The sequence below is a fragment of the Seriola aureovittata genome, chromosome 6 (assembly GCF_021018895.1).
Source record: "Seriola aureovittata isolate HTS-2021-v1 ecotype China chromosome 6, ASM2101889v1, whole genome shotgun sequence".
In the NCBI taxonomy this organism is placed as follows: domain Eukaryota; kingdom Metazoa; phylum Chordata; class Actinopteri; order Carangiformes; family Carangidae; genus Seriola; species Seriola aureovittata.
The window spans coordinates 21,543,627-21,827,193 of record NC_079369.1 but is presented as its reverse complement, the minus strand read 5'-3'; the positions used below and the strand labels follow the sequence as shown (position 1 = coordinate 21,827,193).

Sequence of the window (283,567 nt, the reverse complement as noted above, 5' to 3'; positions counted from 1 at the left end):
TATGTGGTGCTCATGGTAAAATCCCTGTCCCTCTGTCTTCTCTCTTGCTCCAGAGACCTTCGAGTCGCTCGTGTCCTTCACATACAACCTGACCAGCTCTCTGTTCGACAGCGCCTACTCCGCTGTGGCCACCGACTGTCGCCCCCTTGTGCTTCAGCTGTTCGCCGACATCAAACGCCACCTCTCTGGAGACTCTAATTCCTCACTAGACAACACTGTGCGCCGATTCTACAATGATCTCTTCCCTTTGGTTTACCGTCGTCTGCTCAACCCTGGGATTGGCCACATGTCACTCCAGACCTATCCCTCCACCTCCACCACTCACGACGACTGTCTGAGGTTGACGCGGCAGGATGTCAGCCCCTTTGGACCCCACCCTCGCCTCCTGGTCAGCAGCCTGTCCCGTGCGCTCAGGGCAGGCCGAGCGTTGAGCCGACTGCTCAGACTGGCTGGAGAGGTTGTGAATGCGACCGAGAAGGCGACGTTATCCAGAGAGTGTGGGCGAGGGTTAGTGAGGATGCAGTACTGTTCCCACTGCAGAGGACTGACACTTATACGGCCCTGTACCGGACTGTGTGTTAACATCATGAGAGGATGTCTGGTGAGTGGTTGAATGTTTGTGAACTCAGAGTTTGGATATATGTATTGTTTTGCAAGTCTCAGCCTCATTACCTTATCAGATTCTACTTTTAAAGGAATTGTCTTTTTGGGAGAGAGGGAGATAAGACGTTTGATGTCACTCTGAAGTCTGTGTGCTAAATATGGAGCTGGAGCTTGGAGTCCATTAGCGTGGCCTAGCATAACAACTAGAAGCAAGGGAAACAGTTATCCTGGCTCTGTCCAAAGTGCATTAACACACCGACCAGTGCCTCAAAATTTTACTTACGTATTATATTTTGTTTATTTAATCCATACACAAAAAGAAATTAAAAAGGACAATTTGTGGTTTTATTAGGTGCTGGAAGATGTAAGAAGAAGCACATTTCCCAATGTTCGACTATTCCATTAAATTAACTTGCTCAAGAACTTCCTGACACCCCTAAATTATTTGTAATCTCCTCCCAGATTGAGAGTTTGGAGATTAGCAAAAGGTCATCTAATGTTATTTTTTCAGGTCAAGTGTGTGTGTATTGCGCTGTGGGATGCTGTTTTAGATGCATGGGAGGTTTCAGGGGGTATTTGTTTCTCTGTGCCTCTGGAGAGGCAAGTAAAAAATTGTTTTAAATCTCCCATCGCTCACATTACTGAATCAGTAAATCACAGCATTTTATCATCAATAAATCATTCCCAAGTTTTAGACTTACAAATAACAAGAGCATTGCCAAGAGAACTGGCAGTGTCTTCCGTGCATCTTACTGGGCTGCCTCGAAATTTGCTGGACAGCTTTAACAGTGCCCACAATGGAGAGACTTCTTTATAGCACAAAACTGGAAGATGGCACTGTTCATCCTGCTTGAAAGTTTCTTGGAAGCAAATGAAGTGTGATGGAAAAACAACTCCCAACATGGTTATCCTCTTCAGTAGAGAAAAAGAAAGAAAAACACATTAAAGCTTAAAAAAGAGTTAGAAGGACAAGAAGGAACATTCCTACTGTGAAAGGAACAATTTGGTTCATGGGAAATGTGGTCTATCCTGTCATGAGATGGGAACTGCCAGTCATCTCAAGCATTGGCTCATTTCCCTCCATCAATTTGTTTTTGATTGATGGATTTCGAAATTTGGTATATTGACAAGTGGTGGTTGCGAAAAGATTCTTGCACACTGCATAGTCTCAGCGATAACAAGAGAACTAAAGGGAAAAATCTAGCACACTGTCCACCAAATGCATCTATGCAAATTTTACAGCCTTTGAGAAACAAATTTAAACTTGTCTTTATTCTTTTTCTCCCTTTCTTCCTTTCCTGTCCTCCTTCCTCTTTCTTCATTTCTGTAACCATTTCTGCGCCCTTGTATTTCCTCTTCTCTTCCTGCTCATTCTGTCTATTCTAGGTGGGTGTATCAGAGCTTGGCGCCCCCTGGGGGAGTCTGGTGGTATTGCTCCAACGCTTAGCCGCCACTTTAGCGACTAGCAGCAACCACAACAGCTTGGAGTTAGCTCTGCTAGCGGTCCGAAACCATGTGAATGATGCCATACTGCACGCTCAGCTGCATGGGCCACGCATTACAGCCACAGTAAGCATAGGGGATGATGGGATGGAGGGGAAATATCCAAGTGGTTTGCTGTTTACACTCTATACTTGTAATTTTTATATGTAAGAAATTTGGACTCTCGATGTTGATACCAGTCTACTGAAAAAGTAATTGTGGCCCCTGTAAAATACAATTATTAAAGAGCTTAAAAGTAAATCAGGAGCAGTAACAGATTACTGAAACATCCGTACTCATATGCCCCATAATAAAGTCATTTGAATTTTGGACACAGAGTGAAGAAGGCCGTGGGTTTCTTTCAGCCTGGCAGTTGGATCTCCTCACAAAAGCCTTGTACCTAGATGGGCTAAAAACAGCCTCATTCTTCAGAGAATCTGGGGTTCCCCTCAGTCTGTGTGTGTGCGAGTGTGTATGTGAGTGTGAATACAGATCCAGTGCCAGACAAAGGCTTTGGTTGGCGGGACAACCAATACCCAGAATGCAGCTTGGTTCTGAGTGATGAGAAAGTTTCTGTGGCTAATCTCCGGACAAACAGACGACACACAAACACATGCATGCACACACTGTTGGAGGAAGAAATAGAGTAGCTGTCCAACTTTGAGAGAACATTGTGGACTTAGTAGAGTAGATTCCTGAGAGGTAAACAAACACACAAGCATAATCACACTGCTAATTGTGGCTAATAAGAAAATACCACTTCATCAAATATTTGATCAAGCTTTTTATTCATTGGAGACATCATCAAAGGCTAAGCCCTAACCATTTAACAGTTTACAGGCGCTATGTGCAGCATTTATGGTCAATAAATAATTATACCACAAATTTTGAGATCACAGTAATTTCTGTAAATGAGGAAAAACTGCTCCAAAATGTTGGGTTTTGAGAAAAAACATTGTTTGATTTCCCAACACAATGGGACACTTAACAGCACAAAACAAATTTTGCTCTGTACAGTGGTAAAGTGGTTAGCACTGTCGTCTCACAGCAAGAAGGTTCTTAGCTCAAACCTGCCAGCCGGCTGGGGAGTGTTTTGCACAGTGTCTCCTCCGTGGGTTCCGGGTCACGTTAACTGGCAACTCGAAATTGCCCGTAGGTGTGAATGTGAGTGTGAATGGTTATTTGTCTCTAAGTCAGCCCTGTGATATACTGGCGACCTGTCCAGGATGCACCCTGCCCTCGCCCAATGTCAATTGGCACCAGCCCCTATAAGGATGAGCGGTTTGGATAATGGCTTGGAAATTAATTAGTTCCATTCATTCATTTCAGGATTAATTGTTGTAGAGGTACATTTTGACGTCAATATAGAGTTTATTATTTCATTTTAATAGTCTTTTGTGTGGCTATGGCGGTTAGTCTTGAACCTTTTTGATATCAGCTTTTGTAATGGCCACCCCCTTGCTTTCACTCAGGAATTCAGGAGTGTTGCCTGTTGGGTAACTGAACAATATTAAAATCAATGTGAGCTAAGTAATTGTATTAATAGTGGTGGAAAGTAATTAAGTACATTTCATCGAAATACTGTTCTTAAGTACAATTTTGAGGTAATTGTACTTTACTTGAGTTTTTCTATTTTATGATACTTTATACTTCCACTGCAATACATTTCAGAAGGAAATGATTGTCACGTATAATTCTCACTCTGAAAATAGCTAATGATAGATGCTTGAAACATTCAGCATCTGCCTCTGCAAGGGACAGTGCAAACTACTATTAATCTACTTTTTAAAGCGAGCAAAAAAACAAACTGAAACCACTGTTCTAGATACTCCATGTATATCACTACGTGCGACCTCATGAGCCTGTCCAAGATACCACAGTGCAAACTGTCTCCTCCTCAGGTAGAGAAGGTGTGCGGTCCGCAGGCAGCTGGTCCCATGATGACGAATGCAAAACCCTCCACCTCCCATATTACAACCTCAGTGACTCCTGGTGCATTACTAACCTCAGAGAGGTCATCTGTCACCTCACCTCCCTCAGTGGGTCCTGTTGCTTATCAGCGTCTGCAGCTGCAGTCCCGCAGGTGAGTTACATCTGAGAATATTCGGGGCCACTGTAGGTGAATTAAATCAGTGAACAGAGAGATAGTGTAGAGGTTTTATTTTAGTTTCAACCTTGAGTCATAGCAGAAGAAAATCAATTCAGATATTTGGCTGTGTGTGTTTATATGTCTGTTTGTGTTTGCACATTTGTATTCCAGCAGGTTGTTCCCTCTTAAAGGTTCCAGAGGTGACAAGAGTCGAAGCCTGAAAAAACTGTCTAGGTAAATTCTTCTCAATCAATTGCGCTTTTAATTATTACCACTGGAGAATTACATCCCATTCACTTGTCCATAATCAAGAAGTAAAATGCCAGACATCTAATTACTTACTAATGTATTTTCATGTATTTCACAACACTCGTTTACTCTGTCCATTTATCAGCCTTCAGTGAAGAGCCAGTGTCAAAAGTTTTTTTTTCAATGAGAACATCTAAATATCACATATCACATATAAGGTAACACAAATATGCCCTCTAATAATGGTAGTCACAGACCAAACATTCAAATTTGAATTTCTTTAATTGCATTTCAATAATACAATCTCTGTGTTTTATGTTTAATGTCTCCCAAAGGATACAGTCATTTTCTAATGTGACTTTGAGAAAATACAACCTGAAATCAGACAACTCATTAACTGAAAACCTTCATATCAGATTTGCATTAATAATTCATTTTCAAAAGTGCTAAGAGCTTCCCTTTTCCCTTCCCCGTGTTGTTTTCAGTAACTTACCAGAGTCTATCAGAAAGCATTTCACAGGTAATTGGACGTGACAAGTCTTAATTGGAACAAATAAAAACTTATGGTACATTGATCCTACTCCTCCCTACAAAAACCCTGGCAATCAACTGTGCACAACCCTCTGTCTCTCTTTCAGGGAGTTTGAGGGCTCTATACAGCGGTACCAGTGGTTTTTCTCAGAGCTGCCAGAGATGCTTTGTGAGAGTGAGATGGAGGTTGAGCAGCACACATGCTGGAGTGGCCAAGACGTCGCAGAGAGGTATGTGTGTTGCACTGAATGCATAACTTTGTAGCTAAAGAAACTTCCCAGGAAGGACGCACCAAACACCAGGAATGTAGAACAGCTGCTCAGACACAATATGTGGTCCTTGACGGCTACCCGAGGCAAGCATCCATTTCTGGCATTTAATGCTCATGAAGTTCAATACTGGACAAATGATGAAATTGCAAACCCAAATGGAGAGAATGCAGGGCTCCAGACTAACTTTTTACATTGATGATGATGTCATATATAATAATACATCAGTCAGAGGGCCCAAACCAGTTCTTTTACTTTCATACTTTAACTACATTTTGCTGCTAATACTTATTATTTATTTATTTTAATCGGGATTTTTCATGCTGGCCTTTACTTTTTACATTGCTACATTGGTATATTTAGTTGTTCCACCACTGTCTTACTGGGGACAGGGGAGACAGGTGGTGGGTGGAGCGGTTACCTCTGCCAGTGATATTGGGTCTGGGCTGGGTTTTTTTCGGGGGTGTGGACAGGTGTAAACAGGAACAGCACAATTTTTTCTTGATTGAATAAAAATTCAGTATTTCTCTTCATTTTGAACTACTGGCATGCTTTAAGGTAGGGACGTGGCTGGAGGAGTACAGCGCATGCGTGTTTCAAACAAACAGCTTATTTTTTCCCCACATTCACTGTAGAAGAAAATCAGTGTCTCTCTAACCAATCAGAGGCGAAAAAAAAAACAATTCAGTTGATACACATTGAGACAGACCTGTGTAACAGACCAGGCTGGTGCGACCAATGAAAATGTTTAGTCGCACTTCACAGATTTTGAATGGTCGCACTCTACAGCCCTGGAATGTGACATTTCATTGTTTCACTTTACATCCAATATGCTGGAGTACCAGACTAAAGCTTCACTATTCAAATGCTACACTGAATGTGTGTAGGAGCGAGAGAAGAACTTGGAGAGACAGACTTGTGACGTTGATGTTGGCTTTGGATGCTAGGCCACGTTTGTGCTTAAAGATTTCATCAGCTGTTGGTCTTGGATCGGGCTTGGGCTGAATTCTCAGGCTTGTGCAGTATTGTGGTGGCCCTGTAAAATCCAAGGTGGTGCGTGATCAATTATTCACTTCTCTCTTAATTTCTCTCTTACAGTATTAAGCATTGCTCTCGTGCTTACAATTCCACAGACTCTGCAGTATATTACAGCAATATTAATGTACAGTAGGAGGTGTATTTATTCCAATGTACTGATTGTGTCCAGATACAGTCTGCGGTTAAGTGCCATCTCAACTCAGCTGCACTTTACTGGTGTAAATCATGTTTTTCTTACTTTAGGTAAGCCTGATATCAATGTCATATCTCCTAAATTGTTGTTGAGAGGTTCACAATCCATCCAGTGTGTTTGTATTTTCTACATTTAACTGAAACAAAACTTTATGAGCATCAAATGCAAGAAATGAGTGCATCACTTGGGTAGTCATCCATGACTGTGTATTCATTTTACTCAGAATAATTTTTATATCAAAAAAAGGGGACAAAAGTGCAGCATATCCGAGCATGTGTGCATGTGTGTGTGTGTGTGTGTGTGTGTGTGTGTGTGTGTGTGTGTGTGTGGCTCCTAATAGTTGTCAGGGCAGGGGGGTGACAGGGTTGTGAAGGTTAGAGAGTTCATTTCCAGAGTCTTTCTCATGGTGATTACATTGGCAGCTTAAACTGGTAACAAGACAAATGGGTGCATGCGCATGCACACACACGCGCGGACACACACACACACACACACGGACACACACAAACATTAAGTTCCATTTATCTTGGTAGGGAATCGGTTGCTGTGATGGAGAAGGTTTTCCATTAATGGTCTATCAGCCATATGAAACCGGCCATGTAGCCTTGCAAGGACATCCTACACAAACACACACAAACACTTTGCTTTGTCACTATCAGTGCTACAGTGAAGGCCAGTAAACCTTGTATTTAATGACTCTGCCATTATATTGTGTCTGCTGGTATTTTACTGTAAGAGAAGTGGAACCTCGCTTTAAATATATGACTGAACTTAGAAGGACCACCGATCATTAATACATTCCATAGTATACATCAATATACAATATGCATTAATAATAAACATTATAATATACATCAATGTGTATTATTATGTCTTGGAGAAATGCAGATGATTACACCCTCAATGTTGCAACTCTTGTGGTTGAATATGCTCCATCTTACAGTATGGCTGAATGTGACGGACATGTATAACCTTAAAGCAGACACTAGAATTAATTTAAAAAGTCACCAAATTGTGATTATCATAATTGCTGCAATGTTGCATAAGCTTTGCAAACAGCTTCAAATGTTATTTTAGTCCCTAAACTTGTCACAGCCAAGACAACCTTCTGGCTGAATACTTTGCCTTAAGTCCAAGAACTGTGCTGCTAAAGTATTTGGATGGAGTTCAACCCCAGAGAAGCAGTTTATCATATTCAGCCAAATCATTGCCACACAGTAGGGATGTTACTGAGAAATGAGGTGTGATTAAGTTCTCATTTTGAAATGTTGGCCATATTTTAAAGATAAATCCATACTTTATTTTTTAATTCTGTCTGTCAGTAAGGTGATGTTTCTAAACATGAACAAAACTTGAAGTAAAAATTTCAGAAATCCTCAGTCATCTGTGAAGTACGTGGTTTAGGGTGGTGGATTTTTTTCTTAGACGGTTAGAGGAGATGTTGCAATTGGCCTGTGTTGGATTGCAGCCAGTCTGTGCCTCTCTGACCTCTTTACATCTTCTTCTCTCTTGCATCTATCCATCCACCCATTCATTCATTAATTCAGCCATCCATTCATCTCTCCAACCTTCTATTCAGACCCCCATTCATCTCCTCCACCCTCTGACCCACTTCACTTACAAATTTCTGTGTTGGTGAGAGTGTGTGTATGTGTGAGGTAGAGAAAGAGGCGGCAAAACGCACAGAATGATGAGAAAGTATTACGGAAGGATGATAAAAGAGAGGACAGCAGATTATAAACTTGTCTTTCTTCTGGGTTACGAGCTGGCGTAGTGATGAAGATGGTCACACCTCTGTCTAGGGAAATGAGAGTGCATCGTACGAGATCTCATTTCCTCTGTGGTGCCTAAGTCAAACCTTGAAAGCCTGGAATAATAGAGTGAAAACATTCATTCCTAAAGCCGTCTTAAATAGCATCTTTCAGGAGTTTTACCTAAACTAACTCTAACTAAACCATTTCCTACAATTTACAAATACAACCTCTGTTTATCATATTTACAATATTAAACAACATGACAATAGACTCTCAGAATACATCTACCAACAAGTAGCCTTGAACAACTTAACAATTTGGAGACCACTGAGAAAATGCTGCTATTAGCTGCCAACACAAACTGAAGGCCCAAGGCCAAATATAAACTAAGGTGATGGAGGGACCAAACTGGCAGCAGACTATCCTCCAATCGCTCTGGGCCATTCCACCTTATCCACCTACACACACACCCACACAGGCGAGACTCTCAAGCACACTCAGCAGAGCACAGAGTAAAATGACGATGGGTCATTATGTTATACAGTACACATAAACTATATTCAGATAAGGCTGTTTTTAGAATAACCATTTAAATTACATCATGTGGCAGGTAGGATGATTTCATTTTGTTAACAACAAAATCACACAGAGAAATAATCTCATACTGATACAACTGATCCACATCAAATTGTACAAATGAAAATGAAATGATTCCAGTGTGTGCAATATGTAGTAGAGTGCTTATTATGTATTGAACTATTGATTGTCTGGCCTGTAAACAAGATACAAGTAGTACAGTACAACAATGTACTGATATTGTGTAACTGGTGTGGAATATTCATAACAGTTACAGGTAAATGTTTTAAAAGATGTGTCTTATGCAGTGACAGGTTAAGCTGTACTTTCTTTGCAGCCATTTAGAACTGTAATAGCTGAGTTTCTCCAATAGAGGGAGGTATGTTATCATCATCCTCAGTAACCAGACAGTCACTCTGCTCTCACCACTGAAGACCTGCCACACCCAATTTTTTGATGTGTTTTGTGTATTTTCTTAATGCATGAATATTTGTTGTACATAAGCAGAGGAAAATGTATATTTTTCAGAGGGGATTATAGGGAGGATAGAGAAGTGTGTGTCTGTGCCTACATGTGTGGTTGCAAACCTGTCCACCATTGGACCTCTCCATTGTTACACACTCACTAACAATGGACCAGTAGCCAACACAGTCAGTGGCAGTGGGAAAATGACACATAGCTCTATATACAAATATATATACAGACTATATAGAGATATATATGGACTTCAAAATTCACTGCAGAGCAAATGTCTCACCGTCTTAGAGGGTTGTTTTTATATATATATATATATATATATTTTGAGGTTGTGGGTTTAAGTTTCAGTTAACCTTGTGCATTTTGATGTCTGACTTCCAAAGGACACGAAAGGTTTCAAGGAGCTATTTGTAAGTTTTGATATTGCTACATAGCCAATGTTAACATTAACAGCTGTTTACTTACCAGTCTAGAAGAAATGTTGCAAATTCAGCATGGAATATAATTTTTTTGCTTGCCAAGAGCTGTCTCCAGTGGTGGAAAGCAACAGCAATGTTAATTCTTGTCTCTATCACTTCTTTTCTTGTACTAAAGTTAGCATGCTAACCAGCTAGACCGTCTTGTCACTTTTCAGTACTGAGTCACTGTAGTGTCCAGTTGTTCCAGAAGAAGTAGCGCTGCTCAGAGGGCGTATTATAATCTCTATTATAATCTCTTGTAAACACAACAATGGCTGAAGCTTTTGGCAATACTAGTCACTATACAGCTGTTAATACTAATGTCAGCTATGTAGCAATAGCCAAACTTACAAATGCTCCTGACCAGATGGCTCAAGGAGTCAGAGGCCCATTGATACATTTTAAGGTTAGAGCTACAATCCTTTTGATGCTCACTATATTTTGACATCCAGAGTGCAAAGGAAAGACTCAAAAGCAAAAGAAATGAAGTTCAAGTGTGTCTACTCTAATAGCTCAGGTAAGATTTTGGAATATTAGGCTCAATCCAGGTGCTGCACTTTTGAAGTCCAACACCTAAAGAAAACTTTCAAGGGCTAATATATTGGTCAAGTCTTTATACAACTAGCTCACGGTGTTAGGAGTGCTTGGAAGTGTTGAGAATGTGGGTGCGACCCCTAGGCTCACTGAATTTTCAAGTCCCTCATGCAAAAACTCAAATGCTGTAAGACATATAGCTCTGAAGTGTCTGACCAAATGGCTCAGAGTGATAGGAGACTGCTATGAAGTTTTGAGGTTCTGGGTTCAGTTCTCGGTGAACTTTGAAGTCCAACACACAGATGAAAGACTTCTCTAATAAATGGACCTCAAGTGTCTTTGACTATCTATACATTTTTTTTACCTGACTGAAAAGCACTCAAAGAGAAGCCCAGTGCAATAGCGTGGTTTGTTAGTTTGTGACCGTAAGCTGTAATAAAACACTAGTACTAATGTAGGGAATATTATTATTTGCCTGATACATTAATTGAATTTCAATTCAATGTTTGCCTTTATTGTAATAGACACAGTTAGAGTGAGACAGGAAAGTTGGGGAGAGAGAGGGGGGATGAGATAAAAATGGTGTGTGTGTGTGTGTGTGTGTGTGTGTGTGTGTGTGTGTGTGTGTGTGTGTGTGTGTGTGTGTGTGTGTGTGTGTGTGTGTAACTGTGACAGAGCTATGAAAATGTCTCCACAGGAATGCAGGTAGATGTACAATTGAGGTTGTGATTCTTATAATTACACACCTCTCCTGCATCAGATCACTATCTCAGGTAATTGCATTTTCACTGTGCTTGTACGAGCGTGCATGTGTGTGTGGGTGCAAGTGTGTTTCCGTGCATGCTACAGACGTTCGAAACATTTGGTACAGGGATGAGACACAAGAATCTGTGTGTGTTACCGTTAGCAACCCTGCAGTAACCGAGGGCAACAGCAGAGCAGCATTGTCATTATGGTGCCGGTGATTTATGTCTGTCATTCTCCAGATCTTATTAAGTGTCACTCATAGTCACACCTCTCTGTGTCATCTGCAGCACACTTTCTGCAATATTATCATCTGGTGTCAAACCAACAGCACAGCCCGACTCTGTGTTGTCTGGCTAATAGCTCATTCACAGCTTAGACAGCTTCCAATACATTCAGCAGGACAGCAAATATTGGACACGACAAAATGCTTTAGATGTGCAGATGCTGCTGATACCTTCTCCACCTGAATGTAAAGCAAAATCCACAGGGTCAGATTTATTACTCAAACTAAAGAAGAAAGTTTGTACATATGCCAAATGGTGATTACAATTATATTTGAACAGACAGGATTTTTTGTAACTTCAGTAGCCTTTGCACAGAATACCCTTGTTCATCAGCTCTGTCATGTGTTGTATTTTTTTGCACGAAAAAATATTTAAAATTTACTAAAGAGACAAAAGATATGATGACCATTCACTACATTCTGCTGAACTTTATTTAAGATTTATTTAGAGAGTTGATGGGTGAACCAACATGGATCTTTTCTTCATCCTTCTACTGCAACAATCATTATAGAGCTTAGTACATAAATAATTGATCTGCCATTACATTTTGCATAGTCATAGTCATGGAAATTGGCTGATATGGTCCCTCTGCATTTGCAGTAAAGATTGCCGTGACCTCAAGTGTTGTCCAACCTGTCACTTATCCTTGAAATGCTGATCAATAACAGCTGAAGGCAGCCCTTTCTGAGACCCCATGTCAGTCTTGTTTTCACAGCAAATCATAGCCCCATCTCGGCAGTAAGGGTTAGGGCATCTTAGTTTATATTATTTAATAACTGGTTTAGACAATAAAAACATTTTGCCTGTATAGTCACAGATTTATCCAAAGCTTTTTGTACATTTGAGTCTTTATTTTTAGAGTAAAGCATATTTTGGCTGGCTTTAGAGCTATTTTATTAGACATCAGTGTGAGATTGTGTAGACGGGTGTTATTTTTCACAGGAATTCATTTTAAGCCCTAACCTTTTCACCATTCAAGCTTTCAGTGCGTAACTGTCAAATGCAGACACTACTATTTTTACTGATAAAAACACTTACACTAGCTATTTGTAAATTTTGCTATTGCTACATAGCCAACATTAGCATTAACAGCTGTTTACACACCAGTCTAGAAGAAATGATGCAAGTTCATTATCAAACTTCATTCTTTTACTTGGCAAAAGCAAGGTTTACTTCTCCAGCAGTGGAAAGCGACATCAATGTTAACTCTTCTTTACTTTTATTTCACTTTCTTTTCTTCGGCTGAAGTTAGCATGCTAAGCAGCTTACCCCAGCAAGCCCACTTTTTCTTACCGAGTCACTCTTGCATCCAGTGTGTGCTGAAGAAGCTCAGAGAGCGTATTATGACCTATTGTAAACACAACTATGACTGAAGTTCTTGGCAAGGCTGGTAAGTAAACAGCTGTTGGTGCTAACATTGGCTATGTAACTATATCAAAACTATCTCTTTTAATGCAAATACAACAAACATGTTCTCAAGATCCAGATATATTAGCCTACAGTAATTTCTCCACTGCTGGTTTTCATATAGAGAAGGCAACAGAATATAAAACTCTTGATATCTGTCTCACTGAGAAACTTACATTTGAATATAGAAAAATTTCTTTGTAAGCTGCAACAAGAGCCTGGCTTGCAGAAATCTCTGAGATGAAGGAAAAGTACTGTTGAAGTTGTTTGCCTCTTACAATAGCTACTGATTATGGAGATGTAATTTGTAGACATGCTCCTGCCTTCACCTTTAGGCCCCTAGATACCATTTACCATTAAGCTTTTGGATTCATTACTGGAGATAATTACAATTATCACCACTGCATTTTTCATGATTAAGTTATTTGGTTGTCCTTTACTGAGAAACATAATAACTGTAATAATTTAATTACAAATGTATTGCTGGAAAATTGCCACCTTGCATATATCTTTTAATGCTCTGGAAGAAAACACTGCTTTAGTGTTTGTTTGCTGGTCTTGAAATAATGTGCAAAACCACTTAAAAATCCCAAAATTTCATATTAATTTGAAAGTTCAAAGCCATTGCTAATAATTGCCTCATCCATTCAGGTAATGATTTGACTAATTCTGTTAATTATTTTGTTTTGTTTGTGTCTGACTGTAGACAGGGTGTGGGCAATAAAAGAGCAAGTATGCTCAGCCAATCTTGTATGAATAAAAGTCAAATCAATTGCCTGTCACTCTTGGCTGCATGGTTAGTAATGAAGAAGAGCAAATTCCTAGCTTTCACAATGATAAAAGAAAACATCATATTTGCCAGAACATTTGTTAGGTGCTGACAATCTTGCGTCTGTAGCAAATTCATAAGATGTGTGGTGTTGACACTGATCCCTAAAATCTTTGCTGGAGTCTGAGGAATCTTGGGATTTCCCCAGGGGACACAGTCTGTGGTTTTTAATTGAGCTTTTATTTCTTTTTCCCCATCCTACACCTCCCCCTTTCCTGTCCTTCTCTCCCTCTTCTTTCTCACTCTCATATTTTCCTCTTTCTATTGCCTTGAATTTTATAAATAAGTTCAAGGGAGGGTCTGCTGAGCCTTTTAGCATGTGTGTTAATGCATTTACAAATGCACCAGTATCCTGTTATTACGCCCAATACTCATTAGCATTGTCATATCCTTTTTTGTTAGCCATACTCTCCAAATCCAGACATAGAATAAAAGCAGTATTAAATTATTTGTATACACAGGGATGCACTTTATGATCTTTTGCTGGTCACCGGTGCATCTTTGTAATCAATATGAGCAGTTTCCATGGTGATAGTGTTTGAAATGTTGCCTTTTGTTTATGTGCCTTTTGTTTTTGTTTATGTGGCAATACAGAAAAGATCCATGAGATATGGTCTGTCTCATAAAGTAAGATTAGTGTGTTAGACAGCTAACGTTAGGCTTAACCCAGGCTCTCTGGATTTATAAGGGTCTCTCCCTTTGTTTTGTGCAGCGTGCCTAACTTTCTCTGGAGCATGTTGGGATCAAAGAATTTGAAAAAAAATGTAAACAGCGCACCCACTAACGAATCAACTCACCGATTCAGCTTACACAAAGTGTTTGTTTCTGGAACAAAAATAGAACATAAGAATTTTGACAAAATCCAGATATGATATTCTATCACAGTATTTCCATGAGTGGTTGGTTCAGTGTAGCCTCTTCAAAGGCTTGTCAAGCACTTCAGAACATGGGCTGAATAGAAAATCTTGCCTTAAGGTACATGTATATTTCCATTACAGAGAGTCTATAGTGTAACTTCGGACCTTGTCTGTAGCCACCATGGCCGCACTGTAGATGACGTGTGCCTCCATGAGAACTGCGATTGGTCACTTAGGCTGTTTGTATGTGAACACAGTAATATATGATATGTAACACAATACTGCCTGATCACGTATGGTACATTGGTCTAGCATTGCATTGGTACTATCAGTTAATGAATATGCAATGCTAATCAAAATAGCTGATTCATGTACACAGTTGTACAGTCTCACAGACCCTGATCATCTGTTCCTTTCCTGTAGTCATGATGTTTTGCATTTACAAGGCAGTTTTTCTCCAGTGGTCCTCTCTGCATTGGCAGCAGAAATAACCATGACCGCAATAATGCATCTCATCATGAAATATAAGAGCAAAACTACCCACTTAAGGCCACTGGATATGTTGAATGCGTCAGCAATATAATGTTTTTTTTATTTAGTTCTGTTTCTATTCATTATTTGGATTATAGTCATATTCTGTATCCTTTTTTTACCACTGCTTCATACTATTTTTTGCTTCTCTAGTGACCTGATTTTCCCCATGAGGATCTGTAGTCTCATCCTCTCTTAAATTAAACATGCAGCTCTTGATCTGTTGATGTTGTATGTGATTGGCTGCATATTTAAAATGAACTTGCTCAAAGCTGGACTGGAAAATGTATCTCCCGGAGACGGTTCATAAGCACTTCTCTCAGAGCAGTTATTATGGTTCGCAATGTCAAATTTAATGAAGCCAAAACACATGAAAGAAGGTGAACTTGAGCATGAACACTTTGGCATCAATAAGACCTTTTATTGGGAAAAATGTATGCATGAAAACACAGTGTCTGTGAGAATAAAACATAAATTTGTTCAACTTAATTCGCGACTTTATGCATCATGTAGAAGTTTCTGATAGGATCTGATTTCAGACCAGCAGAGTAAGCATGGCTCCAGAGGCTGGGGGTTTTCACTACCTCACCGTCTCTGCAGATTGGTCAAGTCATTATTAGATTAACCCACCATGTCTCTGCTCCCCGGTTCCCACAATCCCATTCCCTTGTTGCCATAGCCAGAGCCAGAGTGTGTTTGTGTTTTCGAGGGTGTGGACTCAGTGGTTAGTGAGCTGGTGGCTGATTGTATTAGTTAGCAAAGCTGGTTTGGAACTTGGAAACTCTGGAAAAATATGACTCATGAACTGTTGTTTCTTCTCTTTTGCTTTTCTCTCACTTCATCTTCTTTTTTGATCCACCCACTCCAACCCCCCACACACACAAAATGATGTGATACTTCAAGCCCACGACAGAAAGAAAGATCAGTAAGTGAGATGATCAAGAATCACACTCAGTGATGACTTTAAGTTTCCACTGTCAGGCTTCTCCGCCCAGTTAATCGTTTTTAAAAAGTTCGTATGAACTCTTTATATTCAAGTAATTACAGGACAAGTAACAATTGATTCATTTTGCAGCCTTGTTGAAAACCACCAGTAACCTTGACTATCAACAGTAAATCAGTCCTTAGTAAAAATCTATGTGACTTTAACAAGATGATTAAGATTATGATAAGTCTGCCAGAAGATGAGCTCATGTCACCATCGTTAAATGTCTCAAATGACTCCTCTTCTCTCATGCCAGAAATAAACAAATTTAACTGTGTGGCTCTGTGTGTGTGTGTGTGTGTGTGTGTGTGTGTGTGTGTGTGTGTGTGTGTGTATGTGTGTGTGTGTGTACTTGCAAACCTATCCAATAGTGGACCCAAACACACACACACACAAACACAGTCATAAAATCATGAAACCCAGTCTGAAGACAGTATGAACACACTAGCATGGTGACTGAGAGAAAACTGGGGCAACACACACACACACACACACACACACACACACACACACACACACACACACACACACACACACAAAACTGGGGCAGAAAGTACTAAGTCTCTCTTTTGTTCTCCCTTTCTGTAGTTATGCAGGTCGTGTGGTTGGCAGCACTTTAAAAGCCCAGAGGGAGAACCCAGAGATGACCGTCCGTAATACAGACCCTGTCCTGAAGGGGGCGAAACAGAAACTGGAGCAGATAACACAGGTAAAGACACTTAAATGTTTGCACACTATTTAACGCCTTTCTCACTGTTTTTTTTCCCACAAAACCTTATGATTTCATGCATCAACCAGTCAAACAGTGAGATAATCCATTCCCTCGTTTACATTCACAGATGTAATATTTAGTTTTTTGCTATGCTCAAGGCAGGGCCTGCAGATAACAATACTGATTGGTCATCCCATTGTTCATCAACACTTTGATCCAGCGCAAGTCATCTTGATTGTTTTAATGTTTAAATTAGATACAGACATTCATGGTCCTCAGTTGATGATTTTTTTATTATTTTGGTGACCTCGTGACCTTTCCTCTAGTGCCTCAATCTGTCCAGAATTTCACCTTCATTAACACTTTGTCCCATTGGTGCTTCTCTAAAGTGTGATGTAGGCATGATACACAGATGCTAAAGCTAACTGCAGGTGTCTGGGTTTCTGTGTTTGTGTGTGTGTGTGTGTGTGTGTGTGTGTGTGTGTGTGTGTGTGTGTGTCTGTGTCCTCATCTTCATCTGGCTCTCAATCATCCGTTATCACCTCTTATGTGAAGTGCTGCTTAATCCAATAAACTTAAATGTCACCACTCTAAACAGATGTAGATAATAACAGGCAGTGATAAATTAATTAATTCACCAATTAAACTCGATTTATGCAGCACTTTCAAAGCTCGGGACAGCTTGCTAATATGGTGGTAAAATTTGCATGGGTGATTCATAAAACCATATGAATATAATACATAAAAATGATACATCAAGGTTATTCATAATGATGATTCATTGTTTGTGCTAAAGACCATGTGGCTTGTGTTCAGGACACTTCAGAGAGAGTCAGGCAGGTTGCTAGACAGACAAACAGGAAGGTAATACATACAAACAAAAATCCAACAGAGAAACATGTTGGTATGTTGGCCATTAAAGGAAAAGGCTGATAATGGGGCTGCACAATTAATCAAAATATAATCGAAATGGCAATATGGCCAAGTGCAATATCCAAATTGCAGGAGCTGCAATTTTATTTCAGTGAAAATGCAAAACGACCATTCCAAATGAAAAAGCAGACGCAATATCTGCCAAAATAATCACAATATGATTTGTTTTGCATATCGTGCAGCCCTAGCTGATAATTTTCTTTATTTTTGTTGTGATTCACAAATTCCATGGAAAGGCCAAAGCCAACAATGCATCTGTCCATTTCTCAATATTTTACAACTTATCCAGCCTGTCTGTGGCACTTGTAGGTCATGAATATATACAACACTTTCACTTTTAAAAAAGGCTGTATCATTTCCTGAAACAGCTGGTCACTGTCAATTTATGGAAAACGTTACTCAAACAGGAGTAAACAGTGCATTTGCTGTGAACTGTTTTCAGCAGTAGATTTGGTGTGCTAGCAAGAATTTATGGCAGCAGGACACTGTGTGTGGAATCGATTCAAAATAAACTACAGAGCTCATGTTCAGCATAATGAAGCAATGTGTCACCTAGCTCAATGGTGTGGCTCATTTATTTGTTTTTAGAAGTGTTTGGACAACAACAGAGAACTGTGGCACAGAGAAATATTAGGCTTTGGAAACACAGACAGTAAGATCAATTCATTGTTTGTTCTGATCTTTTCATGGGATTTCTTATAATAAATAGGACAGAATCTCACCAGACATATATTTTTAAAGTAACATTTCTTTTAGCCAAACCCATTCAACTGTTAAAGACAGAGATCAAGTTTCACAGTAGAAATCAGTTAAACTTGAATAAGGGACACAAATGAAATATTCTGATGTGGCAACACGTCCTGTCCGCGTTGATGCACTAAGTGTCTGTCAAGAAAACCTGATCAATTTTGTTAACGCAAGTGACGTTGATGGTAATGCAATATTCATGGGAAATCGTTGGACGGAGCATGTTAAGATTTTTTCTCTTTTTGCTGTTGAAGCTCTTTCTGTGCTTCGTCTAATTTTGGTGGTGAGCCCATTAATCATGTTATATTTACATGGAGGAAATGCCAAGTCAGCATCCCCCACTGCGATATACACAAACACACATCCCACATGCACCATGTAATCATTTATGTGCTGCATGAGATCTGCTTTCTCAGGCCCATTTAATCAGCGTAACCTGTACGTATCTTGTTAGCCTAGGATTTGAAAAAAATATTCAATCTTCTAACACGGTCGCATGCACACCAACACACGTTCAAACTCTATGAGGATAGGGAAGGTTAGATCAATGTCTTCGGACTTGTAATACACACCCACTGGACTGATGATGATAAAGCTAACAGGCCACAACATGAACCAGATAGGAAAGTCAGATACAACACAACTCATCTGCATTGCAAACTATTTTCAGTTCCAAAGGGTTGTGCTTTCCATCTATTTAACAAATTCAGAGAATGCAAGTCTGCACCCAAACAAACCCTGGGTCCTTTTGAACAAGTTTCAATTCTCCTTTGGAAATCCGAAGCCTGGGCTGTGCTGCTTTCATGCTAGCTGAACCAGTGCTTTCTCTGTGGGCGAAGCTGTTCATCTGCAGTATAGACATTAATGCTCGCCATTTATTAATTATTATTCATGGCTGTCATGTCTGCCATTTACACACTCGCACTGCAGGATGAGAGGAGGAAGAAGATATGTAACAGGACAAAGGAGCATCCTTGGAATTTTAATTATTTAGTTTCGGAGGTCTGTTTTTCTCTCTGTCTTTCCCTCTGTCTCTTCTTATATTTCACTGTCCCAATTTGTATTACATGTTAATTAGACCTGTGCAGCAGTGGGTTGTGTTTCACACAGGCTTTGCCCTCTAATGGGATTCTATTAGTGTAACGACTCGCTTATCCTCGCAATTAAAATTTGTATGTACATGCTGAGCCAATCAGGAAGAGCCTCATCAACCCTGTGAGGGTTGCCCCTGTATAGAAAGGGTCATGGTCTCAGCAGTTCTTATCCACGAGGATGGCTTCGTTAAAAGCCTGTGCAAAACTCTCTCTTAGTCTCGCTCTGCATCCACAGGAATGAAGTTTGTATGGACTGACTATGCAGCACATAATTTACATCCAGTGACAAGACTGTGTGCCATTACAGGAAGTCGGGGGTTTGGCACGTCTGAATTTCATCATGAAGACCACAGTTTGTGTTTCATTACAAACCTGTAATTAATTTTGGCAGTGCTAAAAGAGCAGTTTGGCATTTTTGGAAATACTTGCTTTCTTGTGGAGAGTTACTGTAGATGTGACGATACCACTCTCTGTCTGATGAGTTTAGCTCACTATAAAACAATGTTATGTTATGTGTCATTGGTATAATTGCCATTCCCTCGCTCAATATTTTGAATCGATTGTCCTGCCTGTCTTGTATAGAGTTTCAAGAAGAGGTGTTTAAGTTCTCAGCTGCACAGGTTTTCGTATTGCTGTAATATGCAATCAAAAAATTAAGATAAGACCTTAGGTTCCCACCTTAGCTATAAACTGGAAGTTTTTCTCCTGCCATTAAATTAGTTAGGACAGGCCAGTCTGGAGCGGCCACCCTTGAATAATTTCATTTAGGCCTATTCATGTAGGCCTATTGGTTTCACTGGAGAGTTTCAATACCACATGGTCCAAGTTCTGTTTAAATTCTAGCCTCTCCACATGGCTAAGAAAACACAGGCTTGGTGGAAACATTGCTGTAATGTATTTTTGTCCTCCCTTAGTCCTCAGTACGATGACATGATGGTGAATCACCACACAGAGTCTAGTCTCTCTCCGTGTCCCCTCGGACATGCTGTCACATAATAACCTTGGTTTCCCTTGTTTCCATGGCTGCCCCACACCTACTGTATGGTGGAGGCCAGATGTCCCTCCTTATGCATCACCCCAGCATCCATCTAGCCGGGAATTACTCCATAAAAAAATAAGTGGAGTGTATCCCCGGTTGGTATTTTAAGACTGATAAAACAGCAGTCAGTGAAATGTACGTTCATGTTCTGTTTGTTTTCTTAAATTTCTCAACAGTGAAGTAACAGAACAACAGTTGTTTAGGTTTGGATAACATGTGCATAAATTAGCAAATAATCTTCAGCTGAATTATCTGTAAATGACTCTGTTTGTTTAACACATATACTTTATATACTATTCTTTAAAAAAAAAATGGTTGTAAATATAAAATCCCAGACAGTTGACTCTCAGTTTGGCCTTTGTAAGATTTAATTTGCTGGACAGATTTCTGTTTCTAAGGCAACATAAATCATTAATACAATCAATTACAATCTTTGTGGCATCTCCCTCTCTGTGTATATATAGAAGTGTTATCTTAGGGAAAAATAAAATTACATAAAATGTCAGTACAATACATCTTTTTCCTTTATAAAACTGGTGGCTGTTTGCCTTATCTCTCTCAGATGGAATTTATATATTACCCAACTTAACTCTCTACAATACACATTCATCATGCTGTGAACCAATTATATGTTGCTGTCGTTGTGTATATGTGAAAACCTAATAAGTCCACAATTTTGGTGTTTTTTTTTTTCAAACTTGGACAAAAAGTTTATCTTGTCCTTTTTCTTTTCAATTTAACAAACCCAGTTAATACCCAATATTTGACTTAAACGTTTTTTTCAATCCCTGAATAGTTTAGCTCTATGAGATATCAGGTTTTCATCCGACATGACAATTATGTAACATGCCAAAGCATCCAAGCTGTGACTTAACTGAGCAGTAAAGCGTATGGGTTCACGCAGAGGCTGCATGACCTCAATTACCCTTGAGTCTGCCCTGTGACCTGTGTGTGTATGTGTGTATGTTTCTGTGTTGGTGCAGCCATGTTATCCGTGGCCACTTGGTGCCTGAAGAGGGAAAAAATATTACTGAAAAACATCCCTTATGTGTTTTAGCATTTCTCTGTTATGATTGCTCTAGTATTGTCATGATCAGTAAAGGAATAGATTGACATTTTAGGAAATAAACTTATTTGCTTTCTTGCTGAGAGTTAGATGAGAAGATCTGTATACTGCTCTCATAAGCCCCTTTTCAGGTCAGAAATCTTGCTAGGATTAGGCATTCACTCCAGGGGCAAGTAACTCTGCAGTAGTAGTGGGTATTTATCAGCTCTGGCTCCAGTCGGCAGCAATGTAAACAAAACACCCAGGTGAACCCGCTAATTATAGCCCCTTTTCTCTGCTGTTGACGTCTTTAGAGCACAAACACTGTACATAAAACCTGCCAACTGCTCGGCACGGTGCTGGAACAACGTGGATACACTGCACTTGGGCAGAGTGATCTGCAGCCCCAAAATAAGTTTCAAAAACATACAAACACTGATCAAAGTGTCTCACATGGAGGCTTCGACACTTACAGAAGCGCCAACCCGGGGAAGAGACAGGACGGATCGATTTTACCAATTTGCACGGCCGCTAGCAGTTCACTCTTTCTCCCCTGTGTCTGTGTGTGTGTGTGTGCTCTAAATGCATGTGATGACATTGCTCCCTGCCGTTGTGTCTCTTGGAAGTCACTGCTCTGGGTCAAGAAATAGCCCTGAACATAACTCCCAGTAAAACCATCTTCGACTCCCCCCCCTAGGTGGGTGTTTTTTTTCACCTTTGGACAGAACCATGGTAGCTGTTTCACCCTGTTTCCAGTCTTTATGCTAAGCTAAACTAATCACCTGCTGGTTGTAGCTTCATATTTAAGGTACAGAAGTGAGAGTGGTGTCAATCGTCTCATCTAACTCTTGGCAAGAAAGCAAATAAGTGTAGTTACAAAAATGTCACTAGTTCTTTTAAAGTTTTAGTTTAAAGTCACAGCACACTGTCAATCTCTGACCTTTGTCCTTCTTACAATCAGCTGTTCGTAATGTTTTTGATCTGTCCTCCTCTGGCACTCACTTGCTCTCAGATAAATTCCTCACTGTTAAACAAAATGTAAACATTTCTGTTTGGTTTTGTTTTTTTTAGAAGTGTAGGTATGTGTAATATGTATATACATTTGTATGTGTGTGTTTTATTTAGGAGCTGTTAGTGGAGCTCGGCTGGGCGAGCAAAGCCAGGGGAAGGGTGGAGGAAGAGGAGGGAGGGAGCGCACAGACGGACAGAGGCAGTGGAAATGACTGTGATGATGAAGATGGCTGTGAAGCATCTGGCGAGGAGAACGGTGAGTCACACATGCACACACACACACAAACAAGCACAAACATTAGCAAACATACACCCTCACATATACACACATGAGGTGATGCACACTTGCAAGCATGTCTTTTGCAAATAGACAGTGTGTGTGTGTGTGTGTGTGTGTCTGTGTGTGTGTGTGTGTGTGTGTGTGTGTGTGTGTGTGTGTGTGTGTGTGTGTGTGTGTGTGTGTGTGTGTGTGTATGTGTATGTGTGTGTGTGTGTGTGTGTGTGTGTGTGTGTTTGCACGCGCGCCTCCACATATCTTGTGCCAGCAGGGAAATGCCCACAGGGAGGGATAGTACTGAGAGATGGATTCAACTGTCCTCCCTCTCTCTCTCCCTCTCTCACTTTTTCCATCTCTCTTTCTGCTGGTCTCAGCAGTTTATTTTCCTCCTCGGCCAAGATAAAGGATGCCCCAACAACCAGGTCACCCAAAAAGAGAAACGGAAAAATAAACTGCAATTATTCATTTATCTCTTGACTTATTCATTGTGCCTCTGCTTATACATAAAACATGTGTATCACAGGGAGATCTGGGGACCCCTAGGAGCCTTGAGGCTGTCCCGCAGAGTGAATGTAGTTAAAATTTGCTATGATTTAAATTGTTGATGAGAAAACATCGCTCTATGTTGAGGTTATTGACCAAATGTAAAATATTCCGTTCTTGACCTGAAACACATTTTGGGGTCCAGTGTTTCCCACAGGTTGAAAACATGTTTGTGGTTGATTTCCTTTACTATTGGGTAAAGAGAGGATTCAGCAAAAAAAAACAAAACAAACTCTTTAACTCTTTAGATTATACTGCCTTTCCAATCGGAGGTGTCTGTTTTGGAGCATTGTGTAGTCCTTGCATTGTTAAATGTATTGTTAAGGTAAAATTCTGTGGGTTTCGGGAAGAGGAAATGTAGATCAGCAAAATGGCTTTAACAATAAGCTGCATGTCACTCCAGTGACCTTCATTCAAGCTGACGTGTTTCCACAAGTTAAAACCAAATAGATCCAGTACTTTGTTGCATATCAGCGTCTCCAACCACAGGCCTGAAGGACAAACAGTCCTCAAAGGCTGCTCACATGCTGCACCTCCTCCCTCCTCCACACGCTATGGAAAGCTTTACCGTCCGTGTCTATCTTTAGCTGGAAAAACACATATGTTGATTAACTGGTCAACATGCGAGAAGACCTCGGCCACCTTCGTGGTGACAGAACTTTCCATGACACCCGAGTGGATTGTGACTGGAGTTTCTATGGTCGTACTGGTGATGACCCGAGCTAATTATTTACAAGTCAAATCAATAACGTCATAAATGTCATACCCACCAACATCACCAACGTGTTTGTTGGTTTGTAGTTTCTGAAAGATGGAAAATGTGCTAAAGTAGAAGTGTTCTTGCCTCACAGGATTGATTGTCATAATTTACTAAATGAAGGCCCATTCTTCCGCATCAGCACCCTGTTACCCATGAACATCACCCTCGTGATCGCAACACGCTGGTGATGTCATCGAGTGAGGGGATCTCTGCCCTCAAGGGCAGGATGTAACAGGGTCAAACGTCATTGTCAGGGATTAATGATGCACTGTCCTCGTCATTGCTGGAGTCATGAGTGTGTATCCCTACAGTCACGTACTGTAAAGCACAACTATACTGTAGCTTGTTAGTCCTTTATGATACTGTACCGTTGGTCAGTGGTTTCTCTGGACCAGTACTGGGCCATCAGGCATTTGCCTGTGAGCCAAAAGGGAACAACATGATTTGAGAAAAAAGCTAAATAATAGTTTTACAACATTTATGTAGCCATTAACTTGACTTATCCTCATTTCTCATTTACAGCTAAAGTAGATCATCACTATGTGAAGTAATCAGTCCATCACTCCAACTCAGTCAGCATGTGGTGTGTAAATGTTTGCTCCCTGTCCTGAACCCAACGTATCCAGACTAAGTTTTGGGTTTCAGTTCAGATTCAGGACGGCCAGAGGCATTACGTTTTTGAGTCTGTCCAATTCTTGTGAAGGTGATATATATATATATATATATATATATATATATATATATATGGAACGCCTGGAGTTATGCGTATCTTTATCACACAGAGCTATGTGATTTACTGTGCTATTCTTAAATTCCAGTGTCTTGTTAGGAGGATACTATGTTTCTCATTTAGAGAATTATAAATCACAAAATTGCAATGCAAATGACAGGTGATAAAAATTAACATTTGGTTTATGCGCATACTTAATTTTTTAGATTTAGAAAACAAACTTTCATGTGCACATCAGGATTACTTTTAAAATATGCAAACAATGATGCCATAGTATGGAGGGCTGTGTTCATTTTGCAAGACATGGCATTTACAACACCTCTCCATGGCATATTTATGTTTAAATGTTTGTTTTTTCTTATACTTATAAAAGTAAGGTATTTGTTGGTGTATTTGTCATACCCTTTCCACTAACCTTGAAGTGTCAGATCTGTGGAAACTCTTGCCTCCCGCTGGGCCTGAAACTGGTACATTGGCTATTTACAGAGAAAATTGCCGGTTATGATTTAGCAAGCTGGTGGCGGCGCTTTGGGATCGTGCCTCTCAAGCCACAATGAATTCCTCCAGAAAGAATCACAATAAAGAGTGACAAAAAGGTTTTTTCTGCATGTCTCCCTGCTCGTCGGCATCTCTATGCATATAAACAAGCCTCACATGCACTGAAGCTGAAAGAGTGATGCAGCATCAGCCAGACTACACAAATCACAGAGATAGAGTACAGCAAGTCATTTGTTTTTTGAATTATTTCTACTTTTTATGCCTGTACTGTGCATTAAATCAGTTGTTTTGACTTAATGTATAAATAAGATACCATCAATTGAATAAATACAGTCTGGTTTCTTGATAGAACTTCCACAAATCTGCCCATCCACGCTCTGGGACTCTGTCTCTTTAAAATTCTGCCTACAAACCACTTTGCTGAAATGTGGAGCTTATTATTTCACAGGAAAGAAAAAGCAAAGAAGCAAAACTGTTTGCGTGAGAAAGAAAGTGTTTGTGGGTGTGTGGATGTGCACGCTCGAAATGAATGTTTATGGCTTTTTGTTTGTGTGTGCATGTCGGCCGTGTGCTTTATGTGTAAGATATAAGTATGTTTGTGTGATTGCAGGCGGTGCATCTGTGTCCGCGATGTCTTTCTGTGTAATCCAGTATGTTTTATGGATGGCCTAGTCCTCCGTCTGACTGACTGAAGCGGATCCAGTAGTGTGCTCCTTCTTGACTTGTAATGTCTTTCTTAATTTCGACCCACTGTATTCTTTAACACACACATGATTGAGCTTAAGTTCTTTCTCTCTCTTTCTGTCTCTGGGCTGCAGATATGAACAGGGATGAATAAAATGAAGAGAATATTCTTCCTGTCTTGTAATTAATTCTCATGACATTTGGGCTTTATTGAATACTGGAGAGAGACAAGAGAAGTGTAGGATGAGAGGAGGCGATGCGATGCCAGGCGCTGAAGTCAAACCTTTAATGCTTCAATGCCGAGCCTGTGTTTTATTTATGTGGGCCAGTTAACAGTAAGAAGTTAATTTAGTCATGCCGAGACAGTACACAGGCTATTATTATTTGATTTAAATCCATTTTCCACATCAAGGAAATCTCAGCCCAGAGAGGGAGAATCACTTGGCAAACATTGTTCACAGATCAAAAACAAAGAGGAAAGCCAAGCATCCTAACATATGAGCAGTTAAGAGCAGGGAGCTTAAGTTAGCATTATTTGTGCCATTTTTATAAAGTTTTTTTTTTTTTTGTAAGGAGACCGTGAAATCCAACCATAAAAGCTTATCTTAAACTGTAGTCACTTGTTGTTTTGAAATCAGTGTTATACTGAAGGTTAGCTACTTGAAAAAATAAAAGTGGAATATTTTAGTCACAACACTTTATGAGAAGCATATTATTATTATCTTTTTTTTTAACACAATGAAATAACAATCACACAGATGCCTGTCACAGCAACATTAAAAACACAGTTTATTACAAAGTTATTTTTTCCTCTCTTTTTCACTCTTTCTTCATTTAGTCATTTCTCTCCCTCCTTTTCTCTGGAAATCACCCAGATTAAACTGATTGATTTTCTCTCCTCAAACCAGCACAATCCCTTCTGCAACTGCCCTTTCTCCGATCTCTCTGTCTCCCCAGACGTATCCAGGTCCTATAACGTCAATAATGTAAATGTAATCACAGCTTCTCTTCTCTTCTCCTCTCTTCTCTTCTCTTCTCTGTAACAAATGAATCACTGTGTCACCATAATTGCTCTGTTATAAACTGTGATGTGGTGGTGGATGCAGAGGTGGGGATGCTATAACCTCCAGGTATCCATGAGTCACATTACAACCACTAATGCCAGTCTGGAAAGCACCAGACCTTTTCCTTTAAAACACTAATGGCTCATAGGACAATAGACTGGTTTGTCTTACACCACATACTTGTTTGTACATTCAGGAACTCTTTATATCCTTACCAAGTACAAGATCTATTTGCTCAGATGTGTATGTAAGAGAATGTGTGAGTGTGTACTCGCAAGGGGCACTCAATCCCTGTAACCATGGTTACCAGGTGGTCTCCCCTCCCATGGGTCCCTATTTGATGACAATGAAGAAACAGAAAAAGAGACAGGGTAGGAAAGAGGGAGAGAGAGGGAGGGAGAGTTGGAGATAAAGAGGGAGATTGGAGGTGGGGTAGATTTTGTGCCATATATCTTGGCCAAGTAACATAATGTAGTTTTACATTGTGCTTTCTGTAGTCCCATTGCCTCCTCTATGTTACATACGTGCATGAATAGATTGAAATGAGGTTAAGTATATTTTAATCTGCAGTGAAAACGCTGTATTTGGTTGTTATCGTAAACCTACACCAAATACTCAAAGTACAACAGGATATTATACACTGCCGAAGCATTTTTTTTATTTATTGTCCTGCTTCCATGTATCTTCCCTCCATCATCTTTGCCTTGCTCCACTGCCCCCCCCCCCCCCCCCCCCCCTTCCCTGGGGCCCAATTCACAAAGCCTTTAGAAGATATTTCATCTTAAAGGGAAAGGCCAGTGTTTCCAGTGCTTGAACATGTTGCCCCTCCGCCCGAGGACAGTTTGATCTGCATTCGTAAGCATCCACTGCTCACTAAAGGGAGCCAGAAAGAACAATAAAAAGTCTGGTGAGCCTTCTAATCTGCACTGGTGGCTATAAAAGTTCCCAGAGCAAGCCTTTGGATTGGACTGATCAGTGCTATAAAATGAAACTGCTTTCTTTGTACATGCTTGCAGTGGAAAACATTAGGGTGTAAAACATGATATGAATGTGATCAGTATGCTACTGATACAGCAGCTTTACTCTGGACATTTTCTACCCATCATGCTTTTTCACATTTAGTCAATAGACCTACAGTGTGAGCAACCTTGTGTCCCGAGATTTATATCTATACCCTCCTAACTATTAGCAAATACACTTTGTAGGAAGTGTAATAAAACCCTGATTTTCTTGTTGTTTACTCACGTAATGAGGAAATGCTCACTGTGTACCGAACAGATGTGTCACACAAAATGTCCATACTGAATATATCAGCAAAATATTTGCCATCTACCCATTTTATTTGCTTTCCCTACAATATCTGCTCCTGGCAGCTAAAGCACAGTGGTCGTGGTCTTACTTAAACACAGAAAAGGTCAGTGCTGATGTGAAGCACGAGAGGACGTAGGTTGACTTTTTCCTTATTTAACCAAAACCACAGTTTTTCCCCTCACTTCAAACTGAAGGTTGGGTATGTTCTACATTTTTCTCATGGACATGAAATCCCATCAAAAATGAATTTACCCTACCAACAATATGTCTGTGTAGCCAAAGCCTGATATATTTTACCCCATGTGCAATAGACTTCCATTGTTTTCCGAAAGCTATTACAAAGACTTCAACGAGCCACATTGTTGTGGCATGTGCCTTTACTGAGATGCACATGGGCACTCTATTTTATTTTGATTTCACCCCACATCTACTGCCCTGCTGTCGTACATACTTAGCATCATACTGCATCTGAAAATAGTTCCCATCTATTACACTACTTACTGCTTGTAGCTGCTTTAACAATTTATACATCCTTCTTTAAAAACAACAACATAAAAACAGTATATTAGCTTGACCTGTTTTTAAAGATTTACATCGACAGTAACAAATGGGTTTTGGAGCTGACAGCAGTTTTGTTTCCACCAGAATGAATTTGGCAAAGCATATTAATAGCATATCAATTCAATTTGTATGGTCACAGTGATTTCTGTGATGTCTTGTGAGTTTTTCTCTTAGACCTGCGCCTTTATTTTCGAGAACTCAGTTGTCTTTGGTTTTGTTTATGTTGTCCCAATCTCACAGCTTGGGGTATATTGACTAGAACTGATACACACATCCACGACATACACCCACGTACACACACACACACACACACACACACACACACAAACAGATAAAATCAAGAGGGGTGTGGAAAGAGATAGGGAGGAGCAGATACAGGAGAGGGCGTTGGGAGGTAACAGTGGGTGCAACGTTAAAAAGAAGCCATAAATGGTGTGTGTGTGTGTGTGTGTGTGTGTGTGTGTGTGTGTGTACGTGGGTGTGCGTGTGTGTTCAGCACATGGCAATGGTTAATAAGCAGTAGAGTTAAAATGATAGATCCTTAGGGTAGGAGATGCAGCTCATTAAAGACTTACACATTCACTTTGCTCTCTCTGTGTCTCCTGTTCAAAGCAACTAAAGGCTTTCAGTTTTGTTCAACACACCCAGAGAGAGATAATAGAAATGAACTTTACATGAAATGCTGCCTACCACATACATTATCTACTGAATAAATATGTGCATGGTTGACTCTGTGTACTCGAGCTATCAACATACTCACAACCTCTATCAGGCATCTCCTGTATTGGCTGTCATGTCCTGTTCACTACCTTCCTGCCTGCCTGTCTATCATTCATGTTTGTTTGCCTGTTTTTCTACTTGGCTGTCTTTCTTTCTTACACCCCGCTTGTCTCTACAGCTGAGTGAGTTTGTTCATGCAAACCTGATTAGACATCATCTGTTTATTAGCGCGCTCCCTGGCACTGACGCTCTTACTCTCATACTTGACCTTATTAACGAAATCCGCCGCCCTTGCTTTGTCTTGCGTCCCGTAGCTGCACCTCCAGCTTCATTCCTCATGTATTCAAATGAGCATTCACATGCCACACACATAACAGACCCCAACCCCTATTGGCTTGTGTTGATGTACAACCTTCAACCAATCACTCATCATCCTTTCATCCGCCTCCGATCACAGTCAGTCCCTCGCTGCATTCAGCCTGCAGTCTTCAGCTCTTTTTTTCCTCCATGTGTTTCCTCCAAAGGTTTTATGATTCCACTGGAGGCTACTCTTAACCTCAGTGAGAGTGACCTTGGGAAGATGCTTCACTGCAAGTCAGACTGTTAACTGTTATTATAGTCATTTGAAAACAAGCTCTAGTCATTAACCTAGATATTAGTTTTTAAGCTGTTACCACAGTTAATTTTGGGTAAGTGGTGAAGATGGCGATACAAACTAACTAGATAATCTGACCAGGCAGCTGTCCACAATCAAGTTTATAATTAAATTGGAGTAAAAACAAAACCGACGTTCGCATCACCCTCAGCTGTACTTGGTGTTTTATCTCTCATTATCAAATGTTAGCATGACAACCTGTTAAACATGATAAACATTATACCTGCTTGATAATTAGCAGTTTAACATTGTTACTATAAGCACATATTAGCATGCTGACCTTATAGCATTTAGTTGAAAGCACCGCTGTGCCTAAGTGCGCCTCACAAGGCTGCTATCACAGCTGCAGACTTTCACTATTGTTGAAACAAAATTCCCTCTATGTGCTGGGGCTGTGTTCACTGCTGTGCTGTGATGAAGTGGTAGTTGAGAAATACACATTTTTTTTAACAATCAGTGTAATAGAGATACAGTGCTTCCTTAGACAACTGGTTGACTAAGGTTGGTTAACTCTGTCAATTTAAAAACTGCTTTTTCTTACGGCCGCATTAAACATCTATCACTCAGTTCTCACTATTTACACTTTCCTGGTTTGATTATATCTGAATTATTACTGGACTATTTAAAAATTAACATTGATCGGGCTGCGCTAAAATTTATCTCTGGGGAGTCATTTACTGTGTTCAGTAGCTTCTCAGCTACATTTCAAGTTCTAATTTTTCCCTTATGACAAAAGAAACCTCACTATCACTCAGTAAAGTACAGTATATGTTTACTAAAATGCTTGGAAACACCATGGCAAATTACCCACCAGTGACACATGGATGATTTTGTTGTGAATTATCTTGTCTCACTGAGTAAGTTGACTAGCGGGCCAATTATATACCGCTGTTTCATAAAGTCCATAAGTAACAAGATGACAGCAGTGAGGAATAGTAGGAGATACAATACGTTGTGTTGTCAAACTGAACCGAGATATCCGAATCACATTGATTTCATTACAAAGTTTTGCATAGTGTGTTCAGAAAATATAATTGTCATTTGAGTTGAGCTATATTAGCACTTTTTCTTACCTTAGCGGGTAATGTTTTCACTCGTGTGTGTTACTTGTCAGCAGGATTACGTAAAAAGTACTGAACTGATTTGCGCTTGACCTTGGTGAAGGGACGGGGCAACATATTACAGTTTGGAGCAGATCCGGATCATTTTCTTCTCTTACTTCTCTGAAGTCTGGTGTATGCTTCTAGTTTACTATGAGGTTTCCAGTACATGGCCCACTGTTCTTTCCTTCTTTGATATTTATTATTTTGCTACCATTTTATAATTTGATTCTGATAAGTAATTGCTGACTGTATGATCTATAGCTACCTCTAGCCCTGCTCATCCCATGCTCTGTGTGTGTGTGTGTGTGTGTGTGTGTGTGTGTGTGTGTGTGTGTGTGTGTGTGTGTGTGTGTGTGTGTGTGTTCCCTCCCTCGGGAACTGAGGCTGAAGTAATGAAATGCTCATTACTGATTCAGCTGGAAATGCTAGGGATACATTTACACACACACACACCAGTTATCCAGACGCTTTTCAAGGTCACCTTGCATCATTTGTGTGTGTGTGTGTGTGTGAGTGAGTGAGTGAATGACTGAGTGTCTGTTGTATATACAAATAGAGGAGCAACAAGATTGGGCATAATTGGGGCCTAAAGTAACAGTTCTGTACAATACACCACAGGCATCTGATATCAGACACGATCATTAACACACTCCATCTTCCACACTCTATTTCACACATGCACGCATGCACACACACACTGTATTCACCTTTGCTGTCAGTTCACCTTTTAACTCTCACTCATCAGATCATGCATCCTCGACACCCTTTCATCACTCCATTCTCATGGAAACACAAAGCTACATACTGTATAGTGAACATAAACACACAAATATTTGAACTAGCTGAGGTAACCACAAGACAGAGAGTGCAAACGCTCCTCTTCCTTGTTTAAGACATTCAAATGCTTTCATTCAGTTCAGCTTTACTTACAGCTCTGTCTGATCAAAGCATAACTAACATGTTTCTGTGAGCACATATACAGTATTGTCTCCTGTTATTAGAAAGATGCTGTGTTGTCAGTAGGATTTTGTTTCAGACGACAGACTGGAAGAATGTATGAAAGAGAATTATATACAGTTATGCTGAGGTTGGGGTATCGACATGTCTAGAATGGATGCTTTGCTTGTTGCAGATCAGACAGGAATGCTAAAGCCTGAACATTACGAAGGATTAAAGAATCACAGAAGCAAAAGGGGATTTTGTTTTGTCTCTGCAATACAAAAACATCAATGGTTAGTTAAGAGACCATTTCTATCCCAGATGTCTCAAGCACACAAGTAATCAGGTTAGCACTTTCTCAATAATCATACTCTTTTTTCTTTTTCATTTTTAGTGTGGCCACCATAGACATGCTGCCTCTTACCAACAAGAGCTTGAGGCTTTTTGATATGTAGTGTTATTTGTATGTCACAGAGATGAAAATTTATTTATGAAAGTTTTAGTTACTAAACTTTAACTTTAGTTACTAAAAGTCTGATGTTTTACCAAATTAAGTAAAACAACAAACAAACAAAAAGAAAGTATTACTTTGGAGTTTTTTTTGCAATGATAAGGATTTTGTCAGCATGTACACATTGCTCCTGTATACAGTGAACAATAATGGTCAAGTTACAAGTGTGTGTGTGTGTGTGTGTGTGTGTGTGTGTGTGTGTGTAAGAGAGAGGGAGCGATGCACTAGGTGCTTAGCAGACAGTCTGTTTCCTGTGGGTCACCACAGCTCTGATTTATGGCCCTGCTCCAAATGCTTGGGGCCTTCACTGTCCTATCACCCCCGGGTGAACGCGCCGCCTGAATTCAATTCCATTTTTATCTTATTATTTTGGAAAAGTATCTAAATTACAAGCCAGTGGTAAAGAGAACAGATTTATTTGGGATGGGATGATGAATCACTGTCCTGATGTTTTCATCAGCTCTCGTCTTCAGCTATCACAGTACATGGTGACCATTCATGTCCCTCCTTGTAAACTGTCAGGTCAGCTCCTCTGAGGATGCAAACTGTGCATGAATGCAACTGTTTATGTTTTACATCAATGAGAAGGTGAAAACTTTTAGCTGATTTACCTGAGCACTGACCTGGACACTGCAATGTACTGCTGCAGTTTACTGACAGGATCCTTCAAATGTCAGTCTTCCATATCACACACACACACACACACACACACACACAAAACCACACACACACACACAAAACCACACAATCATCACTCATAGCAGTAAAGGTTAAACTACCCCATGAGTATCGCCAGTGACATTGTTCATCACTCATCTCTGGCTGTGTGTGTATGTGTGTGTGTGTCTTGCATACTTATCCAACAGTGGTCCTTGCCATCATCCAGTGGACCTGTGAGCCTAAAGGCCCACTTTTGGTCATGGGCAACAGTTCTATATATGGTCAGTCTGTCAGTCGGGCAATGGTGGTGGAATATTGAATTTGTCCCACTCCCAAAGACTAAAGTGCTCTTAAGACACACAGCTCTGAAGTGTCTGACCAGATGACTCAGGGTGTTTGACGGCTGCTCTGAAGGGTGCGGGTTCGGTCTTTGGTGGACTTTGATGTCCAACACCAAGATGCCTTTGCACTTATGTTATAAAAGAAGATATAACTAGAAATAGTGATCCACACTTGGTTGGTCAGTGTAGTTCACTGCTGTGTGTGTGTGTGTGTGTGTGTGTGTGTGTGTGTGTGTGTGTGTGTGTGTGTGTGTGTGTGTGCGTGTGCATGTGTGTGTGCATGTGCACATATTTCTAGCCAATCTGCCATATGTGACATACTCTGTCATTGTTGCTAAGAGACAAACATACCAAAGGGCATGTAGAAGGAGACTGTGTGGGGCCACACGCTTACAACACACAAACACACACACACACACACGAACATGCATATGCGCGTACAAAGCAGCCTTTCAATGACACTGATTTAAAATAAGACATAGTGCTGGAATCACAATTCAATTTATTGAGCAAAAGCGCTCTTCAGCAAACCAGCTTTGGAAGTTGTGATTTGCATTTTTTTTCTTAACAATTTTTTAATATTTTATTGAATGAACAATTATTTTCTTGTTAGAAAAATAATTAACAGGTTAATCAACAATGGAAATAAACATAATTTCTGCCCTACTTTGCATATTAGTGACTACAGCAGCAGTGTGTTTCCACAGTGCATCAACTCAACCTTTAATTTTCACTCGGACTTTACTTTATCTACTGATAGTAAAATCTATCAAAACAATGTTTTGTAAAACCTCAATATACAAATTAACTAGTAACTATAGTCAGATAGATGTGGTGGAGTAAAAAGTATAATTCTTCCCTCCAGTAGAGCTAGTAATTGCTGGAGAAAACAGACCTTATACTACTTTCATCCATACAAAAGCAATAAGTGATATGTTATTAACCTTTTGCTTCTCACTTTAAAATTTGTTGTCTACAAATTTTGATAATATTTTTCCTCTAAAATTGGTAAATTGGTAGTAAAATTGGTAAACTACAGAGTTTACCATCAAATGTGAGAAAAATTCTTTCAGCTTGTTTATGCTCTTCAGTGTGTTAGGTATTGTCTGACGTTCCTATTGATCGATTTAAAGGGACACAACAAATCAGCCATTGATAATTCTCGTTCAAACCAGCTCAGTCTAAGAGCAAAACATGGTCAGCTTTTGCATAACGATGAAAGAGAAGTGGAAAAATAACAGATACTGTTCTAAAACTGATGCATGTGTGTTATTCGACACTTGTTATGGTGGAGGAGCAATAATAATAATATGATCCAGTTCTGTTCCCTGAGCAGGTTCACACCAGATGTGACAGAAGGTTTTCAGTTCTGATCAGAACAGATGGACACAAAACGGACCACACACACACACATACACACACACACACACACACACACACACACACACACAGACACACACAAGCGCACACATTTACACAGCTATGAACCCAGTGTCCCATATTGCTCCATGCTGCTATTTGTCAAGCAAGCACACAATAAAGGACAGATGCCTAATTGGTAAACAGTCTGCTGAGATGTAAATCATCTGAATCATCAATGCAGTCAAAAACAAAAACACTTCATATTATATCATATTATATACATATATATATATATATATATATACATATACATATACAGTATATATGTTTAGTCAGTTCTTTTTGTTTATGTGTGTGTATGTGTGTGTGTGCGTGTGTGCGTGTGTGTGCTTGTGTTTATGTGTATTTTTACATGGGTGTTTTCCTGCTATCTTTCTGTCTGTATTATGATGAGATATAATATTTGTGTGAGTGTGTGAAAGTTAACAAACTCACCTCATTCCTCAGCGACTGAAAGAGGCTCTTTGTCTATTGTACTGCAGGACAATGTGTATTGTAAGAGACAGAATCAGATTTCTGGCAAAGCAGGAGTGTGTGCATCTGTGTGTGTGTGTGTGTGTGTGTGTGTGTGTGTGTGTGTGTGTGCCAAGATAGCGCATGTTGTGACTAAGTGTTTTTGTGACAGTGCAGGTGAGTATGTGAATGTCTCTTTCTGATATACTTGTGTTTGTGTGTGTGTGTGTGTGTGTGTGTGTGTGTGTGTGTGTGTGTGTGTGTGTGTGTGTGTGTGTGTGTGTACATTTAGCCAGCAGCACAGTCTGCCTCCCTCCTGTCCTAATTCACTCATTTACCTGAGTTCCTCCCATGAGGGACCTGGAGCACTGCCAACACACACACACACACACACACACACGCATATATTAAAGCGTTGAAGCAGCTGGTGAAGTCCAGCCATATGCCCATTAAATGAAGCAACATTTCACAAATTTGTATGTACGTGTACGTGTGTGTGTGTGTGTGTGTGTGTGTGTGTGTGTGTGTTGTGTGTGTGTGTGTGTGTGTGTGTGTGTGTGGTGTGTGTGTGTGTGTGTGTGTGTGTGTGTGTAAGGTAACAGTATTCACACTATGCGAAGCTGTGGGTGGGTGGGGTGAAATCCATAAATCTTTCAGGTCTAAACAAAAACAAAACAGCCATAAATAATGCAATGTGCAATCATGACACTAAAAACAGAACCAGAAATGACTTCCACAAATTGTGATTCTCTTAATTTATGGACTTATTTATTTATGGAGTTACTTTGACTAGGGTTTTTAAAATGATTGCAAAGGCCTGAACTTGTTTTGTTTTGTTCATTTACTTGATCTTTCCAGACACAAAGTCCATCGTATGTGGGCTCATTGCTTGTAAAACTAGGTTGATAAAGTACTCTATTTCCCATATTTAAGATTATTACATCGACATTTTCATTTGAGTATTCTCCAAAAATGTTTTTACACACTTACAATTAAAAAGACAAGAATAAAATGAAGTGGAAAAACCTTTACTGCAGGTGACAAAACAGCTTCCTACATTTAATAAAGTCTATAAATATTGATGATTAATATGCAATCTCACATACTGTTAGACTATATCATCATATTTTTGCATCTGTTCAGGTGATGAGACAGCTGACTCATCCAGCGGTCGAAGTCCAGAGATGAAGAACGTGGCTCCTCCTCCTCCTCGTCGCCCCATTCCCCCTCATCACCTCTCACCTCCACAGGTAGGTGTCGGCCATTCCTCCTTTCCCAGTTTGATTCACTGATGACTCAGTGTCTCAGCCTGAAGTCATAGCTTATCATATCAGCACAAAAATCAGAAAATGTATGAACAAGAGTCCAGACAGTAAGTGAACATCACAGGTTTCTTGTAGGAAAGTGGTTAGCGGGGATGATTATTGCTCTTTGAAGACTGCAAATGCACGCTAGAGCTAATTCTGCTCTCTTTTCTTCTTGGGATAATGAACATTTTCCGCTGATTACCTTTGCGATTCATGCAGTTTAAGGCGTAAAAACAGCCTCACATGTTGATCTCCTCTCAGTCATTCTGGTTCGTTAGAAACTCTGCATTAGTTATGCATATACACATACACATACCCACATGCACAAATGGCATCGACACACACACATGCATACTGCTACCCGGTATCAATACATTTTGTCAACAGAATAATAATCAACAATTTATTTATGATTGTCATGAACCATATGTCCTTCTGGTACTCTTTACTCCATTTCTCTATTCTTCCCTCACTCTTTTCCCGTATAATTTTGTATCTTATTGCATATTTTCTGTCAGGTGGCAGTTCGAGGATCAGCCCACACGATGACTGTTGAACCTTTACCTTTGACCCTGGTGACCCTGCTGCTTCTACTGCTGTCCACATGGGAACCACGCTGACCATCGTGACACAGATCCTGAGACGGACAGAGACAGAAGAGACTGAGAGACAACCACAAACTGTATGTCTTGTTGTGGTGTTTGGTATTTGGAGTTTCTGTAAGCACAGCTGAACCACTCTGATTGTTTTTGTTTTGGGTGGCGTGGCTGGTGTGACAGGCTGTGGATTTATCACAGCTGCAGGTGCACAGTATGCATTTTTATATTACCTGTACTGACCTCTACATGTGTTTTGTTTTTTTATTTAACTTCAATAGGATAGATTGCACAGCACTACTGACTTTTTTTTTGAAGAGAGATGTAAATACAAATATATATATATTATATATTTATATGAAAAGTTTCTATAGATAACAATGGCTTGATGTGTAAATATAGATTAATATAGAACAGAGCAGATTGACTTGGAAATTAAGAGATGTTTGGTTTGCTTTGACTTTTACATTATGTGTACCCCACAGAGATTAAAATCCGTGGCAGCTATGAGCCACGCTGTAGGCCTTCACTTTTTATATTTACTCATATCCTTATATTTTGTGAGAACTTATTAATGTTAAAGAAAACTCAGCATGAAGAGAAAAACATAGGCTGGAAAAAGGACATTAAGGCACTTTCTCGATAGGCAAAACAGCCAATTATGTGATACTTCAGCCCATTCACAGATGGTCATGCTGCATAATGAAAAATTCTGCAGTTTGGCCTGGAAGTCTGTGCAGACTGAAGCCCTTGTGGCACTTTTTTTTTTTCTTAACACAAACATGGTCTTTTGTTCGTGCAAGCTGGGTGATTTTTTTTTCATTTCTGCTGTAAGTGTTCAGAAGAATTTAAATTTCCCTCAACAGAGAGTGTGTCCCCTGGAAGTTTGTCATTTCTAGGTGTGTAATACCTTTCATAGTCTTGGTAGTTGTGGGGAAAAAATGATTGAAGACTGTTTTTTTTCTGAAGATGGACAGTGGACAGAGTCGTAAAAGCACTACAGAGAAGGATATAATTCTTTCACTTCAACTTCAATTCCACTTGCAAGCTGCCACAGCCGTCCTTGATGGGAAGCTCTGTTAAAATAAGAATATCCCAAACAATAAGAAGCACCCAGTACAGAAAAGACTAAATATGGCTGTCATTTAAGAAACAGAAATAATCATCTGCCTGAACAATGAATAATTTGACATTTCATTGTCATTCATTGCAAACACTGAACTGTCACAGCGATTTCAAAGAGTGGCTGGTCTCCAAATGTATTAATTAAAACTGCAGTGAGAGAATATATTAGACATCCAACAAAATGCAGTGAATGCTTTTTGTAGGTCTGATACATGTGTCATCACTTTGTCTATGCATCCAGGGAAGATGAGACACAGGGTATCAAGAGAGTGATCAGAGCAGAGCTGAGCCCAGATCCAAACATGTGAATTAAATGTAATTCATATTAATTAGGATTATCAAGTCCTCCCGGCTCTCCGAGTCTCTAACCCCCCAAACTGCTCACAACAGCAGGACTGACAACCTGAATACTGATCAAATGCATTCAAAACAGAGCAAACGAACCAACCGAAGGGACACCGTGTGCATTTCTGTCAGCGGGTGACTGACTTTCTTCTCAGACATATCACACTGTGTTGCTTGTATTAACTAGCTCAGATAGATGTGAGAAAGTAATTTCTGTCCTTGATTTTGTGCTGCAAAACAGCAGAACTCTCATGCATGTATCGTACTGACACTCACCTGAGACCGTTTATTTGTGAAGGAATGTGACTGACAGATGAGACAGCTTAAGGAATACTGTTAAGAGTTTGTGTGAGTTATCTAGGCAGCGAGCCCAGACACCACGTTAGCTAGCGGGATGCTTTCACAACATAATGTGCCAAACAAATGTGTTATTATTTGATTAGAGTTTAAACGTTGCACCCAAATGAGATGAGATTTTGGACTCAAGCCAACCCTTCCATCTTTCACAGCCCTTCTCTAGGCAACCTTGTACATAAACAAACCACCACCATGCACAAATGCACATACAGAGACCTTAAAGGGGATAAGTGCATATTTACAGTGTGTGGATGTACACAGTCTCAGCCTGTGATAAGACCAGTGTGGGCTATTGACAGCGATTTTGAAATGTAAAAGATATATTTTCATATATTTTATATGCTTATAAACTTTGTAACACATAAAATAATTTAGAGCTCTCTTGGGTAACAGTTCAAATGAAATCATATGGAAAGTGAAGATAAAACTGATAATTCAATGTTACAGTTTGTCATTCTGTGGATGCTCACCTTCTCTTAGGAGTCACAAACTGTTATCTATGGATCGCAGCTTGAAATGTCAAGAAAGCTTTGTAGTAAAAGGTGTGTGAATCTCTAAGGACACGTGAGGTTGAAGGATGTTTTCATATCAAAGTGTTAAGTGGCACAGAAATTATGTTCTGTTGTTCCTCTAGTGCTGTGCTGCCATGACGGTTGTCCACGTGTGTTTAGGCACGCTGGTGTGCCAGGGAGCGAGCTGTAGGTGTCATTGTTAAATAAAACCAATAAATGTACTTTATCCAAGTTTAACAGCTCTCTTAGTTCAGTATTACTAATGTTTTGTCGTAGTGGTATGCAGAGCCACCAGGATGCATGAAGCAACCAGTCAGCAGCTACGGTTTCTCTCACGACACTGAGCTAATGTAAACTAAAACCAGTGACTCTGATGTAAAGCGTAAATAAACCGACTGTAATACACTGTGTCCTGCTACTCTGCTGTGTCAATAATCATCAGTTTAATATCCTCAGTAATAAACTGTGTTTTCAAACTTATGTTGTACTTTTGTCTTTCATATGTTGTGTAACAGTCTCAGTGGAAGATGTGCATGAAAGCCACAAACAGAACTGAAACATGGTGGAAAAACATGATCTGACAGAATGAATGTAGCCTCATCATGTACTAATGATAATTAGAAACCTAATAAACAGTTTTCACCTTTTGTTTCCCCTTAAGTAGCTTTAACATTGAAATCCTCTCACTGCCTGATAATATCACATACACTATATGTTCTGTATGAGCATGGTCCCACTCTGATCGACACTACATGATGTTCACACTTGCGTGATTTACTACACCCAAGATGGTTGCATTATTATATCAAATTGTAATATTCTAGATGTCTTGTGCATCATTTCATAAGATCATATTTGGTGTCTGGAAACTTTGGGCTCTCCGCTTTTTGTTAACTCTGTTTATCAGAATATTTTACAAGCAGTGCATCCACCACGTCAGGATTTTGGAGCCATCAGAGCCTCACATACTGTATATATAATATGGGGATGCAGCCACAGCTCTTTGGCCTCTGGCTCTTTGTGAGAGATTACTGTGATTGGATTGGCATGGTCAGGAAGTTGGCACAGATTTTCTGGTTGGCACTGTAAACTGCCAGGGGGATGATGGGAAATAAAGACATCATTGAATGCAAATTGCCACAGAGGGGAAGACGGAGGCAGGGAGAGACAGCATGAAGGAGGGAAGACTGAGGAGTGTTCCCATCCTTCATCCTGAAGTTGGCACCATCAAGACCCATCCCTCCAGTCGACGACTGCTGTGTCAACATCTCTTTAAATGCAATATTTTACTAGTTTTAATATATTATTGTTGGTTTTTCTTTAATGGGAATTGTCTTTTCTCCTTCACGGTGTAGTGCACTGCTTTGATTAATTACCTCGAAGTGAATGTGTGATGCACGTCAGCCAGAGATGCACAAAGGGCCAGTACACCCTGCAGAAGAACAAGAAAGCAGGAGGCAGGAAGGGTGAGAGGTGAAAGAGGTACATGACTTAGAGAGAGAGCGAGACAGGACATATGCAGGATGTTGTTTTCGAGAAGCTGGTGAGGTTTTCTGCCAGCACTAATGAAATCAGAGCTCTGATTATTTAAAGACTGTCTGGGGGTTATGATTGATGGTTGTGCTATTTAAATCACATTTGTGTTCCTCTCCTCACCAGTGTTTTCAGCCTTCAAGACACACATTATATCAGATTACTTACTGTGCACATGTTGCAGCTCCACATGATTTTATAGTTGTTTTAGCTATAAAAATGTGACCAGAGGCTTTCTTGATATTGAGAGCCTCCACCCAGAAGCACACCTCCTGCCTTATAGACAAAAAACAACACAAAAGGATTTATAAGTGCTATTTCACAACTATAAATGCATGGACATATATTTATCTCTACTGAACGACAGCAACCTGAGAGTGAAAAACAAACTCTTCTCGTTCACATCAGTGAGCGAGCCCTCCAACATTGGATCTTTTGCCTCTCTCATCCCACGGGTGTTCAAATCTTTCAGTTACTCCCATTGGAGCTGATAATGTGAAAAGTCCATTGTTAATAAACACTTCAGCGTGTGTAAAAGATCCTTAACTGCTGGTGGAATCTAAACGGCAGTGGCGTGCCACTACACTAAATTTGGATTGGGTGTTTGGGAGTCATTTAACCCTGAAAGCTGATCAACTTCACAGTGGCTGGCAGCCTCCTTATATCCAAAGTCTATAATGCCAAGATAGAGCAGCTCTGCTCTGAAGCAATTAGGGATTAAGTATCTTGCTGAAGGGCACTTTAACCTCAGTTTCTGTGTGAAAGGAGAGCACTGAGTCATCTAACTCACCTTTACACATTCATATTATCATTCTAAACCATCCCTGCAATGAATTAAACCACAAACTGTTAACTGTAATATTATGCTATTAGCTCAGTGAGGCTGTACGTGGGCAGACTTGTTTAGCAGGTATAATGCTGACCGTGTTCAGCATCTTAGTTTAGTGTGTTAGCATGCTAACATACGCTAATTAGCACCAAGTACAACTGAGGTTGATGGGAACAGGTTTTGCAGGTGTACTCTCGTGAACCACGCGATTGGACAAATTGTGTTTTGGCCCTAACTATGTACTACATGGAAAGATATCCAAAGGTATCACAATTCATGCTGAGGGATGATTTTCACTCAAATCAACAAATGTCAGCCTTCTGGGGGCACTGGGGAAAAGTAGGGATCACTAAGATCGGTAAGATTTCTCATACAATCACTTTGTTGATTCGAATTGTTTAATGCAATATAGTTCAAAGATCTGTAATCGCAGTCTTACCCAACAGCACCAAGTTAAGCGCAAGTTCACAGAGCAAGGGTGAATGTAACTAAGACTAAACCTCCCTGACTAACACGAACAAAAAAAACAGGACACTGGTCACTGGTCTTGTGTCGAAACCTGTCCCCCCTTCAAATGGTGTTTCTCCTTACCTATATCAGAACCCGACCTTACCCTGACCCTATCCACTGCTATGCCACATAAACCAAGCCCTAACCCCAGCCACTGACATTATTTTCATGAGGGAAACACTATTCGAAGGGGAACAGCTTGGCCGCCACTCAGCGAGCACGATGTAGACCGCACCATAGCACCCTGGGTATGACCACCAACTTCTCCCGAGCCTTGGGATCTAATGCCAACCACTTACATCAGAAAGTTATGATTTTTCTGAGGCCTTTGTGTTCTTTTAATACGTTTTTGATGGGGAGGTAATGTACTATGAATCACAAGTTAGCTGATAGCGGTGCTCTGGTAAAAACTAACGATTCATTCGTTGACAAAGGTGATTCAGAACAGTCAGTTCGGTTGGAAGACAATGTGTTAAAGATTTGTTCATACATGCAGTTGTGATATTACAGTCATGACTAAAGACAGACAAACAGACACTGCCTTTGACTTTGGCCTTCTTCGTTAACTTCACCCTGTTTTCAGGCTGACAGTTCACATGGACTTGGATGGCAGCCAGTCATTCACTCCCATAGCATTATGTCAGTGTTTATTGGCTACAGCTGAGCGATCTTATCTTGAATGACAGATCGTTTTGAATGAGGGTGGCAGGTAAGCTATTAAAATTTCATCATCTGTATGATTTATTGTTTGTAGGTGTGTGTGTGTACAGTTTGTAACAGGTGTTAGTCTGTGGGTAGGCTTTGTGATGGACACATAGAGAGTGCATGCTGTGTCTTCAACAGTTGTCGACCGCTATTTATCATCCCCAGGTTTAGTTGGAGTCCTGTCGCTGCCGATGCTACCAAGAATGACTGACATGTGTGTCAAGAGTGCCATTGGTTTCAAATCTGCTGAGAAGGAAATATCTGTCATTCTGATTTACAAGCTTGAAAGGAGACAGAGTAGAAGCGAAAAATACTTTGCTGCAGCTCAGACCCACACACACAAACACACACTTACAGGTCGCCATGAGCAGGTCGCAGCAGGCTAAGCTGCTTTGTCTTTCATTATTTTTCTCTCTGACATCTTCATGCTCTGATGCATCGCAGGCATGCTCTTGGAAATACAGAGTGCTATGATGTATGATATGCATGATACTAGAAGGGTTTGTGTGTGAGGGCATGTAGAGAGTAAGGTGTAAAGGATGGCGAATAGGGAATAGATTGAAAAATGGCGAGTATTAAAGTATTAAAACTTTCTTCTTGAGAAAGTGTGGGCTTAGTTAAGGGCAGATAAAATAGGGCAGGAAGCTCAGATGAGGAGAAAATGGAAGCGAGCAAGACTGAGGCTGAGTTTAAATGAGTTTGAGAACGAGTTAAGCCGATGAAACGGGTTCAGTCTTGTGGTTAATTCCGATGTGTGTATCTGACCTGGCCCGACAAGCCTCATATCAGCGAGCCAGTTTGGAGGTAATGTTCTTGCCAGTCTGAGTGGTACCAGATTGACCTATGTCACAAACAGAGACTGAATGGTTTATTTGTGTGACCTAACTGACAACATTTAGACACCACTGACTACGTGGTCTGGGCCAACACTGAAATCAAATGTGGTGCCAAAAAGAAAGCGGAGATGACACTTGTACTCATCCACAGACAGTATCCACATTGTTCTTTTGTTGCATGAACGACCTAAATATTTGTCTGATATCAGTTTAAACCAGTTTCCAGCATTGGTGTTTTAATCTGACATTTAATATATCACTCTATGTAGATATGGAACACAGCTGTCTGCTCCAGAGCTGGACAGATTATACAGATGTTTTTGTTTTACCATGCTGATAACAGTTTCAGAAAAGCTTATCATCCAAAAGCTGGCTGCATCAATTAGTTTCCAAAACAAGAAGATGTCAGTCATTGGAATATGAAGACAGGTACAGTTTGTGTACTGCATGGAAAAAAAAAACAGACATTTGACTTGTTACCCATCGCTCTGTTTCTATTTACTGGTACAAAACAATTTATTTTTCCCGACGGCTAAAATGGTTGGTATGTGCCAATCTCTTTTAACACATTAATCCTAACGGCACTTAGCCTGCCAAGGCAATAACTCTGCGGCTGGATTAACACTTGCCCTGACGTTACACTAGGTGTGTGTGGGACTGGGCATGTGTATGTGGGATTAAGCAAAAGGGTAGCGTAGTGTACGCTTTCCTTTGAATGAAGTGGCCTGTGAAGGTGTGTTCTACAGATGACCTGAAGCTGAAGCTGAACCTGTGCCTATTCTTGCCAAAACAAATGGTGTGTTTGTCGTGAAAGTTGCCCTCACACAGCCAACAAAGGGGTAAATACCAGTCATCGGGATATCGTGATGTTTCATTTCAATTCACGATGGGCAAATGTACTAGGTTATTGATATAGACGGATTTTTTTCTATTTGTTTCTCTGTAATGGCCTGTGCTTCAACATGTTCCAGCGTGCGGAATCAAGTGTGGAATTCATACCAGTGACTGATGACCACCTCAATCAAATATAATGTACATACAGCGTGGTCACAATGTGGTAATTCCTGATTTGATGAGCTGATCATGATCAACTAAGTACACAGGGGACAGCTCAACATGTCACAGCAGGAAAAACACACATTGAAATAATAAAATAGGTTGTTTGTGCTGGCTTGCTGCCACAGTCACCAGCAGCATTCAGCTGGATTTCGAGGTGCCTCAGACAGGCCATCCATCCATCCATCCATCCATCCATCCATCCATCCATCCATCCATCCATCCATCCATCCATCCATCCATCCAGCCATCCATCCATCCATCCATCCATCCATCCATCCATCCATCCATCCATCCATCCAGCCATCCAGAAGGCAGCAGGCTAAAGGCCAAGTCATGCTTTTCGCCTGGCTCTTCTGGGCAAGTCAGTCCAGATGTCCGTCTCTCCAGCAACATTTTCCAGCTCCTCCTGAGGGTTCCCAAGACATGCATTTCCAAGCCAGATGGAATATGTAATCCCCCCAGCCTGTTCTGGGTCTACCCTGAGGTCTCCTACCAGTTTGATGTGTTCAGAAAACCACTAATGGAAGGTGACCAGGACACATCCTTATCAGATGCCCGAGCCACCTCTTTTCAATGTGAAGGAGCAGCAGCTCTACTCTGAGATGAAGTCTGATCTCCTTTCCTATCTCTAAGGGTATCAGACATGACATGACATGACAACATTAAGAGTTTTGGGCTTCTTCGCTTATTTACTGGGTTCAGTGTACAATACAGAGATAAAATTACATCCAATCAAACTATATTGTCACCTTACAAATTTTTGGGTACTTTTATGGCTTTATTTCTGTGTCAACAGTAGTGAAGGAACAGGAAATAATGGAAGAGAGAGATGGGAAATGACACACCACACAGCGCTCCAGCTGAGGTCAAACCAGAGATGTTGCTGTTTATGGTGAATATCTAACCCCTAGGCCACCGCACTGTGTCTGAATGGATCTGGCTTTGTGCATTGTGATGCTGAAAGAGGAAAGGAACTTCTGTTGATACGAAGTCAGAAGAATAATATCGTCCAAAATATGATTGCATTTTGTAGCATTATGAGTTCCGATAACTGGAGCTAAAGAGCCTAAGTGAAACTATGAAAATAACCCCAGACAAGGACATTTAGTGCAGGGTCACTAAAGTTTTTACTGTCTTGAGCATTAACTTGTCCATAGTATGACATTAAAAAGTACTAGCACATTGTTACAAATAATAAAGACTGGAGGACAATGAGCTTTTAATCTTTTTACTAATGTATGTCAAGCATTATTATTAATTAACCTGCCCCAACTCTGAACCTGACCTGTGTAGCATTAACGTCTCTCACACAGTTACATACATTTCCCCCTTTACACTCCTCTGACAAATCCATTTCTAAAGTAATTAAAGCAAATTTAAACCCTTTGTGTTCGCTTCCATTCCTACACATTGCATTTAATTTCAGCTGTATTTCTGAGGTGTCAGGGCTACCAGTGACCTTTCTTGGCCAGCCTTTGGGCCCGGCACTGCTGCTGGGGAAGATGTAGGGTGTGAAGATTGGAGAGCGTCTGACAGCTCATCGGTCACGTCCACCGACCCTGCCGAACTGAGCCGCAGGAAGGCACTGAATCTCTACCAGCCACTAACCTCCCTGCAGGGATGCATAGCATATTTAGAGCCGTTTAATGAGTCAGGAAGTGTTTGCAGAAATTTCTTTTAATTTGCACGTCACATTTAGTTTCATGCATTCACTTGCAGAAGAAGATCTACCCTTGAACCTCAATTCCTGACCTCAGTATCAATTTTTAAGCGATTGCGGTGAAAGATTCGACTGATGTTTTGAAGCTGCAGGCCAACTGAGCATTGTCTGGTGGAAGAATAATTCAGTAAGGGTCCCTTTAGCTTTGAAACTCCCTGTCTGAGTATCTGAAATTTGAAGAATCAGTAAAATCTTTTAAATGACTTCTCAAAGCTTATGTAATGGGGAAAAAAAGAAGCTTTTTATGTTACTACACTCACCTATTACTCTATCAGGAACACCTTGCTTGTACATGCAATTATCAGCCAATCATATGGCTGGTGGTGTTGGCCTAAAGATGTGTTTTCTTGGCACACTTTATGGGACTGAACCACATTTGATTTTATGCTAATGTTTTCATTTATTATGATTTATTTCGTGTTGAAACCAATACACTCGCTATGTGTGTACACTGTCATGTTCCATTAATGAGAGTAAAATGAGAATGAATACTATTAATTTTTGATGAGGAATCCCTGGAATATCACCTTCTTCCTTCCACACCTTTCCTTATTAATGAGGCCTGCAGGTGTCGCTGTTTTGCCCCTGGCTCCTTGCAGCAGGAAACACACTCTCATTCACAGAGAGTGAGAGGCATCAGCACTCTGCACTGCACACTCCCACCAACACACATTTCATTGTCCCAAAGCCTGGAAAGAGGGGATTCACCGGACACTTCTTCTCCTTTCTTAAATCTGATTTAAAATGAAGGATTTTGCTCTTTTGTTGCTTTTAAACTGACACATTTCCATAATCATGACCCGGTAGCTTGAACCCGGATCTGCACCGGCTTTGACTGAGCGACACCTGCTCACACACTCTCTCTCTCTCTCTCTCTCTCTCTCTCTCTCTCTCTTTCTTCTTTTCCTCTCTCTATTGTCTCTGGCATCTCCGCAGCTCGCAGCCAGCAGCGCCGAGGAGGTGGAGGAGGAGGAGGAGGAGGAGCGGGGTGTACCTGACACCTACTGCCGCGAGTCGCAGCTCTGTTCTCCCGCAGAAACACCCCGGAGTGGCCGCCACGGGTGCCTCCTGCTCTCGTGTGTTAGTTAACCGGAGCTCTGTGCAGTTTGAACGGGGGAACTGTGCTTCAGCTGACAGACTGAAAACTCTTCAACATCAACACTGCAACAAAACACAGTGACGACAGGAACCCTCTGTGAAGTCCTGCCTGATTCACCCGGACCCCAAATCTTCAGGATTTTTTCTGACTGACTGTAATTGTAAAAGAAAGAAAAAGGACTACACCTCAGAAGATGCGTCTCCCGGTGCTTCTCTGTGTGTTGGTGTGTCTGTGTGCAGCACCGGGCCCGGTGGCCGGGGCGGACAAAAGCTGCTCCGACCTGCGGCAGTTCTACACCGGGAAAGGGTTCACTCTGACCGAGGTACCTCAGACCGAGATCTCCGGTGAGTTTTGGGGGGGGCATCAACATAATTTCATACACTTCTCAGCACTTATGAAGTCAGTTTTGATGATTATGTGTAGAAACATGAATCAGCTGGCTTGCTGAAAAATCACACAGGGTGTTATGATATTATAGGTGCTTCAATTATGAGGTTTCCTGATATTATTTTATTTTGTGGGGTTTCTTATCTTTTAGTAACTGGATTTAATCTGTGTCTACAACATTTCTTTTGCAACATTCCTTTAAAATATATGAATCTTTGTCATAAGAATAAAATGCTTGGCTAGTGCACTGTCACTGGTTTGACTGTGGATACCATTCATGTTGATAAAACTGCACCTAAAGCTTGTTTAGCCAAGTTTAAAGTTGCATTAAGTTGTTGAATTGTCAATTGTCAATCAGCAGGTGTGCTTGTATTAGGGTGTACCTCAGTTTATGTGTGTTATTGTTCATTTGTCTAGCCTCTCTCCCAATTTCCATGTCCCTCTCTAAGCAATGAACCCGTCCGAACTGAAGTGTTTTCCAGTCTATAGTCTGTCCTGCACATCTCTATTATAGTCCGTTTCTGGGGCATTTTCATTGTCTGCCGAGGGCATAGTTGCAGGTGGGTGTAAGCCATGTGTCTTGTGGAGCTATTATGTTCTATTCAGGGTATTTATGATTGTTTGTCTGTGTTTGCGCTGCAGGTTAAAATATAGATGTGCTTTTTGTTCAAGGCTGTTGTTGTTCAATAATGTGTTTTGGGGCATTTTTCATTGTCTGCTCTGGATTGCAGGTGTGGTGTGGTGTGGTGTGGTGTGTGTGTGTGTGTGTGTGTGTGTGTGTGTGTGTGTGTGTGTGTGTGTGTGTGACTCAGTAGATGCTGAAATGGCCTGTTGTGTCATTTGCATAAACTAATAATTTAGGCTAGCCTGGGGCAATATTCAATAACAACTATAGCTCAGCATGCTCACAGCATCAGCTGCTATAAAAAAAAAGCCGAACAGGAGAAGGGATCTGGGATCTGGGATCTTTATTCTTTTGTTTCATCCTGGTACCGTCTCTTATCAGTCCATAAGCCATCCAACCACTGAGGCAATCATGAATTTAATCAATCAGTCAATTACCCATCCAGTCAAATAGTCAATCAGCTGGAGATCCAGTCAGTCAAACAGTCAGTCAGCCAGCCAGATATCACACATCAAAGTGTCTGTATCTCATCTCTCTGGTCACCACTCTTCACAGATGCTGATTAAACTGTCTTGGCCTTGAGGAAAGTGCAGATGGGAATTGTAAAATTGAGTTGTTTTCCCCTTTAAGGCAATCATCTGTCGCTCTCTGCCTCCTCCTGTATTTCACCTAAAGATGGACAGAGAGCAGCAAAGGAGGAGAAGAAAGGTGTGAGTGAGGTGTGCATATATGTTTGGACTGCGTCTGATCTGAAGGTCATTCCATGTTGTGTCAGATGAAAAAAATAGTCTCGTATGGGTGGGTGAGTTATTAATATTGGATGTGTGTGTGGGTGGTTGGGTGTGTTACTGAGATTGAGACCAACAAACAGACAAGAAGAGTGAGGCAAAGAAAAGTGGAGGAAGACGCAGACAAAAAAAAAAAAAAGACAAAACGGAAGCAGCGAGTGAGGCAGGTCGACAGAGACAGAGAAAGTGAGTCACTGAAGGTCTCTTTCACGGACGCCCGTGAAAGAGACCCGACGCAACAGTTTCCCTCCCTTTCCATTAAAAACTCATCTTTTATTGACAGATGAAAAACACAATGCTTCAGTCACTCGGACCTTGATCTGCTCTGGTTATTTGAGCAAGACTTCTGCCTTCCCAGAACTCATTAAAACTGACAAACAGATAGGAAGAGAAAGATGGCGACAGGCAGCAGAATTCCCCAGAACAGGGGCTCTTCAATCTTTCTCATCTCAGGGACCCAAGGTTGGTAAATTTAGCTTTTCTGCCCAGGAAGAGACAGGCTCCTGTGGATTCCTGTCTCAGAGTCACCCAGGAGGGTGTTCGTGTCGACCTCGATGAGATTGCTGAAATAAACAAAAGTTTGATGCACCTGAGTGAGGTAGTCATGTTTGTATTTGGAAAGACCTCGTCGAAGCTGAGACACATGTTCATTAATTCGCTTAGATTCACTTATCTGCACCTTTACAGCCATTAGGAGGAATGTTAATTGTTTGGATGATATGATGATATGATTTTATTTTAATGCGTATGAATGTGCGGTTTAGTAAATTGCAGTTTTCCGTCCTGCCTGTAACTACACACTGTATTAATGCGGATAGATTGGATGATTCTCCCTTGTAAATGAGATTTGGATTCACAAGGGGATCCCACCGTATTATAATGGTTACAATACCATAACAGTAAAACACATTCCCCTCGGTTTACTGCAGAGGGAACAAGTGTAAAATGAGCGAAACGTCCTCTTTATAAAAAGCACTTCCCAAAGTAAATTCAGGCTTGCATGATTTCTAAACGTATCTATTATCACTTAGTGCAGTAAACACAGCACAGATGTTTCAGCCCTGTGGCCTTCCTGTGCATGCAGACTTACATTTAGAGGAATAAACAATTTCTTAATGATTCGGGACAAGACCCAGCTGTTCCCAGTCATGAGCAGTTCATGATTAGTGTTATCCACTGAGCACGACAGTGGTAGAGGAGGTTACTCCAGTTTACTCTCCTCACTGGGTGACAAATCCCTCAATGTACAGGATAGTACTCCTGTTATGGATACATGTTTCTGATACCAGTGCATCACCAGCATTTCAGTGCAATTCATCACCATTATTATAATAATGTTTTTTCCACCAAACAAAATATGACAAATGTGAAATGTCAAGACCAAGCATTCATTGTCAGCTTCTGATACTTTACAATTCCTAGTTGTGATTCTCTTCCGCAGTCAGACAGTGTTAAGGTTTGATGTGTAGATACTGTATGTACTTTCTGTTTGTTCACCTCAGGTCAGTCAGACAGACATCTTTGGCACAGTCCAACAGCAGTGGCAACACAAAAGTCCATTCAAAACAAACAAACAAACAAACAAAAACAACTGTTGGCATGAAAGCTGTTATATTGAATGTCTGAATGCATTTCTCTCCCAATAAACATAAATTTAGATTTTCACAGATGAATTCTGGCAACTATAACACCAGCTGACAAACTAGTCAAATATGATGTACAATTTGCGTTTACATGTGTTTTAAGCAGTTAAAATCCATCTTGTACCTGTAGATGTTTATATGTTAAGGTTTTTAACTTTGACTGGAACACAGCCATACATCAAAACAGAAATGCAGTGTCTGTAACTGCCACATATTAGCAGCATTAATGGACATTTTGATAAAGGTAAGGTGCATAAGATTAAATATGTTCTGTCAGTCTGCAAGGGGAAGAAAAACATTTGTGATTAACACTTGTCATCTGGATATGAAATGCATGTTATTGCCAGGCTTAAACAGGGTGTGCGACCTGTATTAGTTAGTTGATATGATTAATATCATAATTCCACAGTAAACAGTGCAATATAACAAGCAGATGCTCTGAATACCTACTGAGAGTTTAAAAAAAAAAACAGCCCCTATTCTTGTCCCTCCCTGCTCACAGCTATTGTCCTATAGGTTTAACACCATGTGAATGGAAGTCGTCTTTCCTCCTGTCTGCCAGTCTGTCTTTGTGCCTGCGAGCGTTTTTAACACACACACACACACACACACACACACATTGTGCCCTTTACCTGTTCAATAGTTAAAGACTAGCTCGCCCTATATAGTGTGTGTGTGTGTGTGTGTGTGTGTGTGTGTGTGTGTGTGTGTGTGTGTGTTTAAAAGTCAGTGAAAGCCAACACCTTCTTCAGGGAAGACACTTAGTTTCATTCACATGAGCATTGTCTGTGCAGAGCAGCACACACCCATGTGATCGTATGACACAGAAACAGAGGGAGACTATATGTCCTGCACACTTCATATTCTCTATTGGAAGTTGCTGAATTTTGTCGCCTGTGTGTGTGTGTGTGTGAGTGTGTTTGTCCGTGCGTAGTGTAGCCAGCATATTGAGTATTTGTCACATTGTTGTTTGTTTGAAGCAACAAAGAGGAAATGCAGGGAGGTTGTGAATGACAAGAGATAATGTGAAACACTGGGTTTTAGGTCAGATTACCTGCAGATGAGGATACATTACAGCTTTGGTTACCAGTCAATAATTCTTTAACAAGACTGAGTCAACTAGGGAGCCTCCATTCATTTACATTTACATGATTTCGATACCCTCTCTGTAGCCACACACTACTAAGTGCTGAGGATTAATGCTGCATTATCATTCATGAGTCAAGCCTCCATTCATATTTAGTGCTAATTTTGGGCAAATTTTCAGAAAATTGGCAATAGAGAATGCAAATGAATCTGTTCCATCCACAACTCTTATGTGAGTCTGAGGATTTGGTTCATTGAGACAAACAGCTGGTGGCGCTAATTAGCATCAAAGTACAAAAGCATTTTCCTCATAAACCGCCATTATAAAAGAGACGCCTACAACGGGACAACAGGCAAGGTCAATTATTACTCTAGGTATCATGAATTTTAAAACATACAGTCTTTTTTCATAAAATGTGTTTTTGTAAAACATTCCCAGAGCCAAGAGAAGTGATTTTTATCTACATTAAGTTTTTGAATCTGTAAAGTCTATGGACTGAACATGAGCGTGGAGTGGAGCCAGTGGGAGAAACAGTAATGCACATGTGCAGTGGGGCGCACAACGTGGAAGCAGACCTGAAAGCTAGAAAACTTTTTTGGCTTATGCGCTTGGTGAGTGATTTTCATTCAAGTGAGTGGGTGCCATCTTTTTTTTTTTTTAAAGTATATTTTTTGGGGCTTTTTATGCCTTTATTGGATAGTATAGTAGTATAGTAGAGTAAAGGGCCGTCCGATGCGGGATTCGAACCAGGGCTGACTGCAGCGAGGACTGTAGCCTCTACACATGGGGTGCCTGGTTAGACCACTACGCCACACGAAGCCCCGTGGGTGCCATCTTTGAGTCCACTATCCAGCTCCTATTATACATGCAAGCCTTAAATGAATGAATCCAATGTGGACAACATGATGGAAATGTGGCATTTATGTTTGTTTCATGTCATAATTTGAGGAACGTTGCAGTCTCCTCATTCCTCCACACAGATTCGATGATTTTGTCTTCCGTTATTCATTGTCTCTCCAGTGGAGTGAAACTGTGCCATTTAAATCACATCCTTCAAAGTCAAAGTCTGGAGAAAGAAACTACGCAGCATATTTTAATGTAACTTAGGAAGTTGCATTTGCAAACTGAAATATGTATTAACCTTTATGAATAATGACTTAATGTGATTTCTTTTCTTGCTCTGCCTAGGAACATTGATGTATGAAATTTCTTTTCTATGCACAAGAACATTTACATCACCTATGAGAATATTACAATACCTCAGAGCTAAAGAAAAATATGTGTTTCTTCAAGTGAGTATCAATATTTTACTGTTTTACTGGTGCTGGTTCACATCTGCACACGTCTGTTGTTAAATCGCTGTGTGTGTGTGTGTGTGTGAGAGAGAGGAAATTGATACTGTCCATCATCTGTCACGCATCACACGCTCACTCAGGCGCTCACAGCACATGCCACCAAGTGGAACGCTGAATACCCAGTCCGCACACATACACACGTACGTAAGTGGTCTCTCTACACGCCTATAACTTTTATACTCCTCCCTCATCATCTCCCTTGTTGGCTGTCTTACTCCTGCTTCCGTCCCTGCATTGTTTTTCTAGACATGGCTCAGATCTATGAGTGCAGGGTTGTCTGTGTCTGTGTGAGAGGAGGGGGGGGGGGGGGGGGGGGCAAGATCTGTTAAAAGCAGAGCTGTGAATCTTTCATGATGTCTGATGCAGTAACATGAGAGAGAGACAGACAGAGATAGAGGTGAGGAGGAGGAGGAGAGGGGAGACGATGTGAGGAGAAGGAGGAGGAGGCTCTGTCATAGTTACCTTTCCTCATCTCCTCTTCATCCTCCCTTCCTAGAGGAGGTGTGAGTGGTGCTACAACTGGTTGGATACTGATACTGCCTCCTGTGCTACATATTTGATCATTTTCGGATGCCTTTTTTATTAAATACTTAACCTACAGTTGAGTAAATAACACTAACTGGGAATATTTAGTGTTGTAGAACTGATCTTTGCTAAATTCCTCTCCCAAGTAGTTATTTTCCAATCTAGCGACCAGGTACGACAGGCCTGTCGAGGTTTGGCTTTCTTGGCATGCCAGAGTGGAGTGCATGAGTATGTGGTAAGACTGATACTCAGCATGAAGAGCTTTGAAGGTGGTGTTGTTTTTTTGTAAACCAAAAACACAAAGACTTATATGTTTATCTGCTATAACATGAGTTGCAAAATGCATAGACTGTATATAAAGATGGACGTAGCCTCCGTGTTGTCACCCATAGGTTTCTGAAGAGCAGTTTTGAAGCTCAGAGTGGGCTGCTTCACTATCGCCATCTTGGTAGTGCCTGACTCTGCCAAACTCCTGCCTAATCCAGAAATGGAGAAAGAGGTGGGGAGTGTGTGGAGCCGAGACTTTGTTGCATGCTGTGGCAAGTATACGCTCCCGTTTTAGCACAGCTGGGCGTTTTGCTCAACGGCAAACCCCAAGGCTAATTCATTTGCTGGCTAATTAGCTAGTTAATGGGCTAAGCTAAAAATATAAATAAAAATAATGCTAGAACTTCACTCACCTCAAAATACAGGAGCACAGGCTTCCTCGCGTTCCGTTAGTCAATTGACTGTCGAGAGGCCATGTTCAGTGACTTGAATTAGCTGAGGTAACGCCAAGCTGACAGCTAGCAGGCTGTGACGGCATCTATATATCACTCACAACAGCCATGCCCTCAATTATGCATAACTTTATGCATTGATTAAAATTTGTGAGTTATATTTAAAAAAATCACCCCTTTACAGTTGTCTTGAATAGGGGAATTAGCTATAGAGACCAAAACTGTTTTTAGTACCAGGCTGTCAACATGTTTATTTCTGCTTTAAAGTTGCACATTTGAACATGGGAGTCTATGGGGATCTACTAGATTTTGGAACCAGCCTCTAGTGGCCATTCGTGGAACTGTAGTTTTTAGCATTTCCATGTTGGCTTCATTTTTCAGCCCTGGAGGTTGCTGCTTAGTAAAACGTTAGCATGTGTTACTAACAACATTGGTTACTTGCAAGGCCAAGGAGCATATCATTAACTGACTAGGTTAAAGTAGTTTATGGGGTTATACGTTGAAAAAGCCCCACTCGCGACTGGCACATCTACCGTGATTTGTTTTCCTGTTGTATGGAAACCAGTCGTGGATGCTATCAGAGTCTAAGCTTACATTGGATTTGAGGACGTTTACCCTCCTGCAGCTCCAGCCCACATTTGACAAGATGGCGTAACGTTTTCTAAACACTGTAGTCCTCATGAAGCCTTTTCTCTTGTAATGTTAAAAGTGAAACCACAAACAAATACGTAAGCTAGGCAGCCTAACAGGATTATGTTAGAGTGAAATAACACTCTAATCATACATTTATCCTGATCAAATTCTAGGATTAACTAGCTCTACTCTGCAATACATGATGTTATTTTATTTCCAAGTCTTCTACATGGACAAGATGGATACAAGATCCTTTTTCACAAGATTCTTGTATTAAAATGAGTCAGCTGGAAACATTGAAATGTCATGCAGCTAACAGTAAATTGTCATAGACAGGTTTCTGAGGGCTGTCATCAGGCATGGGGCAGAAAACGACCCAAAATTACAGTGGGTTTATGAGGAGACCAACATGAAAACTGCACAAAGTAATGACGTGGAACTGTTCGTATCTCAAGCAAAGGAAAAGCTGCCTGTTAGCTCAGACAGATGTATTATTATACAACTATTATAAGGTGTTTATGGCTGTTGCATGAATATTGCTGATGCTCTGTGTTTGACATGTATTAAGAGTCTGCAGTTTGGGAAACAGACTAATGGCTTTGCATGGAAAATGTGTCACGTTGTTATGCTCACAATTTTCCAGAAAATTATAAGTAGGCGTGTTAGTCTCTTTTCATGATCCTGTGTGGCTGATCAATATCACTGAGTAAATCCTGTATTGACACCGCTTCTAAGGTGGGAATCTCTCCCTGTTTACACTGCTGTCGTCCCTTATATGAGTTATCTGGCATACATCCAGTGTCTGGTGTCTTCTGAGGAAAGAGCAGCATTTTCATACATGCTAATGTTACACATATAATAACCAGAATGAGTGACTGTGCTGTGAACTTGTGCAGCAGGCAGACAGCATGACAACATTTGATTTTTTTTTTTTTATGCTAACGTTGTGCTTTTAATTGTAACCCTAGCTGATGGTTATTTGGTTCAGTTTCTGACTGGAATATGTATCATGTTTCCATCAAAGGTGGTGTGTGAAAAAAAAAAAAAAAATTCACAGGCAACAAGCTTCTTCATTTCTAAACATATAGTGGAAATGCCCATACATAAATTATTATGACATTGTGGAGACGTGTTTTGTGCCCCAATGCTGTTCTTGTGTCCTTGATTATTAATAGATGGAAACCTGATGGAAACACATCTATTGTAGGCTGCAGAATCGACCGTTGCCAGCTAGAAATGCTTTTGTTTACTTCTGTCTGAAATCAAGGACCAGCTGTTTCAAACATTACTAAGAATTTTGAGTGGTATCTGTCATTGTAAATCACATGTGCTCTGCAAGGTCAGGCAATCTGCATAATTTTATTTAAAATGGCAGTAAAAAAGTCTGAATTTTCATGGCAGGAATCTTCTCTATAGTGTTGAGGCTTGTCGATATACTGTATGTAATGCAGCCATTTACATTCTACGTATGAACCCGCAGCTATTATCCAGAAACACTGTGAGTAAAGGCACAGGAGGATTAAATCCAGTCCTCCATTGCCAACATATAATCAAGTAGAACTGATGAATACAAGGGTCAGAGCCGTACAACCCTCCTGCATCCCTATGATCAATGATCATCACATATTATAGGAGTGGTAGGTGGAGGGAAAAAAAGAGCTGAGGAGCAAAAGCGCAAACCGTTCGATGCCTTAACATCAATCTTTGCACTTAAAAATCAATGTGGTACAAAACCAGTAGTGTTTCTCGATAACCTCTGTCTTCCTCTACATTTCTCCCACTCTCTCACCCCCCTCTAGTTCACACCTCCTCTTCTTGTTCTCTCCCCTCCCTTTAATGTTTGTTTCCTCCATCTTATCAGACGCTATTTTTACTTTCTCCTCCTCCTCCCAGCCCTCCTCTCATCTTCCCCTCCTCTCTAGAAGTCGAGCGTCCATCTGTTTTCCAGATGAAAAGATGAGTTGTTTGTCTGATGTGGTGGACTCGGTAGTTGCTCGGCTGCTTTGAGTCGGTGCTCTTCATGCATACTGTATGCTCCATGGAGCCCCACGCAGTGTGTGTCTGTGTGTGTGACTGAAGGGATGGAGATTTATTGGTATTTGTGTCACTTTGATAACAGGCATTTGCATAAAGTGAAATGAACTGGTGCACAGCTGGTTGTACTCGTGGTTTCTGAGCTGATTCCTCTGTTACATTGAGATATTACTGGACAAAATAATCAGACAGCATTTTTTTAAATGAGTTTTTTTGTTGGTCATCTTCTATGAAAGTCAACAGAACAGGACTACAACGGCTACTTTCATGATCGATTCATTTGAAGATTATTTTTTCAATCGTTTAATCTACAAAACAGTGAAAAATATCCATCACACCATCCACATCCTTGTCTTGTTTTGTCCGATCAACAGTCCAAAACCCAAAAATGTTGAATAATTCTATAATGTAAGAGAAAAACAGCAAATTCTCACATCTGAATTGTTTCTCTTCATTGACTAATCAATTAATTGACTAATCGTTGCAGCTCTAAAACCAAATATCTTTTGATTATGGACTTTTGGTTGGACAAAACAAGCGATCTCACTGTTAAACTCGGCTTTAGGAAATTGTGATGGCGCATTTTTGACGATGTTTCTACATTTTTTAAACCGCTACTCGACAAAATTACTGGCAGATTAATTGATAATGAATATAATCGCCCTCCAACCATTTATTTCTCATATATTCGTGTTCAGTATAGAGTTATAACAATGCATTACTGTCACTTTCCTTCTGCATTGATTGATTAATTGATACGTTTATATTCTCGGCCCGATTAAATAATATAACACCACAGTACAGATGTAAAGTAACTTGCATTCACAATCATTCACAGTGCACTTCAGCTAAAGTATTTTTAATAACTTCTTATGACAGTGAATAGAGACGACAGGAGTGGATGAGATGTGTCGGCGTAGCGTGTTCACCCTGCGCTTCAGCTCGCAGCTCTGTATATTAACTGTCATGCATTGTGGTTTGTAATTTCAGGGAAGGACGCGTACAGGCTCAGTGGGTTATCTGCAGACAGATGAACTGGAGAATGTATAGTGAGGCTTTACAGTGCTCTGCTTTCCATTTCACTAGCCTTTAGCAGCACGACATGCCAGCACAGACCTGCTTCCTCTCAACGCCTGGCTTCTATTATTTGTTATTACAAGGATTAATTGTTGTAATTCAAGTCTTTTCTGCAAAATATGACAGAACAAAACAAGCATCAGTTTGTCTGTGGTTTCACTCAGACTACCAAGTAGTTTTCAGTCCATCATGTTGGTTGGTTTTTTGAAAAGGTTCCACAAACTCCAGTTTTGAATATCTTTGAGCAAACATTTAACCAGTTTTACAATATGTAATAACACATAATGATAAGGAGAAAATGCTAAACACACGTCTGTAGCTGTCTCACAGACGTTGATTGTTGTGAGCAGTCGTGGTGGTGTTAATTAGGTCAGGGATTTCGCACAGTAGTCTGAGTGTGACTATTCAAAACATGCGTGATATTATTCATACAGTTAAATCTTTGTACAAGTTTCAATAATTAAGATATAAACAACTGATTATTGTGTAATCAGCTGATTATTCTGTTATACTTTGAATACAATATATATCATATGTCGTATCGCTGGGTGAAAATAAAGGATTATAAACCCGCTTTCAGACCAACGCGAGGAAAAATCAGAAGTTTAGTGATTGTTTGTGAGGAATGCAGATTATATTAACTTAAAGATCCCCTCTACACATGTGTTACGACAATCCACAGAAAAAAAAAGTGCAATTACCTGGATAAAAATTGTTAATATTGCAAAACCTCCTTGTCCCTCATTTAAAAATGCATGAAAAGTTTAACTATTGGACACAAAATGTCTCCTATTTCGATAAAAGGTCAATTCTCAGTGTTTGTGCAGCCTTCAGGTGTCAAACTCTGCGCATGCATCACTGAAGGTGAAGGTCAGACATCCACGTGAGGAAACAATAAGCAAAACTCATTTTGGAGTAGAGGGGCACTTTAATAGCCAACCTGCATCGTCATATTGGTAAGTCGAGCACCAGAGATAGAAACATGAAGTTAATGCTATAGTAACGCTGTAAGATCTTTTGAATGTGATATCTGCTGTGGATGTGATGTTTTCAGCTCATATGATCTCCTCCATAAATATGAACGTGTCCTCGCAAATTTATACTCGGCACCTCATCACAAGACTCTTGTGCTAATTATGTGTTTAGCCTGTGATAGCAAGCAGAAGTTATATTGGGGGAATTTAAAATGTTAAATTCGACTTAGCATGTTGAAGGAACGGCTGTAGATGTATTCAGTGCTCTGTATAGCCACCAGGGGAGACATTACATTATTACTGCTAATCACATAGTTTGTAAGTATTTTCCTCAAACCTCCGCAGGGTTTTTATTAGGTTTTATAGCTTGAATGTTGAATGAATTTAAAGTCAGTTAGTGGTTTTGCACAACAGAGGATGTTATTGTGTCCTGACTGAGAGGTCACAACCACACACACTGCAAGCAACCCCCCCCCACCCCCCCGAGCGCTGATAGGATCATGGTGGACAGTATTATCAGATGCAGATCTCATTAAGATCTGACTGGGTTTCAACGGCAGGTGTACCTGTCACAGCTCTACGTGGTAAAACAAGCAGACTTGGGACCGGTTTCCAATAGCAACCGAGGGTGGTGATCATCTATGATACATGTTAGTGCAGCGAAAGGTGATTGATTTTATTTCTGAGGAGTGGATGTAAAAGGTCAAATCAATGAGGGACCATGCGGCAGCTTTTCACCTGAATTCAAGTGGTTCATGGAAAGAGCAAGTCTGTGATTTGTTACCACACAGATGCACGCACACTCACAACTGCTTGTCAGCTCCCAGGGATATCATGCGAGTTGTGGTTAGTTAATGGAGAACCTGATGCCAACCTGAAGTACCTGTCAGAGTGTGTGTTTGTGTGTATTTGTGTTTCTTAGAAAGCGAGGATCAGGCAGAGGCCTATAATTAGACTCGTTGCTGTGAATCCAAACTCCATCCACGCCTGCTATGTTTGTTTCTATGAGCCTTACTTTGCTCCGTACAGCCAGTCTCCCTCACACTTTTTTTTTTTTTTTATCATTTTAACCTCCTGAGTGTTAGCGCAGAGGTTATTCCATGTTATTTTTATTGTTATTTTTATGGCATTTCTGCTTTATTAGATAGTTTGCCGTTGGGAGACAAAGAGAAGTTTATTTGATAGAGGTGGCGAACTGCATAAAAGCGGCTCCTTGGCTCATAACATTTTGAAGACACAGTGTGCGTCATGTCCTGACGATACACCAGGGTATCCATGTGAGTTTTTTTTAAAAATGTAACACACTTTGTGCAGCAGGTCCAGCACAGTACTTACAGAACCTTGCCCAAAGGCACCATGGGAGACATAGTAATGAATTTCTGTGAATAGACTTTCAAGCAGAAAGAAGAAGTGCTCCAGATGAAATTCAAATAGCTGCTTTGCATTTCTCTCACTCTTCCTTTGAATCTTGTCAAACATTGTCATTGCAGAAGATTTACCCGTCGTGTTGTACGGAAGTTGAGCAAACACTGATCATCTGCTCAACATTTTGATTCTTCTGTGGTTTTGACAAACAAACACTTTGACATTTTTTTGTTTACACCAGACTTTGTTTGATCCCCCCTCCCCCAAACAAACAGGCTTCATTACCATAACAATATCATAATTCATAACTGACTGGTATTGCTGGCTCTGCTCTCTACCTTTGGCGTAAACACCTTATTTACCAGCATAAACCTGATTCAGACTCCAGTTGGAAAAGTTAGATTAAGGTTTTTGGACTATTGGTCGGACATTTTCAAATAATCTGAAGAGATCATCTTGGGCTGTAGGAAATTGTGATGTCATATTTCACTATTTTCTGAAATTATATCAACCAAATGTTCAGTCAGTTAATCATGAAAATAACTGGCAGATTGATGAGTAATGAAAATAATCGTCAGCTGCAGCTCTAATTGGATGTTTCTCTAACGAGCTAACCGTTGATGATCACAGGACCAAATCTATTTGAATGTATGTGAAAAAAATCTGAGATGTGGGCAGCGATTCAGAGGTCTGCAACCAGGATAAAGAGGAGCAGCTTCATTCTATAATAATATCTCTAACAGCACCAGACTTAAAACTCAGTGCTTGTGTCTCTGTGTAATTTGTAATCCTTTGGTGGGAGATCATGTATCTGAAGTTGATACGAAACATGAGCGCAGAAGGCTGTTATTGCTCTGGTCAAACTTCCAACTTCCTCAGCGCTTCAGTCCAAGACCACGTGGCTGTTCTCCCAGCAGCTCGGATGCGGCGGTCGTTTGCCACATTCATTCAGTTTCCCAACTGTTGTGACCTGGAAACCCCTCGACCTCATGCTTTGACCTAATGTTCCTGTGACCACAGAGATTTGATGCCCCCTACTGAGAAAGAGCTGCGATGGGGGATCTGCCCCTGCCCCCTACCCCACACACACGCACCCACACCCACACCCACACGCACGCATTCATGTGTTCCCACCTCTCGTTCGCCACCTTCCTATCACCGCCGCCGACACTGTGCTGTTGGATTAGGGGCTGGTGTCTAATCTCCTGCTAATCCTGGCCTGTTAATCTATGTGTTAGCAGTTCTTGGCACACAGCATGACAGCTAATGCACTGACCTTGCCACAGAGGGAATAACACACACTGTCACTCATATTTGTTTCTGTCTTTTTGACTCTTGCTCTCTTTCAGCGTGTTCACACTTGCAGGATCTCTCATTATTTCTCAGGATAGTCTCCGCTTGATTTGTCGCAATGCAACACAATCCTCTGTTTACGGTAAACTGTAAATAAGGGCTAATCCCAGCAGTGAGAGATGGCTGACGTGACCTTTGCCTTCATCAGCATTATCCACATACTTGCACAAGCGTGACCACTCAGACGCTGACTTTACCCGGCGTGGCACACACCAGCTGGCATGTGTTGTGATTTTTTTTTTTTTTTTTTTTTTACAGACTGAGTGAAGGGGAGTAAAAGTAGTAGTTAGTTTAAGAGCCTTTAACTACTCCCAGAAATGACATAGAATTATAGTATTATATGGTGAAGCTGGTGCCATGTGAACTCACACATGCACACACACACACACACACACACACACACACACACACACACACACACACAAACACACACACACTCACTGGGCAGCAGACAGGGCTGGACTGTGGGGTGGTGGGGTATTTTTAGTTCAGTAATGGTATAAAATAAGGAAAGGTTCACCCAAAACACTGTGTGCCTACACCTCCCTCTCCTTTTTTTCTCTGCTGCTTTTTTCGAGCTGGTTTCATCTCACATTTCTCATCTCATTTTAATATTTTGGTCTGGTCTTAAGAGCATCAGCATTTACATTTGCTTTTCGTCAGGGTTGCTTGATTGTTTTCGCTCAGTGCAGTAAACCGTACACTGGAGACAATCCTCTTCGCGAGCTGCTAACATCACTGTAGACTCTTTCGCTGTGTCTCAATTTGTGTACTTCCATGCTCACGCTTGCTGTTTTGAGTGCATAAGTGCGTCCACATTGACAAGTATGGCGACATGCAGAGCACTATAAGTACCCGGAGGTGCACTAGAAACGGTCAAAAAGTTGAGTGTAAAACGGTGGGAACTTCTCACCCTCAGCGGTCGCCATCTTGGCTCGAAGGGGAGGGACAGCCAACGTATTTTCAAACTGGAAAAACGGCAACCAACCGCTGATGGCGGCCTAATTTCCATGTCGCGTGACTCGGGGGACGCACAGAGGAAAGTAAAATGTTCATTTTCAAGTCAAGCAACAATTAAGGTCACTTGTTGCAATCGTTATATCCGGTGAGTGCACAACGGCAGTGTGAAATTGCCGCACTACGCCAGGGAGTATACCGTGACTGAACTGTCTGATTTGATACTCAGTAATAGCCTCGCTGAATTAAATGTGCAGCTAGCAATTATTCTTACTATTGATTAATCTGACAGTAATTTTCTCAATGAACTGATTAATCATTTAGTCCATAAAACGTATTTTCCCCAAAGCCTCACACAACATCTACACGGCTGCATAGCCTGAGCAGCACATTAGCAGCGTCTGCGCAGGATGCGTTCAGCCGTAGTGTTCAGTTGTAGGTCACCAGCGTTTGGGCAGTGCTCCGCAGCTCGGCACACAATCGCTGTAGTGAAGCTCATTAAATGAAAAAACGGACTTAAGATATAGAAATACTTCTCAGGCTGCAGTTAGGTGCGTGTAGTGAAAGTAAAAGTACGGCATTATACAGCCTGTGTAGAAGCAAATCTGTTCCATGAAGCGCTTCCTGTTCAGACGAGCCCTGAGAAGACATCTTCATATTGCATCTTAAGTCAAAACCCCATATGCACTTTTGACAACCTGAAAAAAGACTTGAGAATAAATTATCAAAATATCGACCTCATTGAGTGCAATCTGCAGCTACAAGAGGTTTTTGGACCATTCCTGACATTTGCCATAAACATAGCAGCAAATATTTATATAAGCTACAAGCAAGACAAGCAGCCTCATTGATTTGCACGTTGACCACAGCTCTGAGTGGCTCTGCTTGCTGTGGCGAAATTGAGATGAATTGCCACATAACTGCAGTGCAAGCCATTTTTTGTGATGATGGAGAATTATGTTCAATAAAGTGTCAATCAGATATGCAAACATTTGTGAGAAACTGTGAATATACCAGGAAAAAAGAGACTGTGAATCCCAGATTCGGAGGAAAAGATTTATTAACAGATTTATTAGACACTTAGAAGTAGATTACAGTTTTATATCCGACTCCTTTCCCCCTTTTTCCTCTCTCTTTGCTTCTGCCTCTGTCGCCACCGACGAACTCTCTCTCCTCCCTCCGACCTCTCCCTCTTTTTTCATTTCCATTTTTACTGCCTTCTCATCCCTCCATCTCTCTCCTCTTTCATCATTACAGCTCTGTGGCTCTCTCCTCCTCTCCTTCCCTCGCTTTTTCGGGGGATAGTAAAAAGGTAAAAGTGCACTTTGGTAGGAAGGCCATGTGGAACTCTAAATCACACACAGGTGCCCTTAAATGGTGAAGAGAGTGTGAGATGGAAACACACACACACACACACACACACACACATACGTGCACACAGACGCACCATCAGCCCCTCATTTAGGTAGCGGTAATTTGCCGCAGTAAGTGACAGGGTTATTGTAAGACGCTCATTAAGAAAGGGAAGCAGTGAATAAACGACTGACTGAAGGGAATAAATTCAAACCACTGCGCCACTTTTACTGCTCAGCAATAAGCCGCTTTGATGTGGTGTGTGATGGCAGAGCCGGGGCAGACTCTGGGCGTGTGAGTGTGTGTGTCTTATTAAACTGGTTTTACATTGTATTTGTAATGTGATCGCAGTGTTACGTGACTTTTTTTCTATTTTTTTTGGCGCTGCACGTGTCATGTTTGTGTGCGCTGTACCGTGTGTATGTGTCTGTCCTTACAGCCTCCAGGGTTAAAGGTCAGGTCGGTTACAATGAGACAGACCGTTCCCGCGGTAACACAGTGCAAGGTCATTTCCTATGAGAGGCTTTCATCTCAGCAGGAGAGGGGGAAGAAAAGGGAGAAGGAAGGATGGATGGGTGAGAGGAATGAGGCAGTGGCAGATTATAATCCAGCGCGCAGCAGCAGAAAGATTTGTTCAGTAGAAATTCCGGCGCCCACAAGGAGATGTCGAGATCGTCTTCATTTATAAATAGTCGTACATGGTTACACTGGCTTTCTCAGGCTCGCAACAGGTGTGCGCTTTTAAAGATTCTGGTTGCTCTCAATAGCTTATAGTCAGCTGCCAATCACATGACACACATTTACACTTCTAAATGTAAATGTTCTTAGCGTCTGTCTACATCTCCATTTCTACTGGTTCTTTCACGCTCAGCTATTCTTAGTTTAAGGTCAGGTCTTGTTTGGCCTACACATGTGCAAGTTCACACGAGCATTTAAGCGTGGAGTTAAAGTAGATAACGTGTTTTCTAATTCTTTTAATCTCATGCTCACTGCCTGAATGTGGAAGGTAAAAGACTTTAGTGTTGAAAGTATTGGAACAATGTGTGCAGTGACCACATGTATAGTTACCATGGATTTCCTCTTACAGTGATATTGTTGTATCCTTTGTTTGGAAGTAGATCACGTTCGACTGTTAATGAAAGAAGATGATCTGGGATCAGAATGAGGCAGCGACATTAGAGCAAATGGAAATGTCTAGTTGAGATCCATCACATGGAATATGTTGAGTTGAACTGAACTTGGATGACTTCAATGATAATTATGACCAACAATGTATTTCAGACTCAGATACCCATTCCATCATAAGAGTCAATATCATCTATAAGTGTTTGGCTGTAGGCACAACAGTGTAAGTCTGTTGATCCACTACATTCATCCAGACTGAAATATCACAGCAGCTTTTGAATGGATTGCCATAACATTTGAAATCCTAAAAACTTTTTCATCTGTATATGGATCCTTAAAACAGATAGCTTGGTGAATAAACTTAGTTTTAGCAACGTCTCCACTTCAATTAGCTCGATGAGGACAGTGTTAGTATCTCTGATAGAAATGGTGACTGAAACCGTAAATTCCTGAAGTTGTAATAAACTGTAATTATCATTTAAAGTGCCAGGAAGTGATTATAAAGGAAATTGTTTCATTCGTTTCAATGGACAACAGCGATGCTCCACCACATATGAGAGCTGTTTGTCAAATCCCAATTTTGTTCCTTTGTCAGCAGCTAGAACAGGTTGAGCAATGGTTTAACACCTTGAAACTAGTTATTTGAGGGCCTTAAGTTGTGCTTTACAGTGTGCTGATTCAGCTTCAGCGCATACTGCCTGACCTGTGAGAAAGATTAGTGTGCAGTGTCAGTGCAGGTTAGATGTGTGATGGGGCACTTCTACTGTGGCTGAGAGTGTAATTGGATTTACACGTCTCATTTCACTCGCTAGATGCCTCAACAATCTCAGATATTGGAAACATAACTGGAGTTTCTCAAGTAAAACAAAATTGATCTTGTATTTTGCTTGTACATAAATTGTCTTGAATTAGTTACAATTAAACAAAACAACTTATAGTCAGGTCAGCAAAGTTCAGCCATTAAGATACTTAATTATCATTAAAGTTATAATTGCAAAGTCTTGCTGTTTGGGGGTTTTCTCTCTTTGGTTGAAAACATCAGGGATAAGCTTGGATGACCATTTGTTTTAGCAGCAGTTTCCCATAGTTGCTCAAAAACTGAGCTGCCACTGCACAATTCAAAGGGTTATAGCTCGTATTCAAAGCTGTGCTGTGTGTGTGTGTGTGTGTGTGTGTGTGTGTGTGTGTGTGTGTGTGTGTGTGTGTGTGTGTGTACACATGTCTTTCTAGGGTTGTGAGGGCCAAATTTGGTTCAAAACCATCGTTTCGGAGCATCAGCGAAACTTTGCCGGTCCCCACAAATTCAAAGTGCTTGTTGATGGTTAAAAGCTGGTTTTAAGGTTCAGGTTAGATTCAGGTTTATGTCGGGTTAGGTTTAGGAATTTATTTGTAATGGTTTAAGTTAGGGTAAGGGGCTTGGGAATGCATTAGGCTCTTACAACTATAGTAAGACTAACATGCGTGTGTGTTAAATAGACATGAGATTATCCTGTATGTATATTCCATTGGGCGTAACCTACAGCCTCAGGGTATTATGTCCGTCTAAGTAACATTAAATGTCCCCCTACCATTGTATACAGTATGTGTGTGTGTGTGTGTGTGTGTGTGTGTGTGTGTGTGTATGTGTGTGTGGATAAAAGCTTACACTGGTGCTTATAACTGGTGAGTGTGTTATGAAATACAGTGACCTGATCTTCTTAATTGTTTGTCTGGTGACCCTGATCCACCTAATCAAGACCACAAGGGTGTGTGTTTGTGTGTGTGTGTGTGTGTGTGTGTGTGTGTGTGTGTGTGGGTGTGTGTGTGTGTGTGTGTGTGTGTCATGAAAATGGGCCCTTTGGTATTAAGCAATATTAATCTGACTCTGTATAGATGAATTATTTTATATATACTGGTTTATGACTGAATTAAAAAATAATCTGTCTTCCCTCAACCCCCAAAATGTCATTAAAGTAATTACAAAAGGAACGACAAGGTGTCCTGATGTAAAGAAGAAGCAAAAACAAACTAATTCCAGCCACTGATGCATCAAACTGATATATAATCATATAATAATCATCTTAACATGTCATGTAGCAGAGACCGTACAACTTGTAGAGCAAAAAATCTTCCCATGAACATTAGAAATGCATTTTACCAGAGGGGAAACACCAATTATCTGCCTGTAGCCAGAAGCCAAACCAATAAATATTCCTGTGTGTTAACTTGCAAGCCAGCAGCATGGCACCATAACACGAAAAAAAAACATTCAGAAGAAATTAATGGACTCTGCTGTCAAGTGTTTAAATAAATTGCTGTATCAACAATGTCCTGCCTTCGATTAAATCTGGGTGTTGACAAAACCAGAATACTTGGCTTGGCTTCACCAGTGTTTGGCTTGATGGGACTTTAATTTGACTTTCAGTTAAGGGTAGCTGAGCATAGCTTTAGATTACAGATGCAACAACAGGCAGAGGAGCTTGTCACCTCTGAAGTGTCTGAAACTCCACACGTTCTGTGTGCGAGTGGCTTTGATTCAGCTCGTTGCTGCCGCGCTGGATGGCTTCCTGTTGGTCTCCAGTGCGGTGCCGGTTACCTGTTTGCCTGCTTGGCACACGTGCTGAGGTTTTCTCACTTGTCGAGACGGGCTCAGGTATGTTGGGACTGCCACAAGGAATGCAGGGGGGAGAAAAAAAGAGACGATATAAAAAGAGGGAGGGTGTGACAGAGAGAAGAAAGTGGGAGCCAGATGCTTTTGATGGAGAAAAGGAAATTAATGGCTAAGCAGTGTCGTCTTGATGTGGTCTCCATGGCGACCAGTATACATCTTGAAAAACCAAAAACAAGTTTCGCATTAAATGGATTCACTTAATGATTAAGTGCAAAATACCCTGCAGGAGAGCAAGGTTGTGTGGTCTTTCTAATGTAGCACTCAGCTCCAGGAGGGCTGAGGGAGCATGTGATCTTTCCTCAGCATAAAATCCATCATTAAATTAATTTATCCCCATAAATTTACATCAGACGTTTCCACATAATCAATACTGAGGAATTTACCTCATCAGGATTCATGTCAGTCTAACGAGGTGAATGAACTCTGTAATCCAAGTTTAAATGGGCTTTGCCTTAACTACATCTTCAGTAATAAGAAGTCTTCATATTACAGGAACCAGACTGAGGCCGTAAGGTTGTTGGTTTCAGTCCCTGACCTGCTGAAAGTCATTGAGCAGTGGCCAAAAATAGAGGGTTGTGAACTGTGGAGCACTCAGGGTTGATTGTGGTGATGACTGCATAATGTGGAGCAGGATTTTACTGGACTCCGGAGACATTTCCTGCATACATAAATGACTGACTGAGCAATGATTATACAAGAGGTTTTTAAGTCAGATGAGTTTTTTACCTTACTTTTTTTGTTATATCGTCAACACATTTTTACTGCCAGAAGTGTCAACACTCAAATTCATGCCAGCCAGGGGTCAGACGCTGTCTGTTCTGTAGCTGCACCTGCTCAGACCAATTTATCAGTTGGACGATTTTATTGGCCAGTATTGGTCTATCACAGATATATTGGTATCGCTGTATATGTTGTCTCATATTCACTCGGATCTGGTCTTTGAGGGTTGATTACATGTTGTGATATACCTGGGCAGCCCGTCAAAGTAAATGTATGTGAAACACTGATATATAAAGGATATTTGCCGATATATCGATATCAGACTTTTGGTATCAGCCCCAAACATCCTGTATCATTAGGGCTCTAGTTTACAACAATGCAGGAAATCATTTCCTGCTGATCATATCTCCTGTAGGTGGTAATTAAAGGTTGTAAAAAATCTTTACACCATAGCTGCAGATGTGTAGCCACCACTGAACTCTTCATATTCAGGAACAGATATTCCATCTTTTCCACCTACGACTTCTTATGCCGACAGTTTTGGATAATGTGCACATGCAGCAAAGACTCCTCTGAGCTGTACATCACTACAAGTGCCTGACAAATACAAGCAGGGGCAGCAGCAGGGTCAACAGCCATCATGTTTTCACAAAAGCCTTTTTCATCTTCTGCTCTTCACAACTTGTCATTTGAATTTTTCTAAATAAAATAAATTAAGGAACCATAAAAACATCTGTTTTCTCTTCTTTAAAAGTCTCTTTGAAGATTAAAACATGGTTCAAGGCTTAAGGTCAGAATTAGTTTGGTTAAATAATGGTTTTGTCTGCTTCGTGTTGGTGAATCTTCGGTTTGGAATAGGCAACAAGAGCAGTGTTCAGATTTGTGTACTGCATGTCAATCAAAACTCTCCCATCCAAGTGGATCCCTGTGGAAACCACAAGAATAATGGCAGCTTTATTTAATCGAGCACTACAAAATGGGTTCAGGCATTCGGGATGAGATGGTTGAGATGTCACACAAATGATCAGTCACAGAAATAAAATCCAGAGATCTTGCACAAAGATGTTTGAGATTAGGTGTCTGAGCGGGAATATTTTGTCAGTACAATTATTGATTCAGGGGATAAGGTCCTGGGAACCTCCGAGAAACCAATAAATATGACAAGCAATTGGCCAGGTGTAAAAGTTGACAAATCAAGCAGATTTGAAATGATCTACAGTATATCTCTTCTCTTTTGTTCTTCATAAAACTTCTTCTCGCACCTTTCATGTGAACAAGCAAATGCAAATGGGCAATGATCAAGAACTGCACCATTATCCACATTTGAAAGATGCACCGCGACCTGTGTATGATGGCAACCTTTTCATCCTTACTTTGAGGGTGGCAATAAATTTAGAACAGACATAAACACTTACCTTTAGACTTGATTGGACGGCACTTTGTATAAGCTAGTTCATTTCAAGCATAACCCAGTTTTACCTATATTCCCAACTAATCTTCACTTGTGTAAATGTGTGTCGAGATTTCTTACGCTCCCTCTCTCCCTTTTGAAATGCTCTCAGCATCTTGCTTGTCTTATATCAATGCAGCCTTAGACACTAGGGAATGAATAATGTCAATGAAGGTCTCCACAAGTGTAGTACAAACCTGTGTGTGTGTGTGTGTGTGTGTGTGTGTGTGTGTGTGTGTGTGTGTGTGTGTGTGTGTGTGTGTGTGTGTGTGTGTGTGTGTGTGTGTGTGTGTGTGTGTGTTTGCCCCTCGGGATATGGACTTGACTAAATATATGCTGAAGCTTGAGGGCAAAAACAGTGGGCAGCCAAACCTATAGAAACTGATTTAATTTGATCCAAATCTTTTTCTCTCTTCTCTCCTCTCCTCTCCTCTTCTCTCCTCTCCTCTCCTCTCCTCTCCTCTCCTCTCCCCTTTTCCCAGCAGCATTTAAAAGCTCAGTTTTGCTCCAAGGCTTTGCCTAAAAGGATTTTTGATAACCTCATTCTCTCACTATGTGCAGATGGTTGTCCAAATGCTGCCCATTTCCCATCACAAAACCCTTGAGCAAGGCATCCTCCTGAGAAAACCTGTTCTATGTTGGACATTCTGGTCTCTGCACCCTCTGTGAGGTGTATCTGTCTGCATGTATTAGCATGTTTGCAAGCTTGCTTTTTGTACATGTGTTAGTATGTCACCACTGTGCTCATTTCTGTCTTTCCAAGTAAATTAAGGTTTTATAGCAGGATGCCAGCTGCTTCCATTACCCAGCAACCCAGGAATGCAGTGAAGCATATGTGTCTGTGGTAAACGCCCTGTGTCGTCTGGGTTGGTAAGCAAACCAACAACAAAATGCTAACATTAACTGCAGCACATGAGCACCCAAAGATGATCTCTGCTATGATATGTAATACTTATGGCGTGGTTTTAAACTCCAGCAGAGAAATCGCATGTATGTGTGTGAAGCTATAGCCTATCCTATCCTATTCTATTTTAGCCTATCCTGTCCTATCCCATCCTATCCTATCCTATCCCATCCTATCCTATCCTATCCTATCCTATTCTATTCTATCCTGTCCTGTCTTATCTTAGCTTATCCTATCCAATCCTATTCTATCCTATTCAATCCCATCCCATCCCATCCCATCCCATCCTAGTATGGCCAGTGTTGGCAGATTTGATTGATAGTCAGAGCCTCGACCCAATCATCATTAATTGGTGCAATTTGAGAAGATTATCAGTTTTTTTCAATATGTGTGGGTGTGTTGCACCTCTGACTGCATCTAGACAACATAATTATGAGTGATTGGCCATTATTGTGTTTGTCTTGTGGTGCTGGGAAGCACTTTGTCCTTTTCCTTTTACTGTATGACTGAATAAAAGTATAGCAAGGAAAATAAAGCTTCCAGTCTTCTGTTTTACTAGGTGGCTACAAATTTGACTGACCCCAAAGCCACAGTTATCATACTGAAAAATTATCTCAATTAAGTCTCTATTAACAGATGGAAGCGTTTATCACAGAGCTGTGACTTGAAACTGAATATAATTCAAATTAAAAACTTTCATGCCTATGAAATGACATTCCTTTTTGGTTATTAGTCCTCTGTCATTGCATGGCAAGCCTTACCAACTCAGTGTCGCAGATGAAACACAGCAACAGCTCCATCTCTAAAGTAACTGAAAGAGATAAAGGAGTGATTCATTATGTCGCTCAACATTTTGTTGAGGGAAACAACTCAAAGTGTACAGCATCCAAAAATGATCACAAACCAACAAAAAACATTTTTAGCTGCCCAGGGGGAACCCAATCGGGGAATGGTAATCCCACCCTATCAACTCTTTTGATAAACCTTCTTCATTTCTTCATTCAGATATCAACTGAATAACTTGGCGGTGATGATTCAACTGGTCCTTTGGAATGGGACGAAATATTAGAAACAACTTACAGTGAGATTTTACTTACTGCAGGGCAGTTGTCAAAAAGTCCTCCAGCCTGAACAGCCATATAGGTCCTCTGTTACAACCTTCTGATACGACCCATAGGAGTGTTTCCTGAATTAGTGCCCCCAGGGCGACAGGTCTACCGGACCTAGGTTGTCATGGTGACAATAATGAACATGCAGAGTGTACCATCAGCGGTGTACCAGACCTTCGTCGCCAAGGTTATGTTTAGGCACAAAAACTACTTGGATAGGTTTAGGAAAAAGTTTGTGGTTTGAGTTATGTATATATTACATCACCAGACTTCTTCCTTCACTCCTCTCATAATTACTACGGCCACTAGATGTCACCTAACAACAAAATGTACTATGTGTCATAATAACCTGCTGCGCAGATGACCTGTCCGCTCATTTTTCACAGGAGGGCAGTCTCGCTATTGTACTTGACTGCGTGATGTGCTGCTGCAAATTTTCAATAGCAAACTTTTTTTTTTTTTTTTTCAATCTAATTTTCTTCAGCTGTTGACTTGAGTTGTCGCAGATAAGAGGTCATGCAGTAGTTCTCTCCGATAACCAGATTGACAGGATTGTGGGAGTTGTGTGAAAATTCACAGCTAAAGTGTGAGGATGCAGTTACATTTTTAAAGCCTTCTCCAACTTTGAATGATCAGACTCACAGCCCAGCAAAGCAGGTGTGATTATGGAGGGGGCGATTTTGTTTGATGCTGTTTGGGTTGGCAGGAGTGAAGCGTCTCATCTCAGACTGGCTGACCTGCATCTGACACTTGAAGAGGAAATGAGAATATTAAATGTGTGTCCTCTTTGATTTGTGGGATGGGCGTGTATGCGTGTGCTCAACTTAATCCAGATGTGTAAACTACTATATCTTATTCTCTTGTATTTGTAATAAAGTTAAAACGCCTTGAAATGTCCCAAAAAGGTTTGTGGGAAAAGAAGTAAGGTGGTACAGAAGGTGCTATTTCCTTTACTACAGCTGTCAGTCTCTCGCTCTCTTGCTCTCTCTCTCACATACACACACACACACACACACACACACACACACACACACAGACACACACACACACGCACCAGCCAGTGCCAATGAAAGATTCATGGAGCAGTGATGATGAAGGCGTCTCCTCTTCTGCTCCACTTACCATGGTGGACAAATTCTGCCCCCCAACCTACACACACACACACACACACACACACACACACACACACACACACACACACACACACACACACACTCGCACAGACAGAGAGAGACCCAGACACACACCAACCAAGGACCTGTTAAGGAAGGAAGAGAGCAGTGATGCACACAGCTGTGGGGTACTTACTCACCCTTAACCTTTCCAGACGTGGGCACACACACACACACACACACACACACACATACACACATATGAACACACACTAATCCTGAGGCATCTGGTCCGTCAAGAGACCGATGCTGCAGACTGCTTTCTAGGCTGTCTGGCAAACTCAGAGTGTGTGTGAACAAGTATGTGTGTGAAAAACATCTTTATTTTTAATTTCCCTCACAGACCTGCGTATCCCCTCAAGGATAGAAAAAGGTTGAGGATGAGCCATTTTGTAGCCTGTACTTCATATTTTTATAAATCTATGGTAAAGATTTTTTTTTTCTAACACCATGGCACATGTTCAGTTTAGGTGTGTCATGCGCAGGGTTCAGTTATTGGCTAGAGGGTTGGAGGAGTCAAAGCCAAAACCTATTCTGTTACTCTCAGCATTCATCACTGCAGAGTTTTTGTATTACACTTCAGGCCAAGCAGTTTGTCCTGTAAGCGGATATATAGCCACACATGCAAAGGTTAAAAAAGTTGCTTTACCTTTTATTCATTTACTGTTTTTTATCTATTCTGGCATTTTTGTGTTTATTTTCACAGTCAGACACAGTACATATTTACTTGTACTTCACTTGACTACATAGATTTTATGTTACTTGATTATTCTCCTCCACGACATTTCAGAGGAAAATGTTCTATTTTTCACAATGCATAAAATACAATGCATTGTTATAGACATGCAAGAAAGGTCCCAGGTCATGTCTGAAAAAGTGACGTCAGATATTAAACTCTAACAGGCTTTAATTGTAAAAATTAATGCACTGAATTTCAATGTAGTCATCAGTGCTATTTTATCTACCTACATTTTGTCCCAAAATAAATGTGCAGAAACACAGATAGTCGGTATAAACCATGAAAAAAAAAAAAAAAAAAGAAACAAACAAAAAAAAAAAAAAAAAAATATATATATATATATATATATATATATATACTATACTACTATATATGTACATACAGAGTGCTTCAGTGGTTGATAACTTTATATAAAATGATTCCAGGAGGGCAATAAATACTTAATGCAGTGGTTTGAGAGGCACTTCATTCTTTACTTATGCAAAAGAAGCTGCACCGGATGGAAAATGGAAAAACCCTCCAGTCCTGCATTCAAAATTCTACATTAAGTAATAAGTAACAAATATAAACAGTACAACTCATATGAAAGTGAAGAAGAGCGGTTCCTCTCAGAGTGTTACATTATTGATGTGTTAACATGTCAGCAGTGTGTAAGCCGCATGTTGTGAATGGTCCAAGTGGTTCTCTGTCTGACTTCTTCATTATTAATCTCAGTGAACAAACAGTGAGTCATAGACACTGACTTTGACTTTGGGGAATTGGTTGTTTCAAGATTAATCAAAGAATCCCACAGTCCTTTACAAGGTGGGGAAAACACTCACATGTCTTCAGTAATGAATATATGGATATTTTCCATAGATATTTTCCATAGTTTCCAAAGTCCATAGCACTGAGAAAGATCCTATGCTGATGTTTAGCAGGTATTTTGTTCACCATCCTCAACATCTCAGTTTAACATGCTAACATTTGCCAATTAGCACCAAGCACAAAGTAGCCTGAGGCTCCAGAGGCTAATGGGAATGTCAGTATTTGCAGGTATTTAGTCACAAATCAAAGTATTGGACGCTTTAAAATTTTGAACTGATGATGGCACCGGATAATAAGGTCAGGATCTTTTTTACAATTTATCCTGAACGGGACGTGAATGTCTTAACAAGATTTCATGGGAATCTATCCAGTAGTTGCTGAGATATTTCAGACATTTCACTCAGAAGCACAGATGTCACCTACAGGTGGCATCACCCAAGTCAGAGGGATTCATTCTCTGGGGAACATATAGGTCTGTGAAAAATTTCATAACTCATAATTCATCTAATAGTTGTTGATATATTTCAGTCTTCACCGAGGTGGCGCACTGACCACCACTCACATCCCTACAACAGCTGTGGCTCCTGAAACCCACACATTTGTATTTTACAATTACACTACATTGTTTTTAACTTCCATTTCTTTCAGCCTGGTGATGTCTGCTTTTGGTTTGATGGTGAATGTCCAAGAACTGACATGTTCAATTACTAGTTAATGTAAATCAATTAAATAACGCACAATTAAATTAATTAATGACTTTTTGTCTTTCCCCACTGCACCAGGTGAACATCTGAGGATGTGTCCCCAGGGTCCGACCTGCTGCACCAGCACCATGGAGGAGAATCTGGCCGGTCTGACCGCCCAAGAGACCGAGGGACTGATCAGAGAGGCCGGCAGGTCGCTGCAGGCCGCTTTCAACGCTCTCCACAGGAGCTTCGACAGTAAGTAGCGTTTGTGTTTGTGGATATGTGTGCGTATTCGAGACACTCATTACTGGCTGAGCTCAATAGCAAAGCTTCAGCAGTGAGCCCAGGGGAGTGTGACATTTGTATGTTGTGTATTTGTGAGTTTGTGTTTGGTACAAGCTCAGGCTGTGAGGCTCAAAGCTCAATACTGCAGCTTCAGTAGTGCCGGTGTGTGTGTGTGTGTGTGTGTGTGCGCGCGCGCGTGTGTGTGCGCGCGTGTGTGTGTGCGCGCGTGTGTGTGTGCACGTGTGCGTGTGTGGGAGGATGTGTGTGTGTGTCCTGTGCGTCAAGGGGACCCCTGACTGGGTGTTATAATGAGAGCGGAGTCAGCCAGACACAATGAAACGTGATAAGCCGATCCCCTGATGTCGAAGGGGTACACACACACACACCCACACACACACGCACGCACACACACAAACAGAGGGGTGTCCCCCTGGGGCAGTGGCTGGTTCAGCTAATGAGCAGTTGACCCACTGAGGAGCCGAGTCTGCAGATCAGTGCACATCAGAGAAAGAGAGGGATGGAAGGAGGAAGAAAAGAAGCACAGACTGAGAAGTGCCACTGATAACAATAGGGAGACAGACCAATGCAGAAAGTGAGAAATGTGTCATTAGTACTGAGCAGAAACAATGAATCAAAATAAAACATAAAGAATGAAGAGAAACAGAGCAGCAGGAGGAGGAGGAGGAGGAGGAGGAAGAGGAGGAGGAGGACGACGACGACGACGACGACGACGACAGTATTATTAGTCTGAAGGCAGCAGGCCACCTCAGTAGCAAAACTGTGGCCGTCCATCTGGTTGTGGTTAGAGCAGGCTGGCAATGGTCCACAGCCTTTGAAGAAGGAGGGAAAAGCCCAGACCAGTATACTGCAGAGACAGCTTGCTGCCTCCCTTATTCTCTCTGTTTGACCTCTCTATCACTTTGAATCCATCTGGCAGCAGTGAAAATAAAAAAAAAAAAAACCTTAAAAAATGTTAATGAAGAGAGTAAATCAGCGTCATGGCTGCAATAAACACACTTTAAATCAAGAATCTTCCAAGAATTTGATTATGATAGTCATAATAAACAAACTGTTAAAATTCTTTTTTTATGTTGGAAATAAATAAATTCAAATGGCTGTGTTCAAATGCTGTACAAGCTCACATGGATTAGTTAGTTTCAGTACATTCAAATCCATTTCTATTGATATGATTGGCCCGAGGAACAATCTAATTCCTTATTCATTCTGTATTCCACATATCTATTACATGATATATTTATTACTATTCATTGGATAATGTTTCTACAAAATATAATTACACTTAAAGCTGCACTAATCAATAGTTTTATATTAACAATGGTTTAAATGACTATGTGTAATGTGAAGGGAGTCGCTCATTGTGTCAAACTCTGACTGCAGGTCGTTTCAGATCATTGTTTTGGCTTTATAGTCTGCAACACTGCTTCATTAGTGGCGTTTACAGGGGCAGTGGGCAGCTGTTTTCAGTGAACACTCCCTGTCCAGCACCAAACTCCAAAACAGAGCTTGAAGAGGAGTGAATACTGGACATTTGTCACGTGGCCAGAAACAAGAAATATCAAACTGCAACCTCCCTTTACTCTTATTTCTCTGCATGTGGACACTTTCCCATCTATCTGTCCTTTGTCATCCTTCCTTTTCTCTCTCCAGCCTATTTCACTGAGCTGCACAGTCACTCAGAGCGCTCCCTGCAGGAGGCGCTGTCTCCACTCGGCCCTCTGTACTCCCAGAACACCCGTCTGTATGGCGATCTCTACACTGACCTGCGACAGTACTACCGGGGCTCTGCTCTCAACCTGGACGAGACCCTGTCTGAGTTCTGGTCCCGCTTGTTGGAGCGCACATTTAAATCCTCCGCCCCTGCAGAGGTGGGTACAGACTTGACTATGTAGAATGAGGAAAAGAGCATTTTTATGAATTCAATAATGTTGTAGTAAAGCAGAAATCAGAGTATTGATTGAATAACTGACATGAGAGGGCAGAAGAAAGGATACGTCTTATCTTTTTCATTGTGAAATAATACAATAACAGTCAAATTATACTGAGTCGAACCAAATCAGGACGGTAATAGCCTACTTGAAATTTGAATGGATGCAGTTGAAGGATTTTCTTGATCCTTTCATCTAGTTCCTCAATTGCCTTGTTTCTGTTCTGGCTCAGCAAAAAATACCTAATTAATGTGACAAGCTGATACACTTTCCATTTTTAGATGCGTCACTTGCGTTCACAATGTTTATCCATCCAATATCACTCTTAAACACATAGTCTACTGATTTGCATTCGTCTGATAGGGTGGAAAGGTATTTTTAAACAACATGCTTCCCTTACATCGTGTCTGCCACTGTCACCCTGTCTCACAGGTCAGCCTATCAGAGGACTACCTTGAATGCGTTGCTAAGCAACAGGAGACGCTGCGGCCATTTGGAGATGTCCCTCGGGACATGAAGGCAAAGGTGATCCGGGCTTTTGTCACAGCCCGGTCGTTTGTCCAGGGGCTGATAGTCAGCGGAGAGGTGGTCAGGAAGGTCTCTCAGGTGAGTGTGTGTGTGTGTGTGTGTGTGTGTGTGTGTGTGTGTGTGTGTGTGTGTGTGTGTGTGTGTGTGAGACAGTCACAGGAGGAGATGCAGTGAAGCAGGGAGAGATTAACAGGGTGTTTGTGTGAGAGAAACTGAGAGTTCAAGATTGAGTGTTTGTGTTGTTGTGAGCATCATCTCTTTTTCTGTGTGTGTATGTGTGTGTGTGTGTGTGTGTGTGTGTGTGACTAAGACATGCTCGACACACCCTAACTGTCAGAGAACATGTCTCCACCCTGAAAATGAAAAACAAAGATCATCAAAAATCAAGTGTCAGACTCTGCCTGCAGAACAAAGCTCTCATTTGGAGGGGTGACAATGCGCTTGTCAAATTATGGGTGTGATGATGTTTTTTTCAGCTCCCAATGAAAATTTAACAAACTCAGAAACTCAGTGTATCTTGTGTGACTGTGTTTGTGTTTTCATCTAAATGACTTGTTTGACCGAGTGTATACTGTCACAAGACTTTTATACACCCTCCATTTTTCATTTATGTCTTATAAGACTGCTAGATTTACTGTTTGGACGACCACACTGTTGATTTGCATGTCTCAACCTATTTTTTACTGCTCAGATATACAGCACTTTATATCAGAGCTAAAAATTTTGTCCACTGTGTAGCTGTGTTTTAATAATGTGAATGTTTTTTTCTTGCAGTTCCAGGCTCGCACGAGTTCCCATTCATTTCCAATTGTTGTAAAAATGAAGAGCGCATTGAGTTGGGGTGATCCATCACAGTGAACATCTAGTCTGCATTCATTTTTGTTAGAACTACATTATTGTTATTGAGTGCAGACTTTTTAAATTAATCAGCACGTCACCACACAAAGATAAAGTAACACTGACACAAATCAATGCAGACTTGATGTTGACAGTGATGGATTGCACATAGGGAAGAACAATGCATCCAAATATCTTAAACTCTGTAGTCTACATTTAAAAATGGTGTTGTTATGGGCCTCAACTGCCTTCGGTTTGAGTATCTCCCCATCAGATCCGTGAGGGGAAGTGGTAAAATAACTCCACTATGGAACTGGACACCTCTCATGACTTACGTACATAATCAGAAGCCGAAGGTGTAACAGAAACCATGTACTGTTAAAACACTAACAAGGAAAGCTATCACTGCCTTCTTGTTCAGGCTGTCACCTATGATGTTACAATACCGCCCTCTATGGTTTTGTCTTTTCCTAGAGATATTTGTGCCCTCATGGAGTAAATTCCCTATTGAAAAGGAAAGAAGAAGGGCTTAACAGCCAATTTGGAGAATAAACTTTTGAATGGGGATTGCACTACATTTCCCATAAACATGTAATCAAGGGTGAAGGGAGGAAACGGGACTCTTACGATCATCATAAATGACTGTGAATATATATATATTTAAATGTTCTTCTTTCACTGCCTGTTCTCTGTTTTCTGATGCTAACTCTCCTGTCCGCATACACCAGGTTTCCCTGAGTCCAGAGTGTATGAAGGCTCTCATGAAGCTGGTTTATTGCCCTCACTGTCGCGGCATGGCCTCGGTCAAACCCTGCTCCAACTACTGCTCCAATGTCATGAAGGGCTGCCTGGCCAACCAAGCCGACCTGAACCCGGAGTGGCAAAACCTCATAGGTGAGACTCAGACAGTGAAGTAGGAAATGGTAGAGTAAATCGAGAGATAATCCAGATGTTTATTAGTCCGAGTGGATCCCTGGAACAGACATCGAGCCTCATCCAAGAACCACTCATACGAATAGATTTGTTATTATGCTGCACGTATGAATGATTCATGAAAATCTGTGGCGCATACCAATTTTCTCTTAGGTATGAATGAACTGTACAAGTGGTCCAGCTCTGTTGTACCAGTCTTAATCGACATTCATGTAGAAATGAACTAAGATGAAAAAATAAATAACTAAACAAACATATTGCAAAATATATATAAATATATACTGTGTTCATCATATCATCAGGAACTTACAGTGTTTGTATTTGTAGTAGGCAAATTCTTCCACTCCAACAGTCTAACATCCCATCTAGTATCTCTGTGACCGTCACGTTACCACCTTTCATATCATCTAACTAAAATGTAGCGTGAACTGTTCCCTCTTTGTTTCCCTGTGGTGTAAAGGTCATTTTTCTGTTTACATTTTTGTGAATGAAACCTGCTCACAACCAGAGCTGAGCGCGCAGCCTTATGTGGCAATTTTAGGGGCGTTGATTATGCTAATGATGAATCTCACAGTCGCACCTCCTCATGAACAGATGGTGTTCATCAGGCGGAAACAAACAATTTACTACACGTTTGTCCAGTTAATAGGACAAAGTAAGAGTGATTGAGGATAAGAATACTAAAATGTTCTTGCATGAGGCCGGCTGAGCGTGGGTTATGATCTTATGTAGACCAAATAAAAATGCAACTGCAGGTGAAAAGATTAGTATAGACATGAATAACCAAACATGCATTCTCCATGTCTGACAACATGAATGATAAAAAGTTTTGATCCTCAGTTAAGTTTAGGCTGAGATAGTGTGAGAAATGTATGCTTCTTCTTCAGGTACCATGTGCCACAATGTCTTTGAATTACTGTGATATTATTTAAACTACTGGCTTTGGTTTCAATATTAATTATTATAATAATAAGAAGAAATAATAAGAAATAACACTGGTAACTTAAGACTGTTGTATGAAATCATACAATGAACAGTTTATTTAGTTGCTTGGGCCAAATCAAGTTTTGTTCCCAGAAAAACAAAGCCCCAAACAGGGTTTGTCTTGGTCAGAGTTCATCAGAAAATCTCGTTTCCCTCCTTCGTCTGTTCAGACACCATGATCCAGGTGGTGTCCAGTTTCAGCACAGAGCCCAGTCTCGACGTGGTTCTCGCCTCCATCCCTGCTCGAATCTATGAGGCTGTTCACTACCAGCAGCAAAACATGGATACGTTCACAGCAAAAGTAAGACGTCTCAGTTTGTCTCTTTACTTATTCTGATTGCTTGCAAACACCCAAGCTAATTTCCCAGTGAGAATTTAATCTCCAGTAAGACGTCAGCTCATGCTTATGTCTACAGTCCTGCACCCGTCGAATTATTTGTCGAACTCATCACCTCTCTATCAGTTTGTTAGTTGAATTTGATTCCAAGGTCAAAGATCATTAAGTAATACGAAAAATCGTCGAGGGACAGAATTATTATTCTTGAGAAGCGCTTACCGTGAGGATACCGGAGATGGAGTTCAACAATGTGCTCCATTGGAGTCAACTTTTCAGCTCAGTCGCTAGGCTCCCATAGTTTACCAGATGTCCTCTTACTGTGTGTACAGTATATGTCGATGTCCGTTACTGGACAAGTAGTTAGTACTGCCATAAACAATCTCAGCCTTGTTTTCTGTTGTTGCACTTGTAGTTTATTTTCAGTCTGTGTCAGTTTACACGTTAAATCAAATGTAAATCAAGTGTTGCAGTCACAATGTAACTGATATGAATGTTTCATCTTTAAATACTTGTGTGGATGTGGGATAAAACAAAGCACCTTAAACAAGGCAACCATCAAGACACATACTGTATCCCAAAATCCTTATAGTTTGAAACGGTTGTCTATGGCGACACCTAGTGGATGGTTTCAGCACTCACACATACAGACCAGTGAATCCTAGAGCTGTATTTTAGATTGTAAAGTGGTTCAACTTTTAAAAATCACAACTCACATTCACAGCTTCTAGTACATGTGTGTTGAGCTGTAACTGCACATCTGTGTGTCTGCATGTGTGTAGGTGTACCAGATGTGTGGAACTCCAGGTGAACCAGGGACAGGAAGTCCCGCCCTTCATGAGCAGAGGAGGAAGAGCGGCTCCCTGACCGCCTCAGAATACAAACCCTCCCCGACTGCTGGACTCAGACTGGAGATGCAGGTGTGTACGTGTACATGTATAATACTGTGCAGAGGTTTTAGGCACTAAAAGGAAAGTGAGGATGCTTTGAAAAATAATGATATGAACAGTTTTTATTTCTTGTATAAAGAGCAGTAAGCAGGAAAAACCCGAATCTATGAATCTGATCTACCAATCAGATACCTCACTGATGGTACAGTGCGATCGAAAATAATCTAAATTCCTTGTTGTTTGCATCACGACATCCCAGGTTATTATTGTGTGTCAGAATCTGCATCAGCTTTTAGGTACAGGAAGACACATAGACATACAGACATAGAGATACTGTACTGTGGTATGTGAGGGCCTTTACCAGGGCTATCCATGTGTTCCACTGATAAGGTTTAAAGAAGTTATTCATGATTTACATTAATTTGATGTACTACAGGTTTCCTGATGCTGTTTACATATTGAAAAAGTATTAAATGTGATTAAAACATATTACAACTTGTTTTGGATTCTAAGTCCAACCTGGAGGATTTGGGATGTGACTTGTGACGTGAGACTCACCTGTGAATTACAATTTTCTCTCAAATGTGGGTATTTCCGTCCTCAGGTATCAGACCTCTCCAGTAAGCTGAGGGAGATGCGACAGTACTGGACCCAGCTGCCTATGGCACTTTGCAGCAAACTGGCAGCAGGAGGTGCCAGTCAGGATAAATGCTGGAATGGCATTACCAAAGCCAGGTGAGGAAATCCACACATCAGAGATCTGTCCATCAAGTTTTCACGCAACCAGTGGAACATAACCAACTGCATTTAAATTCACCTCATATCCAGACCATGTTTAGATGTAATTTAACTAGACTGTATTTATCCCCAACATTAAAATGTTTTTTTATTTGGTTTTGCTTATATACAAGTCCATACATTCAGTCCTGGATGTTATCCCCTACATTTATAGGAAGGATGTTAGATGAGGTTCCTACAACCGAGTGAAGTACTCATTCTTCCATCCTCCACTATTAACATAGTGTGAGTAAAACCCTTTCAAGGCCTGAAATCTGTTCAGCTCAAGGTGCATAAATGCAGCAGAGAAACATTTACAAAATGTGTCAACACTTAAAGCTAAAGGAGGTTTCTGAATAGCAGAGAAAAAAGGGAAAAGGAGAAGAGACGACTTGCTTACAGTAAAGTTGCTATGATACAGGCTGGTTCTCTGCTTCCTGAAGGCCATATCCTTTGTGTCTTAACAACGGAGACAACAAGCTGTTTCTTCTCAGACAAGCTGAGAGAACAGTGGTGTACAGAAATTTATTCTGCGGTCTTAGGAGTTGGCATTTCTTCCACACGGAAATCCACATCCTGCAACACAAGCATTCATGGCTGCACAAACTCACACCCCCGTTGATTGTTTCAACCTCCTCCCCTTAATCCAAGTATAAATTGTTTATAGAACAATTTGATGCCATGTTGATATGTGTACATGTCTGCACTCACACCACACATCCATTCAAGTCTTTGGATTACAGCCAAGGGATGAGATTTATCCTGAGCAGAGCACTCAGAAATATATGACAGTCAAGAGGTTTGAATTACAGATATATGTGTGTGTGTGTGTGTGTGTGTGCGTGTGTGTGTGTGTGTGTGTGTGCGTGCGTGTATGTGTGTGCGTGCATTTGTGCGTGTGTGTGTTTACAGAGAGAGAGAAATATGAGAGAGGTCATGAAATTTAAATGAATCACTTACTGCGTGTGACAGATTAAGGAAATAAGAAATTTTTGTGGCAGTGGGTGAATTATTACTGTGACAAACGGTTCGAAAACCTACAGCGACATCTAGTGGATCTCCAGAGAGCTCAATAAATGTCAAACACAAAATTACAGCGACGATAAATTCTTCTTGAGTGGAATATGGAATACAGGCTTGGAGTATGGACTTTAAATGGGGCTATTTAACATTTTAAGAAGTTTCGAGAACATAAATTATATCCCACCTCTAAGCAAATGGTGTGTGTGTGTGTCTGTGTGCAGCGTGAGTTCTCGTACCTTTATATTAGTGAGGACCAGAAGTTTTAAACCCTGGGTGAGAACATTTTTGATCAGTCCTCACTTATTCAAACATGGTTTTAGGATTAAGTGTTGTATTGTGTAGTATTGGGTTTAGTTTATAGTATCGTATATTTACTTTCAGTGGAATTGACTGATATCAAGACAATATGATGATATCATGTTATTGTTTTACAAAATTATGTTGTCCAAATGAATCATTCAAAACTGAATAAATGGCATTATTACATAAAAGTGTTTCTGTTATATATATATATATGACATGAATAAGGTGGACAAAATAATATAAGAGCTCACAGTATAATGCAACGAGCTGCAAAATGACATTTGGATCAGCACGTCTCTCTAAAACAGTTTCAACACAACATTATAACTCTCATGAAGGGAGGATTTATTGGACTGTTTTATTAAACTGCATTAGATTTAGTGAGCTGTACCTAATAAACTGCCAACTGAGTGTATAGTTGTGATGGCCAAGGTTAGGTTAGATTTAGGGGCTAGGTGAATCATTTTGTCCATGAGGTTTTACACTCATACTAAAATACATTCATATGTGTGTGTGTGTCTTTGCTTGTAGACGTCAGACCACATCAGTCTATCTGCTTACCAGGCACTGTCAGCACAAAATGCCACATTGAATTTACACAATATGGCACAGCTGTGCAGATTTATTGACTGAGTGCATGCATGTGTTTGTAAGTAAAGAAATATTTGAACAGAGCCTCGCCTCAAACGAATCGCCCTCTCATTTACCGGATCTTCTCCCTTACACCCATTCTGAAGTTCTCACCACATATCCCTCCCCCATCCCTTCTCTCCTCCAAACAGATATCTCCCAGAGGTGATGGGTGACGGCTTGGCCAGTCAGATCAACAACCCAGAAGTGGAGCTTGACATCACAAAGCCAGACATGACGATCCGGCAGCAGATCATGCAACTCAAAATTATGAGCAACAGGCTGAAAAATGCATTGGATGGCAACGATGTGGACTTCCAGGATGCGAGTGGGTCTTTTTCTAATATTTGTACTTTTGAAAGCACTTTCCAGTGTTAAGATTTTATGAATGGGGCACCTTGACCTTAATCTGCATGACGCTATTTAATGGTCTGATTATCTGTGTTAAACCAGAGTTGGGAACTGAGGAGCAAATACTCCCACCTAGTGACTAGTAAACTTAATTAAAGCATTGATTCCATTCATGAAGGTCAAATGGTTGCCTCTCAGTAATTTCTCAATAATTGCCACTTAGAAGTTGAAAAGTGGGACCTTTTAGGGGCAACTGAATGTGATGTGTTTCTTAAAAAAAAAAAAAAAATCATGTTCTTTTAATTAGATTTTTGAAAATAAAGTAATCAATAATTTCCCTTTCTGCCTCTCTCTCATGACCTCGCTAGGTGACGACATCAGCGGCTCAGGAAGTGGGATGTGTGTAGGTGGACAGTGTAGTCGGAGCAGACCGGGATTGTACGCCTACTCGCCAGACAACAACCGAGTTAGAGGCGCAGCCACGTCCCAAACCTGCCTCTGTAGCCTCCCGCTCCTGCTCCCATTGGTCATCCTGCTGCTTCAGCGATGATGGACCGCTGCTGCTGCTGCCTCCAGTCAGACTCTGATGTCTACAGCAGGGCTGAACCTTGGGACAGACAAAAAAAAAAGGGGGTTTGGTGGGGGGAAGATTGGAAAGTAACTTTGCCAAAAAATTGAAAAAGACATTTTGGGGAGTAAATGGACAAGATTTTCTTTGACCGAGAGGAGCAAAAATTGACAGTGACAATACTCTTTGTTTTGTTTTGCTCAGTCTTAATATGTCTTAGTGTGAGTGTGATTCAGTTTGTTGTGCTGGTTTCAGTGGATTCTTGGGATGAGAATTATGAGAGAAGAAGAAGATGAAGAAGACAAAGAGAATGATGACCTTACAGTGATGAAGATGATGAGGATATGGATAATGATTTATTGACTTTCTATCAGGTCCATTTAGCTCCAGCGTCCAGTCAGCAGGTGGCACAGCTCAGTGAAAAAAAATGCTTAGTGCCCAGATGTGTGGTGCGTTCAACAACACTTTTTTATTTTACTTTATTTTTTAACTCGAGGTTGTCTACCTTTACAAACATTGTGTAAGCTGTAAATGTTTGTGTACATTAGCTAAAAGACTGGCACCATATTCAGCCATGAATGTACAGTATAATACTATATTGGCAATGAATCCCCCATAATCTGTGATGTAGTTGTCCAGATGTTTTTGGTGTGTGTTGGCATAAACAGATACATTCAGTACGATTCGTCTGAAATACTATTGCAGATAAATTATCACACTCCTGAAATGTATGAGATGTTGTGATTGCAAGATTTTACCTCACTTTGACTGTATACCCAACCATTTCAAAAAGAAAAAGGAAACAACCACTTTTTTAACAACTCATCACCTTTGTAAAGAAATAATCCGTCTCATCAAAGCACAGACTAGCAGTTTCGTTAAGTACATCGGACATTTGTGACATCACTCTCACCAGGTTTTGTAACTGCAAAATGTTAAAAAAAGAAAGAAAGAAAAGGAATCACTATAAAAAAAAAGATAAGGTTTTCAGTTTTTGTACATACAGTACAGGAGATTTGCAGAATATTGACAACATGTGTACGTTAGCCTGGTGATACATCACTGACTCGGCATGCCTCTTTTTCAGTCTACACCACTATACTGGTACATATGGGACTTCTAATTCACACAAATGGCAGACCTCTTGCACACACATTTACACACACTGGGGTTGTGTATTAAGCTGATTTTTATTCATGAGTGTATTGAATCTCACATTTCATTCATTAAACTCTGTTTGAGTGTTGCAGTGGATTTTGCCATGGACCGTTTGATTTGGTTATTATTCATTTACGTCTAATAAAGAAATAGTTCAACAGTTTGGCAATATACAGTTATTCTTGCCAAGACTTACATGAGAAGCTCACAAAAAACACTCTCATGTCTGTTTGCTATGTATGAAGCTACAGCCAACAGTCCGTTAGCTTAATATAAAGGCTGGAAACAGCTACCTTAGTGAAAAGGTAACAAAATCCGCCTTCCAGCTCGTCTAAAATGCAATAATTAACATGATGTTATATCTTGTAAAGCTCCAGATAAAAAAAACAAAACAAAAAAAACACAGAATAAACAAACAATCCATAATGTGAGAATGAGTGAGATCCTGGCAGGGAGATGTTAAATATATTTGTTTCGTCATACCATGATCATGGTATCAGTCTCCTCATCTGACATTCAGCAAGAAAGCAAATAAGATATTTCCCAAATTGTCAAACTATTGCTAAAGGCTACGTCTCCTTTAAAGGCCTTTCTCTTCCTCTCAGCTTGAAGTCATCTGATACAGCTTTTCATCTGCGCGTACAGGCTTTCATCTATAAAGTACCAACTATACTCTTTACACTGTCTCTGACTGATGCTCTATGGCTACCAGATTTAGTCATGACTCACTCCCTCCTGTTTCCACTGCAGGGCCAAGCGGGACTACTCACTATGTGCCACACCCACTCATAGATATCACTCCTTCCCATGTAAGAACATCGAATCCAGGAGGATTTTGCACATTTTCTCCTAAAAGACTCAACTTGCTAGATGCACTGCAACTATAAATAAACATTTAGCTCTTTGTAACAGGCACTGACAAGCTGGGGGAAAACGAGGCCACACATTGTGTGTGCGGATGACAATCCTGCACCAGTCAGGGGGTTTGGAGTTAATGAATGATTTATTTTCCTGATGCTGATGTTTAAAATCTGATACAAGAGAATGAAACTGAGCAGGAGGCGTGCACACACATACACACACACACACACAAACACACACACACAGGTCCACAGAGAAATTTCTATTTTTGAAAAGTCTTGAACGTTTCAGTGCACAGGGCTCACATTTCATTTTTCAACAACTGCCTATGACCTGATTTGAACGTCTGTTTCAACTGACCATTGTCCACATCACGTGTCTTTCCTGAACTGTGTCTTGTTCTATGATTGTGACTGATGTGGAAGTAAAGGCAGAATTTGAACTGAACTTTTACTGAGAGCTGGGAGGACACAGTTGATTTTTATTTGGCCGTGTACAGACATAAAGAAGACGTATCAATGCTCAACACTGTGTCTGAACTGTCTGTCCATGATCACGTCCAAGTTACTCACCATTTTAAATCCCTCAAGTTAGGTCTGCCATTGAACAAAAGGCTCCACAACTCTTGTTGCACAAATTGAAGAGACTCTCTGGAGACAGTTTAAACATAATTGTTGTGCTTATGTTGCAACCAGCAAGCCTGTAATCGATTTTTAGGTCTCCACCTGTGGTTTAAAATTGACAAACTCGGTGCTAAACGTGTTTTCTTGCAAATTTCAAATGGTTCCGACTGCTGGCTTTAAGATAAGAAGCGTCTCTCTTTGTCTGCTCTTTCACTTACACACAGACATACACGACTCTTCAAAGCACTGGTCAGTGTGTCTCAGGATGCAGTAGCCGCCGGTTAAAGGTAGGCCTAATTGTTGTAGTGGTACATGGTGCAGTATCATAAAAGCTGTTGACAAGTGAGATATCACATTGTGAGACTGCGATGGCCTTTGAAGGCTGGGAAATACAATGTCACAGCAATGATCTGTACTGTGTCAAGTAGCAGAGCAGCTTTTTCTCTTTGTACACACAGTGCCAGGGACAGGGAGCTGCGGAAGATGAAGGAGATGAGGAACAGGACAAAAACTTCAAGAGTAAATTGACCTGAGACCATTAGGGGCTGAAAGGTGTCGAAGTTTTAATGCTGCACTTCGTCAATAAAACTTTTAGGTTGCAGAGGGCCAAAAAACCTTTTTACACTTCCTGTTCACCCATTGTTCCACAATATTGTTGTGTATCTACATTAAAGAGAGATTCTGCTTGTTTAATAGTTACACCTGAATAATCATTAACCTCAACTTTAAAACAGTATGGCTGTCCCACAGTGTAAAAAAATCTTTGAGTCCAAATCACCTCAATCAATGGAATGGTGTAGAAGGGCGAAGGTTGGTCATGTAGTTTAGGAAGTGACTTAATGAACAGTGCTGCAAAGCCACACAAGTGTCTATGCTGGGAATTAGTCAGTAAGTCAGTCAGTAAGGTTCATGTGCCAACAAGAGTGGTAAAGGTTAGTGTTTTCCCACTCAGACAACAAAACAAACAGGAGAGTGAGGGAACTGCGAATCAACACAGTTGTTAGAGGAGGTCTTATTCGTTAAAAGACGGGAAAACACCTGTGTGGGTGAACTATGAGTGTTACTTAAGTATTACTTCACCCTCTTCATCCAGTGTAGTCTTTACTTTTTCTGTTGAAACTGCAACGTCTAAACTGTGTATGTGGCTGTTTTCATGTCCCAGATTAAGGAGAACAGACTCATCCCTTATTACTTGTTGTCAGAGAAAGCTCAAGGACAATTTAACTTATTTCCAGGATATCAAGGTGATGTTTCCTCATCTTTTTGTATTTTCATATATTCATATATATACACAACAGGATTTTTTTTTTTTATCAGCAAGGTCAGTGTGCTTTCTTTAATAAAGCCTCTCATTGAGACCACCTGCTGGGAGCTAAAAGTCCCACCATATAAGGACATTAGCCTCTCCTGATTGGCTGACAAGCAGGTGTACAGGTGCACCTAATTAAGAAATCCTTGAGTGGAGGCCAGATTCTGCTCTGCTTTGACAAATGTTTGGGTCAGAAAGGTTGGAGCAACATGCGTTTACTGACACCTGTTGCTTCATTTGCAAAGGTAAGGCCTTTCTTGTCATTTTCCAAAGGTAGAGTTTTGTAATTTCACCAAAATTGAGACACATCACAACTTCTCTCCAGTAGCCTACACAATCCTCTGTGGTTGTGACTGAGGTTGTTTCTGATTTTTAAAAAAAAAAAAAACAAACAAAAAAACATTACCATGATCTTTTTAAAACATTTTTTTTAGGAAGTACCATATTTTGCTCTGTGTGTCTGTCACATGCACTGAAAAGAAACAAAGCAACCACCCTAATGAAGGGAAGATTAAAGCACGGTGTACTGGAAAGAGTTGTGTGACATCTTTTATTTTGATAAACTTAGCATTGAAGCTCACAACTGTTCTTCAACCTCCCGCGACTGAGTCGTCAAAAGTCAGAAAAATGTGTAGTAATTTGTTAAAAGCATGTCATAATAATGAGGAACAAGACATTCATAACTGTACATTTCCCTGAGGGGACCAGGATCAGCTGCCCTTTATTAAGTGACAGTCTGGGTGCTGTACTGCTTTATGACCACTGGGTGTCACTGTCCCGTCACAGAGCCACCATGCCGGGGCGGTTGAGACCTGACTATTGGGCACAAAGCACAGGTCAGGTGGAAAAGAACGGGTGATTGGTTTACGAGCCGCCATGCTCTCTCCTGATTGGATAGAAAGGTGTGAGGAGGATGAGAGGAGAGAGAGGGAGCGAGCGAGATCCACCAGCAGTCTAACCGCTTCAGTCCCCGCTGACTCTGCCGGTGCAGCACACATACACAAACACCCAGAGGACTGAGATGTGACTGTACATCGGAGGAATACAGCGTGTCTCTGTGGGGATTTTCTCTGTCAGCTGGATAATGGGAGAGGACAGGCGGGGAGTCATCTTGGCCATGCCGGCCACTTGGGTTGCGGTGCTTCTCTGTGTGATTACTCCGGTGTATGCAGTGGAAGGTAGGTGGGCAAAGAGGGGGATTTTATTTTTTATTTTTTCCCAGTGCTCAGATGGTGCAGGGTGAAGCCTTGAGTTAATTTATGCACGAACTGTGGAGAGAGAGAAGGAGGGTGCAAAAGCCGTCCTGTCAACTGACCTGTTTATTAGAGTCTAACACCTCTGTTATATTAACTTTGTGTAGACCTCTTAATTCCTCTCCACAGAAACTTATGTCGTGATATTTGTGTGACATCCCTCTACAATGTATTACAGGTTATTAGGTAAAGTTTTTCACTTTGTCAGAGGGTTTAAATGAGGGTTGATTGGCTTTAAGCGGTGGAATTTACGTCGGGACAGGGACGCTGCTGTGCTGTATTGGAGGTTAAAGACACTGCCAGTTATTGAAATAAAAAAAGAAAAGCAATCTGCGTGCTTTGTAAGTTTTATAATATTCCACTATGCGTTTCCAAAATGTTATTTATTGTTCTACCAAGCATGATGATAATGTTAATTAAATTTTTGTATTCATATAATTTTAGAGGCTTAAATTATATCAAGTTGCTCACCCATAGCCCTGTTGCACAAGCTATCTAATGTCCTGTGATATGAATATACTGTATCATATTTTGTTTGTGTGCTGTTGGTGTGAAACCTGACTGTCTCTCCCTCAGTGCCCTGTTGTGGCTCCATTGTGCTCACCTGGAGCAGCAAACTGAATCATAATTATAGCTTGCAGGTGCTCAGTGACTTCTTGTAGCTGTTACCACCTCCCCTACTGCTCCTTCCTTCACCACCATCACCTCCTGCTGTCGTGTCCCCCCTCCCCACCCTACACACACTTGAAGCATCATCTTCCCCCATGCTCCTTTCCAAACATCAGCTTCTGGCTCTCTTACTGCACCTCTCCAAGTATGGCCTCCTCCCATTTCTCCCAAAGCATCACCTACCTACAACTCTGCTGCTCCTCCCTGAGCATCCCTCACTGCTGTTGCTGCTGCTCCTTCCCAAGCATCATCAAACATGTTGCTCATCCTCCTTCTCCCCAAAGCATCACCTGCTGCTCCTTCTGTTACTTGTCCTAACGCTGCTGCTCCTCTCCCAGCATCAACATTTACTCCTCTTCCTGCTCCTTTTCCTCAAACATGACCTCCTTCTGCTTCGTCTTCTACTACACCCCAAGCATATCTTACGCTTTTTCATTTTCCTCTCTCCAAGCACCTCTCCACCTGTTCCTCTCTGAACACCACCTGCCTCTTATGCTGCACCGCTCAAAGTCTGACCTCGTGTTATTCATCCCAAAACATCGTCTAATGATGGTCCTGCTGCTCCTCTCACAAAATTGAGCCCACTGCGCAGCTGCTGAAGCCCCTCAAACATCATCCTTTTCCCAGAGCTTTTTCTCCCCAAACATCACTTTTCGTTGCTGCTGCTAATTCTCCTCCATCACCTCCTCTTACTCCTGTTGCTTCTCCAGCCATCTCCTACAGCCAATTCACCTCTCCAAGCATCTAATTATACTCCTGCTGCTCTTCCTTAAGGCCCCTCCTCCTGCACAGTCTTCTCAAGCACGACAGCCTACTCCTCCCCAAGTACCACCTGCTGCTTCTACCCCCCCCCCTCCGCCACTCCTGTTCCTCCTCAAGATCCCCTTCATCTGCTTCTCTCATACCCACCGCCATTCATGATACATCTCCTGTATGAGTCTTCCCACGTCTCCTCCTCTCCTACTTGTTCCTCCTGACACGCCTCCTCCATTTCCCTCTGTTGCAGCATCTCCTATTATCCTCCACTACCATGTCCTCTATCGCTTCTCCTCTTGCTCCTGCTGCTGCTGTCCCTTGTGGAGGCGCTAGATTAGTCTACTGCTGTGTTTTAATGGTGCGTGTAATGACATGCTCCTTAGTGAGTCTCCCCCATTATGAGACATGTAAATGTGTTGAATGGCAGGTCTATTTTGATTAAACAGAAATGCTGTGCATGTATGTGTGTGTGTGGGTGTGGGGGTGGGAGGGAGAGAGAAAGGTAGAAGGTTAAGATAGAGAGGACAGACAAATAGGTACAGTGTGGGTGGTGGGTTGTTTTGTGGTCACGGTGGCCTTTTCATGGTAAGTAGGTACTTAATGAACTGCTGCATAAGCTGATCTGAGTCTGTTGATGTAAAATATACTCACTGCTGACAGTCCCTGTTATCTCTGCTCTGTGTACACTTGTCCTCTGTAAACTTTCAGACTTTTTTTTTTATAGAGCCCAGCTGACACATCAGCTGTCCAAAAATCTGCATTTTAGAAGCTAGAACCACAATTTTTGTCAGGAAATTAAACAATAATTAAAACTGTTGGTGATTATTTTTCTGTGCACCAACTAATTGATCAACTAATCGTTTCAGCGCTAATCTGTTGACATAAGTATGTTATGGTCGGGAAAAGCTTCCTTGCAGCTGCCATTACTGTCCTGAGAGGAAGATGAATTAGCTGAGACATGCTATCTTAGCTCTAGTCAAAAATTCATTATATGTTCATTATACAGGCTCGAGTGAAAAGTTTATCATTGTCAAGTATTGTGCTGCAACAAACTAATATCTTTAATCAGTGAATCTGATTATCTGATTTGTGTTGTCCTTAACAATTGATATTGACAATTAAATTTTCTGTGAAGTTCAGTATGAAGTGTAGAGCTGCAACGATTAGTCTATCGACAGAAAATTAGCCTGCAACTATTTTAACAATCAGATTTATTTTGTGCTTTATTTTGTCATAAATGGGAGTTAACTGAATATCTTTGGGTTGTGAACTGATGGTCTGATAAAACACAGAATATGAAGACATTACCTTGGACTGTGAGAAATCAAAACATTTTGTACTGTTTTTGACAAAATGATGAACTGAGAGGATAATCAACAGGTGATTTGATAATGAAAGTTACTAAGTTACTTGGCCATAACACATTTAGGGGATCCTTTACAAATATGTACAAAAAAAAAACTGGCAAATACATTCATTAGTTTTACCATTTTATGGGCTGGGCAATCCCAGCACAGGGCCGACATATAGAGACAAACAACCATTCACGCTCACATTCACACCTACTGGCAATTTAGAGTTGACCCGACCTACATGTCTTTGGCGTGTGGGAGGAAGCCGGAGTACCAAGAGGAAACCCACGCTGGCACAAGAACATGCAAACTCCACACAGAAAGACCCTGACTGGCAGGTTCAAACTTTCAACTACAAACCTTCTTGCTGTGAGGCAACAGTGCTAACCACTGCACTGCCCTGCTTGACCAACTGATCATTACAAAGTTATTAATCCCAAATAACAATATCTGCATCTGCTTCAAAAATCAGTCAGTCAGGCTCTTGTGTTTATCTATCTCTGTGTCTCCATGTGTTTTTCTCTGCATCTTGAAGTGTTTTTTTCCCCCCAACCCTGCTGATTGTTGTGTATGAAGTGAGTACTTTGCTAGATTTGAAATGTCTTTGTCTCGATCTTATCTGTTGTTTACAAAGGCATCCATAAGCAGCTTTTTGAAAGCGTAAACTCCGGCAGCCTTTGCAGATTTGCAGAAGAGCAGGCATGCAGGAAAAAATTTATAGTTTAGAAACAAAAGTCTAAGGGGTGTGTTATTCTGGCTAGAGCTGTTTGTTGTCATGTACACAGCCTGAAATTGCTGCAATTGTTCAATGACCTTTACTTTCCCTCAGGAGTTGGACCTATTCAGAGAGCCCAGAATGCAGTACAGTAATCCAGCATTTGACCCTGTTATTTTGAAAGTCAATGCAAACCCTGACCCAGCGGATATTGTTGGGTATAAGTGCTACATATCCCGCAAACAAGCCTTGGGAGGGGTGGCAAAGTCATCTGTGTCTGAAACAAATGCGCAGTCAGCAGCAGGCTCTGTCACTGAGATTGCTGATTTGTGTCAGTGTTGAGTGTCGAAGGGTCGAGGAGTTAATTTCTTTTCAACTTTTTCATGCAGGAGCTGCTGGTTGGAGCCTAATTTAGAAATCCTGAATCGGTGCATTGCTGCTTTCACGCTTCCACACAGGCAAGGATACATGTAAAGTGTGCACTGTACATACGATTACACTACACATATTATGCTCCTACATGTAAACTATTTCAGTCCTTTTCCCTGGAGCCTGAGCACATACGTGCCGTGCACCATCTGTCGTCTTGTGGAAATGCTAAAGGTTAAACATCGTAGATCCTCTTTTAGATGCTGGTACGAACATGACGAGCTCTAATTTGTGACTTTGTTTAGTACGAGTGTCTTTGTGTGTGTGCGCACGTGAGCAACAAATGATGAACAAATGATCTCCTCGGGGGAAACCTATCATGCACTTATCGGGAAGAGATATGCAGATGACACACTGCACGTACAGGACACACACACACACACACACGCACTGTACCCTTCACCATGCTCTGCCAGCTCATGTTTTAAAGATGTGGTTTCTATATTCATCTGTTGACAGGTTATCAATGTGACAGACAGATAGTTGAACTGGGGGAAAGTAGGAGCTTGGAAGAAGATCCTTCACACCAGTCCTGAGGCTTTTACTCCAGTGTATCCAAGTCTATTTTTCCTCAGGGCCCCCCGCCAGTATTAAATATTTATTTCCACACAGCATTCAGATTGTTTCAGAATAAATTTGGTTTTCTTCTTCTGCAAGGTATTTGGAACCTGTGGGAATATTTACCTTTTGCCGTGAGACTCAGTCCTGGGTTTTGGTGCTGTATTTCCCATGGCGATTTGGGCATCAAGAGGCAATTTCAGATCAGTCAGTCGGTTATTAGACACTGTGCTTCTCTATACCTACAGGCTATCAGACTTCACTATCACATTTTTCCGCAGTTCAGGAAGTCATTCCTAACAAAACACACCCAATCTTTCCTGAGCCGTGATTAATAAGTTACATTAGTGTGAAAATATATCCCTAACTCTGAATCTTCACACCCTGGCTGTGAATTTTCACACAACTCAACAATCCCACTCTTATATTGAAGGAAGAACTTGTTGGTCCACTGAATCAGTCTTAGATGAGTCATGTCAATTACTGTGGAAAAATATCAGTTTTTAATGCATACTTTTGGCAGACTTTACATACCAGGTGTTTGGGTCACACTGTACATCCCATTCTGCTGGTTACAGATGCAGTCTGTACGACATGTTCTGAAATTGTTTTTAGTCTAGATGTGTTTGCCAGAGTGGTTTTCATATCTTTTGGAACAAGTCCAAGTCAAGTCTCAAGCCTTCATTAGCAAATTACAAGTTGAGATCCAAGTCTTTAAGTTTCTGAATGCTGCCCATTAAAGTAACGCAGCATTTTAACATTTGACTGTGTTGATAATTGAAGTTGAAGTTTCATTATTGACCTTTGCAATAGTATTAAGAGACAAAAAATCCATCTACTGATGCGGACCGAAAGATATGACTAAAAGATTTCCAGTAAGTGGACCTTGAGCCAAGAGGTTTTAGGGTTAGGGGTTTCCTTTCACAAAGCATAATGATTTGCTCATTTGTTTAATTCTGTGAGTTTTACTGTTAAAAGTTAAGTCCAACTCCAGAATCTTGTGATTTAAGTTCAATTTGAGTCTGTAAGAGTCACGTCTGCAGAAGAATCTGTAGCGTACAGTAGGACTGTCCCTAAACAGAGGTTTTTGTTTTTATGTTTTTGAGGGCAATGTATGGCTTCTTTTATTTGATAGTTGAAAGTACAGAGATGAGAGAGAGAGAGAGAGAGGACATGAGACAGAAAGAGAAAATGGTTGGACGCAGACCAGGGACGTAAGCCTGAAACAATTAGCAGATTTATCGATGAATTGATCAGTGCTCTGGTTCCAGCTTTTCCAATGTGAGGATTTGCTTCTTAGTCTTACATCATAAATCAAACTCCTGTGCTTTTTGGACTGTTGGTCAAAACAAAGAAATGAAGCAGTTAAAAGACGCCACATTGAGCTCTGGGAATGTGAATTTTTCACTTTTTTTTTTTTTTGACATTTGATGGACTGAACTATTAATTAATTAATTAATTAAACATGAAATGAATAGAGAATGTATATGGCATGTAGTAAACCTTAAGCTTGACATGGAAAAGTGACAGAGTCCGTGCGGGTGACTGGCCTCTGATGGGGAATATACTGCAAGCTGTACACATCTGTGAATGAGAGTATAAGATGAGTGGGCCCTGCTGTGTACAACCTGCTCACTGACTATACCATTTATATCAACAACAACAGTCAATCAGCATCTAAACCACCTTCATTACAGACAACATTTAACTACAATCACTACTTCTCCTCCACAGCTGCCATCGCTGACATGTTTAAAAAAGCATAAATTGGTTTTAGCTGCAGAGAGAAGCAGAAGCTTGCACATTATAAAGCACTTCACCACCCATACTCCTCAGGTTATTTGCATAACAAACCAGTCTAAATAGATTATATTTCCTGATATGAAACTATAATTGATACTGTTAGAGAACAGAGCACTGGTGGGCATAAAGGGAATGAAAGAATCCTTTGTTTTCGCCCCAAATTCTCCTTTTCCTTTCACTGGGGTCCATTATACAGTCACTTCAACTAATTTGCAGCTCAAAGAGTCACATCAATACGGCGCTATGTTAGACAGACAGCAATGGCATGCTCCTTGAGTTGTTCTGTCTTCTGTATTGATTATCTTTTTCAACATGCAAGGTAAGCGATAGCATCAATTACCCTTTGTTTTTGGCAAAGGCAAAATCATTTCTCTCCCCTCTTGTTGTAGACCTCACCAATAAAAAACACCTCCATTTATCTTGACCTCAGGCCTCTGACTGACTCAACGCACCGGCCTAAGAGCGGAAACACAGGAGGAATGAGTGAATCTGAAATATGCATTTACTGCTTCTAAATGCAAATGAGGCATTAGGGGGAAGAAGAGATTGCACCAGATTGCAGGACCTTTCCTTACAGACTGATGGCACAGCAGCATCACACCACTTCAGAAACAGGGTGCTACATTCATATTCTTGTGCAAGTCTGGCACAGCATACAACATTTTAGTAATATACATGTTTTTTTTTTTTGTTTTTTTTTTACATTAATGGCAAAGTTATAACGAATTATTGGTTTAAGTGGGATTGGGATTGAGTGTAAAAGCATATTTTGTGATCAAGTTAGGGGTTGCAACTAATCATTTTCATTATTAATTATTCTGGCAGTTGTTTGTAGGTACTGATGCTAATACTATCTGACGAATTGATTAGTTTATAATAAACTGAAAAATGCTCATGCGTTTCCCAAGAGCCCAAGGTGACATCTTCAGACTCGTTTTGTTTCTAAATCCCAAAAATATTCAAATTATAGTGATTCAAAACGGCAAAAAGCAGAAAAGAGAAGCTGGAAACCGTGAATGTCGCTAGATAAATGTCTTAAATGATTAATCAGTGATCAAAATAGTTGCTGATTAATTGATTAATTGAATTGTTTCAGGTGCAGTTTATATTTAGTATACAGTATGTTTGATTTTTTTTAAAACTTGTCTCAAATTTACAAATTATCAAAATATTTGCAAATTAATTTTTCTTTTGATCGACTCACATTAATCAGTTAATTGGCAGTGTTCTTTTCTATTCTATTCTATTCTATTCTTCCTGCTGTATGCTGCAAACTGCTGCTCTGAGCTGTAGACCTTTATAGCTCAGCATATGATTGAACATAATGGCCCATTATTTATTTGCTGGTTGAGAGTGGGCCCTTTGCCAGCCTCTTCAGGGTTCCTGCTGTGGGCATATGGTCTCCCAGATAGCCATGCTGGATATTAAGGACTGTGACACTGTTGGAGCAAAAGAAAAGAGGGGAGGGGACACAATGGGTGAGACAATGCGCATTACTGATTTTTGCCTCACCTTGAAAAGGTTGTGGAGGGAAAAGTGCCTCTTCAGGAATTTTAATCAGTTTACATTTGAAAGTTGTGTTATGTTAAACTAATCTCACAATGCATCAAGGGGGGAATAATGCAGGATAGGTATACGTCTATCACAGCTAACAATTATTTTTATTACTGATTAATGTCTCTGTGACTTTTACATTTAACTGATTCATCATTTAGTCTGTAAATATATTACCTATATCAAAAATAGGGAATAAATGACCATCACAATATCCCAGAGCCCAAGATTATATCTTAAAATACCTTGTTTCACCCAATCAACAGTCAATGAGACAATTAATTTACTATTATATAAAACAGGAAAAGGCAATAAATAGATAAATAAAATAAATAAAGCTAAACAGGAATGACATCTGCACTTAAGATGTCAGTGTTAGGTGCCAATTAGAGAATGTTAGCATGCTAACATGCTAAACAAAGATTGTGAACATGGTGAACATATCTGCTTAACATCAGACTTGTAATGTATTTTTGGGCATTTGCTAATGTTAGCATTTGGCTCAAAGCACAAAATACAGACTAATAGTTGTTAGTGTGTGTGTCGACTTTTAGTCTTGCATTCACTGTTTGTCAATATTATTGTCAATCAAATATTGTAATTGAATATATATATATATATAGAATAACCTTATTTACTGCGGCAGTAAACAATTATTTTCATTATCAATTAATCTAACAATTTTTCTCAATTAATCCATTAATTATTTTGTCTATAAAATGTCTAAATATTGTGAAAAAAAGTTGGTTATAATTTCAAACTGCTACTGCTGACACTTTCACATTGCTTGTTTTATTCAACCAGCAGGTAAAAACCCAAAGATATTGAGTTGAAAATGAGAAGCATAAAAAATGTCAGAAATGATCAGGCTTTTTGTCGAGACCAAGTATTATTCCTCGAGGTATCTGAGAAACTTTTTTTTGTTATGTGTCACTTCATAGTTGTGCTTTTCCGCCAGCTCCGTCCCGTGTTCCTCCTTCAGTTTCATCTTTATCAAATCATGGTAGGGTGACCAAGCGTCCCTGCTCTTTCATAGCTAGACCCAACTTCACACCGTCTCGGTTTCATCCACGCCTACCTTTTACAGCCACTGGCTTCTGTTCTGTTGGCCGCTAAGCTGCTCTGCTGGAGCAGTGAGCAGGAATTCAGTGGTTCTGCTCAGCGACAGAGGGAAACTGACCGCAGTAAAAAGAGAGATTATCGTTCAGGTACAACACGTGTGCTCTGAGTGTCGACTTTTGTCTGGCAAAATGTCACACACTTGAACTGAGCATCTGTCGTGACCCCACAGATCACTTTTTTTTTTTTTGTGCTTTTTACTCTTGTTGTCTTTTACTAAATTTCCAACACAACAGGGACAAAGCAAAAACCAGGACAGAGCAGACAATATGGGGAGCGACAGGGGCAATTTCACTTTGACAGTTTTACTCTGTGTGACAGCAGTTATGATAGCAAATCTCCTGAGAGATGGTGAGAACAAAAGAGGGATGGAGAAGGATAGAAAAAGAGTTAAAGCCAAAAAAAAGAGAAAAAGACATAAAGCGAGAGACAATGAACCCAGTGGTTAGCCCTCGAGTTTGATATATGGAGCTGAGAGCCAATAAGTGTCAGGTCCCTCCCACCAGGAGCCATTTTAACAAGCTCTTAGTATTTGAGTGGCTGTTAGCAGACTGGCAATGCAGCTGGGCAATTTGTGACTGCTGTTGAATTAAATTATAAATGTGAGCACATTTGTAGGTATACACAGGTAAAGACAAAGTAGCAACATCTCTGCATCAGCATTTACAGTTGCGTGAGCATTCTGTCTTAACCTGTTGATTCATCCGCAAAAATACTTTATGCTTTTATATGCTTATTCTTTAAGGTATTCCCTTAGATCATCTAAAAAGAGAGTGAAAGATATGAGATACAGGAGCTGCCATCAAACATCTCGTTGGTCATGAGCCAGGTTCAATATTCGCACTGCAGACGTACAGCTACACTGCAAACATACAGCGTGCTGTGTGCTTTAAGCCCGCGGTCCACCTGGACACTTCTGAGCGGCAACACATTTCTTCCATCTCAGAATGAGGAAATTAATTTTTTATTTGGGTCCTGGCCTGAACCCCTGCTGCATGATCCACAGTGCACACACTAACGTACAGTATATTTGATCCTTTTCTTCACTGTACCACCAGCCTCTTTGTTGTACTTGACAAGCACACATGATTTTGAGCAGAGTACACCCAACTGAGTACTGCACTGCTTTGTCCTTTTGAGGAAAGTATACTGTTTTGCTGCTTCTTCTTCTTTTTTTTTTTAAACCATATGAACACAGCGAACACAGCAGCAATATGTTTTGTACATGTTGATATCATGTTTACGGCGAGATTCAGCTCTGACTTTAACGCCCGTAATGCAGACAGATGCACCTCGGGGAGCATCTAAAATCGCTATACCAATAATAGCACATTGACTTGAGTATCATGCTGATCTCAGACCAACATTACTGACTTTTCCTTATAGTGTACAGGTTTCATACAGATTCACATGGAGAACAGTTAGCACCACACGTCAGCCTCCACTGCCTCCAGTTTAAATTCACAATCTTACACAGCGGTCCACCGTCATCAGGGGTACATTCATGTTTTTTATACTAGCTAGCCTGGGTTCACATTCGACAAAAGCACTTTGGTTAAGTTAGTGAAAGATCAAGGTTTTGGTTAAACACATTGTGTCTCAAGGCACGTTGAACTGTATCTGTATTAAACCAGAAAACAAACTTTAACACGTTTAAGGATGCTATAGTGATATTTGGTTGAACGTTGGCTGTAGAATACTGACAACAGCTGACTGATATCCCACGTATTTCTGCATAATAGTGACCATATAATATCTGCTGCCAGTTGGGAACTATCAACATTTTAGCAACTTAATCATCATTTCCTCATTATCTTATGTAATCCAGTCAAATTTACATCTCCATCAAAATGCATTTGCTGCTGCTGTTGTTGATTTTTAATTTGTTAATTTAGTTTTACTTAGATTAATCTGCAAACCTAGTTAGTTGTCTGAGGCTAATGTGATGCTAGTTTTTGTGAAGCTTAAAGGAATAAAAACAATCGTTGAAACAAACATTAAAAAATGTTAATATAGTCTTACTTTGTATTTAATGAACTTAAAAAAAACCCCAAACAACTACTGTGGTATGTACAAAAGTTTGGGTTCCCTGCCAAGCCAGTGAGTAGCACATCATATTTGTGTACTAGTTTGCTCAGTGTATTCTTCTTCTTTGTCAAAAATTGCGAGTAGTTTTGCTGAAATTGCTCATTTAGTTAGTTTATCAACAATGCAGCATACTAAAAGTGTTTCATATTCTTTAGTGTAATTTCTGACACGTTGAAGACTCACAGTCTAACCTGCTGTCCAGACAACTGAGAAAGGAATGGAAATTGTTGGCCGTGTCTGTAAAAACTTGCACGTTGCCAGGCTACTTCTCTCAGTAGCCAAACCAGTGAGATGAGAGTCAATGGTGGATTCCAAGTAGGACTTAAGAATTTGAACACTGAAAAACTGTGGTCCAAGTCCCACAGAAAGTAAAATATAGCAGTGAGAGGACCAGAGGGAGGAGAGGGGAGGGAAGCAGAGATTCACAGAGGAAAAGTGGTTTGATGCAGATGCCGTGTTGCAGTCCTCGGGGTCAATCCAGGAGGGGACATGATCACACCTGTGTGACAGCAGGTCAAACCCTGTGTGTGTCTGAATGCACTCAAGCGAAGCAATGCGGTTGACTGGACATCATCACTTGACTTTGAGGCCCCCTGCACACCACTCACAAACACAGCACCTTCAAGACACAGACGCCCATCAAAGTGACATGCATAGCACTGCTGATGGTTGAACCAAAACCAGAGGAAAAAAAAGACATCAAGATAAACTGCATCATTTCTGAAGTAGTAAATAAATTCTCTTTGTCTTTTCTCTGAGTTTAGGTGAACTCAGTTTTAACCCCGCGTCTTTCCTTCCATCCCCCTGTTCTCCCTCAACCCCCTCCTCAGCAACTGATCCTCCTCAGATTTCTACCTCAAGGAGCGAAGAGGTCAACAAACTTAAACCCCCCCTCCCAAGGCCAAACATATCCCTCACATAGCTGAAATTGTTTTGGTATGCTTGGTTTACCTTAGCTTGCGTGCAGAATTTACATAATCATCCTCAGTGAATCAGAAAATAGCTGTGGTAGGTCACGGTACAGGTGACCTTTTGGTGAACTTAGCTACTTTGGTTTAATCTCTCATCTCAATGACCTCTTCTCATCTGGTGGGTTTATGAAAAGAGAAATGGATTTTGAAGAGTTTTTCATGCCTGTGCTGTGCTTGCACTTAATTTTGCAGCACCTCTCCAAAATGCGTAAAAGTGGCCTCTCAGCATTTGATTAAATAACAGGGGATCTAAAATGGTACATGTTAAAGCACTTCATACAGCAATCAACAAACTCCATTCCACTGTTCGGAACAGTAAGAATCAAAATGTAAATTATAAATTAACTTGTAAACTGACCATTGTGTGTTAAAGGACACAGATTCCATGAATGTCTGTGGTTACCTCAGACATGTCTGTGAAAACATCCTCACTTCTATTAGCAAGTGCTGCAGTGGTTGCCAATTTGTCTGAGAATGTGGACAGTAAACCCCAGGGACATGCTTTATTTTCTCTGAAAGACTAGTGAAACAAATGCTGAATTAGAGACTGCATTACAGGCGCTAGTAGCACTGAGGCAAACGTGACGTCAGGACTTCAGCTCTCGATTGTAAGAAGGATGTATCTAATACACTGTTTAGAGCTTTATCCTACATGTCTCCAGTCTGTAGAAAATCTTCCATGTTGTGTTATTAGGTTGTTGCTGTTTTCTACTGTAATTGCAGTTTTAGGAGTGCAATATAACACCTTTTTGATTTTATTTTCTGTTGATAAAAGTTAAGTTTATTTTGCCAAAAATCAATCTATGATATAAATATTTTATGACTTGGCTATAAATAGTTAGATGATAATATATAATAGTATAATCCTAATTAGGATACTGACTCCAGAAACAAATCGTTGTAGGTCTGCAACCAATGATTATTTTCATTACCAATAGTTTCCTTGATGAATTGATCATCGTTTGGTCTATAAAGTGTTGGAGAAGAAGAGAAAAAATGACTAATGCCCAAGAGGACATCTTCAAATGTCTTACTTTCTCTGAACCAACAGTTTAAAACCCAAATATATTCAGTTTACAGTGATGAACAGAGAAAAGCAGCAAATTCTGACATTTGACTAGAACCAGAGAAGGTCTGACAAATTTTGTCATAATTATTATGATTAATTGATTATTAAATTGTTGCTGCTTAATTTCCTGTTTGTGGACTAATCAATTAATTGTTATAACTGGTATTATTATGGTTATATATAATATATATGATTATATTTTTTTCTCCATAAACAGAATTCCTTTGACCTATTTGTGTGGCAATGGACATCAGAAATCTCAAAACCTTAACATATAACACCAGTAATGTCTGTCTGCATTACTACTGGGTATAAGTGAGGAACCCACTCTTTAATGTTTATATGTGAAATTCTGATGGATCTGACTTTCTTTTTAATTAATAGTATAGATAGCAGCAGCAGCAGCAGCAGCAGCAGCAGCACCACCACAGTGGTCTGCAAAGGTTTCTTCCTCTCAGGGGTCATGTCAGCAGCCAGTGCACCTTCTCTCTTTGGTCTACAGTGTGTCTGGTAGCGTGCGGCTCCACACTGACATAACCAAGCCTCATACTGTGCGAGCATGTGTCTCTTAGCCACCTTGCACATTCTGAGTTAGCAGAGGGTGTCTCACTGAGCTGGCGGATGTCTTCCAGGCTGGTTTCAGCAGAACATGTGGGACCAGCTTGACCCACTGGTAAGATTGAGACTGTCAGGGGAGATACAGCAGAAGCATGGTGGCATGTGGTCAGCTGATATCTCTTTTTTTTCCTCTTTGTTCATCTCTGTCTTTCTCTAGCTGTCTCCAGGGAGACAAGCGGAGACACATGCTGACATGTGATAAACAGATCTGTGACTAATCGTCTGCTTTAATAGAATACAAATTAGATGATTAGACAACCTCTTTTATGCAAAGCAAGGAAACTATTCTGACAAAATAATGCGTAAAGCTTGTGTTTGCTGGTTTTTAATTATCTCTTTACTATACTATATTATGTATAGTCGGCTTGTTAAGTAGGGGGGTGGTATAACATTAAAAATGTACATCAGTTTGGTAGTACGCTTTGTTCTGAGGAAATATTGACTGGCTTGTCAGGTCATCTTGTCCTAGGAGACAATATCTGTTAAGTGAATTATACTCATGTTCAGATTACCTTGTCAGTTAGTGACGTTCCTCTCTGCTTGATCCCACTGGATACCAACAACATATCTGCCATTTCTAATGATTTTCTTGGAATTCCGGCATATTAGAAGGCCTTTTGATTTTCCTCCAAAACCTAATTAATCAACCCTTAAAGATAAGGCTGCCAATATATTTCCATATTTGCTCAGATAGTGGCGAGGGCCTTTATTTACCTGAAATGCAGAAGATAACAGAGCTTAGAGGCAGGCTTTTATTTCTAATAAAACAATATGTTGTTCATGCAAACTCAACTCTACCTCTAATTGTTTCAAATTAAGAGCCCTCTAGCATTTCAGTAGACAGAAACCCTCAATTTCTTGACAGGGCTTTTATTTTGAAACATTTGCAGGCTAACCATAATCAACAACAACCAGATGGGATTTAAGACAGGTCACATTAAAAAAAAAAAAAAAATGTTGCTTTTTTCAGCTGTGGATTAATACATGTGGTGCTTTAGTATTTGTAGCAGGGTGATTTATATTGGATTGACTCAAAATAAACTACAGCTCCCCTGTTCATGGTAATGAAAGACCCTCCAGTGCAATGAGGTGGCTCATTAATTTGTTGAGACCTAATGCACAGAGGAATAAGATATGCAGTATGAGGTTTTGGCTTCACAAACAACACTTGTCAGAAGAATCAGTTAATTATTGCTTTCATTTTTCATAGGACTTTTTGACAACAAGAATTATAAAGAATATCAGTGGACATACCAATAATGAAAAGATCATTATTAACACAACTCTGTCTCTCTCTCTGTTCGACAGACAGATGGATTACCTTTACTCACAAACCACTTTTCAATGTAACCTGACAATCCAAAAGGCGATGACGCTTAAAAAAAACAATTTAAGTTTTTAGTGTTGGCTGTGTATTTTAAGTTGGAGTCAGGATGTCAGAGGATGCTGATGATATATAAGTTGCACAAACCCTCCCTTTATTAAGATATATGAACGACCTATACTCGTGCTTTCACAATGTAGTAAAGAAGATGCTTTAGTAATAATTAAATTTGCATCACAATTGTATTCTTGCTTTTGTTAAATGGGTATGCATGGTAGGGCAAGAGTCAAATAAATTCAATGATGCAAAAAAAATCTATTACAGCTTTGTAAGTGCAACAATGCTCTGCTATAGTGTGGCATAAAACATAAAAAGGTATTTTCATCTTAGTGACATCATTGTATGTTGTTTAAAATAAATGCCATGTATGCATGCATATGGTTGATTAAGTCAACTGACAGAAATTGAATTAAAAATGTGCCTTTGATGATAATAAAAAATAATATCTTTGGGGTTTGGACAAAACAAGCACTTTGAATTTTTTTTCTGTTATACTATTTTCTGACCTAATGATTGATTAAGAAAATAATCAGCCAAAATAGTTAATAATAATAATAGATAAATGGTAATTTAAAATATTATATAAATATAAAATAGATATAATCACTGGTTGAAGTGCTATAGTTTTTTTTTTATGTATTATTTGGCTAAATGTAATGTTTAAAAATTTGTTATTTGAAGAACTTGGTGGCAGAATAATTGTTTAATGAAATTATATATACAGTGTGTATATATATATATATATATATATATACTGTATATATAATTGTAAGCTCAACTGAAAATTTTGGCTTGATGCAGTCTCAAATACGTGGAGATGAGTGTTTTTCACTACTTATTTTTCAGTCTCCGTATTGCCTTCTCCATGCACTTATATAAACTTAAGAAGCTGTAATGCTCCTGTGGGTGTATTCTTTGTGAATAGGATAAGCTTGTCACCATTTGAGATGCAGTGTAGATGTACTTAGACACACAATACACACTGTGGCCCATTTCCTTTCAGATGAGGTCTATTCAGCTACTGAGCTCTTTCTATCAGGCTTTTTCTGATCGCTAGTCACATCTAAAATAATTTTAATGCCCCATTTTGATTGATTTTTGTCTTCTGTGGGATTCTTAATTATTGTTAGTTTATATGTTAAAATGCAAAAGAAATATAAAATGGAAGTAAATTTATTTAAGATTGATTTGATGAAAATGTGGGGGATTGAGGCTTTGATGTATGGGCTTGGAGATAAAATGTTGGCGTTTGGAGCTGTAATGCGTCAATGTGAAGCTCACAGTGCTGCCTCGTATGATTTGGTGTCCCACTCATCTTTCATTTCTGACTGGCAGCTCTGAGACACACACAGTAAAAACATTGGAAATCTCTTGATACCCTTAAAGCCCTACTGGATTTTGCCATGTACTTTTGTGAGTCTGTGAGTTTTATGACAGCTGAAGTTGTCATCTCATTTACAGGGTACTCTCGATGTCATATTAAAAGTTGAGTAGATTGCCAGATTTATCAAACTAATCTAAGATCAAATTCACTTGAAATGCATTACTGAATTAGAAACATATTGCAAGTCCAAGTCTGGTGAAGATAAACCATTCTTACAATGTCACTACCAGGCAAACAGTCACAGATCAGTGTTACTTTCTGAAAGGGGAGCACAGATTTTATATGTTATACTTGTCTTTGGCTTGGAGACTAAAAGTTTTACACTACACTGCTATTGGTTTCATAATGAAGTTAACCCATTTATAAGTATATGGTGTATGTTAAGGAAAAACCCCACATCATTTTTTCTATTAGAGGTGGAAACACAAAGTTTGCTGTGGTAACTATCAGGACATGCAGCTACACATGACAATGTTTTCACATATTTATCATGCCTTAATTGGTAGACAAGTTTCTTTTGAAGACGTGAAAAATATCAATCAAAAATAAGTGTAACATTCATTTGACATGATAAAGATCAGATTTAGACTGGATAAATATTATTGAAATTGAAGTTGTTTTGAATCCAATGATACCAAGCATTTGATAAAACTCCTTGTAGTTTTTGAGCCATTTCTGGACCATACAGCTCATCAGTCACATAATCAGACATCTTATTCATATTGAAAATCATAGGAATACTAGGCCTATAGAAAATCAAAAATTATGAAGATCTGAAATTCCTTACCCATTGTTCTAGAGGTGTTTACATGGAACATAAGAAAACACTGGCAACCTCTTTTGACTAATGACTAAAAAAAAGAAAACTTGTGGTGTAGCCTCATACTTTGACTGATTTTCAATGAATTTGAGCTTGGTTAATATAAAACTCCACTATGGATATAGATATAAATATAAACGATGAAATTTATAAATTTAAACTAGAACGCCTCCTGAAATCAGATTTCCGATATCCAAGATGGCTGCTCTGAGAAAGCTTTAGTAATATACTGTTTATTAGCACATCTCTCCTATTTGTGTCTCATTAAATCAGTCGTACAACAAGTACTATCTGCATGTGCAAAATACTATGTGATGCTTTGTTATCAACTGGTATTGCTGACAGTATCAACGGCAAGCAAGCAGCTTGTTACTGTAATGCGGGGACCTCAGGTGTGATGTCATTCCCAGCCTCAACATCCGACTTCGGAGGTAAATGGAAACACAGCATTTCTAAAAGTCAGGATATCTCAGCCTGAGTGGCTTAAACTGAACCCTTACACATGAAGAAGAGTGTGTTAATCATTACTACAGTAAACTGTCAGAGTTAGGAGTCAAGTATTATTCTGTAGATAAAACATTAACCTACGAGCTTCAGCAGTGATAAAATGGTCTCCTAGTATCAATTCATTAGCTGTTTCCATCTCACTTGGCTTTCATACACTGAGCCTCCAGATATGCACTGCTGTGTTCCATCATTTCAAATCATTTACAAATCTATGTATATCTGTATCAATCACATCCAACGTAGTGAGAGCAGCACATGGATGTGTTCAGGCACAGTTCTGCGTGTAGGTCACCCATGTTTTGGCAGCACTCAGCCCAATACACAATCGCTTCGGTTACATGTAAAAAAGAAGGAAACAGAAGAATTAAACTACGCTCAGGTCTCGACAACATGCAGAGAAAGTAAGTGAAGTGCTACAGCTGTCTGCAAAAGTTTGGGCACTGAACTACATCAGTACTTGCACTAACTAATTAACTAACTACCACAAACTAATTTGTCCATTTATTTTTACACAAAACTAAGCTAAAAGTGTCTAACATCATACTTAATACACAGACCTTCTGACTATTCTGTTAAGTCTTCATTCACATAGAAGCCTGCAAACAAAGTATAGACATTATAATCCACCTGAAGCCCCATCATATGTTTTCCCTGGATTAACATTTGATTCCTTTATATTCCCATTTATCAAAAGAGGACGGTTCCTCGTCCCATTCACCATATGTTTCACAGTGAACACATTAACTTTAATTTGTGCCACAGAAGCTATATCACCCTCACCCGTGCCCACTCATGTAGCCCTGTGAATTACCCACCCTATCAGCACACTCAGCATCCACTTCAACAAATGATCCCACATGTGATGATGTCTAATGTGGCGTCTACAGGCGTCGCTCTCCTTAAAAACAGAGCATGTCAGTTAGAGGCATGTTCCCCTTGTGTTTAGTCACAAAGGCACAAAGGATTCTGCCACAGTGACAGACTGGATGCTTCACAGGGCGCTTGTGTCTCTGAGCGAGCATTTACATGTGTGTATGTGTCTGTGCATGTGTGTGCACGTTTCTTTTTGTGGTAGTGGCAGTTTCATGTTAACTTTTCATCCAGAGAGAGAGAGAAAGACAGGCTTCATCGGGGCTCAGTTCTAAAAATAAGAACCCAATATGTTCTTGTTTTATTGTTGTGCTGTTCCTATTTTCTAAAAGACAATAAGTTATTTATTTATTTATTTTACAGTGACTAGCACACCCTGTTGTCTAAAAACTCAATATGTTGCCGTTATATTTATAGTGACAAGCCTCTGCTGTGACAAGCAATCATATTGTGGAGAACCACAATACATCTTCTGTGTGTTAAAGCCACAAACCTGCACTGCTTTTTTAAAAACGATATATTGTTTTGACAGGTCAGCCCTGCTTTACTGTGCTGGATTGAGTTATCCAACATATAATGTCTTAGTGGCATAGTCATCAAACTGTACTATTGTAAAGAAATCCAACATTACAGGAGCTGTATACCAGCATTTCTCAACCCTGACTTTTTTCTTTCTTTCATTTTTTTTTTTTTGGCAACAACACAAATTATGGAGAAAGCTGTAAATTGTCAAAATGTGTAGGTATCAAGAAGGGATTTAACAGGCCCTTTACAGTTTCTGAAAAGCTGAGATAGAGGGTTTCTGTAGGACAGTGATGATGTGTTGTTTTTTTTTTCCGATAGTGACGAACACGTCCTCTTTCATCAAGTGAAATCATGACACCACAAATTTTCTAGGTCAAGGCTGTTAACGACAGATGCGAGGGGAATGAGAGGAGAGGTGACAAATCAGAGGGTGAGAGAGAGGCACACAGGAAAAGGTAGAGTAAGAAACAAAGACAGGGACCAGAAAGTCTGAGACTGAGTGTGTGTCTGCGTGTGTGTTTTTTTGTGGGATGCTTGTTCAGTAAGAAACTGTGACACAGATAAGTGCTCATGTGTGACAGCTTGGTTGTTCTTTTTAACACAGCGGCCCTGTGCCTCTCCCAGCTTCCATTCACAACAACAGCTACATGTCAGCCATTGGAAAAAACAACCTGATACCTCAAGGCACTGGTTACACTTGTGCACACGTCTGATCCTAAAGAAGTTGCTGCTTTTTGGGCACACTTGGCCTGATAACGTCTACCACGTGTTTCCCTCTGATGAATGGATGAAATCTGAAATCCATTTAGCTCATAAATGATCTATTTACCACCTGTTGTTGAGTAATCATTTGTTTTTGCTAGCTGCTGGTGCTCAGAGTTGGTTTTAAATTTGGTTGATTATTATTTTTTGGCCACTTGGAGGAAGCAGAACGAGGTATAAATAACACAGAAATATTTATTAACTTAAAGAGATGTTATGGCAAATATATTCACAAACATTACTTATTTACACATCAAGCAGAGATGGAGCAACATTAGCTTTTATTTGGACCCTTGTTTCTGTCCACATGACCAAAATAAGTCTGATAGTAACTTTACTTTTAACGGTGGGAGTAAACCTAAACTGTAAAGTTGTGGACGGATCAGCTGAAAGATGCTTTAGATATGTGGGGAACTGCAGAGCCAGGTAATAATTCTATGTGATGCAACTGTTTTAACATTTCACATAATCATTTGTACAAAATTTGATTAGGGCAGCTTTAATTTAACCCATTCAAATTAGTTCAGTTCAGTTTAACATATGTAAGAACGAAATGTAACAGCACAGTTCCAACAACACTGACAATAAATATCACATGACCACAATATATTTCACAGATCACCTTCATATATCATACAACATGTCACAAATACACAACAACTCACCAATACCAGAGGGATTGAAGTCTCCGTCAATTGGATTCCAGGGAGGCCATGTATCAGATCGGTATCGATCCATTGGACTACAGATCCAAGGGGAAGAAGAAGCCAGTTGAAGGGTTGTTATGCCGAACCGGGCGGCCATACTGCTCACTGCGCAAGTTGAGAAGGGCAACGTATGAAAGCTCCCCCTTGTCAAAGCGGCAAAGCTGGTGTCAACGTTTGCTTACAACTTTGATGAGAGGATGAAGAGGAGCTATCCCTAGCTGGTAACGAAAGAGAAAAAACACCATGAGGGGGGATTTGTGTTCGCTCCCCCAAGTCTGATGTCTGTAGGCTAACGCTAGGTGCTAGCTTGCAGCACATATGTCTGTCTCTAACTTCGCTGGTCTCTAGATGTGTCTGTGTCTTGCTAACTAGCTACTTCCAGGGCTTGTCTGTGACTTTGCGCCCGACAATTGTCGAAGTGAAATACAACTATTTATATTGATAAACGCCAACAGGCAACAGTGTTTACAAACCGCAGCTCTGGAAGGATAATCCTGTTGCACGTGAACAGCATTCATATGCGCGTGCACCAAAGAACATGCGTGCCTTCCAGCAGAACCTCTGTGGGGACCACTCCAGAGAGTCCAGACAATATAATGCATATTATTTTAATGAGACAATGACTCTGTCAAAGTTTAGTTACAACTCTGGAACAATGCAAGAAAGCAATGGATTGACATTGACCATTTATTAAATATTGAATTAAAAATGTTAGTTGGCTGGGCATACTGGGTAATATGGAAGCACATCTCTCAGTAAATAATAACCATTAAGTATTCAGCCAAGCCTTGGTATAAATAGTGCTTTATATTTAAAATGGTTTACATGGGTCAAATCAGAAAGCCAGCTGGCCCCATTGCAGAATTTTGCTTAGGGCGCCAGGGAGGTCAGCGCTGTCGCTGGCGTAACTGGACAGGAATTGTGCTACCAGGTGATTCAAGTTAGCTTGCATGGATGTGCTTTTACTGAGGGAAGGCTCTGATGTTTCAGAGGTCAATAAAACAGAGTGGCTGCATTAGAGAACAGCAGCAATGGTTAACGTGGGGTCGTGCTGAAATCTACTTGTTCAGCAGGCGTTGAGGGCTAAGGGTGTGTACACAGTGTCTGCCTTTTTCTCAGCTTCTTTTGTTTACATGAAAACTTATGGGAAGTGACTGCATGGCAGCGAAAAAGCGGCTGCTCTAAAAAGGCGGCACAGCACCCTCTCCCATATTACTCGCCCTGATGTGGGAGCCTCCTCTGTAGCTTCTATAAATTGTAGATTGGGAGTATGACTTGGCCTGAAAAAGAATTTTCAGCCCGGGGGGGGGGGGGGGGTAACTTTGAGGCATTCAGGGTACTTACTGCAGAGGTAAATATCACATTACTACTCACTTATATTAATTAACTGCGAAAGTTCTATAAAATCAATAGCCATTATCTACATTGAACTTTGTACTAGGCCAACCCGTTATAATCTGCAGCCACAGGCATCATGGTTCATAAATATGTGACTGCATCCAACATGTGCCCAACTTGTTTGTTGGTAATAAATAGTTAAGATTCCCCTGGCACAAGGTGTCATAACTTCATTTGATTACAAATCGACAAAAAAAAACATGATTACAAAATGATATGATTAGGCTAGATGTAAAACAGGTGTTTGTTATTAAGAACACAGCACTCACTGATTTATGATAAAATGAGCAGTGATATTTAACAAGGTCATCTAATGCAGAAGGTCCACTTATATCATATGAATAATTCAACAACAGTTAAAAATCAAGCTCAATCAGAATACTCTTTAGCTTTCTGATGTTTTCCTCGTTGAAGGTTATTAAAGAACTTTCTTCAAATAAATTTTTGCCGGTTTTATCTTAACCTCCTAGGACCTGGCGTCCACATATGTGGACCTCACATTTTGGGTTCTCTTGCCCACAATACTAACTTTTTCTCAACAAGGGTCTGGTGACCACATATGAGGATATTATACTGCCACTCAGTGATCGAAATTTAAAACTAATGTCCTCATATGTGGACATCATTTTTCTCAGGTCCCAATCAGCCTATATAGCAAAGAATAGAGCTCGGGTCTTAGGAGGTTAAATCTTAATGTATTGCATATTGTCACCTGAACTGCTCCGTTCTGGATGAACTGTGTGCCACGGTCCATGTTTGAGCGGGGGTTAGAATTACCTCTCTTGATAAAATGAGTTTAAATGTGCATAAATAAGAGCGGAGCTGACAGTAGCTGAGACCAAAAATACTTTAAGAGGCACTGCACCTAATTTAGCTGCTAGGAGCTGGAGAGCAAAAGCTAAAATCCACAAAGAACAATTCAGAACTCTAAAGTGGAACTTTGACATCGTCATATTTTATCATCAAGATTTATCATCAAGACACAAACACACACACACAGTGAAAAAAGTATCACCTCTTGTTTAAAGGGAAGGAAGCAGTAAGATTCAAGACAGTCAATCAGATATATGCAGAAGAAGAACTGTAGAATATGAAATCAATTTGGGTGACTATATTTGAATGTCTTTATTTGTCCAAAAACTTAGTGTCTTTTGTGTTCAACATACACAAATACTGTCAGGCTGCAGATAGGTCTTTCCCAAAACTAATGCATACGGTGGCATGCCCAAGTACTGAAGTCCCTACAATGTGTGAAAGCAAATGAACAGAGCTGAGCTATTAATACACGAGGACCAAGCACCCCATGTGTTTAATTTATTTTGTGCAGCACACAGAGCAGAAGTCAAGAAGGAAATTAATACCAGTATTGCAGAAGTTAACAGAGTATGAGGGACTGACAATTGTAATACTGATTCTGTGCTTTTTACAGATGTTGTCAGCAGAGGCCAAAGTCTTGGCTTTGATATATGGTCCTACATTTAATGGACTAGTCATGAGAAAATATAGTAGATGATGCAAATAACAAACTAATGTTAAGATAACTGACTTCACAGCTAGGTCATAGCAATAATGTAACAAACACACTAGTTAGTTGAACATTGATTTATTGATTTTTAGAAACAATTTCTACAACATTATTTTATAATTAAGTTAAACCTACATCAGAGCATCTGGTATAAATGTCTGCTGCATGCCATAATGATGGAAATTCATCAAATAAGACAGGTTTTAAAGGGGCATCAGTTAATGAGTAATGGGGAGTACTTTGCAACAGCATCATTGCTTTAAGTCTTATGTTATCAGAGTTAGCTTGGCTTGGACACAACCAATTTAAGGCACAAATTTAAAACAGTGTGCCATAATGCAAAACACTTTGCATTGTGGGTACTGTTGGAACCATTGGTTTCAGAGCTTCACCTCTACTAGGAACTGAAACACTCTGGATAATCAACCAATGTGGCTTCCATTTTTTTTCGCCAATCCTGTGAGTCTCTTAACTTTATTGTGGTGTAATACTAAATTGCTGCAGTGCTCCTTTAAAGAAGTGCTTTTGTAGTATCTTTTTTAGACATGCACATCAATACCTTGAGTTTTACAGGTAAGACAAACAGTGTTTGTCTCAGCTTAGTGATGGATGTACAGTATATCAGATCAAAAATTGAACATTTAAGTTACAGCAGTTACAGGATCACTATGGGTGTTGCATGAAGGCAGGACCTTAATCAGATGTTTGATTCTATCAAATTTCTTTAACAAAGAAATAAACAACACTAAGTATGTAAATAACAACATGACGATTAATTAGACTCGCTATACATTATCACAGTGGAGTAGGTGTATTTCATTAGCTTCGTTAGCTTAGTGAACTTGCTCCTGATCCCACAGACATCCAGTAATGGAGTAATTTGAGGGTAATGCACAGTATAAATCTATCACAGTATAAATGTGTTTGTTCCACTCTGGATAAGTGGGTAAAAAAGAAAAAATGCCTCAAAACCAAATACTCTCTTTAATTTATGACATGATGGTGGCATGCTGTTGTGAAAGAAGTGCAATTTTGTCCCCAACATCTGGAGCTCCTCGTGTAAATCCACTGTTGTTGTATAGTTATGTGTGTTTTTTGCTGATGCAATGTGTTTTTGAACTGCTGAGCACACTCTTTTGAGACAACAGGGTCATCCCATTAGCCAGTACTTCAGACTGATGTTGAATGTGGAAATTACTTGGGGAGACTTTGCAGGCTGTGTATTCACTTTATATGCAGCCAAGTGTGGCTGAAGGGGACTGTGTGTAGATAAGAGCAGTTTTGAGACACCAGAGTATAGTACTGAGTCTGCTAGAGCTCCTGTGGGTCTGACAGGAGCTAAAACTTGTTAACACTAAGTACAGCTGTGAAATGTAACTATGCATTTACTCAAGCACTGTACAGTAAAAACGTTTGTTCTTTTGATACTAATTTCTACTTTTCCACTACATTTCAGAGGAAAATAATGTGCTTGTTACTCCACTATATTTATCTGACAACTGTAGTTACTTGTTACTTTTCAGAGTCAGATTTAAAATTGAAGGAAAACAAAAAAACAAACTAAAACATGAAAAATACAAAAATATAATCTAATATGATATAATAAACCTTGTTAGAGATTAAACTAGACTGCAACTACTTGAGATTATTATTATTGATGAATGTATTGATTGTTTGATACATAAAATGTCAGAAAACAGTTCTCCAGTTCAAGGTGATGTCTCTAGATGTTTTATTTTGACGCACCAACAGTCCATAGCCCCAAAATATTCAGTTCACTATTTGTCCCATCCTGACCAGTTGCATGTATCAATAATCATGATATAATATGTATAATAATACAACACAAAAGGAGCCATTCTGCACAAAATGTACTTTTCATACTTAAAATATATTTTACTGGTAATACTTCTGTTCTTTCAGTTAAGTTAAATTTCTAGTGCATGATGTTTACTTTTCATTGAGTATTTCTATAGTGCAGTATCGCTACTTTTATTTACATAAAAGATCTGAATACTTCCTCCACCACTAACTGCAGAAATACCCGCTTTCATTCTTTTCTTCAATACAAGCTATTGAGTTTTTCAGTTTAATTACATAGTTTCTTGTGGAGAAGTAAATGTTCACCCAGGCTTCATGTGTGGAAGAGTTTTTTTTCTTTTTCAGATTTTCAGAGCAGTTTGCCCTGCCTGATAATTGTCTGCATAATTGAGTTTGGGGGCATATGAGGTTGGATTAAAAGAAAAGCTTCTCTGCGTGAGTCCTGCAGAGTTTGTGTGTGTGTATGAGTGTACATATGTATCTGTATAGCCTACGTATATTTGATTTGTGCAAATACACATCTGCGTGTGAATGTGTGTGTGTTGAGTTGCCCTTCCGTGATGCTGTGTCATTCCACTCCAACGCCTGATTGGTCAACAACTGTCTCTGCAGGCGGTATGACGTCTCTCACTCCAGGAGGGCTTTTAGTGTGTGTTTGGCTTGGTGTGTATGTGCATGTCTGTGTGTTATTTTGGTGCACTTCCTTACCGCTAGTATGATGCCCCGAGGCACATTTTCTTTTCTTCTCCCAGAGGTGTAAGCAAATTCAGTATATACCACACACACACACACACACACACACACACATTCACAGGCATAAAAACATTACTAATTTGCGGTCTTTGACTAATCTGGTTAAAACACTCTAGGCTAACTAGCATAAGATGATTGACCACTGGTACTTACACATCACACACGCATAGACACACACACTCATCAAGAGAGGGAAAAACAGAAGGAGGCATCGAAACTCCTAACTTCTAATTCTACTTCTAATTCAGCATCTGTGATGGAAATGCTTTTATTTCTCCCTCCTGGGCTACAACAAGGCTTTAACAGCCTCTTTGACTGCTACAATATCGCACAGATTTACCTGCTGTTTCCTCGGCCATAAAACAGCTTTGGTTTCGTTCAGTGGTGTTGCACTGGTTGAGGGGGTGCGCCACTGCGGGGGAGGTGGGCACACTGCGATCACAGCCTCCAATATGTCAAAAGTAATTAGGCTGATCGGAGAGTATACCCTATTATGCACAGAGAGGTGTGTGCTGTGTACTGTTAATTAGACTGATGGGTGGATAAACCCAGCGTACACCCTCAGATACACTGAGATTGGTTTTGTTCTGATTTGACTTCTTCCCCTTTAAACTGAGGATGTATGTTAGCTGATATGAACCAAAAAAAAAAAAAAGAATTATTGTGTGGATATTTTCAATTTCTTGTTTCAGTAATTTTTCAGCCCAAAGAAGCCAAACATTTGCAGGTTTCAGCTTCTAAAATGCTTTTCTTTATCCTGTATGGCACTTTTTGTGACAGCTGGTTTAAAAAATAAGCAGTTTCACTATTTTCTTGCATTTGATAGACTAAAGAATTAATTGATAATCGAGACAATACTCTGCAAATTAATAGATTATCGTTAGTTGCAGCTGTATTAAATTTGATTAAATTTAAAAAAAAAGACTTCTTGGTGGAATTTCTTTTTTAAGTTTATTCATATTTATTCAATATAAGATGATATAGAAGATATAAGATGTGCTTGGGATGTAATAACACAAAATGATGAATCACTGAGGTCTCTCCAGAGTTCCTGGGTATGATTGTGCAATCAATTTTCAGTAAATAAAAATTACCAGCCAAGTTTGTATATTGTATGCTAAAATTGCTGGAGAGTGTGCCTTTAACACCCTGTGTTGAAGAAGAACGATGGTGGTACAGGAGAGTATGACAGTACACAGCCATTGTTATATATTTTTTAAGCAAAGCCCTGGATCAAATCCCTTCTTGCAAGACTTTGCTGGGAGGTAGCATGTGAGACTACATGAGCTATTCCAACATCTCCTCTGTCAACGCTGTGTGTGGATTTATTACCATTTTTTCTTCTTTGCCTCTTTTTTACCCAAACTTCAAAGCCTTCTGAACAGGAAAAATATGCAAGGTAGAAATAAACTGGGTCCATATTCTGCTGTGGATCGGCTTTCGAAAATCTTTTTTGACAACATGCCACTAAACGCACCAAAGCTACAAATTTGAAAGTGACGATTGTCTCCGTTTGAATAAGCTGTGGTCCAAGATTTTGATAGTCGACTACATTTTTGCATGACAAGCATTTCATTTTCCCAAACGACCTTCATTCCCAAGGGAGAGCTGAAAAACTGGGTTCTGCTGTAATTAGGCTAGCTCACTGACAAAAAAAGAAGCACCCAAGGTAGAGGGGGGGGGGATAAAAGACAGAGAGGTAGAGTGAAGGAGAGGATGAAGGTGGGGAGGGTGCGAGGAGGAGAGCAGATAATGAGAGGCAGGGTGACAGAATGAAAGAGTGCAGGAGGAGGAGAGCATGTCAAGAATCAAGGAGGGGGGTTGTTTGCCTGCGGCTGCCTCATGGTGTGATGTCGTCGAACCTTCTCACCATGTTTCATTACAAAGGGCTCTATGTTAAGGTCTGTGGTGTCAGCATGCCAACTAACTTATGTCGGCTTGAGTGTCTCAGCGTGTCCGCTCACCGCATTGTGTTGCTTTTAATTTTGCATACAGCAGTTTAGCTCACTCACAAACAACACAGTGGAACTAAAAAACCTGCTTTGGCAAAACGCTGGCTATAAAAAGCACATTAAAAGGACATGCAACATTTCCTGCTGCAGAATTGCGCAGGAGTTCATGTTAGACACACAAACCTGAAACAAAAAAGGGGAAATCATATATTTCTAGCTCTTGGTGTGGTTCAAAACACAATTTTTGCTTGAATTCTTTCTCATTGATGCAGTACTGAGCAGTTTTTAGTGTCTGAATACGGTTGTCTTAAATCAACTCAATTTGCATGACAAGGTAGTGGCGAAATATTTCATTTAACAAGCTGTAATCATAGGGGAAATAGCATTTCATGCACATTTAAGATTTTTATCTGATTGAATGTTTGCACCACGTCTACTACTAGCAGTAATGAAAAATGTTTTCCATAATGCTACTATCCCAAAATTTTGATAGCATGTGGTTTTCCTTCCACTCATACTGTACTTTACTACCATTAACATGCACAGACATATCAATGCAATTAATTTATTTCCCTTATTAAACATCTCTCATTTTCCAATTTCCCAGCCTGTCAGGCTTTGCATATGCCAGAGAGAAAGATGCTGAAAATAGTTTTTTAGTGCGGCTCACGAAGCAATATTTCACCATTAACACAATAGGATCTATAATATGAAGTGACATGTTTTACAATGAAGGTTGCCATCTGGGCTTTTGCTGTCAAGAAGCGTTGTTGTTGAGTTGTCGTATACTTCTCAGCTTTCACACACCTTTTCTTGCCATCTGAGAGGGTTTGATTAGCCTTGTGTTGTAGCGAAATGAGCCAGTGTGTCACTCAGCTGTGATTTAATCAAAGTGTCAGGTAAGTATGTGAGATTATTATAGCATACTTTATACAGCTGATAGTATAGGTTTGAGGTGGGGACGTGAAGTGAGTAGTGGCACCCACATCAGCTGAGAGCTAGAGTTGTCTGTTTAATTGCTATTGCTGCTGGTGACTGATTTCACCTGTGTTTAATTTTATTTAATTTATGCTAACTGACATCGTTGGGCAGTAACTCATTAAGTAAGATGCGATGTGAGTAGCCTACTTATGTCAGATGTGTTGTGTAAGGTACTACAATTTGAAATTTAGTAATGTAAGTGCATATAGGAGTGGGCAATATATAAAATCGTATATGTTCAGTTTTACATAACTATATCAATTATACAGTCATATACTACATTTTATGGATAATATTTTATGGATAAAAAAAGTCCCCTAAGGGGACATGGAGGGAAAAACAAACATGGGGGAATCTTTGTGTTTCTGGTGCTCACGCGAGACTTTCTTCTTAACACAGCGTGATATAGGCTGCTTGTGTGTGTTAATGTACTGACTTCTGAATACATATGCACTCATTGTGCTGGCACGGAGTGCTGTGTGCATGTTTTCTGACTGTTGGCGCGTATTTTTCAATGCGCCCGGAAGTTGTTTCAGTGTAACAGGAAGGCACCTGTAATGGCCTAAAAAGAAAGGTTAATCTTTTGCCAGTGGATGAAATGCTACAAGCACTGCTTCCACGTTTGTTACTCAACTAAGGGAATTGCTGCTGCTAAATGCTTCTTGTAAGTAACTGTTAATGCTGTTGTTAATACTGCATTCACTGCATATTATGTAAACTCTAACTATGAGCAGGCAAGTAGGAAATCCATTCATGCCAGCCGTGCACTTAATTCTGAGTCTGAGATATCAGGAATTTTCTGACATCAACAATATCTCCCACATGATAACAACAGACCGCAGAATGGCTGCAAATGCATCACCAATGGCAATGAATTCAAAATAAAATTACCACTAACACAATCCATTTGTCTCATTTTGTAGGAGCTATATACTGTTTGTTTTCATCTGTTTCACTTGGTAATGTCCTGCTACAAATGTGTAACACAACAAAAGTAGCTAATTTAGGCCGTTAATCTGATATGACGACAAGATTAGCACTAGGCTAACTACCATGGACTAACGTGAACATTACAAAATCGTAATTACATTATTATTACATATGTATTACATAATATCCTGCTCTTCCCTTTTGGCCAACACTGCCTGAATGCACCATTAACCCTTGTCACTGTCTTTAAGGCATTGCTGCTGGTAATTATTTTCTGTTGCTAACTGCTTTCTGTTGATTCTTTTTTGTTGCTAAAATGTTATGTGCTAACTGTTTTCTGTTGCTAACACCATCTGTAGCTAAGTGCTTTCTGTTAACTATTTTTTGTCGCTAAAGCGTTCTGTTGCTAACAGAACCTGTTGCTAACTGTTATCTGTTGCTAACAGAACCTGTTGCTAACTGTTATCTGTTGCTAACAGAATCTGTTGCTAACTGTTATCTGTTAGAGGTTTTTTGTTGCTAAAGTGTTCTGTTGCTTAGTGCTTTATGTTGCTAACTGTTATACCAATAACAGTGTTACCTAATGATATGGTATGGTACCCAATGATGACATTATTTCTAACTGGATTACCTTTGTTGTCATTGCTTCATATTTTTCCATGTCTATTAGTTTTTTTATACTGTATTAGCATAACCAGAGGCCGGGTTTATTTTTGGCTAGTTGTATCATTGTGTGTGGGGAAAGAAGAAAGGGAGAAGCATTGAAGAAAAGGTGTAAAGTGGTACTGAATATGAATGAAATGCATCGCTGTGCAATACTAAAGTTGGCATCTGAGCTGACTGTTAATTAAACTCACCTGTCCTTCTCCTGCAGCTCCCTCTTTTCACCCCTCTCTCTCTCTCACTGTCTCTCTTTTTGTCTGACAGAGACAGTGATGGATACAAGGACAGCGACAGCTGAGCTCGGCTGGATATCGTTCCCTGCCAATGGAGTAAGAACAATGTGCAAAAGTGTACTGTATGTGTGTGCAGGTGCGTGTGTATGTGTGTGCACCCTTGGGAAACGCAGTTTGAGTACACTTTACAGTGCTCCATTAACAAATCTGTCAAAGTCTTAATTACAGTGGCAAGGTGACACCAATTAACCGCTATTGATGCAGAATAGAATGGATTCAGATAGATCTGAGACGTGTGGCACGCAACAGCCCACAATAGACACATGAATAGAATAGAATTAAATACCATAGAATTGAATAAAATAGAATAGGGTGTTTCAACCTCTTTCCTATACTCCTTAGTGTTTTTAAATGCTGGCTTGGCAACTAGCCGGTTACAATGGTCTGCTCTCTACGTATGTGTGTGTGTGTGTGTTGTTGAGATGAGTGGCTCTAATTGTGATGAATCGGTGTCCCTGTGCAGCACAGAGCAAGGTAGAGGAAAAGAAAAAAAATGAATGAGGGAGGTGACTTGGAGAGAGAGACAAAATAGGTGCAAGGGAAAGAGAAAGTTTAATTTGTGTCAGGTCTTGGTAAACCCATTAATCATTTTAGCCTCTCCTCTCCCCTCTCCCCTCTTTCTTTGCTTCCTCCCCTTTCATCCATAACCCCCTGCCCTTTCTTCACACATGCACATTCCCCAGTGGGAAGAGGTGAGCGGCTATGATGAGAACCTCAACACAATCAGGACGTACCAGGTGTGCAACGTGTTTGAGCCCAGCCAGAACAACTGGCTCCTCACGACTTACATAGACCGGCGGGCGGCACAACGCATCTATGTGGAGATCCGCTTCACCGTACGTGACTGTGCCTCCATCCCCAGTGTGCTGGGCTCCTGCAAAGAAACGTTCAACCTCTACTACTTGGAGACCGACAGGACAGTGTCAGAGAGCATCAAAGGGGTGGAGTACTGGGCCAATGCGCCTTTTCTGAAGGTAATGAACACAGAAATAAAAGCCTTTTGAATAGAGGAGCCAAGCATGAAGACCTGGAAGTATTGTGAAGCTGTAAATTAACATAGAAATTTTAATTATAATCTCTGTGTTATACTCAGCACAAAGACACCAATATCTGTTGGGCTATGTTATACCAAGGGTTCAGCATAGTTTCTGATTTTTTTGTGACTTTGGTATGCTAAAAAGCAGTGCTATGTGCTGCAGTACCCTGAGTCTCATCAGTTGCTACTCTGGAGAAAATGCAGGCCTGAGGCTCGTATTCGGTGCATATTCATTATATCCGTCGCTCTCCCCTGAAAACTAGTATCTAAACTTGGGTTGAGAGAGTTCTCCTTCTTTGTAAGCCAAATTAAACCATTGGCTTGTCTGAAAATTGAATTGTAAAGTATGATTTTCACAGGACAGCAGCAATATGCAATCCAGAAGCAAACACTGCACCAATCCAAAAGTTCAATATCTAACATCCACCACCAATTAGAATTTAAACCTTATAGATTGGATGTGTTTTTTTTCCTGGTTCTCTTTGTCATATTTGATTTTTCTCCTAAAAGTATCCTGTAATTCATTTCAGCCAAAGCTGAGACACCCATTCAAGTGTTGGAAATCTCAGAGCAGCCACCTTAATAATCATCATTGGGGTTCATTTAGGGAAATAGCAAATTATGACTCAGTTTCACTACAATAAAATGAAATCATATGTGGTCATGTGCATTCATCCAGTATTGTACAGCAGCATCAAACATTAATTAGTGAATCTAATAAAATAAAATGTACCATTCTAGAACGAACAAGGACAAAAGAACCACAACGTATTAGCTCATTTATTCACTCTTTGGTCTTTCGTGTGCCCCGCTCTCTTTATGTCCCTCGCAGGTGGACACCATTGCAGCAGATGAGAGTTTCTCCCAGGTTGATTTTGGGGGAAGGCTAATGAAGGTGAACACAGAAGTTCGGAGTTTTGGGCCACTTTCCAAAGGCAAAGGCTTCCACTTGGCCTTCCAGGACCTGGGTGCTTGCATGTCCCTCCTGGCTGTCAGAGTATTCTACAAGAAATGCCCCAGCGTAGTGCAGAACTTTGCTTATTTCCCAGAGGTATGGACCCTAAGTAATTAAAAACAGTGGTGCTGTTTCCATCAGACTTTGATAGAGCTGTTATCAAAAACATTTAAACATGTTTATAGACCCTTAATTCTGACTCCACTTTGTGCAGACACTGACCGGAGCAGAGTCCACCTCATTAGTCATTGCCAGAGGAAGCTGCATTTCCAATGCTGAGGAAGTGGACGTACCCATAAAGCTCTACTGTAACGGAGATGGAGAGTGGATGGTTCCCATCGGCAGCTGCAGCTGCAAGGCGGGTTATGAACCAGACAATGGCAACGTGTGTCGAGGTAAATCTGTGTGTTTATGAGAATGTGCCAGTTCAAACCGTGCTCGTAAAAATGAAGGAAGGGAAATTGAAAGCAAGTGTGAATTCTCTACTGCGCCTCAGAATATTAGAGGTGATGGCATGTAGACTGAATGAATTACTTTTTAAAATGACAATGCCACTAGCGAACACTGCACACAAAAGTCATAATATCTTAGCAAATATATCTTATATATCTTAGCAAATATCGTATAAAAAACTAACCAACCAGTATAAGAGCACATCAATGTCCTGCAAACATGCCTGTAATAATCAACCATAGCAACGATGCTGTTTCAGAAGGCAATATCTCACTAAGAATGCAACAAACAAACATAAAGAGCTAACATTACAAGTAAAGCATAGAAACCATGAAAATAGAGCTGTGATCAATGTAGATCAGCTAAAATGGTATCAGCAAGCATGCTCAAGTGAAAGAAATGACTGCAATAAGTATAAGAAGATTGTTTGTTATTTGCTATTATAAATCTGCCATAGTTGAATACTGACTTGTCTATGAAGCAGCATCATTGTTAGAATCTGTGCTGAGTCAGTTCTGTAGAAAATGCAAGTGTTTATTGTATGCAGGAGAATAAAGTGTGTCATTTCTGGCAGTACTAGCTGAATAATCACATGCATTAATATATTTTTAAATGTATTTTTGCCCAAGGGCGCAGCCCACGATGTTCCATATGTTAATATTAGTAGAAGCAGACTTGGGTGAGCATGGCACAGAAATAGCTCCTCTATATTCCATGTATCTCTACCGCTTTTCCTTTTATATCTGGCCTCCTTCCCCATTTCCTATCCAAAGTAGTACCCATTATTTCTTATTCTCCCAGGAAAGTCTCATCCATTTTGTGTGCGTGTGTGTGTGTGCGTGTGTGTGCGTGTGTGTGTGTGTGTGTGTGATGTATGTACATATGGTGAGATGATAAGTGAGGCCGCTTCATCCCATGTTAATTAGTTTAGCGTGTTCCAGCCAGATTAGTCTACTGCAAATTAGTCCTGGACTGTCAGAGAGTGTCAGCAAGACAGAGGAGTATCAGGAAGGAAGGAAGGAAGGAAGACAGGAAGAAAGAAGGAAAGAAAGCCCTCTCGAGGGTTGTACTGGTAAAAAAGTAAAAATGAGGACGAACCAAGGACAGAAAGGTAAAAAAAAGTGAGATATAAAACAGATAGAGAGCACAGAGTAGACTGATGAATAGTATTCTATCTGGCTCTGGTGAAATACATTAAATGCACTGACTGAAATGGCAGCTTAGCCTTTGGTGTCAGTGTCTCCTTGCACAGAAAAACTTTATGTGAGATTTGAGTGTGTAGAAGTGAAGCCAAGAAGGATTCTTGGGAGACAGAGATTAAGTATGACAATATTACAGTAATGTTGACTGCCATTGCAGAAGGAATTAAGGTGGAATTTGGAATTATTAAGTCTTCCCTGTCCTTTGCTATGTGTCTCTAAAAATATTAAGCTTGTCATTGTTGCCCTTGAAAAACAAAATTAGAAAGTAGGGCTGGGCAATATCTCTGTCGAGCTTAAAATTACCTCATAGGAAAAACCTGAAAATGACCAAGAAGTGCATGATCCACATTTAAATATCTATTTAAATTAATGCATTATATAAAAATAAACGAGAAAATCTTCAATCCTGTCAAACAAAACCTTTTAAATCCCACAGTGTGAAATATATTTGGTCAGTTATAATCATCAGTGAAAATCCTTAATTTTCAGCACCATGTCTTTACCATTAAAAAAGCAGCAGCATTTATGTGTTGCAGGGGTGTTTCTCTGATAGCTTTGCTTCTTGATCCTGGGGATGGATCTAATTACTGGTGAGACTGAGTGCTTGCACTCTGCTTATATTATCAGATGGTGATGCTTCAGGTGATTAACCTAGTTCTTGGTAGTTCCCATCTTTGCTAGCACAGGAATCCTGTGCTTTGTCATCAGTATACATGACCCATCTGTTTCATGTTAGTCTTTAAGTAACGTTAGCCTGGCACAGTTTGAGACTGTCTTACCCACTGCAGGGCCAAACAGGGCTTTAAGCACACCACCTATTTCTTGTTAACTTGTTAACCCACATTTCTTTAAATTTAAGGATGCTGTAAACATTAAGATGTTGCTTTGTGTACTGATACCAAAAAAGCTTTTTTCTCTTTCAACTATCCAACTTCAAAATACCAACAACATTAGCATGTAGTATGTTCAGCTAACTCATTCAACCCTCCTGTGCATAGTTTGGTAAGTGGGCTGTCCCTTCATGAAAGACTGCCATATGATTTGTCAGAAACTGCTTTGTTTCCGTGTTATTAGTACATTGCCGTGCAGTGTAGCTTACTTATACTGTAGTTTCAAAATTTCATATCAAGGAAACATTTCTATCACTACCAGTGTTTATATTCCCATCCCTTCTAGAAAGTCAGACTGGATTCAGTCAAGCCCAAATTGATGAATTTAAAGGCAAAACTCACTGGAATATTCCTGGATGGGAAACTGTCGGTTGGTGTGTGAAGACTGAAAACAGACTCTTACGACATGACAGTTTCTGTGGTGCCAGGTCACCATACATGTGGGTCATGCTTCATTCTTTTGTGCCTAAACTGTGATTTGAGATGTCGTGGGACAGAGCATGTCCCGTCTGTCTCCACCGAGTTGGCATCTTTTTGGTGTGCTCTTCTGCCAATCAGCTGATAATAACTTGGCAGGAAACTGGACTCACTATTAGAACAGATGGTTGTCTTTGTGTATGTGTGTGTGTGTGTGTGTGTGTGTGTGTGTGTGCGCGTGCGTGCATGCGCGCATGCGTCAGGGCACAGAGATGGTGTTTATTTTGCACCAAACTAGCATATTGTGCAAACCATCCGGCAAAACTGGCTCAACATCAAAGTACTGTGTGTGTGTGTTTGTGCGTGTGCATGTGCGTGCACATGTGCATGTTTGTAAAGTAAACAAATATTCAAAAGACCCATACTTCAAATGCACCACATGACAAATGTAAGCACTACCATCAAATACACAAACACACAAACTACCCCTGCTGTGGACCCCAACAAAGCTCTAAGAGTTTTTAAAACCTGCAGGCTTTTAACAGACTCACTCACTCACTCACTCACTCACTCTCTCACACACACACAAAAGTTTTTAATAATTGATCAGTGAGCCTGTATGCCAACTTTAGACAATTGTCATCCGCATGATCACTGCATGACTCCACACAGCTGGCTAAAGTCACAGAGGGAAACAGAGGAATAATCTTTTTTTCTCTCTCTTTGTCCCTTTTTGACTAAAGCTCTGTTCTTACATGTCTCTCTCCTATCTCTTGCATTTTGTTTTTCTTGTTTTCTCCCTGTTCTTGGGTTTTTTCTGTTTGAGTGATGGATTTGGCTGCTCTTTAAGTTTCCTAAGTTCTTGCTCAAAGACCCTTTCATTTTTGTAAACATATCAGTGCAAAATCAGCTTCATATCACTACGAGAATTACAGTAAAAAAACATCTATACTACCTAACTGTACTAGGAATATAGGATTAACTTTCATTCAAAATGATCCCCGAAGGTTACTCTCAGAAGGATTGAATTTAAACACCGGTGCACCAATTAAACTCAAAATGATTGTTAATGCATGTGTATGATCAAATTCACACAGTACAATGAGATCTTCATACATTAATTGTTTGTTGTGTATTTTAATAAAAGGCCACTGTTGCCAAGTCAATATTTTGGTCTATTCCTCTTATAAAAAAGACTGCACATAACTGTAAGTGTTGGCACAAACCCAGACACACACAAACAACATTCACATGCATTTGCAATGTTAGCGGTTTGAAATCCTTAGACAGCTGGACACAGAAAGAGAGAGAGAGATAACTATAGAGAGGTATCCAGAGATGACTAATGGAGAGAGGGAGCAAGACTTGTTGCCATGGTGACACGCCCCATGTGTATGAGCAGGGTTGTTGAATAAATGACCTTGACAAGCCAGATGTCTATCTGCCTATTCAAGGCACACACACACACACACACACACACACACACACACACACACACACACATGCACACACACAAAAGAGGCACAAGCCATTGACACTCCTGAAGACGCGACTTCAAAGAAAGGTGGATGTCTGAATATAAAGAAACTAACAGAGAGGGAGAGCAACACAGAAACAGGAAAAGTGTCTGAGCAAAACATGGGCAAAACTTTAGTTGAAGATAATTTGAATATGTGTACAATGAAAGTACAATGGATATCACATTCAAGCAGTACATACACTTTGCAACAGACTCTAAGGAAAGAAGCGCTAGTCGACTTATTGCTTATATAGTTGGTCATTCTGTTTAAACTACTTTGATCCAGTTGGATGTAATGACCCACCAGAGCCTTAAATGCTGCCTTGCCTTTCATAGCTTTCTGCTCTTTTTAAGTCTTTGTACTCTCTTTAAGTATGTTGGGGGTATTTTTTTCTGTGTTGTATGTCACAGACAGTAAAGATGTGACGAGAAATGGGGGGGATAGAGCTGCAACAAAGGTTCCCGGCTATAGTCAAACCGCTTTTCAATCTGCCTTTGTGTGAGGCCATTGGGAACATTTATATACACGTCCTTATACTGACCTCCAACATGTCAGACAAAACATGTAGTTTGCTGTGATACTTCCATCTTTAGGGTGTGCTTCAAATCAGTTCTTAGTTGAGATGGTAGTGAACTGCACAGGGACATTTTCTAGGGTGCACAAGTGCCAAAATTATCCTTTACTGGACTTCATCTTCATCTGACTGACTGTGTTCACTGGACTCAGACTGTCCTATTATAGATGTGAAAATGTAGTGAATATATGGTGGTTACTAACTTTTTTAAAGAACTCCTATAGCACCAGTGTCAAAAAAACATGTGAACATCCCGACTGAAGACTGAAATGTAATGAGTCTACCCAGAGATATCAGGAGTCACCAACCTCCTCCACACCACACTATAATGAGAGGACACTGAGACCTAAGGAGTGTTCAGTTACTCCATGCTATCAGCGGGGGGGGCCAGCGATGTATAAAATTGCTCACGTTTAATACAAGCTTAATCAAGTCCAGCAATTTGATATGAAGTACACTTCAAAACATCTGAGTAGTTTCTTTAAGGCCCGTGGCTCATGGACAGTGTAATTACGCAGTGAAACATGCCCAGTGTAAATCCTGTGAGAACAAAAGCATCAGCAAGACCAAGAAATAACAGCATCACATTCCAGGGGAGTGAACACAGATGGAGTACAATGAAGGGAGGATAGAAGGAGCACTTTCATTGTTTCCTTTCCTCTTGTTTTTCTTTGTGTCTGTCTTTGTTTCTTTTTTCTATAACTTTAGTTCTTTTTGTCCTTGAGCAAAATCTATCTGACCCTTAAACCCTTTAACATTTGATTAAGTGACACTCTGAAGCTCTTAACTTTCCAGCTCTTTGTCTCATTCACTTTTTTTATTCAGTCATTGTTTGGAGTTTTTACAGACTTAAAAGCACTGCTTGTGCAATCCTTCTCTGTCCTCCACCATAAATCTATGTAACATTTGCATTTTGGTCTTACAGCATCAGAAGCATCTCGGAGATAAAGTGAGCATTCATTACAGTGGAGGAAGGAAAACAAAGTGCTAAAGATAAATCAAAACTGGAAAACAGTAACATTAAAAAAAAAAACCTCATTTCGTTTCCCTCACTCTTTTGGCAGAGCTTTCGTTTCAGTCTTATTTCTCATTTCACACCTCTCTTCTCTGTTCGTCTTTTTTTCTTAACTTATAATCATAATTCAGAATGTGTTTGCCCTCACAAAAAGGCACTTATAAAATCCTATGTGTGAGTTTAAAACAGCCATCCTGTGGGGATATAATGTATTCTGACTTCCTGCGATATGTTTTACCTTGGATGTTTGACTATGTCTTCATGTTACATTTCATTTTTGAAGTCAATCTGCTGTGACCTTTTTTTCACTTCAACTTCAAACTAGATGTAAGACCTTGTTATAGTTCAGCTGTGACACACTCCCAGTACTTGCTGCCAATCTCACAGCCAGTCGTAGTAGTGCTGTGGTGGCAGCGTTTGTGCATAAATTTGAGTTTTTGAAGGGTTCAGTTGCTGACCAGCGTGGAAATGTTTAATGGCTAACCTGAGCTGCTATCAAAATCACTTGAACAAGGCACCTAATATTTATACCACTAAGAAATAAGTGAGAAGTACTTTCACCTGACACATGAACACAAACTCTTTGTGTACCTGATTAGAAGAACAATTGCTAGGCCTTCCTTGGGTTAGCTATATGTAAGTTTTGGTATTAGCTAACAGTTGTTTACTCATCAGTCTAGACCATTCCTTTACTCACCAAAAGCTGTTTCCAGCGGTGGAAAGCAACGCCAAAAGTTAACTCCTGTCTCAGTCACGTCTTTTCCTGTACCGAAGTTAGCACGGTAACCAGCAAGGCCTGGTAGCAACTCACTATAGCCTCAGATCTGCCCTGGAGATGTATTGCTGCTCAGAGGGCGTATTATAACCTCTTGTGTAAACGCAACAATGGTCGGAGCTGTTGTCAAGCAACAATCACCACCTCCCGCTCCCAGGAACCACGCTTGGCAGCAACGGAAACATACAAATAGCCCCTTTAACTTCAGAATTTCAAATTAGAGAATGATTTTAGCTTCTCTGGAAGGCTTTAGAAAGCTAAACATATCTCTGACGTGACAGAGATGAGCTGTCACTGTTCAAAGAGCCAGTAAGATATTACAGATGTACATCTAACCCAAACAGTAACACCATTATTCTGGTCGATGACATCATGTCCAGGCAAAGGTCGAGCTTTGTCGCGATTAAAAATACATGTCAGAAATGAAAAATGCAACACTACTTTTGCTTGACGCGCTGGGAGAAAAAGGGGATGATGCATCCATCAGTGGCATCAGAAACCTGCTGTTTTCGGATAAGAATATGGAGAGAGATGTGAAAAAGAGGTTCTTTGGAAGTACAGTAATGTTTATAAGTGAGAACTATTAATTACATTACAGAATTATATGGAATTGTATGTACCCCACACTTCTCTAGGATGTCATTGTTTCATTTGACTGTCTCCTGAGTTATAACAGACTTGCTAAATATGTGCAAAAGCTTGGAAAGTTTGTAAGGTTATTTTATTAATTTGCATGATTCAGGTTAAGTAATTACAAATGCTGAGGTATGTGCAATTCCTTTTAAATATACTAATCCTTGTCCCGCCACCCATTATCCAGTCGACGCTGATTCTGACCTCCATTACTACTGTTGTTCTGTTCCATGCGTAATGTAAATAATAATACTACATGTAGGCAAGCTGAATAACAGGAATGTACTTTATACTCAGCATGAGCTGTCCTGAATATGAATGAATAAAAGTTGGAAAGAAAACGTGGGGGGACATCATGTTTCAGAATTCATGTGTTTTATGTCATAAAGGATAATTCAGTTAATATTTAGGGAGAGGAACAACTCTGACCCAGATAAGGGAGCTAGAGAAATGAAACCGTAATCTACACTACAGATAATCAGATTTTGTGGCCCCACACAAAGTGTTTTTGTGTATCTTGTCAGAACAAGCTCATGAGCTGCTATCCCAGAAAATCCCCCTCTGTGCTTTGTCAACTTCATCGTACCAATAATAACTACACTGGTTCAATGTCCTTCAGAAACAAAGTTTATCAAATGTTTTGCTATCAAGACAAATAAAAGGCGTACAGACATGACTCAAGCTATGAAAATTATGTTATATTTATTATTTTTCATTTCTGTTCTGGATCCAGAGTTGTGTATTGTTTTTTATGCGTCTCTCTCTCTCTTTATAGCTTGTCCCCAGGGCACCTTTAAGTCCTCCCAGGGGGCAGGCTTATGCCAGCAATGCCCGCTCAACAGTCGCTCCACCATCGAGGCCGCCACCCTCTGTGGTTGTCGGAACGGCTATTACCGTGGAGACATGGACAAACCCGAGGACATATGCACCAGTGAGTCAGTCTTTCTTTCTCTGTCAAACAAATACATCCATAAACAAACAAAAAAATACATAATAAACCTTTCTGTTAGCTATGTAGCTGAGTGCGATTATACCTCAAGAAGACCACGTGGAGACAGATCTTTGGACTAAAGTTACCAATGGCTGACATATTACAGGATATCATTTCATAACATCACTGGCAGTCCAATAGCTCATCATTAAGTTAAAGGCCAATATCTGCTTTGATTTATTATTCCAACTCTTAATTTATGCAGCTCATTCAGAGTGAGTGTGCCGCAATGTTCCCGTCCTTGTTTGGGGATTTGGGGAGCAGTAAGTAATAACGCTGCCACATTCCTCAGGCTTTCCATTGAAGTGAATATGTGTTTAGTGTGTTGAAGAGGCGATATTGCTATGCAAGACGAGGCACAGAGTTTGAAAAACGCTGCCTCTCAGTTCCACAGAGAGATGGTGTAAGTAGGTTGAGACATGAATCATTTTTGGACTGTGTAGTGACTGTGTAGCTAGTCTCAAACTGTGCAACTGTGTGTATGTACTGTGCGCATAGGTGCATGTGTGTGTGTTTGTGCACGTCCTATTGACCTGGATACAACTTCATGATATTTGAGCGGGTTGAAAAAGCTTTGGGTCATTCATTCATTTTACTGTTCTATATCCACAAATGAATTTACAACATTCTGGGGAAAAATTGTAGAAAAACACTCAGATTTACATATTGCATGAACAGTGACAGTGAATGTCAGCAACCACTTTATGAGCGTCTTTAGCTGTTTTGACCCTTGACTGTAATCTTGGAATTATATAGGGTTGATCTTCTTATGTTGACAACATGATGCTATACTAATCCACCCAGCAGTGCAAACCTGTAGTAAATTTTCCAAATTGAGCCCCTCTGTGTACAGGGATTAGTTATATACGGTATATAAAAGCATATATAAGTTACTCCACTGCAAATATTGTAATAGCCAAGTAGTTTGTGACAAGTAAATAATATATACAGCTCTATCTTTGTGCTTGCTGTCAATCTAACCTGTCTCTTCTGCCCTAGCAGCATGCCCACAGCAGCATGTTGGCTGCTGTCCTCCTCTTCCTCTCCTACATCTCCCTGTTCATTAGCTGCTATCCCTTCCTGACCCTCTCTTGCTGCTTCACCTGCCACAGCAGCACTGGTAGAAGCCTGGAAATATTCTAAACAAATTAACTGGATAGCTAATCACACCGGTCGGACTGTTCAGCTTTTCTTAAAGTTTCAAGTGTTTGGCTGAAACCTCTGGTCCAGACTGGCCTCCTCAGGATAAGCCCTTTTGAGCCTTTGGACATATCTTTCAATATTCATGTGGATTGAGCAGGCAAACATTCAGTGACACAGTTAAAGGATTAACATTAACATTATCCACTTGCACGAGCAGTCGCTATTGACCAGCAGCTACACCAGCCGTCTTCTCTGAGGGGAAAAACCAGCACCAATCTTTCCTTCCGCATGATCATGTTTTGATTCAGTTTGTGCAGGGAGAGGAGGAACTGTTCACAGATGGGTCCGTCAATGTTTGTGAGAAAGAGAGAGAGAGAGAGAGAGACAGAGAGAGAGAGAGAGACATCTGACTAGCCCCGTGTTTCGACCGCACCATTCTCACAATGGTGGGTGGGCTATCAGATGACAATTAAATGTGTTTTCAACTTATATTTATATGTAAATACATTATAAATAGTTTTGTCATTGATGTAAGTTAATAGTCGTACTTGGGTCAACCATAGATCTTTGCATGACCTTTGCATGGGCCCCCTTGGGCTGGGCTTATCTGCACTCTTTGCGGACGTGCTTCCTTGAGAGTTCACAATCAGCAGGTGGATTTAATCGTAGTTTATGTTTTAATTTCAGACTAAAATCACTTATCTACTATCACATAATCCTGTGGTCCGCTTTGCTTTCACACCACAAACAAACTGCACCAGAGTTCACTTGAAAGTAGACAGAGAACTAACTTCTCAGGCAGTTGTGGTGTAGTTTTTTTAGCCTACACCATAGTTTGATTAATAGCCTCCTCATCAGCCTGTATAAACCAAACCAAATGGTTTAAGAGTTTGTTTGAACAGAGTCAAACAGGTTGAGTGTGAAAGTACCTTTAGCTGCATAATCAGTGTTGTTGTAAAATGGTGACATAGTGATCTATGATTACATCAATAGAGGTAATAAATACAATGATTTGTCACCCATAGCTGTAATTCAGTCAGAGGGCTTAAAGCTCATTTCATGTCTTACACTAAAAACATAAAAAATATCATTAGGGTTACATGCTGCCACATTTTTAACTGTTTTTATCTGTTGAAATATACTAAGGAGGGAACCTCAAAGTGAAAATTTAAGGAATGATTTTGTCACAGTGGTTATGGAACAACTTATGGAGTTAACGTACTCTGACAACAGAGAGACTACATGAAAAGCCTTACCTCAAACAGCAGCAGCAGGCTCTCAAATGGATGTTGATAGAAAAAAAATCAACTTTCCCAGAGAAAAGGTGTCAGGTGTCAAACTACTCAGCCCACACAGCTCTGGGAATTACCTTAGTACATTTAAATTAAAGCGCAAAAACAAATTGAGTTACACATTTTTTTTCCCCCCAGACACAACAGCATTGGAAAAAGAAGAGTGAAAACTGAGAAAACTGTAGGATAGAACTTCAATATAGGATGGAGCTTCAGTTTATTTATATATGGTATAAACTCAATCAGATATAAAATCAGATCAGCGAAATGGAAGAGTGAGCGCGCAGTGTGTGGATAGTTGCTTGACAGAAAATCATTCCCGCAGCATGCCTCATGGGCTGCCTAGGTATGGAGGGGGTGTGTGTTTGTACTGTATGTGTGTGTGGGTTTTTTGAAGCGTATTTTTGTGTACAGGTCAGATTGATACCGTGAAAACCATTTACAAAACAGTGAAAAAGTACAGTGTGTGTTTGTGGACTGCAGTGCAGGTTGTGTCGCTAACTCACTGAAGTGGGTAAAATGTTTTTGCTTTATTGTAGCAGCAGTAAAAAATGGTCAATTTAAAACGTCTTTATTACCTCTTTTCCTCCAATTTTTCATTTGAATGTGTATTTGCTGTGTAACTCTCTGAGTGACTGACTGTGTAAAAGAATTTGTATTTGTGCTATCCAGATAAAAAAGTAAGACTGAGTGAATATCTGTGTCAACACCCTGCATGTGCCTGAGTGCATATAATTATGAATGCACAGCTTTCGACAGGTCCTCTCCCTCTCTCTCTCCCTCTCTCTCTCTCTCGCTCTCTCAGCAGGAATGTTTATAAGATGGTGCTGCTTAGATTTTCAACCCCCTACTGATTGTTAGCACTGATGCTGCAGCGTGGGTGTTTCTGAGTGTCTGTTTGAGAAATACACACAATCACATATTCCACAGGGCCACCTCAGATGTTTCTTATGACTCTGTGGTTCAACATATGCCGAGTTTGAGTATCCATTTAATCTCTACTGTTTTTGTGTCAGCATGTCGTGCAAGTGTGTCTGTGATGTGTGCGAACAGTCAAGGCGAAGTGCACCCGCTAGGTTTGACCTTGTGAAAACTCTGGGTGTGCATTAAAGACTCGCAATGACACCCTAAAAACTAGAGTTTCTCCTCAGATCAAAGATATGAGCTGAGAGAGACAAGCAAGAGAGAAACTGACTCACTGCAAAGAGACAAAAAGACACTGATCATCCCGCTGGTGGGGAGCTGTCAGGTCACCTTTTGACTGATAGTGACAGGCTAAAGCTCAGATTCCTTACATTTATACCAGCTTTACTGGTTGGAAACTGCACTTGGCTATTTTGCATTAAAGGCAGCCTCAGGAAGACAGTGAGAGACAACAGCTCAAACTGTAAGACCCCTGATATATACAAACTGATGTCACTAAAGGTAAAGTATCATCCTCGTATTCACTAGTCAGTTTGAAGAAAAGCCCAGGTTTTTGATAGCACTCATTTCAGGCTTTGACTTGAGTGTGGTCTAATGTCTGTACTTTAATCTAGAATATAAATGAAAGTTTTCCTCAGATACCCAAGATGGGATGGGAAAGGATGTTCTTTTTTGTTGCAGCTTCCAGTGTTAAAGCGTTAAGCTCCTTCAGTAATAGTGCTGCTACTTATCATACTTCTATCGAGGATTAATCTGCCCATTATTTTCTTGATTAAAAAGTTCAACATCATTTCGTCTTTAAAATGTCATAAAATTGTGAAAAAGACATGGAGTCTACTGCCATAGCAGACTATGAAAAACAAATATTCACATTTTATGTAAATGTTTGGAATTTTTGCTGACAAATGACAATTAATCCCATATCAAAATTGTTAGTGGTTAATTTTCTGTTGACTGGCTTGTCAAGTAATTGAAGAATTGTTTTTGCTGTTATCTAAAATCTTTGTCTTAAAATAAGTAGTAAGATAAAGGTAGAGCAATATTTCCCGTTGAAATGTAGTGAAGTAGAAGTATAAAGCTGCATCAAACTGAAATACTTGAGTTAAAATACTTCAAATGTTTCTGAAATTAGTGTTATTTTCCTCCTCTGGTAGCCCCACTTTAACAGTATATTTAACAGTTTATTTTTATATGCTGTTGTTGAGTTGTTTACATTATCTTTCTTTACTGGTCAGATATGTCCTTATGGAAAACATGTACTGGAATAGGTTGGGGGGTCGGGGTGGGGCTGGGGTGACTCCAGTTTCTGCAAAGAACAAATAAATGATTATTTGAATTTTATATGACAGACTGGGTCACTCATTTACATTAACTGCTAATTAGTGAAATGTTATATTAACCGGAACATTTCCAAACTGAGTTTACTGTGTTCATACAAACTTAGTAACAGTCTGGTTAAACAACAGCTCACTCCACTATAAAATGCCAAACGTCTTGTGCTCATAAAGAAGAAGAAAAAAAATCCATATGCCATTACTAGGAACCATAAAAAACAAAAAACAAATAGTTTTCTTAAGTGCTCACCATAATGAAGTTTTATTGCATGCAGGTGCTTTAAGCTGACAAACTGATCTGAATGCACCTGATTAATATTTGCATCACTTTATAATGGACAGTTACAGAGTTATTAAAAGGCACACTGACACAGACACTGGAAACGTGTTATTTCCGGTGTTAATCCCTTTTTATCCTCCTATTATCTCTCCCCAGGTGTCCCTTCAGCGCCTCGCAATGTGGTCTCAGTTGTCAACCAGACATCAGTGCAGCTGGAGTGGCACCCGCCACGTGAGACTGGGCACCGTGGCGACTTGTCATATAACGTCTTATGCCGCCGGTGCCACAGCAACGAGCGCCGTGCGTGTCAGCCATGTGACGACAGCGTGGCGTTTGTTCCAGGCAAGCGGGGGTTAAAGGAAACACGGGTGGAGATCAGCAAGCTGCGGGCCCACACATCGTACTCCTTCGACATACAGGTTGGTCCACGGAGAGAGGGATGCCTCTTTAAAGCCTTATTTATTCTGGGAAGTTTTTTGCTCACCACGCGGTGTTGTTAAAAGAATACCACAGTGAAAACACTAACCGCTTGTACTTGGTTCTTTAAAACTTTGTTGTTTACTCCTTTGTCGAGGACGGCAGCTGTATTCATCCTGGATTTAGAGACTCTGATTCAGAATTACCAAAACATTTCTCTACAGTTTCTCTACAACATACTACATAGCAACAGCCCTGGGTTACACTATCCAAAGCTCCACTGCAAGTGTAGCATTTATTGATTGGATGAGTGACTGCCATGACCTTGGATTGCCATTAGCATCCACTGTAAATGCTTTGAATCCGGATATTTAAAGCTGCTGCCCTCCACAGAAAAGCAAGAAACAAACTTGGAGGTGAGTATTTGATGCTCAACAGTTGGATTTTCAGTGAAGTACTCCTGCAGCTTTTCACACCAAGTGATACTTTGAAATGTACTGTATCCTCTTTTTTTTTTTTTTTTTTGGTCCACCATTATGGAAAACTAATTATAATGCAACTCAGAAGAGTAGTTATTACTTATTACATATTTCCAACTTCAAAAGCAACCTTCAAGCTGTCAACTCTTTTTTTTAAATGCAAATAGCTGCCAGATATTCACTGTGATGCTCAAGGATACTGAGGCTGTATAAATGCTTGCTGACATGCAGACTTTTATGCACAATCTGCAGTTATATCATGTTGTCTCAAACCCCAAGGCAACTCACTACAAGTCTATAAAGTTAGTGCAGTGGTGAACCTTTAATACTGTACCATTGGCTCAGTTTACCATCAAGGCTGGGTGTCTCAATCAACGTCACCTGCTTTGTAATTGTTTAGGGAATTTGCCTGTGTAGCTGGTGTAGGTTAATGCCAGAGTTCAGTATGAATCCACTCATAACATATATAATCCTTTTGTAGAGGTATGCTGATATGAATCGTGTGTCCTGGATGTATGAGTTGATCCTTCTTCAAGCTGTCTGTTGTGGGATGAACCGATCAATAATGATGGAAGAATGAATTTCTCAAATGAAGGTGTTGATTGTGAAAGTATTGATTAGATTTTAGTGGTTACTGAAGGCATCCACCTTTGAGATACAAGACAAATTTCCATTGAGATATTCAGGGTCAGTTCATTTTTTCCCAAAGTTAAATGATCCACCAATTGAAAACGCTGACACCTACAAGCTTTTTTAAAATACTCTTTTTAAATACTCAAAAAAATAAAGAAATGAAAAACATAAAAAATAATGAAAAAAATGATGATAAAGGAGTAGAGCTTGAAATAAGCCATCAAACCAGCGTCACTAATTACCAGCCCTTTGTTTAATGATTTGCTACGACTGAAGACATTGTTTTGAGCGTCAAAGTGATTAACTGAGCTCATGACAAACAATATGTAGCAGCTAATGAGTTGGTCTTTAAAACACACTTAGAACTTGTTAATTGTGTCTTTGTGTTGGTGAGACGAGAAAGACAGTGAGACCTTAGAGATTCAATGCGACTCTATACTCTGATATTAAAACCATCCCATTGTTGCTGATTATTGACTGTTTGCTAAAACCTTCCCCTGAAGAGCGAGTGTCCAATCATAGCTTAGCAACTGAAAGACTACAGGGCAGGTCTGTCAAGCTTTGGATTTCTCCATGGAGCTGTATTGAGAGTGATACTCTATTTATTCTGTGTCTTTATTATAGCCTTTCCAAACCCTGATAGAAAAAATGGGAAAATGGATGAAATATGGTTTCTCTGCTTTTCCGGTGTATTGGGTCTTGGATGCCACTATATCAGATTGTGATGTAACTTTTACATTATTGTCCTGTTATTGGACTTTAGGAAGTTACACTCCAGTGACACCAGTTTTAAATATGATCTTAACATTTTTCTTTATCATAATTATATCAATGGAGCTAGCTGGCTCTACACTGCAATACACTGCTTCTTCATATCCATGTTTCTTATATGGATCATCAACCAGCCATCAATGTGTGTAGCGAACAAGTGCATATTTAAGACAGTTTTACAAATTTCTGCTTTCAACATGAGTCAGCTGGAAACATTAAAAAGTAACCCGGACATGGCCTTTTCAACCAACTCATGGGGCTGACGTCACTTTAATCATCTGGCAAAATCTGCAAGCGACATCTGTTCTTTCAAACAGTAAAATCGACAGTTGCTCCCTAAAAATTAGGAGCTTGCTTTTCTTTCCCTCTGAAATTAAGGACCCATTGTTTTAAAAATCACTAAGAATTTCAAGTGGTAAATCTGCCCCTGTTATCATTGTAAACTGCATATGTGCAGAACAGAAAGCTTAAGAGGCGTAGCAACAGTAACTAAGGGGGAAAGGACTTAGGAGCCAGTTAAAATAACTATTAATGTTAATGTCTGTATAGGGATAACTGACCATTACACTTTATATTCTACAGGCAATCAATGGAGTCTCCAACAAGAGCCCTTACCCCGCCCAACAACTGTCAATCAACATTACAACCAATCAGGCTGGTGAGTGGGAGTGCAAAAGCTGTGCAATTGTGTATGTGTGTGTAATCATCTGTGTATGTGTGTAAGCGTCTGTGTATGTGTGTAAGCATACCCCGGGGCATGGTGGATTAAGCGAGGGAGGGATGGCTAGGGGGATAAAGGAAATTGAGCTACAGTCTTTTAATTCATAAAACATGTTATAAGCTTGTCATCTCTCTCCCTCTGCCTCCCTTTCTCTCCCCCTTCTCTGTCTTTCCTGCACATCCACAGCTTTCATCCTGCTTTCCTCTCTCCCTCTGCCTCAATTCTCTTTTTCTCGCCTTTATCCCCTCTCCCTGCCCTCCTCTCGCTGTCCCTCTCTCTCAATCTCTTGACAGTATAATTCTTAGAGACTATAAAGTGAGCTGAGTTACTGCTCCATCAATACTTTATAGAGACAGACACAAGTGATATTTCCACCGCTACCCAAATTCAGATTTAAAAGCTACTTTTCTCATCACATCATTTACCTCATCTGCAGCAGCTCATCCCTAATCGAAACATGATCCATTGTCACCCCACTGCTTTCTGAGCACATTTGTTACTGCTGCTGGATGCAAAACTCTCTTATCCCTGAAATCTTTTAGGACTCAACAAAAATGGATTTAATTTCAGGTTGACTGAACTTCGGGGATGGGGGGGGGTGGGGTTAAATTATGCAATAGGTTTTGAGCACATTTCATGGGACCTAAGGAAATGAAACTCACTCCACATATAGAGAAAATGTCAATTGTGGCTATATTAAAAAAGACTGTGAAGTACTCAGGTGACAGCTCGCTCACGCTGTCAAATTATGACTACGCAAGAGGTATTTGGCTCTTGAGGTACCACAGCATTTACTGTGGATCACAGCAGTCCCATGGTGTTATGATGACACAGCCCTCATACTATGTACTTGCATTTGAATGCATAAGACAAATGATAAATTATATTTTCAAGAAAACATTAATATCCCTTCGTTTCCTCTGAGGCACAGTTCACTGTTAATGGAACTTACATCAATTTGATTCTTCTTCTCCTTGTGTAGTATTAATCTCCCTGTCTTGATTCCTTCCTCTCTGATGAAAACCATCGCATAAAAATATCCCAGAAGCAAAACCATGAAATACATTATAGCTAACAGCTTCTAGTTCCTAGAATTATGAGTAAAAATACATTGCAGACATAACTCTTGTTTCCCCATCAGTGACAAGTGCAGTAATTTGTTTTCATGAGCCAGGATGAGGAAAAGATTTTTCTCCTTTGGGTGTAAATAATCTTTGGCAATATGTCATTACATTACACACTATATTTCCATATTCATGGCATTTAGGCATGCTAGCGAATCTTTTAACTGCCTAATTGATTGTGTGTACTTGTGTGTGTGTGTTTTTAACAGCTCCCTCAGTGGTTCCCATAATGCACCAAGTGAGCTCAACAAGCCGCAGTTTCTCGTTGTCATGGCCACCGCCCGAACAGCCCAACGGTATTATCCTTGACTATGAGATACGATACTATGACAAGGTAAAGTGGGTTGATAAATGTCTGTGTGTCTTTGTGCGTGCGTCTGTGCGCTTTTTTTGTTGTTAACGTCACAGCCTGTAATCCATTAGAGTCGATAAAACAGGCGAATCAATATCAACTACATCTAAGTCATTTATTATCAGCGCTGTTACTGAAGAGCAGCTGTTACAAGAAGTCACAACAGTTCATTAGTTATACACAGATGCTAGATAAATTAACCATGGAACCAACAACCATCAGGTGATTAAATAAAGAAAGGTATTTTTTACTTAAAGCAAAAGTTAGATGAAAAAAGTGATACCAATCTCATATGTGTCCGTTAAATATGAAACAACAGCAGCCAGCTTAGCTTAGCTTAGCATAAAGACTAGACACAGTGGGAAAAGGCAAGGTATGTCCAAAGGTGAAAATAAATCTGCTGACCTATACCTGCCTTATTAACACAATGTGTCTTATTGTTTAATCCATTCAAAAACTAAAGTCCTAACATCACCATTAGGTTGCCAGGCAACCAGTGGAGACTTCAGAAAGTCGCTGCTCCTGGCAAAGAAATACTGCCTAATAAAACCTGTCGTTGTTAGACTTCAATTTTTGTACGATATCATGTGTTAATTAGTACATTTTAGAAATTCAAGGAGGCAGATTTTTTTTACCTCTGGACAGAGCCAGTCTAGCTGTTACTCCCCTGCTTCCAATGTTTGTGCTATGCTAAGCTAACCGTCTCCTGGCTCCAACTTCATAATGAATCTACAGACTTGAGAGTGGTAATTATCTTCCTATCTAACTCTCAGCAAAGTAAGCAAATATGCCTGTTCCCTAAACTGTAAAGCTATGCCTTTTTTATAAGAACTATAAAATGTCATTTTTTTAAGTTAATAAGGGCAACCCAGACCAGTAAAACCAAACTTTGAACAGGCCACTGTTCAAAGTTTTATAATTGTGTTAATTGTTTTTCAGCCATAACATAATCACAATTGAAAGAAGTAAGTAGATACAGGCATAATAGTACAGGAATGCAAAAATTGGAAATGTAATTTTATCATTTTCTATTCTTGATGGCACATTATATGTAGTGTTTCAAACTTTTCACAGGGTGCTGCCCTCTGAAGCACCTTTAACACAGTCAGCTGCACATGTTGTGAGACATTTTCCAGTTATTTGAGTGATTAACTACAATGATTACCTTTATTGATAATAATAGAATGTATAGTTTTTTAATGTTCTTCTTCTTCTTATTATTATTAATTTCCTGTCACTTAACATGACTATCAATGGTTGATTAAAAAAATCATCATTATTTGTTCAGTTACTGGAATATGTTAAATCCTGTGGAATGCAGAAACCTGTCATCATATTTCTTTTATTTTAGATTCATAATTCCTGTAATTGATGTATTTTCTCTCTTGTCTGTGCTAGATGCCTATTAATGAGTTGAGATCATGTATCTTCTCTGATACAATACTCTTTTATAATAAGTCAGGATTGATCTTGGAGCTACAGTGTACATTTCACGGCGCCTATAGTCATACTGACAGGGTTTTACAGTGATGGAGCTTTATTCCAGCACACATAAATAGCTGATAGTAGTCATGCAGCAAAAATGAGCGTCAATTCATTTACACCTAGCTTCACTGAGTTGATCGCAAATGAAGACATCACTTCAACTAAATTGTAAAAGAAAGGTTTATTGATTTATTCAATCTAATGAAGCAGTGTATATTTCTTCCATGAACAGCTGTTGAAGTAAAGGTGTCAGTCTCATAAGTCATAACACACAATATGAGATCAAATTAAGACCTGTGGGCTGTAGAAGATCCAATCAAATCAACAGTTTCATTGATTAAGTAACTCACAAAACAAAATCTTGTGGGTCTCGTGCAGTCTACTCTGTATAAAAGCAACTTAAAAAGTTATAAATACATTAATTGGCAGTGATTAGACATTTAAATTTGGACAAAAAAATTATATCTGTTGCCATCATAGTTGAATCATTAAATATTTCACAAGGATTTTTAACACGCTGCAGAAGTTGAAGCTACATAGTTTATAGCTGTTTTACAGGAATATTATCACCAGTAGTCTCAGTAATTTTTCAGTCATGTTCTCACAGCTCTGATACGGTTTTTCACTATAGTTTCTGGATGGTGGTGGTAGTCTGTGGGAAGAAATGTTAAAGTGTTTGTGGACTGCAGCCACCAATATTGAGGTAGATTCAAGTGGGCTTCAGGTCTCTCTGGGTTTCATTATGTGCCAAAAGTCAGCACAAATGACTAGTTTTGCAAAGTTACCTCTACGTATCTATGAAGGACAGAGTCTTTTCCTCACTAAGAGATAGCACCACCACAGACAAGATGCAGAGGATCTGCAGATGCACTGACAAACATGAAAAGCGCTTGTTGAGAAGTGCCATTATGTACTCTAACCAAACTCTTTGGAAATTTGCTTTATCCTTCCCACTCTGGACAATTCTGTTAAGAATGGAAGGAAACTGAAATCTCAAGAGGCATTATACAAGAGGTGCTTCCATATTCTCCATCTGTCCACCCTTTTTTTGCACTGCTTATTCCGTGCAGGGTCAAGGTAGTCAAAACATCCCTCTCCCAGGCAACATCAGCCAGATGAGATATCAGGGGGTCTCCTACCAGTTAGATATTTCCAGAAAATCTCGACAGGGAGGCACTAAGGAGGCATCCATATCAGATGCCTGAACCACCTCAACTGGTTCTCCTCAACAGAGATAGACATCGATACACTGCAGTTCATCTTTCCTACTACACTAATACTAAAGCTTTCAGTGTTTTGTAAAAGAGAATTGTGAATGTGAATGTGATGATAAAAAATGTCACTCTTTTTGCTATGTGTGTCAACATCTTGAGAGCACTACTAGATCTTTCTATCGCCCTGGCTGAATCTCTTAAAGACATAAAGACTAAAACTCCCATTTATCTGCCAGTGGTGGCTGTTGAAATCAAAGCTCCTTCCACTCTGCTCTGTGAGGCTGTCTGGCTGAAGCAATCAGGCCTCCAGCTGTTCTGTGGTGGACAAGGTCTTAACCTGTATGAACCAGGAGACTAAGGCACAAAACACTTCACTGCCAGAGTTCAATGATCAAACTAGCCTGCATAGAGAATATCAAACCTGGGGTGCCAATGAGGGCCTCTGATTCTGGGGGTGAAACATTCAGGACCTGATTGCTTTCCCATCAAAGACTTCTGCTCTAGGAAAGAAAAAATGAAAGAAAGGACAAATTGTGGCAGCATATCTTGTCTTCTTTGTAATTCAGTCAATGGAAAGCAGTGCCTTTTTGAGATTCAAAGTTAAATTAAAAGCATATCTATCACCCTAAGCTAAACTTAAGAATATCCTCATCTTTTCTGAAGCTGAGCCAACAGCTGCAAAAACAGATAGACTTTCACTGCAGTCGGATTAAAGACAAAGAGCAGAGCACCTACAAGGGATTGTGTGAGATATACCAAAAAGAACAACATGCCTCCTCATCCACAGCCCACATTTGATTCCTTGCCATCTTCTTATCCTTTTTACAAAACTGAAGAAAATAGTTTTTGGCATTTTTTTGGGATCCCACTGCAAGTCTCTGTACTAATTTTTTTCTATTTAATACTTACTGTCAGTGTGTTGGTGCTTCCATAACTCACTGAAACTCTCAGCTACAAACAGAACTACAAACTTTAAATGCTCAAGACTCTTGTCAACTCTCTCTCTTATCTATTCTCTTTGATGAAAACACTCAGGCACAGTCCTAAAGTCCATGACTCCAGAGGGCTCGCTCGCAGATTCCAATTTTCCAGAACAACACAATATATGGCTATAATTTTACTGTGCTGCACAAGAGGAAGGGAGAATGTGTGATGTGTGTCATTGCTATTGTTAGGGTTATTATTGCTGCTCCTGGTGCTACGTGTGTTAACTATTCACATGTAAATTCTATGTAACTCTCTAAATAAGCAGTAACAGTACCATTCATCATTACGCAAGTAATTAAACTATTACACCAAAATATGCCTTCCAACCAGTATGTTGATGCTTTTGATGAATTGCATTCAACCTTTAACCAAATTAATGAATAATTTATGTATGCTAGTATATGCAGTAATTATGCACAGTATAACCTTGGTATCCTGCAAAAATATGCTTTTAATGAGATTATGTAAAGTCTTCCCTATATTATATTCAAACCGTGCTCATTCCCGTCTTACTCTCATATTTAGAAATGCTACTAAAAATGATCAACACATGCAGATCCAGTGTCTAATGTCCAATATAATGGAAGCTGGGTCATAACTATCCTCATTACCGATTTCATTTCATGAAAATATGATTCAAAGATATCTTCCAGAACTCATTGAGTGTTATTCCTTTCCAATTAGTGAAGTTCATTATGCCTTTATAAGAATGTGGCACCTGAAAGCATTTCAGCAGTTGTTTGCAGATTCTGCTGTGCAGAACTCACTATAGTTCAAATTAACTGAAAAACTGCACCATTTTTATTTGCTGAATTGCCTTGAATGGCCTGTTTACCTTCTCCTGACAGGCAACCTTTTGTGGTCATGCAAATAGTGAGTCTCCTCTTGGAAGCAAAGGTTGCCTGCCGCAAAACCTCTTAGGTAGGAGTTCAGGCAGGAGGGTGGCTATACAAAGTGTCTCACTTTGTCACTGGAAACAATGGTTCAGATCTCATCTGCTACCAGTCAACACTGGTCAACACTTCTTTCAACCATTGACCCTCTTTACCTGAAGTCAGCAATGGAGGTGGCAGATCAGAAAATGCTCATACGAAACAGTCATTTTAGAAGGCAGTGAAAATGAACTGTTTTGTTTTTGTGGTGAATCATTTGGTGGAATCATACATAGTAAAATAGCTGGAATAGCTGCTGGAACATAAAAATTATACATTTGTTGAGCAAAAACACAGAATTGGAACATTAAACAAACCTCTTGATACATATATCATATAACAAAACTGTCTGGAGTCCAGACTGGAGAATTTGCAACATTGTAAATCACATTTTTTAGAGCACCAGATGACGTTTTTGTTCGCCAAACAATATATGAAAATGGCAAAGTCAGGAAATGTGCTTCAGTCATAATGACTGGCACTGGCATCGCAGTGTTACCACTCATGACAATACCACACTTTATATATATATATATATATATATATATATATATATGTTAGTTGAAAACTGCATTTAAACAATATTGTGTTCATGCTAGAGAGGCTGAGTGTTAGCCAACCTTCCTGCCAAAACAGTTGAGTACAGACAAAATATTTCACGAATAAGAAGCCATCAGGGAAGGCTGCACAATCATTTAAAAAAGCACACGGTTTTAGAGATGACAGGGGTGTAACATTTTACAGCAATACAAGTGTCCCTCATGAGGCGGGGTGCGGCACCTGGGGGTGGGAGTGCTGTTCAGCCCCCTTGTTTCCCAAGGTTCTTGTAAGAGTGAAGTTCCAGGGAAAGCAGAAAGAGAAAGTTGAGAATCTGCCTCAGAGAGAGCAATTAGAGTGAGTCAAGGACAGAATGAGAAGTAGTGCACTCGCTGGGAGATGTACTGTAGCTGCAGTCTGACAGTCACAGATAAAACCCTTACTTTGTCAAAATCAGGGCAGCGACTTTACTGTAAGTCGGCCTTATTTGCTGCAGCCTTTGCTTTAACATTATTTAACATGGAAGCCAATTAAGACCACAAGTCAAAAGCTGACAGTTTGTTCTTTCTCTGTTTCTTCTTTTCATTCGTCTTCTTTGATACGCATCTTAAGAAGGGAGAAATACTGTATTTTACACTGAAGACAAGCCAGCCACATACAGTGACTAATTTTAGCTCATAGCTTCAAGTGAAAGAAGTCCTCAGGGAGCAGTTTGATAAGCCTGCAGAGAGAGATGACAGGTTTTTCTTACCAGACAGCTGTACTGTATCTCCTTTTCCGGTACTTTGTCATTTGTCCACCTTCCTTCCCTCCATTTTCTCCTCCATCCCTCCCTTACCTCCTCCTACCCTCTTAACCACTCTATAGATAATGAGGTTTTAATGTAGTAAATTTGATATGGCACAGGGAGGCAGGATTTTTTCCCCACTACTTATCTCTGGCCACCAGACCTTCCCAGATGGGCTGTCCCCTAACCTCTTCACTGTGGCAAGCATAGAACCAACCCCCCACACACCTCTCCAAATCCAGACCCCACCCCCGACACAATACCCCCATTTCAGTGGCCACGTCCAAATATAACCCCTCACTCGCAGCTTTTAGCACTGCGGACTCTGCAGTCGTCCATGTGTCTTGTCTTTATTATCACAGTAGCATTAGTGCAGTTTGTCTTTGGTCATAGCACAGTGTATGAAAAATACACTAGAAGAAAATAAAGGGTTCAGTGATGCTAAATAGATCAAGCTATTGTAGGTACACAGGAATGACGCTAATAAATGACACAGGCATCTTATATAATAAAAGTCATAATATCCAGAAGCAGCAACAAAGGGGTTGAAGATGTACAAGAGGGTGATGGGTGTTTGTTACTAAGTATAAGAGTGGTAACCACAATAAAAGCTCAGTCATCTTGAACCCCCTTTCCAGTTATGTGCATGTCCTCCTCTGATAACACTCCCTCTCTCTAACCTCCCCCAACCCTCACTTTCTTCACCACCCGCACCCTCCTAAACTCTCCTCATCACCATCATCATCTCTCTTCCTCTCTTCTTAGCCCTGCCGTCGACCCCCTCTGCCCCCCCCCCCACCTTCATCCACACAGTATGATTCCCTCCCCCTCCTTTCATGCCATCATCACACCATGTCTGTCGTTCTCTCTGAACCGTTTTTTTCCACAGTAGAAACCTTTTTTTTTAATCTGAAAGGAACGGGGGACAGGAAGCACAGAAGGAGGGCAGAGGAAGATAGTGGTAAAAGGTTGTAGCCTATAGGGTTTATAAGATGGACCTGATAGGTCTGATGGCTAATCCACCTCAGGAGGAGGACTGTTGGGAGAGAGCAGCAAATGCTCAGGTAGACCTGTCTCTGCGGACAACAGCTAATTAACTGCATTGTCACTCATATTTGCAGGGAGAGGGGGAATGAATGGGTCAAAGAGGTGGAAAACAGAACAAGAAGGAGGAGGAAAGAGGAGGGATACAAGAGGTTTGATAAAGGGTCAGCTCACTTAAATTACAAAAAAAAAAAACCATTGTGTTTTTTAACCCTATGGCGTCTTGGAGTACAGATATGTTGGTTTTATGTGCTGAAGTTTTTATTATGAGCTTTTGTAATAATACAGTGGGAGTATTATGGTGCTTGTGCTTCTCATGACACTAAGAAAATGACATTTGTAAAATGTAATGGCTCCATGTCTTTTAAAAAACAATGACCCAGTAATCGATAATCCACAGAAGTTGTTTCTGATAAGCTTTTACGCAGACTACTGTATTTTGATGAAAAGTACTTTCAATTAAATCACCAGAGGAAAATGGACAGTATTTCTGCAAAGACTGTTCTGCTTCATTAGTTTCTGGACCCAAACGCACAGACAACAAGACGGGGAGGGTAAAGTGGGTTCAGCGGAGGATTAAGGAGACTGGTTACAGTGATGGAGATGGTTGGCAGGCTGAGGCTGAGGGCAGGCAGGCAGATGAGAGAGGAAACTGGCTGGCAAGCTGAAGTGGCGTGGGCAGACAAGGAGATGCAGTGGAGGAGAGGGCGCAGGGGATGAATCCTGAACACAGGGAAACACAGTTAGTACAGGCTCGAGGAAACAAGGACAATAACTGAAGCATAGTAGATGGCTACCATGGAGGCTTGTACTGCAGGGTTGTTGAGCTGATAAAAGATAGGTGTGGAGGTGAAGCAGGACACACACGCACACACACACACACACACACACACACACACACACACATACACACACACACACACACACACACACACAGGTGGAGACACTGGAGATTGGGAAAAGCTGTGACAAAGAGAATGTGCTGTTGAGTTTTTGAACAGCATAAGTGGAATTCCATCTACTGTCATGCTTTTAGGGTGGCAACAGAGCGACTTAAAGGTTTTTGGTGACTTCTTCATATGTCACATTGCTGCAGTGATGTCAGTACATCATGGCATCGTTGTGTGTGGTAATAGGCAAAACAGAGGAGTGCTGGGTAAAAGATGTGGTGCAACAGACTTGAGAGAAACAAACTTCAGAGGGCAGTGAAACATTGGTTTTATTTTTGTTTTAAGTTACTCTACATGGGTCATTTCACCCAAATCTCAAAATCGAAAATATATATATATAAATATATAATATTTGATCACTCAATGTAGGTTTTGTTTTGCCCTCTAGATATTTTGTTTTATGTGCCATGGTTTCGAGATACAAAGTGCTGCATAAAACAAAGAACACCAAAATATTAAAATAACTAAAATGTGGCTAAAATATTGAAACACAATAGACAACACAAGAGTGTTAACATGAAATTGTCTGTCTGTACAAGTGTGTTTTGAGAATTGACAGGATGGTTGAGACTGTGTAGGCGAGTCAGGGGGCTTTGACAGTGAAGGCTTTGTCACCTCTAGTTACCAACCTTGATCTAGGAACAGCCAGGAGATCCTGGCCAGAGAACCTCAAACTGCGATATGGTTCATACGGAAAGAGGAGTTCAGAAATGTAATTTTGGGCAAGGCCCCTGTTTAGTCTAGAGTGTTACAAGTAAAAACATTTCTAAAATGAACAGGCGTCCAATGAGGAAAGGCTAAGATAGGGTGATGCAATCATTTATCCCTGAATTAGTCAAACCAGCTGCAGATAGGAAAGTGGATTTTGCTCAAGCAAGAGTAAATGGGGTCAGAGTAGTCCAGACATTCAAAGATAAAAGCCTGAGCTACTCCATTTTGTTGATATTTCTTCAGTGAAGTAAGCAGGTCTGTACAGTTTTCTTAACTTGAGCATCAAAGCTGAGGTCAGTGTCAAACAGCTCTCTTAGGTTTTTAGCAATAGGGTTTTCAAACACGTACTGATAGACTGCCAAGTTTATTGTGGATGGACATGATGGACTGCAGATTTGCTCTCCTTAAAGTGGAGGGAATAGCTGGACATCCACTGAATCTCATTGAGGCAGTTTATAGTGTTAATCAGACTGCTAGTTAGAGTACATATAGCTGAGTGTCATCTGCATAAAGGTGGACAGTTATATTTACAGACACTGCAGTTGATATGGGATTATGGAATTGACACCCTGAAAAACACTCACAGCAACTTGTCTTCCCAAAAACAATGACTTGGTCATTCTGGATAATCGATACACCTCTCTGTGAACACTTTCCAACGTGACCTTCCTTGAGTAGAAAGTAGGTCCAATAAGAGCTGTTTGTAGTGAGGTGGATTATTCAGAATAACTGGGGGAATATTTTTGGAAAGATTGTGTTTATTGATTGACTCAATTGTATTGAGGTGGAGGAACATATCTCAATATATTATGATATTATAATATTATATAACAATATCCATATGATTCCCTAGACAATGTACCACAAGTGGTAAATGTGAAACTGTCTTTTTTAGTTATTTAGGTGAAGTGACCCTTTAAGGTGTGAATAGACGTGAACAGACAGAAACAGGCAGCTCATTCAAGTGTGAGGAGCACAGAAACAAAATGTAGTTGAAGGGGTTTAATCTGCTCTTTTTTTACTGTTAGAAAAAAATGGAAAAAGATAAAGAATAGAGATAGAGACTGTCATGGTGTGAAGAAGGTCTGTGGCTGCATTCTAACTCAAGATGTTGCAGTTACTCAGTCCTGCCAGGGTGTCTGTGGTGTCACAGTTTGAAAATAATAAATGTCTCAGTTTGGACTGAAAGTTTAGGCGGATTAATTAATCTTGTGTCAGCTGAAAGCCAAGACTGAGGACAGTAGCAGTATTATAGTCTGTCTTGGATCACTACGAAACATCCATCTCTGGTTGTGCTTTCCCCGCAGATCCAGTCGTCACTCCTGAACAGCTCAGTGGTCCAGACTGAGACGCCCAATGTGGTTCTGGAGGGACTGAGGCCCGGGACAGGGTACGTGGTCCAGGTGAGGGCCCGCACTGTGGCCGGCTACGGAGCCTACAGCAAGGAGATGCTCTTCCAAACACTCACCGATGGTAAGTGGGTGATGGTTGGCTGCAGTGTGTGTGTGTGTGTGTGTGTGTGTGTGTGTGTGTGTGTGTGTGTGTGTGTGTGTGGGCGGGTGGGGGTTTTATGGTGAAGAGGAAAGAAAGTATAGGAGTGGGAGAGGAAATGTGAAAGGTTGAGCGAGTGAAAATCTGGCTGTGAGGTAAATAAATTGTGTCCTACTTTATGTGTGTGTACTTGTAGTCATGTAAAATGAGCCGCCATAAATGATATTTTATATGTGTTAGAGAGAAAAACTGCCAGGTGTATGTTTTGCCTTCCAGAAATGCTCAGTTGTGTTTATGTGAGAGCGCTTAAAAATATGAAAATAATGCTGTGCCTTTCACTTTGTGTGTGTTTGTGTGTGTGTGTGTGTTTCTGCAGATGAGTACAAGTCAGAGCTGGGACAGCAGCTCTCCCTGATTGCAGGCTCTTTAGTTGGTGGAGTGTGTATCGTCTCATTGGTAGCTATAGCCATCATCTGTTCCAGGTAACACACACACACACACACACACACACACACACATTTACACACTTACACACATGCATACCAGTCGAAGTGTCCTTAGGAAAGGCACTACACATGTACTGACTTATTTATAGGGTTCAATAGGGGGCATTATTTACATTTTTTAATCAGGGAATGTATCGCTGTCTAAGTATCAGATAAAAATCACATTCAGTGTAAACACTCAACACTCATAACATCTACCAGAACCACTTCTTATGAGAAAAAAAAATCACTACTATTTTGCTATTTTCTTCCAGGGCTTTCAGTCTCATCTCATAGTATTCCTCAGCAGAGTGAGTCTCATCATGTTACCCAAAATAATATGATAAAATGATAACAGGTTACACACCTCTACCTTTGGTCATGTGAACTACGTCTGCTGAGGAAGACTGTGAGATGCATTTGAAAGCCAGTAAGTCAACTTTGAGTTGAGTATATTGTGTAAAACCACTGTTTCCAAAGTCAAGAATAAACTTTCCGGTACGATCTATTGTTATTTTTACATTATTTTGAGGGGGTTTGGTACATTTTGAGCAGCATGTTTGCATTTTCTCATGATTTCTCTTTTCACCATCTATCACATGATGCATTTTTAGCTAAGCTCTAGCAGGGGACAGTGTTCATCACTCAGGACTCTGTGGTTGCTTCGCCAATCATATTACATTTTAACAACCCTTGCTAGCACTTAGCCATTGCTAGCCATTTGTTCAAAACAAATACATTTCCAATTTAGCTCTTTTTTTGCTCAGTATGTAGATTGAATGCACTTATTGTAATTCACTTTGAGCTTTTGCCAATTAATGTAATGTAAAAGCTGTGAACAACAGACATGCAGAGATAAAATCAGTTTATTTTAGAAATATATGAGTGTATGTTTTTTATTAAAAAAAAAAAAGTAATTCATCTATTGAGAATAAACTACTAGATTTACTTTTTCTCCAACAGCTGCATACTGTATGTGTACACATTAAATAAGACTCTTTGTTATGATACATGACAAAATATTTCAGCCAGTTGGGAATTTACTGTATTTTGTTAATAACAAAATTTGTAATTACCAGATTTGGAAGTGCAATTTTGGAAAAAAAACTTTTTTTTGATTTGATTGAATAGTTTTAAAATAGAGTTGCACTCTCCGAAATACCTGAAGTTTCTGTAACCCCATGACCTCCCAGAAATAGCAAGCGACAAGCTGTCTCTCCTGTTTGCTGTGTAGGGTTTCTTTTGTGAAGATCAGTTGACATATTAAAATATTACAGAGCGCATTTCTTTGGTTCCATCCTCAGATGAAAGCAGGAAACAAGAGATGACAACATAGAGCAGTAACAAGTCACCCAATACTAATGAATTCCTGACAGACTTTTCCTTTTTCTCTTCAGCACACTTTTTGTGACATTCAGGAAAACTGTTTATTTTATCTCAGCCTGGCTGAAGAGAAGACAACCAATTAGCATTTTATCCTCACAACATTTCATACTTTTGTGTAGAATTTCTGTCTACTTGCCACTTTTCCCTAAAGTCTCTCCATCTTTGTTTTTGTGTGTAGGAGAAGGCAGCTGAAGGAGAGTGTTTACGGTGACAAGCTGCCGCAGTACAATAATGGAGGAGGTACGACCAGCACTGTCACTTCTGCTGCACTTTTTCATCTACTAAATAAAATCCACCTTCATACACATTTACATCCACAATACTTTTAAACAGTTTTTATATTTTAACTTTTTCTCATCTTCTCTTCAGAGGTGACTCTGAGGCCTGACATGTTCAGTGGTCCCACCCCCACTGTGACCTTTCCCACCCTGTCTGAGGGTCACAGTTCACCAGGGGTCAAGATCTACATCGACCCCTTCACCTACGAGGATCCCAACGAGGCTGTGCGGGAGTTTGCCAAGGAAATTGACCCCTCCTGTGTCAAAATAGAGGAAGTCATCGGATCAGGTAGAGATTTTTATAGACTTAGTTTCCTAAACCCTCTGGATTACCCCTCTTCTCTCGTGTTGTTTCAATAACCTTTAAAAAACTCAACAAATGTCTCAAATGAAAATCCCTGATTATTTCAATATGTGACAAATATTAATGTTCGTTCATTCTGTTTGTACAAGAGCTTTGGTTGAAGAGTAAGAGAAAAAAGTCACAGACATTGCAGATATCTACTATAAACTGCTTCAAAGGGGAACATTAGAAAAGTAAACCTTGGTTTCCTTAATGAGAGCAACTGTCTCCTCAAACAGCAGATACTCTACAGTAAATTAATCAATTTCTTCAACTGACAAACTTTTGTGTCAATGAGAAAGATCTGGAAACATGCAATGCCAATTTATTATTTTGCTTTATTTTTTTCCTTTGAAGTCAGGGGAGATGTTTTATTCATGCTGAGAACTTTCACAGGAATAAATTAAAACTGTCCTCATGCATTCTCTTTGGCTATCTGAGCTCTCACTGTAAAAATGCTGTGTGATGTTTGGCAAATGTTGGATGTGAAATGGAGTCCCAGAGCTCCCTCTGAAATATTAGGGTGTGTGTGTAGAGGTTTTACATTGCAGCTGTTGGATGGAAAAAGAAAAAAAAAAAATGGAAACAGAAACAAAAACTTCACAGTTGCTAAGTGCCTTATTTTACCCCTGATCTCTGAGCACTAACTTTATTGTCCATAAAAATATAATAAAATACATACAACATATGATATAAATTATGGGTGGGTACCCCAGTTATAAATTATTAAAGACTGTAGTATTGATAAGCTCTGACAAGCTTAAAGTTATCCTGCACATTTTGTCTCACCCACTCCGTTTCTGATTAAGACTTTCATCTATGATGCATTTTCAGTATTACCAGAAGAGATCTCCCTCTCAGAGCCTGTGTGTGTGAGGGGAAATGGCAGCTCTCTCTTTCGCGCTGCAGCACACACACACACACACACACACACACAGAAACCCTGCTATTTGTGACAATGGCAGAGAGAGCTGAACATTTAAAACTGTGATTACACTCGTTGACACAAGTTCAACAAGTCTTTTGCATGTGAGAGCGAAAACATGAACAATCTGTTGAAACATCTAGCAAAAGTTTATCACGCACAAATAGAGAAATACACAGTTTTCGACCGCCTAGCTCGTAGTTCATCTGCCGTTGCCCCAGGTGTGTTGGGAGCCTGGAGTCCACACACCGAGTTAACATAACTGCTCGTTAAAGTATCGGGTTGATAAGCACGATCGGTGGGAGTAGTTCCACCATTAAAATCTTGACGATATCCATCCCTAAGAAAAAAAAGGGACACATTTAAACTCAACACACAAGGTCACAACTATGTTCATAACGTACATCCAGTGACAGCACAACATAATATCAGGAATACACCCAGCTATCATCAACATCCTTGTTACCTAAGTAATACAATTTTAAGATTTAAGGTTGGTGATGTTTGTCCTCTACCTCGGCTCGCATTAGATGGGGAATGTTTTTACGTCAGATGTTATACCCCTGATAACACAACTTGTTTTCTTTGAGCCAAAACCAATCAAACCCAAATGGCCGTGGAGCTGTGGGTGAAAAAGGTCATGAACCACATTCAGACCTTCACCGCTGCAAGTGTGTGCTCTGGGCTTTGGTCTGTTGAGGCACTCTGAGAGGCTTTTCATAATCCCTCCGTTTCTCGCTTTATTTCTCTCAGGGGAAGGTTTCTCACCTCAGCCAGAGGTGACAGAGGAGGGATGAAGACGATGGGGGGGGAATATGAGTCTGGGTGATATGAGATGTGGCCGGACTTTGAGCTCTTTAAGGGTTGAATCTTTCCCATTCTGCTGCCATAGAAAGTGAAAAGGCTTTCTCTCTTTTTCCCCCGTCTCTGACTTTATCATCCTGTTTTTCTTTTTGTCTTTCCTTGATTATTTCCGCTATCTTCATCTCTCTCTGTGATTCAGCCCCTCTGGAGTTTCAGAGTTTGTTTGCGCATAGAGAAATGCTAAAACAAACAACCGAGGGGGGGAAAGCAGAACAACAGATTGAGGAGGGGAGATAAAAGAAGAAAGCACCCTAAGGAGATAATAAAAATATCTCACCTTACTGTCTTCCTCTCCCTCTGTGATAACACCTCTCTCTTTTCTTCCTTCCTTATTACTATCACTCCCAGTGTAAGAAACGTCCTTCATAAAAAGCACTTTTGGCTGAAGATAAGTCGTGTAACACTTGAAGTTACAATAGAAATGAGCAATAGTATCTCACCTGACAGGCCAGTTAATTTCATTAATATATTACTGTAGATTTAAGACAAGATATCAGAGCAAAGCCAGTGAATATTTTGTCTAATGCTCCGTCCTCTCCTTGACCACCTCTATTTTAGAAAGACAGGAAGTGATATATCATCTTGTCTCATTTCCATTCTTCACTCTTTCACTTCTGCACCTTGTATCTCTCCTTCCTTCCCTCATCCTCTCCCTATTTTGCCCTCCATCATCCTCTCCTCCTGCAAGTTTACAGCACTGACAGTAGATAGTTTTTAATGAGCAGTGAGATGTGGAGCAGAGATCACAGTGAGACAGGACGACACAACCTGTCATCCAATTCCCATTACTCATCCATTATTCACACGCCGATTTTTATCTCTGAGATGAGGACTTTTATTTTGAAGTGATATTCAATTTTCATGTCCCCAAGCAGCATATGGTTGCATTTATTTTGACAAAAGACATACGTGTCTCCATAGAAAGGAGGTTTTCTCTACATTGAATAGTTTCATTGATGTTAATACAGTTCTTATTCTTAACATTGCAGCCAGTCATAACAAACCAATTCATAGATCATAATTCATAAAAGAAGCAGTAACGAGAGGCACATGAACAATGTACTTTAACCTCTTTTAGTTTTTGATTTTAAAGTTTTGCAAAACTTTCCAAGTGCACATCAACTGAGCAGACAGAAGCTACAGTTACTCAATTACTGTTCTTATAGTAAATACAATTTTGAATGATATTCAAATATGGACAAAAATATCAGTTTGAGGGGCACAACACCAGTTATACACATGAAGAGTAGCACACCCATACAGAGGACTACTACCTGTGAAAACAGAATTATTAAAGGAGCCATCAGAAGTGCTTGTCAGATCAAATAGCTCCACAAACCACCTGTAACCATGCGTTTCCAACAACAGATTAGTGGGTGTCCAACCATTTCAGTAGCTTTCTGAAACTGACAACCTGAAATTCACTACTACTTGATGCTGTGATTGGCCAGCTGTGCGGAGGTGAGAAAGGCGCCAGGGTTTGAACATCTCCGTCAAACTTTCTTTTTTCATTCTTGACACAGTTTTTCTTTTCATTTTCTTTCATTTTCCCTGTAAAGACAACCGAGTGCACCACTGTGAACGTCTTCCAGGAGAGGCTGCCGGAAAATGTGCACCGTTATTCCCATATCTAAATGATATTGCATCTCCCCCCCCTCTTTATGACATCCGGCTTTTCACTGTGCCATCCAGTGTGCCTGTTCGGAACAACTATATTTTCTCCAGTAAGCGTGGGTCTAAAGAAAAACCATTTGCAATACTGAAATTGTAGATTAAGTCATATTTAGTCTATGGCTAATTCTGGGGACAAACAGCCTTGGCCTCTGCTGCTTGAAATTTTACCTTTTTTTAAAAAATGTAATTATCTCATTTTAATGAAATATTATGACCAAAGTCTTACTTCTGGTTGGATATCTAATGCTAATTAGCCTACCTAGTTAGGAAATAAACTGGCATCCCATGTGAACACAGTGACCTCAGTTCAATAAAATTGATGCTACAAAGCAAATAAACAGTAAGAAATTGCTTTAGCCTGCAAGACAAATTAAACTGCGGGCAGGGATTGAACCTATGAACCTTGTGCTTCTGTACAGTCTCTTCCTTTATCCACAAGGACAACAGGCTGCCTTTGTTAAAAACAAGAGATGACAGTGAGTTGAGATGTGGTGAGGTGTGCAAAGCCATAGAAATAATAATGGCACCATCCCTTTTATCTCATTTGCCACCTCTGTTACATAGCCCTCTGTCATTCCTGAGAGGGGTTCTTGAGTGGATTCAATTTTTGTTGTTCGTTCAGTCTGCGAAAACCGTTAATGTGCCCCTGAGTGAAGCCCTTGACCTCAGTCTGCACCTACAGAGCTGCTCAGAGGCCATCAGTATGAGACTGAGGGTGCAGAGGGCAGCTCTCAGGACTGAGAGTGTGTTTATGTGTTTAACACGCCTCGCTCCTCACAACACTGCCCAAATGCAAAGAACAGTACGCTCTTTCTTGTTTGATTGATAGGAGATGGTTAATTATAAAAGGTACCCAAATGGTATGAACTTCAGCACATCTGATTTCACAGCTGACCCATTTTACACCATAAAATATGATTAAAAGGTAATTATTTATTAGCCCCTTCATTATGAGATAATTTATTGAAGGGTTCTTAATTCAAGGGGAACATTAACAAACACCATACCCAGCAAAGCTCTTGTTTTACCTGCTGAGTCACTTCCTGTTTTCTGAAGAGCCTTAGATGAACATGGTACCATTTTAATTTTGCTGTTAAGACAGAATGTTTTAATTTCAAGCCCCTTAATGTTTTCTCCTTCCTCAGGGGAGTTTGGGGAGGTGTACAAAGGCCGCCTGAAGCCTGTTGGGAAAAAAGAAATTCCTGTGGCCATCAAAACCCTGAAGGTGGGCTACTCTGAGAGGCAGAGGAGGGACTTCCTGTCCGAGGCGTCAATCATGGGCCAGTTTGACCAACCAAACATCATCAGGCTGGAGGGCGTGGTCACCAAGAGCAGGCCTACAATGATCATCACAGAGTTCATGGAGAACGGAGCTCTTGACTCGTTCCTCCGGGTAAATAACACGCATACACTGTCCACACTGATGCATGCAGATGTAGTTATTTTAGCGAGTGCACTGCTGCTCTTTATGTAACACTCAAGAAAGGGTTGTTTACAGTTTTAATATAGGACAGAAGCAGTGTAAGTGCATGAATGTATACTCCTACACTATAGAGGGTAGCTTCCAAGATTAAGAGTTTGTTTATGTGTTTAACTTGCCCTTGCCCCTCTCACTACAAACTCTGATACCTACACAGTAAAGCTATAAATGTCAGATTATAATAATGATAGTAATAATAACTTTATGGACAGTACAGCACTTTTCAAAACAGTTTGAAAAAAGTTAGAAGGTGTTTTACTTGGTTGAGTCAAGATTTAAACATTTCAGAATTGTCTGAATGAAATCAAACAATTAAAAATCACACAGAAATAAAATGGAGTGAAATACTCAACAATATAAGTATATACACTGTTGCTCTCAAAGTTGGAATAAAATATTTTTTACCTCTTTCCATGAAATGATTGTGATTTATTTCATTTCACCTGGGTATTGGGACACATAATGGAATCATTGCACCTGGTCAAAAGTGATTACTGATGCATTTGAATAGGAATAAACAGAGGATTGTGTCTGAAAACAAAATGATTCCAACTTTATGGGCAACAGTGTATAAGTATAAGATATGAATAATAATAAAACAGATGAATAAAATAGTGAACTAGTATTAATGAAATGCTCTTTTTAAAAGATTCGTTTGGATTAATGATTTAAAAGATGTTCCCAACCACATCTAATATTATGAATCCTTTTTGGGTTGTAAAATCTAATAAATAAAAAAAAATTTAGCTTGACAGTTCATTCATAACCTTAGAAACCTGAGTTTGACTGTCTCAACATGCTCATTCTGGAACTTTCAGCTGTATCTCATGGTCCTCAGCGGATGGAATTTGCTAAGTTGTCAAGTCATGATTCATGATACCTCTATACAGGACTTCTCATTCATGGTAAAATTGAGTTTGACAGTTTATTCATTAATTTGAAAATAGCAGTTGACAAAACAATGCCGACTGAAAGCCACTGAAAACTTTTCTGTAAAGCATGTCTCTTTAAGATTAAATATTCATGAATAAAAAAAGCAACAATCTAATAATAAAATGTCAAAATTCAGCTTCAAACCAGTGAGGAGACCACCAAGGGAAAAAAGTGTTTGTGAGCTAGTATGATCATATAGGACCCATTCACATACCGTCAGAAGCTGAATGAGATATGAAATGGGTTGTCAGGGCCTTTAAGGTCCACTTACTCACTTATTTTGCAACTTTCAGTCCGGTCCTCATCAGAGCATAGAGTGGATTTGAGCTTGTTGTCAAGCTGCAGGATGAATTTGGGATTGATCAGTTGGTACTGTGTGATGGTGCAGAAAAAGTTTTCAAAGTTATGTTCAGTCCACAGTCACATAGTCCAAAAATGTAAGTTGACATGCAATACAGAGGAACAGATGAACAGTGGAGGATTGGGAGTTTTTGGATAAAGAGACACAAAGACAGAAACAACCTCCTGCTCTCCCTTTTCTCTTCTTCTTTTTCCTTCCTGTGCTCCTTCTTCCTCATCCTGCCAGCCTGTCTGCCCGTCAGTCTGTCCGTCTCTTTGATCCTGCCCTCCTTTCGAGGCGCCTCTAAAAACAGAAAGAGAAACACTTTGATGTTCAGTTCTCACAGCGTGACCCCTTTTGACTCAAATCATCCGCTGACTCATACACGCACACAAACACAATGATCGATCTCACTGGTGTTGCTGTCCTAGCGTGACCATCTTGCAGGCACAAGACCCAGAGGATCAATGCGCGTGTGTGTTTGTGTGCACCTAAAAGAAGGTTTTGCCTGCAGAGGATTAGGCTAGAGGAGCATCAAAGGCACAGTTTGATGCACAAAGTGAATTAAAAGACACACTCACACACACACACACACACACACACACACACACACACACACACACACACCCACACACCCACCTTCGACTGCAACTATGTCAGCGGGGATGTGAGTGATGTTTATAGAAGACAGAGACAGTCTGGCCCGAAGGTGAAAGAGTGAAATCGCAAAAAGGCGAAAATGTTTCTGGCTCATAACAGGAACAGACCTACAGCTCTTCATAACATGAGGTTTTTGTGTTGATTTTTAATATTCAGTTCATGCATTTTATGTTTGCTTGTACACGCTAAGGATATATTAGCAAAAATTCTGATTAAAGCAATGGCACAATAAAAGGAGTGATTTTCATTATTCTATACACACCTCTCATATTAACCTGATTTATACATGGCAAGGCATAATTGCAATTATGTTATATCACATTGTATATCTTTGGGACAGCGAAAGCCCATCGGCCAACATTATCCAAGACTCCAAAACATCCCTGATTAACTGTCTTATTCTCCAAAGGGAAAAACACCATAATTTACTCTCTTAACTCCATAAGCCTGATTTAAAGCCACTTTAGTAGCACTGGTTGACCCGCTTCATGCTATACAAAGTGATGTGATAATAACTGATTAACTAGTATCTCTACTGTGTAGGATAGACTATAGACCTGCAGCATGAAGTAAGGCTCGATCTACATGTATTCATGTTGTGATTGGCCTGTTAACAGAAGTGCAGTGTCAAATGCTTGGGCCCCTGATGACCCATCATATTGGCACATTTTGCAATGACAGCCGTGAACACCCTAAAACCTCCCATAAAGACAATGTACAATGCTCCAAGCCCCCCTAAGCGGGGCCCCTGATGATGTGTGCTGTAGCTAGCATGTTTATTCCAGTGTATTCTGTGTCATTTCATGTTGTATTCTGATTGGTCGGTTTGTAGCAGTGGGTTCCTGGCAGCAGTCACACTGTGAGAACTTGATCTGAAATTTCTTACACCGTCTGAATTTTTTTTCTTTGGTCACCAAAACTTCAAATCAGCTGTTGATGGACGCGTCCCACTGTGCGATCTAGGATGACGTTGAAGTTAAACTGTGGAAATCTCATAAAATCACATTTCTACAACAACCGCAATGATAAGAGCGTGTTTAGATATGGTTCGTCTTTCCCCAAATCACATTACAGTCACATATTGTTCGCTGAGTCTCAAAAACATTGTTTGTCATGACATTTTCTGTAAAGTGCTGACATGTCTTTCACATGTCGGACTTTCTCTGAATAACGAGAGTGAAAAAGTCTGATAACAGAAAACAACAATAATCCTGTCATGGTTCATGGTTTTGCAGCAGAATGATGGGCAGTTCCCAGTGATTCAGCTGGTTGGTATGCTGAGGGGCATCGCGTCTGGAATGAGGTACACACACACACACACACACACACACACACACACACACACGCTGCAGAAATCCATTTTATTGTAAAGATTTAGAACAAGCTTTTTTGATTGTTCAGTGATTGTTATGAGAAGTTAGATTTCTTTGAAACAAAACCAATTCCATCACACTGCGACTTCATGTGGTGACATCCAATACAGTCTGGTGATGTGTTACAATCAATCAGACGTCAGCAGCTTGAGATGTACTGCATCCACATCCTGCAAACTCTGTTTCACACACACATACGTACTCATGCAAACACACATGAAACATACACAAACTCTAAAACATGTTATATGGTAAACCAAGCTGTTAAAGTCAACAGCACCACAACCTGTCGACTTGGCCGCTTGAAACACTGCTCACACACCTACACACACACACACACACACACACACACACACACACACACACACACACACACACACACACACACACACACACACACATTAGATCTTATCTGTGTTTTATTGCAGGTATCTGGCTGTGATAACACGCAAACATGTACATGTACACAAACGTTAAATCCCATTCCTACTTTATCTAAGGTAGCCAGCAGTGATAACACACACATACACTGATATGCACACACTCACACATGTACACACACACACACACACACACAAGCACACAAATGCACACACACACACTAAATCCCATTACCTTTTTATGGTAGCCCAGGTAGCTGGCAGCAGATAACACACACTCACACAATAAATCCTGCTGATGTTCCAGGTACCTGGCGGAGATGAGTTATGTTCACCGGGACCTGGCAGCTCGGAACATCTTGGTTAACAGTAACCTGGTGTGTAAGGTGTCTGACTTTGGCTTATCACGATATCTGGAGGAGGACACCTCTGACCCCACCTACACCAGCTCACTGGTAAGGACACACACAGACACACACAGACACACACAAGACAGGCAAGCGTAACTAAATGTACATTCAAGAGGACACACTGTCCCACTGTGGCCAAAGGATTGGCGAACTGCGTGCTACCTGTCGCCATGGTAATTTTAATAACCAGGAGATTTCACTCACATTCATAAAAACAACACTCAAAGTCCACAGCCATGCTAGCAGCCCTGTGAAGCTTTAATACCTGCTACTAATTGGAAAATGAAATTTCTGAATGGATTAAAAATTGATAACTTTGCAGATGTTAGATCCTTATGACGAGTAGGACATTAAACGCAAAGTTTGTCCTCAGGGTGTCTTTAAATGGACATTGCTCCGATTGTCAGAATCAGTTCTTCACTATCAGACTCACCTTTCATCATGTGCTTCATCAGCCTCAGCTGTACTTACGCTCATCTGTGCGTTGAGCTGAATGCTAATGTTAGCATGTTAACATGTGCACAGTTGGGGACATTAATTTTTATATACAGCTGATGAAGCTGAAAATCCACTGGAAGCAAACGAGTGTTGTCCCTGTGCTCACAAGCTCACAGACACTTGTTGTTTTTGTATCTCTAGTCCTTGAGGCAAGGGACATACAGAAGAGGATTTTCTCCAACTTCTGACCCCTCCTTCTTTTCATGCCGCCGGTCAATCGCCTGCTATCCCACATTATATGAAGGGACGGTTCCCTCATGCCCCATTGACAATTAGTTGGGCCATTCTTCGTTCAGTCATTCAGTCATTAGTTTCAGAGAAATGCTGTCGTGAACTTAAGTGTTGGGTTAGTGGACAGTTTGAACCCATGGTGGCACTGAATAAAAACTCAGAGGACCATCATGGTCATTAAGGGGCCAGTATACTCCATCCAACCAGCTTGACAGATGGTTGAATAGCATCAAAAACCTCCCTCCTCCCCACTTTCCTGACAGTGGATCAGAGGCGGACTGTGTCAGACCAATTCTGTAATTTTCTGACAATCCAACATTCACACCTTTACTGGCCAGTTGTGTGGTGGTGAGAAAGGAGCCAGGGTTTGAACTTCTCTCTCCAGCTCTCTTTCTTCATTGTTGACACAGATATTTCATATTAAATGATATATTCCCCCTGCTCTACAACAGCTGACCTTCATGGAGTCATCCTCTGGGGACCATGAATGTCTATGCCAAAGTCAATGGATATCCATCCAGTTGTTGTTCTCTTTGGATAGAAGTGATGGAAAACGCAGTCTGTTCAGAGGCATTGTATGAAGGCTTCTAAGTATTTCCTATCATTTTAAAAGATTATAGTTTGCAGAGATGATAGCTGTGTCCCAATCCAGGTTTGCGAAGGTGTGGCCCTTCGTAGCCATCGTAAACCATGAAGGCTGAACCAAAATGAGACTGCAAGTCTGGCCAAGAGATGATTTTGACTTTGCATCACCAGCTGTGCCCGCGGCTCCCATCGCCTTCTTTTTCACAGCTGAGCTGAAAACTCAGTACTTACATTTAAAAGTGTATTCCTTGGGCTCTCTGTCGGTGTTGTTTGCTTTCATTACCAGTATCTTGGGAAAGGATGGGCCATGAGTGATCCCCCCATTGGATCCTTCACTGCCCAGGAAAAGAAAGCCGCATTTCTCGGCCGCATTTGAAGGAGCCTTCAAAATGGGACAGCCTAGTCGCGCTGCTGTGACACAGTCGGTCTACAAATACAGCCTCTGAGGGTGCGGCCCCTGAATTGGGACACAGGCAATGTATTCCTACGGGAATCAAGCCCAGCCAAACACGTAGCAATATTTCCCATTCTCCACGACGACAAAATCAGCAGTCAGAACAACAAAGCTTTTGTTTAGTCGCTGCTTTGTCTTCATTAGAAAAGACAAGAAGAAACAAATGTAGATGAACAGTATGTATGTGGAACAGCTGTGTGTTATCCATCTCACTACACTATCAAACATCTGCTTTGTGTTCTCTCTTCCTCTCTCTCTGAGTGCATCTTTTTACCACTGAAAACTGTATATGATGCTACAATGTGAATGCAGCAGGTGACTCATGGACACAGGCAGCTGTGTACACATTGTATGAAATCAATCATACGCACATTTCCCGTCTCTCTGTCCGGTAAGGATTGTGATGACCATTACATTAATAGTCAGTCCGCACCTTGGTATTTATGACATACTATGGCAGATATATGGGCTGCCTATAGCCTCCGTTTAGTACTGTGTGATGAATGTTTAAGTACGCACATCAAGAGCTAAACTATAAAGCAAAAAAAAAAAAAAAAAAATTATAATCATTTTTCTTCATTTCTTTCTTTTCCTTTCTTCTCGTTTTTTGTCTTTCTTTCTCTCAGGGTGGTAAAATCCCAGTGCGGTGGACGGCTCCGGAGGCAATCGCCTACAGGAAGTTCACATCAGCGTCAGATGTCTGGAGTTATGGGATCGTCACCTGGGAGGTGATGTCATACGGAGAGAGGCCTTACTGGGACATGAGCAACCAAGATGTAAGTCCCCACCTGCTTGTGCGTGCCTGTGTGAGAAAGACACCGAGATAAAGAAAGAAAGTCTGTCTCTTGTCATCTTGTGTTCTCATTGATGTCTGTGACTGTATAAGATTGTGTTCGTTCACCATTTTTTTTTTTTTTTTGTCGTACAGAGTCATTCTAGAGAGAGACTGTGTGTGTGTGTGTGTGTGTGTGTGTGTGTGTGTGTGTTTGGGTTGGGGGTGTGATTATTTGTTTCCTTTGCCGTCTCTCACAGCAGGGTTTCTGCATGCCGAGGAAAACACACGGAAAATGAGGACATCAATTTAGGTGTCACAGAAATGTTTGTTCCCTGAAACATCAGACCAAGACGCATCAGAATTTTGTTTTCCAGCTGATCTTTTCTTCAGGGAATTTTAGATTGCCTTGACAACTTCATTCCAATTACCTGCACAGTACGATCAGTCTGCTGCAGCATTTCTATACCTTTTTATTTTATGTCGGCATCACGTTGATGTTATTAAGTGGTTTGAAATTATATTTATCCCCGTGTTTGTTTTAGACTAGCAATGATCAGCAATTTTTTCTTTCAAAAAATAAGTGTACAATTCTCTGCTCTTGTATTAACAGAAAATGAAAACCACTCTCTCATCCTTTCTTTAGGCTGAGTATTCAATTTTACTGTTTAAACCTAAAGGGGATCACGAACAGTACATGAAAAAGGAGGTTCCAGAAGATTGGATTGCTGACATTTTTATTTTTAGGTTTCTATTTCCGAGAAGAAATGTGATACACAGATTATAGTTAGTTTTGGCACTAAACCCCACTTCAAAGCATCGAGGCTCTAAATCCCAATTCTTGCTTTCCGAAACTATAAATCTAATGGCTCTGACACAGAGTAGCCTGGGAATTTTACAAGCTTACAGTTTGTCTCGAGTTTAAACTTTAAAATAATTTTTGTTGCTGCAGAAAATTTGCCAACGCATCACTGAGTGACTCCAGTTGAGTTTATCACCTGGAAAATATGCTTAAAGCAAAAGCTCTTTTAAAAATTTTTATATGTTATTATATAATATATATAGATTTGCTGTCTTATTTCTCCCAGTAAAAGCACATTTTCAAACCCCAGCTTCCACTCCAGCAATGTTTAACCTGCTTTAGATCTCATTATCTTATATGTGGAATATTCTCTATCTGGTTAGCTTTCGCACTGATGAGGAGTTAATCAGTGATGAGATGTGCTTCCAACTGTAAGATAGAAACACATTTTCAACTAATAAACGTAAATCAGTTCCTCATTTTCGTCTGCAAGGAACCATTTCCCTGTCTAGCATTTAGATCACCTTAACCATCTCTTTCCCCTTATTTCACACTTTCCACCGTCTCTTTCCTCCCCCCCGCTGCCTCTCCTCATCTCCTCCCTTTGCAGCCTCACCCCTCATTCCCCTTAGGTTGCTCCCGAGAAATAGAAGCAGCCTATGCAGCCGTAATGACAGAGATTCAGTATAATGACAGAGACAGTTTTATAATAGCACAGATAGTGTATAATGATGGAGAAAGTGTGTGTTACTGCTATAGCTAACGAGGGTCTGTTGGGGCATTAACTATGCATGAACCTCACACCCTAAACTCACACATACTACACACACACACCTAAACCACACACATTCAGGCAGGCAGGCAGGCACATGTAAAAAGGCACACACACACCCAATTTCAAAGAACACGGAACGGTGAAATTGTCAGCGGAGCCGCCACAGGTGCTGTGTTCGACATGAATTAATCATGAAAGAGACCTCTGATGTTTCACTACACTCGCTGCTATTGTGATTGACAGCGGTGCTTAGAGAGAATTTATGTGGCACAAAGCCTGAGAAGTGTGTCGGGGTCAAGTAGAGTTCACTCAACGAGCAGACAAATCCCCGGCGCTGCATTTACAGTAGAAGCGCAGCAACTCCCTCAGCTTATATAGGCTTACACATACACTGACTTGGTCTTGTAAGTTTAAATGTACGAGAAGACGTGGAAAAGATCATTTTGGGCTTTTTTTTTTTGGCACTTCTGAACGACACAATCCGTCTTTAAAGTATGAGCAAAAAACATAGCAGCAGCTTCAAAACTCAAGATACAGCGCACAGTGCATTTGGACTCAGAATCTTGAATCAAGGGCAGAAAATGTGGAGTTAAAACAAGGTCAGCGATCAAAGCAAGAAGAGGTATACAAGTCCAGGGGGGTAAAAGCAGGCAGGCTAAAGCCCAAAAAAAGGCAGAGGTCATAAACTGAAGCAGGAAAAAAGACAAAAGGCTGGAATGCTTTGGCAGGAAGGCATCATGGAAAACCTGGCAGCACTGAGGCTGAAGAGAAGGTAAACAAGGGAAGATAATGAGGGAATGAGGAGCAGGTGTGCAGGTGAACGTGGAGGTCAGGTGATGGAGGATGGCAGGGTCTCAAACGTTAGAGTTTTAGTGAGAAAATTCAGATGTGATTGACTTTAAGTGCAAATAAAAAATACAATAATTACAAAACAGTGGCACATGGCATGAATGAAGTGCAACATGAATTAATTAAATATGCGTCTTTTTGAATTTTGCCTTATCATTCTAAAGTAGAGCTACAAGAATTAATTGATTGATCAAAAGAGTATTAATTGCCCAATATCTTTACAATAGATTAATTGCCATTTTATGCCAAGAATTTGATAGCTCCATGTTCTTAAATGTGAGACTTTGCTGCTTTTCTTTGTCTCACATTATAGTAAGCTGATTGTAGGACATTGCATGAGCATTTTTCATTCATTTTTAATTAATAATGAAAATATTTTAAATAGTTGCAGCCCAAATTTAAAGAAACAGTTCAACATTTGGGGAATTATGCTTATTCTCTTTCTACATGGCAACATAGAAAACAAGTAAACTGTAAATGGATGGTTTAAATAGGACTTTTGCAAGTAGCCTACATTTCCCTGTTACTCACTTTGCTTATATTCTTGCAACTTGCTGACATCATATGCACAATACTGGATCCAGCCATCATTCACAATACAAGCCAGAGACTAAGTCTAAATTATTTTAGTTTTATATTCTGATGCTGTCATTTCCATTACTGTCACTTGAATCTTCCACAGAATACTTGTCATCATCTGTATATGTTCATCAAAAAGTGATTGTGTTGGGTCTCTGAAGATAAAAGTGTGGAGGGTGACAAGACAGATGATAGTAACTGGATATGTGATGTATGAAAACATTTGATTGAAGATATTGTGCGGGAGCTTTACAGATACAGAACATGTTAGGCGCCGCTGTTTGAGCCACCAGGCCACACCTCAGTGTGAGCTTTAAACATCACATCCATCATAATTAGGGTTGGGGAGACATCAAAAAATACATTTTCACTTCCCTGGTACAAAGGGCAGAATAATTGGAGACAATAATCCCTGAACTTTATATTTCCTTTCTTTTGTTATTTTGTAGGGGGTAAGGCAGCTAGTTACGTTTTCAGGCAAAGGGGTTTTGAAGTCTGTGATGTTCACGATAATTACATTCTGCACCCAGAGGTATGCTGGCATATTTAGCAGTACCACCCTGCAATACAGAATCCCTGCCTAAAAGTTTTCTCAGAAAAACCTCGAAAGATCTGTATCGTCCTCAGTACCTGCACCGGCATAATGAAATCAGTAGCTTCTCTGTGTAAAACTACCTGCCTCGACATCAGAGTCTGCAGCAGGCGTCACTGCTGCTTAGCGATGAATATCTGGATAATACTGAGTGACTGCACGCTGTGTCAGGATGAAGCTCTCAAATGGAAATTGAATCCTCTTAACTAATCCAAGTTTTCATTTTTTCTGTAGTTTTAAATAAAGCTAAATGAGGCAAGAGTCGTCTGTAAAAATACACCTGTCCTATCAGCCAAAGATCTCAAAGGAACTGTAGCTTAGCAGACATTCTCCATCCCTACTGAAGTCTCATCTGCCTGGAGGAAGTAACAAATCAAAATATGAAGTGTCCCCTAAACAGCAGCAAGAGAGCTGGACTCAACTTTGGATCTTTTTTTCTTATTTCAACCCTTTGATACCCTGAGCATCACAGACCAGCACCATGCTGTGAGCAATTTACTTATGTCATATCACAGGATTAAATTTCTTCCAAAATATTTTCTCTCATGTCATTTATATCTCCCATTTCCCCGACCAGAACGTGGTGCTTGTCTAAAAACACACCGAAGAACTTAGACTTTTTCTGCTGTCTCTTGATATTTGTCAAATATACAGTACGTCAAAGACAAGTATTTTTCTGAATATATCCCAAATCCCCCATCTTATCTCTTCTGGTGAAACATGAAAATATTTTTGTATATCCTGCACTCATGGACATAAACATAAACCTTAACTAATCAAGTCTGATTATGGGAAAGCAAACTTCATACTTCACATTACAAAAGCAGCCTAAGTGGTTAGAATTGATTTATTTCTCCCTTTTTCTCTGCTTCCGGATCCAACAACGCGGGTGACGGAGGAGTGGGCGGAGGCAAACAGCCCTTTACAGTTGAATAGAGGGTTGCATTTAGCTGTTGTTCCCCAGAGGCTCACTCACTCCCTAAAGAACGGCTGCTTTAAATGCATCTAATCCTTCAACATTTGATTAAATCCCTCTGGAAATTACACCCCACCTGCATTTCTCAAATCGACTGATACCATGTCACATAATGGAGGCTAAAAGCGCCATTTCACTTCGTCCACTTTGGGGCACCAAAGGGAGACTTACTCCAGCTTTAAGTATGTAGAATGAAATATATATAGATAAATGTTTTTTTCATTAGTTGGTAACAGTTTGTGTCCACTTGTCCTCTCCTTTGTTTTTGTCTCTTGTTTCCCTCTCCCACCGTGTCCCAGGTGATAAATGCCATCGAGCAGGATTTCAGGCTGCCGGCTCCGATGGACTGTCCAGTGGTGCTGCACCAGCTGATGCTGGACTGCTGGCAGAAAGACAGGAATGCTCGGCCAAAATTTCCTGATATTGTCAGCATGTTGGACAAAATGATACGCAACCCTGCGTCTCTCAAAGCCGGCACCAACAACGTGGCCCCTGGGTGAGGAGAGATACAAACTCATTTGCATACACAAACACACTCGACCCTCTGTTTCAGCAATAGTTGGGGGGGTTTCTTTTAATCGCTCTATGTCTTCACTCTCTGCAGTCCTTCCCATCATCCCTTGTTAGACCGTGGAGCTCCAGACCTGAGCAGGGTGAGCTCAGTGGAAGACTGGCTGGCTGCTCTGAAGATGACCCAGTATCGAGACTCCTTCCTGGGCTCTGGTTTCACCTCTTTGCCACTTGTCACACAAATCACAGCCGAGTAGGTCCACCCATTAAACTGCCTTTCTTCCGTCTGCCTGCGTCTCACACTGCTCACCTGCCAAGTCGCCGTCTTGTTAGTTGGATGACTGGCAGCTGGGTGGCTGACTGCTGGTCCATTTGTACGCCTGTCTGTCTCTCTGAACAATCTCCCTGTCTCACTCACTTCCATCCTTTCTTCCTCTTCTTATCATGGTATAAAATGCTATGAGCACCATCACTGAGCATCAGTATATCACTGTCAAATAAATAGTGAGTGTCCTTACCCAAATGAAACCACTGTCGTCTGAGTGGTGTCAGCACTGCTGGTGTTTCTGAAAGCTAGGACCACATTTCCCACAGTCTCTAGCTTTCACATATCTCTTTTCCAAACTCGGTGTTCCTGCTTGTGGTTTGTTCTCTTTCACTGTTTTAATGCTAAAAAGAGTTGGGGTTTTTTTCCTATAATGTTTAATTCCCAACACCACCTGTCACTGTGGGAAACCTTTTAGCTTTGTTTACTTAGTAATGAAGGCACTATAGGTTTTCATTTTGTCAATGGCTTGATCACTCTTTTTCCTACCAAAACAAGGAGGCAAATATTTTTGCATTGTGTGGTTTAGTTCTGCTGAGCAGCTGCTGGATACAAAATGAGCCTTTAGCAACGACCTCAAAACTCTTCAGTCAATGAGTAGTCCACCAGAGGTCCCTACCATTACCTCTGACCAAGGCTCCGGCTTGAGTTGGTCCCTGTGCTCTCCTAAACAGTGAGAATGAGTCAGACATAGAGGATTAATTCCCCCACAGGGATTAATTAAGTATACTTTTACATAGTACCCGTGTGGAGACAGCAGATAAGAGGGGTGTGAGCCAGTGAAATTTCTTTAAGACACTTCTCATGCTACTTGGGGAAAGACAGATGGGAAACTTGCACCAGAATTTAGTTTTTAAATTGTTCTCTTTGCAACACAAACTCACAGCGCTATGTGTGTTAAATCATATTTTGAAAGTTGGGTCCATGTTAGATCCTGAGAAAAGTTATATGCCTATGTAGCCCATAAAAAGTGACGTATATGACATTATGTGGGATGTATGGCCATATTGTTTGCTGTGGCTGAAAGCAAATTGCCCCAGATGCCACATCAGATCAGTAAAATAAAATTATTGATGCACCTGCAACGCATACAGTGGAGGGATGTACCTTTAAATTTAAAAAGGTTAAAACCTGAGTCACGATTATGTGAGATATATGATTAGTTAAACAGAGGCTATGACAGTAGTCTTTCATTTATTAGATTTTTTGATTTATGGGTGTTAATATCCTACACATAACACCTCTGATAATAGTTCATATGACATTTTTCTGATGATGATGATGCAGCCTAATATCTGTATCTGTTTATATGTTTCCCCAGAGACCTTCAGAGAATCGGAGTGTCTCTTGCCGGCCACCAGAAGAAAATCCTGACCAGTGTTCAGTCAATGAGACACCACGCTGATGACCAGTCTCCTACTGAATCTGTGTAACCGCGCAGAGGAGTGATACAGTATGAAAAATTTTGACCCGTGTACAGTCTGTGAAGGAGCAGGCTGTCATCTTTACACTTCTTCTTCCACTTCACATGTTTTTAAACAATAGCCAAACTGTGGCCATTTATGTGTCTGCATGGCCACATCTGTCCTCCTGTCATTGGACTTCTCTCTCTCTCTCTTTTCTCTATCGAGTTAACTTCAGTGGGCAGTGCAAAAGCCAGTGACTGAAAACAAAACAAAAAAAAAAAATAGTATCTGGACTTTTCTGTCTTAGAGTGTCTTACGTGGTTACAGTCACAAACCCCCTTCCCCTCTCATGCAACATCTGCAAGATTTCATGATGGAAGTCAGACCATTTTTTTACCAACTTGACTGTTTGATTCGAGGACGACATGGCCTGGTTTTTATGTAAGGATTATTCACACAAAGATACAACTGTGAAGACTGTGTGAGCAGACATTTATATGACAGGACACAAGCTGGACCAAAAGCCTGACGAACTATAACTACAAAGCTGTGTTTCTTGACACAAGACCCAGAGCAGGCCTTGTTATCTCCAGTATGTTTTGCTCAGTGTGTTGGTGAAAATTGCTACCATTTGAATCCAGACAAGAGCCAACGGTTTTAATGGCACTTTTTTTTCAATCTATCTTCATATTGAAGAGCCTGTACATATTATAACGTGGGATATTTATTTCCTATATGCTCATTTGCTTTCTCTTCTGCCAACAGTATCAGACAATTAATTGTCACTGGAGTATTTGTGAGTTCTCTATGATTATCTTCCTCTGCCTGACTCATCACTGGAACAAACTTTGAAGTGCTGTGGACTGCGGACAAAAAAAAAAAAAAAAGGGGGGGGGGGGGGGGTTTCATAGTGCTATTTTGTACTTTTCATCCAACCATGAAAAGATAAACTCTCCCATGCAGAGAGCCAGCAACGCCTGTCCTACTTAAAATACTTAATTCAGGGGGAACTCATAATGGATGATGTTTTACAATCAGCACTAATGCCCTCTGAGTAAAGCCAATTATGGATCAGGAAACAGCGGCATAATCAGATAAAGAAGTATTATACCATAGCAGTGTAACAACTTACTTCGCAGGCTAGGAAGTTAAGGCAACTGCACACTTGGTGGAATAAAGGGAAAAAAAGGGAGCTTAAGAGACTGTGGGTATTGAGTCATTACCAGCTGCTGAGGTGCACCTGTTTTGAACGCACTGCAGTGGCCAGAGAATCCCGAAAGACAGAAAAGGTATTGTCATCCAATGTTCTTGTGATTTGGCTGAAAACCCTCAAAGCTGACTGCCAGTTGAGCATCAATACAACACATGAACAACACCCGAAATCCAATGCTCATGTTCTGTCCACGCATGAAACAAATCTCATTTCAGTCAGAACTGTATGGCTGCCGTCCAGATGGTAATCATCACTCTACAGCAGGCGGGCGGGCAGGCAGGCAGGCAGGGTCCTCGGTATTAATTCTTTTCTGTTTTTTCCGATTCGTTGGCTGGCGGACATGTCATTGTTGTCAGAGTCTGTTTTGACAGTCACATTTCCCAACTGACATCACTGATTAATACTGTGGTGTCAGTTTGCAGATGAAATGACATGGAGTGACCTATACATGTTCTCATCTGTGGACAGTGACCTTTTCAATGTCGCGCCTTACGCAAAACACATTTACGACCAACAGAGATTGATTCCTCAGACATGTCAGAGAAAAGACGTAACAAAGGAAGATAGTGAAACTCAAAATGCTGAGGGTCAAGAAGGAAATTATTAGGTTATTTGTCATGTTTTAATACACAAATGTATTGTTTGAATGAGTAGTCTCCACACAATATGAAATCATGAAGGTCTGATCTCACTGGTGGAGAGGCACTGGGAGATCTCGTTCAGCGCTGAGCAGATTACCAGCTGTGAAACAACAGCAGGCTCGCTCTGCCTTCAGCCCAAACCTCTGGTCATGCGTGTGCACCCACATCCTAAGGATTACCAGTCTGTGGCACTGATTGGATGTCATGATTTTATTTGTCATCCGCTGCGAGCCTTGCTCACAATGACGTGAAGTGACAGTGTTTAGTTGTTTGCTTTCAACACGACGGGTCCTACAGAACGATGTGTTTGTGTTCGTCTCGCACCACTGGTCTCCACTAACCGGGACGCCCCACTGTCTTTTATTTATGAAAGTTGTGACATTGAGAGGTCCACGACTATTTTAAACCTCCAAACATTACAGCTTCCACTTTTCGCCGAAACTCGACTGGCAATTGCGGTGCGACTCGGAATTGCATTTGTTGCCTGGCAACAATAGCTTATTGAACATTTTATCAGAAAGTATTGAGATCAACTGGGAGCGAGTCAGTGGTTCAGAGGCATAATTCGTTGTAAATAGATGCCTCTGGAAAAACAGTTTCAGTGCTGGCTCGGGGGTTTAATAAAGAGTGAGATGACTCGTGTGCCTAAAAGCTCATATTAAACGCCACCTAAAAAAAATTGTCATGCAGAGGAAATGAAAGCTATCAGCACAGGCAGGTATCTTAATACATTATGTAAAATCTGGAGTTCAGAGTGATGTGTCAATTCTTTGCTTCATATTTTTGTCTTCTGGTATTTAACAAGGTTAGATGTGAGTTTTCGGAGACATTTCACATGTTACTGTGTCAGTGTTTGTGGAAAAAAAACAACAAAGGCAGAAATGATGTACAGCACGTCTTGTATTTACATACTATGACCGACGTGTCTTGGTTTGAGCATAAATCTTCACCGCAGAGACGATATCTCAGGAACACAATGGAACACGTTGCTGCATTGGCAAATCCCGCACTATATAGAAAGATTACTCCAAGATGAAGTTCTTAAAAAGTTCATGGAGAAAACAGTTTTTATGGTATTCTTATTAAAAGTTAAATCCACACTAAATCGAGCCCCCTAAAGAGAGGTCTCTATTTGTGTGTGTGACCATGACTCTTACACAAGCAAACGGAGAGATACAGTTGTAAGTGATAAAGAGTAGCCAGAGTTCATAGTGTCTGATTATATCTTTGCTGAATATTTATTGAAAGTAGGGAGTTTAGCCATGGAACTTTTTAAATGTTTACCATTCTTCCTTCTCCGTCTTTCTGTACAAAGGATCTTATGTTGAAAAATACAAATGTCCAATGAAAGTGCATCCTTGAAATATTTTTTATTTGTATTATTTTACACACAGAAATAGTGTTTTATGATCTAAACTGATCAAAACTATTGGAATGTGATTGTAAAATAAATAGAAAAAACGATCAACTTCTTAAAGGTAAAATGTTGCTGTCAGTGGACACTATTTAGTCACAAAGCAGCGCACAGAGGCAATGGAGGAGCTGCCCAGTTGACATGTATCAGTGCATGTATCGGCTGGTTAAATGTACCCTGTGGAGTTTTCTTATAAACTGTTGACATTCAGTGTTTCTCACCTAAACGCAATGAGTGTATCCTTGAGGATGAGTTGACTACATAACTGCATTTCCTTCCTCATAAATTGACGAGCCCATTTTTGTGAATATTTTTGAAATTTGCATGATTTAAGTTGATGTTTACTAGATAAGTTTTCCTCACTGAAGGACAAATCTTTGATACCAACTCTTTTTCAAGTTTCAATTTGTACTGGATCTACACTGGTATATACTACCTCCAGGAATTAGTCATATGCAGTCATAAACTGTGGGTCCAACATTAATAAAGGCTCCTGCCTTCTACTTTTACATGTAGCCAGTTTAACTGCCAGCCATATAAACGAGAATTACAACCTCACTCACTTGAGTGACTGTGGGAAAGTTTATCTTGCTTTAAGCAGTGCGGGTGGTGACTGACGACGTGTTTTTTTCTATTTTGTGCTTAGCCGTGTGCACTCGCTGCTGAGGTTGTTCAGTGCTGCAAACCCAAATACTCGACTGGACTCAGCTGATGCTGACACCAGCTCTCAAACATACCCGCTGATGCTCCTCATCTCTTGTACATACCAAACTGCAGCCCATATGGTAAAGAATCCCGAAGAGACCACTTGGGAGTTTTGGGGCTCTTTAGATTTGCTCATTTAATAGACAGACAGCAGACTCAGTGCTTATTAGCCTGTGGGTGCTTTTCCTTACATAGTTTACTTGGTAGTCACACGACTTTCAGTGCCTGTTACAGTTAATAATTGTTTTGCATATAGTCTGGCTCGGTCACACTGAAGCAATGCAACACTTGAACTTCCTGACACTGACTCGCTGCCTTTGCTGGTGCACTGCTGAGTGTTTTGGTGCGTTGTTACCGTGTTACCGCACCATTGGCAGGGATGTATATTGCATCACCCATCACTAAAAAGGAGCCTCTTGAAAAACATTAATCCATAGAGCTACTAGAGGTTAGAAAAAACTCCACAGGGTATAGTATGGAAAGGATTTAAAACACGGATATAGATTGAGTTAAATTTTCCTTTTTAAATAAAAGAGCCTCTTTAATAACATTTTCATTTCTCCATATGTGCTGCCTGTTATTCATTAGGACATGATGTTGTTATGAAGCGTTGCATGACGCTTCATAACAATGCCTGTGGCCACAACGCACCTCCTTTGTAAAAGCTCAACATTTTCTGCAGCTTAAATGTATTCTGCTCTGCTGGGAGTACTGTCGATGGAGACGATGATGAATTTGTCTCCATTCATTGTTGAATGGCGGTAAAAATGGCATCTGCAGACAAAAGAGCTCACTCTTTGATTCAGAGGGACTGACATCAAAACCTGACATTTACTGCAGATGTTTGAGATAGAAATCTCCATCCAGACTTTACTGTAACTGTGTTTGAAATATATCAACATGATGTCACATTATGCTTGGCCAATAAAGCACAGATATAGGCCATACAGGCCAAATAGACCACTAAACAACAAAATAGGCCCAGATATGCAAGGTGCATCGCCAGAAGCTCCTCCGAGTGCTTTAGGGTGGATTTATCTTTTAATTGCAGTTATTTTCTGGAAGCTGGACCAGCTCGGCTGCTTTTCCCCTCTCCTGTTGCTCTGGTGTAATAGATACTGCAGGGGAGGCTGGAGATGCAAGGAATCAAGTTATGAAGAGAGGAAAAAAGTGAAAGGGAATAGGTAATGGAGGGGGCAAGAGGAGACGGGAAGGATAGAAGAACAGAGAAAACGGAGATGGGGGTGGGGGCGCGAGAGGCAAAGCTTGCGTCTTGTGTTTGAATAAAAATGAGGCTGGGTGTGGAGAGATTACTCTTTCTCTTTTTGTCTCTCTCTGCTCTACCCAGATGTCCTCTTTCTTCTTCTAATGTCCACAACCTCTCTGTACAACTCACTCTGCTTCCAGTCTGCATTTCCACCATCTCTTGTGACAGTTTAAAGGCAAGCCAGTGGAGCAATCTTTCTATGATAGATGTGCTATTTTCACAACCATTTTTAACTTATATTTATTGGCAAGTTTCACTTTTACACAAAAAAGAAAAACCTGCAGTGTTTTATTGTGAGTTTTCAGGAGAGTATTTATCCCAAAAATGTAATTTCGCAAGAACTTCTGGATGGATTGCAATGAAATTTAGTCCCAAAAAGATGAAGTCTACTGTTTGTTTGCCCTGACTTTTTCTCCAGTGCCCACCATGAGGCTGACATTTTTGGTTTTTAGCGAAATGTCTCGATAACTATTGGATGTATTTGTCACAGACAGTCTTGTTCCTCACGGGGTGTGTTGTAATAACCTTGGTGATCTCTTTACTTTGAGGGTAACGCCACGATCAAGCCAAAATTTCAATCTTTCCAATTAAAACCCCCAAAATTATGTAATTCCCTCAAGCCTCAGCTGTTCTTTGTGTTTAGTGCTAATTAACAAATGCTAGCATGCTAACATGCTAAGCTAAGTCGGTGAACATGGTAAACATTTTACCTGCTAAACATCCGTAAGTTAGCATTGTCATTTTGAGTAATATTAGCATAAGCATTTAGCTCAAAACACAGTTGAGCCTAAGAACGGCCTCACAGAAGATGCTAGCATGGCTGGAGACTCTAAATCAGACTTGCACCTCTTAAGGTTACGCAGCCAGGGATCTCTTCTAACAAATGAGAAAAAAAAAAGAAAAGAAAAAAAAATCCTTGTTTTGATGCGGGTTTTTCAGAGGAGCTTTTATCCCAAAACTGTGAACACAAATCTTGCTTTATTGCTCAAGTGTGAAGAGATGGATCTCTCATTTTATCTGGTAATCTTTGCTCCATGTGTCCAGTCAGTCACAGTGTTTCATCAAACTAACCGAAACTGAAACAGTCCAGCTGTAAACACTCTTTGGATAGTTTTTTTTAATGTTAATTTATTTGCTTTCCTATGGCTTGCCATACTGTTCAGTATGTATGTAATGTATGGTTTCTCTTGGAAAAAAAGAAAAACAGCTCAATAATCAGCTGTAGTCTGCCTTTCTCTGTTTACCTACAATACTGTTCTAGGTGTTACTGCTCATATAGTCAGAGCATCCCACTGTAATGTATTATAATACTGTAATATAATGTGAGTATGCGCACGCCTGTGTATCGTTGTGTGTGTGTGTGTATGTGTGCGCGCGTGGGTGTGTTTGCGTGTAATATAATGTGTGTGTGTGTGTGTGGTGTTCAGTGTACAGTAAAATGTTTGTACATCGTGTGTGAGTTTGTAGCTGTTAACTTTCTGAATCTAACATTTACAATGCACTGTTTGTCAATAAAGAAGACAAATCAATCAAATCAGCATTGGTAATCAATGAACAAGCTTTAGAGCTCAAGATGAACAGATTAAAGGCTTTCTATTCTATATTCTCATATCTAGAATAGAAAACAGTAAAAAGGAGACATTTGTTAACATACAGAACTTGTATTTAAGGATTTGTCAGTGTTTTTTGATCTCTTGCTGTGACAGAGAGCAGCATCAACAGCATGAATCCATGGACCCAACCTGCCATGTGCTAACAGTCCTGGCTGATGGTGATGGTGTGGTGAGGGTTTTCTTGGCACTCCCTGGGCCACTTAATACTAATCAATCATGGTTTGATTTCTACAGTCTATCTGAGTATTGTTGCTGATCATGTGCATCCATTTATGTCCACAATTTACCATCTTCTACTTCCACCATGACAATGCTCCATGTCCACGGCAAGGGAAAGAGCTACCACGTCAATACTTTTCTACATAATGGATTCTGATGAAGTCAGAAGTAAAGAGTGATATTTAATCGGAAAAACAGGCTGATTTTGCAGTTATTATGATTATTTCTACACAAAGAGCAGTAAGGTTCATGGGACCCTGAACGATGAGAAAATGAGACCAATGTCGACAGAACAGGATGGTTAAAAAGTGACTTCAGATATTGAAGAAAGTCATTTGAAGTCCACTCAGGACATGGCAGACAAGTGTGTAGGTCATATTGCTAATAATAATAATGGAAATGCTCAATATTCTTTGATGTTCACTACCGGAGGCAACATTAAACCTAAATTTTACCTGAAATACTGTACGAGAAATTCCTCAGTAGATTACAGAAGACATCTGCATTCAGAAAAGTAATAAAGAAGGTTATAAAACTCCATAATGAGTTCTTCTTTTATGCCAGCACACTAAATTAATCATTCATGGGAGCGAGAGTCAGTTTTTCAATGTGCAGGTGACTCATGTTTTTGACTGTAACTCTTTGTTGATAGATGGTAAAGTTTACAACCTGTGAGAAGGACTTTGAATGATACAGTGTGGTTTCAGCTCAGAGCGTTAGAGGCGTTTAACACCGCTAAGCTGACAAAATTTACAAAAGCTGAAAAAAAAAAAAAAAAACCACGAGGCGGGTAAATTGAATCACATTTAAAGCTAGACTCACTAATAAAAGAAATCCATTACCTGAAAGCCTGTGGAGTCTGCTGCAATGTATTATTCACAGGAGTGAGGGCCCCATCAATTCATATGAAGCCGATTAACAGCACAGGAACTATTGCAAATTGCTAATGAGTGCCATGAATACAAGTTAGGAGTATAATTGACATAAACCTGTTAACTGAAGCTAAGTGACAAAGAATGAAATTTTATTACAATAAAAGGTGGTCTGTGAGTAATATGTGATAATTCAATTCACAATATATTCACCTAAAAATATGAAATAGTGGCTGGACATCCCGTGAAAAACGTCCCCAAAACTAACTAATTGAACAAACTAATGAATTCATTGTACTGAGAAGTATTGTGTGTGTCGTCAAAGTGTGATAAGGCTTATTTCTCTGTGCCACAGAGCTCCATCGATGCCCAAAATCCCCTAAAAACACACCAGTGAGCTGCACTGTTGCACTGAGTGACACGCTCCTCCATTACCACGAACTGGTGTCGTTAATAAACTAAAGCACCATGTTGTGTATTAATACGCATCTGAAAATAGTCTCCGTTGGAGTAATGTTCGCCAAAAACTACAATGCCCATCTGTTTTTAAAAAAAACTGTCAGACATATATTTTAATTTTTAGAAATCGCTATGACCTGGTTTTAAAGATTTATGTGTTTAGGAGGATAGGTCTGTTCCATCCCAAACATCTGGCCCATCCGGGGCCTATCCCACATTGGGATTACAAGACACCGCTGTTTGACAAAACATGCAAATATGTGTCCAAGTACTTGTATATTCTTGAAAATGACATATTTATGTGAAGCAAAATTCCAAATGAGCCAATCACACAAAACAAAACTGCAGTAAGTAACTCATTTAAATGTCTCATGTGAACAGCCATTTCAGCCTTTGTGCATCATCCATATTTACAAAGTCAGTATCCATTTTTATCTTACTAGACAAGATAATGCACAATTCCCAGTAAAGAGGACATCAGAAAACAGAATGGAGCTCATTTTCTTTATCATTTAGACATCACATTGAACAAATCTGCTTTTCTTCTGTCAGATTGATGAACCGTCCAGTTTCATCAGCAAATGGTAAAACACCAGAGCTCACAGAGGTCTTTGCTGTTTAGATAAATTATACACAACATAATTCTCTGTACCATATACGTTTTTTTTTACATCCTAAATGTACGCAGTTTTGGATTCCATAGATCCTCCGTATAAAGTAACCGATTCCATGACTGAGCTATACGCATCTTCCAACGAGCCCGACAGGAGGAAGACAGCTGCCACAGACAGGATGGGACGACAGAAAGTATTTTTGTCTTTTGATGAAATTAGTTGACAATAAGAAAAATAATAAATAACATTCTCCTTACTCTCTCAGGTTAAATGTGGCGCACACAGCTGCCCACGAGAACATAGACACACTTTCTCTGCACAATATTATGTGAAGGCAAGGTAAGGTCTCCTTCCAAAATGAAATCATTGGTCATTTTAACCACTTAAACAACCAACGCTTCTCTGTTCCTGGTGAGCACACAGGGCTGCAGCTAACAACTTTCTTATTATCAACTCACCTGTTGATTATTTTTCCCAAAGCCCGTAGTGACATCTTTAAACGCCTCGTTTTGTCCGATAAACAGTCCAAAATCGACAACTACAGAAACCAGGAAACTGAAACTGAAACCAGATCATTTTTACATATTTTATTTAAAAAATGACTCAAAATGACGAATCAATTATCAAAACAGTTGTTGATTCTTTTTCTGTCCATTGATTGATCAATGAATTGACCAAGCATTGCAGCTCCAGAGCACACTATTGAAGGGAAAGTGGTGAGTCACTGAGGACACGCTGAGGCAATGTAATTCTTTTACTTTTACACTTGTGAACTCTGTCTGCCCGGTCTTTTGTCCACAAGGTAGAACTTACCATCTCCGTGAGTTTAAGGTGCCATCTGTGTCTCATTGCATTTGGAGCTTAAAGAAAAAGGCCAAGGGAGGTAAATGGAGCTCATATCTTATGGATGATGCCGTGTGTGTCTCCTCAACCCTCTGCTTCAAGGGTTAATGGCTTTCAGTGGTAACAGACCAAAGCTTGGCCAGGCGTGTTAGCGGGGAGCACAACACCGGGCGTGGTGGCATGACTTCATCACCAACCACAGGAGTGAGTGACAGAAGGAGGTTAAGAGAGAGAGAGAAGATGGAGGAAGGAAGAGAAAAGTGACAGCCAATAGATTCTATATGTGAGTGTGTTTGTTTGTGTGTGTGTCACACACAGTGAGTCATCTTCACACGACCTCACCAACACAAATCTGTCTTTCGTCTCCTCCCCCAACAACCCCCTGGATAAATAATTGACTCTCTGCTCTAACGCTGGTCCTCTGGTGTGAGGCATTTTGCTCTCTGGTCTTCGTGAATTCTTTCTTTTTCTTTCTGTCTCTGTTTCTCCTTCTCTTTCATTCGCCTCTATCTTTCTCTGGCAGAACTCTCTGCAGGAAACGATGAATAGAGTGTTTTTTTTTTTAAGGAATGAACAGTTATCTATTATTGAGCAGCAGTCAGCAGCAGCTATCTCTATCTACTACGCTGCTAAAATAAATATGACACAGCACTGGAGAGATTTGCACAGATCTGAACTGAGCCCCCTCATGCTCTGAGCATTCAGAATTACACATTTACCAGCAAAGGCAATAACCCGAGCAAGCCAGTTGCTCAAAGCAACTTGTAAATAAAATCTTATTTTTGTTGGTATTCTGCAGAAACGTCACAAATGGGGGAAAAAAATCAAGACATCCTTTCCCTCTCTCAGTGAATGACTGACAACACAATCGTGGTTTGGATGCTTTGGTTTTACCTTGTTTCAGATTATTCCGGTATTGTCACAGTTTCATCTTCCTCGGCTCATTTTATACCCTGTTCCCCACCTGTGCAGCATTTACCCTCAACACGTTTCCCGCTTCTCTCACCTGATCACTTTCCAGCAAGTGCACCTGCCCCTTATTAGTCACCTACTGCAGTGTACGGTATATACTCCCCAGATAACACTCACTCCTTGTCTGTGATGCCTTTTATCTGCAGCTTTCCAGCCCTCTCCTAGTTTGCCTCCCCTAGCTGTTTTCGACCAAGCCCTTGTTGCCTTTGGCCATCCTGAATCTGTTTGCTCTCTCTGTAAAATGTCTGTTGACAACTGTAACAGCCTGGTTCGCCTCAGTAAGGACAGTTTCACCACTACAGACCCTGTTCTGAGTCTACCTCTGTGTCCTGGTGATTGAGTGTTACGGGAATAAATAATGATTTTTGTGGTGTTGGGTTTTCATGAACATACCGCTGACTGGTTAATAAGAGGACGTCGTTCAGAATAGGAACACCTAGGACTGAGAGCCAAGTCTGGCGAGTGCTGCTTGCAGGTGAAAAGCGAGGCAGGATCACTACCTTGCGGAGTCACCATCTGCAATGCGAAGAGGAGTCGGGAACAGATTCAGGCATCGCAGGAGTTGGCAGAGGAAAGCCTGGAACGTGGAATGTCACCTCTCTGGGGATGAGGAGCTGGAGCTGGTGTCAGGTTGAGCAGCAGTAACTTCATGGATGTACAGTAGTTAGACTTAGCTGTGTGCAATGTTGGTGATGTGGATACAAATCTCCTGGGCTGACTCCAGATATCAGTGCATCCCTGCAATTACAGATTTGCACATAAACATTCAAAATTGCAGATGACAGGATATTTGATTTTAAATTAAAGATGCTAATGCTGCAACAACTTGCATTCATATCATGAAATGAGTTGTCCTGTTTTTAGTACGTTTTAATACCCTCACAGCACAAAACTCTAGCTGACAGTGAGGAGATCATAGTACAGTATTTTTTTATTTTATTTTATTGATTGTTGTTTTTATTGGATATTTTATCTTGGATTTTATTATTTGCATTTCTGTTTTTTATTGCAAAGCACTTTGTTACTTCCTTTTGAAAGATGCTATATCGATAAAGTTTTTATCATTATTATTATTACATATGACTGAAGCCTGCGAGGGCTCCATCTGGAAGTCCAGTATGTGGACACTTGGATGTAGAGGAAGGTTTATGTTTTCTAGTATGAGGAGCAAGGTTATAGTCAAAACCACCACAGTCGATTCGACGACAGGGCAGAGTAAAGGTCAGCTGTTGCTCCCATTCACACTTTGAATTGTTAACCTTTGTAATTGCAGACTTAACTTTTTCAACTCCTGAACACTGCCAAGATGCACCGTCCCTGTGAGCTTTGTCAAAGTCAAACCTGCAGTGTCTGAGTTATCAGGTAAAGATTTTTGACCTTTTAATTATTGCACCTCATTAGGCTAATCACTTTAATTTGTAATGAATACAGAATGGGTGCAGCACCAGACTCACAGCTTTGGAGTCTGGGCTCTTCATAGTTTCACGTTTTGGCCTTGAAATATAACACCACCATCAGGTCGAGTAGTGTCTTTTTTTTTAACTCACTAAAACGTGTAAAGCTGCATCACTACTCCAGCTGAGCGGGTGTTTTAAGCATGCAATGGACAAACCTTGCATACCTGACTTAAAGCAACCTAGTCAACCTTAAGTTGCAGTGTGAACTCTGTGGAGAAGGCAGGGCAACAACAAGTGTTGAACAGTATGAAGGAAATTCCAGACACAACAGCAACAACAGAGCTGTAAATCTCTGGTCAGAGTGGCACTGGACTCCAGCAGGGAGTAAACGCCTTGTTTTAAAAAAAAAAAAAAAAAAAAAAGGTTTATTGCATTCCTGCCTTTTTTAACTGTGAACTTCCACACTGACATGTGGCTTAAATCACTCTTGATATCAGCATGTCACAGCTACATGGTAAGAAGTTCAGTCCACTGATTCACTACAATGGCATTTGACTTAACTGGAGTTGTTTGTGCTGAAATGAGCTACTATTGAATATTCTTTAACCTTTTATTCATCCTCATCAATGCACCAGAAGCACATGTATTCTTGTTAAGAGTTCAGAAATGGTTTTTGGACCATAATAGGACACGTTTCCCCGAAAGCCAGAAGAAGACAGTTGTATAAGAGGGTTCAGCAGAGTGTTTTGTGTCTGTTCATAATGATGCAAATCCGGCCTTGGAATAAAGAATTAACATTCAAAGTCATGACTGAACAGGTAAAAACATGTTCTGAGAAATTTGCTTCGCATTAAACTTTTGAACACCAGTACCTTAATGAATTCAGGAAGCGTTGTCTTGCAGTTTGACTGGAGTCACCGTGCTGCCAGATCCACATGAAAGTAGCTCATTCTTTAGGGTTTTACTCTTAGCATCTTAATTTGAAAAATGTAGGTCAAATGTAACTTTCAACTCCTTCAACTTCATCTGAACCTAATATCCACTGAAATCATCCCTGAAGTAGATTTAGAGGTAAGATAAAGAATTTTATCTTCAGCTTGGGTCAATGTCGTGCAAATCACCTGCACGCTTCACGATTTCAGGTTTTTGTTAAGATATTTATCTAATATTAAAATGTTATTTAATATTTAAACCATGGGGAGTGAAAATGAAGATCCACAGATTTTTATGTTAATTCCAGGTAAAACCTGAAGTTTGAATCAGTGTCAAAGGTCAAAATGTCAACATACTATCTCTGCTCTGTCTGCATTTTCACACTTCTCTCTTCCTCTTTCCTCTGAAGTTCTGTTCTTTTTCCTTCTCTTCTTCCTCTCTCCTTACAACCAGCCCGCCCAACCCCCCACTCTGTATCCTGCATCCCATTGTTCTTTCCTGCCCTAAAGCTTCTGAAGTCTAAATTTAGCCTGTGATTCTTCTGGAGGGATCAGTGGTGGTGTTGCTTCCCGAGGACGCCCTCAGTGTTTGGAGGAAGTAGTTCAGTATAATCTTATTTTTATGGTGCGACACTTCTGCTGGAATATTTTTAAAGTACGTACAAGAAGAAACCCAACACTACACTGCTCTTAAACCAGAGCTATAAACCGATACGGCTCAAGCACTGCAAACTGTATGACCTGCTGAAGGTGAACATGTCAGAAAGCTGATCTCTGTAAATCAGTGTTAAATAATCACTAAGATAAACTGAAAAAACATTGATCCACAATAACTTATATGGAAAAACTATTATATTTTTCTATTCTGTTTCTGTCAATGTCACATTGACACAAACAGACCTAAAGTCAATATCGAACAATTGAAGTATTTAAAGGGTTAGTTCACACAAATGGCCTTCAAAAAGTTTGTTTTTTTTTCCCAGTTCCTTCAGGTCGTATAGAACCTTGCAGATATTTTGAGATCACCACTGCATTTCATTGGAAATGAATGAAATTTTGTGGTGCTCAAGAAAAAATAAATCAGTTACTCAGATAATCCACAAACGTCAATTTGAACAATATGTTTTTAATGCATTTACTTTCCACCTTAAACAATCTTATGGCAACTAACCACTTATGGCAATACAATATTAATGTATTCCTGAGGTTTGCATATCAAAAATACAAGACACATTGAAGACTGATTAAAACACGTTTCCAAATAAAACAAATAAAATATAGTGGAACCTGTTTCCTGCTACAGCATAGACTAACCATTCATCTCCTGCTGACACTCACCTCGCCTCCACGCCCTCAGAGAGCCCAAACAAAGCCTCAAGGAGTTTGCTTCAATAACTTTAAAAAGTTTGTTTAAAACTTCTGCAACAGTTTAAATGATATTTTCAACATATCAGCGATTAGAATTTTACTTTGCAGCATTTATATTTATTTCCAAACTACATGTTATTCATTCAGCCACTCATGCACTGACAGCGAGCTACTGCGCTGCTGGTCTGACCGTCAGGCGCAATTTGGGAAACTCACTGGAGCTCAAAGCGCCATCACCGTGATTAATGGTTTGTGTCTTGATATTTTCTGACTTCTCTACTCTGAGGTCCTCGGACTCAAGAAAAGTTGTCCCAAATCGAAATTTTGAAAAATAGGTCACAAATATAGTATAATAATTGATAATGGGAAAAGAAACATGATGTGGATCCAATATAGGCTCTCAAAAGCCCATAATTACAAGTTTTTTTTAATATTTATTATAAAATGTAGTATTTATTGTATCTAAAACATTATCAGAGGCCGTAGGGGGCCGTCTCCTCCTCTGAATGGTGCACATAAGTGACAACTAGAGTCTAGCAAAAATGTTATTGAAAGAATGACTTGTGATAGCCACATAAAAAGTGCCCTCTGCAGAAAATCTAACTATTTCAAGTAATAAGTTGATTTGAACCCTTGCCAGTTTACAGACTTGAGCTTTAAAATAAGCTTTCACCTTTTAATATGCTTCATAACTTCACTTAGGGCAGGAAGTCCCTAACATGAGATCACATTGGTCTGAGTCATTCAGGCTCCCTCATAGTCACCGCATAAAAGCAACAGCAACAGCAAGGGGCAAGCAGTGTAGTGAGCCAAGATAACAGGCATGACACACACACACACACACACACACACACACACACACACACACACAAACCGCTATTGCACTACATTTGTGGGGACCCATCATTGACAAAATGACCTTAACCATCACCGCCGGCTGCCCCAACTCTGAAACCAGGTCTAAACCCTCAAACAGCCATTTAAACTTGTGGGTCCCGACAAAGCTGCCAGACCCCAACAAGTATAGTGGGCTCTTAGTTTTTGGAGCCCACAGATATAGTAAAAGAAGCCCACACACGCACACACACACATGACACACACACACATGACACACACACACACCACACACACACACACACACACACACACACACACACACACACACACACACACACACACACACACTTGCATTCCCTGCAGTTAGCCTGGCTCTGTGTTCAGGACTGCACCAACATGTTGAGTTGATGATTTGACCATAAGGAGACAGAAAGAGAGAGAGAGAGAGAGAGAAGAGAGAGGGACAGACTCAATTTGGTATCGCCATAGCAACGGGGGGACTGTGGAGAAATCTGGTTCTCTCTTTTAATCTCTTTTTATATCATCTTTGAAAATATGGGATGGCTCACTGACATTATCGGTGGTTGTGTTTGTGTGTGCGTGTGCGTGTGTGTGTGTGTGTGTGTGTGTGTGTGCGCATGTGTGCGTGTGTGTGTGCGTGTGTGTGTGTGTGTGTGTGTGTGTGACGTGTGACAGGGAAAGCGAGAGAAATACTCTGAGTATGAGAATGATTCTCTACAGTAATTGTGGCCTATGTCTCTCTTTGTACCTTCTCCCCATCACAGTCACACACACAGACACACACACACACACACACACCCTTTACTTCTTTGTCTTTTGTCGGCGTATAGATTTTCTCTCCACGCTGGCCTTGTCTTCCGCTCTGCTCAACGTCACCTTTCAGAATCGTAATCAGCCTGCTTCATTTGGCCCCTGTCTCCTCGTGTACCACAGAATACTTCTTCTCTCAAGTCAAAACCTGCTCCCTGAAGCTGTGTGAGCTTCCTTCCTTCACAGGGTAAATTAGACATTTAAGTGGTAGGATGCGTTGTTGTAACTTGGCTGGTGAAAAATCAAGATTAAAAAAAAAAGTCAGCGATACTAGACAAAAAACTTGACATATGGCAGGTTGAAATCCAATTTGCATCCTTTGTTGCATTTCATATCCTCTTCTTTTCTACTCTCACATATCTCCATCTTTGTCTCTCTCTTCCTGTTTCCCCTCCTCTAGTAAACAAATGTCAAGTAATCTTGTTTGTAGTACAAATCTGAATTCTGGTTTCTGCTCGCAGCGTTTTTAAAAAGCCTACAATTTTGCTGATATGAGCACCATTGTAACTTCTCAAGGGGCAGCCTTTGTGCTACATCAGGAATGAGTCAGTGTCTGCTGCTGGTTTCCTAAAGCCTAAAAACATGAAAAAATAATACAACCAACATATGATTAAGGAAAATTATTAAAAATAGAGGAGATGCGTACTTTATGCAGGGCGTTCTGCATATTTTTGTCTCGCTGTGTCGCAGTTGCAGGACTGTTGCATCATGTTGAAGTTGATTCAACTGCTTAGCTCACGCTGACTCACACAGCGGGGCTCAGAAGGTTACTTTAAATTATAATCCGTTTTAAATTACTGATTGATTACCTGCTTAACACTTCATTCAGCATAGGAATCTTTTAGATGGCGCTGTTCAACCATGTGCATGAGTCATCAAACATCTGAATTATATCATGTGTCTTTTTTTTTAACACTTTGACATCAGCCTTTTGGAGTTTCTGAAAATATCAGTTGCTGTCTGGCTTCTCTTCCCTTTTTTTATATCTTCCACTTCTTTAGAGCAAAGTCTTTTTATGCCGTCTCTGTATCTTGACGCGACACAGGGGCCAGGGTTGTGCAGCCTCTGCACAGTCCCAGGCCTTGTTAATATTTCACATAGTCACAAGCCAGAGCAGGCAGCTGGTTTTCTCCCAAAAGCAAAGTCTTCTCCTCATTTAACCTCCAGCACCCAATCTCCATACTAACCAGCCCAGCCAAGGGCTGGAGAACTAGAGACCCACTGATTGTTTCAGTTTGGCACCCTGTTGTTCAATTTTCTTCTCCACCACTGCGCTGCACTTCATTGTCATGCAACATGACAAACACATTTAAAATTAGCTGCCATAGAATTATATTTTCCCAAACAACAGAAAGCTAGAACGAGATTGTGGAGGAAACATGCATGTCACTGCAAAGACACATGGTTGAGCCATGACTGTGAGCCTGACTAGACTGGGTCAGCCTGCACAGGTTTAAAAAAGAATCAGGATTAAGCCTCTTGGGACCACATTAAGACTTTTCTGTTTTTTCATACCCTTGTGTTTTGCCTTATAAAGTTGTCCTTTTTTAAATGTTTCACCAATTGTTACACAGATTCATATATGTCACTCAATAAAGACTTCTTTACAGTATAATAGGGGATAATAGCCCATAAAGAAAAGAAAAAAAAACTTTCCTTATTCTATAGATGAAAACAATACAAACCATGAGTGAGTAGGAGATTTTTCTCTCTTTATCTTATCATGAGTTATGCTTATTCTTTTGAGCAATATTCATGGGTGTGTTTTTTTTTTCTTCTCCTTGAGAAATCAGCTCCAAATTATCTGCTGCACTAAATATCTCACTGATCTTTCTGTTTTATGTCACTACAATAAATTTAGAATAACTTCTCCTCATTGCTCCCATTTAGTTTGGGCATACAAGCAGCTGACAGCCAAGCCTCTCAATCAGACACTCTGATTGGCTGGGACAGCACCCACTGGCGCCAATAAAAACTTCAAATACAGTGACGTGTTTCTAGAAGTTACTAGAAGAGATGTTGATTGGCAGAAACAAAGCAGCAATGCACCAGGGAAACGGTAATTTACCTGCCATAAAAATATATTTATGTTGTCCTTTGAAATGTTTTGTTTGCACACATTATTTATGTGATTTATTTTATGATGTATGATATATTTTCTTATTTGTATTTTTTATTTGTATTGGCTATATGCAGGACGTAGGAACTAAGTTTGCGCCTGTGTTGCACGGGGACACTTTTAAGTTGAAACATTTTCCATCAGAAAAAAGTTGAAACAGAAGACGGTAGAGAAACCAGAGAGGATCTTTGGTTGGAAGAATGTCAGTTTTGTACTCTGTGAAAGATTGAGTTGAAAAGGTGAAGCACTTCCCGTTTTTAAGATTTATTTTTGGTCCATTCATTTCCTCTTGGTCAAGTGCAGCCACATAGGTATGTTTATTTACTTTATGTGGTAATGAGTGTTTATATTTACGTTTCTGTAGTTTGTTGTAATATAAGTGTGTGTTTTTATTATTTACAACATTATGTGTCTAATTAGTTTGACAGTCCTGGTGGTAGCCATGGTGATGATGGTGCCCTTAGAAGTAGAGAAGGTGAATAAATCCATCAGTAACAAAGAATCGTGGTTGCGTCTATTTCCTGGAGGGTGTGAGAGGTAAGACTATACAAATGTAATCTATCTTTCACATGAGTTTATGGATCGACAAATCACACAATGGAAAGCACTTATTCTATACTTTAACATGAAAAACGGCATGTCTCTATCTTAAACCATGACGGAGTTATGACTCTCTAAAGGACAAGGGGATATTTTGGATTGTATAAACTCCTGTGGGTTTTCCAGGAATTACACACTAAAACAAAACAGATTTATTGTGTTGATGATGCAAGTGGTTTTAATCACATTATGATTGAGATGCAGAGCAGGAGGTATGACTATGGTGACCACACACAAAATACAGTCTGTTTTAAATCACTGAAGTCTTATCGCTTACAAAGCCTTCACACCCCCCGGCAAAAAAAAAAAAAACTGCTGTCAACTGCTGAACAAACATTTGCAAAAATTGCTAGTGTGAGCATGTTCTCAACCAACTGAATACCAGGTGTGCTGGAACTTTAACAATGACAGGGAATGTAAAAAAAAGTGACTTTGGTTAAATTTGTGACAAACTAAAGATGCAAAACGACAGAAACCGAGCTAATGTCATCGCTACAAAGTCCAACTCAAATTACATTTAGTCTTTGAAAGAATTTTTTAATGTAATATTAATCGATATTTATCAGTGAAAGTGTGGCATGTAGGGACATGTCTGTAACTTCTGGATAAAGAGGTTTAAAAGCCATGGGCCGTGTTTACTTAGCAGTGGTTTTTAGAAACGCAGTCACATCCGTGTACAAATGATATTGCTGGTATTTTTTTAAGCTGTTGGAAGCACAACTGCGATGAGCTAATTAGTTACCTACCCTGCGAAGTGACAGTGCAGTTTAAGGAGCAAAGCAACACGTGGGTTTTTCTTTGGGAGCAGCAGTAAGTAAGTAAGTAAGCAGAAAAATCTAATCTGAGTTGTTGCTAAAAGTCTGTGACTCTTGTGTTGTGTAGCAAGCTGCTGTCTGGCTGCTAGTGAGTGTGACCATCTGCCTATGACGCAGACAAACTGCATTATGCATTATATCCATCTATGTAGATTGAGGACCAACAGCTTTCTTACTGGTTGATACAAAACGAGGGGGTTCCATCATTAAACCAAAAATTATAATATACATTTGTCTAATTTCTCTTTTTTTGTTAAAGAAAAACACAGAACATTTGACTTACAGAGCAGGTCTATATCCTATTTTAAAAAAAACAAAAAAAACAACAAAAAAAAACATGCAGCATATTGAAACGCACGTCTGTTTTCAATGCATAAGCAAACATCTCCAGGCCGACAGCAGCCTAAGTCCTACATGCTTGGTTGCCAGAATCGTGTCAGGTCCGTCGGTCCTGTTCCATGTGTGACATCAGCCTTAAGTGCAGCTGACTGGAGCAGCTTTCCAGCACAACTCTATACACCCCGACATGCTGGCCAAATCTGGAAGCCATACATGGCCCGGAGTTGGCTAACATTTGGTCCTCTGATGCCAAAGCACATGAGTGCACCAACATTCAGCTGCAATGGGACTGATTCTGGCTGGCTACCTGGGATATTTACCGTAAACAAACAAGAGCGTGTTCAAGAAGATTGGCAGCCTCTGCTGGAAGCTGCACTTCACTTTAAGTGCCATGGGGTCAAATTTGACTAGAGATTTGCTGGATTGCTTCATGACACAAAACAGGAAAAGACTGATGGTCTTCCAGCACAAACATTTCCTCACAAAGGCAGATGGCAGAAGAGAGTGAGAGACATGGAAAATAACTTTCTTGCTGTTTATTGTCCTCAGTAAAGTAGAGGAGAAAATATTTGTCTGAAGAGACAACATCTTTATTGAGAGGAAACTGTTGCTTCCTGTTTAAAAAGATTTAGGGTTTGTTGGTTCATGGGAAATGCGGTCTTCATTTAGAGAAACATTAGCAGTGACAGCATCACGGGTGCAAAGCTCCGATTACCAATCATCTCCACCGTGGTGTGATTTATTTACAGTAATATTACGAGTGTATCACAACTAGTTCAGAAATGATTGATGTTAAAACAGCACCTAGATTTTTCAAGTACGTCTAGATATAATAGTAACATTTACTTTTTTATAAGACGGAATTATGGCATCATAAGCTCTGCATCCTGTCATGAAGGGTCTGCTCACCTCCCCTCACCAAGAGAGGGGAAGGTTAAGGATGAAATGCAGCTGTGCACTGAGAAAAGTACATCACATATTATACAGACTGTTAGTCTTAATTCTCCTCTTCCAGAGTGTAATGAAGACTCCAGGGATACCGTGGCTTCAAGGGTAAAGTCAGGGTCAAAGGTCAATTCCAGACAGGCAGCTCATCATGATAATCATCTCACTTTGTTATTTATGATTTCTGGGATGGATTTCTGTGGCTCAGACATATGTCTCTCTCTTTTTTTTGACTAACATCCCATTAGGAGATAACTTTATGAATGCTGATATATCTTATAGGTATGACAGATAATCTGTATTTGTCAAGCTTGGAGGGTGGTGCTGTTATTACCGCGACAACACGGCTGGTATTGTTTTCTCTGTGTGTGTGTGTGTGTGTGTGTGTGTGTGTGTGTGTGTGTGTGCGTGTGTGCGTGTGCATGTGTTTGTTAGTACTTTCGCAGCTGTTTATATGTTTGTGGACTGATGTGATAGCGTGACAACTGTGCAAGATACAGTCACAAACCTTGACAGGTGTGTAGTTGAGGTTAAAATAGTCGAGTTCAAAGAAGACTAAACTGTGTGTTAAGATTCTGCATTCAGCCATTTTAATATCAATTTATAAATAAAAGATGTTTTGATGTAATGTTCAAGTTTTTCCAGGCCTGGAGATCTTTCATCATTTATTTTGTTTTCTTAATGACCTGTTGTTCCTTATTAGCCTGCATCAACCGAGTCGACTCACACACACCCCCATGAAGCAATGATCGACCCGTCAATTTGATTATGCTACTTAGATTAATACAACAGTTTTGAACATGCACATTAAATGCTGCAGAAATAATCAGCTGTCGCCAGAAATATGGCAGAAATATATGTGAATTTGTGGAGGATTTATGGCCATCATTTAGGAGGAGGTTTACAGTTGCTGGAACTGGGGAGGAAAAGCATGGCTGATGAAAAATAGTCTGTCAATCTGTCTGCCCTGGGTAGAATCTCAAACCCAAGAATCTGACGGTAAGAATGAAATATTATGTGAAGTGTGAAATATTCCAGTGGTGAAATATTCTGCTCTGTCTGTCCTCATTATCCATCTCTCTCTGTCTGCCTCTCTCTTTTGTCTCACTTTCTTTCTTTCCCTCCACTGACTCCGCTCTCTTCATCTCTCTGCCCTCTCACTCTCTCTTTGCCTCTCTCTGTCTGTCTCGTTCTGTCTCCCTCAGTGCTGCAGGGAGTTGCTCAGCATCAAACTGGTCACAGGTTTCACAAAGAAGGAAGGGAGGACAAAGACGGAGAGGGATGGAGGAGAGAGTAGGGGGAGGGTGAAAGAGCATTTACCTATTTTTTTGTTTAGTTTCCTGATGTAAAATGATAAATAAAAGGGTTGTGAAAGTCATTACAGCTCAACTCACTGTATAACCCTTAGCTAACTTATAAAAGGTGATGTGAAATGCTAATTGAACTGTTAAAAACTCATCAATTCATATGTGTGTTTTAATAGAAAAAGATCCATGGTTGCCTTCTTGCAAACATTAACTAGGCTGTGAATAGCCGGGAACTTAATTTATTTGATTTGACTTTAACTGAAAAGAAAGTAGAGACATTGAATTTCATTTAATTTAATTTGTGTGCCAGAGAATAAAATGACTCTAAGCACAAACTATGAAGTTAATAGGGCTGTGATAAAAAAAAAAAAAGACTTAAATAAAAGTGGACTGGAAGGACAGACATATATTTGGTCTGTGAGAGTGGAGATTTACACCAAATTTGATTTGCTGTGCCTGACAAGTGAAGTCTTTATTCAGGGTCCACTGTCACTGCGGCTGCTACAGCAGCTATAGGAGGCTGACTGCTATTGTTACAGTTCTTCTATTCAGGTGGATATTTAGCATTTTTGCTCTGACAACCCCCCTGAGCTGCCTCCAAGTTGTAGATTTACACCTCTTGAGTTACTGGAGCAGCAACTCTACACCGGCCAGGGTCAAGTGTGAACATTAGTTTGGCTGTAAAGACTTCAGATTCATTCATTAAACCTCCCTTTTAATGAATCTCCTTGGACTAATTGGTCAAAAATGAGCTGAATCCCAGCGATCAGGGCTGAAGTCACGGTGCATCGAGCAGGGTGCTGTCCATGGTGCTGATCACACACTGCTGTCTGTGGTGCTGACAGCAACACAGAGACGCTTGGCTGCCCTTATCCAGGTGCAACGCTCACAAAAGCACTTTTTTAACACCTTCTGCAAGCTTTTTTGCTGATGTAATTGATCGTGTCATCTCTTTCCTCTCAGGGTGAATCCCATCCCACTCTCCAATACATGAGACCTGCACCTGCCAGCCTGATAGACAGCCATGCCACATACGCAGTTAATTCAAAAGCTTGCTCCTGAACCAGATGAAAGATTGTATTTGTGTCATTGACTTGAACCGAATCTCTTGACACTTGATGCGTCGTAGCTTCTTTGCTGCAGGAATTTTCGGTAGGAAATGAGACTTAACGCACCCCTCAGCTAACCAAAGAGCACAAGAAAATGTCGGGAACTTTTTGAGAGACAAAAATATTGAGAAGCGCACACCCACACGCGAGCGCACACAAATACATGTGTGCCACCCTCCTCCCCCCTCCCTGTACCACACACTCATCCACGTGTGTATGCGCATGCACAGACTCACACAGACAGAATAATAAGAATACCTCTGTACTCATGCTGAGATGAGAGCTTGCAAGTGGAAAATAATGACATCTATTGGGAGTCGAGCATCCCTCTCTGTAACACACACAGATACACACAAAAAAATGCACGTGTGCACACACAAGTTGATAAATACACTAATTCTCCTGCTCACATTATGCATATTGGATTGAAACAGCTCGAGCAGGCTTTTCAGTTCAAGTTGGTTCAGTGTTGGTTTGGCTGGCATATAACTGTTGCTGCTGTGGAAATTAACAGGAAGTCTCTGCGTCACCTGTGGTACCTGATGTGCTGCCATAGCAGAGGTATTTCTTGGCTCAGGAATCCAATGCTGGTCATGTTGCCAGTTCTCTGAGTCATGTGCTGTGTCTACAAAAGAAATAAATCTGACCTCCATAAATAACTCTTGCGGAGTATTATTGCAGTCAACCTGCGCATACTGGAGAGAAATTTGATAATATAGAATTCCGGTTTTAATTTGATGCGTTGTGCTTTCATGATATCACCGGAACTTCTCTCCTACTGGTGCTTCCAAAAGACCAAGCAAAAATAATCACAACTGCAACGTAGAGATAAGGATTCACTGTACGCCAGGGGGATAATCTCCTGATACTGTGTTGTATAGCTGCAGGTTGTACAGTATAGGTAGCATGGGGTAGTCATTTAAAAGTCCCATTTCCTGGCAAGGACACAGCCTTGGTACTGTGGGATTTTCCAAATTATTGCACCTGAGAGAAGCAGGGGTTACCAACAACAGTGCAGCGGGAAAAGCTCTCCTGACTGAGTCACTGTGAGATTTGGAAGCTGAAACAGATAAGGGTTGGTTATATTTATGGTCAACCAGAGGGGAGAAATTAGCTGCTGTACTGTAGGGATTGGGGTAAAATGCATGTCAGGAGCACATGTTTGGAAACCATTGACTTCATCGTTTATACTGGCTACTTCATTTTGCTTAGTTGTTTGAAGAGGCTGATGTTAGACTGAGAATCAGAGTTTATTCTTGACATTGGAAAGAGCAGTCGAGAAAACAGTCATGCAACAAGTTTCCTTCATTAGCTGTACTTTTGATCATGTCTAATGATCTTCTTCAGGAGAAGTGGTTTGTGTAGTCTTCATGGAATGTTAAATGTTTATATTTCCTTCTTTTTTTTTTTTTTAGCACTTTACGCACCAAAGCAGAATCTTATCTGAGCCAACATGAATGATGATCCCTGAAAGTACTAACATAAAATGACATGACAGCTCTGTTTGAGAACAGCTACCAAATGGACATAGTGGTGAGATTTCTTTCTCAACTATTATGACAGTGTTGTCACACCATGACTTTAAAGAGAAAGATTTGTATTAATATGTTCATGTAAGAACACTAGAGGAGACAAGGTGACACGACGGGGAACATTTTACTTCTGCTCTCTGGTTCACAAATGTTTGTTTTCACCAAAATAAAACCATGATAAAAGAATGGTCAAGATCAAAGCGACGTATCCTGATATTTCGTCTCTTGTAAACTCCAAAAATGCTTAATCCTACATTTCCCATAATGCAACCAATTAGACTCTCCCTTGTAAGCGCCCTAATCTTTCAAATGTCACACCTCCATCTTTTAATCCAATCATTCTGTAGTCTCTAGGTTCAGATAACCCTGATGACATCACTGGTGGGTTGTGCAGCAAAAAAGTTGGACATGGCTCAACTTTCAATGCAACACTACATTAGCCAAACACATACATGCAAGCACACGCTCCTGGCAGATTACCTTCTTACCTAAATTATTTCTGTTGTTTACCTGATGCTCAAGTATAAAATGATAATCACTGTGATAACTTTCCAGAGTTGTAAAATTCTATCTCTGAGTATTATAAACCATTGTGCAGTGTTTTGGCATCTGATAAGCCTTTAAACGCATTAATCTGTTAATATTAATTGGGATTTCCTGGATCAGTGCAGCCCTCTGGATTTTGTTTTTCTTTGGTCTGAACATTTGCTCATTTTGTCAGACTTCAAAAAGCTCCTCCCGAGTCGCGGAAGACATCATAGCCTACAACTGTTTTCACAGGCTGTGTAGTTTGCCTCATGTTGAGTAACCTGACCTTTAAATGTAAAACCAGTGGGGCCCCCTCTTATTTAAAAAGCTAATGTTCACTGTTTTAAGTATACTGACGTCAAACTGAAACAGTAGGAAAAGCAGCTAGAAACCAACAGATTATCTGTACAGTTACAACTAAGTAACATCACCCTCTGTAGAACAGGAAACTCATGACAGTGATTTTCTTCCCCACAATATTAATTTGAAAAACAACTGATGAAATGGGAAGATATTTCAAAAGGTGAGCACTGTAATGCAATGCAAAAGTTGATGACAAAACAGGAAATGAGTTAAATTTTCAATCACGGTCAGGTCGACCATTAACATTACCCTCAATGACTGATGCATCTGTTGTCAATGTGCCATTTTATTCCTGTAGCCTTTCAAATCAAAGTAGTAGAGAACTGGTAGGCTGTGAATGGTGGTAATCAGCTACTTGTCCTTTCCACACACACACACCATTGTTCGTGAAACAAAATCACAGTGATGGGGTACCAAAGAGTGTGAGATTTTGATTGGCTGCTGACGGTCTGCTGATTCACAGAAGTTCAGTCGTGGCCGACTTTTTGTTTTGCTTTTGACAAGTTTGTTTATTATCCACACTCTAGCCAAGTTTGGTTACTCAGCTCCACAGGAAATGAATAGTCTTCCAGTGACTTGTTGATCATGTTGCTTGGAGTGTGAATGCGGGGTTATGGGAGGAATATAATGAAATTTTTCACAACAGTGAAAGGCAGCAACTGTGTGTGTGTGCATGTATGAATATTAAAATCTGAGAGGCACGAGCCAACAACACAGTGAATTAACTAAGCAAATGAACCAGAAAAATGAGCAAACCAAGCAAAAAACCTCCATCACTTTGTCACTCTGTCTTTATATCTGTGTGTAATTCTCTTTATCACTCCTAATCAGTCTATTAGGCAACTTTAACCATTCCATTAAGTGTTTTCAGACCTTGTTAATGTCCCACTGTAGCGTGTGTTTGAGTGTGTTTCGGAGTAGCAGGGTACAGCCTGTGCTCTGACTCAGCAGACAGAAGAGTGGAACTGAATGTTAAAATGACTAAATGCTAAATGCCAGCTCAGTAATGAGAAACTGTCTGAAGCTGTCAGTGGCGGCCCGGACCAAATGCTCTAGTTTGATTAAGACACCTATCGTCTGTGTCCCACAAACAGAAAACAGACTGCGCTGTAAAAAGGTCAAGTTTTCAGGAAGTGAGAAACATTTGTTCATTTACCCAGTTACATCTCTGCACTTCACAAAGTATTTTAATGTGTTTGGCAAGTTCATGGACCTGTGTGTGTGTGTGTGTGTGTGTGTGTGTGTGTGTGTGTGTGTGTGTGTGTGTGTGTGTGTGTGTGTGTGTGTGTGTGTGTGTGTGTGTGTGTGTGTGTGTGTGTGTGTGTGCGCTACAGTTCTTAGACAAACAGTAAGCTCTCCCATTCCAACTCTTACATTTTTATGAATCTTATCTTTGGAGACACTGAAGTAAAACTGGTAGGAACGTAGAACCAGAACATGCTGATGAGACTTTTCTGCCAGTCGGTATATACATACTTTGAATTTCCATATATGAAATCTATGTACATATAACATGTCATACAATACATATGCACGTGCTGAACAGGTAGTGCACAGTCAGTTTTTAGTTGATGTTTTTTTCCCACTGAAAACAACTCCCTGCTGCAGCTGGAAACAGAACTAGGAGAACAGTGAGAGTGGATCGGAGCAGTACTAGCACAACACAAGTTGTAAGCTCGATGGCTAAAAAATGAGCTGAAACTCATTTGTAATCTCCATAAAGCTGCGGGGAGCTGCAGATTTAAGTGATAATTCTCTATAATAATAATAATAATTCTCTCGTCAACATGAGCGAGTCCTTTCACGTAGTCACCCTGTTTTCACATTGTCATTTGATAGAGTGGTATTATAAAAATGTGTAGTATGAGTATTTATTTCATTGCCAGTTGACTGACCAGCAGCATCTCTCTCCTCGGCAGTTCAGGGTTATCTCCTGCTTTAGTTTAAACATCATTACCACTTAAATTTGCCGCTGGATGCAGGTGAAGGGCTGCGTCCTGTTCTTGCCTCTCTACAGGAATCTGATATGGCCAAACAATGAGAGAATGAGTCATGCTCAGCATCATTGTGTGTGTGTGTGTGTGTGTGTGTGTGTGTGTGTGTGTGTGTGTGTGTGTGTGTGTGTGTGTGTGTGTGTGTGTGTGTGTGTGTGTGTGTGTGGCTGTCTGTTTATCTCCCCTCTCTCTCACACACGCTGGCCTGATGCAGTGTTTCCACACAGCAGTGGACGTGTCTGCTGCCCTTGCTAACGTGGACTGTGGAACTGGCTAAAGTCCCATATCTCTCTCCATCACATCATGTTACTATTGTGCCTTTTTATCTCAGTGCCCCTTGTCTGTATTACTGTCCATGTTACCATTTTATCTATGCTCTTACACACTCAGGCACTCCTGTGGGAAATCACTCTTTTGGACCATTTTTTTTATCCAATAGTCAGAGGAGGAACTCGGTGTACCAGGGACTCGGGAACTAAAAGATTTTTACATTCCTATGAAGATGCAATTTATGAATACAATGCTGGTTTTGGTTTTTACATTTTACCATCACCTAATTGAGATGTTTGGAAGGATGCTGGATAGGAACCATGCCGAGGTGTAAAGAGAGACTGAAAACGCCAGAACGTGCCTCTCTCCAAAGCAGCAACAGTTCTCTCACTCACTCTGATTGCACCTGTCAGACGAGTCTTTACAAGCTTCACTGTCATTATATCTCAAGAAACTGGGATAAATCTCAAGTCCCAAGAACCAATTTTTATGAGAAGTCTGAATGTTGGAGTCATCATGAGACACACAGAATAGAAAACTCCAAGCATCTCCTGTCCTGTGGCGTCACCGGAGTGGAACAAATCAGTTGGCACTTATTGATGACAACATTCTGGGCTACTGTTAAAACAGAGTCTGAGAATTTGCCATTCATTATGAGTCCAGTACAATATATTCTTGGTGCAAGCTGTGGTAAAAATCCCCAAAACGCTCAATATCATGCAGCACAGCTTTCAGTCCTGCATGTTTGGCTTCATGTAAATCCACCCACTTTATCAATGTAGTATGATAAACTACCATCTCCTCCATCCTTATTAGATGCATCGAAGGAACTTGAGATTTTTGTGAAATGTTAATAAATTAGTCTTTCGAAATAATGATCTTCCTTTAGCATGAATTTTGGTAAGTTTATTGAGCCACTAAGCATGCTTCTTAAACTGTGGTTGTTTTCTAGTATTTCTCTCCCTTGATTCTGGCAGCATGGAGTTTGTTTCTGTCTTTTTTTATTTTTATTTTCTTTATGAATTTGTGTACCTGCTGTGGGACAAGTGTGTGGGGGATATATGCTGAGGAATTCAATTTATTTACACAATTTGATTCTGTTGCTTTCTTTCGTTTTGTTTTGTTGGTATTGTTTTAAAACTAAAAAGAAATATAGTGAAAGGACACAAAGCAAATTTAGATTAAGATTCCTGCCGTTTAGTTCATAAAACGGTTCCTGCAGTTAAATTGACGCCCAGGTTTTTGGTCCAGGTTTTCATGGTGAGGTTGTCTTGGACATTTTCCATCACACACATTCATTATCTGAGGCTGCTTTTGTCTCAGGTCTGTCAACATCATCGATGCACATCATCAAGCTTGACCACAGTCTGTCCGTAACCTTAACCAAGTGTTTTATTACTGTCACTATGACAATGAAGCTCCCCTTACCTCATTTTAACACATAACGTGGTCTCTCCCTAAACCTTACCAAGTTGTTTTTGTGCCTAAACCTAACCAAACCTATCAACAAGACAAATATGTCCGCCTTCCAGGTCAATGCTCCTTTGTCATTGTAGAGACTAACTATGTGTTTTTACTGTTAAATCTGGAGGACTTGTTGGTTTGTCTACTCCACATGTACCATTCTTTGTTGTGGGCTTGGTTTTAGCCCCCTACTGTTTGTTGTATATTGTATTGCATCATTTGTGTGTGTGTGTGTGTGTGTGTGTGTGTGTGTGTGTGTGTGTTGTGTGTGTGTGTGTGTGTGTGCGTGTGTGCGTCATTGATTATTGAATAGTTCAATGTACAAAACCTCTTTCTTTGTCAGTACACTCAGCCCTCTGAGATCGTGTTGTGTTGATCGCGCTTTATAAATAAATTATACTGACCTTGAACTAATTGTGTTTTGTTCTGTTCCCCACTATACAGTCATATTTAATTCGGTTTGATGGTATTTCGCAATATATTTCCAATCTTCTTCAATTCTGTTTGATTTGAGCATCATTTCACTAATCATCTGGCTTCAACCAGCAGTGTAGTCTCTCCATGATGACCGTATAAACCCTTCCCTATTTTTAAATCTATTTTTTGTTTTTTTTTGTTTCAGTTCAGCTGCGACAACCAGACACAGCTATCATTGAACGATTTTTATCTGGGTAACCCAGCGGCAAACTCCCACCCTGGTCGGCACCCGGCTCTTTTATCAAAGCCGAGGAAGCTACTTTGATTTAGCAGACAACAGAGCAGACAAACACACACTGTAATGATGTTCTCAGTGGAGCTCCCCCTCTAGAGTGATTGCGGGCCACGTTTGTTGGTGTTGTTTAGATGCATCAATCTCACCGCTGAATGGAGTGGACGCCTGCTGCCACTGTTCAGTATTCAAATTATCTTTCAGTCAATTAGTCATGAAGTTGAGAAGAAAAATATGATTGAGGAAGTTTATTTATTTTTTGTCCCAGAATGACCTTAATCTGTTATTTCAAAGAAATGACACAGAGGTGACCAGAAGGCAGAAAGTCACCGGAGCAGTCAGAGATAAAACTTCCCTGCTGTATTGCATAGAATTGGAGTTTACTTTTCATTTCAGAGTAGGGGGTTATTTTTGGGGACTTTATTTATTTATTTTTAAAGAAAGTATGAACACACACGCACACACCCACACATCCCCTCATTCCCTGACGAGAGTAGAAAAACCTCATTAAGATCAAAGACTTGTTTCTCTTAATTACTCTGTCGCTGCAGCCCCATCCCGCCCTCACACACACACGCACACACACACACACACACACACACACACATACACACATACACACACACAGGGCAAAGCAGACAACTAATTAGACAGTGGTTATTTTTAAACCGGGACCTCTGTCTCACAGTGTTTTCTGTGTTTGTGTGTTCTGTGTCTTCAGGATCTGGTCTCCCTTTATATCACTACCTCTAAATCATCACTTGTAATATGGCGTAAAGGTGGTTCATATGCGATGATGGAAAGTTACACAGCACATTCACTCAAATAACGTATTTAACTACAATTTAATGTTATATGCAACTTCAATACTGCTCAATAAACTGGTCGAGTGCTGCCAAAAAACAGCTGGAAAAGCTTCAGGCAGCGCAGAACAGAGCGGTAATCAGCACGCTGCTGTTCAGTAAAGGCAAATATAGATACTGATCTCACATGACTGAAGGTTGCAGACAGGTTCATATGTACTTTATGACCTTTGTTAAGAAACATAATTGTTATAAAAGGCAAGTGGGGAGCGGTCACATTATGCTACCCCAAGCAAACAAGCAATGCTATGAAAATTGTTTTGCAAAAACTCTATGAAGAGTGAGTACATAGATGATTCCATTAATTGTCTTCCACTGCGTTTTAGAGCGCATTTGCTTTACAGATAGTCATATCTGAGTTTAAGATGTAAAAAAAAATCTCCATTATTCTCCCCCAAGATCAAAAAAGACGGAATACAGTAATCTGATAATTGAATACTGATCATTCTCTTGTTTCCTATAATAGAGCCTAACTGCATGTAAAGTAGTTAAAATGAGCAGAGCCTTGGCCAGCTGCACTAGTTAAATACTATTTAGGCATCAGTGCATCAGTATTAACAAACTAATAATACAATATGTAATAATATATTACTGACATTTTTCTGTAGAATGAGCATTCCTTTATTTATGTCATGTACATTTGGTTGGTTATAATTCTGCATTTTTATTTAAGTAGGGTTAAAATGCAGGATTATCACTTGTAATAGTCGTATGGCAAGTGATTTTGTAGATGTTTTCAAAGTACATTGACTGTATTATTTTTGCTTTCTTGTGTCCCTGCTATGCAAGATAAACTGGGATTAAAACATGACATAGGCGCTTGGAAAAATCTACTTATTAGTTTTTTTATGAATCCCCAGCGAAGGAGAAAATAGTTCTGTTTAGCCCCGTAGTTTTGTCAAACTTTTTGGCTCATTGCAACCTTCAAAACAAGACATTCACGCTGATACATATATGAGCCTGTGTGGAATAGTGACACAACTGACAATGACGTTTCTGTAAGTCTTTGACTTATTCTATTGTGGCTTTGGCTCACTTGCACATAATTTCAAGGCACTTTTGCATATGTGTGGGTGTGCGTGCATGTGTTTAAATACCATCTTCTATCTACCATCTTCCATCTACAACTCTGATGTGCTACTGGGACAAGAAATCGTGCGAGATCAGGTCTTTCACACATGAGTAGTGAGACTCGAGTCAAGTCATCGCTCATCCCAGATGGCTTACGCCTGACAACTACGTGGGCTTTAAGCCTTTCTTTCTTTTGTTCATTAAAGCTGCTGTAACCTAAGATGTATGAATCTGATTAAGCTGTATCAAAAACAGTCCCTGAACACCAAAACGACAATGTGTATGTTCTTTGTACTTGCCAACAAAAGCCTATCTCGCTCTCGCATTCGCCAACATGGTGGCAGCCTGTGTGTGTGTGTGTGTGTGTGTGTGTGTGTGTGTGTGTGTGTGTGTGTGTGTGTGTGTGTGTGTGTGTGTGTGTGTGTGTGTGTGTGTGTGTGTGTGTGTGTGTGTGTGTGTTTGTGTTTGTGTTTGTGTGTGTGGCATGTAGATGGCACACCTGCCACTTCAAAGCTCTAGCCAGATGTGAAAGCACAGGGACTGGCTACACAGGAGCCCACAGTGGGAGGTACCCTCACAGTTCAGTAGCATTATTCACACATAATTATACATGCAGAAACATAATGGCTGGAGCTCATTACAATGCTCTAAATCATGCACCAGCCCCGTGTCATCACCTGTGGTCACACTTTGATGGTCCAACCTTCAGCCATTTTGCATCGCTGTTCAAATAAACATTTGCTGCAAGATGTTTGGGACTGTCAGGTGATGTTTTTTACGGTGCTGTTATCACAAATGTGTGAGAGGTTTGAATGTTTATTCAACACAGGCATGTCCCCAGTTGATGAAGCAGGTAAAAAGGTCAGTCTGTAATGTCTGCCTTTCTTTGTTGCTGCCTGGGGTAAAAGTACCAAAAAATTAACATCATATTTCACTTTACATACTTTCTATAGGAGGTCAGTAGTTGGCCTAATGTGTCTGCAGAAAGAGTAAATTGCTTTTATTAATTTTTAAAACCTAGAACAAACATTGCATTTCAAGAAAATCCATAAAATCAATGTATCTGTGTCTGGGTTTTCTTTTTTTTATGGAGATAAGGTTAGTTCATGCATCCAAGTGCTCATGTTCTGCATAAACAGTGTGACAGCATGTGACTGGCAGCTGGAGACCTGCACAGACTTGGATGGGCATAAAACTCTCCCAGCGGAAACATCAAAATATGAACAAGTGCGTTAGAAAACACCAGATCTGGTAACAAAAACTCAAAGGCACAAGCCCGTGTCTCTAAGACCTTATAGAGAGAAGTCAACTACAACTGCCAAAGTAGGAAAAATCCAAGCTTTAAATGCTGTTGCATACGTTGCTAATACTGACCTTACATCTGAGATTAGACACCTGATAACACATTCAAAATTTTAAATCATTTCTATTTAGAATTTTGGGGCAATCGTGGATTAGTTCAATAATATAATAATTAAGGTTCTGTGTTTTGTTCCTAATCTATTGTGACATATTCAGATTTCTTTTTTTTTTTTCCTGATCAGCTTCTCTGGCATCTTCTCCACATCAGCTGCAGCTGAGACCCATATCAGTGTTGGATTTAGAGGCATCCACCAAACCAAAGTGACAGAAATGGATTACATATTTTATTATAATCACTCTCTTTATTTTAAGTAAGAATTGAAAGTCTAAGTGTGACATTACTGCACTATAGTGCCCTTAAAAATCCCAAATGCCAATTTAATGCTCCTGCACAGTAAACTAATGTGTCTATTGCAATATAGTAAATTAGTTGCAAGTTAATGATGTTGGACTCAGCTTTTTTCTCAAAAATTAAGCTGAAATAATTAAAATCGATGACCATAGCATAAAGTAATTATCGCTTAATTATCCAAGAGACTCTTGTGTTTCTGTGAAACATTAAGGATAATATAAAAAGAAACTAGAACCTCCTCCCACTTTTAAACTTGTTTAGCAACATCAGCTTAAACTATACTGCTAATACTTGACTGGCATGTCCTAACAAACATGTATTCTCATAAACCAGGCTGGTGGGCTGATGAACTCTTTTAGGCGCAGACGAGTTGACTTTAACGAGGTGTTTGATTAATGCACTGGTCTGGTTTGCTTGTGTGAGTTTTGTTCATTGTCATTGTCATTAATTATGCTGTTTCGGTGTCCGGTCGTAAGCCTACTCCTCTCTCCATTATTGGTATCAGCCAAAGTGAGGCTCGTTTCTGGACCCGAATCATACAACATGGGAGGGTTAATTAGGATCATAAGCTCCTTGTTTGTTCCTCAGACACATCTTTCCCTCTCTCTTGCTCCTGACCAACACCCTTCTCGCCTCCACTTGCTTGCCACAGTCACGTATTCCCTTTTTAATACCACAAACCACTTCCCATTTCAGGGTTGATAAAGCTGCAGAACTGTTCCTCTCAGGAGCCACTGAAGTGTGTGTCTGTGTGTGCGCGCGCATGTGTATGTGTGTGCATGTGTGGTATGTGGAGTGTTTTTCTTATCTATTAATGCTTAATATCATTGGCAGAGGGCACAGCTCTCCATTTCCTCTCCTACAGCATTTGAGTGTTGAAACATCTATGATTAAAGTGTTGAAATGAGTACATCAACATGTTCCTCATGCCGCTCATGTGCATCCTGACTTGGGACAACCACTTCAGTAATATCTTGGCAGGTGTGCACACACGTCTTAAAATGGATTTCATGTTTTGGTTTGAAACGGTATGTGCAACTGTTAGACCTACAGGTAAATGTGTTCTATATTTGGAGCATATGTGTGTGAGCTTGTGCATTCTGATGCATACAAGTGTGTGAATGTGGCAGCGTATTTATAGCAGTCCCATTTTGACTAAAACAACAGAGGTTTGATATTCGTGCCATGCATTATAACACTGTCAGACCCAGGGTTTTATCCATTAAACTTAAGAGAATCAGACAGGTAGAAAACTAGAGAGATGGGAATGACATGTAACACACACACACACACACACACACACACACACACACACACACACACACACACACACACACACACAAACATGCACACACAAACACGCACATTCACACACAAGTATATTCACAAAGAAAACTGCATGTACACACACACACACACACACACACACAATCAGTCACGCACACATGCGCAGACACACTTTCCTTGTTTCAGTCGTTCTCTGGCTGGCATTTCCTAGGGTTGCTCTCTCTGCATGAGCTTTTCACACCTCCTCTCTCTCTGGCTGTGAGCAACACTGATCTGATGGGCAGAGAGAGAGAGAGAGAGAGATAGACAGACAGGGAGAGAGAGAGTGCAATCAGGCAGATAGTTGGTCAGAGGCAGCCAAGCAAAGAGTGGTAGTCAGACAAAGAGACAGACTGTGTGGGAGTGGTGCCGGGACCTGAATTTTTATTGTACCCTAACTAGCCATCTTCATTCAAACATCAAACCAGGATCAATCAAGCTGAAGTGAAGGAAAGAACAAGTCCTCCGCCCTAAACAGCTATAATGGTTGTGTGTCCCTCGCTACTCTGATAGGAGCGATTCCTGAATTAGGAGATATGGCACAGATAAACTGTTATATATGTTGAAAAGTAAAACACCTTTTACGTTGTCACAATTAGGTAAAGATCAGGGTTTGGCTAAAAATAAGTATTTCATATAGGTTAGAGGACCTTTGTCGTCATGGTTACAATAATAAACAGTTAAGGTTGTGGAATGATCACAGATAAAAGAAACAACAATAAGTAACCATTTGAAAGAGGACACAAACAGCCATCTCCCATTTTAAAGTCCAATGTCCGTACCAACTTCCTGCCTATATGGACTATAGTCACTAAATGACTGACGATGACTGATGCTGTCGCTGTAGCTCATAGCAATAGAACCTTAATACGGGTCACAATAAGCTGCTTGAACAAATGACCGTTTTTTTTTTTTTTTTACAGTTGCACAATCTGGAGGGAAATTGTTTAAGTTCAAGGGAAGGCAGCGAGCATTCTTGAATACTGGTGCCACGTCATTGGATGTTTTATAGTTTCCCTTTGTTGAGATTAAATTATTCTTCTTACTTTGCTGCAGTGATGTAGTCATGTACTCTAGGGTGTGGTCAGTACACCCTGACATCACTGTTAGGTGTGGTCACAGGTGCAAGTATTGTTGCTGAAGGGCCTGGCGAGTCCAAAATCACGGATCTGATCCGAAACCGACCAAAAGAAAACTTGTCAGAACATTTCCTATTTACGAGAAAGACCCAACCTGAATAGACCCAAGTGTAATCAGACCCAATCCGAAATGCATTCAACCTGAACAGACCAGCAGTATCATGCTCCAACAATTAACGAGCTGTAGCTGTCGATAAACGCAGCAATGTCACAACATGCCATTATTCTCTCGCAATGATCATGACATATCGAGTTCACCCAGCTGTACTTTGCTGTTACACTTAATGAGACCCTACCTGACAACGTGAAGTTTTAACCCAGAGATGGCACTACTCCCATAGTCTAGTATTAATATGTTTACATTTAGTGTTTCTTACTGAAAGTCATTGTGTGTGTCAGGTCTTACAAACATGCTGAATACATTTCCTTCCCCACGAAGCCTGAGTAGTTTACATCCATATTTGATAGCCTGCAGTGTTCTTCATCTCTGCATTTTAGTGGTGCGGTGCTTCTTTTATTTGCCACATTACAACCACCTGTTGCTTATTGGAGTGGTGTGTCGTGCATACATCCACAGGCATTCACAACACACAAACAAAATGGAAACCCACTCATCAAAAAAATTGCTCCACAGCTACTTGCCGTCAAAAACTCCACAGGGTACCTTCCTGTTTATTCACTTTAGGTGGTTGAGTGTTCACTCAGTTCATTGCTGACTGGTCTGGCATCACGTCCCTCGTCTGATTATTCCAGAAAAATGGAAGTGCAAAACACATCACGTCACACTGATTAATCCCTCTCACAATAAGAACAGAATTAAGCAGCAGACATATGAACCTGGTAAAAGTTGATTCACTGTGGTGTCATATCAATTAGAGATAAAGAAGAGCAAAATTATATGAAAAGACAATGTCACAGAATATTACTATGAAGCATGCAATGGGCTTCTGCACAGCAGCTGCTACAAGACTGACATTCAGAATGAAAATGGAAAAAAGATTCAATATTTGATGGACATTAAAGAGAGAAAAAAGTAGCATGTGATTTTCAAAGACTGGACTGAGACTAAGGTGGATAGTAGTAAGATTAAAAGATTACTCTGGAGAAAGTGAAAGCAAAAGATAATTGAAATGGCGTGCCGCCAACGACATCCCAAGTCTGTTCTATATAAGGCAGAGTGAGAAGAACAATGTAGGCAAGCAGATCAGTGTCTTGTCGAAAGAGAAGACACGGGTACAGTATATCTACTCAACAATCTGAAATGTTATTGCACAGGTTTAGTGTTAGACAGAAGGGAAATTATTACACATCTTATTAAAACTTCTCAGCCTAAAACAAAGACTACACCTCAGATGTTGGAGCAGATGGACATAAAAGGGATGAGAGGTGTAAAGTCTAGAAATATGAAAGTTAAAAAATGGTTTGTCATCATGAACCTAAACACAGATGATGAGCTCACACACACACACACACACACAGACACACACGTACATGCACACACAAATTCTTACACATACCCAGAAGTGCACACACATGCACCCACACATGCACACACATACACACACAGGATGAGACATCCAGAGCATCCTCTGTGTGCCAGCCTCTTCCTCCAGGGTGAGTTAGTGGTGCTTTTAAGTGCAGACATCAAAGAGGCCCGTATGGGTGTATAAATAGGCTTTAGGGCTGAAAAAGTTTTAGTTGTCATGAGCTTGATACCCAGTCGGTTAGACAAGGTCATGCATTGACTCAGTGACTTCTCCCTAACCCCTCTCTCCCTCTCCCTCTCTCACACACACACACACCCACGTGAAAACTCATGGACACACACAGAGAAGAGTACATGGATACACGGCAAACCGCCTTCACACAGGCTTTCAAATACCGCACCGTAAATAAGCAGTGAATCCAGACACATTTGAGCATGTGCAGCATGGACACACACACACACACACACACGCACACGCACACACACACACACACACACACACCCTGATGTATAAATATCAAGTAGAGGTTATCACTTTTTCCAAACAGCCACAATATTACTTCAAAATAATAATTATTTTTTGTTAGCATGACCGGTGCTGAAGTCCAGCAGGGTGGTGGGTAGCAGGTGACTGGTCGTGTTACATCTTAGAGTTGGCAGAGGAGGTAAAATGAGGAGTGGGCAATGCATCAAGAGAGCCAGAGTTTGGAGTACCACACATGGTACTTCAATCACATTCAGTGATTGAGCCAGTCTCTCACACTGTGCGTCATCATCCCTGCTCTAGGTTTTCTATAATACACCCTGACATGACTATGTTCCCTGCATTTTCTCTCTGGGACTCAAAATTGATGCGTTGTGCTTATGGTGTCATTTACTGTAATGGCTCAGCAGCTCATCTGTGTCTCGTGATGTCTTTAAATCAGTTTTGCCAAATCTCTCTTTCTCACTCGCTCTAATTTGTTCCCAGTGTCACAGAAAAGCCTGTGAATGACAAGCCGAGTAGTTGTGTTGTTTATGTTCTTTATTTAAACAGTGATTAAAGTGAAGACATGTGGTTTGACAGAGGGTAATGATGACTTATCACCCCTCTCTACTTCAGCTCCATGGAGCCTCTTTTCAACAGTGTTTTGGTTGTATGGATGGAGCAGTAATGGTCGAGCCCATTTCCAGCTGCGGCAAGCAGCTGGTTTCAACAACAAGTGCAGAAAAATTCACAGGGGAAGAAGGTTGAACATGTCAGAGAGTAAATGTTGGATTTACAATCATCCAGTTGCCCTCACATGACTCCATCATGGTTACTGTTGGCTCTTTTAAGAGTTTTGCCCCCTAGTGGCTAAAAATATTCAATGTAGCTTTAAACAACTTACTTGTAAGTTTTGCTATTGCTACATAGCCACTGTTAGCATTAACAGCTGTTTACTTACCAGTCGAGAAGAAGTATTGTGAGTACAGGATCAAACTTCTTTCCTTTACTCACTAAGCATTGTCTGCAACTCACTATAACCTCCAATCTGTCCTGAAGACATTATAATACGCTCAGAGGGCGTACTATCACTTTTTTTATGCAGGCACTAATCGCCGAAGCTCTTGTCAAGCGTCAATTATTACCACCACTCACTCCCAGCAAGAAACGACCTTTATCGGCAGAGAAAACGTACAAATAGCCCCTTTTAAACTTTTTTTCTTTCCACCACCTTTTTTCCATCAGCCTGTAGATTTAAAAGGAACATAATACTAAACTAAAACATAATACACAATTATCATGATAATTAGCTGCTTAACATTATATCGCATGTTTCAAAGTATCATATCATATCATAGTGAATCATAATATGATGGAGTTTAACAGTCTTTCAACACAATCCGAAGAGTGTTTTCTTTATAGTTCTGTTGTATTAAGTTACAACTGTATTAATTCAAGTATACCTTGAAATGCATTCAATACCACCTGAGCAAGACATTACATTTGAGGTAAGTGGTGTGTGTGAAGAATACAGGTCTCAGCAGTGTCACGGTGCAAAAAGGTAAATAACATTTGTCTTTCTCTGTTGTTAACAGGATGCGGGAATAAAAACGCAAATCTTCTGGAGTTCCAACTAATGTTTCAGTGCAGGTGTTCTGCTCTCATTTACTTCCTGTGGTTGCAGAAAGAGAAGCTGAATGCATGATGGGGACATTAAGAGTCTAAAGCTGACTACTTTATCCAAGGAAAATGACAGGGATTTGTGACCACTGCTGCAGAGAATGCCAATCAACTGTGGAAGCTTTGCTAATGTGAGCTCATGGCCTGACCAATTACAGTGAAATTGAATGGGTTTAGCATCAGTGTCCATGTTTTGGCTCCAACAATGTAGGATGCAGGTCTTTCAGGGGAGAAAAAGTTTGAAACCAATTAAATGAGAGAATTATCCCTCTTCCTCTTCTCTCTCCATCTTAATGTCTTTCCTTCTCTGTGAAGACTGTGACCAATAAGATGATAAAGAAAGAGATTTTTTTTTTTTAAAAAAGCCAAAGAGAAGACAAAAGCAGAGAAAGTGTGGATGTAAATGAAAGCATGTGATACGGAGATAAAGAGGATGATTTGCCAAAGATAAAGGCTGGCTGCCATCCTGTAATTTTGTTCTATTCATCCACACGTATCTGTTAGAGATGGACAAAGTAATGATAAAAGACAAAGTGTAAATACTTTGAGACACACAAATCCCAGACAGAATGTGATTAGAAAGAGAAATAGGAGACATGGCATTTGCCTTTTTTTTTCTTAAATGTGCAGTGCAGTATTCTTTACTGCACCAGTTCTCCTCCTCTCCTACTGGCAGGTGATGTGACACAGGAGGAGATTTCTGCCAGTATTTCCCCCAGAAATGTGTTTTTGATAAGGTGGAAAGGTCTGTGAAACAGCATTTATACCGTGCAAGACTGAAATTGTCCACTGAAAACAACACAAATGAACTTCCCTGAAAGAGGATTTAAACCATGTCAGAATAAAACTTTCCAGCATGAGTAACTCTAGTGAAACATTTCAAAATAGGTTTCACTGGAAATTCCTCTCCTCTCCTCTCCTCTCCTCTGCTCTTCTCTTCTCTCCTCTCCTTTGCTCTCTTCTCTTCTCCTCTTCTCTTCTCTTCTCTTCTCTTCTCCTCTCCTCTCCTCTCCTCTCCTCTCCCCTCCTCTCTTCTCCTCTTCTCTCCTCTTCTCTCCTTTCCTCTCCTCTTCTCTTCTCTTCTCTTCTCTTCTCTTCTCTTCTCTTCTCTTCTCTTCTCTTCTCTTCTCTTCTCTTCTCTTCTCTTCTCTTCTCTTCTCTCTTTCCCCAGGCCCATCACTGTACAAAGTGAACAGCAGGAACCCCAGTGGCAGCAGCCCCATCCTATCTGGGGCTGGGCATCACTACATTGTGGCATCTCTCTGCAGCGAGCAGAAGAGGAGATTACTCTGTGCTCACATCAAAGGAGGTTTGTCTAACTTGGGTCTGGCGATGTGCTGGTGGAGCGAGTCCTTGGAGCAGCCTCGCCGTTCTTATCTCTCCCCCACAGACTCTTTCTGCTTTCTGCTGCAACACAACAGGCTGCCGGTAACACTGACGCATGCATGCATGGCTCTGCACGGTCAAATGTGCACACTGACAAACACCAGTGCACATTCTCTTGTATGAAAACACACGCGCAAGCTCACACAGTCGCACAATAACACACACAACATTGATATTAGCAGAATTTGTTCTGCTGAGCGAGTCTCTCTCACCCTCCTCCAGCCGCTGTTGAGAGCTGAACCTGGTTCAGTGAATATTTGAAATGGATTAAATGATTATCCCTGGACAGATGCTCACAAAAAGAGCCCACTACACTTGAATTTTGATATTAAATATTTTAACCACTCAAGGTAGATACTTTCAACCAAAAACACCACAAATCACCCACATCGAACATACAAACAAACAAACCGTTTTTTAGCTGATAATCATAGCCTCAAATTGTTTACAGCAAACCTCAGGATGAATGGCAGCTTGGAATGGCAATAGTTTAATGGAATAGTTTGACATTTTGGGAAATAAGATTTTTTTTTTGTTTTGTTGTAGAGAGTTAGGTGAGAAGATCATTCATCATTCATGTTTGAACTGGTCTTTGGTATCAACGAACTACAGACATGGATGTTTATTATCACTGGTTCCTCAGACTTTTCATAATTTTTCACCAAACCAATTCAGTAATTCATTCATATCCTGCTAACTAGACAGAGCGGAACAGCTTCATGTTCTTCATGTTAATGTGGCTAAATTTTCATTTAGATATTCACTGCGGTCCAAAAGTGTGGTTGGAAAGTGGTCTCAGACTGTATCGAGACATATCTATACATAGATGGAGCCGCGGTGTTGTGGAAATCAAACTTACATATTGTACTTTACTTCTTGCATCTTAAACAAGCATCCAATTACAGTGTTGACTGTTAGACATTCTGAATGAGAAATAATTGTTATACACATTTTTTTTCTTTATCTCTAATTTATTTTGTAGTAGTCTATCTTTTTAATGTAATTTTGTTTATCTTGACTTGAGTCTTTAAAAGAGGTCTTTTAAATGCTTTTAGCTTCGTACCTCTCCTTGCTCCTATTTACCTTGGATTCATGTACAGTAAATCTCAGTAGGCCTAATTGTGTGCTTGCTAAGATTGACACCACTCCCATGTCTGAATAGTAAATGAAGCTACTGCCAGCACAGGGTTAGCTTATCTTAGCACAAAGGCTGGAAACAGGGGGAAACAGTTAGCCTGGCTCAGTCCAAAGGTTAACAAAAGGCCACGCATAATCACTTAATAACAGGTTATATGTTGTTTGTTTAATTCATACCAAACCAAAGTGTAAAAATTGCAATTCGCCATTTTACAGGGGATTATGCGTTGCAGTAGCCCCCAGCCAACAAATAGTCTGACACATAATCCCTGCAAAACAGAGAATTGTAATTTCTACACTTTGGTTTTTGTGTGGATTAAACAAATGGGATACAACGTATTAGTAAGTGAGCTTTAGAAGTACTGGTATTGTTACCATTGAACAGAGCGAGGCTAGCTGCTTCCCCCTATTTCCAGTCTTTATGCTAAACTAAGCTAACTGTCTCCCAGCTCCAGATTTATTGGACAGATGGTGGTGGTAGTGGTATAAATCCTCTCATCAACTCTCCACCAGAAGGTTGCGCAATTGCTTTAAAAGTCTTATTTCCTTTGTGTTCACAGAAAAGATTTTTATGTCATTCATGTTTTTTCAGTAACAATGTGTGTTTGTGACCGATAGAGACTGTGTGTGTGCTGCTTGTGTAATGGTCTGTACTCAACTGCAGTCACAGACATTAATCGATCTTGTTGTGAACAATGGAACCAATCTGACTGCTTCAAAAGTGTGAACTCCACCCAACACACAGTCTGGTTGCCCTTTTACTGCTATGAAATAAAAAAAAAAGAAAAAATTTTACATCCCATTTTTATGAAATTCTTCTAAATTATTTTTGGTTGACACTGTAACATACTGATGTGAAACAGCTGAAATAATTACCATTGCTCTATGATGAAGTAAGTTCAGTGAAATTAAGGGCCATTGGGTTTTTCAGTATAATTAAGGCCGAAAACACAGATATCAGAGTTACAAGTTCCTAAGACAACAGCAAGTGTAATGCTGAAAGTAATTAACTCGATATCAGTGAATCATTAACCCACTTCTGCCTGGTGGACAAACAGCTTTGCCAGATTTCCCTCCATTGCAGCACACCAGACTCACATTGACCCCTAGTGGCTCGTTGCTGATATTACAACCACAATAAATGACCCATTATATACAGTGATTCTGTGGTGTTGGTTATAATATAATGAGGGGCATATTGGACTTAATTTATGTACATACACCGCAGACACATTTCAGCAAGGATTAAAATGACTCGTGTGCTGAGAATAAAACAGTCTTAAAAGTTATTATTTCAGGCATATAATATAGGAGTATCATTAATTACACTTTTGGCATTCATTCTGTTTGTCTATGAATGAATGCTCCGCACTTTAAATGAATCACTTGGACATTCATTCACATATATCAGCTCTGTCCTTGGCTCCATTCCAACATGTGTGTCCTGTTTTGATTCCAAAAGTCACTGCCTCGGCTGAACGCAAACATGAGAGAACAAACTTGACTTTAAACCAGCTCTGTGTTTTAGTTCCTGTCTGAACCTGTGCTAACATGGCTGATTCCATCTGTACATTAATCCTGCTGTTATCCCTGCTATCCGTTGTGTATGGTGAAGGTTTTGCACTAGCACCAAGTGAACCTGTTCCAACCCCCTGTAATGACAAAGCAGTGGAGAAGCTGTCTCGTCTGGCTGTCACTTACATCAATGAAGATCGCAACGATGGCTATAAGTTTGCCCTCAACCGCATTGCAAATGTCCACCTGCATGCTCAGGTCAGTATGAAGACAAACGCTTGTTGGGGAAAGCTGTCTGGGGTTTTTGTACATTTCTATCAGTGGGTGATTTGTACACATTTAACAAAGGAAGTGGTGTCGAAAGGTTATTTTCCCTTCTGTTGTTGCTGAAATACCCAAACACACACAAAAAAAAAAAGAGTCACACACTGATAGATTTAACCAGCCGTGGCCAATCTTCATGTCAGTGGGACTCCATTTGATAAGATTTATGTTTTGTTGTTAGAAATGACTGTGCACAGTCAAAGTCCTAATCAGAAATCATCCTCTTACACTGTCACAATGCACTGACTCTGGAAATGATGATGAAATTAAACTCTGCTTCTCAAGGACTTATTGGAGTCCCCAGACCTCAGTTTGGCAACCACTGGACTACATCAAAGACATGAAAAATAGCAGTGGTTACATTAGCGTGCAACCACTAAAGGATAAAAACAACTATAAATATTTGTTGTCTGCATTTTGCTGTGAATGACCGCCATCAGTGCATGTCGCTTATGATAAATGTAACGTTAAAACTGAAGTACGTAATTTTATGTCGTGAAATGAGAAGCCATCCTCTTTCACGCCTCATGAAAAAAGGCCTTTAGGATGGAAGTGTCTGTTAATAAAGTCCAGGTCATTTTGGTCCAGGACTGCTGGGACAAACCTTGCACAACAGGCTTTATGGACGTCATGCTGTCAGCTGCTGAAGGCTATTGTAGCCCGACTGTGGGATAGATCAGGTTTTAAGAGGCTCGGTTCAACTTCATGACCTGAAAGCTGCCATTACACCTGCCCAAAGTGTTAACATTTGTTTTCTGTGCTACAGCTCAAATCAATATTGAACAAAGTGTTATAGGGAATTACACAGAGTATCTCATAAATGGCTCCTTTAAGATGTAACTGAGCAAATGAAGGTATGTGACAGACGACTTCTCTTGAATTTGAGCCGCAGATATACACCAGCAAAGTATGTAATGCTTCTATTTTGTTATGTTGTATTGCTGCTTTGCATTTTGTACCTCCTCTCTGTTACATACTGTTTGCATTGTGCATGTCAGGGCCCAGCGGGCAATGTGTATTATCTGGACCTGGATGTCCTGGAGACCAAGTGTCACATAGGCAGCCCAAAACCATGGAAACGTTGTGACATCAGACCATTCATGGAGACGGTACATACACACACACACACACACACACACACACACACACATACTCAAACACAAGTATTTGTACTTGTGAGCACCCTCACTGACATGATCCATTAACTACACTACAAAATCTTATCTGAAAACACAGTTTTACAGTTTTAAGCACCTTTATCCTAAATATCTGGCTTAAAGTCATTGGTAGCCATGGTTTGTGTGATACTATTAAATACTGGTCATACAGTTATTGGGCTATAAATATTTCAAATTACCAATATTTTTGCTTGTTTGTTAAGGGTTTTTTTGCAGCGCAGCCCCCAATCTAAAACCTAATTCTAACTTGAAACTTAAAAACAGAATCTTACCCATAAGCAGCCCCTTGAAGAGGGAAGACAAGCCAAAATGTTTTCACTGGCCAACAATGTCACACTTTAGTCCTCACATAGATAGAAGTACTAGACCACACACACATTAGGAGTCTCTATTGATGTTGGTTGTGATTGTACAACGACTGTTTTATTATTTTCAGCAAATCTCCGGCAACTGCAACACAACCATTCTCCACACACCAGAGGGCTACTCCTACCTGTACAGCTACGACTGCACGCTAATGCCAGGTAACATCAACATACACTTAGATTACTAGTTTCACACTTGTCATACATCAGTTTGATACAAACTGCACAGACCGGCAGTTAGTGTAAACGCTGGTGACCTCAAGATGCTCCTCGTAATTAAAACAAGTTAAATTTTACAAGATGATATTATTTAGAATCCAAACCGTATCAATCGTACCAAATCGTGTTATGTGAAATAGGCCTACGCCTTTCGCTTAATCAATAAATGTAGCAACTTGCAACTGCTGGTGCTGATTTGACAGCAAGATGGAAAATTTGAGAGGAAGAAAACACGTCAAGGCTTGAATGAATTAAACTACAATCTGTGGCCGTGAGGTTTTTTTCGGTATACAAGGCTCAAGTTTAATAGAACAGAAATTTCTCACTGTAGACGTTTGAATTCGTCACACACAGGTGTAACTAATAACATTAATAATGACTTACTGGAACAATTAAATGGAACTGAGCCTTGATTAATGTAATTAGTTACACCTGTGCATTTCCTGCTATAACAAATCAAAGTGTCAGCCATGAAATTGTCTGTTTGTTTCACTCTGATCCCAAGTGAAACAAAGAGATTTTATATATCATTTATTTTTAATCACTTAAAGACTATGAACACTTGAGTTATTGTAGCTGTTTTTTTTAATAATCTTTTTACTAATATCAATTAAACATGACCTGTGCACACCCACACAATCCTGAGAAGTTTAACCTGAAAACACCTGAGCAGGTTGATGCATATTAACTATAGATGTTATTGTTTTAATTCAATGTCCATACATTTCTACGCAATATATTCTGCACACAGTATTTTGTTATGTTGTTTTGTTTTGTTGTAATTTCAGCACAAATGTTTCCTTAACCATCTGTATTACTGCTCCATGCAGATCCCCCAGAGAAGCTCCAGCAGATCTGTCCAACCTGCCCCCTCCTGCTGCCCACGGACAGCCCCCAGGCCATGAGCACTGCTCAGCTCACTCTGACGTCCTATAAGAGACAGTCCAAACTTCGTGCAGGACTTGGTGTGAAGAGGATCACCAGAGCTGCAGCCCAGGTGCAACCACACACATGCTTATTAACTTTGATGGGAGAGACAAAGCTCTTGGGCTGATTTCACTACACAACAATGTGTTGACTGTTGTGTTTATTGAAAAATTATACTTAAGAATAATCTCTGGGCGTATATGAACAGACAGTACACTGCACCTTTGAGTGTCTGTGTGCTAGATGAGAACCATTACTGCTCCACAATAGCCATAATGATGCAAGAGTCTGGCAAGGTTGCAAAGGATTACTGAAGGCACTTTAGACCTTACCGGGCTTTTGTTTGGGGAGCAAATGAGAAACTGAATAGTTCTCTTGGGCAATCAAGCTCAGTATATTGCTCCTCTTTGCATATGATCTTACATCTTTTGAGCTCTAAAACCAAGCTGATAGCCATTACATTACAGCAAAAAACCATACCGCCTCTGTATCTGCCAGTGTGTGTGTTTATATATGTTCATTTGTTCAATTTGCCCTTTTTGTACCATATTATTTTTGTATTGCAGGTTGTGCCAGTGAAAGCCAGCTTTGTGGAGTACACAGTCCAAGTGTGTCCAGAGGGGGTGACAGAAAGAGGCACCTGCCAGCATCTGACACTCAACTCTGACACAGAGGTACATATTCAAAGACATTACCTTGACATATTAAACATAATGCTGCTGCTAAAAGCTCAATTTCTCATGAGTTAAGAAAAACAGCCCTGTTTTCAGCTTTGTGAAGATGTATTTTACAGATAAGACAGTAAACAGTTATTTAGCTTAAGAAGTAAGCGCTATAGGAACACATACAGTAAGTGTTCAGTTTATGAAAAAATGTACTTTGATAGTTTCATTCATTCCCATATTATTTCAGTTTTGGATATCAATCCACAAAAGACAGACATGATAGAAAGATATAAAAACAAAAAGGCTCGGAACAGCAATATCATAGAACAATACTGTCTAAAGATACTCCATTAAAAAAAAAAAAGGATTACTATGATAACAATCTGACAGTCATGACACTAATGAATGTTGTTCTGAAAACTCAAATAAACAGCAGCATCTTGTTTACTGTCCCTGCAGCAGCTCCTGGAAGTGCTACTTGATGAGATGACAGACTAATTTCTACTTTTAAAACTGCCATCACTAAAACGTTTCAGTAATTGATTCTTTTATTAAAGAAGGCTGACAGATCTTCTCCTCTTTTCTTATTTATATATTTTTTCACTGTCCCTACTCTATCCTTTTGCCTTTGTATATATTTATATATATATCTTGTCTTCTGCTCTCAGACTGCAGGTTTCTGCGCAGGATCTGTGCACGGAGACATCAACACCCATCCTGACGTTCAGGTGTCCTGTGAGATGTTCAAAGTACAGGTACAGGATTATTTACCGTCTTATATCTGAGATAATTAAGACAAAGTGGCAGCAGTAATTTCTTAAATGAGTCAAAAAGTGACAACAAATGTACACAATCAGTATGTCCAAATTAATGAAAATTCCAGCTTATTTACATGCAACTTAAATATTTCAAGAGTTTTCAAAGTTTTCTAATTTTTTCTTGACATGAAAAATTAATAAGAGTTCAGAGGATGCTTTCCACTCCAGTTTGCACGTGAAATTCAAAATTTTTTCCCCTCTGTCTCCTCTGTCAAAATCTGCGAAATCATGACAATACATTAAATACTTGAAAACAGCAGCGAGATGTTTACCACTTACAGCAGAAGAAAAAAATATAGTGTATGTACAATCCAAGAAAGAAGTGAACATTAAACTGAATTAAAAGACGCAAAGTGGGTGAAAGTGCAAACACTTAAGTAAAATGTGACGGGGAAGTGCCAATCATTTCATAATGTGGGACTGCAAGTTGTGCGACCTAGATTTGATGAATGTTTTATGCTGTGTTTTGATTCAGATTTTACTAAAGCAACCTTTAAAATGATGATTTAACTTTCTGAATGGATGCCACTGGTCATATAATTATTCTGTCATATCTCACATGCTCGTCCTGTGTCTTCAAATGTGTGTTGTGCTTGTGCGTGTTTAAACATATGTGTGAGATTTCAAATTGTATGGTTCGGTGCTATAATTATGTTGTCTTCTCGCTTCTGTCTAGAGTTGTGATGTGTAATGTAATATTGCAAGACTGGAACTCTTTTTTTTATAGCCAGTTGAGTGAGTCTCTGACACATCAGTTGGGTGTGATCTTGTCTGTTTGTCCGCAGAATGTGGACATCCTCAGACCACTGCAGCCGCAGGTCCACGACCTCCCCCAAGACCCTGTGAGCCCAACCTTCCCTGCTCCCATCGATGACCCAGGAAATGATCCAGAGCCTGTTCCCTCTGACCCAACATCGCTCCCTGCTGTTCAACCAGCGCCATTTGACCCCACACCCATTCACCCTGTGCCATATGACCCCACACCCATTCACCCTCTGCCCTTTGACCCCTCAGTTGTGGTTAACCCGTCTAACCCCCTCACCTCCTCTTCCAGTGAGTCCTTTGAAGGGATAGTCAACCAGCAACAACAACCACCAGTTGCTGGGCCATTTGATTCATCCTCAGAAGAGATTGGAGGTCCAGTAGCGCTGCGTCCACCCTTTAACTTCCGCTACCAGAGGCGTGACCGCAAGAAACGGCAGGCCTTGATGCAGACTTCACCCTCGCACAACCCTGTCTTTCTGTCTGATTTCCCTGGTGGGCTCTCTCCTTTTCGCTCCTGTCCTGGTCCGGCTCGATACACCACAGTTTAACTGGTGCTGCTTAGGAGTCCATTTGTTCATCTTTAATTTATCCACTGAGACAGCGGCCCCAGTAAACTGCTCTGCTCCCTGTCGCTGGAGGGCTGTAATAATTTGTGCTAATGAGAGGAATACTATCTCTTTTTCACTAGCCCTGAAATGACCTCTCTGCTGCAACTGTTGCACTGCTCCCAAAGCAGCCATTGCTTAAACCATATGTATTTGAAAATGGCTTCAAATATTTGAACAATTTGAATAAATCTTGGTTTTAATCCTCTGACAACTACTTGGAAAACTTATAGACTTGAGATAACAGTCTGACGATACTTACAGAAGATATTTTGGTGGTATAAAGTCATACAATTTTGATTTTTTTGTTTTTGTTATCAATCAATTGTTGTAAAGAAATTCATAGGACAAAACAAACACCTGCTATAATTCCAGCTTCATAAATGTGATGGCTTTCTGCTATATGTGTGAAGCGGGACATTTGAACACATCACTTTGGGCTCTCGGAAATTGTGATGGGCATTTTTTTTTTTTTTTCTGACATTTTGTAGTTTAAATGATTGGTCATTTCATTTTGTTTTAAACAAAAAAATCTTAAGAAAGTGAGAAAAAGCATGTGATTGGTCCAAATATTTTTGTGTGTGTGTAATGTTCCTGCTTTAAAGGAGAATTCTGCTCTTTAACTTTACTTTAAAGGAAAATTGTGTTGTTTTACTGTACAACCTAAGTCTTATTTTAATAGTTTGGGCCTTTACACTGAGGTAAGTATAACATTATAGTCCCCACCATCATTATGGAGACAGAGAACACGACCACTCGGCTAGGGACAGCTTTGTAAAGACGTGCAGTGAAGCAGAGGAGAAGTCTGGGTTTATTATTGTTGAGACTGTGCCAAACAGCACTGAAGTGAAAGACAGGTGCAAACATCTCAGGAAAGCTTTAAAGGCTTACAGATACCCAAAGTGAGCTCTTTTTTTTTTCAACACAGCAACTGGAGCTATTAGAAAGAGCAGCCTGACACAGAGGAGAAAAGCCTGGAGATGTGATAAGTCATCCCCTATATGGCTGGAGTGTCACTCAGCAGAATCTCTGATAAGTGACTCAGCGCCAGTCTGAAACTTGTCCTCTTAAAAACCACTCACCAAACATGAGCAGTGAAGTCTGGTGACAGCGGAGATGAAACACGGCCAAGACAGAGCAAACCCCACAGGTCAAGATGCAACAGTTTAATCTGTCTATTGGAAATTGGATTTACTGTCACAGAAATACTGCAAAAAAACAGCAAATATTCTTAGAGGATGACTGATGTCAGTGATTTTTTTGTTGTTGTCATTTTTGCTTTAAAAAAATGACTAAAATTATCATTGAACCAATACTGACTGGTATCTGAGGGGCTGAATGAAACTACCATGTGTAGCCTATTGGGGGGTCAAATGGGGTCCAACAATAAATGTTTATCCAGCGGCTGTTATTTGTGTGTATTTTAGTAATGAAGTAGCAACGAGCCACTACATGCTGCAGGGGGCGGGAGAGACCTTCAAATGTAAGTGATACGTCGACACCATGTCAAATGAAGTCAGGTCATTCACCATGTTGCTGTTTAAGACGTGAACGTCCATCAGCCAGGACCTTCAACTTTTCCACGCCCCCTTAACGTCAGATTTATAGCCTGTATTTACCGCTTCGATTGGTCGATCAGGCGCGTATAAGCGGCGACGTCGACATTTCCGACTGCACTTGAAAGCAGCAACAGTTGAATCCTAATTGGAGTCAGATTTTCAGAGCGAGGAGTGGCTACTTCAACCCGAGACAGCGGAGTCATCCTCCTCCACAAGGGCGAGGGAGTAGTTGGTTAACTGTAAACATCTGAGTGAAAAGATTAGTTTGGAAGCTTTTGAGTTGATTAACATTTCTTTTGAAGCTGGAGCCATGTCTGTGGTGTATTCGCGTACTTCAGTTTGAGGTAGGTGAAATAATTACCTGAAATGTTTTGGCGTCAGTCCTGTTGCTGTGCCCCTCGGTTACTTCTGACTTTAGCGAGCTTATTTCACTCACTTTCCCAAAAGCCTTTCGTCTTTTGTTACAAAGCCGTCATCCGTGTCGACTTCGTCTGTGTGTCAACAGACTGAAACGTCTGCCCACTCAATTGCCTGCAGTCTAGTCAGACAACAAACATGTGATGGCATGTTCATACTAAACTGACTAATTTCCAGCTTTCTAGTGGTGAATTTCCCAAACACTCATCCCCAACAAGGCTGTGTCATGAAGAGGCTTCTGACCTGAACTAAAAACATGACTTTCAACTCATTTTAGTTCACAAAACCGGTAAGACAAGTTTCTTTATAGTTTATATAATTTAAAGGGCATTAAGAAAAGACACACAAAGCGATATAAATAGTGTTTAAAACTGTAAAATTAAGCAGAAGGTTCAAATAACCTTAAATTAAATAAATCAGATGATGATCTCATGTTTATCTTAAACAATGCAGTGGCGAACAGAGAAGTATTTTAAAATAACTTGAGAGTTGGAGTAGGTCTCAAGTTTTCAGGGAGTGTGCTCTAAATATGCAAATGCTTGTTCTCTATCTATAGTTTTGAATCTGGGGACAATGAGCAGACCTGTCCCAGATGACTTGAGAGGTCTGGATGCTTCAGACGGATCAGAAATGTGTTAATTGCAGGCCTTAAATCATCTGCTCTCATTTATTACAGTAAACGAGTAGCCTTACAAAACATAAGCTTGGTAATTCTCCTTTCACTTCATGATGAAGCATCCTCCACCAGTTTAGAAAGACAATAATTAGAGTAGCCCACAGTTACAGTGTTGCTCAGTTTAAATTTTCTTGTGAAGCTCTTTTCCCGTGTAGGGTTAGGGTTAAGTCTCTAATGATGGTTTCTCATAAGTGTGCTTCAAAAGAAAATATGGTTATCACTGTAGCGAGCATCTCTTAATTGAAGAGGGATTGGTTGGGTGTGTTCATATTGAAATGCTTATGGTTTAGGAGCCACATTGGGCCTTTTATCCTCAGCGCATGTGACTAAATAACCCAGAACAAAGAGCTTCCAAAGAGTTGTTTCATACTTGTGTTGTGGTACATTCATGTAGTTTCCACCCAAGTACCTTCCCTTCTGCTGAAGTACAAAATTTAAGTAACAGTAAAGTAGAAAGGTGAGTAAAGAAAGTATAAATTGGCACCTGGCACAACAGTGCTGTGCCAACTCACTCGTGTGTTGGTCATTGTTCAGTCATTGACACATATCTGTATGACACATAATTACTCCTTCTTTATTTACAAAATCTTCACAACACACCATTCCTCCCAGCCATTCAGAGGAGTTAAAGCTAACAGATGACATTTACATTAAATTCACACCAATTTAGATTTATAGAGAATAAATCAAAAGTAAAAGTGCAAGTATTTCATTGCAGTTTCTTTCTTAATGGTCACATTTCTCATTTTTGAACTTGTCTTTCAGTTTCTTGTAAAACTATTGTTGGATCCCACATGGTTAGAGGTAGTGAAAATGAAAACTATAGAGCTGTTGACATTTTATCAAACACACATATACATATGAGGTGAAAAGTTTTGAAAAGCAATCTGCAGTTTTTAAATCTGAAGTCGGATTGACTTTTTTCTTTACTTTAATAACTACAACCCAATTCTCAAACACCATTGAGGGAAAAAGATAATGCAAAACATTCAGACGGATCAAAAAGAGAAGTTATTGTTTGTCAAATATGACAAAGAGCGCGACTCAGTGACTTTGAACATGGTGTGATTGTTCCCTGCATCACACACAGCGGCACCCTTGGGATTTTATTTATTTATTTATTCATTTATTCATTTATTTATTTATTTATTTATTTATTTATATTTTTGCACTTCACTGAGTGGAGTTTATACAAAGAATGATGCATTCAACAAAATCAAGCAGTCAGCTGGACTTTTTTGGCCAAACACTTTGTGAGATCACAGGAGGATCGACTCATTCGGGCCAACAGAGAGGCAAACAAGTCCACAACAGCTCAGTGCAACGGTATGTGCAGAAGAGATGAAAACAAAGAGCTCACAGTGGGAACATGATCACTGAGTGGGTAAAACGCTGCTTGGTCTGTTGAATCTACAGATTCTGTTTTGACACGGTCGTGGGAGTTTGTGCTCAAACAGCTTGAAGACTTCCTACATTGTTTCAAGGTACAAGCTGGTGAAGCTAATGTGGGGTTTCTTGTCACACAGTCTGCACTGTACTAGCAGGTGAACATCATTTGAATGCAGCAGTGTGTCTAAGCACGGTTGGTGATGAGCCACAGTCTGCTCCTTTTGGAACGGATGGCCATACATCAAGTTAATATCCTTCGTACTACTAGCTTGTGCTGTGTTCTGTATATTTCAGTATTTAACAAAGGTGGGAGCTAATGGTTATTTTTCACTATTGATTAGTCTGCTGAAAATATTCTCGAACTTCTCTTAGTCTATAAGATAGTGAATTAACCAAGAGCACAAGTTTTGAATTGTTGCCAATTAATGCTTTATTTATTTATTTATTTATTTATTTATTTAACTTGAAAGTCTCTTGAGATGCATCATCTCTTTTACAAGAGAGACGTACCCAAAATGACAGTGTAAAATAAGTGTCACAAAGTTGCATGGCAGCACACAACAACACATATAACAAATCACAACAGAACAGAACAGAACCTGAGAAACGACTTCAGTGTTTAAAACGGTTCCATTCCTCATGAAACAGTTTTCTGTCAGCTAAGCAGTTAGTCCTCTAATAATTTTTGCTCTAGAAATTTATGGCAGCTTGAGCTGCAGTTGAAATGATTAAGCCGTGGAGCATTGCTGATTCAAGTGCATTCCCATCTGCATCCTCTCCAAAGTACTTAATTGTGTTTGTTTTCACTAATGAATTAGAATATGCTGAACACATGACAATGAGTGTCAGTGAGTGTTTACTCCTGCTCCCCAGCTCCGGTTTCAAGATGAGAGGATGAGAGGAGGGATGGAGAAAGTGTGGCTGTTGAATTCTCACATTGTTCCATGCATGGCAGCGTTCAGTCTTTCCAGACCACTCTGACTTGTCACTGTGTAGATTCCTTCTTTTTAAATGTTTGTTTTCCCTGTCGCTCGGCAGGCGAGAAGGATGCATCATGTTTTTCCTCTGGCTGTGTTGGTTAGGACTGCTGAGCTGACTGTCATGTATGGCAGTGTTTTTCTGCACTGTGCGCAGGACAGGGAGTATTTACTTCATGTCCGCCAGAGGTAGGCTGTATGTTTACAGTGTCTGATGTGTGAGGTGTAACGTAAAGGGTCGTATGGTCAATCTAAATTTTCTGATCATGAAATGACTGTAAAAATAAAGTTGAGCAGCAAAAGTATCTGAAAATTGGCCAGAATGATTTTCCACAGAATATTTATTATGTGTAGGAGCTGAAATAATTAACAAATCAGTTCAAACGTTAAGCGGCAACAACTTTGACAATTGATAATAATGTATAGTAGTAAATGTTTAAGCCAACATCCAAAACTTAGTGGTTACAGCTGCTCAAATATGAATGTCTGCTGGTTTTCTTTAGTCTTCTGTGAAATTAGGAAAAATAATCAGCAGATTAATAAGAAAAAAATTATGAAAATAAGTGTTAGGTGCAGCCTAATATGATATTGTTAATTTATAAGGAAATATCAGACATATAATTCAATATATCAATATACTATCTGTATATAATATCTGTACTTGCTTTTTATTTGTATATTTACATATATCTGTGAGGATAAGTAACAACAGTGTGTTCTGCGGCAGCAACGTGACACCTTATTGTCCAACACGTGAATGGTCCTGAGTAGACTGCGGGAGGTCCTCACTGACCACAGTGTAAATATTTCATGACACAAGTGAAACAATTGAAGGAATTGGAACCTGATTGCTGATTGTTTTACACTCATGCGATTGTTTCCATTTCTAATATTGATATTTAAAATAATAATATCTGTGCTGGTGAAGATTATTTTCCAGATTACTGTCACATTATTAAGCATTTCTAGTAGTTTTTACTAGTGTTTAATTGGTGACATAGGTGTATAGATATAGATATATTAGACCAGTTATATATTTATAGAAAGCTTTGAAAGTTGACATATATTGCATCACCACAAATGCATTACTCTCTGTCAGTTTCTGAGAACAATCTGATAACAAGATACCTGCTGGTCCAGTGTTAAGCAGTGACTCTTTCTTTCTCTTTGAGTAGCTGTTGGGGAGAGATGTATTTAGAAAGCATGATTATCTCATATAACACTTTCCTGTTCTTTAAGGTTGGGTTATTCCCAACGTTTGCCCTGGTTATATAACAGCTGATCTGGCTTTTGCTCAATTGAGGCGGCAGCTTTAATGTCACATGGCCTGTAGCAGTCCTGACATATTGTTTCTTGCCCTAGAGGGCACATTGACCAGACTTAGTTAATTCAGACAAGTGGATTTCTCTGGATTGGCTGCAGCTGAGTTACTATAAGCTTTGCAGAAAGGATTGTGGTGTGGTGTGAATTTATTTCTGGCTTTCTTTTTCTAATACATCAGAATGCCGTCCCTGTGGGATTTGCTCCAAGAAATTATTGAGAATTATAGAAGTCCAAGCATGAATAACTCTTCTCATTAAAATATATATTGTTATGCAGGTAAATTATTTTTGAGGAGGAATTATTTTCAACAGAGGATATTTCTACCATCTAGGCTGCCTGCTGAGTGATTATTTCATGGAGTGTTGAGCAAATAGCCTTAGAGTTCACTAGAGCCACTTGTGGCTATAATTACCATTGAGGTCTGGCCTAATTGGAAGTGACACCCACCATCAGGCGGCTTAGAAATGCAGGTTACCAATGGCTAAGTGATAGAGAAATTCAACAGTCAGCTAAATTTTGCAACCTAGCTGAGCACTCTCTCGTTCATGTCTGCATGGTAACAACTTGGTGCTAATCTGTGTTCACCTTAAACAAAAGGTCTCTGACCCTGGCACCTGACTGCTGAGGTCGACGTGAACGCTGAGCGGATTAAGTCCTTTGTTTTGCTGTTACCACAAGTTAGCAGGGCGCTCTAGAGAAAGGCAGCAGATCCAAGGGAGCTGTGTTTTCTTTATTCTTATGAGACCGGGACACGGTGGCTTGTGTGCGTTATGTGTATCCACATGAAGGAAGATGAGGTAAAGGAAGTTAAGCTGAATGAGCTGAGTTTGCTCCAGATCGAGAAGCTCGAAATGTCCTTCGTGTCAAACTGTCTGGAGTGCATCAGAATGGGGAGACGCAACAGGTATGTGAGCGTGGGCATTAGTAAGTCACTTCTTCACATTGACTGGAGGTGATGAATCGTCTAGTTAGATGTCAGGAAGCATGTTCATTTAGAAACAGGAAACAATTTGTTTTAATCTTTAAATGGCTTAAGAGTAGTGGCACAGTCAGGCCCATCCATCCATAGGTTTTATAACATGCTGACATACTTTCATGGAAATGCTGTCCAGAGAAAAGCTTTGAGCACCGATGACGTTTCTGAAGTCTCTGCATCAACTTGTACTTTTGAAAGAAGGTCCCAGCTAAGATTAAGTACTTATTTTTATAATATGTGAATTATATGAAGCCGTATTCATCATTGGTACATGACATTGACAGGATAACACGCATATTAGTCCTGTAAATACAACATTGTCATTTTCTGGGAGGGGCTGACCTTAACCCAATCTTGAACTAATGCCTAAAGCATTGGTAGAGTTTTTTTTTTTTTGGTGGGGGGGGTCAGGAGACAGACTGGGAAGGAGGGCTGACTCTCTGGGAGAAGCCTCTCCTCTGAGGGTTGGCTCAGGAAAGACTTAAAAGAAGTGCTCAAACAGCCTGTTGGAGGCTAGAAGCTAACCCCTATTTGTTTTTGATGGTTGACATCACCAAACCCCAAGTCATAAACCTGTGATTATTCAAATGAAAATACATGCAGTTTGTTTTCTTGTGATCTGAACTCAAAGCATGACTCAATTCAAATGATATCTTAAAAACCTAGTTGGCATTTTTAATTTCTTTACGTTGAATTCTGTAAACATGATGTCTTTCTAGCTCCAGAGAAGTAAGGTGTTGGTCTAGATTTAAGATCAGTCGGCCAGCATTATGTACATTAAGCTATTGAAATTTTATATTTAAACTTTAAAACTGCATCCTACAAATGAACTACATGGTGATTATCCTTATTACCGGTCCTGCAGACGTGAATCGTGTGCATCGATGCATGACTGGATTTGTTTTACAATCTTATGATGTAATTTCACACTTTCACCCATGTTTCAGTTTTTTTTCCGTTAGTGGTGGCTCAAAGCTAACAAAAAAAAAGGGATGATCTTATTCCTTAGAAAGGGTGTGGAGGCCATAAAATGGTAGTCCTTACCACAGACACATCTGAGTTTACTTTGTGTTCATGGTTAGATGTGAGGCACATACTTTAGTTCCAGGGTAAATATGGCGTTTTTAGGCCTCAGTGCTCGTGACAGACAGGAAATGCTCCGTCCTATTTTGGATTTATAGTTCTTGTCTGTGCTTTCACAGGGTCTGGAATTCTCTCTGCTTGACATATGGTGTTCCTCTGTCTGTTATATGAGTAAGTTGTGAGAAAAGATGGAGGGCTTGAGAGGACCTCATGTGAACATTCATTCAAGTGATCTGTCAGGTTTATTGGCTTAATCCAAGGCCCTGAAGAGGCTTCTGTGTTGATACATGTGCAGTGTTTTTTGATTATGAGTAATACCACTGTCTTTTTGTCATTTTAGATCATTTCTGAGATGAATGGATTGTTGTTCAAAATTGTGCAGAAACAATAAGATGAATCATAGATAATTGTGTCTTTTAGGTAATTCATTATTTATGGTGTCTTTTTCTTCCAAATTTTCACTAGTTCCAGCTTTTCAAATGTTTTTCTTTTTTTTTTTTTTTAAATAACATTTCAAGGTGAATATTTATTTTCAACTGCAGATCATACGATCATCCATGTCCAAAGTTATGATTAGGAGGAGGAGAAATGTTAAAGAGACAAATCTGTAATTAGTGCCACGGGTGCTCAGCTCCGAGGCACTCCTCTGCAGCTAGAATAGCTGAGAGGAGTGCTGCGTCCCGCAGCTTTGAGAAAACCCCGGTAATATATACATCAAAACGTGCGTCTTGATCCCGCAAGGGGTGCTATGACTTTTGGTGTTAAAATTCCAATTTTTCCCAAAGTTATTCCCAAAAAACTGGGAATAAATAATGCATTAGAAATGCATTGGAATTTTCTTTAGAAACCCACCTTTTTTCTACAAAATTGCACCTTTTTTCTAAGTCACCCAGCTCTCTCATACCTGCACGTAGAAATGTGATTCAAACTATAAAACGGAGGAAAACTTCTGCTCTCTCAAAAAGACAGGAACTGTTTTTACATAACATGTAAACTTTTCAAACTGTGAGCACTCAAAGGAGGAGTGCAAATCACTTTTTCTTCAAAGTTAGAGTGAAAGCGTCAGTTGGCTAGAGTGCGTGAAGCAGTAAAAAATAACCTTTATTTTTAACTCGAGCTCGCGGCCAAACCGTAAAAAGGAGACAAATAATTCTTTCTGAAAATGTAGACATAGTTGTTGGGATTCATAAAATGTAACTTTGACAGGCAGGGTCTGCACAAAATTTAAACGGGGGTGCCGAGTCCGGCAGCAATACCTGTCTCACTCTCATTGACACCTAATGTAATCGTCTTTTTTTTTTTTCAAAAGAATCTCTCTCTGTCTTCGCACTGAGCTTACTCACTCATTTTAAGGAATATCTGAATAAAATAGAGACTGTAGGAACTTCTGGCTTCAGTGTCTGTCACGGTCTTTTCGGTTTATGAAAAGAAGTAACGGTTTTCTCATAATTTGCAGTTGTTTGAAGCCACGTAGAAGCCAAATTCTGGGCAGATTTTCACATTGCCATGGCAACGGCAGCTCCTGACCTGTGTGTGTGCGTGCGTGCGTGCGTGCGTGCGTGCGTGCGCCTAGCAACCAGATAACCAACTCTCCAAGCTCCGCTAGCTTTACATTAGCCGCATGTTAGGTCTTAAATTACATTTAGTTAGGTCTTAAATATGTAAGTCCATTTACTGCTTCCTTCGTTGCTTTTTTTTTTTTGTTTTGTTAAGAGTGAATGAAGTTGTGACGGTCTCCGCTGAGACAGAGGAGAGGAGAAGCTACTAGCCCTCTCTCGCTGTCACTTAGTCGCGTTGCTCTCCTCCCCAGTAATATTAAATTTAGCACAGAAAGAAATATAATAGTGGTAATTTAAATAGCGGTTCATGGGATTTATTAACCCTCAGGGGTCCCTCTGTCCTTTTTTGGACATTTTCTTCACTTTTCTTTTTTGATTTGCTGATCATTTTGGCTGTGTTACAGCTGAAGGTATGGATTTCTGCAAGAAAGTGTCTTTTTTGACATATTTTTTAAATCTAATGTCAGTTACTGTTACAGGTCTATTATACACTGGTAACACATTTTGTACCCTCTGGGGTTCCTCGCGTCCAAAAAAGGACACACAAAGAAAATGCTATAAAATCATCATATGTCAATATTTTTTTCAGCTTTTTTTGCATAAATCTCTTAAACCACTTCAGTTCTGCTCAAACCTATCAAATGTTTATTAGTTTTCAGGATTTTAACCCTTTAAATGCCAGTTTGAAGACATGTTGCCTCTTGTTTTATTAAAAAAAACAACACAGAATATGAGATATTTCCCACATAATACATGATGGAGGGATGTGACATTGTTTTATATCAGAGTCTTTTATATCAAGACATTTCCCAAAACCAGAATATGATCAGGGTGACTTTTGAACACTGGAAATAAATCATGTACTCATCCCGGCAGTAGCCCCCGTGGCACTCAAAATTTCCCTGGAATTTTCTAGTTTTATTAATTAAAATTGTAATGCTCCCAGTTTCCAGTGCCTTTTTAAATCTTTTTTCCTGTCCTCATCAGAGCTGCAATGGTTAGTCAATTAATCAATTAGTTGATCAACAGATAAATAATCTAAAAGGGAAAAACCTTTCTGGCTTCGATCTTAAACTCAAATAAGACATTTAAAGACTTAGGGCTTCAGGAAGCAAGGATGGACATTATTCACTATTTTCTGACGTTTTATCGACCAAATGACCAATCATTTATTTGAGAAAAATAATTGATAGGTTAATCAATATGAAAATAATCCCTAGTTGCAGCCTTAGCTCTCACAGAACAGGATACATGCTAGAAAGACAGTTATGGCTGTGACAAAAAGGAATCATACCTACTTTTGACATTACTGCCCAGCATGTTATTCTGGCAGTTTTGGCTCACGTATTGTGTCTGTGTGCAGCTTATCGCATACCTCCAGGTGTACTAATTTATCTCCCTTGATCCTGTGTTTGGCCTAACTTCATTTATCCAGTTAATGGTTGTGTTGATTACATTCAGTCTTTGTGAAACAAATTTAGAGTGAGGCAAATTTTAAATCCTCCTGATATTACAAAAAGTATTTCAAAGGATTTTATAAAATAGAATTCACTGTCACTTCTCACAATGATCCCACTTCCCTGCAGGATGGAGTCATCATGTCTGGACCTGGCTCTGGAAGGTGAGCGGCTCTGTAAGGCTGGGGACTATCGGGCCGGTGTGTCTTTCTTTGAGTCTGCCATCCATGTTGGAACAGAGGACCTTCAAATCCTCAGTGCCATCTACAGCCAGCTGGGAAATGCCTACTTTCATCTACAGGAGTATAATAAAGCCTTGGAGTACCATCGGCATGACCTCACACTTACCAGGTGAACAGTTTCACAACCTTAATAGTAACTTGTTCCAAAGCCACATCCTCCTTTCCAAACCATTCTGTTGGTCCCCCACCCCATGATTAAATAGCTCAACACGACCCCACTATATTGCTTCTTGCAGTTGTAAATTGATGTCTTGCCTCCTGTGTTTTCGTACTAATACACTCCAGTAATCCACTAATACTGCAGTCTAATTATTTCCTGCTGCTTCTTTTCTCCTTTGCAATCCCAGAACGATTGGAGATGAACTTGGTGAGGCCAAAGCCAGTGGGAACCTTGGGAACACATTAAAGCTTTTAGGACGGTATGATGAAGCAGTGGTTTGTTGCCAGAGACATTTGGAAATCACGAGAGCCATATATGATAAGGTGGGTCGAGTTCTAGTGATACTTAAAACTACAACAAACAACAAACAAAACATTCCTGCAGTTCTTTTTATTTTAGCAAACTGAGAGTGAATCATTTTTCACTGTTCTGTAAATAAAAAGTTCAGTCAGTGACTAAAAGGCTCATTTACCTTGATCAGAATAAAGGGATCCAAATTTGTTACATAACATGTTCTGCAGCCACAAAACAGTCTGGGTATGCACGATGACTGCCGAGCTCCGGCGTAACAACATCTAGAATAGTTTGCCATCCCCCATGCAAACAAGCAGGTCTGGTGTCAGTATATTTTAAGTATATAATTATAACAGTGGTCACTGTGGTTTCCATCTGTGAAAATCTTGTGTGCGTGCTGTAGGTTGGGCAGGCTCGAGCGCTGTATAATTTTGGGAACGTTTACCACGCCAAGGGCAAGAGCATCTGCTGGACTGGAGCAGAGCCAGGAGAGTTCCCAGAGGAGGCCAGGATAGCCCTAAGGAAAGCTTCACAGTACTATGAGTGAGTTGATACCACTTTTTACTTCAAAACATTGACTTTGTTGTTATTTTGTTTTTATTGTGAAAGCCCCGAGGAATGATACAAGCGAACTAATATTGCTAATATATATATATATATATATATATATATATATATATATATATATAAATATAAGTGTGTGTGTGTGATAGTGTTGGTGCTTCAAGTGAAAAGTCACAGGTTTGATCTCCACAATAATCACTTATCAGAATGTCCTTGAGTAAGGTGCTGAACTCCCACCTGGTTGTAAGTTTTAGCCAAATGCTTTGGATATTAATTGTTGTCAGATGTAAACAGTTTTGTTGAACCCAGTCCACTGCAGCCTCAGCTTTTGGCTGACAGGAGTGGAACCCATTGTGGTCTTCTGTTGTAGCCCATCCACCTCAACGTTCAATGTATTGTTCATTCTGAGTTGCTTTTCTCCTCACCACAGTTGTAAAGAGTGGTTATCCGAGTTACCATAGCCTTTCCGTCAGCTCCAAACAGTCTGGCCATTCTCCTCTGACTTCTCTCATTAACAAGGCGTTTCCCGTCTGCAAAACTGCTGCTAACTCTGTCTTTTTTGTTTTTCACAAACTCTGGAAACTGTTGTGTATGAAAATCCCAGGAGATCAGCAGTTTCAAAAATACTCAAACATCTGGCACGAACATCATGCCACAGTCAAAGTCACTGAGATCACATTTTTCCCTATTCTGATGTTTGCTCTGAAATTGACTGACGCTTGTGACCCATATCTGTATGATTGTATGCACTGAACTTCTGCCAAGTGATTGGCTCCAGTCAGCCAATCATAATAAGTGCATGAATATGCAGGTGTACAGGTGTTCCTAATAAAGTGCTCGGTGAGTGAACAATATTGAATGTGAAGGTTCACTCTTGACCTTGTCTGTCATCTTTCAACTTGCCTTTTCGGGAGCTTTTAACTACCTATTACAGTCTTAGTGGCTGCAGTTGCTCAGTTGTCATGGAGTTGATTCAATCGTCATCACATGACCTCAGAATTTAACTCTGGTCATATGCTAACAGGGTTGTATATCAAGGGAGATTATAATCCCTGTTTCTGTTCAAAGATGGTCTGTGGTGTTGAATTTGGATGGCCATCCCCCCAAAATTAATCTTAACTAAAGGTACTCTCCCTTTTAGTTAAGATTAAACTATATATAATATGTAGCCCAGTTAATTCAGCACATGGAAACCAAAGGAAATGTTTGTTGTTGCATGGCCTGAAAAATCATCCTGAAAATGTTAAATGTACCTCAACAGTTGTACATGAGGACTTCTGTGTTGTTCTCCTTTTTTCTCAAAGAGCAAACCTGTCCCTGGTGAAGGAGTTATGCGATCGGGCAGCACAGGGCCGTACCTATGGGAACCTTGGTAATACTTACTATCTGCTGGGAGATTTTGAAACTGCCGTCGCTGCGCATGAAAAGGTAGGTCGGAAACTTCTGACAGACAAAATTACTGTATGTCTTCAGTGTCTGCTCTACAGCACCTGCTTCACATTGAGTTTTGAGAGCCATGCAACAGTTTTAGTTAATACATAATAAAGAAAATATGAGTTTTTATCTACAGACATTTTTAGCATTTCTTGTCTGATGTCTGTGAAGGTTGACTTCCCTGTCTTGATTTACCTCAGTGTTTTCTGTTAATCCTGACCTTAATGACCTACTGTTTGTCGTGTTTGGCAGCGGCTACTCATCGCTAAAGAGTTTGGGGATAAGTCTGCTGAGAGGAGGGCCCATTGTAACCTTGGCAATGCTCACATATTCCTCAGCCAGTTTGAAGTGGCAGCGGGTCATTACAAGTGAGTAAATCTGAGGCTCAAGGCCTCCTTAACCTCATAGTTGTTACTTGCAGATAGCTCTCCAAGTGATCATGATACTTGGACAAGCTTCTTGATGATATTGATTTTCATTTCATCACTGTTTTCACATTGATACTGAAATACTTTTTTTCTGTTTTCTTTGTACTGTGAAAGTGACATAAGCAAGAACATTTAATTACACTTACAACCATAAATCAATTAGAGAAGAGAAATCTCATTAAATTTAAATGAGCTGAGTTAGAAATTGATTCATTACACCAGCCGAGTTTTGTTGGCAACAATTTATTTAAAGGCCCCTCTTTAGCATTCATAAGCAGTTGATAAACATTTACACACAAATGATCCTGAGAGATACCTACAACTACAAACTATTTGTGTGTTACAAACCATTTATTAAATGTTTGTCTAATGTTTTTAAATGCTAATTAGGGGGAGGGGTTTTGGTCATATGAATAAGACAAACGGAACGTTTTGAATACAACACAGTTGTCTAGAACAACCACAGAGTTGTGTACAGGCACATAGTTGTTAAGAAGCAGCAGTAACTGATTAAATTCAAAAGTTTTCAATCCCATACTCCAGCAATTTTTCCAAGAAGCCCTTGGAAAGTGAGCAGATAACCATCATTTTCCTGCACCCACCCTACACATTCTTTGACCTTCTTCCTCCTCCTCTGTTTTGCCCTCAGGAGTACTCTGCAGCTGGCCAGGCTTTTGAAGGACAGAGCAGTGGAGGCCCAGGCCTGTTACAGTCTGGGCAACACTTACACACTACTGCAGGACTATAAAAGAGCCATTGATTACCACCACAAACATCTGGTCATCGCTCAGGACCTCAACGACAGGTATCAGTTATAAAAGCCATTTTCCTGCCAAAGTAGCCTTTGAAGTACAATTGGCATGTACAGTTTGAATGCGGGTGGCCCCTGATCTAATCATTTGCTAAGATTTGGTGGTTTTACTGCTAACACCCATCAAGTCACAGGTAAACCATTAAGCTACAGATGCTGCAATGTTGTCTTTGGAAAAGAATGGCAAAAACAAATTCACAACACGTCAGTATTAGACATAAAAATAGGACTTTGTATTTATAGATTACAACTTTCATCCAGAAACATGATCTACTTTTTCCACAATTGAAAGTTGGCTCCACCTCGATCAACTCCCAATATTAAAAGGCTGCTCATACAAATGGATGTAAATGGAAATAAACTGAACTGACATACATGATCAAAAGATTTATGCCAGCATGATTCAACTATTTTCTTTTTCACTTTCAAATGAAGTCAGTTTACAGCTCTGCTGACAAAGCAGTGCTCTAATTTGTCGTGTTGGCGTACTTCTCTATTTTTTTTTTAAGTCAAAGGAAAAAGAAGCAGGATTTCTGGTAGTCTAAACTTGCACAACCTCAGCTAGTCATTTAAGTCATGTTTAAGGTATAAAATGGGATGTAATAGGAGGAACAGAGGAAGAGTTCTTAAAATCCCATAACTATTGGTTTTGAAAGTGTCTATTTACCTCTGTAAATAGAACAAATGGATTCTTATATGAAATAATTAAATAAATAAATATGGACCAACTACTGTTGTAAAATGAGCTTTGTTTTCAGTTTTTTGTGATTGTATTATGTGATAGTTTGATGAATGCCCTTCCCATTCTTGCATAATCTCAACTGAAGCTGCTCGGCCTGTTTTTCCTCTGTGTGTCACTGCAGAGTTGGTGAAGGAAGAGCTTACTGGAGTCTAGGAAATGCCCACACTGCCCTGGGGAATCACCAGCAAGCCATGTACTTCGCTGAGAAACATCTGGAAATTGCCAAAGAGGTGACTGTTTACTGTTTACCTCCTCTCTGAGTCTAATCTGCAGCTGCCATCAGGCAATATCCCCATCTACTGGTTGTATGGTGAACAGCAGGGAATAATACTTGAGCTTCTTTATATATATATGCAGTAAGGATTTTATGGACATACAAGTCACAAAGCCAGTGCAAAAAGAATCCCTCTTAGTAATAATGTGCTTTGTATTTTTTTGGGATTCATATGCTTAAATTGATCTTTATTCACATTAACTAACTGATGTTTTCAATGGTGCAGACTGGAGACAAAAGCAGTGAGGTCACAGCCAGGATGAACTTGTCAGACCTTCGTCTGGTTGTAGGCCTGAAGTCCAACTCCAACATCCACCCCAGCATCTTTCGCAACCCAAATACTAATAGTTCCGCTCTGCCAGTAAGCTGCCAGGTTTACCCAAATCTCTCAGGTAAATTTCCACTCCTCAGAATAGTCTGTTATTTCATGACACTGACGAATCTGTTGCAATGATCCATTACACTTGTGAATCTGGGTATTCTCTTAAAGCACACATTTCAGATATAAAACTGTGTGAGGGAAAATTTATTTTCCATCTGTCTGTCTTCAGAGAACAAAGTCTGTTGTGATGCTTTGTTAAATCACTGTTGCACTGTAGTTGCAAAAGTGCTGTATAAATATTTTTTGAAAATGTGGCCACTCTGTTGAATTTTCTCTCTTTGTTTCAGGGGTGAAGTCTCCACCGAGGATGAGAGATAGTGCAGAGAACCTGGAACTGACTCAAAGTTTTGACAAAAACCAACCTGGAGATTCACCAGCACCACCAGTATGTACAGTGTAAAATAACTTCACAAGGCAGAAACACTTGTGATGTGTGCAGTGTGTTTTTTAGTCTAATGCATTTGAACCCAGTGAAAGTTGCTCTGTCTGATTTTAAAACCTATTGTACAAATTAAATGGTTCAACTGTTTATTTTGCATACACATATCCAAAATTGCCCCAATTCGTATTTGACATAAAAATCTAGCTTGTAATATACGAAGCTGCCTGTAAGCTCTACTCAACTCAAATTTTTTTTTAATATAATTAATTTGAGAAAATTTTGGTGCATACAATAGAAACTGTCTCAATTGTAACAATGTAAAATAAATTAAATCAGCCATGTTCTACAGACACTTTCATAGACATGTAAAACATTTTGTTGCGTAAAATAATGATCAATTTCCCTTTATCCCAAGAACCTGTTCATTTTAATTGAACATCACTGACAGATTCATTTTAATGGTTGTTTGATCAGTCTGTATGCACTTTGAATGCACAGGACTGGGATGAGGATGTTTTCCCTGGGTCTTCGAAAAACAACACAATCAAGGCTTCCACTAAGCTCTTCCTCTTCCACCGACTGAAAAGCAAGAAGCACAAGAACAACAAGTCATCTCCTAAAGAGCAACATGAAATCTGCACCAAGCACACAACTCCAGAGCTGGACACACCAGTGTCTATTAAGGTATTTCTAAATACAGTAGATTGTCCAGCCTACTCATAACATCCCTGGAACCCACAAGAGGCTTAATAATGATTCAACCTCAAGAAAAAGTTGAAAGTTAAAAATGTATCAGCCTCAACCCAAATGTACAGTATTACAACTGTGGAAGGAAATAATGTGGAAACTTGCGATCATCGTTTCTAACTCATGTCTTCCAAACAAATGTCAGACACCAGTGTGCGTAAAGGAAAGTTAAGTCAGTTTCAAAATTAATAGTTTATTTTTATCAAATGAAACTGCCTTTTTAAATAATTCTGAATTCTTTACACTCGTAATGAAATTGTTTGACCTCTGAGGGTCCCGTATCTTAAATATGCAGTGAAGAAACTTTAGAAACTCCACAGCAAAATTTAGCTTTCACCTTTTACCCTTTTTTTTTTTTTTTTTTTTTTTTTTTTAAATTGAAGGTAAACAGCTGAGATGTACTGCACTCTCTATTAACTGTCTATTTTGGAGTATATCTGGAGCCTTGTGAAATGTTGCTGCATCGTGCTGTTGTAAATATTTTGGATTATTTGCTTAGAGAATGAATAGGGTAATCAAAATTAATCCGATTTAAACAGGACTGCAACAAACCATTATTTCTATCATTGGTTACTCTAGCAATTAACCTTTAGCTACGAAATATCAGAAACTCAAAATTGCCCATCACAATATCTCCGAGCACAATGTGACATACTACTTTTCAGTAGTATTTAAAAAAAAAAAAAAAATACAAATCCGCTTATTTTAGAACTAAACTAAAATTTGCCTCTATAAGAAGATAGTCTGTGCTGTTTTCCATTTCTTTTCTGTATTTTGATTGTTGTCATTAAAACCCAGTCAACTAGGTTGATTACTGTTATTATCTGAAGCCTGTCTCCAATGTTATTAAGTCTGTATGTTTCACCAGTATTGTTTTTTTGTTTTTTGTTTTTTTTAATAGCCAGGATCAAGGGACACTATTGGAGAGGACGGCTTTTTCGACCTCCTCTCCCGTTTCCAGGGTAACAGAATGGACGACCAAAGGTGCTCTCTACTGGATGGCCAGAGCCATCTCCCTGCCCATTCCTCTCCCTCCTCCACCCCACCTGTAGCAGAGAGGAAATGTGAGTCGAGCCCCTGTGTTTTCATCTGTGTTCACACCATATCCACTAGCAATTTTCAGACTTATTTTTCAAGTCTTTGCTTAGTTTAATTTTTTTCCTTCATTAGTGACAAGCCAATTAAGTGATCATATCTGACAGGATGGCCGATCAGTTTCCCCTTTATGGTGTGAATGCAGCTTGTCCATGAATGTGTCCTTTACATATTAAATGTTGTGAAAATAACTTAAAGGGATGCTCCGCCCAAAATCTTTTATTTGAATATCACTCACTCCTTGTAGCCTTGAGTTCCATGTAAAAAGTTTGTGGTTTCATCTTTCACTGAGCACATCAGCCTCCATGGACCTTTTTTGATACTTTTTGTCCATCCTGAAATAATGTTTCTATTGTACTCCTCTGTAACGGCCATGATTCCAAGCGTATCACAGTGTTTGTGCTCCATGAAGGACAAAACTACTTTTATTTTACAGCCAACTCAAGTCTGTGGGGAGTATTTGACGCTCAGAAGGTAGATTATGGGCAGACGGTTGCTTTAAGTTCCATAGAATTACTGTAAACCATGAACATCTCATCCTTCTCAAACTCTTTGTCTCTTTTTCTTGTATTTACCCATCACAAAATCTGAATTAAATGCCGGGAAAAGGAGAAAACGCCACAACTCGCTGTTCCCAGTACAATCCAACGTTTTCCATTGTTACAAATGACCCAGATAATAATTATCTTTGCTTCTAGCTATTTCGGAGTGCGAAATACCATTGCAGGATCCTGGTCATTTCCTGGAGCTGCTGGCCAGCTCCCAGGCCCGTCGTCTGGACGACCAACGAGTCAGCATGAGCCATTTTCCTGGCTTACGTCTCAGCACCTCCAGCCCGCCTCGTACACCCTCCACCTCCAGCACAGACCAAGTCCCCCCACAAGGTGACTAAATAATACGAGGCATTTCCCAGTTTTGTCATCTCCCTCAGTATCACTGCTCACATTGTGACTGATGCTTGTTTTTTTTTTTTCCTCCCAGCCCCAATCTCCAGTACAGATACCCCTCACACACCCTCCCTGTACAGTTGCCTCGAGGCCAGCACTGAGCAGCCTGAGGGGGACGATGTCTTCTTCGACATGCTAGTTAAGTGCCAGGTGAGGAAAATAAATCTAGTATATTGTATTATATATTGTTGTATCACTATTACAGTGTCCATAGCGAATAGTTTTTCCCACATTAAAGATAAACAGTTTAGTAATGTTTGTTTTACTGGTCTATAATTTCATAGAGGTTCCCTAGGAGGAACTACATAGTTTGTTAGCATTTATGGAGAGAAATACAAATTTCATTTGAAGAGCGGATCCACTAAAGGCTAAATATTTTTATTTAGTATGAATTTATTATTAGAAACTTTATTCTCCATGTATGTTGAGTTGTATATTTCCCTGTGGGCAGATTTTATATTTTTCTATGCTGATATTGACCTGCTGTACCTTGACTAAAAGACTCAAGTTTACACTAAAAGCTCATTTACTGGAAGTGCACCAGTTGAACACTGTCTCCATTTTCCCTATAATTAGAACCACATTACGTGATTCTTTCCAGGACATTTCTCTGGAATTATTAGGGGAATGATTTGGAAATTAAAGACCAGTAAAATGAAGCTTTATCTACATTCTTTTCAGCCACTTCTCTGAAAGTCATAGATACTTTTCTGGAGAGCAATGAATCCACCTATTGTAAATCTTTTTCTGTTTAGACAGCGGGATGTTGGAGGGAAACTATGCAGTTTTTGCAGGGTTCAATTGGCAGAATTTCAAAAGCATTATCTTTGTGCATTATTTTATGTCTGAACTGAGCCCTACACATTTTTTTGCTTTGTGTATTTTGACTTGGTCCTGAGTTTTTTATTTATTTATTTTTTTTTTTTAAATGAAAATCACTGAAGAAAAAAAACTACCTGAAAACACCCAGTGTGTCACTGGTATATTATGACCAAGCATTCAGCCGATTACATATATAAACAAGGTCTGCACAGAATCGGTCACCAGTGATCACTCTCTGGCTCAGTATAATACACGACCTGCTGCGGTGTCACATCGACACAGGCGGTGATAATCTCATGAGATCAAGTGGCTACAGTTTACAGAGCCAGGTGCTGCAGCTGCTCTCGACTCACTGCTCAGTGCATGATGGGAAATAATTGGCTTTACCCTGAGCCAAGTGCTCATTTGTTTGATCAACAAGATTCTGTTGCACATGGATGCTTACATTTTCTGCACAGTTGTATAAATTCAGAAGTTTCTTATAGCTTAGTTTGAACTATGGAGATTTATTCTTTAAACAGAATCAATTATGTTGTATTACAATCAAATAAACAATCATGTCAATCTAAATGTCTCGACTATTATACAATGTGTACAAACAATGGGCCACATTTGATTGTTTAAGATTTTGAAGAGATACAATTTTTGTAGTTTATCATGAATAAAAAAAACGTACACATGGATGTTTAGATTATAATTATTGTGAATTAAGGAAAAGTTCTCATCTTTTATGCATGCTTGTTTCCTATCTTGAATGGAATAACTTTAAATTGTCTGATCAAGGGCTGCAACTAATTATTCTTTATCAGTTTAGTCTATAAAATGCCAAAAAACAGTGAAAAATTCTCATTGCAAAAAAAAAAGTTTTTAGTTGACATGTTCAAAATATTTTGTCCAATGAACAGTGCAAAACCCAAATGTATTCCATTTACTGTGATATAAAAAGCAGTAAACCCTCACTTTAGTGAATTTTGTGCCTGATAAATTAATCCATAAAAACAGTTTCAATCTATTTTTAACTCATCATTTCAGCCCTACAGCGATTCATAAACGGCTTCTTGTACCAGCCTCAGCAGTATCGGCTAATATAACTGTGCTGTCTATCTCTACAATGTTTTAGGGCTCCAGACTTAACGACCAGAGATGTGCTGCTCCACCTTCTACAACTAAGGGACCAACTGTTCCAGATGAGGATTTTTTCAGTCTCATCCTGCGTTCTCAGTCCAACAGGATGGAGGAGCAGCGAGTCCTGCCGCCCCCTGGCATTACCCAAGCCAAACCAGACTGACTCCACGGAGTGATTTGTCATCTTATCTCTTTTGTAAGCCACAAGTCATTTGATTCCTGCCTTTTGGGATTGTCCTGACAACATTCCTGTGAGACTGCCAAGAATACAAGGAACTCTTTAAGGACTTAGGCTTTCAAATATTAAGAACTGGTCATTGTGACTGTAAAATCATGGGAAATTTAGGTTTTGAAGACTTATAAACTTATTTTTAGATAACTTACAAGGTCTATGGGTAGTCACTACCTTAGTTTTTAGTGGTGACCCCTGCTGGCTGCATTTATGAGAGATCTCAATACAGATTATGTCTGTCCGCTCTGGAGGCTTGCATCAAGTCGCTCATATAAATTGTGGTTTAGGGTTGTTTATTTGCTTGGACTAAGAGCAATGTAATCCAGGACAAAAGCCAAACTGAACGGATTTCTGCTTCATGATGATGGACAAGAGACATTCTGTGGCCCTCTCTGAGACGTTCTGCAGTTAAGCAAAGTTGAACATTGCATGGCTTGGTTTGGATTGACCCCAGGCCTCTAACAATAACTCATCACAGAGGGTCAAGTGACAAGTCATCTTTGGTTAACATCCATTGCTACTGCTACACTGATGACAAGTGGAGCCATTTATGGAACCTGGTTCTGGATATTGCTTTTAAAGACTGTCAATTTTACATTGTTAAAAGGTTGCACGGGTGGAACATTACTACCATGAACTGAAATGGGATTTTTCTTCTTTGTAACAAGAAGATTTTACAGGTGATTAACTTGTGTGAGCAAAAAAAGAAATGTTATTTTAGCTTTTATATTAATACATTCTCCTGACTTGGAGAAATAAAGTCTCATGAATTTACAGCTTATTTATTTAACCTTGAGTCATTGTCTTCAACATTGGGATCCTTCCACGTGACATTTTGCTTTTGAAGAACAATACCATCTCAGATTTCAGTATCAGTCTTTTTTTCATTTACATATAAATATGAATTTGTATTTACAAAGTGTCCTCTGTATTAGTGCATCATAAAGACGAGACTTAAGCGTCTCAGTTTCTTCAGCTCTAAGCTTCATGGTCACTGGGGTTCGGTCTTTTCAGCACTGAAAAACTTCTTCACATTAAATCAATCACCTGAGCAAACTTACTGGTGCCTACTGGTAAAGAAAAAAAAATTTAAGACCCTCTCACCTGCTGAATATAATAGCATAAAAGGAACGTTCGGTTATAGTTTTCTACAATATAGCCTTTCAATATCTCACATTAAAGGCCAGCTATGCTTCTGAAGTCAGCGTCTCTTGACTTGTCCTGCACCTGAAGGGAGAAAAAGGGGTGAACTTAGATTCCATTCAAGATGTTATATCTAGTGACTGCACAGAGTATTAAAAAGTGCTTTAACACATTGCACTTGCATCTCCTGTTTTATGTGCAAATAAGGCATACCTAAACAGTTTACTTTACCACAGTCAAAGCTGTTTTATCACATAAAGGATAAAGAGTCTCAGGAGTAACGTGGAATGGACATTTGGTCTTACCTGTTGACGCAGCAGTTCAAGAAGCAGCTGTTCTTCTTCTCGAGGCGGTATAGCCCAGAGTTTGGCAGATCTTTACACACCGACAAGAATTTTTGCAGCTCCGATGTCGGGATGCCACTTTGCTGCTGTTGCTAAATGAGACAAGTGAGAAATTGACAGTTTCAGTCAAAACATTTAAGGGTTTTAAGCATCTTTTCCTAGAATGAAACATTCAAATTAGACTATGTATAACGATGAAATTCTGAAGTACATACATAATGTCTAACTAAGTACAGAAAATAAAAATGACCACTAATAATGAATGAGTGACATTTACCTTGATGGTGTCATAGGTGTCAGTGATGATCGTAATGAAAAGGCTGAGGATCATGTAGATGAAGAGCGAGACAAAGGTATAGAGGTAAACCCTGCTGAAAACCCACACCAGGCTGCTCTTCTGCTTCATGTTCTTAAAGGTGGGAAACATGTCGTCTCCGTTGATCAGAGAAAACAGACACTCCGACACAGTGTTTAAGGTCCGGAACTAAAGCAAAAGGTCAAAGAGGAAAAAATGTTAGGTGAGCGGTGTGATGATTATTTTAATTATATGTCCTCATGATTATTGGCTGTTGAAACAGGACGAAACTAGAGTTTAAAATGTTTTTAGTTAAATCTTGCAAACTTTTTCTTTGTATTATGCAAACAGCGCTTGCCTTCTCATGATACGGGCCTATGACGATCCAGCCACAAAAACAATAACTCAGGTAGATGATTCCAGCACAGCAGATGAAACGGATAACATTTGGGAAAGCTGCCCTGAGTGTCAGGATGAGAATCTGAAAATAGCAACAGAACACATGGTAATAGAGCTGAAAAATGTACACTAAAGACCAGTATCTGGAAACCACATGAAGGAATAAATTCTCTCTTTGACAATATAATCAAGTTAAAGAGTTGTTATTTTCTGGTAATTAGGTGCAATCATCATGAATTAGCCTCATAAAAAAACTTCCAAAGGGGATTTTAAATAAAAATCTATTTATCTCTTTATGTGATGCCAAAGTTCACTGCTTTACAATAAGTGCAGAAAATATTTAATTGTTTGTGTTTTATACACTAAATCATGTTTACACGAAAAAGTGCCTTCTTCAAGAGGGAGGATGTTTGTTCAAATACTGGCAGATCTGCATGAAAAACCAAGAACTCCCTTTTTCAGAGTTTTACACTCAGTTTTCAAAAACATATACAGATAGCGAAAAGAGCAAAAACTGTTAAATGCATAAGCTACACTGTATGAGATCTTTATTGTAAGCAGTGTAGCATTTGTGATGCTGATGTCCTGTATTTGATAAATAATCTGGTCTTACATTATACTTGCTAAAGTAACCCATGTAGCGGATAACCCCAATCCAGACGAACATGGTGCCTGTGCCGAGGAAGATGCTGCAAACATCATAGCTTGTGAGGATCTAGAAGAAATAGTGCAAGATTCAAAACACTGAGCTGAATCAATATATCAACATGTGCATTGTAGGCAGCAGCTATTATTCTGATGAAGTTAAAAGTAATGAAAGGCTCTGCAATTTATACTGACTGGAACATGAATCAGTCTCACTGATTAAATCCCCATTACCTTAGTCTGGATCTCTATCTTCATAATGGAGCCAATGATGGTCAGTGTGTCGCTGACAATGATCAGGATGTACCAACCGTTCACAAACTCCAACTTGTCTGACAGTGAGACTTCTTTACCGCAGTGGGTTTTGCAGTAGAGTGTGTACTCCTGTTAAGCACAGAAGAAATACATGTCATGTCATTTCACATCAAAGACGTCTAAATTGACACAAATTAGACCACGGACTCCCATTTGATTTTGTCCCTGGGTCCCCCATCTGATAAGATCTTTTAGATATTTTATTACAGAAAGTGTTTGAAACCCATGACCAAAATAGTCTACATTCTGTCATTGTGTTACTGATGGATTCAATTATAATGAAAATAAATCATTCCCCTTTTTGCTGGAGACTCCCAGGAACCCCTGCAAGGACCCCTGGGGGGGCCCACTGTTGTAGGCTGCTATAACGGAGATCAAAAATAGAAAAAGTAATCGGCAGCAGAAAGGTCACGACTTAAGCTGATCCTATTTGCTTCATTGAAGCCTCAGAAAATTATAGAGTCAAAATTAATTGGAAAATAGAAATATAGAGATTATATCTACACAAAACCAACACTGATATGACATGACAAGTATGCTCTTAGCTGCTGTTGTATCCATAAATACTAAACATTTTCATTAATGGACAGATTAAGTGAAGAAAATGTCATAAGGAAGTAAAACTTACTGAGCATATCGATGTTTTGCCCAAGACTGTTAAAAAAATTGCAACTTCCATCCTTCAGTATTAATTACAAGGGGGTATAAAAGGTTTTTGGCACTTGGCTCCGCTTTATTAATACCAGAATGAACAGATATGTATCAGACAATCACACCTTACTTAGGTCTGAGCAAATAACTAAGTGGGATGACAAAAGTACTCACAAGCTGCAGTTGAATCCCATTGATCATTGAGCGTGCGCAGAGTGTTAAGGAGGTGATGCATGTTATAATGATGAGGCAGTCAAGCAGTACAGTCAGGTATATGTTTCTAGCAGCTGAGGGAACAGAAAAATTAAAATTACCCCATCTGAAGAGACAAGAGGAACATCTTCAAACTGATTTTATGTGCAGCACAGATACAAGTCTCAAACTTTTAGAACAACCATGATGAATCCCAGCAATACAGATGATTCCTTTGTATATTCTAAAATCAAGTCAGAAAACGTACATGCTCCAGTTACTTTCCAGTCTCTGCACTCATTGATGTCTACATCATTTTCCAGGTCGACTTTTATCCTGCCACTGTGAGCCTGGTTGTTGAAAGTGATCTGTTAAACAGAGGACAGAAAATTTTCACAAAAGGCCTGCATTTGTATGGCCAACCCAAATAGCTAAACATTCACTTGCCAGGGCCTTAAGCTAACATTTAACTATGTAAATAGCAGGCGATGTGTGCAAACATCCTTACTAATAGACTGCTCAGATTTGTGTTCTTAAACTAGCTTCATTGAATAAACACAGGATTCACACTGACTGTTTCCATTTTTCTTCATTGTCATTTAAACTCATACTGTATCTGTGCTGTGTGAACTTCTTGTTTAAACAGAAATAAAATGATCAGAAGTTCCATATCACTACTGGTAAAAAGACAAACGTCTGGTGTGATCCACTAGTTTTTACTGAGCCATAGGAAACAAGTCAAGTGACGTACAATCACAGTGAAGTCGTAGCAGTCTGGTAGCTCTCGATGTCTCACTGTCTGTAAATTTATGGCCTTGAGAACAAATGTGATCTTAACAGAGAGCATCCTGGAAGACACAAAAGGTACATGAACTGACAGGGGTTCTCATTTCAAGTACAAAACCAGGAGAGGAAAATGTTTTTGCATTAAGAAAAAGATGAAAAATGTTTGGTACAAACCTTTTGAAATACAATTCAAAATGTGGAAGATGTTCCCGCAATGACTCGTGATACATCGGATAAACTTTAAGGCACTCTGTTAAGCCACAACAAAAAGAAAAAGGCAACGTAAAACAAGAAATGTCAAATATTTTGCCAAACAAACTCTATAAACCTGGTTGAGTATTCCATTTTCCATAACTCAAACAAACAATCTTGCATACCAGTTTTCACATCGGCATCAATTTCAACGGTCTCATTTCCAGGGTAGATGGTACCGTTCCTGTAGTACTCCTGACACAGTGACAGTGGACTGTAGACAGCACCATTTTTCTGATATTCATGATTGCCTACTGTGATGTTGTGCAGAAGTCCATACTAGAAATGACCAATTAGAATTTAAGTGTCAAGTTTGTTGACAGTTTGACAAGAATTGTAAATGGTGGGAAAATCACTTTCTGAAAAGGTGAGTTGCAGCAGATTAGGTTGTTTAAGTAACTGTTTTATGACAGATTTATGCAGTCATAACCAACTAAATGACGAAGCAAACGACATGAACAAAGTCCAATCCCATGACAAGATCTAGCTTGTCATGGGAGCTTGTAATGCTTTCTGGCCATATAAGCATGTAGAATGATAAAGTTCCAACAATGATTAACAGTAACACTAAAGCAAAAGGAAAAGATCTACAGCATCATGACAAATGAATAATAAAAGTCATGCCTCATGGTGTTTCCTGCTACCAACAGGAAATAAAAAGAAAATGCTAGCATTCATTTACCTGTTTAATGATGTAATCGATGTGATCATATACATCCTTCTGCCTGTAGACAGCATATGTTTCCATGCTTCCATCAACATAATCTTTCAAGAAAAGGTGCTTAAATGTCATTAGATTTTCCTCCTTGAATGTGACAACCATCTGGTTACTGAGCCCAAAAGAGATCAACTGACATGGGAAAAGACATTTGTTATCAGAGTGGTGAAACAATACAATTAACATCTGCTCAGATCATGTCTGAGAATACTACCTGGATGGTAATAATGGCAATTTTAATGATCTGCAGCATGAGTTTCCATGGTTTTCGTCCACGAGCGTGATACTTTTCACAGGGGTTCATAAAGTAAAATTTAATCTTCCTCCTGAGACACTCCACATTGTCCAGATTCTCCAGACACTGATGTTGGTGGTCTGCCCAGGGAGGGTGGGCATTTGTTTCATACACATCGTACAAGTGACTGGAATCCTCCATATCTGAAATGAATATGATATGTGTGACTTACATGCAAACTTTGGATATAAATTGGCATTACTGAGAAATGTGAGGAAACAAATGATTCAAAATTATTATTTATATTTTTGTACATTACCATGTTTTCCTTAAAAAACAAAGTGTGGGCCAAGGAACCAACAAACCAACCAATCACTCAGCTTCACAAACAAGTCAGCATTGATGGCTCTTTTTATGTTTATGGGCAAATGTATACAATGCAATACAACCAAATACAATTGCCCTTCAATAAATCTGTTTATAGTCTCTTTACACTGTGTCAGGAATATGGTGATTGACCTTTAAGATCTTACTGTTGTTGTGGCTGTTGCTGTATTGGACTTCATGCGATTTGTATTGTTTTTGCCAGCAATTTACATAGGTAAGAGGAAACAAAATTAGTTAGAATAGAAAGACTCCCTGCTATTATGAAATCCAATACATGTATTCCTTCCAAACTATGGCCCCGAAAGCCTGAATAAACACCCAACAAAAACTTCAAATATAGGCTTTATTGCGAGACTGCTTTGCTGGATTGCATTAGACTGTAAGTGCACTTGATAAACTTTTAATTACTGCCGAGAAATATACAGGTATTCTTCCTTTTTTTCTGTTTCCTTTGAGGTAGATAGGTAAACATGAAATCACAAAGGCTACAAGTGTGCTTTATCATCTTTACCCGTATGAGAAATGGTAGTCTGTTGAGCAACTGACTGAGGAAAAGGAGGAAATAAAGTCAGGTGTACCAGAGCTTTGTTGAATAATACACAACAGCTCACGTTCTGAAGCCAGATCAGCTTCCACCATTTAAGCAAACTATCAAATATTCATTATTTATCGTGTTAAGAGTAATCATAGCCGGACCAAAAGTGAGAAGGTATGAAATGAAAAACAAAATGAGATAGTAGGCTTCTTACCCAATGTCCCCGCAACAGATTAATCAACTGCTAATTGCATCCACCTGCGGTCCACGGCACGAGCGAGTCCAAATGTCTTCGTCTCAGTTAAAATTGAAGACCTACTCAAATTGTCGCTTAAAGTGGGTGTCGTGACTGAAGTAAGAAAAACTCGATTGAATTTCCAAGTGTGTGTGTTGTCCTGTCGGTTAAACTCCTTAAACTATGTCTGTGAATGGCTCAGGTAACTTTTCTACGAAGTTGCAACGTCAATTTACAGCTGTGATCTGATTGGCTCTTGGAACAGTCAATCACCAGACACACACACACACACACACACACACACACACACACACACACACACACACACACACACACACACACACACACACACACACACACACACACACACACACACACACACACACACACACTACTGTTACCCCTGACAACCAAACGAAAGTGTGGAGGAGCTCAAGCTACTAAAAACTTCCGGTAAAGTGTATTTATTCGACTATAAACGATACCTCTCGAGGGAAATTACATTTATTGTCAATTGAAAATAGTTGTACCTTCGATTAAACTGACTTGCAATAATAAATGCTCGCTACCTCGGAGCTCTTTACCCATAGTACCGTCTGTTTTTTTCTTTACCGTTATCCCTATTTAGCTAGCTAATTCTGCTAGATTAACGTTCGTTAACGAGTGTTATGTGAAAACCAGCTGTAATGTGTCAGTAATTTACTTAAGATAATAGTTTAATAAAACAGTTGTAGTTTGTATCATAGTACATTATGTTATTAGCCTGTAGTAACAGGTCTAGTTGTATTCGTTTGACATAATCAGCGATGCAAAGTAAGTAGGTTAAGTAAGAGCAACTCTGAGGTTACTATACGTTTCCAGTTTATTCTACGTTATACTTATACTTTTCCACTTTTTTGAAGGAAATGGTCTACTTGTTTTACAGCTGTAGTCTTTATTATGTACAGATCGAAATTTTCATCCAAAATATGTGATTAGTTCAGAAAATTTATAAATTAAATTACCAAATAGTATTTAAAGAAATAAAAAATTAGCTTGACATTGGCCAACTACACATTGAAATCCTGTTCACACTTGAATGCATTAGTAATAACAATCAAGGAATGTAATGCACATATAACACTTTGAGACCAGTCTGCATAACAAATACTTTTACTTTGATACTTGAAGTACATTTTACTGATATTTAGTAACATTATAAGTAACATTTTGAATGGGGGACATACTGTAAGGCAAAACTTAGGTATTACTGCTTTTACTAAAGTAAAGTATCTGAGCACTAGATATAATTAGTGGTTATGTTGTTAAGACCATTAACAACACGAAAATGTTGATGATGGTCCTTAGCAACCTTAGCAAATATAAAATGAAGTATACAGTAAAAATGTATAGCAGTCAGAAGACTTGGTTAAACTTTTGTTTACACAGATAAAGTCAATTCAAACCAAAGAGGCAATGCAAAAATGGTAGGGTAATTCCATTATCCCCCCACAAGATGTCACCACATGCATTGATAATGACAGTCCAAGAAACTCTACTTGCTACTCTGTGTAACCTGTATGAGTCAATCAATAAAACGTAAATGTATATAAATAAGAATGTGTAATTTGGTTTTTTGCTTGGCGAAACAGAACACTGTATGTTCTTTTCAGAGAATTTGAACTTATAACATTATCCCTGTCATTAGTGAAGCTGTCCTAAGAACAAAGATGCCACCTAAGATCTCAAAAAGTGCAACAAGCAGCGCAGGCAGTAAAGGGAAAGATAAAGGTGAGTGTCTGAATTCTAATACCAGTATTAACAGTGTGTGGAAATGCATGCAAGTTTGTCTTAGGAAGATATCTACAGTAACACAGTAAATAAAATGGACTGTTACTTCCAATTCAGGCAAGAAGATTCGGTCACCTACTCCTGAAAAGCCTGGTAAGAGAGAATCAATTACTTTTTGCTGACCGATGTATGAACTTGGACTTGTATAGTGCTTTTCTGACCACTCAAAGTGCTTTCCAATATTTGCCACATTCACCCATTCACTCACACATTCACTGATGGAACAGTGATCGGGGCAATGTGGGAAATGCAGCTCGGAGGAAACGGGGATCGAACTACCGACCTATTTACCTATTTAATGGCCGACCTGCTCCACCTCTTCATCCTAAATCATGATGTAGGAGAGACAATAACAATGAAAGATAATCATACTCACATTAACTTAAGAAATTAAACAATTTCAGTAAAACTGGTGGATAAACTAAAGTTAGATGAGGCAAATTTTAAATATCTTAAATTATATTAACAAGAGGTCCTATATAGTCTTTGAATACAGCTGCCATTTTAGCATTTTAAGCGTTAGAAATTTAGCTTACTAAATTTGTAAAAATCATTTATTGATACACTGGTTTTCATTAACTTCATTTATTGGATTTGTTTTAAGGAAATACAAATATCAGAGATGTCTTTGAGGAGTCAGAAAAAACTATATGCATTATTCTGATGTGATCTTGAGTATACTGTTGCATAGCCTTTGGCCATGCTACTCTGCTGTGAGTCCTCATTGTCAAGCTTTGGTTTACATTCAGTATACCAACCCTGAAAACATGCCTTTGCTTTTTTGCAGGTCACCAACAGTGTATATTTTTACTGTAGATTAGGTCATTGGCTCTCGTGGGAGTTAAAAGTAATGGTCCTCAGATTGACTCTATTTTGTACATGTATTATTTTATTCATCAGTTTAATCAATATTCATATTATAGTCACAGCAGTATAAGTGCAAGTCTGTTTGATCTCGTAAATGCAAGGTCTCTCAACATTGATAATATAAGTGAGAAGTAATCTTATCAGCCGATAAACACCTAATCTAATTTCTTTGCTAGTGTCAGCAGAGATGAAAATAAACAGAACCAAAGTTATGTACTGTGGTATACTATAAATATCAAGACTTACAGTATGCGGTAAAAAATTGCTAGGCTTGGGTGAATTATGCAAGAGTAAAGAGGCCTGACAAATTTAAAATATCTCTTTGGCATAGTCTACAAATGCAGTTTAATTGCATTCTTGAGGGTTATGGAACATAGAACATCACACTCTCTTTGTCTTCCAAGCAAATATTTCCCATGAGTACAAATGCCATAGTTGACACATAACTCTGTGAAATGAGGGGTGTGAGTTTCCACTACAATGATTTGGTGTGAGGCCGGATTGGTGTGAGTGGAAAAGGTTGACACACCCAGCTGGGAAGTGGTTACTTAAGCTGCACTTGAGCATTCCCAGCGTCCCCTCAGCAACCTTGTGGAAAGACTTTGAAGAGAGAGACCACAAGCAGGATGAAAACTATCATTATGCAGAGCCCTGTTTACTGTAGTGTGCCCTGGACTGAGTCTGGCCTCAGATATGGAGTAGTCTGCATAGATTGTTTATTAAGAAAAACTTTGTTGTGGTAATGGTGCAGTGCTGTGGTTTTACATAGCAACACTACTAGTTTAGATGTCTACAACTGAGCAGTCTATGTTTTGAATTCATGCATTATTGATCTGCGTTTCACATACCAGAGTAGTAGAAAAAACAACAGCATTCCTCCTGCAAGCATTTGGACGTTGTGTGCAGGCTATTCACAAGGATTGCATTTCATCCTGTGATATTGTAGGGTGGTCCAAACTACAGGGAGGGGCAGGTGACGGATCAGAGGCGTTGTTGTGCGTTTGATCAGAAAAGCAGGGGCAAGAACCTGTGTTGCAGTCCACAGGCAATGGTGACTTTAAAGTCTGTTGACTGTGTGAACATTACTTGATAGTTGTGGTATCTCTACATTCCTACTCATCATGCTTGTGTCTCTGTTTTCGGCACTGTTTAATCTATTTCTACAACCATTTCTGTCTTATTTAATGCAGCCCCTAATGTCTGTCAGTCTTTTCTCACTCTGTGATACCTGTAGTATATGTAACTCTGTAGGGCATTGTGTGTTTTTGACTTCTTGCTTTTCCTCTATTTACTTAAAACAATGTGAAAGAGAAGCTGATAAGAAAATGCAGATTTGAATTGCAACACATAATCAGAAATAAAGCATAATAATTTTTACACACCTCCTTTTTTCCCCACATGATTTTTGCGATTTTGATTTTAGGAACATATCTTATGTGGTGCTCAAATGATGACAGCAGTTTGATTTGTAAAACATAGACATAGACATGACAATTAAACACCTGGGTTATTATTATCATTATTTCCACCATACAGCATAAAATCCTCTGGTATCTGACAATAGCACATTGACTTATGATTTCACCTCGATCTTTAAGATTGATTTTGATGAGGATAAGGGAGTAAGGATTCACTAGTTTCATTGCTTGTTTACATTGTTTCAATGGAAGTCTCTGCAAATTCTGTTAAAGCATCTGTAGCAATGCATTTGTGTGTTTATAAGATCTAATATCTTCACATGATCGACAAAACTTTCATTTGTTGATTTTATATCAAGTTTCAAAGCAGTATACAATTTGTCCCTACTGATTAAACCGCTTTCACCTGTAATGTCTTAAAAAGTGACTGAACTCACAAACAAATAATTTTAATTGAGTGCTGTAGCCAACAACAAATACAATTTCAAACCTGCTAGCAGTGAAGCAGGTATGCGTATGTGCTTACTGTGTGCTCAAGATGTTTGGGGTTTGAATCCATCCAGAAAATTCTAATATATAATTTCCTTTGTCTACCATCTGTCTTACCTGTATTGATTGTTAACTATGTATCACCAAGATCACCCTGAGGATATCTTCCCCATGGTCCTGACATCGGCAACCCAGGAGCTCTTTGGTTGCCGCGCTGATGAGGACGTCACAGGGGAGAGCCCTTACAAGCTGCTGAAAAAAGACGACATCATACAGGACATTAAGACAAGAGCTGCAGTGTCCGATTTCAGCCCTGTGAAGCAGATTGTGCTGGTGAGGCTGATCCATTGTTATACAGATCACTCAGACAATACCCTCAAGACACTGTGATGATACACAGACCCCAAGTTGAGGGCTGTGGGAACAGACAGAGTAACTAGTTTAACCTCATTTCCCCTCACTGTCTGATCTCGATTAAATACATGGTAACCACCACTCTTACTTTAAGCATTCATGCCCCTTCGATGACATTACATTACTCTAATGAGACCATTGGGCACCGTAAAGGACTCATCTGTCCTAAGTAATGTTAACTTTCCTATTTGGGACATAGTCAAGGCCTGGCCTTTAGTGTGTGTGTGGTGTCTGTCCACACATTGCTCCATCATTAACTATCCTTCTCAGAGTACTACTGTACAAAGTTTCCTCGCAGTTGCGAGATATATTCAAATGCACTACATTAATTTTATCTAAAATCCTGTATCTTTTGTGCATCTCTCTACTGTTGACAGGACTACCCAGAGGATGAGCTCTTGCTGGTTTTTGACAGAGACTTCACTTATGGCCAGAGTTTCTACCTGATTCTGACACCAGAAGCTAAGGAAAGAATCCTCAGTGTAAGGAGCGGCTAATTTTGGTTATAGAAACAGGGTCCACGTTTGTTTTTCCATTGCTTTTGTTCTCACTAATGCCAGCTCCAGTATTTGTGTTTGAAACTCTTCCTGGTATGTCATTATGATATATACCTAGTTATGAGGATAAATGTCTGAGCGGGGTAAATATTTTTTTCCCATTTTATTCTCGTAAACGTCTGTTGGCAAAATATTAAATAAAAAGGCCTCCAAAACTACTCCAACATCTTGCTATAGTTCATACATTTTGTGACAAGTGTGACCGTGTGGGAAGATTTCAAGTTTAATTATCAAATAAATCTTCCACCTAAGTGTGTTTCTTGTTGTTGTTTTGTGTTATCTCTATTTTATTGTAATTCTTTCTGTGTTGTGAAGCCCCCTGAGCCTGAGACACCAGTAGTGATTGAGAATGAAGTCAGTAAAACCCCAGAACCAAAGCCATGGATACCTCTTGGTAGTGAGCTGGAAATAGATGAAGAATCTGTCAAAGAGACCAGAGAAAAGGTACAGCAGTATGTTTAAAAAGTCACATTGAATATGCATATTAAATGAAATTATTTCACCCTTATATTCTGTCTCCTATTTGTCATCAGCTGCGGTTCACATTCTCTAGAGTGCGGAGGAAGTTTGGGCAACCAGTCTCTTTTTCTGACCGAAATGCTTCAGATCGCTACCTGGAGTGTATTCCCTATCAAGACAGCAGATTCAGTATCAAGCTGATGCAGAGAGACTGTGGGATACAGGCTGTTCCCAGATTGCAGAGAAGCAGTGCTCAGACACAGTGGTATGCCAGCAAAACAGTACACATAAAATTTATTTATTCTACAAGGGGAAAAAGCACTTACAGGTTTCTGCCAACATCTGCCCATCTGGTGAAATAATTTCTCCTTTTTCAATGCACTGAAGAAATAAGATTTTAACACTGATTGTAAGTATTTTTCTGTAATTCATGTCTACATGCCTTATATTAAGGTAGTGCAGATTATTTTGCCATACATTATATGCATACATACTGTATATAATAAAGTTCACCATATACCACATTTTCTGTCTTTATTTAGTTAATAGTATCTGCATCCCAATTAATGTTTTTGTGTTGAGCACTTTATGTCCATTTTACAGGAAGTCTCAGAGGAATAACTTTACTCAGTATGAGCCAAGAGAGTTAAGTGAGGAAGAAAAAGAAAACATCTACCAGTCTGAGAGTCTGAAGAATTTTTGCAATTTAGTGACTCCCAGGTAAGTTACCCCCTCAAAGTCAACCCATTCTCATACATTTCTGTATCAGCCGTAGGGAACTCAAATCCATCAATTATTAACATGGAGGAGCATTAGAATATTCACAATAAATATCATGAAGCTATTTTATAACCACTCACCTTCCCAGTCCTATATATTTTGTGTTTTCTATAGTTGCTAGTCACCGCCCAAGTTCTGGGCTTAATGCAAATTTTTTATGATACTTACTAATCTCAGTCTCTCTCAGACCCCAACATATTTATTTTTGTGGTCATATTTCTCCATGTAAAAGATAAGATAAGCACATCATAAGCATTAATGTAAGCACTTTGTACTGTAGCTGTTGCTATGGAGAGACAATAGAGGAAAATCTTTAAATGTGCACACTTTTATAAAGGTTTTCCCACTCGTTTTACCTAAAAATGTTAATTGTTTGGCAGGGTTTTGCAAGCTCTTCAGCAGGAAGAGATCATGAATGTATTCACTGATGACTGGAAGGTTCTGGGGACAGGGGCTGAAGATGGTGATTGGTCTGGGAAGGCTTCTGAAGGTTTGATGCTTTATCAGGCCTTCACAGACCAGAAGTACACTAAGGACAAGCGCATCAGCAGCATTAACTGGCACCCAACTATTCATGGTAATAGACCAAATCTCCAACAGTGAACAGTTATGTCTACTAGATTTGAACAGCTGAAATTTTCTCACAAAAACATTGACTTAAAGACAACAACATCCTCACCTAATGCTTTATTTAATACAGTATTTGGATAAATTTGCTATAGTTATTGTATCTTTCAACTATTTTCAATGCCAGAGCAAATGAGTTCAGTATTAATACCTTGCACAGCTTATATAGTGGCTTGGGGAGGGTGTAGTGTTACGCAACAAAAGAGATGGTTTGAAGTGTCTGTAATAGCATTTAGTTTGGCAATATATACAATACAGTGTTGATGGATAATGATGAAAAAGATATATAACTTACATAAATGACATCCCCCCTGTAATGTCACTGACAAGTATCAGAATTTCAAATACTCTCTCACTGGAAGAGCATAATTGTTCATCACTGCTCCTTTGTAATGTTTCCCAGCAGTCATCACCCATAGAGCAGGCTTCCAGAGAAATCAGGAATAATAATATCAATGCAAATATATTTTATTCAAAGAAGGGATCAGAGTTGATCCATGAATTTCTCAATCAGCAAAGTAAAAAAAAAAAAAAACACTTCTAAACAAATTTAACATCTATTTTAATGTGTGCTACATTGTATGATGTGTTTTTTGATGTGGTAGGTGTGATAGCTGTGGCTTTGACAGAGAAAAAGGAGGGGGATCAGTTGAACGAGTCGTCTGCATTTGACGTCAGACCATCTTTCATTGTTTTCTATTGCTTCTCTGACCCCACTAATCCCCAGGTATGGAAATACATGAATATATTATTAAATTATATTATTAATAAAATATTAAAAAGACTATATTTCTATCTCTCACATTGACAGCTTACAAGCACATTCTCTCCCTTCTCACCTCATATCTGTTTAAATCACACTTTCATAAGAAATGGCTGAAAAGACTTGCTTTGTGCTGTCATTCAAAACCATTATTTGCTTTAGGAAAATTTGAGAGGCTCTATTGATTTGACCCAGGCACTAAATCAATAAAATTGAGCTGCTAAATCACTCAAAAGTAATATGAGTTCTGCATGACGTATGCTTTCACTGGTGTATGTGTCATCCTTTGGTTTCACCGTCTCCTGGAGCAGTGATCAAAGCAACAGAGGATACCATGTAAAGGAAACTAGAGACATTATATAATGTAAATAGATATATTTATTATTTTAGGGAGTAAAGTGCAGTAGTCCAGTCGTGAAGCTAATTTTAAACTCGAGCACATTTAAACATCAGCATGAAAAATGACTGCTCTGTAATACCATCCTATCCTTCCTGGCTCTTTTTCCCATTATGCCTGATGAAATGGAATCTGCTATATGCTTGGTTTTGTGGATTAAAGCTGAACTTTGTATGGAGAGACTAGAATAAATAAATACTTGGGATGGCAAGCACCCAATATGTGGAAATTTGTACTTTGAAATATAATATTTCTGTCCTTTGTAATGTGGGTTTTCTGTGTTTTTTGCAGTTGCTACTAGAGTGCCCAGATGACATTTTTGCCTTCGAGTTCTGCCCCTCTGATCCAAATATTATCGTTGGCGGCTGCATGAATGGCCAGGTGCAGACTTTGACTCTGCTCTGCATCTCTACTTTGCTGCCTTTTCTGCATTATAGTTGTTTTTGTACCTTACTACTTTCTGACTGACCCTCTTCTTATCATAAGGAAAATTATTTATCAAATACACATTGGTCATATCGTTTCCTCTATATTTTTTCTGTTACTCTGTCACTCTGTTTTCATCAAAGTTTGATGAGACAGATTTGAGTGCTTTCATGTTTGTCTTTTACACCAGACTCAGATGTTAATATCCAGTAAGTGATTTTATGTTGCTGTTGTCTCAGGTTGTGTTATGGGACATTTCTGCTCACGTCACGCAGTTACAGGGAACACAATCTGGTGGAAAAAAGACCTCTGTCAACACTGACACATTCGTAAGTACCCTTATCCTGTCTCTTATGTGCACAATGTTGATACAATAATACATGGTGTTCTGTGTTGGTGTATTACTGTACATGTGGTATCATTTATCGTAATTTGTTGACTAATCATGATGTTGGCTTGGTTTATTCAAGTATGGGTCCTCAGTTTATCAAAGCATGCATCATGTTTGCTGTAAAGACAGACTGTACTCTTCAGTAGTGCTGTATGACAGAGCGAGATGATGATACGTTGACTCCTGAGTTCTCTCCTCATCCTCACCCTTTCATTAGTTGGGAATGCAGCGGCCTAATGGTCCTTTTGAAGCCAGCCTCAGCTGTCAAAATTAGTTCCACAAATGTTCTAATGCCAGGAGTAAATCTCAAAGCAAGTTTATATCATTACATGACCCCACTGCCAAACGAAAGTAGGCTATTAGGCCGCATACAAACACCTCACTCAGTGATCTAACTGAATAAAAAAAATCTTGACTCAAGACTGAAACTTCAAAGAGGGTTTCTCATTTGGCTTTACATCATAGTAAACTAAGATTTTCATGCTATATCTGCCTTGTTTCAATGGTATTACGTAGCATACTAAAGAAGAGGTGAGGAAGAGAGAGGTAATGATGCATGACAAAAACCAGGCTCATATTTGAACCCACAACATATCAAGTACATTAAATCCACCATAGCCAGTTGAGACCTCCAGACACCAAATATTAAACTACTTTTGTCCCCTTAAAGCCTGACCTCAACTGACATCTTCCACCTGACTGCCGTATTTAAATAGACACATATGCTCCCATCATCCAGCCCCCATTTGCTTTGTGTGTTTTTACTGCCTCTACAGTGGAACAGCTGTCTCCATCCCTATCTGCACTACTTCCTTCTCTTTTGCTTTCCCCCACCTCCTCTCTCCGTTCCTCCCTCTATTCTCTTTGTCCTTGTTTGTTCTTCATTCCCCAGAGTCAATAGCATCAGCTCACATACTCCAGCTGTTACACAAACCCTCCGTCTACCACTACAGTTTGTCCTCATAGAAGATAACACACAAGCAAATCAGATCACTGCCCTCCCCAGTGTTTGCAGTGTAAACAATAGCAGTTGTATCAGCTAAAGGGCTTTATTTCGATTTTGAGTGCTGTGAAAGCTGCACTACACCAGCACCTGTTGCTAGCTCATCAGATAAACGAAGAATTAAAATCCTCCTGTATAGATTTGAGTTCTGTTCACCCCATTGTACATAATAAATCCAACCACAGGTGCACCTCACAGCCAAATTAGCTGACATTTGTGCACTCAGGGACCTGAGTGCACAAATAGAGCCATACATGCAATGTATGAGTAGATGTTTTGATCCTGTAATTTTACTTCAATAAAAAGCAAAGAAAGATAACATTATGGTTGATGTGCAAACTAGTTTCATAATCAGCATTGAAGAAGTTGCTACAGTTATTAAATACCCGCTCAAATTTCTTTTTAAGAAAAAACTAGGAAATTGCACAAGTGAAAGTAGTTTATAAATAGATGCCAATATACGGACTACACTGATTTATCTTCATGAACTATTTTTGTTCTTTTATTTTTTTTAATGCATTTCCCTTTTTTGGACAGCAAGTCATCATTGTATTAAGTCTTTGTATTTAGATTAGGTTGGATTGAATTGTCAGAGCTAACTGTACAGTACATGCTGTGCCTTTTGTGTCTGACCTCCCACCAGGACCTTGATGACAACAAAGAGAATAAGGCTCCTGTTGTGCGTTTCTGTGCAGTGTCTGCCATAGAGAACAGCCACAAAGCACGAATTACTGATGTCCAGTGGCTGCCACCAACGTTTGAGGTACACAGAGCTGAAGGGCAGAGGGGTTGGGGGGAATTTACAACTGAATGCCTGAAACCAAATAGGCAGAATACAGAGTTATTCTTTGACAGTTTCTACATAGAGTACAGTGGGCAGCTGCTGGGACCTTCCACACGGTTAATCAGTTTTTCATTTGGCCTATCTCGATTAATAAAAGGTTTTTTGTGTGACTACACGGCAATGCTTTCAGTGAAACACACTACTTGAATGTAAAAAGGTATAACAGGAGGTAAGGCAATATTAGGGATAGTGAAGTCATAGCCTTTTCTCTGCCCTGACAACTATGAAGGCAAGAATGCAACATATTAAGACTATGATAATAGGAATTAAAATACTTAACAAGAAGGCACATTGGGAAAGAGGGCCAATGTGGAATACATTGTCAGATAGGACAAAAGTAATAAAAATACAGCTGGTCAGAACTGAAAATGAAACACAAAAGATTTTGTACTTGAACTGACGGACTTTCCTGTTCCTGACAGCTGCAGAGAAAAAGAAAAGAAAGAAAAGAAAATCTTTGTTTCCACAATGACACTATGGTGTTTGGTCTGTTAGATGTGCAATAACAAGTGTGTACAGTGAAAATAGCAGCCATAGAAATTTTCATACAGTAACAATGAACCATGGTCTCACACAGATTCAATCATTCATTCTTACAGTACACAGAACCCGTGCATATTGCTGAGTGTTTCTAAAATATTTCTCATGAAACAATGACTACATTATGGTTTCCCACTGGTGCCTGTCCCTCGTCTCTGAGCTAATTGTAATAAATCATGACAACCAACTGGCACTCATCTGGATAAGTAGAATAAGGCAATCATCAAAGTGCCCCAAGGGGAACATCAAACTCCCATATATCTTCGCAGGAACCTTATTCACTATTTGACATAATAAGCCTGACACAGATATTTGTTGATTTTGCAACTCTCTCTCTCTGATTAGGTGACCAGGACGGGCTTACCAGTGGAGAACAAGCATAAGATTTCTGTTCAAGTTGTCACCTGCTCTCCTGACCGGTAGGTCTTACACTGAAAAATTTTCATTTTAAATGTTTAAATAGATGAAATTCTGTCAGCTTGTAGCCAGTATAATATGGTACATAGCAAATTTGTATTTCACAAGTTTGCCTTTTTGTTTATGTTGGCCACTCCACTGATTCAAATAATATGGCTGGTAGCAACATATACTGCCAAGTACAGGACATCTTTTGATGTTTTGGTGTCTGTGTGAGTGTGTTGTTGCAGCTGATGGCTTGTGACTTAAGTAAATGTACAAAAGTATTAGCATCAAATTTATGAATGTATACATTGTCTAATGTTTCAGCTGATAGAGGTGGGGGTTTTAAGTACTTTATGTAATCGTGGGTAGCTTGTGAATTTCCCCCTGGAGATCAAGTAGGTCTTATCTTTACCTATAATGATACTTCATAATATATTTGTTGACTAGATTTTGTATTATCAATCTGAATCTGTAAAGTAACTAATAACTAAAGATATCAAAATAAATGTAGTGGACTGAAAAGCAGAGTATTTGCTTCCGAATTGTAGTGGAGTAGAAGTATGAAGTGGCAGAAAATAATATAGTAATTGAGTAATTGTGCTTAGTTACTTTTCACCACTGTTTTGAGGGCTACTGTCAATTGCCGTGACAATGCACGGAGCTTTTCAGTACATTTACTGAAAAGTAAAGTTTAAAAAAAAATTCAGACAGGTTCAAACCCACAGAGCAATCTAGCTTATCCTCCCCCTGCTGAACATACAGTACCAGTTAGATCTTAAAGAACTATGCAGTCATTGAGGGTATTTTTTAGACAGATTACAGTTCCCACCAAACTCTGTGTTTTTCTGTGATTTTCTAGGTATTGTCATTGTTTGTATCTATCACACACAGATAGTAACACACAGACAGTTAGTAAATTCTTGTCTCATATTCCAAGGCCTGATAATATGTGACTGTACAGTATATAACAAGACATGACAGATTTGTTAATATGGTATAACGATTTCAGTTTTCAGCTTATAGTTTTTACCAGATTTTGTCATTGTTAATGAGAGCAGTAAATAAGTGTTTGCTTTGGGAGTGGGCTGTAAGAGTGACCACATTCTACAGAAGCTAAGTTATGTGGCCTTTGGCAGTATTTGTGTACTGTATTTGGAGGCCTGGGTACAGTTCATAGATTGATAGAAAAGACATTACAGATCACAGATGGATACCGATCACGAAAGTACTGTGTCTACAGTTACTGGCAGTCAGAGCATTTGGGTAGCATGCTGTTCATTATTAGAACAAAGTCCACACATCTTTAGAGTCTTTATCAGTCAGTGTTCATGGTGTGATAGTTTAAATAGGAGCATGAACATGAACAAATGATTCAAGTTTATATTAAGTTTAGGTTGAATAGTAATATTTATTCCACCTTTAAAACTGTCCATCTGTGTGTCTGTGTCCCTCTGTTTCTGTAAAGCACTATAATGTTCTGGGATGTGCGAGTGCCAAAACTGTTGAACCTGTCAGCATCAGACAAAAAGCAGAAAGTGGATCAGAAGACCCAGATGACACCCTACAGTGTCCCCGACACTTTCAAACACCTGGACCGTACATGGAAACCACTGTTCAGGGTACTGCAGGGTCAGGGGTGCAATATGAAACTCAATATTTACTGTAGGTGACATAACAGTGCAACTCTTTTGACAGAAGTGAATTGTCAAATGATCTTTTTTCAGCAGTTTAAAAAAAATTAAGCTTTTTACACCTTGTGGCGGTAAACAGCAAACTGAAAGGCCATTGAATTGATTGGATAAATGATAGCACAGTTCACCAATACTGGCACAAATGCCACAGAATGTGCATCTGCATGTCTGGTGATGTTTTCAATCATATATAAAGTTGTGAGTAAGCTAAAGCTTCTAACTGCAGAGCATGGAGTCCAAAAATATTTTTTAGAAAAGATTTTAATTTTATTTAACATGTAACCTTTTCAAGCCATGAAATGTAATTCTGAAAACAAACATGTACTGTGGTATTTTGAAGAACAGTTTTTATGAAAGACTGAATCTTTGTGTTTGATATCCTGTAGTGCTTAAAACTAAAACCACAATGTCACCGTTACATTATTTGCAACTTTAGTTCAAAAGCTCTGAGTATATATGCAACATTTAGTGTCTGTCAGTTCTTCAGATGTAAAACATTGTCTTCTCCTCTGTCATGTTTCAGGTTTCGCTGCCAAAGATCAATATCAGTGGAGAATACGCTCCTTTGAAGTTCAGCTTCGAACACTACACTTGTATTGGTAATACAGATAGGAACACAGGTGAGGGATTTTACCCCTTGAGGCTGCCTGGGTTTATTTGCTTCTGTCTGTTGCACCATCTCTCCACGAGCATTTCTCTATTATATTAATTTACAACAATTACTTTTTTGTTTTATCGATAGATGCAAAGCATCTCATGAGATGGTTTATAATTCACTCATACACTCACTCAGTCACAGAAAGCAACTTATCATCCAAAAGAGACGTCTGATCATTTTCAGACCCTTTCACACACGAAAACCGGATAAGAATGTGATAAGCAAAACTCAGGTCAAAGTGTAAAACACAAAACTTCAAACGCACACAAACAAAATTAACAACAGCGGTTAATATATATATGTAAAAAGTGAGTTTTCTTTTTAACCTTCAAAAGATTCATACAAGTCATGTAATATCTGGATTCAGAATCTTTATGTGTTAAAACTGATGCAATAAATAATAATCATTACAAAGGTAACTATCTCCTGTCTGATAGTTGTCAAAAGTGTTGGCATAGTCTATTTTTGGGGGGTCTTTGATTTTTTTAGTTCTGTTTTGGATGGTTGAGCACAGTGATCAGTGGAGCAGGGTCAACTTGGCCTTCGGGTACTCTCTTTCTCTGTCTGTCTCCCTCTTCTCTACTCCAGTTTCATAGCACTTTATTAAGTGATACTTCCAAAACAAGGCCCTCATAGTTGCAGAGTATTAGCCTTGCTGACTGTCAGCTCTTTGCAATATGCTGCTCAGGCTCCTTAGGGGCCAGAAGATGATCATGTGTGTCCTCACTGGTCAAGAAGAGACCTGTCTTTGTCTGGCTGAAAGTTTGTCTCCATAAACATAAATTTGGTGGTTGGTGGTTAGAAAATTAATATGCTCACTAACTGAGGCAATAAATCTGCTTGGGTTTTTTCAGCATCCCTCAGGCAGTCTGTTATTAAGGTTTTAATGAATCCCAGTGAGATTAATACTTTGGTTCTTCTGAAGATGTTTGACTCATATTGATTGAGTCTATTGAGTCTGCTTCTGAGCGCTATATTCAGCGTTTCATCCTGTACCTTTTGCAATTTCTGGTGCTACTTGCATTTACAGTAGTAGCCACTGTACAAAACCTCCACCCTGCCCAACAACAGAACCACATGATTTTCCAGACCAAGCTTTTGCTTGGTCTGGAAAATCTGGAAAATCATAGCTTTTCCTCATGGGGATGAAGAACAAAACAGTTGAGCAGTATTGCAGTCTGGTAAAAGTTACACAATGTCTACATCTGTAACTGTGCTGTATCGTCTGTCTCATATCTCAACACACATCTTAACTGGGGGAAAGTTGTTTTAGAAGATGTGTGACTGGGTAATCTGATCTGACCTTCATGAACTAATCTAACAGAGTAAGGTTGAGACTTGACTGGGAGCGGTCCGCTGATAAGGGGATGTGAACGGACAGTTCTGTAATGTCCCTGACAGACATTTGGGCTTTTGTGATTGAAAAAGCCTCGTCCATCACTAGCAACCCTGCCTATCTCATCCCTCCCGCCCTTCTGTCATACTGTCCCCCTTCTCGCCACAACCCTCACTCCTACCTACAACTCTTCTCCCTTTATTTCCCACTTCCCTCGTATCCCCTCTTTCCAACCCATTCACCTCAGCTGTACCCACCCTCACCTCCCTCCTCTTTGTCCTTCTGTCTCCTTGTTCATGGTCAGATTACAGAACAGACTGCACCATTGCCTGTTCAATCTCTCTTATTTCCTTACTTTAAATAATTAGATTTTTTTAATGTTCCTTCCCTGATAAGTCAATAGTGTCTACTAAATCCTTGCCTATTGTTCTACCCTTATTGTTGTATTTTCCTTTGGTTGAAATACTTAGACTTTTTTTCTTTGCTAACAAGACCCCAAATAGGTGTGTCAAAGTCAGACATGAATTTAACCACTGTAAAAAACAACTGCTCTATATTTCTGTCTCTAATGAGGACCATGCTGCCACTCTTGACTGACTGAAATGAAAAAGGCCCATGTGCGTTAATAAAGTATGAGTTGAACTTTTAACCTCACCTTATTTTGTGCCCCACACCCTGCGCTCCCCATTGTCATTTCCCCTGACAGGAGAAGCTGATGAAGACGATGACAGCTCAGAGATCATCACAGACTACAGCCAGCTCAGAGTGCCCTCAGCCAAAGCAATCACTACTTTGGAGGCTGTCAATACCAAGCTCTATATTGGAACAGAGGTAAACATTGAAATCAACAATATCAAGCATTATTTTACTTAAGTACAACACTCCACTGCTTAAAGAGTAGGGTCACTTTATTTTTTCTTTTTGATAGTGTGAAATTTATAATAAAAGATATAACTTCAGAATATAGCCACTTGACTTGATTAACTGAAGCCTCATATTATCTTTCTCATTGTCTCTATCTCAGAGTTGTAAGATTGTGAACCTGTCCTTTAGTTAGCCTTATAAGGTTAGCAAACTGCACTGAGAAATTGAAAACTATGTTTTCCTGCTTTATTATTAATAATGAAACACATCTAGGAAAATGTTAGATAGAACCTAGTTCAACTATATATTTTGTACAAATGAAGTATCATCTTTAGATTAAGATGCAAATTTAGCATTTTATGATATTCCACATTGAACAAGTTCTTACCTCAGAAATGCATTAAAATGTACTGTCAGATGGACTGGTTATGATGCACTGTGGAAGCTATACTTGACCAGCAGCTGTGACAGTTTTATTAACAGCAGTGTTAATAAAAATAAGGAGATATATACAATGTGCCGGTTTATTCCACATCTCCTTGTAACATGTTCCATAATCTTTACTTTTTATCCACCAGGATGGAGAGATTATTTACACTGACTGGAAACTGGAGAAGGACGACTCTGGACGTCTAAACAGTGAGTATTCTGGCTCACCATTGTTAAAGTAGGTTTAGAGGAACCTAACCAGTGCTTTCTTCACTATCCACCATTTTCTAAAACAGACCAAAATGCAGTTTGTGTTTACAATTTGATGTTATCTACAATAGTTAGAGTATTCTCGAGGTCTTGAGACAAAACAAGGCATTGACAGAAATGGATAAAATACATTTATGTCTCAATTACTGTATTATAAGGTGTTTCAATAACCACAATCACTGTAAGTCAGCTCTTTGGTTTGAAAGCCATGCTGAATGTAATCACTATTATAGATTAGACAGTAAATTTACAGGGACGCAGAGGGTTAATTGCTACTTGCATTGCCCTGTTGCTTCTGTGGCAGCAAATTATTGTCAAATAAAACAGTGCGCCTTCTCTTCCTGCCTCTCTCACCTCTCTCCAAGGTGCCAAGCCCCTCCATTGTTTTAACGTCCATCACTGGCTGGTAAATACAGTACAGCGATCACCTTTCTTCAAAGACATTATTTTGACGACGGGAGGCTGGCACTTCGCCATCTGGAAGGAGGGAGTCATGGTAACAACACCTGTTGATTCAACTACAGTAGCAAAAAACACTGGAACCAGTAGAAATCGCACCCATGTACTTGATTGAATAAGAATAAGTGTAATCAAAAAAAGATCAATGTTATCCTGGCCTTTCAACCAAATCAGTCTTGCAAACTATCATGATGTACACAACAGGATAAAATCCATCATATTTAACTTATAACAGACCAGATTTATTACATTCCAAATCCTTTGACTCTATTTGACTTCTTGTATATCACAACATTCAGGATGGCCCCATCATAATGTCACCAAGCTCTGAGCAGGAGTGCACTGTGGGATGCTGGTCCCTGTCCCGACCAGCTGTTTTCTTCATTGGGAAAGACGATGGCAGCATTGATGTGTGGAACCTGGTGGAAAAGAGTAGTGAGCCTGCACACGTCCACGCACACGTGACCAACGCCAGGATAACCTGCTTCAAACCCTGGAATTACTCCTGTGAGTTTTTTGTATCTCATGATACTGAGCTCATGTGTGGCTCAATTAACAAGGAATTACTTCATATACTTATGTATTTGCAGGTGAAAAGTATTTTAAAAAGGTCCCTCAAAAAACAGCCTTAGGAGACATTAAAAAGTCTTACGTTTCATTTACAAAGATCTTGAATTTGTTTTTCTTTTGGCTTTTGACTTTTGACCATGCAGTCACTGTATTAAATTTCATTATCTGAGGTATTAAAAAGTCTTTTAAGTCTTAAATCTAATCTCCTGTACATTGCAGAAACCCTGTAACTAAATGACAGTAAATAGAGATGAGCCTCTTGGGCTGAAAGCTCTGATGTACAGAGATCTACCCCCTGCTGCTACAACTTTGCTGTACCTGCTGTAGTCACTTGCTGCTGCTCATCCTAACATATAGAGCCTGCCAGTCTGTTTTATTTATATCTTCACAGCCTTTGTGATAAGTTCCTTGTTGGAAGATTTTTTTTAGCTCATTTACTGGGTTGTTTTGTACCTACAGCCAAGCAGCACTTCCTGGCTGTGACTGACGACTTTGGAATGGTTCGTGTTTTCGAAATCCCAAAGATACTCAACATTCCCTCTAGGAGTGAGGTAAGACAGTCCAAACAGCTCCTGTGTACTCACTTTGAAGGAGGTTATGACTTTTCTGATTATTATTTCTTTTTTTTCAAAATAATTAGTAATGTGCTGTTGGTCAAGGTTGAGAAACTGAGATAACAACTCCAGGACTGCAGCATGCCAACACTAGTTTACTGCCAGCTATTTATAGGTCAGGTTTCTTTTTGCTGCATACTGCATTGATATTAACTGGAACTGTACACATTTAATCTGACTGTGAAAGCTGAGATGTTTGCATGAGATGAGATGTTTAGTGTTGACAATTCCCCCCTCTGATAGATGCATCCTTGTGAATGTGGAATTTATTCAGTCTCAAGGCACTAGTATGAAATGGCAAAGGCTTTGGGAAAAATATATTATTAACATACAGCTTCTGTCTGACCTCAGCAGTGTGGATGTGAAACTGCTGTGTGGAGAGTAGCTAATTAAACCCAGCAGGAATTACTTGCAAACTTTTGGTTTAAATGATCAAACTCCATGACTTCCACCATTGTAATCAAAAGAAATAAAACATTATTGGCATTATTTTGGCTAGGAAACATTAAGTAACAAGGTAGAAGAGATCAACAGAGTGGTGGCTCACCATTGGCTCATTGGCTTATAGGCAGTCAAATCATTTTAGTTACTGGTGATCCTTTCTTGACCGCTCACATTACAATCGAAACATGAGTATTTAATGCTTTAAAAAGATTTGCCAAAGTGAAATTGATTTCATGGAGAAGAAGCTTATGCAGGTTTTTGTCAGTCAGTCACTTTGTTGTTGGAGCAGATAAACACAACAGCATCACAGCCCAGGAAAGACATGTGACAGTAGCTGGTAAAACTACAAAAAACAAGAAAAAGGTTTTGCAGATAGCAACATCTATTTTAAGGGCATTTGGTGACTATATTTTCAACATGTCTCCTGGACAGATTTCATGGCAAAATACTGAAAAAGTCAAATCCTTTACATACATTATAGTGTTATAGCAAAGTGCCACTGTAGTTTCACTGCAGCCTATTTACTTTTTGCCTACAACCTGGATTCATCTGTAACATGCTGATCAAATGGTCACCAAACATCCGCCTTTGTCAGAAAAATTGTGATAATGGGTTATTGTGTTATTAGTCATGAGTTTAATTAATGGCTGCCTGAACAATATTAGAGCCCTTAATCAGTCCCTTTTTCCTGTGGCTGTGTGCAGACTTTGAGTGTGAAGAAATACTTCGAACAGGAGGAAGACAGATTGAAGGATTATTTGAAGAAGGAGGAACAGTGGGTAAAAGAGAAAAAGGAGGCTGAAGAACTCAAGAAGAAAATGGTGAGCTATGGATTTTAATTCTAGACAGAATTTACAATAGATTTAAATTTGATATTTGCAACAACAATATCAAAATGATCAAATTTCATCCCGCCTAGCTTAGTGACGTTAAACCTTTCACTCTGAAGATCTATGAATGCTTATGTATTTAATTTGCTTCAAGCATAGAAGGGGGCAACCCTTCAGAGCCAGTGGAGGGGTGTTAGTTTGGATCCTCATGTAGACTGGAGTAACCTAGACAAACTAAATGCATGGTGATTGCAGTATTAGCTGCAAGTGGCCTTGGATGAGACCTTGTGTCACTCACACTCACAGTCCTCTGCTTATACATTAGGACTCACAAATGTTTTTTTTATTGACCCAGTTAAAAGTGTGTACACTGGTTCAAAGTTGACACAGGGAAAGCTGAACTAGGCCATCCCTCTCTCTGCCTCCCTCTCTGTCTTTCTATCTCTGTCAATCTTATTCTCTCGCCCCTCATGTTTTATTCAAATAGATCGTTATTTGATCCTTTGCACTGGGGACCGTATAGTTATTGACAGCCAGTGCCTGGCAGTCTGTCTGCTAACTATAGAGGCTAAATCCTTTACTGGCTAAATGTTTCAGTTTTAGAATAGATGACAGTTATAGATGCAGATGAAGGTTTGTTTTGCTGAAGCAATTTCTCATTAGTTTCTGTGTTTCTGGATGTTGTCTCCTTGCTCCTCCAAACAAGGATATATTTCCCACATGTTCTGGTTTCTTCACGTGGCTTGTTGACGTAAATACCCCAACTAAAAATTCAAGTTCAAATACAAGACAAGGACAGGACACCTCAGGAATTTAATACAAACAATACTGTCTGCTTACTATTATGCTATATTGTGTATGTATGAACAAGTCTGTTGCTTTGTCTGGGATTTTTACGGAAAATTTATATTCAACAAATCCTCCTTTAAACCTTTCCCCTGGTGTGGGAGGAAAGGATAGAGCCATAACTATAACATAGTTTCATTTGTACATTTTTTTTGACTGGACCGCAACAGCATGACCAGCCATTTAAAGTCGCTGACAGACTGACTCACGGAATGATCAAGTTACACCATTGGTCAGCTGAATGCTGCATGATTGAGTGATAAAGGCTAAGGCTGAGCTAAGAAAACTAAGAAAGCAATGGTGTATCAGTAAAATTATAGATCTACAATATATTGCATGCCAAGTCTTTCCTGCAGCCACAAAGGTTTTTCTGCACTCTGAGATTTTGGAAGGTTTCTGTTTGAAGTCTGCTTGGAGATGTAGTCTACTTGAAATGAGTGCTTCTCATGAAGCTAATACTATTCAGAGGCAAATTTGAGCAATCAAACAATCATCAACAATTTATCTGAATCTAACAATATTATTTCCGGCCTCAAAGATGGGAACACATGAGATCTTGGATAAGGAGAAGTTTCAAAGAGCCCTACTCTTTGTTACATATGGTTTATGACTAATTCTTCTCTGGTTTTGTCCCCAGGAGTCTGGCAAGTCAGTCAGATCCCTGCAGGAGGATGACAGGGTGAAGATGAAGGAGGACTATCATGATTACCTGGCACTGGAGGAAAGCATCCTGAAGGGCATGGGCCTGAGGCCAGCTACTGCAGATTCCTAATATCACACACATGCACACACACATGAATGCAAATTGCATTTCATACTAAACAAAGGCTTCACATTTTTATGTATTTAATTTTTTTTTAAATTGATTGCAACTGTTTTTATAAGAAGACTGTGTAAGATTTTTCACATTCCATGTATCTTTGTTGGTGTTCACAATATCCATATAATTAATTCATGTTATTGAAATATGATCTTTATACTTTGTATGTGTAAAATATGAGTTAATATGAATATTTTAGTAAATCGATTCGGTCATCAACATTCAGACAGTCCTTGAGTTGAGGCTTCAGGGTCACCAATGGATTATTTTCATTCACCCATCTGAGATCTAATTACTGGGTAATATGCCACCCATTAGTACTCCCTTCACCACTGCTCCCTGAGGATACAGTTTGGAATATTTTAAGGTATCTGACCTTGGCAGGAAGTCGTTTCATGGCTCTTTAATTTCATGATGTTATTCAGTTGTTGTTGAAAGATACTTCAGTATGTACAGTACAAATGTTTTATAAGGGATTTAAAAGTTACAGACAGAAATGTCTATCTATAGTAAGTATCTTCAGGTAACAAAAGGCCTTGAAAAGCACTGAATTCAGTTTCTGTAATAAAAGGCCATCAGACCTGGAGCAAACACTGTCACTGTCAGTGTCAGTTTAAGCAAAAACTTGAGGAGTCAGATATTTCTCTCGGGAGTTGAAATGGTCTGTCTGATGGGCTACACTGGCAATTTTCTGATTTGAATCCAGTCATTAAGTTAATCCCATCAGTCATTCCATCAGTTTTGTTTTTCAGTAACACAGCAATACCACCTGCCTATAGCCATATTGTTATCTGCTGGCTTGCTGCTATCTAATCACTTCTGTTTTGAGATCGCTGGAAACTGCACTCTGGTGGTGGGCCTTGAAATCTTGTCAAGGAAGATTTGAAATAGTCAGTACCAACAGGAACAAGAGAGCAGTTGTGCACTAAGCAATGTACTGTTCACACTGTTCCACAAGTGCTCTGTGGCTAAAAACACATGGTTTGCTCTTTAATTTCAGTTAAACTCTTTCACCGCAACATAAATTAAACTTTTATTTCTGCCACACTGTTCAAAGCATTTATGAGAATACTGTTTCCCTTGCAGTGTGTTGCAACAACTAGCTCCAGCTCTCTGGACTCCATTAGTTTCGCTCTTTCACGGGGATAAAATAAGGACGCTTCAGAGTGCTGGGTCCACCTCAGGTCAAGAGCAGCCCAGCAAACCTATAGTCACAACTGACAGCCGGTACCCTGCCAGAAAAGGGCCTGGAGGGACAGAGGGAGGGGGAAGTGGCTGCATAATACAGGGGCAGCTGTCTATTGCCAGGTTTTCACACTGTGTCCGAGATGCCTCAAAAGAAAAGAGAGATGATAGAGAACAGATGAACAACAGAAACACAAATGGTTGGATGTTGGGTGAGAAGAGGAAAAGAAACAAGATGGCAAGAGAAAACAGAATTGATTCCACAGAACATAAGTGAGCCAGGGGCGACCTCACTCTGGCCATGACTCATTCACGTGGACGGTCCTGTCACAAAGTGGAGGGGGTGGTGGAGGGTGAAGAATGGGCTGATGTGAGGGTGCACACAGGCAGGCGTCCATATGGCCCCTGAGGCACCAACAAGGCCCGGGTGACAAAAAGGGGCCTCTGCTTTCCAGTCATCCCCTCCTCAAACCTCTCTGAGAATTCTGTTTTGCAGTCCCTCTTTCCTCTGCGGAGCCTCTCACTTTCTCCCAGGCCAGCTCAGGAATGTGCCTTCTGCAAACCAACACACACACACACACACACACACACACACACACACACACACACACACACACACAGGGAATGCCTTCACCCTCACTGGTTAGTTATTATTGTAATGGCTGATGCAAAGAATGTTGTGCAATTGAAGCTCATGTGCAACATAAACATCTGTGGCATTTGAAGTTGCACAGACATATGCAAAGACATTTGCAGGTTAAACTCTGCTGCTCAGCACTCACACTTCTTTAATGTTCTGGGCAATGGACAACAGCATGGCCACAAACCCAGTGACTCCCACTGGCATAAAGGGTATTCATGATGTTTGCTTTTCCTCAGTTGATTTCTTCATCCAAGTCCAAGAGATTTCCCAAACATAGAAAAGATCTTTAACTAAGGGGGGTGTCTATACAGGATGGATTGCCTGTAGTCCAATTTTTATCACCAGTTCTTAAAAGTTTTCAAGCTAAATCCAGGGAAACAATGTAAGCAGGTGCTGGGCAGGAGGGGCTGTAAATCTGGCCTGGCGAATTAAGCCATTGCCTTGGCATTGTTCTGGCTGGCCTCTTAGCTGCTCCTGCTGGGGAGGGTGTCAGTTGGGGTGGGGTGGAGTGGGGGTCTGCTGCCTAAATCTCCCAATACGGGGCACCCTGCACATTTCACACATAGTCAACTGAGTGGGACCCCAGCTGCAGACAGAGAGATACAACTCACACAAACGTGCAACGTCACACAGGAGAGACAGATTGATGATCAACAAAGATAAAAGCATTAGAAGAAAACTGAGTCATGAAAATGATTGTCCAGACTTGTGTCATGCACTATTTTCTTGTCACAACAGCACATTGGCATCTAATGTAAACGATAATTAGAACAGCAATTTCTCACTAAACATTTTTCCAAGAAAGAATTTAAACCAGTATCCTCCTTTCAGGTCAAAGCAGCGTCTGAGTTGCTAAAATTATCCCCAGTTAAAATCGTCAGGCTACATTTCATCGCTGTAAACCGTGAAGCTGTTTCTCCTTAAAACCTCTGAGAGGCTGGTGGTAAGTTTCATTAGTTGACCTTTGACCTCATAAGAGATCAGGTGACCGGGGCACTGCTGTGGAATGTTCCCTCTTGACTCCTTTTCATTTTCTAATTTCAAAGCTCTCAACAGTTTGGATTCTTGTCATTTTACCAGAACCTCCCATGGTCTACAGCAGCCTGCACCATCTGTGTGTGTGTGTGTGAGAGAGAGAGTGTGTGCGTGTGTGTGTGTGTTCATATTTCCTAGGCATACTCAAAAATAGAGTGTATGGTTTGTTCAATTCAACTTATCAAAACTTCCAACACACATGAAGCAGTTGACTGAATCATTCATTGCAGAGGCAGCTTTAACTTTATATTTACCATCCTTGTTTAGTTCCTTGTATATGATCACAATAATCTAGAGGTGTAACAGGTGTAATGTTTATCATATTTACCATTATAGTTTAGCACATTAGCCTGCTAACGTTTGCTAATTAGACCTAAACAAAGTACAGAGGTTAAAGGCATTGTTTTTAGTTTTACAAGTATTTGGTCATAAACCAAAGTATTGGTCAAACTGAATATTCAGGGTCAGAAATCACAGTCACCAAATTCATTACAAGTCACCCTGAGTCAAATAACTGCACCAAATTTAATGGCAATCCAGCCAATAGTTGCTGTGATATTTCACAGAAAAAAAAAAAATGTTGAAGGTGCTACATGAAAGGTCCGGGAATCACCAAAGTAATTTGGACATGATGGATATTTCAGTCTAAACCGAAGTGGTGGACAGACCAACTGACCAACATTGTCCACAGAGCCACAGAATAAGTTAGTTAGTTAAGTTAACTAAAATAACAGTAGTATATGGTGCTGTCCTAATACCTAGAAATAAGTTAGCCTTTGTGCACTTCCCTCATCCCAAAGTCAATGGATTTTTTGGAACACGGTTTTGGTTAGATGCCTGAAATAAGGTTTCTGGCACAAGCTCAAAACATTTTTGTGTATTGTCTTAACAAAGTCTTCCGGGTTGGCCTACAAAAATACATCATCCCTGCAGCACTCTATAGTATGTCTATAGTATAGTAAAGTTGACTCAATGTCTAATTACTCTTCTAAAGCTACAAAGTGTTCAGAACATTAAGTTTGCTTTCAGAGCAATTCCATCCATTGAAGAGAACTATGAGATGAGCTCAGAAAAAAAGCAAGCAAGCACACCTTGAGTAAACGCTATATTGTCAAACCGTGCTGTTGGTGTTTGTGATGCATTACATATGTTGTGCTCAGAAAGCAAACATCCATCTATTATAAAGACTGTGATAGGAAATTGAAAGCCATGAAAAAGCCAGTAAGCAAACCATTAGACAGGATTATTCTGTCAAACTAATCTTTTTTAAAGGTAAAAAACAGAAAAACTTTCATGCTCATCATATGCATTTTGATCAGAGTTTGTATAAGTTAATGCTTATATCATCTTTTGAATGTTTACACTTTTAATAATTAATTCATATATTATATTGTGTCATTGTTTATATAAACCCTGACTAATCATGGTTTAAAGTTCTTTTTAAGCTCCTCTACAAAAATATAGTCTGTTATTATTCTGAATAAGGACTTCCTCTCAGATGGTAGATTTTCACTCAACCCTGCTACACCTGTCAGTATGAACAACTACTGCTCCACAGTCTGAGCCACTTCAAAAAGAAGCTCGTCAGTCACGAATTTCACAATATTTTTACCAAAAGAATTCAGGTTCAGGAGATTTAAGTTTCAGGCCATCACCACTGAACTTTGTGAAATGTTTCATACGGTATCTTGGCATAAATCCAGAGCAGGATGCAGTCCCATCAGAGTGGGATCTGTCATTTAAACGATCAGTCTATCAGAACATACATGGAAAGCCCTTAAGGCCTTTTTTTATGACCATGGAAACATTGAATCCTCTTTGACATGGACTACTGTCATTAGTGACGAAAACACAAAAACAGACTGTGGAAACCAAACCAAAACACTCTCATATCTGTACTCTAAAAGTGAAGCTTGGCAGCTAGTTAGCCTAGCACACTGGAAACAAAGGGGGAAAAGCCAAGAACTTTTTTTGGCAAGATCCCTCGTAATCATTGCTGTTTTTTCATCTTATAATAATCTTTAACAGATTTTCAAGATAATGTGTTAATTAGTACGTTTTTAGAGGCACTAGTAGAGAAAGAACCAGGCTAGGTTATTCCCTGGGTTATACTACTGGCCCTAGCTTCATGTTTATCCTACAGACATGAGAGTGGTATCAGTCATCTCATCTAACTCTAGGGAAGAAATGAATAAGCGTATATTTCAAAATGTCAGACTATTCCTTTAGGTGAGGCCATAGTAAGAGGTTGTCCGCATCAAGGAGACATCACCTCAAGCAGCAAGCAAACTAAGATTTACTGCTGACAGCTGGAGAGTGCACTGCTGACAGGAGGCAGGCGATAGCATACACTAAAATACCGACTGTATCCCTCCATTTCCTCTCTGGAGGACAAAGTTATCACCACGCTTAATATCTGTATGATGTTAAAGACCGGTTGGAGGATGAATCAGGACTAAAGGTGTGCCACCTGCAAGTTTATCAAACCAGTGAGGCCCAAATCTTCTCACTGAGCCCGACCACAGCTGCTGTCAAGGCCTCTTTTCAGTCTCACCTTTCACATTTTTCTCTCCTATCAAGCGGAGCAAACCCTCACCCTCATCCTGTCCTCACGCTGAAAGGAGATTGCTCTCTTCTGGAGGAGCAGGAGGGAGAGAGGTGATGAGCAGCTTACCTCTAGGAGGGATTAGCCTTATTAAAATGAAATAGTCTAGTCCTGAGTGACAGAGCAATGGAGGTGGAGGAGGGAAGAGGCAGGGAGGACAGAGGAGAGGGCCTACGTTGTGTGAGGCCCGGCCCCTGAGGATCTAAAGCGCCGCTCCTCTGTGTTCTCCTTCCCTCCATTCTTCACTTTCACCTCTCGCTCTCTCCTCATCCCCCCCCCCCCCCCCCTTTCCTCTGGTCTGCTCTCTCATCATCAACGCTGATCTGTCAGCGGTGCATCAAGAAATCTGCCCCGAGGCTCTCAGATGAGCTGCCAAGTACAGGGGCTGGACCGCAGGGAAACAAAAGACTCCCCAAAAAACACACCAGAAAGGCTTGGACCTTGGTAAAATGTGTTTAATAGCCTTCCCACTGAAGGGCACTGCATGTATGGAATGTGTGCCCGGGGTCACTGCATAAAGGTCCCCAGCAATTACCCAGGCTTAGCTCTGCCATGTTTATAAGGAGTGGATGAGTAGTATGTACTGGAGACCATTAACCAACCTGAGCCTCTCAGAACACATCCAGTGAAAGATGTATAAAGGCTTGAAAGTCCTGAATATGACTATAATTTGTAACTTATGCATGTACACTTACATAGAGCTGTGATTGAATGAAAAAGCGTGCATACCACATTTTTATCATGTGTTGATTGAAATGTGGTGACAACATGACCTCTTCTCGGTTACATCAGTAACAAAGAAAGTAAGTTATTATTTACACTTTAAACTCAGCTAATCTGCTTCAGGTCTGTGTGGTTGTGTTTTGATTATATTTGATTGACAGTGGCCTACCAACATAAGCAAACAACCCGCCAACATCATCAATCAAATGTTAAATCAGACATTGTTAAACTCTGATCTGAGCTCACAAATATGTGACACCAGCTTATTCCAGCAAAGCCTCACCCTCCTCAGACCAGTGAGAAGAGCACAGGCAATACCACAGATACAGAAGGAACTCAATGTAAAATCAAGAGTTTTGTCCCTTTGGAAGAAAATTGTAGGACCACAATTATGTTGTGGCGGCAAACATAATCGCTGGCTGCACTCTGGAGGTTCGGATGTAAAGTTTTTATGAATTTATGAGTGTCATTTAGGAATTCCAATGGAAGTGGTTGTAGGTGGAGGTGGTTGGAGCGGATAGGAGACAAACACGGGATCGAGGTTTTGGTTGAATGTAAATAAACATGTTGAGTCTCAAGTCCCTGAAATGTTTCTCCATCAAGTTAGACCACAGCTGCCATTCCCTAAACTGTAAAAACTCCAATAAAGCTGTAGTCACTACAAGTGGATGTTGCACTGCAAGACTGAGCATTTTGACAGAAAATACATGAAGTACATTTGTGAGTAAACAGTGATCGCATTAGGAAAGAAGAGGTGGATAGTTGCTTACAGCCAACATATTATAATGGGTATACTGGTACTCTTGGGGGCAAATTTCCCTTTGTGAAAGCAACAAGCCCGAAGGTGAAGTAGAGAAGCAGGTGAGAATTTCACAAAAAAAAGAAAAAAAAAAGAAATGTAAAGGTAGCACTCGGTCATCCCCTGAGTCCACACTGCCATAAGACCATGGACAACACAACTTACAGACCTTCTAGCTCTAGAGACTTAAATAGGTCATTGGATGAACAGCAAAAGCCAATCAGCAGGAAGGAAGGAAGGTCAACTAATTGGAAATGGTAAACAGGCCTGCACAGGTAGCTGAATAGATATATGTTTACGCTGAAACACACATTTATGTTCTATGTGCAAAACATTTTTTTGCACTCTGTCATCTTTTGAATGTTAAATAAATTGCTTGATTTTTTTCATTTTCTCAGAAGCCTCTTTTATTTCTTTGTTAGTGTTTTTTTTTTTTTTTTTTTTCCAATTAGACCTTGGCCACACACACCTGATACTAGTTCTTGGTAAACCAGGAGCTGAGAGAGCAAACATTTTCCACATCCTTTATTGATTAATGGAAAACAGGTTACTGTGATTGTTTCTTAGGATGCTATTACTGCTGCAGGCTGCATGTTGCTTTTCCTAAAACACCACGGTTCAACAAAATAATTCTTCATGTATCTGCTATTTTGGTGTAATATCAACAACAGCTTTACTTTAAGGTCACATGGCGTATGTTAAATGTCTGCTCTGACAGCTCATCACACAGCAGTTAAGATCGCCAAAGGGTTCAACCCCCCCCCCCCAAACCTTTAGTTTTTATTGCCATGGTTAAAATGACACAACACAAGAAGAAGAAAAAAAGTAAAATAACAAAGACGGTGTGTTTGTGTGGTTGGCTGCTTGGCTGCTTGGCCATGATACTGACTCAAAGGTCAGCAGAGATTAAGGGAACGGAGTAGGAGAAGAAGGAGAGAAAAGGTCTGGTTTCACATGCAGGTGGCTGTCAAGGATGTTTACCTAAAGAGACCCATATCTCTGCTCTCTCCCAAATTAGAAATGAACAAAAGTTCAGTTGAGTTCACTCAGACAGACGGCCCGATATCAAGTGGCGACCCTGACTATCCAAACAGGCTCCATGTTATTATGTCTACCTCTGGCTTCATATGGGATTTCACTCTTGCTTTTATTGGGACTGAGAGAACGACTTTGCAAGTCAAATGTGGATGAAGTATTTTTTTATAAAAGGGGACTTGTTACGTTTAGAGTCAACACCTGAATCTAAACGTGAAACCTTTTCTCAGATTTTTAAAGATGGAAGTGAAAAAGGTAGAAATAAATATAACTGGTTGAGTGGATCATTTTCCATTTAGGCTTCATGTAAGACCCAAAATAACTTGAGACTGACAG

The 283,567-nt window shown here is 39.9% G+C and overlaps 7 protein-coding genes across 10 annotated transcripts in view; 6 read left to right on the top strand and 1 right to left on the bottom strand.

The window, feature by feature from the left end:
* The window catches only part of LOC130171174 (glypican-5-like), a 48,180-nt gene extending 7,752 nt beyond the window's left edge, over positions 1-40,428 (top strand). Inside the window, exons 3-11 of one of the 2 annotated variants that reach the window (XM_056379034.1) lie at positions 54-601; positions 1,990-2,172; positions 3,987-4,168; positions 4,349-4,408; positions 5,062-5,184; positions 16,482-16,602; positions 22,589-22,730; positions 36,850-36,956; positions 37,532-40,428. In XM_056379034.1, coding sequence (XP_056235009.1) covers positions 54-601; positions 1,990-2,172; positions 3,987-4,168; positions 4,349-4,408; positions 5,062-5,184; positions 16,482-16,602; positions 22,589-22,730; positions 36,850-36,956; positions 37,532-37,633 — 1,568 coding nt within the window. In that variant the 3' untranslated portion in view covers positions 37,634-40,428. Of the gene's footprint in view, positions 1-53; positions 602-1,989; positions 2,173-3,986; positions 4,169-4,345; positions 4,409-5,061; positions 5,185-16,481; positions 16,603-22,588; positions 22,731-36,849; positions 36,957-37,531 lie in introns of both variants that reach the window. The other variant, XM_056379033.1, reaches the window with a different exon arrangement.
* Positions 40,429-47,690: 7,262 nt separating this feature from the next.
* LOC130171531 (glypican-1-like) lies at positions 47,691-88,186 on the top strand. The gene is made up of 10 exons (XM_056379600.1): positions 47,691-48,583; positions 76,573-76,731; positions 78,430-78,647; positions 79,140-79,313; positions 80,801-80,966; positions 82,160-82,290; positions 83,106-83,243; positions 83,818-83,948; positions 86,099-86,274; positions 86,666-88,186. Exons 1-10 carry the CDS (start codon positions 48,433-48,435, stop codon positions 86,845-86,847), a joined length of 1,626 nt encoding a protein of 541 aa, XP_056235575.1. The 5' UTR covers positions 47,691-48,432; the 3' UTR covers positions 86,848-88,186.
* Positions 88,187-91,727: 3,541 nt separating this feature from the next.
* LOC130170981 (ephrin type-B receptor 1-like) lies at positions 91,728-180,773 on the top strand. Its single transcript, XM_056378726.1, has 20 exons — positions 91,728-91,994; positions 123,017-123,081; positions 123,729-124,019; positions 124,914-125,132; positions 125,251-125,431; positions 133,291-133,446; positions 138,636-138,898; positions 141,362-141,437; positions 142,834-142,958; positions 152,931-153,096; positions 153,491-153,596; positions 155,164-155,225; positions 155,355-155,552; positions 160,215-160,462; positions 163,718-163,785; positions 164,543-164,690; positions 167,040-167,189; positions 172,058-172,254; positions 172,363-172,521; positions 173,915-180,773. Exons 1-20 carry the CDS (start codon positions 91,901-91,903, stop codon positions 174,024-174,026), a joined length of 3,084 nt encoding a protein of 1,027 aa, XP_056234701.1. The 5' UTR covers positions 91,728-91,900; the 3' UTR covers positions 174,027-180,773.
* Positions 180,774-218,044: 37,271 nt separating this feature from the next.
* On the top strand, positions 218,045-224,567 carry si:ch211-262h13.5 (uncharacterized protein LOC571127 homolog). Its single transcript, XM_056378816.1, has 7 exons — positions 218,045-218,331; positions 219,396-219,506; positions 220,012-220,099; positions 220,990-221,156; positions 221,653-221,760; positions 222,420-222,506; positions 223,355-224,567. Exons 1-7 carry the CDS (start codon positions 218,110-218,112, stop codon positions 223,880-223,882), a joined length of 1,311 nt encoding a protein of 436 aa, XP_056234791.1. The 5' UTR covers positions 218,045-218,109; the 3' UTR covers positions 223,883-224,567.
* A 970-nt stretch (positions 224,568-225,537) lies between these two features.
* Positions 225,538-246,817, top strand: LOC130171040 (G-protein-signaling modulator 2-like). Of its 2 annotated transcripts, none has more exons than XM_056378812.1 (15): positions 225,538-225,842; positions 235,485-235,706; positions 235,945-236,080; positions 236,455-236,594; positions 237,920-238,043; positions 238,302-238,417; positions 239,127-239,282; positions 240,152-240,260; positions 240,531-240,696; positions 240,974-241,071; positions 241,567-241,752; positions 242,717-242,879; positions 243,609-243,794; positions 243,892-244,007; positions 245,800-246,817. In XM_056378812.1, exons 2-15 carry the CDS (start codon positions 235,486-235,488, stop codon positions 245,965-245,967), a joined length of 2,085 nt encoding a protein of 694 aa, XP_056234787.1. In that variant the 5' UTR covers positions 225,538-225,842; position 235,485; the 3' UTR covers positions 245,968-246,817. The 2 variants fall into 2 exon arrangements, with proteins under 2 accessions (XP_056234787.1, XP_056234788.1); XM_056378813.1 differs by lacking the exon at positions 225,538-225,842 and adding an exon at positions 226,113-226,204.
* Positions 241,588-253,329, bottom strand: mcoln3b (mucolipin TRP cation channel 3b). 2 transcript variants are annotated; one of them, XM_056378815.1, is made up of 15 exons: positions 253,148-253,329; positions 251,991-252,214; positions 251,741-251,908; positions 251,184-251,337; positions 250,981-251,056; positions 250,772-250,868; positions 250,289-250,388; positions 250,003-250,115; positions 249,097-249,246; positions 248,831-248,932; positions 248,177-248,299; positions 247,801-248,007; positions 247,485-247,615; positions 247,212-247,263; positions 241,588-241,647 (listed from the first exon to the last, which is right to left on the bottom strand). In XM_056378815.1, the coding sequence occupies exons 2-14, from the start codon at positions 252,210-252,212 to the stop codon at positions 247,224-247,226; spliced, it is 1,683 nt and encodes a 560-aa protein (XP_056234790.1). In that variant the 5' UTR covers positions 252,213-252,214; positions 253,148-253,329; the 3' UTR covers positions 241,588-241,647; positions 247,212-247,223. The 2 variants fall into 2 exon arrangements, with proteins under 2 accessions (XP_056234790.1, XP_056234789.1); XM_056378814.1 differs by lacking the exon at positions 241,588-241,647 and having other exon boundaries at positions 246,973-247,263.
* A 248-nt stretch (positions 253,330-253,577) lies between these two features.
* dnai3 (dynein axonemal intermediate chain 3) lies at positions 253,578-276,235 on the top strand. Its single transcript, XM_056378892.1, has 23 exons — positions 253,578-253,621; positions 254,856-254,938; positions 255,056-255,091; positions 257,921-258,105; positions 258,564-258,668; positions 259,059-259,187; positions 259,277-259,467; positions 259,806-259,922; positions 260,363-260,559; positions 261,215-261,336; positions 262,061-262,150; positions 262,435-262,524; positions 264,233-264,352; positions 265,319-265,392; positions 266,841-266,994; positions 267,590-267,686; positions 269,767-269,891; positions 270,503-270,563; positions 270,989-271,119; positions 271,382-271,589; positions 272,112-272,203; positions 273,415-273,531; positions 275,024-276,235. Exons 2-23 carry the CDS (start codon positions 254,878-254,880, stop codon positions 275,156-275,158), a joined length of 2,637 nt encoding a protein of 878 aa, XP_056234867.1. The 5' UTR covers positions 253,578-253,621; positions 254,856-254,877; the 3' UTR covers positions 275,159-276,235.
* Positions 276,236-283,567: the final 7,332 nt, after the last annotated feature.

Bases quoted from the DNA above. Each gene is read 5' to 3' on its own strand.
- mcoln3b (XM_056378815.1), bottom strand. From the start codon at position 252,212: ATGGAGGATTCCAGTCACTTGTACGATGTGTATGAAACAAATGCCCAC. The intron at 251,338-251,740 runs GTAAATGAATGC...GGTCATTTCTAG, and splicing joins TCGATTACATCATTAAACAG to TATGGACTTCTGCACAACAT. The intron at 248,933-249,096 runs GTAATGGGGATT...TATTTCTTCTAG, and splicing joins AGATAGAGATCCAGACTAAG to ATCCTCACAAGCTATGATGT.
- LOC130171040 (XM_056378812.1), top strand. From the start codon at position 235,486: ATGGAGTCATCATGTCTGGACCTGGCTCTGGAAGGTGAGCGGCTCTGT. The intron at 240,261-240,530 runs GTGACTGTTTAC...TCAATGGTGCAG, and splicing joins ATCTGGAAATTGCCAAAGAG to ACTGGAGACAAAAGCAGTGA. The intron at 241,072-241,566 runs GTATGTACAGTG...TTGAATGCACAG, and splicing joins GAGATTCACCAGCACCACCA to GACTGGGATGAGGATGTTTT.
- si:ch211-262h13.5 (XM_056378816.1), top strand. From the start codon at position 218,110: ATGGCTGATTCCATCTGTACATTAATCCTGCTGTTATCCCTGCTATCC. The intron at 219,507-220,011 runs GTACATACACAC...TATTATTTTCAG, and splicing joins TCAGACCATTCATGGAGACG to CAAATCTCCGGCAACTGCAA. The intron at 221,157-221,652 runs GTGCAACCACAC...TTTGTATTGCAG, and splicing joins TCACCAGAGCTGCAGCCCAG to GTTGTGCCAGTGAAAGCCAG.
- LOC130170981 (XM_056378726.1), top strand. From the start codon at position 91,901: ATGGGAGAGGACAGGCGGGGAGTCATCTTGGCCATGCCGGCCACTTGG. The intron at 123,082-123,728 runs GTAAGAACAATG...CACATTCCCCAG, and splicing joins TATCGTTCCCTGCCAATGGA to TGGGAAGAGGTGAGCGGCTA. The intron at 138,899-141,361 runs GTTGGTCCACGG...TATATTCTACAG, and splicing joins CGTACTCCTTCGACATACAG to GCAATCAATGGAGTCTCCAA.
- LOC130171531 (XM_056379600.1), top strand. From the start codon at position 48,433: ATGCGTCTCCCGGTGCTTCTCTGTGTGTTGGTGTGTCTGTGTGCAGCA. The intron at 76,732-78,429 runs GTAAGTAGCGTT...TTCTCTCTCCAG, and splicing joins TCTCCACAGGAGCTTCGACA to CCTATTTCACTGAGCTGCAC. The intron at 83,244-83,817 runs GTGTGTACGTGT...TTCCGTCCTCAG, and splicing joins GACTCAGACTGGAGATGCAG to GTATCAGACCTCTCCAGTAA.
- dnai3 (XM_056378892.1), top strand. From the start codon at position 254,878: ATGCCACCTAAGATCTCAAAAAGTGCAACAAGCAGCGCAGGCAGTAAA. The intron at 262,151-262,434 runs GTGCAGACTTTG...CTGTTGTCTCAG, and splicing joins GCGGCTGCATGAATGGCCAG to GTTGTGTTATGGGACATTTC. The intron at 266,995-267,589 runs GTACTGCAGGGT...GTCATGTTTCAG, and splicing joins CATGGAAACCACTGTTCAGG to GTTTCGCTGCCAAAGATCAA.